General features: G+C 43.0%; 6 protein-coding genes and 2 pseudogenes across 9 annotated transcripts; 4 read left to right on the top strand and 4 right to left on the bottom strand.

Annotated features, from left to right (window-relative positions):
* Positions 1-2558: 2558 nt before the first annotated feature.
* On the bottom strand, positions 2559-12616 carry LOC115193477 (histidine protein methyltransferase 1 homolog; annotated as a pseudogene).
* Positions 12617-30524: 17908 nt separating this feature from the next.
* LOC115194034 (palmitoyltransferase ZDHHC16A) lies at positions 30525-55601 on the top strand. 3 transcript variants are annotated; one of them, XM_029753301.1, is made up of 10 exons: positions 30525-30607; positions 48387-48639; positions 48719-48913; positions 51921-52009; positions 52195-52223; positions 52438-52571; positions 53102-53181; positions 53397-53520; positions 53603-53673; positions 53832-55601. In XM_029753301.1, the coding sequence occupies exons 2-10, from the start codon at positions 48394-48396 to the stop codon at positions 53932-53934; spliced, it is 1071 nt and encodes a 356-aa protein (XP_029609161.1). In that variant the 5' UTR covers positions 30525-30607; positions 48387-48393; the 3' UTR covers positions 53935-55601. The 3 variants fall into 3 exon arrangements, with proteins under 3 accessions (XP_029609161.1, XP_029609162.1, XP_029609160.1); XM_029753300.1 differs by lacking the exon at positions 30525-30607 and adding an exon at positions 31189-31524; XM_029753302.1 differs by lacking the exons at positions 30525-30607; positions 48719-48913 and adding an exon at positions 31187-31524.
* Positions 55602-70480: 14879 nt separating this feature from the next.
* LOC115194033 (ubiquitin domain-containing protein 1-like) lies at positions 70481-90866 on the top strand. The gene is made up of 4 exons (XM_029753298.1): positions 70481-70915; positions 75856-76083; positions 88441-88626; positions 89686-90866. The coding sequence occupies exons 1-4, from the start codon at positions 70762-70764 to the stop codon at positions 89907-89909; spliced, it is 792 nt and encodes a 263-aa protein (XP_029609158.1). The 5' UTR covers positions 70481-70761; the 3' UTR covers positions 89910-90866.
* Positions 90867-109403: 18537 nt separating this feature from the next.
* rrp12 (ribosomal RNA processing 12 homolog) lies at positions 109404-135816 on the top strand. Its single transcript, XM_029753297.1, has 34 exons — positions 109404-109632; positions 111238-111467; positions 113227-113310; positions 113580-113656; positions 114555-114660; positions 115780-115896; positions 115978-116116; positions 116378-116505; positions 116598-116696; positions 116831-116922; positions 117182-117293; positions 117369-117469; positions 118942-119056; positions 119176-119318; positions 119457-119578; positions 119659-119723; positions 122321-122483; positions 122720-122874; positions 123109-123176; positions 123338-123431; positions 123600-123758; positions 123879-123959; positions 124045-124150; positions 124251-124358; positions 124686-124843; positions 124970-125061; positions 128418-128573; positions 128677-128849; positions 129287-129397; positions 129792-129841; positions 134563-134641; positions 134753-134820; positions 134936-135018; positions 135119-135816. Exons 1-34 carry the CDS (start codon positions 109494-109496, stop codon positions 135219-135221), a joined length of 3876 nt encoding a protein of 1291 aa, XP_029609157.1. The 5' UTR covers positions 109404-109493; the 3' UTR covers positions 135222-135816.
* A 2434-nt stretch (positions 135817-138250) lies between these two features.
* Positions 138251-207128, bottom strand: LOC115194031 (anthrax toxin receptor 1). 2 transcript variants are annotated; one of them, XM_029753295.1, is made up of 18 exons: positions 206429-207127; positions 203010-203081; positions 202779-202850; positions 202519-202600; positions 202387-202417; positions 202172-202245; positions 201093-201161; positions 200872-200952; positions 200583-200643; positions 188201-188299; positions 187154-187223; positions 177623-177701; positions 176535-176630; positions 176343-176381; positions 176031-176129; positions 175617-175784; positions 160857-160937; positions 138251-139104 (listed from the first exon to the last, which is right to left on the bottom strand). In XM_029753295.1, exons 1-18 carry the CDS (start codon positions 206623-206625, stop codon positions 138847-138849), a joined length of 1728 nt encoding a protein of 575 aa, XP_029609155.1. In that variant the 5' UTR covers positions 206626-207127; the 3' UTR covers positions 138251-138846. The 2 variants fall into 2 exon arrangements, with proteins under 2 accessions (XP_029609155.1, XP_029609156.1); XM_029753296.1 differs by lacking the exon at positions 138251-139104 and adding an exon at positions 139628-140182 and having other exon boundaries at positions 206429-207128.
* A 1680-nt stretch (positions 207129-208808) lies between these two features.
* Positions 208809-213440, top strand: znf488 (zinc finger protein 488). Its single transcript, XM_029753294.1, has 4 exons — positions 208809-209146; positions 210308-210530; positions 210939-211170; positions 211501-213440. Exons 2-4 carry the CDS (start codon positions 210315-210317, stop codon positions 212616-212618), a joined length of 1566 nt encoding a protein of 521 aa, XP_029609154.1. The 5' UTR covers positions 208809-209146; positions 210308-210314; the 3' UTR covers positions 212619-213440.
* An 8991-nt stretch (positions 213441-222431) lies between these two features.
* LOC115193476 (pyruvate dehydrogenase E1 component subunit alpha, somatic form, mitochondrial-like) lies at positions 222432-226762 on the bottom strand (annotated as a pseudogene).
* A 14227-nt stretch (positions 226763-240989) lies between these two features.
* LOC115194029 (growth/differentiation factor 10-like) lies at positions 240990-254169 on the bottom strand. Its single transcript, XM_029753293.1, has 3 exons — positions 253749-254169; positions 242857-243968; positions 240990-242021 (listed from the first exon to the last, which is right to left on the bottom strand). Exons 1-3 carry the CDS (start codon positions 254011-254013, stop codon positions 241830-241832), a joined length of 1569 nt encoding a protein of 522 aa, XP_029609153.1. The 5' UTR covers positions 254014-254169; the 3' UTR covers positions 240990-241829.
* Between the last annotated feature and the right edge of the window lie 34189 nt (positions 254170-288358).

The following is a 288358-nucleotide window of genomic DNA, read 5'->3' as shown; positions in this document are numbered from 1 at the left end:
CCCTACTCTACTCGCTAAGCTACCGGTCAGGTGAAACTTATTGTACGAAATCCTCACTATATTTGTAAGTACGGTGTCCAATACAGGTAGGTGTTTGAAGGCAGCTTGGAATCGAAGAAAGCACCGGAATCATGGCGAAATCAGTGGGATCTCGCTTTTTGCAACACACGGGTTGAAAAATCACGTGATCAAACAAATCTTCAGACGTCATTGATGACGTTCTTCTGATAAAGTGATACACGCATCGGCACACTGCTTCGAGATCTGGATACACTCATTGTAAAGAACGTGTATTTTGTATAATTTATAGCCACTGTTATTAATTGTACTGCACAAGTGTCCAAGAGGTCTAAGAAGCTGAACATCATTGTATCTTAAGCTGAAAAAGTTTTTGGGGCTTCAAGGACTACTGTCACCAGAAAACATCCCTCCCTCACAGGATACTTCTAAGCCTGTGTAGGGACCTGATTAGAATTTTAACAGAAATGCAGGTTGATTTTGTTTACTTTAACCTTCTTTTTGATCATCTGTATGAATATTTTTTACCCCACGTTATTTTATTTTGGGGATCTTTATTATCCACTCGCACAGTAGGTGGCGGAATGCACATCCAATTGTTGCAAACGTCATTATACCAGAGAAGAAGAAGAAAAATTAGAATCTGCGCCCAACACACCTGAACACACTTAACAAGATAGAGGATAGAGAGCGTTTTGATGTAGCTGAGAACATAATGTATATGTTTTTCAATAACATTCTTAGAAAGTTCTTTGAATGTTACTAATGTTTTCTTATGGTTTTTATGTAAAGTTGTAATGTTCTGAGAACATGACTTTAAACAGAACCATGAGTAAACCTGCAGAAAACATTATGCTGAGGCACTGAAATTCATAGAACATGACCAAATATATAATTAGTTGTAACGATTGTTTTAACTTTTAGGAAACGTTCTGTTAAAGTAATGAAATACCAAGAAAAAAATTGTTATTTTGTCAATTTTGTTAAATCTGCTGAGAATGTTCCAAGCCAAAAACTATCCTGCACCATTCGCAGAACGTTGTGGGAAGGTTGTATACAAAATAACCAGAGGACAGAACATTATGTGCTAGATGGAAGTGAAATGAATATTTTAGGATAAAAGCATGTCAATCTTGACACTAATACAGTGACTAGCGAAAGTCTACACACCCTTTGCCAAAGCCTTCACATTTTGCTGCCTTAAAATTTGAAAAGGTGAAATTTACTCAGCAGGACATTAGAAGGAGACACAGAGACCACATAGAGCCCCACTGTAGAATAGATGGCTACACTACAGTGACTCCAGACTCCACTTTCAGACCCCGTCCTTGGGCAGGTGGGATAAGTTGCAATTGACATTTTGCGGCGGACTTCAGAAACAAGCCTGGCTTTCATGGTGCCGTTTGAACACTGGGGGAATCTCCTGCAAAGGTCACTGAGCCCATTTCCCTTCCTTCCTCCACCCCCCTCCATCAATCCCCCCTGTAAAGACCTTTATTGCTTTACCTCCTCTCCGCTTTTCTCCTGCACTTCAGTTACTGGCACCAGTCCTATTCTAATGGTCTATATAGGAAGTGAAAGAGAGGTGACATGAAATGGCATCTTATTTTAAGTCATATATTGCACCTACTTCAACTACCACTTTTATGTCCACATGATCCAAAATGAACACAAACAGCTTTTCTTTTTAGTTTCACAACAGACACTTAACAAATGGAAACTGAGTTGAAGAACACTTTCACATGTCCACATTGAGTGCTGTACAGACACTTGTACAGTATGTACTGTACGTGTAAAGATGTCCTGTTAAATACAGGCTAATACCATTTGAGACAAATAATTTGAAATACTTGAGGTATGCTTGTTATAGGCCTAGTTTGCAAGTTAACAACGGTGCCATGATAATGGAATGTCACATATCTTTTTGCTAATCTCCGCAATCTTCTTAGCATCAGACTTCTGCTTCTTTTCCCCCCATCATGCAGCTATCTGGTCCCCTCTTCTTCTGGTAGCAACTGGTGAAGCTTCTCAAACTCCTCCTTAATCTGCTTACTTTTCTTAATCAAGTGCACCTCATGTATTTGACATACAGGTTTTACACAAAGGTAGTAAGCCAGACTGTTATACCTGCTTGCTAGGCTATGTAGCCTACAGTAAGTAAAACACGCAAAAACAAAATGTAATAATGGGAAGCATAGAAATAGCACACATAGAACATATCTACTGCTTCTTAGACTTTCTTCAATGAGAATGACAGATCTATAAAACACATTTATGTGCATTTTGTCAGGTCGCCCAAAAAGTTACATATTGCAGCTTTAAACTACTACAGTACCACTAGCTTCATGGTTGTAGCCATCAATTGTACAATTAACAATCATTCATATTAAAAAACGTATTTAATTTTAAACTACACAGTTTCTCTAGTATAGGCTACTTATGGTAATGAACGATATTCGCAAAATGCCTACGATAAGTGATGACTATGGTCTGTGTCAATTACCTTTGGTTTATCGTCCTAGCTCTAAATCAGTGTACTGCTAACAGCTTAACTTCCTCCACTGCCCTAACTGCCCCATACTGGGCTCGAACCAGTGATCCTCTGCTTTGAAGCGCATCGCTACGACATGTCTCTGTAGCTTCTGGCCCACATCCCACAGTTTCTCCATATCAAACACTCCCATATCCTCCACAAACTATTCAAACAGGTGCAGCACTCACCCCAAAGTAGTTGCACTTGGTGGCCGGGGTAGACCATATCATCCCGGGGCCAACAGTCTGGAGGGTGTTGTGAAGAGCTGAGTAGTATGCGTGTTGTAAATGGTCTACGAGGTGCAGATTACGTCATATTTAGGGATGGATCTCTTTGAGGACCAGCGCTAGGAACATTGTCCAGTCGCCTGAGAAGAACGGCAGCAGGACAGCTTTGGGTGCTAGGAGGGGTCCCGGGCTTGCCTCTTGGGTGATATGCTGCCATCCTCTCCCTCCTGTTTTTTCTGTTTATTCTTCTTCATCTCTTTTGACTTTTCCTCTTCCTTCCTTTCTTTCTTGTCCTTCTCCTCCTATTCTCGTCTATAATTGTCTCATTGTCTTGTCCTTCCACCTGACAGTTTAGCAGTGTGTTAGACAGCGTGAGCTGTTTTATAACGGGTACTATTATAGTCCTGGAAATGGACCTGACTTGTGCCTTTCTTTAGTGCCAGTGGCCCAGCAGTCCAGCACCATAGCCCATATCTAGACCCCTCTTCCCCTGAATGTCTCCCACTCTTTCTCTAGTAGCTCCAGGAGGTCATAGGTACACTCAGGGACGATAGACGAGTTTCCCACTAGTAATTACCAGTTGGAGCACTGTTCAAGTGGATTTTCCCAGTTGTATGTGGTAAATTCCCACTTGGTTATGAACACAGCATCATTTTAGCAACCTCATGCAGCCACGTGTTAATGACATATTAGGGCAACATCAAATCCATAATGCTTGTGGGTAAATGGTGACTGACTGATCTACAAATAATAATGAGTAGGTATTTATGATGCAGGTGATTTTTAGATCAGTCGTCAGACAGTCTTCTACACTGTCAGCTGCATTGCCGAACAAGCCCGTTAACTACACGCGCCAGAGTCACGCAGACTGGAAGAAAGTTTATATGAACATGCCTGCTGCCCAATGGATGACGTATGTCGCGCAGCTGAGAGTAGAGTGTGGGAGTAAGTGAGCTTGTTCGTGGAGGCCCAAGGCGGAGGAAGGAAAGATCATGGAAGCACTGTTTGAGTCAGATGGTGAATAGAAGAAAAAAAACTGTAGCATAAAAATAATTGCAAAATGGGCTAAAGTTGTTAAGAAAGATGTAGAGTAGTTTTTATGGATTTGTTTTTGGGAGATCTATTTGCGGTCAAGGAGATGGTGGAGGATGCCCTGGGAAAGGTGGAGTTAATCAAGTGTTTGTAGAATCATCGTATGTCAGAAGAACAAAGGAAAGTGCATTGTGTCTCAGGGAGTTATAGGAGTATGAAGTAGAAAGCTTTTTCTGATCAGGGTACCGATAAAAGGTGTCATCTCTGCCTTCACTGTGAAAATTGAGGCTGACAATCTAAAGCAACACCTTCCAGGAGAGGTGGATGCACGTCGATTGAACCGTATGATAAATGGAAGGAAAGAGGAAAGCCTATCGGTGATATTGCTATTTGATGAAAGGTTTCTATGACATATGCGGTAAAAGCTTAAATGTAAAAAGTTTGGCCAAGTGGCAAGTGTGTGCAGACGGAATAAATATGTTGTGCAAGAGTCGGTGGATACACGGTGCTGCAATTGTGGTGGGAACCACATTCCCGAGTTCCAGGAGTGCCCTGTAAGGATGAAGGAGGTTGAAGTAGCAAGAATCTGGGCTGTCCACCAGAGGCAGTGCAAATAGCCGAAGGAGCAAGTGCAAATGAGGAAGAAATGGCAATGGATGTCCTACAGCCTGCTAAAGTGTTGTTCATACAGTTGAGGGATGCTGAACTAACAAGAAATCAACAAAACTTGACATAATTGTGAATGCAGCAGAAAGTTTTTGTATCTCCAGGGGCCTCATTTATCAATATCCGTTGAAACTATTCTAAAATACTACTTACGAACGAAATTTAGAATGTGGGATTTATCAAACAATCCTAGGAGCGTCTTACACACACCGGTAGGAGATAACTATTGATAATCATTCTCAGACTCAGTGCTCTTGCATGACCTTGGCTATTTGCATTTCGAAACGCCCCTAATTAATCATATATGGTCAAAATCATCCCTTTAATGGCCGTGGGAATATACAAAGCAGTACCATGAAATACAATACTTTTTCCGAGACTGATGCTAGTGTCAGTGATTGAGTACATCCAAAATATTTATTTTGCTTACTCGGTTTGGTTTGACCAGTAAAACATAGCTACAAAGAGAGGACCATTACGATAATTCAAGGTGCTTCAGCAATGGCAAATATACTTCAAATGAGTAGGCAACACTCACCAATAAGCCATCCATCCTCACCAGTTTCCCTCCTGTAGGCATATAGGCCAACATTGCTGTAATGCAGTCGTGCGTTCCACCTGGCCACCTGTGCCCCCACATTCAGTAGAGTTTTTTACGCACCATATACCTATCACCTTTTCTGTTTACATATTCTAGTTTAACTTGTTTTGGGATGGTGCTTTTATGGCAATGTGGGTGCTATCTATTACTCTGTACATATTTGGGAACCCATTGATGGCAAAGAACCTTTCTTGACCTGTTGTTGTGCAATGGTGTATGGAAATTGTATGTTACAGTTTGTTTTGCTGATGATTTGTATCCAAATGATTGGCTCATCGAGGGATGTGAGATGCCGATCGGCAAGCTCCCTCTGAAAAGTGCCTGTTGTCAAAAACCCAAGGGTGGATACTCAGAAAAACCAGCATCTGTTTTGCGAGGATTTAGGTCTTAAATTCTCCCAAAAATCCTATAAGATTAGTGTTGGGAAATGCTATCTGATGAGCCAATCTGTACTTTCTGCAGAAAAAGCCTGTAATCAAACCCACAAATGCTGTGTCACGACATCCGCCGAAGTTGGTCCCTCTTCTTGTTCGGGCGGCATTCGGCGGTTGAAGTCGCCGACCTTCTAGCCATCGCTGATCCTCTTTTCATTTTCCTTGGTTTTGTTTTGTCTTGTATCACACCTGTTTCCAATCCCATTCATTACATGTTGTGTATTTAACCCTCTGTTCCCCCTCATTGTTCTTGTCGGTGATTGTTTTTTTGTAAGCTTTGTGCAAGATATGTTCTGGTGTGCGACGGGTTTTGTACCCATTTGTATTATTTTGTATATTTTTTGGTTTTCGGAGTTTTGAGCACTTATTAAACTGCTCCATTTTATACCAAGTTCGATCTCCTGCGCCTGACTTCCCCTGCCACCAGTACACACCCTTACAGAATCACCGACCCGCAGTCGTATGGAGTCAGCAGGAGCAGATGCCCCGGTTAGAGGGGTGGAGGAGCGCGTCCGGGAGCACGCAGCAATGCTTCACCATCTGGCATCGCCATGGACCGCGTTGTCCAGACTATGACCGCTGGGAGAGACAGGGAGTTCTTCCAGCGCCTCCACCAGCACAACCGGGGTCTTCTCTGAGCGCCCCTTTTCCACCTGGTTCCAGTGGGATTCGTCCTCCCTGCCCCAGGAGTACGACGGAGAGGCTGCGAACTGCCAGGGGTTCCTGCTTCAACTGGAGCTATACCTGGCCACCGTCCACCCGGCTCCATCGGGCTGTGAGAGGGTGTCCGCCCTCGTCTCGTGCCTCACCGAGAAAGCCCTGGAGTGGGCCAACGCCATGTGGAGAGAGGGAGATACAGCGTTGGACCAGTTTGAGGAGTTACACCCGTCTTCACCCGTCTTCGACCACCCGCCCGAGGGTGGAGCGGCGGGTGAGCGCCTCTTCCATCTGAGGCAGGAGACGAGGAGTGCTCAGGAGTTCACCCTGGAGTTTAGGACCCTGGCTGCTGGCGTGGGATGGAACGACAGGGCCCTGATCGACCATTACCGCTGCAGTCTCCGCGAGGACGTCCATTCGGGAGTTGGCCTGCAGAGACACCACCCTCACGTTCGACCAGCTGGTGGACTGATAAAGGAATTTATATGTTTCAAGTAATGACTAAGGATTCCACCCTGAAATCATATAATTGTATGAAATGTGTTAGAGTCATAATTCCATAATGTGTGTGACTAGACCATTGTGTAACTATTTCGCAATATGAGCTGGGTAGAGTTGAGGCATTCAAGGCTAACTGAACTGTCGACTTGTGATAACTCTGAAACCAAATAACAGGAAAGAGGCCTCCCCAACTTAGGTAAGGGGGAGTAACTGTTAGGAAGGGCTAGAAGATAATGAGAAAGTATGTGTTAATATCGTGGAAAAATACAGCCCACTAAAAGGATAACTGTACAGGGATTGGGTTGGCCAGATTGAAGTACTCGGCCAGACCCACCTCGGTTCACTTTAACTCCTGGTGAGTAACAGTGTTATAGATACAAGAATGGCACCAGAACTTAGGTGATTTTAATGGCTGTAAGGCAATAGTTATTGTGACTGACTTAGGTTTGGAAGCACAGGAGAAAATTCTTAACCTCACAGGCACCTATAACTGATGTATGGTGGGCTTGTACCAGCAAAGGACGCATACGACAGACACTACCAAAAGGGTGGTCAGGAACTTGCGCCCCGGTGTTATTGGTCCAACCAGTCTCTTGCGTATGTCATTTTCCAAATTTGCCCTAATGAAAAATGCCTCTTAGATATTAATTTAGAATCCTCCAATCCCCTAAATGTAATTATTGGCAGAGAGCTGTATAGATTGCAAAATAGTTCGGAAGAGATTTTCGATGGCACAACGGTTTATGAATTGACACGCATTTTTCCGTTCCTCCTGAATGCCCTACCAGTCAAATGCATTCTCTCCGTCGCCCACACGCACTTTAAACATTTGGATAATAAAACATTTAAAGGCTGACATTGGTTGTTTTATGTATTCATGAAATTAAATCGCTTTAGCTGACATGTTGCGGTTCATCTGATGAAGGTTTTGTTCTTAGCTGCCTTGCCTAGTTAAATAAAAAATTATATATATATATATATATATATATATTATATATTATTCACTACCGTTCAAAAGTTTGGGGTCACTTAGAAATGTACTTGTTTTTGAAAGAAAAGCGATTTTCTTTGTCCATTGAAATAACATCATATTGATCAGAAATACAGTTAGAGATTGTTAATGTTTGTAAATGACTATTTTTATGGAATATCTACATAGGCATACAAAGGCCCATTATCAGCAACTATCGCTCCTGTGTTCCAATGGCACGTCCGAAATAATTTTATTACAATTGACCCTGCTGGTCATCTATGAACATCTTGGCCCATGTACCGTTATAATCTCAACCCGGCACAGCCAGAAGAGGACTGGCCACCCCGCAGAGCCTGGTACTCTCTAGGGTTTCTTCCTAGGTTTGTGCCTTTCTAGGGAGTTTTTCCTAGCCATCGTGCTTCTACATCTGCATTGCTTGCTGTTTGGGGTTTTAGGCTGGGTTTCTGTATAGCACTTTGTGACATCGGCTGATGTAAAAAGGGCTTTATAAATACATTTGATTGATTGATTGATTGATTGATGGGGAAGTGCCAAAATGGAGGCAAGGTGGCTTCAACACAGCGCCCCCTATTAGTCCTTTAGTGTATTTATAAATCATTGGAAGCAACCGTTGCGCTGGTCATTCGGCATGTCATGGTGACATCCAGATGGTGACCAATACTACTAGTTATTTCTCCCTCTCCCATCGAAATAACATCACTTTCTTTTAAAAGTAGCAACCATGTTGCTGTTGTTGCGGGCTAGCCAGCTTAAACTAGCTACAGTAGTTAGCTGGTAACTAAGGAGCTCATCGGGACGACAGTGGCGGTTCTAGACCATTTCAACTTGGGGAGCCAAGCTGGGGCCAGTTGTACTGTTAGAGGGGCCAGTTACATTAGACGTTATTGTTGTCATATCGTTTTCTTCACTGCATTGCATGCATTAGCAGGCAAAAGACCATGTTCCGCGTTGCCACTGTCTAATAAAGGATGTAAAAAAAAGAACGATAGCAAAAATTTGTTATGTAAAATTAGTTCATACTCCACATTTAGGGGGGCCCAAGGGGGTCCAAAATTGTTGTCACAGGGGCACTGCCCCCCCCCTGCCCCAGAACCGCTAGTGCAGGACGACTGACTGAAAACCATCCATTCGTCTCCATGTGCGACTCTTCTTCTTCATCTTCTTCTTCTTCATCAAGGGTATTATGGAGGTACACAAACATATGTTAAGAGGTGCATGCCGCCACCTACTGTTTGGGGTGAAAACTGGGGAACTTTAACGCAGAAAACATGGGAAAATAGGGAAAGGGTGAAAGAAAAACACAAATTATTCCCACCCAAAATAATAAATAATAAATAGAAAATAATTATCTATGTACTCCTTTAGTCAGATGTCAAATGTCTACTCCGATCCCTACAGGCATTGAGGTCATGTCTAGATGGGATCCAGCTTTTGGTAAATTTACCTAAAAGTTGGAAGCACAGAATCGTCTAGAATGTCATTATTTGCTGTAGCGTTAAGATTTCCCTTCACTGGACTAGGGGCCAAGCCTGAACCATGAAACAGCCCCAGACCATTATTCCTCCTCTCCCAAACATTACAGTTGGCACTATACATTTGGGCAGGTAGCGTTCTCCTGGCATCCTCCAAACCCAGAATCGTCCGTCAGACTGCTAGATCGGGAAACGTGATTCATCCCTCCAGAGAACGCATTTCCACTGCTACAGAGTCCAATGGCGGCGAGCTTTTACACCACTCCAGTCGAAGCTTGGCATTGTGCATGGTGATCTTAGGCTTGAATGCTGCTGCTCGGCCATGGAAACCCATTTCATGAAGCTCCCGACGAACAGTTATTGTGCTGACATTGCTTCCAGAGGTAGTTTGGAACTCAGTAGTGAGTGTTGCAACCGAGGAGAGACGATTTTTATGCGCTACGCGCTTAAGACACTCACCGTCTTGTTCTGTGAGCTGTGTGGCCTGCCACTTCACACGGCTGAGACCGTTGTATCTAATAGACGTTTCCACTTACAGTTGACCGGGCAGCTCTAGCAGGGCAGAAATTTGATGAACTTTTTGGTATTTGGAATTTTATTAGGATCCCCATTAGCTGTTGCAAAAGCAGCAGCTACTCTTCCTGGGATCCACACAAAACATGAAACATAATATGGAATGACATAATACAGAACATGGATTGACAAGAATAGCTCAAGGACATAACTTTTTTACATTTTTTATTTCACCTTTATTTAATCAGATAGGCTAGTTGAGAACAAGTTCTCATTTGCAACTGCGACCTGGCCAAGATAAAGCAAAGCAGTTCGACACATACAACAACACAAAGTTACACATGGAATAAACAAACATACAATCAATAATACAGTAGAAAAATCTATATTCAGCATGTGCAAATGAGGTAGGATAAGAGTAGTAAGGTAAATAGGCCATGGTGGTGAAGTAATTACAATATAGCAATTAAACACTGGAATGGTAGAATGTGCAGAAGATGAATGTGCAAGTAGAGATACTGGGGTGCAAAGGAGTAAGATAAATAAATAAATACAGTATGGGGATGAGGTAGATTGGATGGGCTAATTACAGATGAGCTATGTACAGGTGCAGTGATCTGTGAGCTGCTCTGACAGCTGGTGCTTAAAGCTAGTGAGGGAGGTAAGAGTCTCCAGCTTTAGTGATTTTTGCAGTTCGTTCCAGTCATTGGCAGCAGAGAACTGGAAGGAGAGGCGGCCAAAGGAAGAATTGGCTTTGGGGTGACCAGTGAGATATACCTGCTAGAGCGCGTGCTACGGGTGGGTGCTGCTATGGTGACCAGTGAGCTGAGATAAGGCGGGGCTTTACCTAGCAGAGACTTGTAGATGACCTGGAGCCAGTGGGTTCGGCGACGAGTATGAAGCGAGGGCCAGCCAACGAGAGCGTACAGGTCGCAGTGGTGGGTAGTATATGGGGCTTTGGTGACAAAACGGATAGCACTGTGATAGACTGCATCCAATTTGTTGAGTAGAGTGTTGGAGGCTATTTTGTAAATGACATCGCCGAAGTCGAGGATCGGTAGGATGGTAAGTTTTACGAGGGTATGTTTGGCAGCATGAGTGAAAGAGGCTTTGTTGTGAAATAGGAAGCTGATTCTAGATTTAATTTTGGATTGGAGATGTTTAATGTGAGTCTGGAAGGAGAGTTTACAGTCTAACCAGACACCTAGGTATTTGTAGTCCACATATTCTTTTTTTTAAATATTTTATATTTGCATTTTCCAATTAGGCACATTCAAAACAAAAGTGAAAAGATATTAGACAACAATAGGACAAAGTGACAGTAACAGACGAGCGTAACAAAAAAATAAAAAAGTAATTATATATACAACCATACATAATCCATAAATGTCATAATAAAGAGTAAAATAAAAATAATAATGATGAGACATTGGACCATATGGTCACCTTGCCGTAAGCTACATATTATACATTGCGTGTGAAACATTATATAAGGATTATCTAGAGATTCAATCAATGTGATGTGGGAGGAGATTCTCCATATAGTCAATAAAAGGTTGCCAAATTCTGTAAAATGTCTTTAACTTATTCCTCAAGCAGTAAGTGATTTTCTCCAGTGGGATACAACTATTAACTTCCGATAGCCACATTGCAACTGGCAGGGAGGAATCCGATTTCCATTTCAAGGCAATACATTTCTTGGCAATCGCTAGCAATATTTCTGTTAGCTTTATAGTATGGCTTTACCTAAGATTGGTGTTAGTAAAGTTACCCAGTAGACAGACCTCCGGGTCTAAAGGGAATGCAACCCCGTGAATTGAGGATGTGGTATCGCATACCCCCTGCCAGAAACCGTGTAGCTTTGAACACTGCCAAGTGGAATGGAGGAGGAATGTTCCTCATCTGAGCCACATCTAAAACATAGGGAGGAGATATCAGGGTTGAACTTGTGCAGTCTAGATGGGGTGATATAGAGCTGATGGAGGAAATTAAACTGGATCAGTCTGTATCTGGATTTCAATGTGGATGTAACACCATCGATCAATACCCAGATCTTTTTCCCATCTAAGTCGGGGTTTATCTAGCTCAGGCAGCGTTAGTCCTGACATAAGAGCATCGTAAACACGGGAAATGGTCTTGAACAGTGATTGGTCTGCACGGCAGAGTTGTTCAATAGGTGACATCTTAGGTAGGTTCCATTGTCCCTTGAGAGTCACCCTAATAAAGTTTCGTAGTTGTAGGTAGCTAAAGAAGTCCCTGTTAGACAAGTGGTATTTCTGTTTCAGCTGATCAAAAGACATAAGAACTCCCTCCTCATAACAGTGTTCCAGAAGAGTGATCCCCTTATCAGACCATGGTCTAAAGTTACTATTCTGGAAAAACATAGGGATCAGTCTGTTGTTCCATAAAGGGGTTTTAGGGGATAGAAATCCCTCTCGTCTGAACAGCTCATGCAGTTTGCACCATTCCAGGACAGAATGTATGATTAAAGGGTTGTCTGTGATGGTTTTTATAGATTTTCTGTCCCATTTGTAAACAATTCTGCCCCCGTGTCATCATTTACCTCAAGCTTTTCAATGTTCAACCATCAGGGAGAGGGACCATTGTCAAACCTCTGAGCCAGAAACCTAGACTGTGCAGCCCAGTAGTACATTCTAAAATTGGGGAGGTTTAAGCCCCTTTGACCATAATCAAGGGTCAGTTTGTCCAGGCTAACCCTCTGGGTTTTGCCATGCCAGATAAACCGTCTGGTCAGCTTGTCGAGAGAGGAAAAGAATGCTGCGGGCACAGGGATAGGGAGAGATTGAAACAAATATAGAAATCTGGGCAGGACATTCATTTTAATCACATTGATTCTACCCAGTAGAGTGAGGGGCAAGTCCATCCACTTACACAGGTCACCCTCCACCTTTTGCAACAAGCTGGCCAGATTGAGTTTATAGAGGTTGTTCAGGTTACCATCCACCATTATGCCCAAATATGTGAAGCCCATAGGCGACCATCTAAAAGGAAACTTGTGCTTGATGCTATGATGGTCAAAGACAGACAACGGTAAGATTTCGCTTTTATCAAAATTAACCTTATATCCAGAGAAAGAACTATAACATTGTAGTAGGATCTGCAAGTGAGAGAAGGAGTGTTCTGGGTTTGTTAGAAATAAGATAAGGTTGTCCGCAAAGAGTGATAACTTATGGGTCTGGGGGCCCACCTCAAAGCCATGTATGTCAGGACACGTTCTAATAGCCTCAGCTAACGGTTCGATGGCGAGGGCAAAGAGGTGGGGGCTAATTGGGCAACTTTGTCTGTTCCCCCTATAGAGAGGGAAAGAGGAGGAAGTAATCCCATTGGTAGCAATCCTAGCTTTAGGAGATTTGTAGACTGATTTTATCAAATTTACAAACACGGTACCTAAACCAAACTTTTCCAATACGCGAAAAAGGTATGGCCATTCAACCCTATCAAAGGCCTTTTCAGCGTCGAGGGAGACTGCAACACTAGGTATTTTGTTTTTGTTAGCATGGTGAATTATATCAAAGAACCTTCTGAGATTATTGGAGGACAATCTATTAATTATGAAGCCAGTCTGATCTGGGTTGACCAACAGGGGAAGACATGACTCCAGTCTCCTAGATAGCATCTTGGTGACCAGTTTACAATCTGTGTTAAGTAGAGAGATTGGTCTATAGGAGGCGCACTTTAGCGGGGTTTTCCCTTTCTTGTGGATTACAGTAATTACTGCTTGAGAGAAAGACTCTGGAAAGCAGCTGTCTTCCCTGGCTTTTTTAAGTATCTCCATAAGGTAGGGGACCAACAGCTCCCTAAATTAGAACTCTGGAGGGAAGCCATCCTCCCTAGGAGATTTATTAGAAGGTAAGGGATTTAATGGCTTCCCAACAACTCAGGAGCTGAGAAGTGTTCACATCAGGCGCTCTCTGTCTTCCTCTGACAGGCATTGGAGTTGAGAAGAGGAGAGAAAGGAGTCGATCTCTGATAGATCATCGCTTGATTGGGAAGTGTAGAGGTCTTCATAGTATTTCTAAAAGTATTATTAATTTCAGTAGGGGTCGAAAGATATCTCATTAGTAAGGAGTTTCTATAGCAATTAATGTCTTCTTACTTTCCTCTGCTTTCAGTTGCCATGCCAATACTATTGTGAGCTTTCTCTCCAAGCTCGTAAGTAATGCTGTTTTGATTTCGTGATGGCCTCTCAGCTTGATATGTGTTCAGAATTTATATTTCAGTTTTTTATTTACCAAAAAGCCTGTATAGATCTTAGTCGGGCCTCTTTGGTAGGTTCTCTAGCTCAGAGATTTCAGATTCAAGGACATTCAGTTCAGCACTGTGTTTTCTCTTCAACCCTTTAGTATAGAAATGATCTGTCCCCTCAGATAGGCTTTCAATGTGTCCCAAAGAATGAAACTGTCAGGAGCGGAGGGTTTGTTTGTCAAAGTAAAAATATTGATCTGCTCTTTGATAAATGCACAAATCCGGTTGCTTTAGGAGTGTAGCATTTAGTCTCCATCTATATGCTCCTATTTACCTTGGTAGGAATTGAGATTGATAATACCAGAGGAGAATGGTCACTAAGCCAATCTGGGGAGATACTCGATATCTAAACACTCTATGAAACAGTTGGGGTCGATAGTAAAAGTTATCTATGCGTGTGTGTGTCCTTGGTGGGTGTGAATAAAAAGAGTAGGCCCTATCCTGTGGGTGCAACTGTCTCCAGATGTCTAGTAAGTTAAGATCTTTCATGAATGACATGGTGAGCTTGCCGCCTTTGGTAAGAAGTGAGGGTTTATTCAGAGGACCTATCAAGAACTGTATCTTAACAAAAAATTAAATCTCCTCCAACCAGTAGCCATCCTGGTGGTGCCTGAGCGACCTGAAGGAGACATTCGGTATAAACATATGGTCATCAAAGTTAGGAGCAATAAATATTCAATAGGGTCCAAGACTCTGAAAACATATGCCCCTGCACCAAAACAAACCTGCCCGAGGGATCAGAGATGGTGTTGTTGACGCAGAGGGGATGTGTCTACTTATCAAAATTGCAGTTCCTCTTGCTTTGTAGTTAAAAGAGGACGCAAAAACTTGTCCTATACCCATTCCCTCTTCAATTTCTTGTGTTTGCTGGCTGTAAGATTGTGTTTCTTGTAGAAAAACAATGTCAGCCTTTAATTTCTTAAGGTATGTATAGACTCTTTTCCTTTTAATCGGGCTGTTAGACCTTTTACGTTGAATGTGAACATATTTAGTGGATTAAGCATAGGTTGGGTTTCAAATATGTAACCAAATGGAAATCTCTCATATGTAAATAGTCAGGAAATGTTTCAACTTTGGTTTGAAGGCAGAAGTGACCTAATGTGTCTCTTTAGGAAGGAAACCACAATAAACATGGAAAAAAAGAAGGAAAAAAAAATCACACCCACCCCGATTGTCAGACTAAAACAACAATCCCAACAATCAAACATGAATACACCTTGTAGAGATACGTTGCTGCTCGCTGTCTATCTGCTCTTACTAGCTAAACCTTGGTGTAAACTAAAACCTGCGAGCTCTCTAATTGAAAACAAACGTTGTGATAAACATTTATGGCTGAATATTTACTGCCCACGGTAGGGCTGCTTGAAGTCTCTTTACTGGAGAGGAGAAACATAAAATGGGGGGAAAGCAGTGGGCCAAGCCCACTTATTGCCTCGCCCAGTGGATAGTGACTAAACCAAAATATACTCTCCTTAAATGTAATAGAACTCACCCTGGGGAAAAAACGGTTAGTTGAAAAATGTACAAATCAATATAGCTACCGGATAGCGGGGTAACGGAATGCAAATTCCAAGAAGATATCAGAAGTTCAGTCCAGATAAGAGAAACAAACAAACTGGATCTTATCCCCCATAGAGACCGTTTTTCAGACGCGGTTCAGTTCTTTGAGAAAAGTGAACACTTCTCCCGGTGTGTTGAAGATATGGCTTCAGCCTTTGTACTGAACTTTCATCCGCGCAGGGTGGATGAGGTAGCCGGTGATGTTCTTCTCCTTCAGTGCTTTGGCGGGCAGGTCTGAACTGCTTGCGACGTCTGGCGAGATCGGCGCTCATATCCGGGAAAGGCTGACCCTCTTGCCATTGATGGTGATGTCCCCTTTGGCTCTTGCGAGTTGCAGTATCTTCTCTCTGTCTTGGAAACAGAGGAACCTGACCAGGACGGCCTGTGGGGGTTCATCTGGCCGGGTTTCGGCGCTGATGTTCTGTGGCGCATTCGATTTCCAGCGGCTTGGTGAAGTTGATTATGCCTAGGACATCCGGGATCCATTGAGTGAAGAAACGGACCGGGTCACGGCCCTCGCTGTCCTCTTTCAATCCCACAACACCGGATATTACTACGTCTGCTTTGGTTCTCCATCTGGTCTACTTTGTTTTTGAGGTAGGCGTTGTCCTTCTGCAGTTGTATCAGAACCTGGTCATGTCAAGCGGTGGTATCTTCAACTGTGCTAATGCGCAACTCGGTCTCAGTCGTTCTCAAAAGGAGATCATTCAAGGAGGATTTCAGGTCGTCAATGGAAGAATGGAGTTCAGCCGATTTCTTATCAATTTTCATAGAAAGACCTTTGTTACCATCCTGAATTTCCCGGAGGAGAGTAGCCAGCATGTCGGCAGGCTCGCAAGAGGCTGCCGAGAGCAACAGTCTGGAACTGTCTGCTGAGTTATGAGGGCTAATGCTAATTTGCTAGCTGTGGCGTTATCGTTATCTTGGGAATCAACAACGTTTTGGTCGTCCTTCTTGCCTCTCGGTCAGAGGTCCATGGCTCTTAGGAAGGTAAGTACTTGACAAATTTAGCAGCCGTGTTAGAATATTGTTTCACGTTGTTATTTAGGTAATAATAGAATAACTTTGAAGAGCTCGTTTGTCAAACGTCTGCTCAGCTCCGCAGCATCACGTGCTCCTGTTGTCCACATATTCTAAGTCGAACTGTCCAGAGTAGTGATGCTGGACAGGCGGGCAGGTGCGCAGCGATCGGTTTGAAGAGCATGCATTTAGTTTTACTTGCATTTAAGAGCAGTTGGAGGCCACGGAAGGAGAGTTGTATGGCATTGAAGCTCGCCTGGAGGTTAGTTAACACAGTGTCCAAAGAAGGGGCCAGAGGTATACAAAATGGTGTCATCTGCGTAGAGGTGGATCAAAGAATCACCAGCAGCAAGAGCGACATCATTGATGTATACAGAGAAGAGAGTCTGCCCAAGAATTGAACCCTGTGGCACCCCCATAGAGACTGCCAGAGGTCTGGACATCAGGCCCTCCGGTTTGAAACACTAAACTCTATCAGAGAAGTAGTTGGTGAACCAGGCGAGGCAGTCATTTGAGAAGCCAAGGCTGTTGAGTCTGCCAATAAGAATGTTGTGATTGACGGCGTCGAAAGCCTTAGCTAGGTCGATGAATACGGCTGCACAGTAATGTCTCTTATCGATGGCGGTTATGATATCGTTTAGGACCTTGAGAGTGGCTGTGGTGCACCTATGACCAGCTCTGAAACCAGATTGCATAGCGGACTACATGTAACAGTATAGGTTCTGTCCCTCTCCTCGCCCCAACCTGGGCTTGAACCAGGGACCCTCTGCACACATCAACAACTGACACCCACGAAGCATCGTTACCCATCGCTCCACAAAAACTGCGGCCCTTGCAGAGCAAGGGGAACAACTACTTAAGGTTGCAGAGTGAGTGACGTCACCCAATTGAAACGCTATTAGCGTGCACCACCGCTAACTAACTAGCCATTTCACATCGGTTACATACAACTACATACATTTTTTTTTAAAGGCACACAGAGCCTACATATCAGTGCATACACAAACTATCTAGGTCAAATAGGGGAAAGGCGTTGTGCCGTGAGGTGTTGCGTTATCTGTTTTTTGAAACCAGGTTTGCTGTTTATTTAAGAAATATGAAATGGAAGGAAGTTCCATGCAATAAGGGCTCTATATAATACTGTACGCTTTCTTGAATTTGTTCTGGATTTGGGGACTGTGAAAAGACCCCTGGTGGCATGTCTGATGGGATAAGTGTGTGTGTGTGTGTCAGAGCTGTGTGTAAGTTGACTATGCAAACAATTTGGGATTTTCAACACATTAATGTTTCTTAAAAAAAACAAGAAGTGAGGCAGTCAGTCTCATCAACTCTTAGCCAATAGAGACTGGCATGCATTGTATTTATATCAGCCCTCTGATTACAATTAAGAGCAAAACGTGCCACTCTGTTATGGGCCAGCTGCAGCTTAACTAGGTCTTTCCTTGCAGCACTGGACCACATGACTGGACAATAATCAAGATTAGACAAAACTAGAGCCTGCAGAACTTGCTTTTTGGAGTGTGGTGTCAAAAAATCTGAGCTTCTCTTTATTACGGCCAGACCTCTCCACTCTTTACAACCATGGAATCTAAACTCAGCAAAAAAAGAAATGTCATCTCACTGTCAACTGCATTTATTTTCAGCAAACTTAACACGTGTAAATATTGTATGAACATACAAGATTCAACAACTGAGACATAACTGAACAAGTTCCACAGGACATGTGGCTAACAGAAATTGAATATGTGTCCCTGAACAAAGGGGGGGTCAAAAGTAAAAGTCAGTATCTGGTGTGGCCACCAGCTGCATTAAATACTGCAGTGCATCTCCTCCTCATGGGCTGCACCAGATTTGCCAGTTCTGTGAGATGTTACCCCACTCTTCCACCAAGGCACCTGCAAGTTCCCGGACATTTCTGGGGGGGATGGCCCTAGCCCTCACCCTCCGATCCAACATGAGGGAGGAGGATGTCTTCCCTGTAATGCATAGCGGTGAGATTGCCTTTAATGACAACAAGCTCAGTCCGATGATGCTGTGACACACTGCCCAGACCATGACGGACCCTCCACCTCCAAATCGATCCCCCTCCAGAGTACCGGGCCTCGGGGACGACCTGGAGGGCGAGGCGCAAGGTATTCGGACGAAGACGGGGGAACTCCTGCAGCATAGATGGGTCCAACACATCCTCGACCGGAACCCAGCACCTCTCCTCCTGGACCGTACCCCTCCCACTCCACGAGATACTGAAGGCCCCTCGCCCCGACGCCTCAATCCAGTATGGAGCGAACGGAGTACGCCGGAGCCCCACCGATGTCCCGATGGGGCGGAGAACCTCCCGTACCTCAGACTCCTGGAGCGGGCCAGCCCCACTGGCCTGAGGAGAGACACATGGAACGAGGGGTTAATACGGTAATTGGGTGGAAGCTTGCAAACTATAACAACCCCGTTCACTCTCCTCATGACTTTAAATGGCCCCACAAACAGCAGACCCAGCTTCCGGTAGGGCAGGCGAGGGGGCAGATTTCGGGTCGAGAGCCAGACCCGGTTCGCACCGGGGTCTCACTGTGGTGGAGATCTGCATTAACCTTCTGGCGCGTCACGGCCTACTGAAGGTGAACACGGACAGCTTCCCATTCTCCTCCCTCGTGAACCAGTCGTCCACCGCAGGAACCTCGGTCTGACCCTGATGCCAAGGCGCCAGAACCGGCTGGTACCCCAGTACGCACTGGAAGGGAGGAGATGTTAGTAGAGGAGTGTCGAGCGAGTTCTGTGCCATCTCGGCCCAGGGCACGAAACTCCGCCCACTCCCCCGGCCGGTCCCGGCAATAGGACCGCAGAAACCTGCCCACATCCTGGTTCACTCTCTCCACCTGCCCATTACTCTCAGGGTGAAACCCTGAAGTAAGGCTGATCGAGACCCCCAGACATTCCATGAACGCCTTCCAGACCCTAGACGTGAACTGGGGACCCCGATCAGACACTATATCCTCAGGCACCCGTAGTGCCGGAAGATGTGTGTGTAAACAAGGCCCTCCGCAGTCTGGTAGGGCCATAGTGAGACCGGGACAGATGAGGAGGAGACGACAGGGCTTAGAGAAACGATCCACAACAACCAGGATCGCAGTGTTACCCTGTGAGAGTGCACAGATCAGTAAGAAATCCACCGACAGGTGCGACCAAGGCCGCTGTGGAACGGTAAGGGTGTAGCTACCTCTGGGCAGGTGCCTAGGAGCCTTACACTGGGCGCACAACGAGCAGGAGGAACATAAACCCTCACGTCCTTAGCCAAGGTAGGCCACCATTACCTCCCGCTCAAACAGGGCACTGTCCGACTGATCCCAGATGACCAGAGGAGGGTGACGTGTGGGCCCAATAGATCAACCGGTCACGGACAGCAGACGGACATACAGACGCCCAGCGGGACACTGGACGGAGCGGGCTCTGCACGTAACGCGTGCTCAATGCCCGTGTCCAGCTTCCACACTACCAGCGCCACCAGGCAGGAGGCGGGGAGTATGGGAGTGGGATCCAGGGGCCGCTCCTCTGTGTCATACAGCCGGGACAATGCGTCTGCCTTTGCGTTCTGGGAGCCTGGTCTGTAAGAAAGGGTAAACACAAAATGGGTGAAAAACATGGCCCACCTTGCCTGGCGAGGGTTCAGTCTCCTCACTACCCGGATGTACTCCAGATTGAGGTGGTCAGTCCAGATGAGAAAAGGGTGTCTAGCCCCCTCAAACCAATGTCTCGACACCTTCTTGGCCTTGACGACAGCCAACAACTCCCGGTCCCCCACGTCATAGTTCCGCTCCGCCGGGTTGAGCTTCTTCGAGAAGAAGGCACAGAGACAGAGCTTCGGTGGCGTACCCGAGCGCTGAGAGAGCACAGCTCCTATCCCAGCCTCAGATGCGTCCACCTACACTATGAACGCCAAAGAGGGATCCGGATGGGCCAGCACGGGAGCCGAGGTAAACAGAGCCCTCAGGTGACTAAAAGCCCTGTCCGCCTCAGCTGTCCACTCCAAGCACACTGGACCCCCTTCAGCAGTGAGGTAATGGGAGCCGCTACTTGACCAAAACCCTGGATAGACCTCAGGTAGTAGTTGGCAAACCCCTAAGAACCGCTGCACCTCCTTTACCATGGTGAGGGTCGGCCAATTACGCACGGCTGCAATGCAGTCACTCTCCATCTCCACCCCTGAGGTGGAAATGTGATACCCTAGGAAGGAGACGGACTGTTGGAAGAACAGGCATTTCTCAGCCTTGACGTACAGGTCATGCTCCAACAGGCAACCAAGCACTCTGCGCACCAGGGACACATGCTCGGCGCGTGTAGCGGAGTATATCAAAATGTCATCAATATACACCACTACACCCTGCCAGTGCAGGTCCCTGAAAATCTTGTCTACAAAGGCTTGGAAGACTCATGGCGCATTCATCAACCCGTACGGCATGACGAGGTACTCATAGTGCCCAGAGGTGGTACTGAAAGCCGTCTTCCACTCGTCTCCCTCTCGGATACGCACCATGTTGCAAGCGCTCCTGAGATCTAATTTGGTGAAGAAGCGCCCCGTGCATTGACTCTATTGCTGTGGCTATGAGCGGTAGCAGGTAACTATACCTCACAGTGATCTGATTCAGACCCCGATAGTCAATACACGGGCGCAGACCTCCCTCCTTCTTCACAAAAAAGAAACTCGAGGAGGCGGGTGAAGTGGAGGACCGAATGTACCCCTGACAGGGATTCGGAGACATATGTTTCCATAGCCTCCGTCTCCGCCTGTGAGAGGATACACGTGACTCCTGGGAAGTGCAGCGTCTAGGAGATCTATCGCACAATCGCCCCGTCGATGAGGTGGTAATTGAGTCGAGAGCCAAATCAGTATATTCAGGGGGAATGCGCACGGTGGAGACCTGGTCTGGACTCTCCACCATAGTAGCACCAACGGAAACCCCTAAACACCTACCTGAGCACTCTCGCGACCACCCCATGAGAGCCCTCTGTGGCCAACAAACAGTGGGGTTATGACAAGCTAACCAGGGTAGGCACAGCACCACGGGAAACGCAGGAGAGTCAATAAGGAAGAGACACATTTTCTCCATATGACCCCCCTGCGTCACCATGCCCAAAGGAGCGGTGACCTCCCTAATCCACCCTGACCCTAATGGTCGACTATCTAAAGCGTGAATGGGGAAAGGCACATCCACGGGAACGATGGGGATCCCTAAACTATGGGCTAAAGCTCTGTCAATAAAATTCCCAGCTGCGCCTGAATCGACGAGCGCCTTATGCTGGGAATGCGGGGAAAACTCAGGGAAAGTGACAAACAAACATCTGTGCAACAGAGGGTTCTGGGTGAGAATGGTGCCGGCTCACCTGGGGTGATGCCAGAGTGCCCTGCCTGCTGCCTACAGCAATGAACCCCTATCATTCTACATACCCCGCCCTTTTCTGCCAATAACATATCGAGAGCCAGCCTATTTTGCCAGGTCATGAGGGAGGTGGCGGATAATTGGTCAGAGATCCCCTTTACTGCATCCCCGGTTTCATTCATGAATCTCTGTTGATTATAATAGATGTAATTAATCCAATCCACATTTTATTTATTATCAACCACCAAAAGAACGTAGTGGTAAAGCCTTCACCTATTTGATTCATAGCTTTGTATTAATCTGGAACTCCCCTGGGGATGCCAATAGCATCCATCTAGACAGGGCTACTCCCATCCTGGTCAAAACTCCTCCTGTGCCTACTTTGGCCTCCTATAACTGGCCTCAACATTTTCAGCCGTGTAGCCAGCGCTCCAAGCTGTCTAGTCTGGTAGTTTCAACCATTCGTAATGTCCGGCTCACCGCTCGTCTACTTGGTCTAATGTAAATTTTGTTACCAAGGCTTTTATCCTCGGCTAAAAAGGGGGCATTCGCTTACGACAAAAAAATGTCTGTGCTGACTTGGTTACTCACTTGGCGTGGTTACTGACTGGGCACAAGTTTATATGACAAATAAATCCCATTTAGAAGGCTAAAATCCCATTGCTATCTTCACAAAAGTATTCACATAATCATATTTTATACAACATTTAGATGTAAACTTGATACATAGAATGCGTACACTTTCAGAGTTACAGTTGCTTTGTTATACCATCCTTAATGAATACTTATGTAAATGTGATTTCTTTTTTTATTTACATTTGCAAACATTTCTAAAAACCTGTTTTTGCTTTGTCATTATGTGGTATTGTGTGTAGATTGATGTGGGAAAAAACAATTTAATACATTTTAGAAAAAGGCTGTAACATAAAATGTGGAAGGGGTCAGAATACTTTCTGAATGCATTCTATAATAAACAGAGTAGCAGCAGCATATGTGAAGTGTGTTAGTGTTTCTGTGTGAGTGTGGCATCCATATGCATGTGTTGTGTGTGAGCGTATGTAGTGTGTGTTGGAGTGTCAGTGTGCAGGTCTAGCTAGTCATTTGTTATGCTAAAAAGAGGTTGCATAGCAACAGAATCAACTTCAGGTAGACAGGTGAAGCACTAGTACACTCAACTGAAATTATACCGTTCGTTTGCAGTATACTAAAATGAACTAATAGTATATAGCATGTAGTATATACTCATTAAGTATATAATATACAGAATGTTAGTATGGGTATTCGAACACAGTGTATGACTTGGGTGGGTGTACGCACTGCCTTCTGTAGCGCCTTGTGGTCAGATGCCGAGCAGTTGCCATACCAAGCGTTGATGCAGCCAGTGAAGATGCTTTCAAAGATGCAGCTGTATAATGAGGATCTGAGGGCCTGCCATGCCAAATAATGTCCCCCAGCCAAACAGTGTGCCCACCTGCGTCACAATGGGATTCGATAAACTATTAGCTTCCGTTGCTATATCAACGGTGTGATTACCTATTGGTTCAATTTTTGGAGATTTTTACAGCTTAAATTACATTTCATCCCCGCTACACAAACAAGGCAGATTTCCAATACAATTTTGCTGTTTAAACAAGTATTGTTAAGCTAATAAGATGAAAACCTTACTTCAAACCACTTTTGGGTACCTTGTTAACGTTACAGCAACATCAAATCCATGTCTTAAACATTGATACTGTCACGTTCGTCATAATAATGATTGGACCAAGGCGCAGCGTGAGTAGCGTTCCACATAATTTATTACAGAGTGAAACTTTAGAAAAATACAAAACAAATAAAAGAATAAACAAACCATGACTAACAATGCAACTATACATAAACAATATCCCATAACACCCAAGTGAAAAACAAGCTACTTAAGTATGATCCCCAATTAGAGACAACGATTACCAGCTGCCTCTAATTGGGAAACATACAAATCACCAACATAGAAAATAAAACCTAGAACCCCACATAGAAATAAATAAACTAAATCAACCCCCAGTCACGCCCTGACCTACTCGATCATAGAAAATAATAGCTTTCTATGGTCAGGACGTGACAGATACTTTTCAGAAATAGCAAAGAAAATGTGTAATCTGCTTGACACATCAGCTAATTTCCTCTCCATTCATATGCAAATCCATTTGATTCATACACTGGCTTGTCTGGCTGTCATGTTTATATTTTAATCTGCCCTTCCCTCATCTACACTGAAATAATATAATTTCAGTAGTCCTCTATTATGATACTTTTTTCCCCTTCTATCTCACATAGCTCATTAGTACACCCTTGTGGTTGAATATATGTATCTATTGAAGGTCCTAGGATACAACAATGAGTAATGTGGAACTAATAAATACCATCAAGGGACTCCTTACAATTAACAATGAACACCTTGTGAAACAGCTGTGAAAACCAACCTGGCAACATTAAAGATTTTAATATATAAACTTTGATATTCTTTTGGTACAGTTGTGTCATTAATTTTATTTTCTACACTCATGGCAATCATAAACTAAAATACAGAATTATGGTGTGTGGAATATAAAGGAGGTGGTTGCTGTGTGGGTGGGAGGTTCTTCCTGTCACTTGTTCACAACAGGCAGCCAGTCTCAGAAGAGGGACTTGAAGAGGGAGACTGCAAAGGCCAGGCACTGCTGTTCTCTTTGTTCTGAATGTTTGCAGTGCTAGTGTTTTTAGTTAATCTGTGTATCGCACATATTATGTGCCCAGCATGATAGAGCAAGAAAACTTTCTTAGCAGATAATGACAACATGACAGTAACAGTAGCTGAAGATAATGTAATGAAAAGTTGGAGAGTGGTTGGTAATGGAGGACATCAGGCTGGTCCCCTTCCGACTCAGAGCACAGAGAACCAGACTGATCTGAACTCACTGGCTCTGGTGGATGGGATACCTCCTGGGGGCTCGGACAGTCGATGGTCCTAAAGTCATTTGAAAAGGTAAATTGAAGAGGTACATTCAGCATAACTATAATTTCTTGCTTTCACAAATGTCAACCAAAGCTTAACATACTTTTCTAATGGGCTTCACTGAAGTGTAGGGCGTCAGTGCTTTCAGTGGTCGACCGTCCAACTGCTCCAACTGGAGAAGATTGTTAGCTTCCACCGAGGTAACCCTAGGAAGACAAAGAGAAAAATATCAGTGATAGGGAAACTAAAATTAGCTTCAGGTTCTTTTGTGTGCAAATAAATAGTTATTATCTGATGTTTTATATTCACCTTAACGGATGGTGACTCCAGCTAGGAACGAAAAAGCAGCGAGGTTTCCCCAAGTCTCGCCTTCCTTTCGACCTTCTTCCAAACCGAGTAATTCGCCCGGATGTCGAAGTACTTTTTCCCCTTCTTGATTCTCCCCTGGTAGCTCTCCTTCTGTTTCTCCTGCGCCTTGTCGATGTTCAGTCTCACATTGATTGATAACAGGACTAAATGCAATTATATTTCATATTACAAATACATTTCTTACATACCTCTTGGAGAGGGCCAGAAAATAAATGAACAGCAGACAATTATTTTTACCACGTCAAAAACCTCCACATCCTTCTCAGTCCGTGCATGAAGGTGGTCCTCGAAGGCATTCTGATCTGGTTCGACAACTTCCACCACATAAGGTGGGGTTTCAGTGATCTGAAAGTATGTTACACAAAAACAGCAATAGACAAACACTAAGTCAATCACAAACTTGAAAGACTACAGTTTATGCAATAATTGTACAGTTAAAGTCAGAAGTTTACATACACCTTAGCCAAATACATTTAAACTCAGTTTGTCACAATCCTGACATTTAATCCTTGTAAAACTTCCCTGTCATAGGTCAGTTAGGATCACCACTTTATTTTAAGAATGTGAAATGTCAGAATAATAGTAGAGAGAATGATTTATTTCAGCTTTATTTCTTTCATCACATTCCCAGTGGGTCAGAAGTTTACATACACTCAATTAGTATTTGGGAGCATTGCCTTTAAATTGCTTAACTTGGGTCAAACGTGTCAGGTAGCCTTCCACAAGCTTCCCACAATAAGTTGGGTGAATTTTGGCCTATTCCTCCTGACAGAGCTGGTGTAACTGAGTCAGGTTTGTTGGCCTCCCTGCTCGCACACACTTTTTCAGTTCTGCCCACAAATGTTCTATATTATTGAGGTCAGGGCTTTGTGATGGCCACTCCAATACCTTGACTTTGTTGTCCTTAAGCCATTTTGCCGCAACTTTGGAAGTATGCTTGGGGTTATTGTCCATTTGGAAGACCCATTTGCGACCAAGCTTTAAACTTCCTGACTGATGTCTCAAGATGTTGCTTCAATATATCCACATAATTTTCCTCACTCATGATGCCATCTATTTTGTGAAGTGCACCAGTCCCTCCTGCAGCAAAGCACCCCCACAACATAATGCTGCCACCCCCGTGCTTCACGGTTGGGATGGTGTTCTTCAGCTTGCAAGCATCCCCCTTTTCCCTCCAAACAAAACAATGGTCATTATGGCCAAACAGTTCTATTTTTGTTTCATCAGACCAGAGGACATTTCTCCAAAAGTACGATCTTTGTCACCATGTGCAATTGCAAACCATAGTCTGGCTTTTTTATGGCGGTTTTGGAGCAGTGGCTTCTTCCTTGCCAAGCGGCCTTTCAGGTTTTGTCGATATAGGACTTGTTTTACTGTGGATATAGATACTTTTGTACCCGTTTCCTCCAGCATCTTCACAAGGTCCTTTGCTGTTGTTCTGGGATTGATTTGCACTTTTCGCACCAAAGCGTCTCTAGGAGACAGAACGCGTCTCCTTCCTGAGCGGTATGATGGCCGCGTGGTCCCATGGTGTTTATACTTGCGTACTATTGTTTGTACAGATCAATGTGGTACCTTCAGGCGTTTGGAAATTGCTCCCAAGGATGAACCAGACTTGTGGAGGTGTACAATTGTTTTTCTGAAGTCTTGGCTGATTTCTTTTGATTTTCCCATGATGTCAAGCAAAGAGGCACTGAGTTTGAAGGTAGGCTTTGAAATACATCCACAGGTACACATCCAATTGACTCAAATGATGTCACTTGGCCTATCAGAAGCTTCTAAAGCCATGACAGAATTTTCCAAGCTGTTTAAAGGCACAGTCAACTTAGTATATGTAAACTTCTGACCCACTGGAATTGTGATACAGTGAATTGTATGTGAAATATTCTGTCTGTTAACAATTGTTGGAAAAATTACTTGTGTCATGCACAAAGTAGATGTCCTAACCGACTTGCCAAGACTATAGTTTGTTAACAAGAAATTTGTGGAGTGGTTGAAAAACGAGTTTTAATCACTCCAACTTAAGTGCATGTAAACTTCCGACTTCAACTGTACATATCTTTTAAAAAATATATATATTTATTTTATTACCCTCCAACCCTACCACACCTCCCCCAATTGGAGCAAACTAGTGAACAACGCTTAGGCCTGTCTTTCCAGCTTATGCATACTATATACATTTTATGGACAGTCTATTTTACAACAGTTTTATTTGGTTTGTTTTTAGCTCGTAGCTGTGCCTTGCAAATGCTACACCAACTGATCCAGGGCCTAAAATTAACACCTGCCACCCCCAAATGCGGGTAGATTTTGGAATTGGCGGGTAAAATCTCAATTTCACTAGCCACGTTGGCAGGTGATCAGGGTTCCACTGTGCAAGTATTTCACTCGTATTTGTGAATAAACATTTTATTAAGTTAATGTTACATATTTTAAGTCATGTTTAAAAAACAAATCAGAGCATTAGATCTCAGCTTGCTTTTTGACTGCAAAATTGATCTTTACTCAGAAAAGGTTGGTGACCACTTGTCTACAGTTTATCATGAGGTATTCTAACTCAGGTAAGCAGAAACTCAATAATTCCTTAATATTAGAGATCTTACCGGACTCTGCCGTTTTGTCCTGCTGATGCATAGAAAAACCTCAATGTATACTGAACAAAAATATAAACGCAACAATTTCTACGATTTTGCCGAGTTACAGTTCATAAGAAAATCAGTCAATTGAAATAAATTCATTAGGCCCTAATCTACAGATTTCACATGACTGGGCAGAGACGCAGTCAGGGGTGGGCCTAGGAGAGAATAGGCCCACACACTTGGGAGCCAGGCCTGACCCACTGGGAAGCCAGGCCCATCCAATCAGTCCACTCAATGTAATTAATTTTAAGTGATATTTCATAGAAATCTGGAAACACTGGACAGTTACTTTAAAGGTTGACTTTGGGCAAAAACTCAAATAACATCTTTAAACTGTAATTAATCAATGCACCATCACACCAGGTAATTTAATGCAAAAAAAGAAATAAATATAAGATATTTGGCTACAGAAGTGCCATTTCTTACTGATCTCTACAGCTTCCGTCCAAAAACAAATCCTGAAAAATTATGTCAACACATACTTGAGGAGTTACTGGCTAGCTACATTGGCTAGCTTAGCTAACAAACTAGCTATGTCAGTCGCATGACCAAATGACAACAAGAAACCACCAAATGCACAGCCCATTTCTGCTTGAAAATTGAGAAAGAGGAGGAGTTGGACCTTTTTTTGTGCCCAAAGTCAACTGTTGAAGCAAATGTCCTACAATTCTACACATTTTGCCATTGCTTATGATGTGTTCATATGCTATATGGGGTGCCCCTGACCAAAAAAAAAACAAAAAAACTATTCTACATGGACATGTCCCACTCATCCCCTCTGGCAATTTTGCCTATGATATAAAGAAATGTGTGCTCTGTTCACAAGAATCTATTCCAAGGCTGAACATGAGTTTCAAGTTTGGGGAAGCTTACAATTTATCCTTCAATTTCTACCGATCTGCATGCCAGTTATGATTTTCATATGTGCATTTTTCATGGAAGAGTTTCATTTTAATAATGTTTTAGTTTCTCAAAATCATTGTCGCGTGGTTAATAATACTAATCGGAATTAAATGTTAAAATCTAAAAGTTAAAATTCCACTAATGCCAGAGCACCAGCCTCTGCCATATATGTACACATTGATTCACAGTTAGCCATTGGTGGCTAAATAAATGAGTGCATGGAATGAAGAGAGCCTATGCCAGGGGTCTGGCATGTTCTAGTATGAGAATATATATATATATTCCCAGTCTTGTGAAATCCATAGATTAGGGCCTAATGAATTAATTTCAATTCACTGAATTTCCTATGAACAGTCAGTAAAATCTTTGAAATTGTTGCGTTTATATTTTTGTTCAGTGTACATACAAATTATATACTTACTCATGATACACTTCTGCCAGGTAAGCCTACTTTGCAATTAACATTTAGTTGAGAAGGTTTTGGGGAAAGTATTTTTAAAAACTCACAAGATGGTGATCACATCAACTGGCTTCACATGGAGTGATTAACAAAAAAGTGCGCCCCACACAGACAGGGGCAATATTGCTGGAAATTGGCAGATATTGTGTTAGGTTTGGATTTTTAAGCCAATAGTGTCTAACCAGGGGTGGGATAATGCCAATGTTGATTAGATATTAGCTGGGAGCTTGCGGTGTCTGATAGGGCCTACATGTGAGATTTGTTTATGACAGTTTGCGGTGGAACACGTGAAAATTGCATGCACTTTCAGAATTGTTTGGCGAGCTACGCGATCGACCTGTTGGAGACCCCTGGCCAATGTAGCAGTAGGCGCATAACTTCCATTGTGAACTAAGTAAAAATACAGAAAGCTGACAAATATAAACGCATTCATCGCTCTACTCCATCTGTCTTGAGCTATGAAGTGCAACATTGTAGCCTATCAAATCAATCAACTGGCTCCGGCCCAATGACTGTTTATATATGAAGGTCCAGCCCGAAGCTGTTGCCAGCATACTTGCAACATTGTATCAACTAGCCTATTCCGGGCCCTCGGTTTCCTGCACCAATGAGCTCCGGACAAACAGCTGATTTTGCACAAAGGGAAATGTGTTCAGGTTTTTTATGACGTTACCACTGGATATATGGTATCCTCAGAGCATTACATTTTGCTCTTTCACACCAAGACCTGGTGATTTATCGAGAGTGTTGGAAATATTTTTTAAATACTGTGAGGAACTAATATCATTAAAAAAAAGGACTTCGTTGACTTACTGTGTGAGGCGAAGAAAAAAAACACTGAGAAACGCAGCTTATTAGTGGTGCTGAGAAGACAATCAGTAATCAAACGTCCCCAAATGGGCACTTTCCTAAGTTTGCACGCAGTAGGCCAGTTAGCCTACTTCTACAGGTGCAAGCGTTCCGTTAACATTAAGATGACAGAGAAAACAGACACATTATCATTGCTCACATGGAGCGCTCCAAACAAAATTAAATTAAAAATGTGATCAAATTCGTAAGTGGTATGAAATAAACCAAAACATGTTTATCACAAGTGTAACAGGTTGTGAACTCTGCAAAAGTTTCCACTCCGAGAATGAGAATGGTAAATGACTGTAGGACTAATTAATCTACGCATTAACATAAATTAATGACGCGATTAACGGTACATTTATTACTGGTGACAGGTAATGGGGAATTGATCAAAATGGCAAACAAAATGACTGCACAAGAATGCTCAGCACATTCCGGCGCGAGGCACCAAGGTCTTCGCCACACAACCGTATAGGTCTACACGCCTGTGATTTGAAACAATCCGCAGCTTTAAAAGAAGCAAATGATCCTGGCTAAGTCATGCTTTCTGGTGAAGTATTTAGAATTAATTTATTTCTGTATAGACAGGAGTAATTATAATTTTGGCAAATGTATTTCAATTTACTTTAGGCTGAAGTGACTGTTACTGAATCTGGTCCTACTCTTAGGCTAATCATTTATTGCAGTGAGTGTCACCCAAAATGTAGAACTACAGCATTAATGTCTAGCTACATGTTTGTAAAAAAATAAATAATAATTACTCCGATAAACATTCACAAGTCCCAACTTTGGCAGACAAATTTCAAATTCTCGCTGAAGTGTCTAGCCACAAGCATAAATTAGCTAGTTGGGAAGGGCTCATCAGGATGAATCATTTGTACACTGCAAATTAACCGCAAGAATCCCAAACATATATACACTAAAACTTGATTACGTTGGGATAAAAATCACATGCCTCTATTTATGCGTGTGATTACTTGGTTACAGATTTTCTAAATTAAAATAAATTTGAGCTGATTTTAGTCTTATCCAACAACGAAAATGATATTTAAAAAAAAAAAAAAAGGGGAACAGTGGGTTAACTGCCTTGTTCAGGGGCAGAACGACAGATTTTTACCTTGTCAGCTCCGGGTTTCGACGAAGCAACTTTTCAGGAAGGCTCATCAGGAGGACTGACAACCGAATTTATTCGTCTCGACTGTCGCTGTGCGACATAAGTAATCAATTAAGGCACCATGTCAATATCAATTATTTATATACACACCTTTGGTCCGTATAGCCTCTCCCGGAAGTAAAATTGCTATTTTTCAGCACTGAGTCTAACGTAGAAGAGAAGCGTTTGGGCTAAACTCGCGACAGAGAAGATTTTCTCCATTCAATTTTTAGCTTCCGGATGAATTAAACCTTCTTCACCTTGGTATCATGGCCAGAGATAACACATTTCTCACGTGTGACATGCGATCCTAAGTGAGTATATAAATGGAATGTATTACTTTGTGCATGGTAACTAGCAGCTACAGCGCTACTCTCTTCAAGCTTGCTGCTGGTAGCTCACGACACTGGTCAAGTGCCAGTGGTCCTTTCAACTGATGATCTTTGACGGCAGGGTTGAGGAAAAGCTTAAATGTATATGACTCCTATTCAATCATATTGTTTAGCTATCTTAAAACAGCATTTTGTCCGTCGTGTCATAAACATAGAACCATGACAGAGCTTGATAATTGCTACTACACTGGCAGATGGTTTATAACAAATGGGGGGAATGGACAGAGGTATGTTCATGGAAGGTTGCGGTGAAAATGCGCAACAATGTGCTAGACAGAACGCATGGATAGGAATCCAACAATGTAGCTAACTCCATTCTTTGAAAGCTGTCATTATGGGCTGTGCCGCTCTCACTATTGTGTTCCCGCCCTGCTCATATCCCTTGATTGGAATGCAGAAGAACAAGAGTAGAGTTGCCATAAAATGACGTGTCATAATTATATATATTTAAAGCAGTAGTCCTAGCAGTTTGTGGCCAAACCCAAATCTACATGCCGGAACATAGTTATTTATAATTTGTGCACAGCAAATTCACCACAGGAATCCCAAACAGATAGTATTTGACGAAAACAGATCAATTGTATAGATTTGTTTTTATATTTTTTTGCTAAACTTTGGGGCCAAATAAAACCACCCGTTTGGCCAGTGTGCTGCCTATTGGGCAATCCTGGCCCAGACCCTACGCCAGGGCTCTCCAACCCTGTTCCTGGAGAGCTACCATTCTGTAGGTATTTGCTCCATCCCCAGTTGTAACTAACCTTATTCAGCTCATCAACCAGTTAATTAGGGTTGGAGTGAACCTACAGGACGGTAACTCTCCAGGAACCGGGTTGGCGAGCCCTGCCCAAAGTCCTATGCACTTGTGGAGATCTGTAATGATTTCACAAGTCTGCTGAGCGCAAACTTGAACGTTGTGAAAATTCTGTGCAACTTCTGGCTTGGGTTTATTGTTTATACTGAGGCTGTACCCGCTTTAAGTTAGTTAAAACAGTGGCCGTTTGATAATAATGTAGGCCTATCCGAGTGGCTTACCATTAAAAACAATGGAGAAAATGCATCACAGAACGGCTATTTCCATGTTAAAATGTTATATAATTCACCCTACAGTAGCGGCTATTCTGCCATTGAATTGCGTTTCCATGCAAAACTAGACAGATAGCTAACAACTAAGTCTTCAATAAAACTCCCAAGGCGTGACTTTTCTTGAATGAATATTGAAATCGTTTGTGAAACTGCAAAATACAGAAAATAATATACTTTAGTATTCAATTCAAATCGACATACTGTAGCTGTCCATTATACATTTCAAGTTGAAGTTGCATGAAAATACAAAACACGTGCCGAGGGTACCATGCATCTGGCATGACGCCAAACCATGTAGCTAATTGTTACTCATATGGTAATTGGCTAACTCCTTTCATTACTCTAATGTACAACCATCTCTGTAGAATAACAAAGCATATTACACTAGAAACAGTAACAAAACTTCAGTATTGTATGTTTTACAATTCGTTTGCATGACGCACGAGCAAAGTAATACAGCTGACGGCATACATGACAAGCATTGCAATTTCTGTGAGTAAATACATCCGACCAACATTGATATGTAAGCAACTCTATCAATAACAAGATTATCATCACTAGCTAAATGCTTGAATCGAACTTACAAATATTTTCCGAGGCTGAAGCGTGACAAGAAATAGCTACACTGAAAGACCTGCACCGTAGCGTTGTTTTTAGCTGCTTCTATGCGTGCAGAACGAATTCTTTACTTCCTGTTTGCGTACAGTCTAAGTACCAGAAAGCTCCACTAGGGGGCGAATAACACCATGGAACACAATGAAAATCCATCTTAACTATTGTAATAAAATGATCTGTTACCTTCTGACAGGATGGCAGCACAGCGGCCAATGTGTGGTGTAGAATGTAGGTCTACATTCCGTGAGAATTTTTGAAAAAATGCAGGGCTTCATGTAACAGTGTAGGTTCCGTCCCTCTCTTCGCCCCAACCCGGGCTCGAACCAGGGACCCTTGCACACATCAACAACTGACACCCCACGAAGCATCGTTACCCATCGCGCCACAAAAGCCGTTGCAAGGGGAAACCCTACTTCAAGTCTCAGAGCGAGTGACGTCACCGATTGAAACGCTATTAGCGCGCACCACCGCTAACTAACTAGCCATTTCACATCGGTTACATTCACATTAACCTGTTTATTCCCTTGTCCTTCAGACAAGGTGGTGACTGGAAATGCATTTGATGCAGGAAACCACTTAAGAAAATAAAGTGAATTATTATTTCCATACCATCATTAGAGAATCAGACATTATCCTACCCTCTGCCTATTGGCTACTTAGTTTATTCAAGCCTGTCTCAAAATACAACAATGCCCCTTTTAAGACAGAAAAAAATGCTCTTTACCTGATTATCTTTTCAAAGGCTAGAAATGCACAGGTTTTGTGCTCTTGTAGGAAGCAACCACTCCCCCATTGCTGACTAGAAATTAGCAATAACTGGACTAATAACTCACTTACTAGCAAAGAATATGACAAATGTTCTCTCGCTTTGATCCCAAAACAAGCGCATCTACTCATGCTGTAAACACAGTCCAGGTCAAAGGAATGGCAAAAGTCTATTTGCATATAGGGATGCTGCAGCTCTGATTGGTTATGCTGCACCGGTCTGTCGAGTACAGGCTGAGTCGTGCCTGTCAATACAACAGAATCCTACTCCAGATCTCTTGCGTAGTTAGTTTTGCCTACGAAGTCTTTCATATTTAATTTTGTTTCAATTTGTTGCCTTGAAAGTGGCTAATATTAGAAATTCCCACAGTTGTGTGAAGTTCAATTTCGTGCTTCTCTGCGTGGGCTGATTTTCTTCCTGAGGGAGCTGTACGGCTGCGCACGCACGCAGTTTAGAGGGAACATTGCTCAAGAGATGATAAATGTCAACTAGGCCTGTAGTGCTTTGTTTCCACATGATCGCTTTACTGAGTTACCTTTCAATTGGACTGTTTTAATTAAGATTTTATTTTCAAATGGCCGTAATGGTACTTCCCACCATCCAATTTCAGAGATTAAATGTGATTTCATGGTAGCGGTGTCACTTGGGGGTGGTTGTTTGGGTGGGGCGGTTGGGTTAATCTAATCCTAAACTGGAATTACGGGTAGGATGAACGGCCGGCAGACTCAAAACTTCTCTGTCGCAAATCCACCATATCCCGTTAATCCCAGGGACCGAGGGGGAAATTGGAATAGATCCCAATGCCATAATCAGCCAGAGCCCAGAAAAGTAGGTCTTAAAACGGAACCATTGCTTACACCATGTGGTCTTTGTAGCTCTGTGTATTATTCAGGCCTGTGTGTGCAGGTTTTTTTTTTCTGGATCAAAAAGGGGCTTCGGTGGTGGGTGTGGCAGGGGGTGCGGTCAGACGTCAGCCGGGTTTCCACTAGATAACACAGCCACAAAGTCAAAATTGTCTATCTTAAAACATTAAAACAAAAATGTTCTTTTTGGTCTTGATTTATGGCTAGGGTAAGGCATAATGTTACCAGTGTGGTTTAAGCTTAGGTTTTGAAATCTGATTTTTAAGAAGAGAAATTCTAGAAATATGTGGAGTTTATGACTTTGTTGGTGTGTTAACTAGTGACGACCCCGTCGGCGTGACAGAATTTTAGAGGGCCCTCATCTTGGCAGGGAAGAGACAAATAAATAAAAAAAATCTTGCAATTCTGTGCATTTTGCCATGGCTAATGCTGTATTCTTTAAACATGATAACAAAATCAATACTGCTACATTGATTGTTTATGGAAATTTCAATTCTCCGACTATCTAGCTTTTATTTTGGTGATTGTGACTTTTCAAAGGTTATATAAAAAAAATATAGGTCCATTATCTTTTCTACATATAGTGCCTTCGGAAAGTATTCCTACACCTTGTCTTATTCCCCAAAAATATTTTTTGCAGCCTAAATTCAAAATTGATACATTTCTCACCCATTTACACACAATACCTTATAATGACAAAGTGAAAACGTGTTTTTAGAAATCAAATTTTATTTGTCACGTGCCGAATACAATAGGTGTAGACCTTACAATGAAATGCTTACCTACAAGCCCTTAACCAACAATGCAGTTTAAAGAAAATGGAGAAGTAAGAGAAGAATAACAAATAATTAAAGAGCAGTAGTAAATAACAATAGCGGGGCTCCTCAATGTCACGGTAATTGAGGTAATATGTACATGCCGGTAGAGTTATTAAAGTGACTATGCATAGATAACAGAGTAGCAGCAGCGTAGAGTCTTATGGCTTGGGGGTGGAAGCTGTTCAGAAGCCTCTTGGACCTAGACTTGCCGAGAATATATGGGAATTAACGGAAATATATGCAAATTAATACCATTTAAATGTGGATGTTTTTTTGCATTGGATATATTTATCATATGGAGACAAACATAAACCTTTTACCTTATCATAAGTAGACGTAATTGCAAATGATTAAATCCTTTCAATAGAAATAATTAAAACAATTTAGTTAAGAATTGAACTTTAATTAAATGACTTGACTCTTCCCGTGGGGATTTCACTGAACAACAAAAGAAAGGGATTATTGAATGATCCCCAATGATGCATCGCATCTCCCAAAAATGTTTTCAACATACATCTGTAAAAAGATAGTCTAGAAACTAAAGCTTTGGTTGTCTTCCTCTCAGGCTTCCATGTCTTCTCCCTGGACCTCCTCAATGTCCACCTCCTGAACATCAGACTCTGAGGTCTCATCTCTACTGTCACTTTCCAACCTTGTTAAGAATGGCTCGTTGTCAAGCTAAAAAGCCTCAAATTTGCCCGGATGGCCACCAATTTTTCAACCATTGTATTGGTCAGTCTGTTGCGTTCTTTGGGAGGTGTGTGTGTGTGTGTGTTCCTAAACAAGGACCAGTTGCGCTCTGAGGCGGCTGATATTGATGGGATTTGGAGGATGATGGAGGCAACAGGGGAAAGAGCCTCAGATCCACTAAGTCCCTTCCACCATGTGGCTGATGAGATATGTTGGCACGACTGCCATATTGCTTCTCCATCCCAAAGTCCTTGCTTGGAAGTGTACTTCGCCAGACTGCCAAGAACATTGCCCTCATCCAGGCCAAGGTGGCGAGACACGGTAGTGATGACACCATAGGCCTTGGGGTCCAACATGTACGCTGCGTATGGGCTTCAGGCAGAAGTCTTCACGCTTTTTGATGTATTTCAGAACTGCAGTTTCCTCAACAGTGAAGTGGGCAGGGCATCTGAGTCTGAACATCAGACAGGATGGCATTGTCTCCCTCAATCCGTGCAATGGCTAATGCTATAGGTTTCAGGCTGCTTACCACTCTCTTCCATCATCCAGGAGGATCCTCTCGAGGGGGCTGTCCAAATCGATGCAAATACTTTCTGTGGTCCACGGTCATTGACTGCCTTCAGCTCATCTGCAATGTAGAGACCGGTGTGTCTGTTGTCCCTTGTGTCTGTGCTCTTGTAGAATACTGGTTGAGGGGTGGAGACAAAGTTCTTTTGGTGTTTTTCCAGAGTCAGTAGAAAGGCCTCTTTAGTGTCCTAAGTTTTCATAACTGTGACTTTAATTGCCTACCGTCTGTAAGCTGTTAGTGTCTTAACGACTGTTCCACAGGTGCATGTTCATTAATTGCAAATGGTTCATTGAACAAGCATGGGAAACAGTGTTTAAACCCTTAACAATGAAGATCTGTGAAGTTATTTGGATTTTTACGAATTATCCTTTGCTGAGTTTATTTGTTCCTTTTGTCCAGGTGTGAAAGGGCAGTGTGGAGTGCAATAGGGATTGCATCATCTGTTGGGGCGGTATGCAAATTGGAGTGAGTCTAGGGTTTCTGGGATAATGGTGTTGATGTGAGCCATGACCAGCCTTTCAAATCATTTCATGGCTACAAACGTGAGTGCTACGGGTCGGTAGTCATTTAGGCAGGTTACCTTAGTGTTCTTGGGCACAGGGACTATGGTGGTCTGCTTGAAACATGTTGGTATTACAGACTCAGACAGTGAAGAGGTTGAAAATGTCAGTGAAGACACTTGCCAGTTGGTCAGCGCGTGCTCGGAGTACACGTCCTGGTAATCTGTCTGGTCCTGCGGCCTTGTGAATGTTGACCTGTTTAAAGGTCTTACTCATATCGTCTGTGGAGATCATGATGACACAGTTGTCCGGAACAGCTGATGCACTCATGCATGTTTCAGTGTTACTTGCCTCGAAGCGAGCATAGAAGTTATTTAGCTCGTCTGGTAGGCTTGTGTCACTGCGACGCTCTCGGCTGTGCTTCCCTTTGTATTCTGTAATAGTTTGCAAGCCCTGCCACATCCGATGAGCGTCAGAGCCGGTGTAGTACGATTCAATCTTAGTCCTGTATTGACGCTTTGCCTGTTTGATGGTTTGTCGGAGGGCATAGCGGGATTTCTTATAAGCTTCCGGGTTAGAGTCCTTCTCCTTGAAAGCGGCAGCTCTACCCTTTAGCTCAGTGCGAACGCTGCCTGTAATCCATGGCTTCTGGTTGGGGTATGTACATACAGTCACTGTGGGGATGAAGTCATCTGTGCACTTATTAATGAAGCCAGTGACTGTACTCCTCAATGTCATCGGAAGAATCCTGGAGCAAATTCCTGTCTGTGCTAGTAGAACAGTCCTGTAGTTTAGCTTCTGCTTCATCTGACCACTTTTTAAAATCATTTTTATAGACCGAGTCACTGATGCTTCCTACTTTAATTTTTGCTTGCAAGCAGGAATCAGGAGGATAAAATGATGGTCTGGTTTGCCAAATGGAGGGAAAGCTTTGTACGCGTCTCTGTGTGGAGTAAAGGTGGTCTAGAGTTTTTGTTATTTCCCCTCTGGTTGCACATTTAACATGCTGATAGAAATTAGGGAAACTTAAATCAGTTTTACCTGCAGTAAAGTCCACGGCCACTATAAGCGCCGCCTCTGGATGAGCGTTTTCCTGTTTGCTTATGGCGGTATACAGCTCATTGAGTACGGTTTTAGTGCCATCACCGGTCTGTGGTATGTAGACAGCTACGAAAAATACAGATGACAAATTTCTATGTAGATCGTGTGGTGTACAGCGTATCATGAGATGCAAAACCTCGAGACTTCCGTAGATATCGTGCACCAGCTGTTTACAAATATACATAGGCCCCGCTCCGTGTCTTACCAGAGGATGCTGTTCTATCCTGCCGATAGTGTATAATCTGCCAGCTGTATGTTAATGTCGTCGTTCAGCCATGACTCGATGAAACATAAGATATTACAGTTTTTAATGTCCCGTTGCTAGGATATACGTGCTAATTTATTGCTTTTATACATCTGTCAGCTTGACTCTATTCCGTTTCTTTTGATTAAAAAAAACTACTTGCAGATGACTAGCATACACATAACATGATGCAGCCACCACCATGCTTGAAAATATGGAGTGGTAGGTACTCGGGTTGTGTTGGATTTGCCTCAAACATAACACTTTGCATTCAGGACACAAAGTTAATTTATTAGCCATTTTACTTTAGTGCCTTCCAAACAAGATGCATGTTTTAGAATATATATTTTTTTTCAGGCTTCCTCTTCACTCTGTAATTTAGGTTAGTATTACTACAATGTTGATCCATCCTCAGTTTTCTCTTATCACAGCCATTAAACTCTGTAACTGTTTTAAAGTCACCATCGGCCTCATGGTGAAATCCCTGAGTGGTTTCCACCCTATATCTTTGTAGTGACTGGGTGTACTGATACACCTTCTGAAGTGTAATTAATAACTTCACCTTGCTCAAAGGGATTTTCAGTGTCTGCTTTTTATTACATTTTTACCCAATTACCAATAGGTGCGCTTTGAGGTATTGGGAAAACCTCCCTGGTCTTTGTGGTTAAATCTTTTGTTCTCTATTGTTCCTAAAGCAAGGGGGGAGGCCAACGACATCGTGGATTCTCATCTCACCAAGTCATTGAATGCCCTACTCCTTGAAGTTTGCAGTGGTGTCAAAAAAACACTATTTTGCTCAATGTATTTTTCTTTTTACCCTTTAGTGTTCCTTTTTCACAGACAATTAGTCAAAGCTCAAACCAAGTTTATTCACCTACTGGGTCAAACAGCTGCATAAGACATGTTTACACAAGCACTTATATTTATACCCTTTCTAGGTTGAGTCTCCCCCTTGCACATCTGGACAGCCAATACATCTGTTGCTAGACAGGACTTTAGTGGTGACTGTTCTTTCTCACTTCACCTCGACCTGAATTCCTCACTCCTCCTTAACTCGTCCACATATAGAGTCATAAACATGCAAACATGTCAATTTCCAACAATCCCTCATGTGGAACAATGATCTCTCATGTTCCACGCCACCTAGAAAATATATTGACTTGAACAGGGAAGAGAGAAAATACATGTTTAATAATTTCACACCAACCTTGATGAGAATGAGATTGGGGCAAGAACCATCCATTTGTTCTAAGCCAATGTGATGCTAGTCTCCATGCCAGTCTCCTCCTTCCTCGTGTGTCAAAGCAAGATGCAGACTGAGCCTTGTACGTAATTAATTGTACTGTATCACCCAGAAAGCCATATGATTCATGCACTTTAACATTAGGATTCTGATGACATGGTAAAACAAAACCCCTACTATCAATGTCCCCAGCATGGTTAGCCCAAGTTACCATCTAGTGGGTTCTCTAATAACCTCCCTCTTGGAGGACACTAAAAGATTAGGTTTCCTGGGATGAAATCCTCCCTCGACTCAATAGATTTGAGCAGTGTACCCTCCCCTCACTTAGTGCTCTCCTCTCCTTTCTGAATCATAATTAAAACAATCAATAAATTATCCAGCCCAAATTTAGAATGACAGACTCAACGTGAAGCATTGAGGACTATCACTCGGATTTAAATCAACTTCAAATCAACCTGATACCCCAAATAAACAGTTTAGGGCAACCCTAAATCAATTTATGGGCACAGTTGACCACCACCCTCCTCCTGGCGTCTCTTTTCTTCTTCCGATAGCGTTACAGTTCATCCTCATAATGGCACATATGTGACTCATGCCTGTCAAAGTGGATGGCCCTTGATAATGTCCCGATTCCAATATCTGGGACATAATCAGATTCACCACCATGCTGTCTTGTCTGGTTTCCCACCAGTGCACCAGCAGCATGAGAGGAGTTTGGACGTGATCTCTCTCCATGCTCACTGCACATGCACGGTCTCAAGACCCATGCCGCACTCCTGCTTGTACACAGGTTGCTGGCTCAGACTCCGGTCTCAGTAGAAGTGGTGAATGCCAAGGTCGTAGTGAACGCCTTTGTCGCCATTACTTCAGCTGGTTAGAGGGGGTGAAGCTCACACCGGTCTCGGTCGACTTATTTCTTCCATGCATCTAGATACCATCTGTAGTCACTATCGCCATAACTTTGAGAGAGAACAGACCAAAACAACAGTTTAAGGCATTTCTGATTACATTTCCACATTTCTTAATACAAAATTCCTAAGATAAATGTCAAAGAGCATACCAACACACTGTTAAAACCACTTTTTCCAAATTGGTTTATACTCCCCTATCATACTGGCAACCTCATCGGAGAGTTACAGGGTCAGGGAGTTAGTTCTCTAACCCTAAGGGAGAAATTACGACCATACAGCAGACCCAATCTGGTGGGATTTGTATTGAAACACAGACAAAAACAAAACTACAAAACAACAATAGCAATACACTTCTTCATATAACTCTCACCCAATGTTTCTATAATTTATAGTGAGGTTGATCAGGCCTCACCAGAAAGTCAGGACAAAGGTCATTCAACACCATTTAAGTATTTCCTTTCCCTGTACTTCAGAAACCATTTTAATATCATGTCTCCCATTTCCATCATTCTGCATACATGGTTTACAACCAAATTAATAAGACCCTACACAATGAATCAAACGTGGTATTAACACCACTAACACACAACCCCGTGTGTGTGTTAAAACGTAGGGCAAAAACGAACAAATGGCCAAGCCTTACTTATTTGGGAGATCTCTTTACGGACGGATCTGGATACTAGTGATGCACCGATATGACATTTTTGGTCGATATCGATATCCAATATTTTCCTTGCCAAAAAAACGATACCGATTTAAAAAATAAAATTAAAAAATACATTTTAGCAGCCTTTTAACTATTTAACTGTACTAGAATGCTTAACACACACATGGACACAGTGGTAGAAGGCACTGCATGTCAGTGCAAGAGGAGTCACTACAGTCTCTGGTTCGAATCCAGGCTGTATCACATCCAGCCGTGATTGGGAGTCCCATAGGGCGGAGCACATTTGGCCCATCTTCATCCGGGTTTGGCTGGGGTAGGCCGTCATTGTAAATAAGAATTTGTTCTTAACTGACTTGCTTAGTAAAATAAGTCAGTCTAGTCCGTGACACCCAGAGAACATTAGCGTCGTAGCCCTTATTGCGGGACTCTGAAACAACTGGGAATTGAGCCACATTTGTCAACCTGTGTATGTAACACTATTCCCGAGGGGGAAAAAAACAATACTGCATGGATGTTTTGGAGTCTAACTCTGAGGAGGATGTTGGGGGAGAAAAAGTATCTTGGGTATTGAGTAGACTGATACCCCATTTCATTGATCCCCAATCCTTACGTAAAGCTGTACAGTGCAATATGAATATAAATACACACAATAAGCTGACTGGGGAGGTGATTTCACAGTCCCGCAATAAGAGCTACAATGCTAATATTTGTGTAAACTCTAAACAGTTGTGTTTTGTGGGTGTCACCGAGTAGACTGATACCCCATTTCATTGCTTCACATTCCAACCTTGTTTAAATATGGCATGATTCCACCAATTGTAACCTTCTGCATCACTTTCAAATAGGTACTTTTATTTTGAAGGCAAACCCGCAAATTCCACTTTTGTGCCTAATCCTTATTGTGGCTAGCTTCACAAAACCAAACCCGGTCCAGTCGAGCTTCACTAGCCAGATTTTACATTTACGTCATTTCGCAGACGCTCTTATCCAGAGCGACTTACAGTAGTGAATGCATACATTTCATTTCATGCATTTTTTTTTTACTGGCCCCCCGTGGGAATCGCACACACCATGCTGGCGTTGCACACACCATGCTGGCGTTGCACACACCATGCTGCCGTTGCACACACCATGCTCTACTAACTGAGCCACAGGGAAGGCCTAGATGAAACTAGCTGTCTGCTTATATCATTAGCTTTGGGCAACAGGGTTAAGTAGCTGACTAGATATTTATTTTCCTGAACTGAAGTTAAATTTCAATAGGCAAACAACAAGTGGCTACCTAGCTCATACTTACTCACAAGGATTGCTAAGAATAATGAAACTTACTGCTGTTTCTACTGGTCATTGTTTTCAGGCTGGTTGTATTGCTGCTCGCTACCCCAGAATTTGCAGTGGAACAAATAATGCTTTATTACCAATGCGGTATTGTAAACATATCCTTCGTGGCCGGTGTTTGCTTGTTTGCAGACTTTTTTTAACAGCTTTGACAGTGCTACTGATAGTAGTGGCGCTTGACTTGCACGTGCAAATTCAGAACACGCAACATTCTTTAATAGAACTGTATTATTTGACGTGTCAAATTTAAAAGCTTATTTAACGCATCAAATAATTATTTGACGTATCTTTTTTCACATGCAAAGACCCAACTGCGTTCCATAGTAAGTAGTGAAGCTAATAGCAGTGGCACTATTACTGTGTAACTCCGGTAGGGCAACATCTGAAAAATAGCGCACTTGGTAGTGTGTACCGGTGCTCGACCAGTCGCGAAAGCCCACATCACCCACGACAGAGAATGGTTGATTGTCAAGGGCAATGAATGCCATTATCTTGGCGTTAATGGATTTCGCCTTTGCATTGTCTCGCTGACATTTTCTTACTCTTTCAAATGACTGCTCGATCCACACAGCAGACATTGTGGGCTAGGTTAGGAATGCTGTGTTGCACGTAGTGGCGTCATTACGTCATGTATCGGAGGGCCTGCTGTCCGGACCTCTGGCAGTCTCTATGGGGGTACCACAGGGTTCAAATCTTGGGCCAACTCTTTTCTCTGTATACATCAATGATGTCGCTCTTGCTGCTGGTGATTCTCTGATCCACCTCTACGCAGACGACACCATTCTGTATACTTCTGGCCCTTCTTTGGACACTGTTAACAACCCTCCAGACGAGCTTCAAAGCCATACAACTCTCCTTCCGCGGTCTCCAACTGCTCCTAAATATAAGTAAAATTAAATGCATGCTCTTCAACCGATCGCTGCCTGCACCTGCCCGCCTGTCCAGCATCACTTCTCTGGACGGTTCTGACTTAGAATTTGTGGACAACTACAAATACCTAGGTGTCTGGATAGACTGTAAACTCTCCTTCCAGACTCACATCAATCATCTCCAATCCAAAGTTAAATCTAGAATTGGTTTCCTATTTCGCAACAAAGCATCCTTCACTCATGCTGCCAAACATACCCTCGTAAAACTGACCATCCTACCAATCCTCGACTTCGGCGATGTCATTTACAAAATAGCCTCCAATACCCTACTCAACAAGCTGGATGCAGTCCATCACAGTGCCATCCGGTTTGTCACCAAAGCCCCATATACTACCCACCACTGCGACCTGTACGCTCTCGTTGGCTGGCCTTCGCTTCATAATCGTCGCCAAACACATTGGCTCCAGGTCATCTACAAGACCCTGCTAGGTAAAGTCCCCCCTTATCTCCGATCACTGGTCACCATAGCAGCACCCACCTGTAGCACGCGCTCCAGCAGGTATATCTCTCTGGTCACCCCTAAAGCCAACTCCTCCTTTGGTCGTCTCTCCTTCCAGTTCTCTGCTGCCAATGACTGGAACAAACTACAAAAATCTCTGAAACTGGAAACACTTATCTCCCTCACTCGCTTTAAGTACCAGCTATCAGAGCAGCTCCCAGATCACTGCACCTGTACATAGCCCATCTATAATTTAGCCCAAACTACTACCTCTAACCCCTACTGTATTTATTTATTTTATTTATTATTTTGCTCCTTTGCACCATATTATTTATATTTTAACTTTGAACTTTCTTCAAATTATAAATCTACCATTCCAGTGTTTTACTTGCTATACTTTATTTACTTTGCCACCATGGCCTTTTTTTGCCTTTACCTCCCTTATCTCACATCATTTGCTCACATTGTATATAGTCTTATTTTTGTCTACTGTATCATTGATTGTATGTTGTTTTACTCCATGTGTAACTCTGTGTTTTTGTATGTTGTCGAACTGCTTTGCTTTATCTTGGCCAGGTCGCAATTGTAAATGAGAACTTGTTCTCAACTTGCCTACCTGGTTAAATAAAGGTGAAGTGAAGTAAAATAAATAAATAAATAAATGTACCTACGTTATGCACGTCAGCTTTGACATCGGTTTTGCACATGGGCGTTAAACTAGACAGCGGGCCGATACCGATTATGTTTACCGACATATCGTGCATCCCTACTGGATTCCTTTTTTTTAATAAAACTGCAGAATTTCGCTAACTGCTCCCCGAGGAAACGGCCTCGGGGAAACATTTCAAAGAGAGATAAGGACACCCCATCTTTTCCTGGAAGAGAAAGTGTGCATTTTGTTAGTATTCACTATGCTAAATCTTAATTATCAACAAGTTTTAATTACAAACAAAACATGTCCTTTCTCCAATCATTAATCGTTTGTTTTAATCCATCCCAATATTTATGTAGCCTGTACTACCTTTAGACACGGTGGCATTTCTCGCCACCGAGTCTAACGATTTACTCCCGTATATGACTGGTCTCTTTCCGCCATGATTTTCCGTAACCACCACACTACAATGCCCTTCATGTTACCCTGCTGAATGTAATACTTTTCCCTGTCATAAATTTGACCTGTTTCATGTCCCGTTACACACACTCTTCCAATGACCAACAGCCCCACACCTAAAACAGTGCTCTGACGCTCTACACCTTGCGATAGATTCACTGCTCTTTCCTCCCTGTTTCTTTGTCTTACCTTGGCCGTGCAGTTGCCGTATCAAGCGGTGATACAGCCCAATAGGATGCTCTCAATTGTGCATCTGTAAAAGTTTGATGGTTTTCAGTGACAAGCCAAATTTCTTCAGCCTCCTGAGGTTGAAGAGGCACTGTTGCGACTTCACCACACTGTCTGTGTGGGTGGACCATTTGTTTGTCAGTGATATGTACACAGAGGAAATTAAAACTTTCCACCTTCTCCACTGCTGTCTTGTCGATGTGTATAGGGCAGTGCTCCCTGTGCTGTTTCCTGAAGTCCACGATCATCTCCTTTGTTTTGTTGACGTTGAGTGAGGTTGTTTTCCTGACACCACACTCCCAGAGCCCTCAACTCCTCCCTGTAGGCTGTCTTGTCGTTGTTGCTAATCAAGCCTACCACTGTTGTGTCGTCTGCAAACTTGATGATTGAGTTGGAGGCGTGCATGGCCACGCAGTCACGGGTAAACAGGGAGTACAGGAGGGGGCTGAGCACGCACCCTTGTGGGGCCCCAGTGTTGAGGATCAGCGACGTGGTGTTGTTTCTTACCTTCACCACCTGGGGGCGGCCCGTCAGGAAGTCCAGGACCCCATTGCCCAGGGTGGGGTTCAGACCCAGGGCCTCAAGCTTAATGATGAGCTTGGCGGGTACTATGGTGTTGAATGCTGAGCTGTAGTCAATGAACAGCGTTCTTACATAGGTATTCCTCTTGTCCAGATGGGATAATGCAGTGTGCGTGTGATGGAGATTGCATCTTCTGTGGACCTATTGGGGCGGTAAGCAAATTGAAGTGGGTCTAGGGTGACAGGTAAGGTGGAGGTGATATGATTTCCTGACTAGTCTCTCAAAGCACTTCATGATGACAGAAGTGAGTGCTACAGGGCGATAGTAATTTAGTTCAGTTAACTTTGCATTCTTGGGTACAGGAACAAAATGTCTCATTGATTTCATGTTGGCAGACCACAACAGCATCTCTGAGTTCTTTATTTGATTGGGATTTTCCGTCCGCGGGGAAATGCTGACCAATTTAAACCAGTTTGCTAAAATGTTTCCATATTTGAACTGAATTGTAGATTGCTTGTGCGCCTCTTTCAGCGCCTCTATGGCTTTATTAAACTTTTCTTTCTCTAGCCCCACTTTAAAGGGAGAATCGTGGCCGTCGGTCGCCATTTCACTAGTTATTATTCCAACGCCTCTCCCGACAGTGTCCATGGTATTTAGATTTCCTCACTCACGGCTCTAATATATGCCAATTTTAATAATTTTCCAAGTTAGTGATACTCTGGGGAAGTGAGTATTTGTGCCTTTTTTAAATTGGTCACGGCACCTGATACCTTGTATTAGAACCAATACGAGAGACCTAATGTCTTATACCGGTGTCACGCTTCAAATATTACCGCTGTAAATATTACACAAATGATTCACTGTCTTCCTATTTCCACAATCTGTCACGGTTCCCTGCCCCAATAAGGCATAAAACAACCTCTCTCCCAATTGCTACTACTAATACACATGAATCCTTTTCAAACAACATTCAAAGATCTTTTTGCCTATCTAACCATGAATGTAGCTTTCCTCCAGAACTTCTAGGCAACGTTCTATCGCCATCCACATTCCCACTCACTGACAACGTTTAATCTTTAAGCGCAGATATTGTCTGATATCTGCTATTCTCCACCGAACACACTTCCCGTTTTTGTGCCTCTACATGGACTACTTCTGTAGAACCTATCGTACTAGTACATGGATGTTCCAACATCTCCATATAGATTACAGTCTCCAACCCCTAATCTAACATATTAAGGGGGTCTAATTCCTCCTGAACACGCTGTGCCCGCAGTGCCTAGTCTAACCTTCTGGGGGCTAACCCCCCCCCAGGGGCCCCAACCCCTAGGTCTATTGTTAGTATTTACAGTGGGCCAAATGAATAAACTCAGGCTTTTCAGATCTGTATCCAGTAATTTTGTATTCAGCCTACGACTCTAGTTTCCCCAGGTGTAGGAACATTTTGCCTTCCTTGTTTTTATATGCCGGCTCCTGTTCCACTTATTCAGACTCTCAAGTTCGACTATAAATCGTGGGGAATCCTGCCGACAACACCAACTGTTAGTTTTTCACTGTGTCAGAACATAACGGACAACTAGTCAAAGCTCAAACCAAGTTTATTTAACCACTGGATCAAACAGCTGTATAAGACAAAGACACGTTTACACAAGCACATATTTATACCCTCTTTCTAGGCTGAGTCTCCTCGCACATTTGCACAGCCAATACATCTCTGTTGCTAGGCAGAACTTTAGTGGTGACTCTTCGTTCTCACTTCATCTGACCTGACCTTGACCCTAATTCCTCACTCCTCCCTAACTCACGGCTGTCTGTGACTGAACCCAGACCATTGCCCTTCTCTTCATTAGTATACATGAGATTTAATAATAACATGTTTTAACAGAATGTAAACTTTCTGCACTCCCCTTTCTCACTCAGTAGATTTCCATCCACTGTTCTAATAGTGTAAGATATTTCAAGTTAGAAGTTTGAATCCAACAAGTGTGTATTATTTACTGTATTTATACATGGGATATCACTCTGCAACAGTAAATGTCCCAAAATCACTGGAGGATGACTTAAGTTTACACAGGTGTTTTATTTATTTAAGCATTGTGAAAAATGGTAGAATAATCCCTGGTAAACATTCATCTGTGTGTGTTTCAGGAGAAGAATGCGGCTGTGCCCCACCTTCCTGCTGCAGCGCTGGCTGTGGTTGTGTGTGTGCGCCAGACAGTGGCACTGCAGCAATGGGAACAACTGCAGACTACCGCTGTGTGTGAGGCAGATATGGGCCTACCTCAGACTGATGGTCGACTCCCTCTATTACAACACCCTCACCAACTCTGATGTCGTCATGGACTCACTGATGGAACCCATCTTCTGGATGGTGGACCTACTCACCCGCAGGTTCGGGGCGGTAAGTGTGTGTCAGTTGCACAGATTTTCATGCTCATGAAACAATTTCTCACTCATTTACCCCCTCTCTATTTCTCCAGGTGTTTGTATGTCTGTTAGTGATACTGACCACTTCTATCCTGCTGGTAGTCTATGTGGTTATGCTGCCCCTGATCATCAACACGTACTCTGCATCCTGGATAGCCTGGCACATGAGTTATGGACACTGGAACCTCGTCATGATCGTCTTCCACTATTATAAAGCTACCAATACTGGCCCAGGATACCCCCCTACGGTACACACACACACACTTGCCTTGTGGTAGTCCATCGTATCCGATGATGACTTCCACTTCTGAATTAACAATGAATTCTTTGGTGGCTGTAGAGTCCAATCCGAGATCCACAAACTTAATTGCAGGTGGGGCATGTACAGTCTGTGTTGGGGGGGAGGGGGCAGTCATAGTTGTATGTCTCCTGAGCTGTTTTTACTGTCTCTTTGTGCTCCTCTACTCCTGCCTCTGTACACTGCTCTGTCAGAGCTACTGCCAGGTGGAACGGTCGGCAGCAGCGTCCTCCAGGTTTGATGTTGCACTTCTTCAGTGACGTTTTCAGTTGGTCCTCGTAGCGCTTCAGACCGGCAGCCAAGAAGTAGCTGGCCATTCAAGATCTTCCATGGCAAGCGCTCATGAGACATTCTAATGACATGCCAGCGCATGTCGTTGGTGTTGGGTGACTGTGGCGTCCCTACTCTTGCATTTGGTCTTAGCAAGTATTTCTGTGTGGGGCACACGGTTGCCCCAGTTGATTCCCAGTATGCACTGTAGGCATCCTATGTGGAATTGCTCGAGCTGCTTGTTATGGTGACTGTAGGTGACCCAGGCTTCACAGCTGTATAGAACTGTGGTAATGCAGATGGCTTGATAGACGGTGACTTTGGTGTGCAGGTGGAGATCCCAGTTTTGGAAGACACTGCGTCTGAGTTTCCCGAAGGCAGTGAAGGCTTGCTTGATCCTTTTTTAAATTTCTGGGTCGATGCTGTAGTCCTCCGAGAGGATGCTGCCCAGGTATTTGAATGACGGGTATATTACCAGTGATTTGTGTTCAATGGTGAAGAAGGGCATGGTGGATGGAGGGCTGGATCTCCATTGGCAGACCACCTCTGTCTTGTTGACAGTCCCATTCTGCTATTGACATTCACAGCTGTTTTACAAGGATGGACTTGAAGGTCTTCCGGTGTGTGGGCCACAAGCACAGTCATCAACATACTGCAGCTCAAGAACCCGCTCTGTCAACCTTGGTAGTACCTTCACCACCTGGGGGCGGCCCATCAGGAAGTCCAGGAGGCTCCAAGCAACCATGCTTGGAGCCTCCTGATGTTGAATAGGTTTTCACCAGCCTGAAGTTCCCCGCAACCCCGCTGCTGTCCTCAAGATCCTTGTGGAGAAGCTGGGTGACACATATGAGGAAGATGTACAAGTGCCAGCATGCACCCTTGCCTCACACCAATGCGTACTACCAAGGGCACTGACTCCTGCCCTCCTATGGAACTGGCAAAGGATGTTGACTAATTTTAGTATGCACCATAGTAGTTCCCGGCTCAGTGTCGAAGGCCTCAGAGGGTGACAAAGGCCATGAAAAGGTCCTGATGTTCATGGCTCTTCTGCTGGAGTTGCTGTGCTATGAATATCATGCCAACCGGGCTCCTTTTCTTTCAGAAGATGCATTGTGATTCTGGCAGTGTATCCTTGGCCAGGACCTTGCCGGCAACAGCCAGAAGGGATATCCCCCAGCTGTTTCCGCAGATATTGCCACTGTATTCTCACCTAGAGTTTAGCCAGTATCATACAGTGATCTGTCCAGTATTCTGCACCCCTCATGACACGTATCAGCAGGACGTCATTGGTATCAAAACGTCTTACTATGACGTAGTTGATCAGGTGCCAGTGTTTTGAACCGTGTGGCATCCAAGATTTCTATTGTTTTTCTGCTGGAACAAGGTGTTAGTGATGATGAGATCATGCTCGGCACATGGTCAGTAGTCTCATGCTGTTCTCATTGACCTGGCCAACACCATGCGTACCCAGCACTCCGCTCCATATCCTGTTCCATCCTACCCTAGCGTTGAAGTCACCCAGCAAAAAAAGCTTGTCCTGGGGATGTGGTAAAGGGCCTCATCTAGTGACTGGTAGAAGCAGTCATTTGCCTCATTTTTAGATGATAACGTTGTTGCGTATGCACTGAGAAGAGTGGCATAGCGCATCTTGGCTAGGAGGATACGGAGAGACATGAGTCTTTCACTTATGCCGACAACTGTTTTGGTGAGACGGAGTAAGAGGCTGGTCTTAATTGCCAGTCCCACACGTGCTGATGTTGTCCATCCAGAGGGTAACCTTTCCAGAAAGAAGCAAGTGGGTACTTTTTAGGCCACATTTTCTAGGCCTCTCCCCTGCTGGGGTAAGCAGTGTGGCTCCTAAATAGGGCAGCTCAGTCACATGTCCTGTCGAGAGCAGCTGCCACTGAAGTCCCCACTGCTGGTGTCCGTAATAGCCCTGTGCCACTGGCGTGCAGGGGTCTGATTAAGGTCTCCCAGTGCATTCACTCCTGTCCCCCATCACCAGACACCCCAACGCAGCCAGGCTTTAGTCCAGTTTCCGGTTGATGCCTTCAAGGTCAGAAGTGGATACCTGTGCAAAGGAGGTTATTTAAAGTGTCGCTGAGGGTACGCAATCTCCAACTGCACTACTTGACTGTGGGAAGGTGTATTCCAGTGGCAAGGGGGAAACTCAGGACAATCAGCATCTTCCACTGCAGGAGGCTGCCTGGTCCCCAGTCTGTCGGTGTCCGCCTACTGCGCGCCACCAGCAGGCTGCTTTTCTCTCAGGGTGTGCTCCTCTGGACTTTGTCGTACCAGACTAACCCACAAGGCAGTGGTTGATGGCTGCCAGGGCATGTCCACACAGTGGTGGGGCTGTACAGATTCCTTTCTGGGACCCACTGCTGCTCAGAGATCCCCTGCCGGTTAGCCTTGAGTTTCAAGACAACCAGTTAACGTGTGCTGCCACTAGGAGGTCCAACAGCAGTCTTGGTCATGGAGAGGCTTTGTACCAACAAGGGGGGACTTGTGTATGAAGTTGCTCCCCTTATTCACCACAAGGGCTAGCTGGCGGCAGCAAGCTGTAAGCGAGAGTATGTAGGCACTACTGCACTAGATGCGTCACATGCACCCTGCAGTTTACCCCCGAGACACACACACACACACACACAGGCGTAATAGAGATCTCTGTGTTGTGTTTATTCCAGATGAAAAATTCGATTCCATTTGTGTCCATGTGTAAGAAGTGTATCATCCCCAAACCAGCCAGAACTCACCACTGTGCCATCTGCAACACGTAAGGCAAACTTTGGTTACCCCTAACCATAGATCTAGGATCAGATGTCCCTATCATAACCATTAGGGGAATTAAATATCTGACGGGAATACTAATTCTATCTAGTCGATGAGAACTCATAACCCTGGTTCAGTATAGTAGCGTTGTAGATGTCTAACTTTAACATGACAGCTTCTACTTCACAGGTGCATTTTGAAAATGGACCATCATTGTCGTATCCTTTTAAATGGAGTTGGAGAGTAGAGATTGATTGGTAGTGTACTGGTAAAGTCATGTTATCAGGGATGGTTGACACCATTGAGATTGTCTACCATAGCTGCATCTTTTATAAGCAAGTCTGTTAGGCACAAAAATGAAGATTATTGCACATTATTTTGAGGGTGGGTGTTCGTGTTTTTTGTTTCCTCCTTAACTCTGGTTCCCCCCAGCGTGGCTGAATAACTGTGTCGGCCATTTTAACCAGCGCTACTTCTTCTGCTTCTGTGTCTCCATGACCCTGGGCTGTGTCTACTGCAGCATCAGTGGCCGGAACCTTTTCCTAGATGCTTATAGTGCTATAGAGGTACACACAAACTCTTTGAGGGAGACCTGGGTCTGCTGGTCTGCCATCTCCTCCATTGCAGGGTTTCTATTATTGAGAGGGTCATGGTCTACTTTAACCGTCACTGTGTTAAATTTTAACTCTTGAAGTGTTTCTTCTGTTTGTCTAACTCTTGGTGGTCTGGGGGTGTGTTTTTGCATTGTCCCGAGAGCGCTTCAAACACATGGATTTTGGATAAATCAGGTGACAGGGATGGGGCAACTCATAGGCATAGGCACCGCCTGTGCCGCCTCAACTCATAGGCACCGCCTGTGCAGGTAGTACACACACAAACTGCCCCTCCCACTTCATTGGCCTCTTCTGGTTACTTTCTTGTTCTTTAGTGGTGGTTGTTCAATAGATGACTTTTAAAAGGTGATGTTGTTCATACGGTATTTGATCTTGTACTATGCATACTCATAAAACAGGTGTCTTAAGCACAAGCCTGGGTCTCGACTAGGATATGTTTTCCTATTTAGGTGTTTGTATGACCTCTGTCTGTTGTCAATCAGAGCACCTACCAGACTCCTCCCTTAATGTTCAGAGACAAGATGTTCCACACGAGTATCATTTACATGTGGGTGTTAACCAGGTGAGATGTACTTCACAAGATTACTGTTATTATTACTGTATTTTAGTTAGTTTTTACACAGTGATCTTAAAAAAGACATAATAGTTCCAAGTTAAAAGCACATTATTTCCCAATGGTGGTAGAAGCTCAGCCCCACAGTACTGTGTGTGTGTTGTCATTGGCTGTTTGGCAATAAAACTGTGTTTTAAAAATAAACCTGTGACTGGTCATTTTAGCGTGGTGGCTGTAGCTCTTGGGGGCCTGACTATCTGGCACGCAGTGCTGATATCCCGAGGAGAGACCAGCATAGAGAGACACCTCAACAACAAGGAGACCAAACGGATGCGTAAATGTGGCAAGGTGCACGCACGCACACACACACACACGTTGTCTTACAGTTGGCGGACACAAGCTATTCAAACTGTTCTCCTATTCCTCCCAGGTGTACAAGAACTCCTTTAACTATGGCAGACTGAACAACTGGAAAGTCTTCTTAGGTGTGGAGAAGAAAAGGTTAGTTAGATGCTTCTCCTCTCCAGGCTGTGTGACAATCTAGTGATCTGCACAGATATTTAACACGCACATTATGTGACTGTTGTGGTCAGAAACAAAACACTATTATAAAGTATTGTATTTAGTTCTAGTAACGTCTGCCTCTCTTCTCTCTCCAGTCATTGGCTGACGCGAGTCCTCCTGCCCTCTGGACATGTCCCCATTGGGAACGGCCTGACCTGGGACATCTATCCATTCAGAAAAGATATGATGCCCGTCTGAGCCAAATACAAAATAACTGAATTGAGACTTCTACAAAATGAGGAAACACCTGATGGTTGTCTGACCACTGACCCCACAGACTCTGTCCACACAGAACTTCATCTCCCAGCGGACCCTGCTCCCTACATATACTAATGTCAAATGACCAGGTTTTGTAGACGAGCAGGAGAGTGAATACTGGGAGGACAACAGGGAAGAGATGGGGAATGTTTGCGGCTCCTAAGTGAAACAACCCTACAAAATGTTTCAACCCTGGTCCTGGCACAGTGGTCTGGGCTTACGTAATAAAGGCCTACCACACTCCAGCACTTGTAATGTGGGGATGAACTGTTTCATAATGTTTTCAGACTGTACAACAGAGTACCACAGTATGAGTCATCATATTACCCATAAGACCTAGAGGTCAAACAGGGAAAATATTCAATTTTGTTTTTCCACCATTCACTTTTCCCATAGGGTTTTTAGAAACACTTAAAATAAAGGCTGGGTTTTGTTTTGATAACCGTATAAATCTTTCTAGAACAAGGTGACTTAACAATGTATTTACCCCCTCCAAAATGAAACGCTACTGTGGCAATCATAAAGGACTACAAATGCCATGATGATCTGGATGAGACTTCTGAATCAAGGAAAAGGTAAGAATCTATGGATTATCTATCTAATGTCAGCTAAATGTCATGAATAAATTGGAACCATTTCTTTAGATGGACAATTCTGTCAACTGCAAGTTTTCAATTGACAGAATACCTGTTAGCTAGAGATGACATGCAGGGATTTGTAGTCTTTCATAATGTCTCTATTTGATGCTAATTTCTATTTTGATTTAAGTCACCTTGTCAGAGATTTACATGGTTATCAAAACATCACGACGCCAGGGTAACTCTACACAAAACACAGACGTTATTGTAAGTGTTTCTAAAATCTCCTATGGGGAAAAATGAATGGTGGAAAAACGATTGGAACCATTTCCCTGTTTGACCGCTAGGTTTTATGGGTATTATGACACGTCCACAATGGGACTCTATGGTGTACATTAGGCATGTCAAAGTCATTCCACGGAGGGCCAAGTGTCTGCAGGCTTTTGGGTTTTTCCTTTCAATTAAGCCCTAGACAACCAGGTGTGGGGAGTTCCTTTCAATTAAGCCCTAGACAACCAGGTGTGGGGAGTTCCTTACTAATTAGTGACCTTAACTCATCAAGTACAATGGAGGTACTTGATGAGCGATATCTGTTTGCGATATTACATTTCCTTAAAACAATAACAAATGTGGATCTCGGCTTTAATCTAATTTTAACATTGTCATAAGGAGCACGTTCAAAATCATAAAACATGTTTTCCCATCTTCACATTAAGAAAAATCACTGAAAAGTGGTTGATGGTAATGGTTAACAATGTCATAAATCAGCCATAACTCCCCTTCCTACCGGGAGAATGGAATCAAGGGAGGGGCAATTGAATGCAAGCTTAACAAAAAATGTGAACTTGTTTAAACCTCTATCAATGGGTAACGGGGTTAACGTGTTACGCTTGATGCACTCGGTCTTCTACCCCGAAACACTAGGGCTGTACAATAGGGCAGTTACATGCAATGTTACATTTGTTCTACCCCCCCCATGTTCTGTATTGTTCAGTTGACGTTATGAAATAAAAAAGTAGTTGGCTCTGACACCTGTGTTCGCGTCTATCCTTCGCACTTAACATGTGGCTACAAGGATGGCTGAATTTTCCCTACCACCACCCTCTCCTATTTGTGTTCTGCCAGGTGAGCCCCGGGTTGCGAAACATACATTTTAACAAGCTGGGCTTACAGGACGTGCGTGATGCTAGGATAAAAGCACTGCTGCTACACTGCTTAGGCTCAGAGGGACAGTGTGTGTTCGGGACACTCAGCTATGCTGAAACAAATACAGCGATGTGGCTCTCTTGGAGACACTTCTCTACACCCCAAAGTGCCCTCCTCTGTCGGTTTCTGTTCCGACGTTGCTGCCTGGTGAGTTTGCACACCAGTATGAGGCAAATCTACTGGGCAGAGCTAGAATGTGTAAATTTGGTGCACTGCAGGACGAAATGGTACGTGACCAACTCATTGAGCATTAAAACAACAAAGTACGTGAAAGACTGCCAGTGACAAATCATCAGGTTTGACTAACAAAGGCACTCCAGCTGGCTTTTCAAGTGGATTCTGTGACAGAATGTGCTGCAAAGCTAGCCTCCTCTCCAACCACTCACTGACACGGACCGCTTTGCTCAGACACGATACACAGAGACGCTCCAGCCCAGAGCTCCGGTGCCAGCTAGAGGAAGACATCATCGTGCCTATCGATGCATCTCCCTGGATCTCAAACCTGGTGGAAAAAAAAATATTGGGGGACCTGCGTGCCTGTGTGGACCTTAGAGCAGCAAACAAGGCCATCATCCAAGACAAATGCCCACTGCAGAATAGCTCTTCCCTGTTCTATGGCGCCACTGTGTTCACCAAGCTGGACCTCCGTGAGGGATACATATATTAGCCGCAACCTCACAGCGTTCTTCACCCACTTAGGGGTCTTCCGCTACAAGCACATGGCGGTTGGATTAAGCTCCGCCCACAGCTGCTTCCAAAAGATCATGTCGGTCTTTGCGGGGATCCCAGAGGAGGCCATGTACCTCTGACATCGTTGTTCATGGGCCCACTACCAGGGTCCATGATGAGTGCCTCAACAGCGTGTTCACTGCACTGGCAAAACACCATGTTTTTTTTCTTTCCGCCCCTGCCATAGACTTTGTGGGATTTCGCCTCTTGGCCGAGGGCAATTCCCCACTCCAACACTGACGCAATCCACCGGATCCCAGAGCCAACCTCTGCTGCCCAGGTTGTATCCTTACTGGGTATGATGGCATACTATCTCTGTTTTCATACCACAGTACTCATCCACAACCGCTCCACTGTGCCACCTGCTAAAGAAAGAGGAGTCCTAGGTCTGGACGCCTGCCTGCTCTGATGCTGTGCGTCTCCTTAAAGGGATACTTCAGGATTTTACCAATGAGGCCCCTTATCTACTTCCCCAGCGTCAGATGTCTCTGTGTGCAGTTTGAAGGAAGTTGCTAACTAGCATTAGTGCAATGACTGGAAGTCTATGGGTATCAGCTAGCATGCTAGTTAGCAGTAGTTAGAGGTCGTTTCGTGAGCCAATGCTAACTTCCTTTCTTCATACTGGACACAACATCAAAATAATATCCACGAAATGAATGCACCCCACAAACATATTAATGGGACTTGTGAAGCAGACGTCCCAGTTTAAACTTTGCATACCTCTTGTTTTTCTATTGCACGTTACTCCTCTTACAATGTTTAAGCTACACTGAGCAAAAATCTAAACGCCACATTCAATAATTAAATGCCACATTCAACAATTTCAAAGATTTTACTGAGTTACATTTCATATAAAGAAATCAGTCAATTGAAATAAATTCATTTAGGCCCTAATCTAAAGATTTTTCATGACTGGGAATACAGATATGCATCTGTTGGTTACAGATACCTTAAAAACAAAGGTAGGGGCGTGGATCAGAAAACCCAGTCAATATCTGATGTGACCACCATTTGCTTCATACAGTGTGACACATTTCCTTCGCATAGAGTTGATCAGGCTGTTGATTGTGGAATGTTGTCCAACTCCTCCTCAATGGCTGTGCGAAGTTGCTGGATATTGGCGGGAACTGGAACACGTTGATCCAGAGCATCCCAAACAGGCTCTGCCCGGTACAGTTGAAACCAGGATTCATCCATTAAGAGTTCACTTCTCCAGCGTGCCAGTGGCCATCGACGGTGAGCTTTTTCCCAGTGATGTTGGTTATGACATCACGAGGACGATGAGCACACAGATGAGATTCCCTGAGACGGTTTGTGCAGAAATGCTTTGGTTGTGCAAATCCACAGTTTCATCAGCTGTCCGAGTGACTGGTCTCAGACGATCCCGCAGGTGAAGAAGCCAGATGTGGAGGTCATGGGCTGACATGGTTACTTGTGGTCTGCGGTTGTGAGGCCGGTTGGACTTACTACCAAATTCTCTAAAACAATGTTGGAGGCGGTTTATGGTAGAGAAATGAAGATTTAATTCTCTGGCAACAGCTTTGCAACAGCTCCTGCGGTCAGTATGCCAATTGCAAGCCCACTCAAAACTTGAGACATCTGTGGCATTGTCTGGTGTGACAACTACACATTTTAGAGCTGCCTTTTATTGTCCCCAGCACATGGTGCACCTGTGTAATGATCATGCTGCTGTGGAATTATTCTAATCAAAAGGAGAGACTTTTAGATTCCCTCAAAACAATTGAACTTTATTATTTAATTACTGCAATAATGGAGTTTTGCCAACGACCCAGCCGTAGGTAATTCGTTGGAGCCCAACCAGCAGGGTTCGGTTACAACTCAGATTTCCTGAGTCCTTGTGACAAGGAACAGACGCGTTGAAATTATACAAAGGTACATTGTGCTCTCATGCAACAGACATCAAGATTTACATGCCACTAAATATCTGTATCTAGTTAACTTACTGCTTGTTTATACAAAAATACTCATGTAACATAGACACTAGGTCATTCCCTCAAATTATTAAATTCAGTGTTCATCTGCCATATGGGAAAGAAAAAGGAGATTGGGTCTCCCTAGCACCGACAGACAGGCACACAGACACTAATCATGGAATGGAATGTTTCTTATCACCAAGCCATCGTAAATCTACTGTCAGTGTTAAAATCTCAATGGCTCCTCTCCATTCACACAGATATAACAGACAGTGTGAATGTACTAATATAGGAATACATTCTAATATAAAAGTAATGTGATTAACATAATGTTGTAATTCTACAACACTGTTTAATCAGCTTCTTGATATGCCAAACCTGTCAGGTGGATGGATTATATTGTCAAAGGAGAAATGCTCACTTACATGAATGTAAACAAACTTTGAGAGATATAAGCTTTTTGTGTGTATGGAACATTTCTGTGATTTTTTTTTGATTTTTTTCAGCTCATGAAACATGGGACCAGCACTTTACTTGTTGCGTTTTTATATTTTTGTTCAGTATGGAAACGTCATACAAACTATAAAATGTGCAGACTGGTCTGGATTGAGTTGCTTGTATACAACTGTTTAATATATTTTATACTTTTTGTCCTCCATCCACTTTCATGGGATTTCATTCTAAATGCCCTATTGTGATATCGCTTCCAACATTCTATTTATTCTATTCATTGTAAACAATGTACATTTTGACACATCAGCTACTTTGACCATTTTCCCAATAACTTAGACAAACAATTAGAGCGCATTGAAATCTTACTGTACTTCTCTGCTATTCAAATCTGGAATCGGAACAAAAATACGTCCTAGCAATGTAACGTTACAGCTGTTTTAGTATCCACAATAACACCTTTATAAACAAAACTGACGGATTGCATGGATGCATCCACGTTTACTTTCAGTTTGAGAGGAAGATGTTTTCAACAGGGGCCTTCTTGATACGAACGATAAAATAATCTAGTTTTGGGTTTCAGGGGTCAGAGCAGGGCACTGGCTTGCACAAAGGGCTGTGAGAATAGGCATATTTAGTTCAGGGCCTTACCGGCCATTTACACTATACAAACATACGGCAATCGTTTAGCCACGCTAGCCTTGCCCCAGGAGAGAATGACACGCCCCTCTTATTGAAAAGTGGTGGTGGATTGCATATAGATGGTAGTCATGGATGATGATGGATGTTAGTCATCCTAGCGAATACTTTAAATTCAAATGTAGTCCACTCCAGATCAGCTAATCGTTCACATTTGCAAAATAAGGATATTTTTACACTCACTGTTCTTGTTACAAATGCATGACTATTGTCTCATGTTAATCAGAACAGCCCTGATCAACAGTCACAAAGTGCTTTACAAATTCCCAGCCTAAAACCCCAAAGAACAGCCAAATGCAGAGGCAGAAGCACAGTGACTACCTGGTTAAACCTGATAAGCAGGGGTCTGGGACAAGGTAAAATGCCCGGTGAAATCAGGCCAGGGGTTCACAGCTGCAGTCGGAACAGCAGCACGACCAGGGGCTCAGAGGGGAAACACTGAGAGGAGAGAGAGGGTAAACACTGGGTTAAATCTTGTATGGAAATGCACCACAAGAGTAGGAGTGCTGATCTAGGGTCAGGTCCCACCAGTCAATATAATTTGGGGGTTGGAATACACTGTGGCCCAGTCCAGGATGGGGCTTACCCAACCACTCTGAACCAGAGGTGTTCTTATATTAAAACATAATATGGAATGTAACACAGATATATATTTTATTTATTTATTTATTTTATTTCACCTTTATTTAACCAGGTAGGCAAGTTGAGAACAAGTTCTCATTTACAATTGCGACCTGGCCAAGATAAAGCAAAGCAGTTCGACAACATACAAAAACACAGAGTTACACATGGAGTAAAACAACATACAATCAATGAAGCAGTAGAAAAAAACAAGACTATATACAATGTGAGCAGATGATGTGAGATAAGGGAGGTAAAGGCAAAAAGGCCATGGTGGCAAAGTAAATAAAGTATAGCAAGTAAAACACTGGAATGGCAGATTTGTAGTTTGAAGAAAGTTCAAAGTTAAAATATAAATAATATGGTGCAAAGGAGCAAAATAAATAAAATAAATAAATACAGTAGGGGAAGAGGTAGTAGTTTGGGCTAAATTATAGATGGGCTATGTACAGGTGCAGTGATCTGGGAGCTGCTCTGATAGCTGGTGCTTAAAGCTAGTGAGGGAGATAAATGTTTCCAGTTTCAGAGATTTTTGTAGTTCGTTCCAGTCATTGGCAGCAAAGAACTGGAAGGAGAGACGACCAAAGGAGGAGTTGGCTTTAGGGGTGACCAGAGAGATATACCTGCTGGAGCGCGTGCTACAGGTGGGTGCTGCTATGGTGACTAGTGAGGGGAGATAAGGGGGGACTTTACCTAGCAGGGTCTTGTAGATGACTTGGAGCCAATGTGTTTGGCGACGATTATGAAGCGAAGGCCAGCCAACGAGAGCGTACAGGTCGCAGTGGTGGGTAGTATATGGGGCTTTGGTGACAAAACGGATGGCACTGTGATAGACTGCATCCAGCTTGTTGAGTAGGGTATTGGAGGCTATTTTGTAAATGACATCGCCGAAGTCGAGGATTGGTAGGATGGTCAGTTTTACGAGGGTATGTTTGGCAGCATGAGTGAAGGATGCTTTGTTTAAATAGGAAGCCAATTCTAGATTTAACTTTGGATTGGAGATGATTGATGTGAGTCTGGAAGGAGAGTTTACAGTCTAACCAGACACCTAGGTATTTGTAGTTGTCCACAAATTCTAAGTTAGAACCGTCCAGAGAAGTGATGCTGGACAGGCGAGCAGGTGCAGGCAGCTATCGGTTGAAGAGCATGCATTTAGTTTTACTTGTGTTTAGGAGCAGTTGGAGACCACGGAAGGAGAGTTGAATGGCATTGAAGCTCGTCTGGAGGGTTGTTAACACAGTGTCCGAAGAAGGGCCAGAAGTATACAGAATGGTGTCGTCTGCGTAGAGGTGGATCAGAGATTCACCAGCAGCAAGAGCGGCATCATTGATGTATACAGAGAAAAGAGTTGGCCCAAGAATTGAACCCTGTGGTACCCCCATAGAGACTGCCAGAGGTCCGGACATTAGGCCCTCCGATTTGACACACTGAACTCTGTCAGAGAAGTAGTTGGTGAACCAGGCGACGCAATCGTTTGAGAAACCAAGGCTACTGAGTCTGCCGATGAGGATGTGGTGATTAACAGAGTCAAAAGCTTTGGCCAGGTCAATGAATACGGCAGCAAAGTATTGTTTCTTATCGATGGCGGTTGCGATGTCGTGTAGGACCTTGAGCGTGGCTGAGGTGCACCCATGACCAGCTCTGAAACCAGATTGCATAGCGGAGAGGGTGCGGTGGGATTCGAAATGGTCGGTAATCTGTTTGTTGACTTGGCTTTCGAAGACCTTAGAAAGGCAGGGTAGGATGGATATAGGTCTGTAGCAATTTGGGTCAAGAGTGTCACCTCCTTTTAATGTGCATATGGTGGTTTCAAATAATAATGTTACTACAGATAGCTAGCTCTATCCATCCTTTTCCTATAAATGTCTATCTGATATTATAGCTAGCTAGTTGTTGTTCTAACTAGCTCATCCGAAGCAGGCTTTTCTCCTCATCGCTTGTCTGCAGATGCATGACTATATGATCATGATGTTGTGGCTGTAACATTTAACGGACTCTAGAAAAACAAAAACTAACTAGCTATATCAGATAGACATTTTCAGGAAAAGCAGCTCACATAGCAAGCCCATGAAATGAATATCATTGCTTTGGTTCAACATTGACATCTAGCTAGCTATTCAAGATATAATATGAGAGATCTCACCTCGTCTGAGCACTGCATCTAATCTTCATCCCCTCGTCTTGATTCTACAGGGAGCTAGCCTGTTCCCCTCAAAACATTATTAGCAAGCTAGCTAATGTTATCCATCAAGCTAACAAAGTTGGTACGAGATGAGTTTTGCAATGGACCCCTCATTGTCTGGAGAAATAACTTAACGGTCCCAGCGCTGTAGGAGCTGTATCTATTATCATTGTTTCGGGACAAACCGGATCACTCGGAGTTCCAATGCAGCAATTGTTTACTTGCCGAGGATTATAGGCTTGAGTTGGGTTCCTTGATCATGCAGATCGCCAGCCTACGTAAGAAACTGGGGAAACGCAGAGTGGAATATGTAAATCTTTTACGCTGGTGGCTGGATGGTGTTTGCGCTTGTTGGATGCATCTCCGCCTTATCCGACTGGCCGGTGTTGCCCGGAGCTCCCCCATCTGATAGCAGCAAAACGTGCTGAAGACAGCGACCTCCCACAAACAGTCTACACTCCCAATGAGAGGCCCGGAGAGGATACAAACAACGAATAGTTTCTAATAGTTTCCTGGAGCCTGATCTTCCTGCACCTTCATCGCTGGGGTGCCTGTGTCTGCGGCCTCAGTGCCTACTACTAATACTACGAATTCGAAGTCGACGTCGGCAACCTTCCGTCCCTGCTCTGGATCAAGCAGGGCTTGAGTTGATTGACTCTCTGCTAGACACTAAGAAAGGACCCATCATATCTGGCCCTCTGCCATCTCTGAATCGCAGCATTGAACGCTTCAGCGGGATTCTTTCTCTTCACAACTGGATACGTGATTATTGCAGCTCAATGGGTGTAACTTTTGTTAACAATTTCGATACCTTTTGGAAACAAAACACATTTTATAAGGAGGATGGGATCCACCCAAATCATTTGGGATCCTGTTTCCTTTCACAGCACTATAAGGCTGCGTTGAGTCAATGACTTATCAATGACCCCAGCTCAGTGATGCAGTTGTCATAATGCTTCAGCAAATGTACATTACACCAGGGGCGTTGGTAGACACAATATAAGTAACCTAATTTATGTCCCTTTAACTGCCCTGAATGCCTACTGATCCTACAGCTATTGTATGCAGTAATCATGTGCCTATGAACCAGATTTACACTGTTGGCACTAAGTTGGTGTGCCCTAGGAGGAAGTCCACTGTGTGCAGCTCACCCTGCACTAACATAAAGAACATGAGCACATCTACTGCTGCTAAGCTTCCCAGTAAAGCAATAAAAGCAAGTAAGCATCCCAGAAGAAAAGTGCTCAAAATAACCCACGTTAACATATGTAGCTTAAGAAACAAGGTCCATGAAATCAATAATTTGCCAGTAACAGATTACATTCATATCTGTTGGTCCGTGTTGTGTAATGAGGAGCAAACAGACATGGCACTTGACACATTTATGAAATTGCTTATTCCAGTTACTAATAAGCATGCACCCATTAGGAAATTACTGTAAAAATGGTTAAAATCCTGTGGATTGATGAGGAATTTAAAATATGTATGGATGAGAGTATGAGGCAAAAGGAATGGCAGATACGTCTTATTAAACTTATTACAAACGGAGAATTCATGTGACTAAACTGAATTTAAAAAAGAAGAAATTACACAATGCAACAAAGATAAATGAAATAATGAATGATAATAAAAAGCTTCGGAGCACCTTAAATGAAATTTTGGGGAAAAAGGCAAACTCAGCTCCATCATTCATTGAATCAGATGGCCCATTCATCACAAAACCAACTGATATTGCCAACTACTTTAATTATTTTTTCATTGGCAAGATTAGCACGCTTAGGCATGATATGCCAGCAACAAATGCTGACACTACACTTCCAAGTATATCTGACCAAATTACAAAAGACAAGCATTGTAATTGTGAATTCCGTAAAGCTAGTGTGGAAGAGGGGAAAAAATGATTGTTGTCTATCAATAATGACAAGCCACCGGGGTCTACAACTTGGATGGAAAATTACTGAGGATAATAGCGGACGATATTACCACTCCTATTTGCCATATTTTCAATTTAAGCCTACTAGAATGTGTGTGCCCCCAGGCTTGAAGGGAAGCAAAAATCATTCCACTACCTAAGTGTGTTGTGAAATATGTGAATGTATTGTAATGTTTTTAGAATTGTATAAACTGCCTTAATTTTGCTGGACCCCAAGAACAGCAGCTAATGGGGATCCATAATAAATACAAATACAAATCTCAGCTTGCTAACTAGCAAATCCAACCAACTACACACCAAATATACACAGAGCAAACAATAATGTTTTTAACTAATGTTAAAAACCAAATTAAGAACATAGCTATTGCTCTGTTACACAACATAAGAATCACTAGGTATAGGCTAGCCAGAAGGCTCTAATGCTAGCTAGCTTAAAACCTGTTGGGGCTAGGGGGCAGTATTTGCACGGCCGGATAAAAAACGTACCCGATTTAATCTGGTTACTACTCCTGCCCAGTAACTAGAATACTAGATTTGGATAGAAAACACTCTAAAGTTTCTAAAACTGTTTGAATGGTGTCTGTGAGTATAACAGAACTCATATGGCAGGCCAAAACCTGAGAAGATTCCATGCAGGAAGTGGAAATCTGATTTGTGGAATCACCTTCAACACTTTGTCTATGTAACACACCGTGAGTTAGGATTCATTTAGCACTTCCTAAGGCTTCCACTAGATGTCAACAGTCTTTACAAAGTGGTTTGAGTCTTCTATGTTAGAAACTGACTGAAAGAGAGGCTTGGAAAGTTGGTCACAGGGGGAGGGCCATTACTACTATGACGCGGGTGCCCATGGGTACCCTTTTGTTCCGAAACGTTTAGTAAGACAATGCAATCGTCCGCCTTGAATATTATTGAAGCTCTGATTGAAAAAGGCCCTAAAGATTTATGTTATACAACGTTTGACGTTTGAATGAACGTAAATATATATTTTTTGCACATTCGTGACGACAAGTCCGGCGCGCCTCGTACAGTATGAGTAGCCTTCGGAACGCGCTAACAAGAAGGAGCTATTGGGACATAAATTATTAACTTTTTCGAACAAAACTACATTTGTTGTGGACCTGGGATTCCTGGAAGTGCCTTCTGATGAAGATAATCAAAGGTAAGGGAATATTTTCAATAGTATATTTGATTTTAGATGGTTCCAAGATGGCGCTAACCTGTATAGCCTAGCCTATTTTTCTGAGCATAGTCCGCTCGTTTATTGCAAAGTGTGATTTCCCAGTAAAGTTATTTTTAAATCTGGCCATGCGGTTGCATTCACGATATGTTAATCTATAATTCTTTGAATGACAATATTACATTTTAAAAATGTTTTCGAATAGTAATTTTGTAAATTGTAGCGCTGATTTACCGGAAGCATTTGAGGGAAAATATTTTCTGAACGTCACGTGCCGATGTAAATTGCTGTTTTTATATATAAATATGAACTTTATCGAACAAAAAATGCATGTATTGTGTAACATGATGTCCTAGTAGTGTCATCTGATGAAGATTGTCAAAGGTTAGTGCTGCATTTAGCTGTGTTTTGGGTATTTGTGAAGCATGCTAGTTGCTTTGAAAATGGCAGTGTGATTATTTTTGGCTGGGTACTCTCCTAACATAATCTAATGTTTTGCTTTTGCTGTAAAGCCTTTTTGAAATTGAGAAATTGAAGTTATAGCATTTATGAAGTATTTGTATTTCGCGCGACGCGATTCCACTGGCTGTTGACTAGGGTGGGACGCAAGCGTATCAGGTTCCCAGACAGGTTAACCAGCCATGAACTTTTAATAGAAAGCATTAGCTTTGTAGTGGCTATGCTATGTGGAAACACTCATTTGAATTCTTCCCTTCATTTTCCTCATCAACACCTTGCTGTAGCTTTTAAATTCTGTGAATATCATTTAGCTAGTCATTTTAACAAATTGTATCCATATTTAGCACAGTGGAAAGCTGATCGGTCGGAAGGAAAAATCCTGCCCACCAGAGCTGTCTTGTTTTTCTCTGCTGCTTGCTTGCAGAGCAGTTCTTGCAATCACTGCATTTTTTTTCTAACCCTAACTACAAAACTGTTGGCAGAGGTTAGTTGCTGAATTAGTGACAAAACTCAGAGGGCACAGATTTGACATCAGCAAATGTAGTTTTGATTCGTAGAAGAAGATTCACCAGTCGCAAGTTTAGAAAAGGACTTGCATTCTTTCTCAAATTAAGTTGCAAGCTTGCAAAACCTATTGAATTTATTCACATATCAAGTTACATGTTTGCAAGTGTTGTTGTATTTATTCACACATCACGTTAAGTGCTAGCGAGTGTTGTTATATTTATTCTCAAAAAAAGTTACATGTTTGCAAATATTTTGTGCAACTACAAATCTGATTATACAGGTGCAACTCATACCTTACGTACTTGTACACTTATGTCTCTATTTTACATTCATACGATGCCAGCTAAACACATCCCATACTTGGATGATCAATGACATTGGCTCATTGTTTATGTAGCCTGCTGTAATGTCTTAGGATGAATTTAATTAAAACTTGCAATATTTGTCTATGATTTGTTTTGTTTCTATATTTGAAAAGCTACCGTTCCAATTGGTTGGTAACATTATAACTGGTGGATAACTATTGATCTTTTATCTCTTCGCATTGTGTGTGTGTTTTCCTGGTGTTATGTAGCTATGTTATGCAATTGTATGGCTCTGCAGGGACAGTCATGGACGTGTGTGTTAGGAGGGATCGGCTGGACGGACAAGGACCTGCCAGGAAGTATACTTGGGGCAAAAATCGAGGTAAGAAGTTTTGACTGCTTCATTCTCTGCTGAGATGCACCCCATTTCACTTGCATGCACTGTTCATGTACATTCTGTACTTTACAGACCATGCTCTATAACAGGAATATTCAAATCTTACCCTGGGGGTCCCAAGTTATGCTGTTTTTTTGTTCTACCTGATAATTAATTGCACCTACCTAGTGTTATATGTCACTCACTGACAGTGAGTATGGTTACATACACACAATAATACTAATACGTTTATTGTGAATAGTCAGATTAATATAATAGTTTGATTTAAATGTTTACATGCTGAAATCAGGCTACGTGATGGTATTTTGATCAATGCAGAAAATCGGCAATCAAAATAAGTTCTACAATGTTATTTTTGGGAAGACTATTTGATTCTGAGTTCAGATATATCATGCTTATATGTGAAAACTATTTCTAAGATGCATAAGAGGGAAGATTGCACTGCTGGTGCTGGCATATGTACAGATCAAATACAAGTGCTTTAATTGCCGTATGCCTACTTCGATTATGACCTCACGTCTTATTTAAGATAAGCGTAGTAAGGTGTTTAAGTGGCTAATGCCATACTCGGCCTACTACCATAATCATTTTATCATTGAGTCATTAGTGTGCATGTAAACATATTTAGTGAGCCCATGTCAGTTAAACACATTTCCATAGGTAAATTAGCCTATTTAGTCTAGCCAGCTATCTAAACTTTTAGTTATCATGGCCGAATTACCGACCAGACACGCAGGGCACGTACCCAGGGACCCTGATCTCCATGGTGCCCACATTCATTTTGTTAGTCACTTTCACTCAGATATCATATTAACAATGCCTAAAGCATGACAAAATGTGTAGAATTGCAGGAAATGTGCTTTAAAACTGCAAAAACATTATGCCCACCCCATGGCAAAATGTGTAGAATTGGAGGTAATGTGGTGTAGAAATGCAACAAAAAATACATGTTCTGTAAACATATACCTTTCGTTAAAAAAATACTTTTTCTGATAACAGATCCCTCTGTATGTATTAAATGTACCATTAAACCCAATGCAACTAAACACTGTACAATGTGTATTTGGGATTTTTACCATTGAAGACCATTAGAGACCATAACATTGAAACCATTAGAACTGCTGCCTCATGGTTTGATTGTTCACCAGGAATGGTCTAACAGTAACTAATCCAGACCTTTATTTAAGGGAATAAACCACACACAAAGGGGGCGTTTCCTGGACACATATTAACCATAAAAGAAGAACAAACTGATTTGCTTTCATGGAGGATGACCACACAATTTATTTTCATCATGAGCCAAATCTATTGGTTTCTACAAAGACCAGCAAAATGGGTAAAAGAGTGTGGCGGTATAGCAGGAACAGTGGCAAAACTAGTGGTCAAAACCGGGTACTTTCCCACAACTTTATGATAAATAATGCAATTAACTTCAATTACAAATTTCTCTGAACAGGGGACAAAAACATCACCAGATTCACAGGGAATACATTACATAGTATGGAGAAGCAATACTCCAAGCCTCAGCTTCATACTACTTTTCAAACATAGAGAACTGATACTGTAGGGATGTGCCGAGTAGTTGGACAAAATGAGTTTCGTAACGGATATGGGCAATTATCTGGATGCAATTATGATCTGAGTATTTTTGTAGTTATACTTGATTGGAAAAAACTGTATTTTCGGCTGCCAGCAAGCATCTTTCTCATGTCAGTCAGTCAGAGTTTCTAAACCATACTGTACTGTTTTCGAGTCCATCATATGTGTGGTTTAGATAGACAAACTAGCCAGTTGAGATGTCTGTAAAGAGAATGCTGCTCTGATTGGATAGAGTGAAGCTGTATTTCTTGTCCACTCGCTTCATAATTTCCCCGATCACTTTTCCTTGTATGTTTTCGGTTTGATCACTTAGATTGATGCTGCCTGCTACTATGATAAATCACACGACAAGGACGTTTCCTATCAAGCTATCAATCTGCATAATATCTAAGAAGTGGAGCAAGGGTAGGGAAAAAATATGAAATCCTAATGCTCATAATGACTGAGTGACAGCAAACTTGTCTGACCACTGCAAGTTAAGGACATACAGACACACCCACCCCTCCGCACGCTGCTCCTAATCTGCAGCTTTTTTTGCAGTGACAACGTGCAGGGATGTATTTTGCCAACACCTATTTATGCATATTAAAACACTTCAGTTTTTTTCAGCTATCAACTGTCAACTTACATATACGATTATGAATGTGAGTATGGCCATGTCGGCACAGCCCTAATATAATGGTTCTTGGGGTGGGATAGACTGTCACGACTTCCACCGAAGTCGGCCCCTCTCCTTGTTCGGGCGGCGTTCGGTGGTCGACGTCACCGGCTTACTAGTTGCCACCAATCTATGTTTCCCTGTTCGTTTGCTTTTTTCTTTATTATTCACACCTGTTTATGATTCCCTGATTATGTTCATTATTTAACCCTCTGGCTTCCCTGTTTGTCTTGTCTGTGATTGTTTCCTGTTTTGTGATTGTTGGAGGTGTTTTCTCCTAACCCTGTATTTGGATGTGGAAGAAGTTTGATTATGATTTTAGTAAACACGTTATTGTTTACACTCATCCATGTGTCCTGCGCTTGACTCCGACACTTCTTCTAACTAAAGCATTACATAGACATGGGTTGTGGGGGGTCCGTGGATGGCTTTTGACAATTCTTTTGGATTCCTCATGTTTGGTCCAAGTTGGATGTTGGGTACTATTTTTATTGAATATTATCTGAAACCTATAAATTAAATTGGTCAATTTGGGTGCAATCAATTAGCTTAACTTCTCTGAGATAAAATAACATTTCAACAACATTTCAACAGAATGCCAATCTTACCTGTTTCTAATGACAGAAACAATTTCATAACAATCTGAGATGGTGACTGTCATGACTTGTTGAAATGACAAGGAACGACTCGGGTAACGTATACAATAGATTCTACCAAGAATTGTCCACCCCCAAACAATATAATAATATATGCCATTGAGCAGACACTTTTTTCCCAAGGGCCTTAGTCATGTGTGCATGGGTGGAACCAGAAGGCCAAACAGACGTACAATGGTTTATACCTTGCTTGAACTTCTCCTTAACAGGCGAAATCACATTCCCAGCAGGTAAGTATGGTCTGACCAGGGTTTTAAGTCTATAATGGGGTTGCTGTGTTGACTCAAGTTATTCTTGATCTCATCCACCTCTTCCTCTAAGTAGCTGATTGGATTAGTGCTGTTGTGTAAAGCATTAGCTGCCTTACTAGCCAATGTGGATAGGACATGCCCTCATATACTGCTCCTGTTGCTGTTTATGACATATGCTGCCAGATGTTCCATCTGCCATTTATTGATCCTGTGTGGTTCATTAGTAAAGAACTGGGGAAGTGTCGTGACAGCTAGTGAACCTAGCTCTGACCTGTAGTCATCATCGATAGTCAAAGCATGGAAATCTAGTCCAGGTGGTGGGATTGTACCCTTGATCACTACGACCTTCTTAGACAAATCTAAGAACTTTGTTTTCGTTGGCTCCAGTCACTGGTAGAAGTCTCTGAAAGGCTGTTTTCTCTGATGCTGAGTCTCGTGTTTGATTTAAACAACAAGTCTCTAGAACCAAGAGATCAAGTCTCTGGGAGAGAGAAAGAGAAGAACATGGGAGTCGCTAACTCTAGGGATCACCATCTGTACCACCCCTCACAGTCTCCCATCAAGGTGGTGCTGAAAAGTGAGTATGGATGGAGATGGACTATGGATTGTTGGAGAGTTGGATAACTGTTAGTGAGTCTCAACTTTCTATAGCTGCAATTGCCAGAAACAGAACAGTGTTAAGTCTGTGTATTTTGTCTTTCCACCATGTCAAGTTGAAGAGGTTAAATGTAAGATGTGGTCATTAGATATTAGTAACAACTTGTCATCAGGTTGCATCAGGTTGTAAAATCTCTCATAAGCTTTCGTTTGACCTGTGTTAATATAACCTACCTCTTTTCACAAATTTATTTAACAGCGAATAGGTAAGGGGACAGGGTAAATTTATGAAAGGATATGAGAAGTAAGTGTGTAATGTAAATAAGGGGACTAAGACAAATTATTATGGGAATATCCTGTAGTATCATGTATCAAGTATTTATATAATAGTGAACTCTAACCTGCAGCATACAAAGAATTATGCTTTCCAGTGATGTTTGACTGTTGATGTGTTGTGCACCATTTAAAGCTGGAGACCAGCATTAATCGTCCATTATGGTCACTGCCTGTATGAGGCAAACATCAATTCTTTGGATTTACAGTACCAGTCAAACGTTTGGACACACCTACTCATTCAAGGGTTTTTCTTTATTTTTTACTATTTTCTACATTATAGAAAAGTAGTGAAGACATCAAAACTATGAAATAACACATGGAATCATGTAGTAAGCAAAAACGTGTTAAACAAATCTAAATGTATTTAATATTTTCGATTCTTCAAATTAGCCACCCTTTGCCTTGATGACAACTTTGCACACTCTTGGCATTTTCTCAACCAGCTTCATGAGGTAGTCAGCTGGAATGCATTTCAATTAACAGGTGTGCCTTGTTAAAAGTTAATTTGTGGAATTTCTTTCCTTTGAGAGAATGTCAAGTGTGTAAAGCTGTAATCAAGGCAAAGGGTGGCTACTTTGAAGAATCTCAAATCAATTTTGATTTGTATAACACTTTTTTGGTTATTACAAGATGCCACGTGTTATTTCATAGTTTTGATGTCTTCACTATTAAAAATACTAAAAATAAAGAAAAACCCTTGAATGAGTTGGTGTGTCCAAACTTATGACTGGTACTGTATATAGAGTGCATTCGAAAAGTATTCAGACCCCTTGATTTTTTCCACATTTTGTTACTTTACAATCTTATTCTAAAATGGTTTCAATTGGCTCTAACCAGAATAGAAAGGAGTGGGAGGCCCCGGTGCACAACTAAGCAAGAAGACCAGTACATTAGAGTGTCTAGTTTGAGAAATGGATGCCTCACAAGTCCTCAACTGGCAGCTTCATTAAATAGTATCCGCAAAACATAAGTCTCAATGTCAACAATGAAGAGGTGACTCTGGGATGCTGGCCTTATAGGCAGAGTTCCTCTGTCCAGTGTCTGTGCTCTTTGCCCATCTTAATCTTTTATTTGTATTGGCCAGTCTGAGATATGGCTTTTTCTTTGTAACTCTACCCAGAAGGCCAGTGTCCCGGAGTCGCCTCTTCAATGTTGACGTTGAGACTGGTGTTTTTTATTCAGACCATTTACTCAGTACTTTGTTGAAGCACCTTTGGCAGTGATTACAGCCTTGATTGTTCTTGTGTATGACGCTACAAGCTTGGCACACAAGCTTCTCTGCAGATCCTCTCATGCTCTGTCAGGTTGGATGGGAGCTATTTTCAGATCTCTCCAGAGATGTTCGATCGGGTTCAAGTTTGGGCTCTGGCTGGGCCACTCAAGGACATTCAGCGACTTGTCCCGAAACCACTCCTGCCTTGTCTTGGCTGTGTGCTTAGGGTCCTTGTTCTGTTGGAAGGTGAACCTTCTCCCCAGTCTGAGGTCCTGAGCGCTCTGGAGCAGGTTTTCATCAAGGATCTCTCTGTAATTTGCTTCATTCATCTTTCTCTCGATCCTGACTAGTCTCCCAGTCCCTGCCAATGAAAAACATGCCCACAGCATGACGCTGCCAGCACCATGCTTCACCGTAGGGATGGTGCCAGGTTTCCTCCAGACGTGAAGCTAAGCATTCAGGCCACAATCTTGGTTTCATCAAACCAGAGAATCTTGTTTCTCATGGTCGGAGAGTCTTTAGGTACCTTTTGGCAAACTCCAAGCGGGCTGTCATGTGGCTTTTTCCGAGGAGTGGCTTCCGTCTGGCCACTTTACCGTAAAGGCCTGATTGGTGGAGTGCCGCAGAGATGGTTTTCCTTCTGTAAGGTTCTCCCATCTCCACAGAGGAACTCTGGAGCTCTGTCAGAGTGACCATCGGGTTCTTGGTCACCTCCTTGACCAAGGCCCTTCTCCCCCAATTGCTCAATGTGGCCGGCTATAGGAAGAGTCTTTGTGTTTCCAAACTTCTTCCATTTAAGAATGATGGAGGCCACTGTGTTCTTGGGGACCTTCAATGCTGCAGAAAGTTTGGGGTACCCTTCCCCAGATCTGTACCTCGACATAATCCTGTCTTCGAACGTTATGGACAATTCCTTCGACCTTATGGCTTGGTTTTTGCTCTGACATGCACTGTCAACTGTGGGATGTTATATAGACAGGTGTGTGCCTTTCCAAATCATGTCCAATCAATTGAATTTAAGAGAGGTGGACTCCAATCAAGTTCGGTCAGGGGTTGGTACGGAGCGTAGGGGTTGGTAATGTTCTCTAGTTGTGCCGTGATTGGCTCAGTGTTCTGTCACTCATGGGGACACTGTCACAGCAAAATCTACAGGGAGAACTCGAAAATTCAAGTGGGTGCTGCCATAGAATTACATCAGAAGTGCTCAAGGCTAAAGATCATTGGCCACAGATAACATTTTGTTAAATCACATCATATCTACTGTAGCTTTGACTGGACTTATCATTTCAAAATCTTAGCTAGCAAGCTAGACAAGCAGTCATCATTATGAAACACGGTGACAATCTACTGACAAATCCTTTTCAATCCTTGTCATATGAAGAGAAATTATAGATAAAACATGTCGGTGCTCATCAGCCATTGGACATAAACATTACACAACAAGTTGAAAATCGCAAATTCAACAATGAGTAGTTTGGAAGGAATCAGGGACTTAACTGCAAGCATTGCAAAGCAATCACTATCCTGCGATTCACCGGATTTGGTGTGTGGTCCAAGTCTGGGTTTAAGGGTCTCTACTTTGACATTCTGGGGTATTTTGTGTAGATAGATCAGTGACAAAAAATCTCAATTTCTCATACCTTTTAAGACTTTTTATGGTATATGTTTTCTAAGACCCATTTTCCATTTGTTTGACAAGAAATCAAAGCCTTTGCTTATTCCAAATTTTTAGGATGGAAAATAGTTGAGAAATGTATATATGTCTCCAAAATATAGACTTTTAGATTTCATTTGACACCCAATTTGATACGCTCCAATGCACTTCACGTTGGTGCCAGATGGTCCTTTTACATGGAAATGACCTTAATAGGTTTCCCCTATAGTGTTATTCTTATGCCAAGACCAAGGATGAGAGAATGAGTTGGTCAGAATCAACTAGGGCTAAGAATTTATTTTCAAAGGATGATAAATATCAATCAATCAATCAATGAACCAAACAATAAATGAATTGGCCAAGACATGTCAATAGATGGATACACCATCATTGCACCTCTCTCTCTCTGTTCAGTAGCCTAAACCCACCACAGGAGCAGTGAGGATTAGTACTCATAACAGGCTCACACTTGGCAGCTAACACGCTAGCATTCAACCCCGTGTTCGACTGACAATGACATTGCGCAAACCCCTGCAGCTGCTATCATGGGTGCTCACACATGTCAAGCCTCTGTGCGTGTGTGTGTGTGTGTGCTTTGTTTGTGTAAGCTTAGCTAAATGCACAGTGATTTATTTAATAGAAAGCCACTTGAGTCAGTAAGTTGTAGTCGACAGCTGTGTACAGTGGGGGTAAACGAGTATCTATCTAATGGGGTGGTTCTATCTTTGTTGGTTCATGATCTAAGAAATAAGGATTTGTTTTATCAATTAAGGTGTTTTTTTCAGAATGCAGTTGTTATCTGAAATGTGAGGTCCTTTGAGGTTATTGCAGTCACCTGGCAGTCTCCACTCAACACTCATCTCTCAGAGCGATGCATTGTGGGATAGCAGACACTACATCCTGTTATGTGGCACCCGATTACTGCGGTAATCCACTGTTGTCCATTTGTGTGTGTATATGTGTGTGGCCGTGGGTAATACACTGCACTATAAATAATCACTTTGATTTCTATCGCTCTCTCTCTTATTCTCTCTCCCGCTCTCTCTCTCTCAAAGTGACCTTAACCATCATGCAGCAGAGTATTATACTGAGTCTCTTTGCAGAAAGATTCTTACAGAGGGGTACACACAAACACACCGCTCCTTGAGATGTGTTTCAGCAGTATCAAGTCATGCCCCAGATATCTCTAAACCTTAGATATGGGCTAACATGGTAGTACTAGTAGAGATTCACTCAGAATATCTGTTTTTCTCAGAGGCAGACATTGACAGAGTGCCTTGAGAACTATTCCTGCTTGCATGTGGAGGTCTATGACTATTCACTTATTTACCTTGTCAGATTATACGATTCTGCTTTGGTTGCTTTTGTTCTCCCTACAGGTTCTCACTCTGTTCATCAATTGATAGCATGAGTCTAAGACCGAAGGACCTGAGAAGAGACTGTGAACGTCCCCACTTCTGCATGTAGAAATGCCCCCTAATAAACCATTATACAATGGCTAGTTCTGGCATTTGGAAATGGAATCTTTGCACCTGTTTTGATATGCCATAGACAATGACATAGACGGAATGATAGCTAGCACGCTACACTTTGTAATGAGTGCCGTGACATTACATTCAGAGGAATGGCAGTGTACATGCACATCAAAACACTCAGTAAAATATCCTCACCTTTGGGAACCAAATGTATGTATTTCTTTCTCTTTATTTCCCTTCAGGACGCAACGAGCCACTGAAGAAGGAGCATCTTAAATGGAAGAATGAGTACCCTATGACGGAGGGCCAGCTGAGGAGTAAGAGGGATGAGTTTTGGGACACGGCCCCAGCTTTTGACGGCAGGAAGGAGATTTGGGACGCGCTCCGAGCAGCAGCGGTGGCCGTAGAGCTTAACGACCTGGAAATGGCTCAGGCCATAGTGGACGGAGCCTGCATCACACTACCACATGGTGAGATACACACACACACACACACACACACACACACACACACACACACACACACACACACACATGTTCCATCCAATTATTAATACACTAGATGACTGACAGGGGGTGCTGTTTACAAGCCACTGCTCCTCAATCTTGGCACTCCCCCTCCATTGTGAAGAATTGGTGGAAGCTATAAAAAAGAATGTATTAATGTCTACATTTGTTTTTGCCATGCCTATTCTATTGCAGATACCTTAATGCCTACTTTTACATGATATTATGTGAGTTAAACATAAAAATACAAAATGTAAAAATATATAGAAACTTTTTCTTTAAAGCATAATTCTTTACAAAGTTCTAATGTTACTGTCCCCACTACACAGTGGCGTGTATTCATGAATGAGCTGCAGGACAGGAAAGAAACTGCTCAGGGATATTACCATGAGGCCATTGGTGATTTTAAAACAGCTTCAGAGTTCAATGGCTGTGACAGAAGAACTGAGGATGGATCAACAACATTGAATCTCTCTTTAAGCATGGTTAAGTTAATGACCATGCTTAATGACTATCAACAATAATGACCTAAATGACAGAGTGACAAGAACAATATAAATATACATAATAAATATTCCAAAACATGCATCTTGTATGCGACAAGGCACTACAGTAATACTGCAAAAAAACTAAGGAATACACTTTTTGGCCTGAATGCAATACATTACAGTGCCTTCAGAAAGTATTCACATCCCTTTACTTTTTCCACATTTTGTTGTGTTACAGCCTGAATTAAAAATGTACTAAATTCAGATTGTTTCACTGATCTACCCACAATACCCCGTAATGTCAAAGTAGAAATTTGTTTGTAGAACATTTTAGAAATGTATAAAAAACATAAAGCTGAAATGTCTTCAGTCAATAAGTATTCAACCCCTTTGTTATTGTCACGTCCTAACCATAGAAAGATGTTATTTTCTATGGTAGAGTAGGTCAGGGTTTTTCTCTCTCTATGTTTTCTATTTCTATGTTCTAGTTTTGTATTTCTATGTTGGGGTTTTGTTTGGGATGATCTCCAATTAGAGGCAGTTGGTCCTCGTTGTCTCTAATTGGAGATCATACTTAAGTAGGGTTTTTTCCACCTGGGTTTTGTGGGAGATTAATTTTGAGTCAGTGTATGTTTCACCTCTGTGTCACGGTTTGTTGTTTCGTCATTCAGTTTATTTATGTATTGCATAGTTTCACAGTGTTAATAAAATGTGGAATGACACACACGCTGCACTTTGGTCCGCTCATTCCTACGACAACCGTGACAGTTATTGCAAGCCTAAATAAGTTCAGGTGTAAAAATGAGCTTAACAAATCGCATAATAAGTTGCAGGGACTCATTCCGTGTTCAGTAATAGTGGTTAACATGTTTTTTGAATGACAACCCCAAATCTGTATCCTACTCATACAATTTTCTGTAAGGTCCCTCAATTGATTAATGAATTTTAAGACCAGAGCGTTTTATCAATGCCTTGCAAAAAAGGGCACTGATGGGTGGATGTGTAAAACTAAAAAGAGCAGAAGCTGAATATCCCTTTGAGCATGACAAAGTTATTCATTACACTTTTGGATGTTGTACCACTACACCCAGTCAATACAAAGATACAGGCGTCCTTCCTAACTTAGTTGCTGGATAGGACGTAAACCGCTCAGGGATTTCACCATGAGGTCAATGGTGATTTTAAAACAGTTAATGTTTAATTGTTGTGATATGAGAAAATTGAGGATGGTTCAACAACATTGTAATTACTCCACAATACTAACCTAAGTGACAGAGTGAAAAGAAGGAAGTCTGTACGGAATGCAAATATTCCAAAACATTTATCCTGTTTGCAACAAGGCACTTAAGTAATACTGCAAAATAATTGGCAAAGAAATTGACTTTTTGTCCTGAATATAAATCATTATGTTTGGTGCAAATCCAACACAACACATCACTTATTACCACTCATTTGAAGCATGGTGGTGGCTACGTCATGTTATGGGTATGCTTGTCAAGGACTCTGGAGTTTTTTGGGATAAAAAGTAACGGAATTGAGCTAAGCACAGGCAAACTCCTAGAGCAAAACCTGATTCAGTCTGCTTTCCAAAATACACTTTCAGCAGGACAATAACCTAAAACACAAGGCCAAATCTACACTGGAGTTGCTTACCAAGACGACATTTAATGTTCCTGAGTGGCCTAGTTACAGTTTTCACTTAAATCAGCCTGAAAATCTATGGCAAGATTTGAAAATGGTTGTCTTGCAATAATCAACAATCAACTTGACAGAGCTTGAAGAAGTTTAAAAATAATAATGGGCAAATATTGTACAATCCAGGTGTGCAAAGATCTTATAGACTTACCAAAAAAAGACTCACAGATTTATAATCGGCACCAAAGGTGCTTCTACAAAGTGTTGACTCAGTGGTGTGAATACTTATATAAATGAGATATTTCTGTATTTAATTTTCAATAGATTTAAAAAAATGTCTAAAAACATGTTTTCACTTTGTCATTATGGGGTATTGTGTGTAAATGGGTGAGAAAGAAAAAATCTAATCCATTTTGAATTCAGGCTATAACAACAAAATCTTGAATAAGTCAAGGGGTATGAATACTTTATGAAGTCACTGCATGTTCGGGGCAAATACAACACATCACTGAGTAACTGCCTCCTTATTTTCAAGCATGGGGGTGGCTTCATCATGCTAGTTTTTCAAGGATAACAAGAAATGGGATGGAGCGAAGCACAGGCAGAATCTTAGAGGAAAACCTGTTTCAGTCTGCTTTACACGAGAGACTAGGAGAGGAATTCACCTGTCAGCAGGACAATAACCTACAACACATGGCAAAATCTACTGGAGTTGCTAACAAAGAAGACAGTGAGTGTTCCTGAGTGGCCAAGTTAACGTTTTGACTTAAATCGGTTTGAAAATCTATGGCAAAAACTTGAAAATGGCTGTCAAGCCATGATTCCCAACATCTTGACATAGCTTGAAGAATTTTGAAAACATTATGGGCAAATATTGCACAATCCAGGTGTGCAAAGCTCTTATAGGCATACCCAAGAGGACTCACAGCTGTAATCGTTGACAAAGGTGTTTCTATTATGTATCCTGTTGTGATTCAAAATATTTGAATGTGCAACCTAATCCAGTGATTGTCATGCATTTTGGGTAGACAATTATGTTATTGTTATACTTTACCATTAATATGACTCCAGAATTTTCCTTTTTTTTGTCAATAGAGATGAATTTGTCTGCATCTTTATGTGCTCTAATAGCATATGCTAATTTATTTGGGGCTAATTCAACCCTGAGTAAGTGGAAACTCAAAACATATTAGCTAGATCACTAACTATAAAGTGAATACCCACTAATAGTAGCCATATATTAATCTAACAGTACATGTCATGTCCAGAAAAACTAGCCTATGTCCAATGAGGCCAATGCGCATTTCGTACACTCCGTATCTCAAAGCCATATGGAATATCTTTGTAAAATAGTTGCTATTCAACTCATAATTGAGAGTTGCAAAATAAAAAGTAGACCTACAGAAAGCTGAGAACATCCTCTCTCCATCTTGGACAACCGGAAAGCTGTTGGATTTTAAAATGTTATACAATCAGAACTCTTTTCTTTCTCCCGGAGCATTTTTTTCCCCTGAGAAAGGAGAGATAGAGTGGTTCACTCTACACAGCAGCAGGCTCCAGCGAAACAGGTACTGATTCACAGGCCCTGCACGAACAAGTGACTTTCAGCACTACAGATAGCAACCCAAATGAGTAGCGCTACACACATAAAATGCCTAGTAGTACACGCTACTGATTGAGATACACTACATGACCGAAAGTATGTGGACACCTGCTTGTCGAACATCTCATTCCAAAATCATGGGCGTTAATGTGGAGTTTGTCCCACCTTTGCTGCTATAGCAGCCTCCGCTATTCTGGGAAGACTTTCCACTGTTGGAGCTAGAAACACAAGCATTTCGCTACAACCACAATAACATCTGTGACCAATAAAACTTGATTTGATTTACAGTACAGTCGTGGCCAAAAGTTTTGAGAATGACACAAATATTAATTTTCACAAAGTTTGCTGCTTCAGTGTCTTTAGATATTTTTGTCAGATGTTACTATGGAATACTGAAGTATAATTACAATCATTTCATAAGTGTCAAAGGCTTTGATTGACAATTACATAAAGTTGATGCAAAGAGTCAATATTTGCAGTGTTGACCCTTCTTTTTCAAGACCCCTGCAATCCGCCCTGGCATGCTGTCAATTAACTTTTGGGCCACATCCTGACTGATGGCAGCCCATTCTTCCATAATCAATGCTTGGAGTTTGTCAGAATTTGTGGGTTTTTGTTTGTCCACCCGCCTCTGAGGATTGACCACAAATTCTCAATGGGGTTAAGGTCTGGGGAGTTTCCTGGCCATGGACCCACAATATCGATGTTTTGTTCCCCGAGCCACATAGTTATCCCTTTTGCCTTATGGCAAGGTGCTCCATCATGCTGGAAAAGGCATTGTTCGTCACCAAACTGTTCCTGGATGGTTGGGAGAAGTTGCTCTCAGAGGATGTGTTGGTACCATTCTTTGCTATGTTCTTAGGCTTAATTGTGAGTGAGCCCACTCCCTTGGCTGAGAAGCAACCCCACACATGAATGGTCTCAGGATGCTTTACTGTTGGCATGACACAGGACTGATGGTAGCGCTCACCTTGTCTTCTCCGGACAAGCTTTTTCCGGATGCCCCTAACAATCGGGAAGGGGATTCATCAGAGAAAATGACTTTACCCCAGTCCTCAGCAGTCCAATCCCTGTACCTTTTGCAGAATATCAGTCTGTCCCTGATGTTTTTCCTGGAGAGAAGTGGCTTCTTTGCTGCCCTTCTTGACACCAGGCCATCCTCCAAAAGTCTTCGCCTCCCTCAGCGTGCAGATGCACTCCTACCTGCCTGCTGCCATTCCTGAGCAAGCTCTGTACTGGTGGTGCCCCGATCCCGCAGCTGAATCAACTTTAGGAGACGGTCCTGGCGCTTGCTGGACTTTCTTGGGCGCCCTGAAGTCTTCTTCACAACAATTGAACCGCTCTCCTTGAAGTTCTTGATGATCCAATAAATGGTTGATTTAGGTGCAATCTTACTGGCAGCAATATCCTTGCCTGTGAAGCCCTTTTTGTGCAAAGCAATGAAGACGGCAAGTGTTTCCTTGCAGGTAACCATGGTTGACAGAGGAAGAACAATGATTCCAAGCACCACCCTCCTTTTGAAGCTTCCAGTCTGTTATTCCAACTTAATCAGCATGACAGCCTTGTCCTCGTCAACACCTGTATTAATGAGAGAATCACTGACATGATGTCAGCTGGTCCTTTTGTGGCAGGGATGATATGCAGTGGAAATGTTTTTTGGGGGATTCAGTTCATTTGCATGGCAAAGACGGACTTTGCAATTAATTGCCATTCATCTGATCACTCTTCATAACATTCTGGAGTATATGCAAATTGCCATCATACAAACTGAGGCAGCAGACTTTGAAAATTAATATTTGTGCCATTCTCAAACCTTTTGGCCACGACTGTAGATGTTGAAACATTGCTGCAGGGACTTGCTTCCATTCAGCCACAAGAGCATTAGTGAGGTCGGGCACGGATGATGGGCGATTAGGCCTGGTTCGCAGTTGGCGTTCCAATTCATCCCAAAGGTGTTCAATGGAGTTGAGGACAGGGCTCTGTGCAGACCAGTCAAGTTCTTCCACTCCGACATCAACAAACCATTTCTGTATGAACCACGCTTTGCCATGGTGAAACAGGAAAGGGCCTTCCCAAAACTGTTGCCACAAATTTGGAAGCACAGAATCTTCTAGAATGTCATTGTATGCTGTAGCATTAAGATTTCCCTTCACTGGAACTAAGAGGCCTTGCCCGAACCATGAAAAACAGCCCCAGACTATTATTCCTCCTCCACCAAACTTTACAGTTGGCACTATGCATTGGGGCAGGTAGCGTGCTCTTGGCATCTGCCAAACCTAGATTCGTCTGTCGGACTGCCAGATGGTGAAGCATGATTCATCACTCCAGAGAACGCGTTTCCACTGCTCTAAAGTCCAATTTGTTCCACTGCTCCTTTGTCTCGTTCACTTTGAGGGAGAGGTTGTTGTCCTGGCACCACAATGCTAGTTTTCTGACCTCCTCCCTATAGGCCGTCTCATCGTGGTCGGTGATCAGGCCTACCACTGTCGTGTCGTCAGAAAACTTAATGATGGTGTTGGAGTCGTGTTTGGCAATGCAGTCGTGGGTGAACAGGGAATACAGGAGGGGACTAAGTACACACCCCTGAGGGGCCCCAATGTTAAGGATCAGCGTGGCAGACGTGTTGTTGCCTACTCTTATCACCTGGGGGTGGCCCTTCAGGAAGTCCAGGATCCAGTTGCAGAGGGAGGTGTTTACTCCCAGAGTCCTTAACTTAGTGATGAGCTTCATGGGCACTATGGTGTTGACCACTGAGCTATAGTCAATGAACAGCATTCTCACATAGGTGTTCCTTTTGTCCAGGTGAGAAAGGGCAGTGTGGAGTGCGATTGAGACTGCATCATCTGTGGATCTGTTGGGGCAGTATGCGAATTGGACTGGGTCTAGGGTGTCCGGGAGGATGCTGTTGATGTGAGCCATGATCAGCCTTTCAGAGCACTTCATGGCTACCAACGTGGGTGCTATGGGGCGGTAATCATTTAGGCAGGTTACCGTCGCTTCCTTGGGCACCGGGACTAGGGTGGTCTGCTTGAAACATGTAGGTATTACAGACTCAGTCAGGGAGAGGTTGAAAATGTCAGTGAAGACACTTGACAGTTGGTCCGCGCATGCTTTGAGTACACGTCCTGGTAATCCATTCTGGCCCAGCGGCTTTGTGAATGTTGACCTGTTTAAAGGTTTTGTTCACATCGGCTACCGAGAACGTTATCACACAGTCATCCAGAACTGCTGGTGCTATCATGCATGCTTCAGTGTTGCTTGCCTCAAAGTGAGCATAAAATGCATTTAGCTCGTCTGGGAGGCTTGTGTCACTTAGCAGCTCACGTCTGGGTTTCCCTTTGTAGTCCGTAATAGTTTTCAAGCCCTGCCACATCAAACAAATGTCAGAGCCGGTGTAGTAGGATTCAAGATTAATCCTGTATTGACGCTTTGCTGGTTTGATGGTTCGTCTGAGGGCATTGCGGGATTTCTTATAAGAGTCTAGATTAGTCTACCACTCCTCCTTGAAAACGGCAGCTCTAGCCTTTAGCTCGATGCAGATGTTGCCTGTAATCCATGGCTTCTGGTTGGGATATGTACGTACAGTCACTGTGGGGATGACGTTGTCAATAAACTTATTGATGAAGCCGATGACTGAGGTCGTGTACTCCTCAATGCCATTGGATGAATCCCAGAACATATTCCAGTCTGTGTTAGCAAAACGGTCCTGTATCGTAGCATCCGCATCATCTGACCACTTCCGTATTGAGCGAGTCACTGGTAAAAATGTGGTAAAACTAATTTAAGTTTGCCTGCATTAAAGTCCCCGGCCACTAGGAGAGCTGCTTCTGGGTGAGCAATTTCTTCTTTGCTTATGGCCTTATAGAGTTGGTTGAGAGCGGTCTTTGTGCTAGCTTTGTTCTGTGCTGGTAAATAGACGGCTACGAATAATATAGATGAGAACTCTCTTGGTAGATAGTGTGGTCTACAGCTTCTCATAAGTACTCTACCTCAGGCGAGTAATACCTCAAGACTTCTTTAATATTAGACATTGCGCACCAGCTGTAATTGACAAATAGACACTCCCACCCCTCATCTTACCAGAGGTAGCGTTTCTGTTCTGCCAGTGCATGGAAAATTCCGCTAGCTCTATATGGTCCGTATCGTCATTCAGCCACGTCTCGGTGAAACATAAGACATTACAGTTTTTAATGTCCCATTGGTAGGATAAACTTAATCATAGGTCATCAATTTTATTTTCCAATGATGGCAACTTAGCAAGAAAAACGGATGGCAGTGGAAGTTTACTCGCTCGCCTACGGATTCTCAGAAGGTGGTCTGCCACTGCGAGGACAATCAGCTGTCCGCCCTGTCTCCCTGTAGCGCTGTCTTAGGCGTCTCACAGTACGGACATTTATAAATCAATTTAACACAGAGAAGAGCAGTCTCGGTTGAGTTACCTGTTTTGAAGCCTGACTGGTTAGGGTCAAGAAGATCGTTCCGAGAGAGATCATGAGAAAGTTGATCAGAGTGTTTTGGTGTTTTGGAAAGAAAAGAAAGAAGGGATACAGGTCTATAGTTTTTGACGTCAGTAAAGTGTTGGTTTCTTGATAAGGGGAGCAACTCAGGCCCGAGGGGATGCAGCCAGTGGTCAGGGATGAGTTGATGAGGGAAGTGAGGAATGGGAGAAGGTCTCCAGAGATGGTCTGGAGATGGGAGGAGGGGATGGGGTCGAGCGTTTAGGTTGTCGGGCAGCCAGACCACTAGTCGCTCAGCTGCGGCTGCCCTGTTCTGTAAGCTCTCAATGAGTATCTCAGCCATAGAGCAAGAGGGGAGGGCCGAGCCGTCGGGAGGAAAGGGGACAGTGCAATTCATAGGATGCGGAAAGGAAGGAGAGTAGGGTCGAAGAGGCAGAATCAGGAGACAGAAAGGAGAAGGATTTAGCAGAAGGGAGAGATTATAGGATAGAAGAGGAGAGTAGTGGGAGAGAAAGAGCGAAGATTGTGACGGCGCATGACCCTCAGAGAACATCTCCACATAGGAGAAATGAGTAGACCTGTGCCACCACCGTGATGACCAGATGCTCTCGGACTATGAGAGAAAACATAGTAAGATGAAGAAAGAGCAGCTGGAGTAGTAGTGTTCTTTGGGGTGATCCATTTCTCCGTCAGGGCCAAAAAGTCAAGTGACTGAAGGGTAGCGTAGGCTGAGATGAATTCAGCGTTCTTGACCGTAGATCGGCAGTTCCAACAGGGATGCAAACTAGTCACCTTTCAGTGAAATTTGCCGTTTTGATTCAAAAATAGGTGACCTACGTGATTCGTGTAGATCAGATGAGAAAATCTGGGAGGGGAGGGGGGGCTTGGATCACTACTGACTGTAAGCGAACAAGTGATGCGCGCTTGGAGTAATACTGACCGTATCCAAGGCTCAGCCAATCTTTCACAAAACATCAGAATTCAGCGCAGCATGCGACTGAAGAAAGAGACAACCAATTTACTAGTTACAGCATCAGCGCGGGCTCCGGAAAGGCAGCTTGCCATTTACGGCAGCACGTCCCCTGAACGATAACGAAGATATAATGTTAGGTGAGAAGCCTGACCATGGAGACGGGGGGGGGGGGGGGGGGGGGGGGTGATGAAGCGTACTTCATGAGCTGTAAACGAAAAACAACTGGCATTTGGAAAGTTTGAGGTGAGGGAGAAAGTGTGGTGGAACAATTATTAGCATTGTTAAGTATCTTGCTAGCTGGATTGAATTCTCCGTTAGCTAGCCAGAGTAATGTTGAGCAACATTAGCCAACTTAACGGATCAAATAATTGGGTTTATGGTGTGAAAATTAGCTTGCTAATAAAGTCAGACAGCTAACATTAGCAACCTAACCAATTCTCTATAGTATTAACTGGTATACGACTCCTTGCTGTTCCTCAAGTTATTAACGCGTTAGTTGCTTACTGGACTCTGGCAATCTGTGTGAAACTAGTTAACTAGCTAACAAACTAATCACTATCTGTTAACTAGTGTTTTCCCTCTACAGTATGTGGTTAATTTTCAGAATGAGAGAATTAGGTGAAAATTAGGCATTGCTTGTTAAACAATTGGATTCAGGGATTAAGTGTAGCTGGAGCTGGGCCTGGCTTAAACTAGGTGCCACTATAGACGCCTGTTATGGCTAGGGGGCAGTATTGACACGGCCGGATAAAAAAACGTACCCGATTTAATCTGCTTACTACTCCTGCCCAGTAACTAGAATATGCATATAATTATTGGCTTTGGATAGAAAACACCCTAAAGTTTCTAAAACTGTTTGAATGGTGTCTGTGAGTATAACAGAACTCATATGGCAGGCAAAACCCTGAGACAAATCCTGACAGGAAACTGAAATCTGATGTGTGGATATCACTTCAAACATTTGCCATTGAAACACACAGGGGCTTGTGGATCATTTAGCACTTCCTATGGCTTCCACTAGATGTCCCCAGTCTTTACAATGTGGTTTGAGTCTCCTACTATCAAAAAAGACTGAAAGAGAGCCTGTTTATCTTGGTCACAGGGGATGGGCCATTACCATTGTGACGTCGGCGCCCATGGGTACTCTCACTTTTCGAAACGTTTTGAAAGACAATGCAACCGTCCCAATGGAATATTATTGAAGCCCTGGTTGAAAAAGCCCCTAAAGATTTATGTTATACAACGTTTGACATGTTTGAACGAACTTAAATATATATTTTTTGCTCATTCCTGACGACAAGTCAGACGCACACGGTACATTTTCACTAGCCTTCGGAGCTTGCTAACACTATTGGGACATAAATTATTATCTTTTTTGAACAAAACTACATTTGTTATGGACCTGGGATTCCTAGAAGTGCCTTCTGATAAAGATAATCAAAGGTAAGGGATTATTTACAATAGTATTTTTTATGGTTGATCGTTCCAAGATGGCTCCAACATTTATAGCCTAGACTTTTTTTCTGGGCATACCACGTCGTTTATTGCAAAGTGTGATTTCCCAGTAAAGTTCTTTTTAAATCTGGCAAAGAGATGGCATTCAAGACATGTTAATCTATAAGTCTTTGAATGACAATATTACATTTTAACAATGTTTTCGAATAGTAATTTTGTAAATTGTAGCGCTAATAAACCGGAAGCATTTGAGGCAAAAGATTTTCTGAACGTCATGCACGATGTAAAATGTTGTTTTTATATATAAATATGAACTTTATCGAACAAAAAATGCATGTGTTGTGTAACATGATGTCCTAGGAGTGTCATCTGATGAAGGTTGTCAAAGGTTAGTGCTGCATTTAGCTGTGTTTTGGGTATTTGTGATGCATGCTAGTTGCTTTGAAAATGGCTGTGTGATTATTTCTGGCTGGGTACTCTGCTGACATAATCTAATGTTTTGCTTTTGCTGTAAAGCCTTTTTGAAATCGGACAACGTGGTTCGATTCAGGAGAGGTGTATCTATAAAACGGTGTAAAATAGTCATATGTTTGAGAAATTGAAGTTATAGCATTTATGAGGTTTTGCATTTAGCGCGGCGCGATTCCACTGGCTGTTGATTAGGGTGGGACGCAAACAGATGTCCACAGGCAGAAAGTGTATAATGTGCAGTGTAGCCCAAAGATATTGTTTCTGTTGTGTTGAACTTGACAGTAACACGTGTGTGTGTGTGTGGGGATTATATATTTTTTTATACTCAGTGAACGTTTATACTCAGTGAACGTTATTACACATGTAGCCTTGTGCACTTGATCGATGGCCACTATAATATAGCAAAAAATTAATGCCTTTTTGTTTCATTCTATTTCTACTTTAAGATGTTTTTTTTCCCAAGTGCAATATTTATATATGTGTGTCGTCACAAGTGTTCTATTATAAAGGCTGTCATGGCTAACTGCAATTTTAATGTATTTTTTTCTCAAGACTTGAGTGTCATTTGCAATAACGTCTAGGCAACAAATAACATTGGATTGCTTTCTTCACATTTTTTAGCTGTGAGTTAGGTTCACAATAGCCACGTTTTATTTTAGACACGGAGACTGATCATGTAGATCATATTCTTTGTTGTTTAATTAGTTAAAACCTGCATTTCCCTCTAGCAGGGATTTTTTGCATGTTTCAGTGCAAAAAAGAAAAAGTGTCACATTTTTGGGCCCTCGCCAGTTTGCATCCCTGTTCCAAATGCTGCCAGACTCGGAATTCCACATGGGTTGTGTGCGCAGGGTACACTAAATTAAAAGGGTTGCAGCCAAGGGGTGGGGAGCGTCTGTAAAGCCTACAGGGAGAGGTGCGAACATGTAAAGAAAACACACATAGTTGACAAAGCCACAGAAGAGCAAAATTAGATCATCTGTAAATAACAAGGTAATATACTCAAGTGAGAGAGCGGTGTGGATCCTCCCAGATGTGATGTGTGGTTATATAATAGTCATGGACAGCATGAAAGGATCTCAAGTATTTAGCTACATAGACAGTAAGGAGACAGTGGGGGACGGTACCTCCGGGGGTAGGGTTGGCCACTCCTAGTCTAGGGGTCCCTAGGGGCTATTGGTTGACTTCAGTCGGGCCTGCTACTGAGGTTTGTTTTTTGTCTTTATCTGTCATCTTCAGGTACTCTGACAGAGAGTTATGATGAACTGGGGAACCGCTACCAGCTTCCTGCTTACACTCTAACCCCTCCCGCCAATCTCATCACTGAACGCACCAATGACAGCGAAGCTCCCGATCAAAAGGAGCAGAAAAAGCCTCCCACCTTTCCCAAAGAGGAGTTCCAGCTACGAGTTCGACTCTCATGCGGTAAGAGACACAATACTAGAGCGGGCGATATGGACAAAAATTCATATTGCGATAAATTGCATGAATTGAGGCAAAAACGATAAATAAAACGCTAAGTTAATAACATTAATATCCACCACTGTTTTTTCTTTTTTATTATCCTTTAAAATACTACTACTATTTTGGTGGTTGTAGCCATCAAGTGGGCCATTAACAATCACCCAGATTAGCACATTTATTTCATTTCAAACGAACAATATCAGCAAAATGCCTGTGATAAGTGGTTGATGTCGATAATTTTCCGTTTATCGTCCCAGCTCTACACCCTACCCTTTTTCCGTTGAGCTGCTCCATCTACTCAATTTCTCTCTGGGGATTTCTCACTGAGATCTGGAGGGTCATTTCAATACTAATAATTATGAGTGTGAATGTCATCCCTCAGGCCTAGTTATTGTCCTATTGTTTATCAGCATGTTAAAGGGAATCTGTTTAAGCAAGGCGAGGCACAGAATCACTCATCTTGATTACATTATAGTGATTTGTGCGTTAGTGATTCTGCGCAGTTCGACTCTCAAACTCTCTCTAATCCAGGGTTTCAAAAACTCTGTCCTGGGAACCCTGGGTGCACGTTTTCTTTTCTTCTTCCTAGCACTACACAGCTGATTCAAATAACCAACTTATCATCACGCTTTGATCATTTGAATCAGCTGTGTAGTTCTCGGGCAAAAACTAAAACGTGCACCCAAGGGGAGCCCCAAGACCGAGTTTGGGAAACCCTGCTCTAGTATAGAGTCGATTTACTTGCTCGGATTTACTTGCTCCCACTATTCCCAACTCCCCTCCGCTCCTCTCTATTCACTGCCCTACAAACAGTGAAATGATTGAGTGCAGTGAGCAACTGAATGTAATAGTTCATGGCTGATATATGGAAATAGATTAGACATCTGGGGTTTATACCGTGAGGGGAACGTTTCGAACGTTGCAGGCAGAAATATAATGAATAGAGTTGACACCATTCCCTATTCTTGAACAGACCCTTGATTGTAGAAGTAACTTGACCAATGTCTCTGTCCTCCACAGGTAAGGACCTCCGTATAAGCGCCTCCATGTCAGACTCCATCTCCCAGCTGAAGACAGTCCTGGAGGGGCAGGAGGACATCGAAGTGGCCCACCAACGCTGGTTCTTTGCAGGTAAACTGCTCACAGACAAGATCCGACTCCAGGACACCAAGATACAGAAAGACTTTGTGCTCCAGGTCCTCGTCAACAACTTCTCACCAGTTACCAAACTCATGCCAAACTGAGGAGAAATGGAGAAAGACGAGGATGGATGGGAGAGTAGGAGGAAAGGATTGAGACGAAAGGGGGAAGGAGAGAGGGGTGGCAATAGACTGGGATGGAGTGCAGGCAGAAAAGGATGGGAGAATGTTGGTCAAGGCCTTATTTCTCTCCTCTAGAAGTTCAAGCACACCAGGGTTATGTTCATTAGTGCACACTGTAGGAAAACGTAACAAAACATTTTGCAACGTTTCTCATTGTTCAGATGGTCCGAAATGTGGAAAGACTTTTCTTCCATTTCGTGCCTAGTGGACAGGACACTGGACTGCTGGTTGCTGCAATGGAATGTTGTAATTAGTTTGTTTGCGTTTGTATTTCTTATCCTCTTTTTGTATTTCCCAATATTTTCCTAATGAGCCCACATTGTTACTGAGTAAAAATACACTAATTCTGCATAGCCTGGCAAAGCACTGACAAATTGTAGACTGAACTGGAAGAGAATCATGGCATATGGAGAAGAGAACTTACTCCTATGCGTCTGTCTGTCTGTCTACAAATCATTCCTTGTGAGTTTGTCCTTGTGTTTGTGGTACTTTGAACTGTGGAAAGTGTCCTGCCTGATAATACAAATATTCTATTGGATCTCTATCTATACTGAAAGCCAATCTATTTGTACCCTATCTATTGTCTAAGAATATTGACAGAATTATGAAAGAAAATGTGTGTACTGTTTCAATACTTGTTGGATCATGTAAATATTTGTATATGTATATGTTTAACAAACCCCCCAAAAAATTTGCGTGACAATGTTCATGAAAAGTCAATGATTTGATGAAAAAGTGAATATACCGGTTTATAAGGTGAAAATAGCAGATTTGATTTCCATCTACTGTATTTTTCGAACCAAGTATGGAGAAAATGCTGAAAAGTGTATGAATATTTGTTAATGAATTTATTAATAAATATTCTAAATGTAAACTGAAGTAGTTTGTCCTAGTTTGTATTGCAAATTAAGCCTTAAGTACAGATGCTGAATATTATTAAAAAAATACATTTTATCTTCACTCGAAGAATATAACTAGAAACTATCATTTTTCATGACAAATTGTGTTTCTTCCTTTAGCTGTCCAAATGTTTTTTTTTGGTAGTTAAAGAGGTTTATACATTTAAATTGCTATCATTGAACATTTGAAGCTAGTAGTAGTAATTGTATTACAAATAGCAGTATAGTAATCTTTAGTGGGATAGTGACAATAGAAGTCGTGAATAGTAATAGTAGTAATAGTAGCAGCAGTGAGCGACTATGGTAGTAGTGAGCCTCGCATGCCAAATAGTGGGAGATTCTCAAATTGGGGAAAGTCAGTCCTCTCCTCAACTTCTCCGTCCTCCTCTCGTTCGTGACCTGGAAACCGTTGAGGGGCCGAGGAGAGTGTCAATTCATTAGTATCCTTTCAATGGCTAGCTCGTAAGCGTTTTAAAAGCCGCCACACCTCCTTTAAATCAGCTATTATTTTCTCGAAGGTGGAAAGCATGACCACATTTAAAAACAACTCTACTTATCTTTTTTTTATCTATAAAATGTCTTGCACAACTAGCTTTATTCCTTTTTATCACTTTGCACGTTTATTCTGAGATTCCACCCATTCAAACATAATTGGCCTGATGATGCGCAAGTGGATAAGGAGTCTCATTTCATACAAGCGCATTTGTTTCCACGTTCCCTCTCCTCACCGCCTCTCTTTGATTAGTTTTGACCTTTTTCAAAAGGAGGCAAGGAGAGAGGACGGAAGAGAGGAGGCAGGCGGCGAGTAAAACCAATTGAGATTCTCCCAGTGTAGGTAGCATAAGCGTAACCACATGTAACATACAGTATGGATTTGCATTAGAATACACAAAAGTCCTAATACAAAGTTACACCTCACTTTTCAATTTTTTGAGTTATTACATAAAACTGATCAGAATTCCGAAGTCATAACGGAAAAACATTTGAGGGGTGTGAAGTAAAATGGAGGACCCGGCAAGCCAGCCTATTCCCTATAATGTAAACTTCAACAGAAGTAACTTCAAAAGTATAACCAAATTAAAATAAAATATTTGCACTCATCATGAATACTGGTTTCAATTTCATTTTCAGCCAACTTACAAGCTTTATGAATACTTTATGAATATATTGTTACAAATCAGTTGCAAGGTTGTTAGCCAACTAGCATGCTAACGTTATCCCTACTAGCCATTTTTTTACATTTACCAGACGCTCTTATCCAGAGCGACTTACAGTAGTGAATGCATACATTTCATAATTTTTTTTGTTCGTACTGGTCCCCCGTGGGAATTGAACCCACAACCCTGGCATTGCAAACACCATTCTCTACTAACTGAGCCACATGGGAAATAACGTTAGTCCTACCAAATAACGTTAGTCCTACCAGTCTGCTAATTTTAAATTAGCACTTCATGAGTCAGCCAGTTTCTATCTTACTTCTACATTAAAGTACACTTAACGTTTTAAATATTATTAATCATTAGTTATAATAGAGACATGAGGGGTGCCATAGTCTAGGGTCTACACCAGAAGTTAATGGTTCTCTGTAGGAGGAATGTATATGGTGGGTGCAACTAGCTTGGAATGTGCTAAGTGCAGGGAAAACTATCACATGTTGGCAGGCACTGATAAGGGTGGGGAACCGTGGATTAGTGATGAAGGGGGCCAAGGTCAGATCAGGTCACGTTAAAGGAGAAGGAACAGTTTATTGCCCGTGTCACTTAATTTCCTGCCTCGCAACAGAGATGCAGTGTTTAGAGAGAAGGAGGAGATTCCACCCAAAATTGGGGTATATACACTGCTCAGAAAAATAAAGTGAACACTAAAATAACACATCCTAGATCTGAATGAATGAAATAATCTTATTAAATACTTTTTTCTTTACATAGTTGAATGTGCTGACAACAAAATCACACAAAAAAAATCTATGGAAATCCAATTTATCAACCAATGGAGGTCTGGATTTGGAGTCACACTCAAAATTAAAGTGGAAAACCACACTACAGGCTAATCCAACATTGATATAATGTCCTTAAAACAAGTCAAAATGAGGCTCAGTAGTGTGTGTGGCCTCCATGTGCCTGTATGACCTCCCTACAACGCCTGGGCATGCTCCTGATGAGGTGGCGGATGGTCTCCTGAGGGATCTCCTCCCAGACCTGGACAAAGCATCCGCCAACTCCTGGACAGTCTGTGGTGCAACGTGGCGTTGGTGGATGGAGCGAGACATGATGTCCCAGATGTGCTCAATTGGATTCAGGTCTGGGGAACGGGCGGGCCAGTCCATAGCATCAATGCCTTCCTCTTGCAGGAACTGCTGACACACTCCAGCCACATGAGGTCTAGCATTGTCTTGCATTAGGAGGAACCCAGAGCTACCGCACCAGCATATGGTCTCACAAGGGGTCTGAGGATCTCATCTCGGTACCTAATGGCAGTCAGGCTACCTCTGGCGAGCACATGGAGGGCTGTGCGGCCCCCCAAAGAAATGTCACCGCACACCATGACTGACCCACCGCCAAACCGGTCATGCTGGAGGATGTTACAGGCAGCAGAATGTTCTCCACGGCGTCTCCAGACTCTGTCACGTCTGTCACGTGCTCAGTGTGAACCTGCTTTCATCTGTGAAGAGTACAGGGTGCCAGTGGCGAATTTGCCAATCTTGGTGTTCTCTGGCAAATGCCAAACGTCCTGCACGGTGTTGGGCTGTAAGCACAACCCCCACCTGTGGACGTCGGGCCCTCATACCACCCTCATGGAGTCTGTTTCTGACCGTTTGAGCAGACACATGCACATTTGTGGCCTGCTGGAGGTCATTTTGCAGGGCTCTGGCAGTGCTCCTCCTGCTCCTCCTTGCACAAAGGCGGAGGTAGCGGTCCTGCTGCTGGGTTGTTGCCCTCCTACGGCCTCCTCCACGTCTCCTGATGTACTGGCCTGTCTCCTGGTAGCGCCTCCATGCTCTGGACACTACGCTGACTGACACAGCAAACCTTCTTGCCACAGCTCACATTGATCCTGGATGAGCTGCACTACCTGAGCCACTTGTGTGGGTTGTAGACTCCGTCTCATGCTACTACTAGAGTGAAAGCACCGCCAGCATTCAAAAGTGACCAAAACATCAGCCAGGAAGCATAGGAACTGAGAAGTGGTCTGTGGTCACCACCTGCAGAACCACTCCTTTATTGGGGGTGTCTTGCTAATTGCCTATAATTTCCACCTGTTGTCTATTCCATTTGCACAACAGCATGTGAAATTTATTGTCAATCAGTGTTGCTTCCTAATTGGACAGTTTGATTTCACAACAGTTTGATTGACTTGGAGTTACATTGTGTTGTTTGTGTTCCCTTAATTTTTTTGAGCAGTATATATATACCACCACTTTTGGAAATGTGTCTTTGTCTGTTCAGCTGCTCGACCCTTTGGGGTGAATAAACTTGGTTTAAGCTTTCATAGAGTCCGTCGAGTTCTTACTCTGACATTTAGAACCTAACACTCCTAAAAACCAATGAGGAGATGAGAGAGGCCGGTCTTGCAGCACATCAATCATCACAAATAGAACCAATAACTATTTTAGCGCCTTGCTACGCAGACACTCGTTGACACGTGCAAGCAGTGTGGATGCAGCGATTGAATAACATGTATGTGTAAATTTATTTTGCAACGTGACGCTGGTGGTGTGGTCAGCATGTAACTCTCAAGCTAACATTAGCTAGCTATCTAATTATGACAGGAAAACCTAAAAAAAATAAAAGAGAGCCCCACACTCTAGGAGCTCAGATGCAAAAATATTTATGCCAAACGTTTCGACAGACAAGCTGTCTTCATCAGGGTATAATGACAAACACTGCGGGATGACTCATTTATACAGTGTCAAAAGACACATAGGTGTCTAATCATGTGAAGCCATCTGTATAGCCTATTGCCTGTTTCTGCTTGAGTCATTTATTAAAGAATGTGAAAACAAATGTGTGTCTGTTTGCTGCTTTTCATTAAATCATTAAATCATGCTCTCGATGGTGCAGCTGTAAAACTATTTGAGGATCTGGGGACCCATGCCAAATCTTTTCAGTCTCCCGAGGGGGAAAGGTGATGTCGTGCCCTCTTCACGACTGTCTTTGTGTGTTTGGACCATGATAGTTCGTTGGCGACGTGGACACAAAGGAACTTGAAACTCTCAACCCGCTCCACTACAGCCCCGTTGATGTTAATGGGGACCTGTCCACGATCAGCTCCTTTGTCTTGTTCACATTGAGGGAGAGGATGTTGTCCTGGCACCAGCCTGCCAGGTCTCTGAACTCCTCCCTATAGGCTGTCTCATCATGGTCGGTGATCAGGCCTACCACGGTTGTGTCATCAGCAAACTTAATGATGGTGTTGGAGTTGTGTTTGGCCACGCAGTTGTGGGTGAATAGAGAGTACAGGAGGGGATTAAGTACACACCCCTGAGGGGCCCCAGTGTTGAGGGTCAGCATGGCAAATGTGTTGTTGCCTTCCCTTACCATCTGGGGGCAGCCCGTTAGGAAGTCCAGGATCCAGTTGCAGAGGGAGGTGTTTAGTCCCAGGGTCCTTAGCTTAGTGATGAGCTTCGTGGGCACTATGGTGTTGAACACTGAGCTGTAGCCAATGAACAGCATTCTCACATAGGTGTTTCTTTTGTCCCGGTGAGAAAGGATAGTGTGGAGTCCGATTGAGATTGCGTCATATGTGGATCTGTTGGGTCGGTATGCGAATTGGAGTGATCCTTTCAAAGCACTTCATGGCTACCGAAGTGAGTGCTACGGGGCGGTAATCATTTAGGCAGGTTACCTTCTCTTCCTTGGGCACAGAGACTATGGTGGTCTGCTTGAAACATGTCGGTATTACAGACTCGGTCAGGGAGAGGTTAAATGTCTGTGAAGACACTTGCCTGTTGGTCCGCACATGCTTTGAGTGCATGTCCTGGTAATCCTTGAATTTTGACCTGTTTAAAGGTCTTGTTCACATCGGCTACCGAGAGCATTATCACACAGTCGTCCAGAACAGCTGGTACTATCGTGTAGGCTTTAGTGTTGCTTTTCCTCGAAGCAGGCATAAAAGGAATTTAGCTCGTCTGGGAGGCTCGCGTCACTGAGCAACTCACATCTGGGTTTCCCTTTGTAGTCTGTAATAGTTTTCAAGCCCTGCCACATCCGAGCGTCAGAGCCGGTGTAGGTGGATTCAATCTTAACCCTGTATTGACGCTTTGCTTGTTTGATTTGTTCATCTGAGGGCATAGTGGGATTTCTTATAAGCATCCGGATTAGTGTCCCGCTCCTTGAAAGCGGCAGCTCTAGCCTTTAGCTCAGTGCAGATGTTGCCTGTAATCCATGGATTCTGGTTCGGATAAGTATGTACGGTCACTGTGGGGACGACGTCGTCGATGCATTTATTGATGAAGCCGATGACTGAGGTGGTATACTCCTCAATGCCATTGGATGAATCCTAGAACATATTCCAGTCTGTGTTAACAAAACAATCCTATATCGTAACATCTGCATCATCTGACCACTTCCATATTGAGCGAGTCTCTGGTACTTCCTGCTTTAGTTTTTGCTTGTAAGCAGGAATCAGGAAAATAGAATTATGGTCAGATTTGCCAAATGAAGGGCGGGGGAGAGTTTTGTATTCATCTCTGTCTGTGGATTAAAGGTGGTCTAGAGTTTTTTTTCTCCTCTGGTTGCACATGCTGGTAGAAATTAGGGAGAACGGATTTAAGTTTGCCTGCATTAAAGTCCCCGACCACTAGGAGCACTGCTTCTGGAACTGTACTTTCTTGTTTGCTTATGGCCTTGTAGAGTTGGTTGAGTGTGGTCTTAGTGCCAGCATCGGTCTGTGGTGGTAAATAGATGGCTACGAATAATATAGATAAGAACTCTCTTGGTAGACAGTATGGTCTGCAGCTTATCATAAGGTACTCTACCTCAGGCGAGCAATACCTCGAGACTTCTTTAATATTAGACATCGCGCACCAGCTGTAATTGACAAATAGACACACATCCCCACCCTTCGTCTTCCTAGAAGTAGCTTCTCTGTTCTGCCGGTGCATGGAAAATCTCGCCAGCTCTATATTATCCATGTCGTCGTTCAGCCACGACTCGGTGAAACATAAAATATTACAGTTTTTAATGTCCTGTTGGTAGGATAATCTTGATCGTAGGTCATCTATTTTATTTTCCAATGATTGCATCAATAGAACGGATGGCAGTGGGAGTTTACTCGCTCGCCTACAAATTCTCAGAAGGCAGCCTGACCTCCGCCCCCTTTTCTCCGTCTTTTCTTCACGCAAATGACGGATTTGGGCCTATTACCGGGAAAGCAGTATATCCTTCTCGTCGGACTCGTTAAAGGAAAAAGCTTCTTCCGGTTCGAAGTGAGCATCACTGTTCTGATTATTTTATTTTCGGTCATAAGAGACGGTAGCAGCAACATTATGTACAAAATAAGTAAAAAAGTAAGTTACAAACAACGCAGAAAAACTACTTTTAATAACAGGAAAAGTAGAGGAAAATATCACAATGATGTATATTGGGTTCATAGCAGTCATGTTGTGAGACATTCATTTTGTTTAGATGTTGCCATGCTCCCACGCCTCAGCCGGATCAACAGGTTCCCGCGCCTTAGCAGAGGTGACCGGTCTGCTCCTGATCCCCGGGATCGGGGAGGGGGTACTTTCACGTGTGCTCCTTCTCCAGCCTCTATATCACCAGGCTGCTCGTTAGGGTGCACACCTGTCACCAGCGTTACACGCATAATGACACTCACCTGGACTCCATCACCTCCTTGATTACCTGCCCTTTATATGTCACTCCCTTTGGTTTCTCCATAGTCGTCATTGTTTCTGTTTCATGTCGGTGCGCTGTTTGTGTTTCTTGTTTTGTTCATTTATTTATTAAATATATTCACTCCCTGAACTTGCTTCACGACTCTCAGCATACATCGTTACAAATAGCGTGTTTGGCGCTATTTACCTCCTGAGAACAAAGAAGACATCAGGCTAAATATTTCTCTCTTCTTCACCTTTCTTAGAATCAGCACATTTGGTGAAAGGATGTCTGGTTGACTAATCCTGTGTAACACATGCTCATCGTAAAAGTGTCTACATTTGACCCCCTTGGGGTACTTAAAGGGAAATTTCACCCTGGCTCTGCCAGGGCATATAGTCATTTCTGTAATGAAACATTACGTTTTTGTCATGAACATTGAAATGATCCAAACCACAAGGTAGATCAAATGCATTTTAATTTCACTGGTAATTTTTCAGGAAGTTTTGACTCATAGTGAACCACAAAGTCCAGCACTCATAGCGAATGCAGATACTCCAGTCATGTGCTAATGTTTGCTGGCTAACCTATCTTTAGGTGGCTGGTTGTCCCATTGTAGCTTGCTGTTTAGTACCCATATCTACAACTAAAAATATAAAAGGTTTTACAATCGAGATACAAAAACTATTTTTAGTTATAGATATGGCTACCTGTAGTTGTTTAGCAAACTTAGCAAGCTAGACGAGGTATGTAGCTAGCAAACATAAATATGATTTCATTTCCCCCCACAGTAGTATGCACAATATGGGTTTCAGTAGGTAAACTAAAGTTAGCTAGCTAGCTAGGTGGCTTGCAGGAAAAATTACTTTCTTAGCAAGCCACCATATTTGTCGGCTGTACCTGAGCTTCTAGCTAAATCCAACTCTTTGTTTCGAATCCTCTTTGTTATATTCTGGTTGAAACATGAGTGGTTGAATGTCATCATGTAGCTAATAGAACATCAAAAAATGCTCCATTGTTGAATTCGTCTTGATGAGAGGAATCACTTGAAGCCATTGCGGTCTGGTCAGTTCAAAAAGGACATTTGTAAAACATAACTGTGTTTTCCCTTGTGGGGTAAGAGAGAGCCTGTGCACATTCCATGTAATAAGTTGGATTTTGTTGGTCTTTACTTGTACAAAATCAAAGTTAACCTTGTCTGTTCTGTCTATCATTGAATAACCAGATTTGTATCTGCTTCTTCAATGATAGACGGAATAGATGTTATATGAAGGTGGTGGGCATTCCATGGAATTGGAGAGTCAAAATATGAATACATAGTTATTGTATACATTACATTTATAGAGCATGTGAGCTGAAAAGACATTTAACAGAGAATAAACAAAAAACATAAAGCAAAGTACTTCTTTGTGCTTTGAGGCAGTATGCCTTTTTAGGGCAGTATGCCATTCATGCAGTCAAATGACCAAATCGCTCTCTAGTGGCCTCATGGGTGGAATGTTGTCATTATTTTTCATAATTTCATAATTAACAAACATTATTATTTCTTAAACTCAGAAAATCTGGTGTTTCTATAATGTATATACAGAAATATGTGGACACCCCTTCAAATTAGTGGATTCAGCTATTTCAGCAACAGGCTGAAACAGCCGAATCCACTAATTTGAAGGGGTGTCCACATACTTCTTTATATACAGTGTAGAAACACCTGATTTTCTGAGTAAAAAAAAATATAATAATGTCCCAACCATATTTCTTTAAAATCGAGCACACAGCCATGCAATCTCTATAGACAATCATTGGCAACAAAATGGCCTTAATGAAGAGCTAAGTGACTTTCAATGTGAATCCGTCATAAGATGCCACCTTTCCAACAAGTCAGTTCGTCAAATCTCTGCCCTGCTTGAGCTGCCCTGGTCAACTGTAAGTGGTGTTAGTGTGAAGTGGAAATGTCTAGAAGCAACAACGGCACAGACGCAAAGTGGTAGGCCACACAAGCTCACAGAACGGGACTGCCGAGTTCTGAAGCAAGTTGCTCATTAAGATTGACAACACTCACTACCAACTTCCAAACTGCCTCTGGAAGCAACGTCAGCACAATAACTATTTATCGGGAGCTTCATGAAATGGGTTTCCATGGCCTTTCAACTGCACACAAGCCTAAGATCACCTTCCGCAATGCCAAGCGTCGGCTGGAGTGGTGTAAAGCTCGCCGCCATTGGACTCTGGAAATACGTTGTTTGGAGTGAGGCATCACGCTTCACCATCTGGCAGTCCGACAGATTAATCTGGGTTTGGCAGATGCCAGAAGAATGCTACCTGCCCGAATACATAGTGCGAACTGTAAAGTTTGGTGGAGGATGAATAATTGTCTGTTGCCCTTAGCTCCTAAGAAGGGAAATCTTAACGCTACAGCATACAATGACATTCTAGACAATTCTGTGCTTCCAACTTTGTGGCAACAGTTTGGGTAAGGCCCTTTCATGTTTAAGCATGACAATGCCTCCATGCACAAAGCAAGGTCCATACAGAAATAGTTTGTCAAGATCAGTGTGGAAGAACTTCACTGGCCTGCACAGAGCCCTGACCATCAAACACCTTTGGGATGAATTGGAAAGCTGACTGCAAACCAGGCATAATCGCCCAACATCAGTGCCCAACATCAGTGCCCAACCTCACTAATGCTCGTGGCTGAATCATCCCCACAGCAATCCCAACCACATATTTACATTTTTGTCATTTAGCAGACACTCTTATCCAGAGCAACTTACAAAAAAAGGAGTGCATTCCTTTTCCATACTGGTCCCCCATGGGAATCAAACCTACAACCCTGGCGTTGCAAACACCCTGCTCTACCAACTGAGCCACACGGGACCACTACACCCATCCATCCATCGACTTACTCATCCATTCATATTCACCATCCCTCACTCTTCCCACACTCCCATTCATATACATGTACACAAACACACACAAATACACACCTACACACACACACACACATAGAACAGTTATTAAGATACATACTATATTTCACCCTTTGAATTGTATTTTCAGTGTCCATGTAGCCCATTGGCATCCGCTACTTCTATCCTTACTTCATAGAGATGTCTCAATTTACGATAAGCTGGTCTTAGGCATCACTGTATGAAGCCTAGTGCGCTCATGTTTTTTTCTACTTCGTCCTCTTCTCAGAGCAGGGGGCTCTCCTTCAAGTGGGAATGTTTCTCATAGCTTGATTAGGGCTTAATCGGCACTTGTGAATCCCATCCTTTGCGTTCAGTTCCATACCCAAAGAACAGAGTACATACAATTTCAGCACATACCATTTCCATACACCATCGCACAACAGGTTGAAGTCAAGAGGGGGTTCTTTGTCATCAATGGGTTCCCAAATTCAAACGGAGCGAAAGATGGCACCCACATCACCTCCTGCCCAGTCATGTGAAGTCCACAGATTAGGGCCTAATTTTTTCTTCTTCAAATGACTGGTTTCCTTCTATGAACTATAACTCAGTAAAAATCGTTGAAGTTGTTGCATGTTGCATCTATATTTTTGATCAGTATAGTATTTTAGAATCGTTTTTATGCAATACTAATAAATGAAGCCCCTAATCTCCTGGTACCAGTGCTGTGGGAAAGGATGCTAGGCTTAGCAGAGACAGCTCAGAGGTGAGTGCAGTGAAGCTAGAAAGAAAACAGAGAGACACAGATGTACTGCAGTTAAAGTCGGAAGTTTACATACACCTTAGCCAAATATATTTAAACTCAGTTTTTCACAATTCCTGACATTTCATCAGAAGTTTACATACACTCAATTAGTATTTGGGAGCATTGCCTTTAAATTGTTTAACTTGGGTCAAATGTTTCGGGTAGCCTTCCACAAGCTTCCCACAATAAGTTGGGTGAATTTTGGCCCATTCCTGCTGACAGAGCTGGTGTAACTGAGTCAGGCTTGTAGGCCTCCTTGCTCGCACACACTTTTCAGTTCTGCCCACAAATTTTCTATAAGATTGAGGTCAGGGCTTTGTGATGGCCACTCCAATACCTTGACTTTGTTATCCTTAAGCCATTTGCCACAACTTTGGAAGTATGCTTGGGGTCATTGTCCATTTGGAAGACCCATTTGCGACCAAGCTTTAACTTCCTGACTGATGTTGCTTCAATATATCCACATAATTTTCTTTCCTCATGATGCCATGTATTTTGTGAAGTGCACTAGTCCCTCCTGTAGCAGAGCACCCCCACAACATGATGCTGCCACCCGGGTGCTTCCCGGTTGGGATGGTGTTCTTCGGCTTGCAAGCCTCCCCCTTTTTCCTCCAAACATGACGATGGTCATTATGGCCAAACAGTTTCATCAGACCAGAGGACATTTCTCCAAAAAGTATGATCTTTGTCCCTATGTGCAGTTGCAAACCGTAGTCTGGCTTTTTTATGGCGGTTTTGGAGCATTGGCTTCTTCCTTGCTGAACGGCCTTTCAGGTTATGTCGATATAGGACTCGTTTTACTGTGGATATAGATACTTTTGTACCTGTTTCCTCCAGCATCTTCACAAGGTCCTTTGCTGTTGTTCTGAGATTGATTTGCACTTTTCGCACTAAAGGACGTTCATCTCTAGGAGACAGAACGTGTCTCCTTCCTGAGCTGTATGACGGCTGCGTGGTCCCATGGTGTTTATACTTGCGTACTATTGTTTGTACAGATGAACGTGGTACCTTCAGGTGTTAGGAAATTGCTCCCAAGGATGAACCAGACTTGTGGAGGTCTACAATATTTTGTGTGAAGTCTTGGCTGATTTCTTTTGATTTTCCCATGATGTCAAACAAAGAGGCAGTGAGTTTGAAGGTCGGCCTTGAAATACATCCACAGGTACACCTCCAATTGACTCAAATGATCAGAAGCTTCTAAAGCCATGACTTCATTTTCTGGAATTTTCCAAGCTGTTTAAAGGCACAGTCAACTTAGTGTATGTAAACTTCTGACCCACTGGAATTGTGATACAGTGAATTATAAGTGAAATAATGTGTCTGTAAACAATTGTTGGGAAAATTACTTGTGTCATGCACAAAGTAGATGTCCGACAGACAGAGCGACAGACAGATTCAGAATGACAGCAGAGAAGATGTAGAGACAGACTGTACAGGGAGAGGGGCTGGTGTGGATGAAATGCCAGGGCTGAATTTTAGATAACAAAGTATTCAGGAGTGATTGAAGCTCGTCGGATGAATTATCTGGTGAATGAAGAAAAGTGAAGAGTCTATCTGTTGGGATATATAAACTGCAGTCAGAGCATTTGTTCCAAGACCAATGCAGTGTGATCATTGTAAAGCTTTTGGACATGTTTCAAATGTTTGTAGAAGGGAGAAGCCGAGATGTACATGTTGTGCAAAAGATCATATCATGTGTTTTAAAAGTTATGAAAATGTGACATGTTCCATTTGTGGTGGGAACCATGAAGCCACGTCGTTGGAATGCCCAACAAGGGTGAAAGTGAATGAGGTTGCCAAAGCTAGGGCTGTCCAGAGCATTTCATATGCAGCGGCTGTTAAAAGAGTTGAGGGTTTGAATGCTTCTCCTGAAGAGTCCATGGTGGTGGATAGGCCTTCACTGAAGGCTGCAGGGGTTGCCGTACAACAGCAGGACCCAGATATGTTAAAGGTTAAGAAGGTGGACTTTGTGGCCTTTATAACTCAAATCAAATTTTATTAGTCAAATACACATATTTAGCAGGTGTTATTGCGGGTGTAGCGAAATGCTTGTGTTCCTAGCACCAGCAGTGCAGTGATATCTAACAATTCACCACAATACACACAGATATAAAAGTAAAGGAATGGAATTAAGAAATATATAAATATTAAGACGAGCAATGTTGAAGTCCGAGGTATAAATATATATTCATGTGATGGGATGTATAGACATTATAAACATTATGGACAGTATGTGGATAGAATAGTATATATTAGGGCTGACCCAAATTAGTCGACTGGTTGATTGTTTGGTCGTTCGGTAACAAATATATACAGTACCAGTCAAAAGTTTGGACACACTTACTCATTCAAGGGTTTTTCTTTATTTTACTATTTTCTACATTGTACAATAATAGTGAAGATGTCAAAACTATGAAATAACACATATGGAATCATGTAGTAACCAAAAAAGTGTTAAACAAATCAAAATATGTTTTATATTTGAGATTCTTCAAAGTAGCCAACCTTTGCCTTGATGACATCTTTGCACACTCTTGGCCTTCTCAAGCCAGATGGGATGGCAGATCCCTGCAGAGTGCTGTGGTAGCCATGCTGGTTAAGTATACCTTGAATTCTAAATAAATTACTGACTGTGTCACCAGCAAAGCATCCCCACACCATCACACCTCCTCCTCAATGCTTCACGGTGGGAACCACACATGCAAAGATCATCCATTCACCTACTCTGCGTCTCACAAAGACATGTCGGTTGGAACCAAAAATCTCAAATTTGGACTCAGACCAAAGGACAGATTTCCAACAGTCTAATGTCCATTGCTCGTGTTTCTTGACCCAGGCAAGTCTCTTCTTCTTATTGGTGTCCTTTAGTAGTGGTTTCTTTGCAGCAATTCAATCATGAAGGCCTGATTCACGCTGTCTCCTCTAAACAGTTGCTGTTGAGATGTGTCTGTTATTTAAACTCTGTGAAGCATTTACTTGGGCTGCAATTTATGAGGCTGGTAACTCTAATGAACTTATCCTCTGCAGCAGAAGTAACTCTGTGTCTTCCTTTCCTGTGGCGATCCTTGTGAGAGCCAGTTTCATCATAGCACTTGATGGTTTTTGCATCTGCACTTGAAGAAACTGGACTTGGTCTTTTACCATATAGGGCTATCTTCTGAATACCACCCCTACCTTGTTACAACACAATTGTCTCAAAAACATTAAGAAGGAAAGAAATTCCACAAATTAACGTTTAACAAGGCACACCTGTTAATTGTAATGCATTCCAGGTGACTACCTCATGAAGCTGGTTGAGAGAATGCCAAGAGTGTGCAAAGCTGTCATCAAGGAAAAGGGTGGCTACTTTGAAGAATCTCAAATATTAAATATATTTGTATTTGTTTAACACTTTTTTGGTTACTACATGATTCCATATGTGTTATTTCATAGTTTTGATGTCTTCAGTATTATTCTACAATGTAGAACATAGTAAAAATAAAGAAAAACCCTTGAAGGAGTAGGTGTGTCCAAACGTTTGACTGATACTGTATATATTTGCGCTTATCTCAGTGAACTAATACATTGTGGATGCCTAGACTAAAAGCCAATTTAGGCTTGATCCGAAAATGTGGTCGGAGGCTCCATATGGAGGGTGTGACACAATTGAAGAGCCTCCAGAGTCATGCAGAGGGCTCTGTATAGCTCTGCATTGAGATGACTGGTTGACTGTAGGTGGGGGAGGTACATCCTGTAGAAACACAAACTCACTTCCTTGACAACAGCTCTGCACTGCTCCGCAAAGCGCAAGAAGTATGAATGCCCTGACTTCTGCTGTGGCAGTATCACCATAAATGCTGCATGGGCAATGCACTTTTCTCTCCAGAATGCCTCTCCTGTCAATTTGTGCACATTCATTGTTTCATAACTTGTGTGAATTGTTTGCGTTTCATTGTTAATGTATGTCAATTCCATATTGCATATATCACCAGTAGTACATTTAATGTTAATTCCTATAATGTCTAATCTACAATGTTTGTTACTTTGGTTACGGTAATTTCTGTTAATACATTAAATATTATTATTCCAGTCTTCCCGTTCTCATGGTCGGAGTGGACACATTGTTTGCAAAGTGCACAACCTATGCTACACTTGTGAGATGCAACTTTTGGTTTATTTCATTCTATTTACGAGTTTTGTCAATTTAGTCATTGTATTTTGTTTGGAACGCTCCTGTCAATGTTGAGTAAGAAGTAGGCCTATTGGCTACCTGGCCTGTGTGCAAATGTAGGCATATAAATGTGACCATTTGGGGATCTGATAGTATTTCTGATTGGCTTAACACACAACCACTAATGACCTGTGGAGCTTCTCAAAGTAATGTGTTCTTAACCTCAAACAGCAAGCAAACGAATTACAATAGTTCTTCAATGTATTTGAAAAATCTTTCCAGCTCTTTACCTTTCGATAACCGCCTAGCGTGAAAGGGAAAAATCGAATGCTCTGATCCATTGGAAACATCATAAAATAGGCCTACCTGATTACTTCTTATCAGTGCTTGACTTGAACTGAAATAGGTTGCGATACTCATTTTGAGTGCTGGTACTGTTTCTATTTTCAGTGCAGGAGCTCCAATATCTTTTAGCTAATATTCTATAAGAAGAACAGGAGCTCAAGCAGTAAAAAATTTGAGGAGCCGGTTCTCAGCTCCAGTGAGCTCCTGCCCAAATCAAGCACTGTTTCTTATCCCTTGGGCAAATAGTCTACAGCTGTGTCTGTCCCGAGCTCACTAGCACAGGAAACTCTGAGGGCCCAGAATATTTTATACAATGTTGCAAGTTTGCTAGCATATTCGGGCCGGACCTAGTTAATAGTTGATACATAGTTGGCAATGGCAATAGAAGTTACTTTTTAGGTTTTATCATTTAGGTTTTGGATAGAATTTTGATTAACTACATGTCAATGATTTTGAGATATGAAGATGTTATAAAAAAAATAAAAAAACTGTTTCACGTAAATTTGCATATGAAAACCATAACTGTCACTCAAAATCGGTAGAAATGGTAAGATAAATTGGCATTCCATATGAGAAAGGTTGTCGACTCCTCGTGTATCCTGTTGCCGGGAACTTCAGGAGAGTAATGGCAGAATCTGCGAAAGCAAGCAGGAGCAGGAGAATAATCGTTTTTTTTTTTGGAGGTGGGGGTACTTTTACCCATTTTTCTGCCCAATTTCGTGATATCCAATTGGTAGTTACAGTCTGGTCCCATCACTGCAACTCCCGTACGGACTCAAGAGAGGCGAAGGTTGAGAGCCCTGCGTCCCCCGAAACACGACCCTGCCAAGCCGCACTGCTTCTTGACACACTGCTCCCGTAACCCGAAAGCCAGCCGCACCAATGTGTTGGAGGATACACTGTACAACTAGCGACTGAGGTCAGCTTGCAGGTGCCAAGCCCGCCACAAGGATTCACTAGAGCACGATGGGACAAGGATATCCTGGACGGCCAAACCCTCCCCTAAACCAGACGACGCTGGGCCAATTGTGCGCCACCTCATGGGTCTCCCAGTCATGGCCGGCTGTGACACATCCTGGGTTCAAACCCGGGTCTGTAGTGACTCCTCAAGCACTGCGATACAGTGCCAAATACCGCTGAGCTACTCGGGAGGCATAGTTGGGTCAGGTTAAGATTTTTTTTTCTGGGTATCTAGATCTATGGTGCCTTATTGAGGCATTTGTCTTATTAAAACACATTTGGTGTGTCTTTATATGGAAAATTGACGTTTAAAAATTTGGACCAATCGATTGATCGAAAGAACATATGACATTTGGTCGACCAAGATTTTTTGGGGTCAGGGCAGGCCTAGTATACAGCAATAGTTGAATTGGATGGCATTGACTAGAATACAGTATATACATAATAAATTAGTAAAACAGTATGTAAACATTATTAAAGTGACAAGCATTACATTATTAAAGTGACAAGCATTACATTATTAAAGTGACCAGTGATTCCATGTCTATTAACATAGGGCAGCAGCCTCTAAGGTGCAGGGTTGAGTAACTGGGTGGTAGCCGGCTAATGACAGTGACTAAGTTCAAGGAAGGGTACTGGGTGGAGGCCGGCTAGTGATGGCTATTTAACAGTATGATGGTCTTGAGATAGAAGCTGTTTTTCAATCGCTCTGTCCCAGCTTTGATGCACCTATACTGACCTCGCCTTCTGGATGATAGTGGGGTGAACAGGCAGTGGCTCGGGTGGTTGGTGTCCTTGATGATCTGTTTGGCCTTCCTGTGACATCAGGTGCTGTAGGTGTCCTGGAGAGCAGGCAGTGTGCCCCCGGTGATGCGTTGGGCAGACCGCACCACCCTCTGGAGAGCCCTGTGGTTGTGGGCAGAGCAGTTGCCGTACCAGGCCGTGACAAGGCCCGACAGGATGTTCTCAATGGTGCATCTGTAAACGTTTGAGGGTCTAATGGCCAAGATACATTTCTTCAGCCTCCTGAGGTTGAAGAGGCGCTGTTGCACCTTCTTCACCACACTGTCTGTGTTTGTGGCCCATTTTAGATTGTCAGTGATGTGTACGCTGAGGAACTTTAAGCTTTTCATCTTCTCCACTGCGGCCTGTTGATGTGGATGGGGCATGCTGTCTCCTGAAGTCCACGATCAGCTCCTTAGTTTTGTTGACGTTGAGGGAGAGGTTATTTTCCTGGCACCACTCCGCCAGGGCCCTCACCTCTTCCCTGTAGGCTGTCTTGTCTGCAAACTTGATGATGAGTTGGAGGCATGCGTGGCCACACAGTCATGGGTGAATAAGGAGTACAGGAGATGGCTGAGCATGCCACCTTGTTGGGCCCCTGTGTTGAGGATCAGTTTAGTGGGGGTGTTGTTTCCTACCTTCACCATCTTGGGGCGGCCCGTCAGGAAGTCCAGGACCCAGTTGCACATGTCGGGGTTCAGACCCAGGGGCCAAGCTTAATGATAAGCTTGGAGGGTACTATGGTTTTGAAGGCTGAGCTGTAGTCAATGAATAGCATTCTTACATAGGTATTCCTCTTGTCCAGGTGGGATAGGGCAGAGTGTAGTGCGATGGCGATTGCATCTTCTATTAGGGCGGTATGCAAATTGAAGTGGGTCTAGGGTGTCAGGTAAGTTGGAGGTGATATGATCCTTATCTAGCCTGTGGCGATTAATTGCACTGTCAAGGTGGAAAGGAAGTCCAGGAAAATAGATATTATTGTGGATGCGGCGGAACGGTTCCTTGGACTGAAAGACTTCTCGGCTGAGGAGTTGCATGGAGTAATGTCAAAAGCCATACCATCCTCTCAGGTCCAGGAAAATAGATATTGTGGATGCGGCGGAACGGTTCCTTGGACTGAAAGACTTCTCGGCTGAGGAGTTGCTTGGAGTAACCTCATCCTCATACTGTTTTTATTTGATTTACTTTTCTGCGCTTTTGCACACCAGTATTTCTACTTGCACATCATCATATGCTCATTTATCACTCCAGTGTTAATCTGCTAAATTGTAATTATTCGCTCCTATGGCCTATTTATTGCCTACCTCCTCATGCCTTTTGCACGCACTGTATATAGACTTTCTTTTTTTTCTACTGTGTCATTGACTTGTTTATTGTGTTATTGGCTTGTTTATTGTTTACTCCATGTGTAACTCTGTGTTGTTGTCTGCGTCACACTGCTTTGTCTTGGCCAGGTCGCAGTTGTAAATGAGAACTTGTTCTCAACTAGCCTACCTGGTTAAATAAAGGTGAAATAAAAATAAATAAAAAAATGTCAAAAGCCATACCATCCTTTCAGGTCATAGAGCCTGAGAAGGGAGATTTGAAGATGTTTTTTATTGTTTTATTTTGGGTGGATTAAGTTAGTTTTCCCTGTCACATATAGTTTTTTTTATATGTAGTTTTTTCAACTCCGTCCAGTTGGTGGCAGTAATAAACCTTTTTGGGTTGTAGTCTGACATAAAACCCATAGAAGAAGAAGACTTGGGCGATCGCATCCCCGCTACGTCATCAGGAGAGCGACAGAGCCACTTGCGACAAATGCTTTGCTGAGCCAGAGTGGTTAGTATTATTTGAAAATATGGTGAAATCTGGAAAATTAAAATCTGGGGCCTCATCGAAACTGAAGCGATGGAAAAAGGGACACAGCAGCGACTCAAACCCCCAGACGAGCCGATTCAGACAGGCTGCCAAAAGCCGTTTCTTCAGCCGCCCCTCTGGTAAGCATTTGCAGCGTGTTCGGCCTGAGACGAGATAACACGTGGAAAGTCAGCCAGCCAGCCACCCAGCGAAGTTAGCTAGCATTGAGTCTATTACACATTTTCTAAACAAAGAAAGGCTAGCTGGTTTCAACTTTTGTTACATTGCTAACTTTCTGGAAAGTTGTCAATGTCGTTTGAGTCCATTCTCATTGCTGTGTTAATAATACAGCTATGCTGACATATGAGCCATATCATATGCTAGCTCCAACTAGCCTAGTGCCGACCATTGTTGTTCTAACTAAGACTGTTTTATGGTTGGGGAATCGTGACCTGGAAAGTTTTGTTTGTGCAATACACTATTTCATAGAATATTTCTAAACTTTCGACCCCAAAACAACCTATTGTACATCCCTCAGTCTCTATATTTAAGCAATAAACCACGTGATCCGTCATGCCTAAGAACTGCGTTTATACAGCGAGTGGGTCTAATCCTGATTGGTTAAAAGCGCATTCCAGCCGGTGTCTATTCCACAAGTTACCACTATTTACTCTGTTCCTTCTGACTGCGCAATCCACTGTCTCATCAGCACAGGCATGGAAGTTAAAAACTTGATCTCCACTATAAAAAGCATCTAGACATTATCGCACATTTATTTTAGACTAGCTTTTAGTTTAACAGCGGAGATTTGTGTAAACCTTACTGTCTGTCTCCGACATTTGCAACATTGTTAAAATATTCAAATTCGATCTCCAACTGTCCATAGTAATGAACGTGTAACGTTAGGGGTCGAGAGAGAAAGGGAGGCAGTGTTTCTCATCCAGTTGAAATCATGAATCAGCTGGCATAGTTTTTATGGATATAAACAAAGAAATGTAAATTGAAAAAAGGTTAAATGTAAAGAAGTGCAGCTAGTTTGCCGTCTTTCCAGCTTCAGTTTGAAGTTGTTAGCTGTGTCGTTGGCTAGCTCCTCTGAACAACAGTGTCCTAACGAGAGAGCACATTGTCTATGCCAGGTAAAATCGTGCCTCATTAGCTCATTGTTATGGATGTATCCAAATAAATGTCACTAGAAAACAGCTTAAACAAATGCAGCTACTGTTATTCTGTCTGCAATGTTTGACGTGACTGTAAGTTAGCCGTAGTTGGCTATCCAGCAAGCAAGGGATAAGAACGTTGCAATCCAGTATGGCAATGGAACATTTGGAATGAACGACAGGGTCGCGTCCATAGACACGACTGGGTCCCATCTCTGGCAACCGAAACAATAGAACGACCAGCCGGCTTGGGTAGCAACCATAGATTTGTTTCGCGACTATATCTTGTGGAAGAATGAAATAGTATGAATAAATTCATCTAAATAAGGTTTTCAATTAAAATATGTCAATCATTATTTGAATATGTTGGTAACTCGTTTGTCTCGGGCCTAACACCGGTTCCATAATATCCTCCAAACACAGACTTCTTGGGCATTGTCACTTGATTAGAAAATTATAGAATTTATAATTGCATTACCAATTTAAAAACCATCATCCACTAAATTACTAAAATGTAAATGTAAGATGACCTAATGTCAGTCAGTAGTACATGACCCTTAGATACTGATATCTTCTCTCGTTCTCCAGAGAAGAGTGACCTGACAGTGGATGCACTCAAACTGCACAACGAGCTGCAGGCAGGAAGCCTGGAGAGGGGTGCGGGTGACCGGGGAGATGCCTGTATGGAGGAGACGGCAGAGCAGGCCCTTTCAGAGAGGAGTGCAGGGACCTTCCTCAGCGGGTTGTCAGACTGCTCTAACCTTACCTTTAGAAAGGTGCAGCGCTTCTGGGAGTCCAACTCAGCTGCCCATAAAGAGGTGTGTAACTCTGGGGGACTGTACTTCTCTAAATGACCTGGTAACAGTGTACGTACAGTGCATTCAGAAAGTATTCAGACCCTTTGACTTTTTCCACATTTTGTTACATTACAGCATTATTCTTAAAATTATTCAATTGTTTTTGTTCCATCAATCTACACACAGTACCCCATAATGACAATGCAAAAATCGTTTTTTAGAAATGTTTGCAATTTATTAAAAATGAAAACCTGAAATCACATTTACATAAGTATTCAGACCCTTTACTCAGTACTTTTTTGAAGCACCTTTGGCATAGATTACAGCCTCAAGTATTGTTGGGTAAGATGCTACAAGCTTAACACACCTGTATTTGGAGAGTTTCTCCTAATATTCTCTGCAGATCCTCTCAAGCTCTGTCAGGTTGGATGGGGAGTGTCACTGCACAGCTATTTTCAGGTCTTTCCAGAGATGTTCAATCGAGTTCAAGTCTGGGCTCGAGCACTCAAGGACATTCAGAGACTTGTCCCGTAGCCACTCCTGCGCTGTCTTGGCTGTGTGCTTAGGGTCGTTGTCCTGTTGGAAGAGGAACCTTCACCCCAGTCTGAGGGCTCTGGAGCAGGTTTTCATCAAGGATCTCTGTACTTTGCTCCATTCGTCTTTCCCTCGATCCTGACTAGTCTCCCAGTCCCTGCCGCTGAAAAACATCCCCACAGCATGATGCTGCCAGCACCATGCTTCACCGTAGGGATGGTGCCAGGTTTCCTCCAGACGTGACGCTTGGCATTCAGGCCAAAGAGTTCAATCTTGGTTTTCTTGTTTCTCATGGTCTGAGAGTCTTTGGTTGCCTTTTCCAAGCCAGCTGTCATGTGCCTTTTACTGAGGAGTGGCTTCCATCTGGTCACTCTACCATAAACTCCTGATTGGTGGAGTGCTGCAGAGATGGTTGTCCTTCTGGAAGGTTCTCCCAACTCCACAGAGGAACTCTGGTCAGGCGGCCAGCTCCAGGAAGAGTCCTGGTGTTTCCGAACTTCTTCCATTTAAGAATGGAGGCCACTGTGTTCTTGGGGACCTTAAATGCTTCGGAAATATTTTGGTACCCATCGCCAGATCTGTGCCTTGACACAATCCTGTCTCGGAGCTCTACGGACAATTCCTTCGATCTCATGGCTTGGTTTTTGCTCTGACATGTACTGTCAACTGTGGGATCTTAAATAGACAGTTAACCCTTTCCAAATCATGTCCAGTCAATTGAATTTACCACGGGTGGACTCCAATCAAGTTGTAGAAACATCTCAAGGATGATCAATGGAAACAGGATGCACCTGAGCTCAATTTCGTGTCTCATATCAAAGGGTGTGAAAACTTATGTAAATATGGTATTTCTGTTAATACATTTTCAAACATTTCTAACCATGTTTTCACTTAGTCATTATGGGTATTGTGTGTAGATTGATGCGGAAAAGTTTTTATTTAACCAATTTAGAATACGGCTGTAACGTAACAATGTGGAAAAAGTCAAGGGGTCTGAATACTTTCCGAATGCATTACATGTTAAGGTTTGGCCAGGGTATGCCGTCATTGTAAATACGAATTTGTTCTTAACTGACTTGCCTAGTTAAATAAAAGGGAAATGAAAATGTTATAACTGAAGCTGACATCAACCGTGTATCACTGTTGTACTATAGTATTGATGTTATGTTAACCTGTCAGCTGCATAGGGTCTAAACCAATAAACTTGCCAAAGATATTCACTATTCGTATCTGTCTCGTCCCATAGATATGTGCAGTGCTGGCTGCGGTAACTGAGGTGATTCGATCTCAGGGAGGGAAGGAGACGGAAACAGAGTACTTTGCAGCTCTGGTGAGTAGGGCCTAATTACTGCTTATGCCTGTCTATCATAGTTTCAATATTACTAGATGAATGACCCCCCTACAAAGGTGTAATTGCATTGGATGCTTGCAAGTGCGTAAGAACTGGAGGCATATTAAGATTAATGTTATTCTCTGTGGCTTTCTGCTCCTGCATTGAAGTCAGTCAGAATTCATACGTACAGTGGACAATACTCTGGGCTAACCAGGAGAAAAATAGTTTGTTTTCAGACTAAACTTGGTGTCTTTCTCTGGTTTCAGATGACCACCCTGGAGGCAGTGGATTCAGGGGAGTCTCTGGCTGCTGTAGCCTACCTCCTCAACCTGGTTATGAAACGGTTAGTCCCACAGTTTCACTGCTCTCACCTATGCTAACTGTGGTCACTAGCTATGTTTCCATAAACTTGTCCAGCGATTTATTTTTTATTTTTTTTATCGACATTTAGAAAAATAGATCCGACATTTACCTGCTAGAGTGTGTTTTCATTTATACTGAACAAAAATGTAAAGTGTTGGTCCCATGTTTCATGAGCTGAAATAAAAGATCCCAGAAATGTTCCATATGCACAAAATTATTATTTCTCTAAAATTGTGTGCACACATTTGTTTACATCCCTGTTAGTGATCATTTCTCCTTTGCCAAGATTATCCATCCAACTGACAGTTGTGGCATATCAAGAAGCTGATTAAACAGCATGATCATTACACAGGTGCTCCTTGTGCTGGGGCCTTCCCTGTGGCTCAGTTGGTAGAGCATGGTGTTTGCAATGCCAGCATGGTGTGTGCAGCGCCAGGGTTGTGGGTTCGATTCCCACGGGGGGCCAGTACCAAAAAAAAATGCATGAAATGTATGCATTCACTACTGTAAGTCGCTCTAGATAAGAGCGTCTGCTAAATGACAAAAATGTAAAAGGCCAGGGGACACTGCAATTGGCATGCCGACTGAAGGAATGTCCACCATAGTTGTTGCCAGAGAATTCAATGTTAATTTCTCTACCATAAGCCACCTCCAACGTTGTTTTGGAGAATTTGGTAGTACGTCTACCGGCCTCTTTAAAATAATGTCTCCTATATCTGCCATTTCCATTACACATGTCACAATTATATTTTTTGCGACAATGCTTTTGTCAAATAAACCTGGGTCAATGGAAACCTGCCTACTGTCTTAGGTCTGACTGTGGTCTATGTGTTTAAGTATTTGTTAAGTGATTTGAATATGTATGTTGTGTCCCTCAGGGTTCCAGCACCAGTGTTGATTTCTAAGTTCTCTGACACGGCCAAAGCTCTGATGGACGTCATGTCCACCCTGGCCAGCTCAGAGTCCGCCTCCGCACTCAGATGGGTGAGTGTGTGTGTGTCTGTCCAGCGGGTACCTTTTAACTTCTTATGGCTGAAATCCCGTTAACGGGATCCGGTTTAATGGCAGAGCGTCAAATCCAATAATTATTAAAAATATTTAACTTTCATACATTCACAAGTGCAATACACCAAATTGAAGCTGAACTTCTTGTATTTCTAGCCACCGTGTCAGATTTCAACAAGGCTTTACGGCGAAAGCAAATTACGCTATAATCTGAGGATAGTCCCCAAACAAACAAACACTGACAATCATATTTCATCCCGCCAGGCGCGACACAAAACTCAGAAATAACATATAATTCATGCCTTACCTTTGACGAGCTTCTTCTGTTGGCACTCCAGTATGTCCCATAAGCATCACAAATGGTCCTTTTGTTCGATTAATTCTGTCGTTATACATCCAAAATGTCAATTTATTTGGCGCGTTTGATCCAGAAAAACACCAGTTCCAACTTGCGCAACATGACTACAAATTCTCTCATAAGGTGCCTGTAATCTTTGACAATTTTCAGCAAACAACTTTCCTAATACAACTTTAGGTATTTTTTTAACGTAAATAATCGTTCAAATTTAAGACGGGATAAACTGCGTTCAATACCGGAGGAAAACAAAGTGGAGCATGCTTTCAGTTCGAGCGCCTCTATCAAAAAGTACACTTCCCTCGAGCCTCGTTTTGAACGACCTTACTTCTTCATTACACAAAGGAAAAACATCAACCAATTTCTAAAGAATGTTGACATCCAGTGGAAGCGATAGGAACTGCAAGCAACTCGCTTAGAATTCTAGATTCTCAATGAAAACTCATGGAAGAGAGAGTGACCTCAAAAAAAATAAAAAATAATATTCCTGGATGGTTTGTCCTCGGGGTTTGGCCTGCCAAATAAGTTCTGTTATACTCACAGACATCATTCAAACAGTTTTAGAAACTTCAGAGTATTTTCTATCCAAATCTACCAATTATATGCATATCCTACCTTCTGAGCCTGAATAGCAGGGAGTATACTTTGGGCACACTTTTCATCCGGACGTGAAAATAGCGCCCTCAAGCCATAAGAAGTTAACATCATTTAAATAAAGTTTTCAACCTGTTTTCTTTCTCTAGATCCTGTCGTGCCTCTCCACTCTTTTGCGGAAGCAGGATGTTACAGTGTGGAGTTACCCGTCTACTCTGCAGACATACCACGGTCTACTCAGCTTCACTGTCCACAGCAAGCCCAAGGTACGCACGCCCACACGCGCACACACAGTACCTTATATTCACAATAATTTGGTAATCAATTGTTTACACTCTCCACCTCAGATCCGTAAAGCAGCGCAGCACGGTGTGTGTTCCATCCTGAGAGGCAGTGACTTACTGTTTACAGACAATGCCCCAACCCACCACCCTGCTGCCGCGATGGCCGCCAAGTTCTGCATCAAAGAGATTGAACAGGCAGGAGGTACAACCCCCAACCTTTAGGGATTTGTTTTTTGTCCATGGTTTTATTTGAACGCAGAGGCAATGATTTACGTCTATACTTTTTATTTGTTATGAGGTCCGTTTTAACTCTACTCTCAAAGCTTTGATTGACAAGGCTTGCGGCTTGTGATTATGCTACTGCAACACTGTCTTTAAGGTCTGAAGCAAAGCTAGAGAACTCAAATCCCCCTTACATGACCTTTTAATTAAGCTTCTCTGTATTTTTTTATTTTTTATTCAGGCAGTAAGGAGGACACCACCACCCTGCACGTCCTGGGTCTCCTGAAGGACCTCATGGTCACCTTCCCTCTCAATGCCGTCAAGTCCTGCTGTGAGACTCTGCTCAGGGTGATGACCCTCAGCCACGTGGTGAGAACACACACACACACACACACACACACACACACACACACACACCTCACCTTCCCAAACTGACCTCTAGCCCTGCTTTCTCTTTCTAGTTGGTGACAGCATGTGCCATGCAGGCCTTCCATAAGCTGTTCAGTGGGAAACCCAACCCTGTTACCTTGTCTGCTGAACTCAATGCTCAGATCATCACGGTAAGGTCACAAAGCTAAAGTCACAGCCTGGGATCCAAAAACACCACATACTCATACCCCCTTCACACTGTAAACCTGGGCTGAAAATGATTAATTGGGTTAACGGTGCTGTGTTATGTTCTTTCTCTCTTCAGGCCCTGTATGACTACCTGCCCAGTGAGAATGACTTGCAGCCTCTACTAGCCTGGCTGGCTGTCATGGAGAAAGCCCATGTTCACCTGGCCAGGTAGAGTACACTACACCACCAGAGTACACTACACCACCAGAGTACACTACACCACCAGAGTACACTACACCACCAGAGTACACTACACCACCAGAGTACACTACACCACCAGAGTACACTACACCACCAGAGTACACTACACCACCAGAGTACACTACACCACCAGAGTACACTACACCACCAGAGTACACTACCCCTGCAGCAGTAAAAATGTATTCTTATTTTTAATTAACTGAATGTTCACTCTCTCTCTCCTCAGTGTTCAGTCGTCTCTAAGTCTGGGTCATCTCCCTCGTCTCTTCTCCACAGCCATGTCCTGCCTCCTGTCACCTCACACACAGGTCGTCTCTGCTGCCACCAGTACACTCAAGGTAACATACTTCAAGCTCACCACTTTGTTTACACCTACCCTGTTAAGTGGCCCTAACTGTGCTTGTGTGCTGTAGACTCTGCTGTCGGAGTGTGTGGCTCCTCACATGGAGGAGATCGGCCCTGTCAGCCCCACCGCATCCTCTGGAAACGCTTCCTACATCTGCAAGATGTTCCGGTGAGAACACACACACACACACTCACCTAGGGATAGTGCGCTCGCTCACTAGGGCTGGGTGATATGGCCTAAAAAATATGATATGGCCTAAAACTTATAGCAGATTCATGTTCTCTTTTATTCGCTAAATAAGCTTTGTTGCATAATTAAAGGTATTTCAAACGGTCAGGAATAATCTTAATGAATTCAGGGCTTGTAAAGTTATACCTAGGCTAAACATAAGACTTCAACCATAAGACCCACTAATAGTTTGTTATATCAAAATAGTTGAACCTGTTTTTGTTTTGCAATAGTCACTGATCTGGCTTTCAAGTCTATGAAAATTACATTTTTGTTACAAGTGTAACTAGAACCATGCACATCTGCTATTAATGACCAACTTCTGGTAGAAGGCATTATAGGCAATTAATACAGGTCTCATAAACAATCTCTAAAGGACAAGCCCACTGAGTAGCCAGCTAATTTGTATATTTAAAGTCTAGCCAACTTTGATCTATTTGCTTGCCTACAAGGTATAACAGTTGAGCAGTTATGAATACACCCTTGTCTGTCTCCGACTGTTGGAACAACATACCCTGTTCACTTTCTTTAATGTTGAAATCAAATGGCCTACCTGGATAAGAAGAAGCTTATTTCTTAGAATGAGAACGAGTTGCCGATTCCTTATAGGGGCGGCAGGGTAGCCTAGTGGTTAGAGCATTGGACTAGTAACCGAAAGGTTGCAAGTTCAAATCCCTGAGCTGACAAGGTACAAATCTCTCTGACCCTGAACAGGCAGTTAACCCACTGTTCCTAGGCCATCATTGAAAATAAGAATTTGTTCTTAACTGACTTGCCAAGTTAAATAAAGGTAAAATAAATAAAATACAAATATATTTTTATGCTCAGTGCACATTTTATAAAACGCAGACTACGGCGCGCGTGGCATGAAATTGAGTATTACTTTTCCACAATCATGTTCATTAATACTCCCGTCTTAGTAGGCTCTGCTCAGCCCAACATTTTGGGAGTTGATACTTAAAAAGGGTATTGTTACGTAGGTAAAGTTTTCCTCTATTACGTTAAAATAATGTCTCAATGTGTTTCGGTGTCCATATGACCGATTTTTCTTTTAAATGTATTTTTTATTATATATTTTTTTATGTCGGACCAAATCTCAAATGCAAATAGTGAGTGGAAACTGCTTGTCAAAGAGGAAGAAGAGATCTTTCGTCTCTTTGTTGTGAGTGGCAGGGGGAGGGGCTTGGTGTCTACTAGTGGGAAGGTGCACCGAAGGAGACGAGACTTAATAAAAATAAAAAAATGAAACAAAGAACATCCTTGATTTTTTGCGATACAGGCATTTGGAACATCAAGCTAAAGCAATTTCTGTCTCACTCACTGACTCACGCAGGGGTCAAGGCATAATTAGGCGTTTATATATAGATATTTATGTTTGATATCCAGTTTTAAGCTGCCTCTGTGTATTGTAGTATCGTGGAGGAGGGTCTGTCGTATCGTTTCCACGCCTCCTGGCCGTTCGTTCTGCAGTTGCTGGGCTGCTTCTACAGAGCAGCAGGGAAACACACACACCCGGTCATGACCAAGGTAACGCTCCCCGACAGCACCAAGTTAACACACACACACACACACAGTGGCTTTGTCATGCCCAAATACTTACCACTTGTTGTAGAACTGGACAATCATTTTAATTTTGTTTCTCTCAGTCTCTCCAGTCTCTAGCGGACCTGCGCTCCACCCCTCGGTTCCCGTTCTGTGGTGAGCTTGACCTGGCTGTAGGCGGCGCTGTAGAGAGCATGGGACCTGAAGTACTGCTGACCGCTGTACCACTCAACATCACTGGACTGGAGTATGTCTGCTATTAGCTACTGTGATTAGTTTGTTACTAAGTTATAGCTGTTTATTACGTTAGTAGATTGTATTGTTAGTTTGTATTGTGTCTTAGTTGATCAGTTTAATAATTGTGTGTGTGTGTGTGTGTTGGCAGAGACAATCTGGAGTTCCCTCGTAGTTGGTTGATCCCTGTCATACGTGATCACGTTAAGAACACGCAACTGGCTTACTACACATCATATCTCCTGCCACTCGCTGCCACGCTCCGACAGAGAGGTAAATAATGGTTTGTGTGTTGAATGGGTGTAAGCGTAAACAACGTATTGCTCATTTCTGTGCCTGTCTGTGTGTTGTAGCTGAGGAGCTGGAGAAGGCTGGACAGAAACTGGAGGCTAAAGTCTACAAGACACTCCAGCTGCAGGTAAGAATCTTGTTAGATTAGGTCTCCATACTGTGAGGCTGTTCCGTCTTATATCTGTCATTTATACCACGGCATTGCTGAATACTCCATTCTGATTGGCTAGAAAGGGATTCGAGAGTGGGCGTTAATATACATCGCTGAAGTAGTTCCAACAATGGCCGCCTTTTTACTGTTCTAAATCACTGCACCATGCAGTAGGGATGCACCGATATGACATTTATGGCCGATATGCGATATGTTCCTAGCCAAAAGACCCAATACTGATATTTAAAATTGTAGCGGCCTTTTTAAGCATTCTAGTACAGTTAAATAGCTGAAACACACACTGACCAAAATGTTATTTTGTTGGCATTTAGGTATGTCCCCATTACAAGTGAAACATAATCAAAACCTATTTCTTTCACTTACTTGCTGTGTTTCGTTTTTCATTTGTTCAGTCGTTTCATTCTCAACAGGGATTTCATCATACATGTCAAGCAGTGACGTTTCAGCTCTGTCTGTCCGTGGCCTCTTCTGTCGTGGGTCCTCTTCGTCGGTGTGCACTGTCTGTTTCCATCTTGTCCAGCTGTGTCTAACATTTCACGTAAACCCTGTTTCTTGTCTGCATCGAAGTAGCGGCCCTTGTACATAGCATCGAGCATGGTGGTGACACAGTATAGAGGCTCAGAGAGAATGCCACCGAATAGCTTGTTCACAGACTCTAGTAGAGTAGTTTTGCAAGTTTTAACCCCACAGTCTGTCGGCAGTTTTGTTGAGAAGGCGTTTAATGCCATGACAGAGGGAATCACGTCTGCTGCAGACGCCAGTTGATGAGCTTATTTTTTTTTGTCAGTTGTTCGAATGGAGCTAGGAGTGTGTTCATGTTCTCAAATGCCATTGAACTGGCAGCAGCGTTAAGAGAACCAGCGTGTTCGTCTTTCCTCAGTACAAAATCCTCGTCGACCCACTGTGCTGTCAGGCTCGGCATGCTCATGGGGCTGACATCCCTGGTCCAAATGTCAGTCGTGAAGCTAATAGCAGTGACGCCCATAGCAAGTCGCTCATGGATGTGCGTTTCATTGGGAACGGAGGTCCAACAACGAAAAGCATTGATTTGGGCTCCCGAGTGGCACAGCGGTCTAAGGCACTGCATCTCAGTGCTAGAGGCTTCACTACAGACCCTTGTTCGATTCCAGGCTGTATTACAACCGACAGTGATTGGGAGTCCCATAGGGCAGCGCACAATTGGCCAGCGTCGTTAGGGTTTGGCCGGGCTAGGCCGTCATTGTAAATAAGAATTTGTTCTTAACTGACTAGTTAAATAAAGGTTAAAAATATTTGTTTCTAGAGACTTCTTTTTTACAGCATCTGATGACTTAAGGTAGTGAGCATTGAGCATGATTTTCTCTGGTCCCTCTTTTACTATGTTGCAGTCATGACGCAAGTGGCGCTCGTGCTCTCTCATACTCCAACATGCTTTTACGTTTGACCAGCTGCTTTCAGTAATTGTTGAATTTGATTGTCATATTGGCAGATTTTCTAGCAACAAACAATTTAGCTAGCTTCGAGCCTAGCGTTTGATTTGCAATGCCAATGAACAGTAAGGAACAGTGTCCTGACTCCTGGCGAGACAGGAACTTTTTCTGTACCAGCCGAAATCGCTCATCTGCATAGGCTACTTGTTGTGGATGTATCCATATAAATGTCACTAGGAAACAGCTTAAGCAAATGCTGTTAATCTAGCGGCACTGTTTGACGTGACTTTGTTAGCTGTGATTGGCTAGCTAGAAGGCAATGAATAAGAATGCTTCCAGCCTGCGTAGCAATCGAACATCATAATTAACTACTGGTGCACGTCTCTAGCAACCTTTACCAAAATAACAAATGGCCAGTCCGCTTCTCTAGCAACCTAACCAATAGAACGAACCACCAGGTTTAGTGGAAGGATGAAATGGTATGCATTTACTTATCGACTGAAAGTATTGATAAGTCATTTCGACCAGTAAATTTGTGCTTTAGTATTGTTTTGTTTGGCAACCGTGGTATGGGTGGATAAACGGCTCCGCTCTATACATTATCTGGAACTCCGCGGAGGGACTCCGCTCCGCATCGTCCATTATTTCCCCCCCAAAAAGGACAGTGTCAGTGTTTATCCCTTACATATATCTGCCAGACTTGAGTGTTGTCTCTCTCTTTGCATCCCTGTCAAAGCTATTGTGTACTTCCTGTCAGAGCTGTACTATTCCTACTTAGGCCATATACATTTAATGACATGTTTAATGGATGCCCCTCATTTTCTCAATAGCTTCCAGTAGAGAGACAGAACTTTCTCCAATTATGGTTGAACTATGCCTCTTAAACTCATATCTCTTGATTAGGTTGCCAGGTTTTGACTATAATTATTTTCTTTGCTCGCCTCACTTAAAAAAACCCAAAAACAATTCATACAATTTGTATGGCCTCTGGTGTTCCAACACAGGTGTTGTGTGTCTCTTTCTGTATCCCTGTCACATCTGCACCATGATAAGGTGTTTCGTTTCTCCCGGTGATATTGTGTGTTCTGTGATGGTGTGTCCATTCCTGTACCGTACTCACTGGTGTGTTTCTGTTCCCGTCAGATCTGGACCATGCTGCCAGGGTTCTGTGTGGGGCCCTTGGACCTGCTGGTGTCGTTTAAAGGTGTAGCAAGGGCACTGGGCATGGCCATCAACGAACGGCCTGACCTACGACTGACCATCTGCCAGGCCATACGCACACTCATCACCAAGAGCTGTAACACCGGTACGCACAAGCATGCACACAAACACAAGCACTGACAGGCACATACACTTGCACATGCATGAACTACCCAGGTATTGAACCAAGGTTATCTGCATGCCGTTAGCCCACTGACCTAAAGCCTAGGCATTAGCTCAAGTTTCTCATCACGTGATGATAGTTCCCAGAACCACCTCTATTACACACACATGCTATGTAGGTCAGTCGCTAAACGCTCCTCTGCTATGTTCCCCCTGTAGAAGAGGAGAAGGCGGAGGTGGGGCGTTTTGCTAAGAACTTCCTGCCCATCCTGTTCAATGTGTTCAGTCAGCAGCCTGCTCCTGGAGACATTGCCCCCTACAGGATGGCTGTCCTAGACACCATTAAAGTCTACCTGACTGTCACAGACCCACAGGTACACACTCTGGCTCCTTAACAATCTTTTTTGGGGGGGGGTTCCAAAATTCCTCTCCTGACTTCTCCTCCCCTGAGTTTTGAGAAGGCGAGTAGAGAACATGCAAGGAATCTAGGAAACACTGAGAGCCTCTTTCATGCTCATTCATTTACACACACACCTCCGTGCCTCAACAAAAATGCCTAACAAAAATGTACGTTTTGTCTCCTGGTGGTGTAATGTTTTATCTCTCAGATGGTGTGTACCTTCCTATCAAAAGCTACAGAGAGACTCAGCAGCCCAGACAGCACTGAGTTCATACGGTAGGAATGTGCTTAGTTAGTTGTGTTTGGTGTGAATTACATGATTACATTTCTGTATTACAATTGAATTGCCAATTACATTACTGTACAATGCCAAGACGCATTCCTATTTAACATTTAACCCCCAAAAATTTGAATCTTACATCTGTCTCCCCCCCCAGGATGTCTGTCATGGACCTGGTGGTTGCCATGGCACCCTGTGTAGATGAGGTCACAATGAGTCAGACCTTTGAACTGATTAGGCCATACCTGGAGGTTAGGACACGTGACATTTTGACTGTGCAAAGATGTGGAGATGTTTTCCAAACCAGCCATATTATTTGAAATACTAAACGCATCACTTTTAAAAGCGCATAATATATTGTTTATATAATTTTTTTCACAGCTCATACATGTTTCCCTTTCTAATTTTTGTGTGTGTAGAATAAGGAGCCACACATGCAGAAGAAGGCGTACCGCGTATTGGAGGAGATGTGCGGTGGAGAGAGGGAGGAGTGTAGATCATTCGTTCTCTCTCACCTAGAGACGCTCAAACACGTTCTGCTGGGGACACTGAAGAATGCTTCATCTCCCGCCAAGAGGGTAAGACGTGTGTGTGTGTGTGTGTGTGTGTGTGTGCGCGCTCCTCGCCCTTACTGAGTGCAAGGACAGCTCAACCGGCTTAATTTTGTCTAACTCTCCCTCTTTCCCTTTTCCTCTCAGCCCAGACTAAAGTGTCTTATCCACATTGTGAAGCAGCTGAGTGATGAACACAGAGACTTCATCACTGCCCTGCTACCCGAGGTATATACACACACACACACACACACACACGCACACATACTCACGCTAGCACTCGCACACTTACACTATTCTTTAACTCTCCTAGGTGATCATATGTACTAAGGAGGTGTCAGTAGGAGCTCGTAAGAATGCCTACACTCTACTGGTGGAGATAGGAAACGCTTTTATCAGGTTCTGTGGAGATGCCAAAGGTAAGGATTACTCGACCAGAGGCTTTGGTTTACATGCTCCTCTAGATTCTTACTATCACAGAGAGTTACTCCCTGTCTTTCTGTCCCTGTCTCTCCGTAGAAGCTTTGGAGCAGTACCTACTGTTGGTGTACGTGGGGCTGACCGGCTCTGTCACTATGATCACATGTACGGTCCTGGCTCTCACCAGACTGGTCTTTGAGTACAAAGGTAAACCAACTCTATTCCCCTTACACTGACAAACTGTTTATGGTGTGTTTATGTCCCTCTAGTTCAGGGCTTTCAAACTTGTTTCATGGAGGGCCGAGTGTCTGCTGGTTTTCGTTCTTTCCTTTCAATTTGTATCCAATTAAGACGTAGACAACCAGGTGAGGGGACTTCCTAACTAATCAGTGACCTTAGTTGATCAATCTAGTACATGGGAGGAGTGAAAACCACAGACACTCGGCCCTCCGTGGCATGAGTTTGACAGCCCTGCTCTAGCTGATTTCATCGCTGGAGCAGCTGTTACAAAGTGTGTGTGTGTGTGTGTGTCAGACTCTATAGACATGGGATCGATGGAGCACCTCCTACACAACGTGTGCCTGCTGCTGGCGTCTCGGACCAGGGAGATTGTCAAAGCAGCGCTCAGCTTCATCAAGGTCATCCTCTTTGTCATGGACCCCAAGACACTGGCTGGACACGTCACTGTGATGGTAGGGTTGTGCGCGTGCGGTTTGTGTTGGGTTTCTGCGTCTGTTTGTGTAGCATAAAACCACTTATGTTGGTGTTGAAGTTGGTTTGCAAAACTTTGCACGAACATGGTTGTATGTCTCTCTCAGATGGAGGGTGTTGGGAACATCAAGGATGACGTTAGAAGACACTTCAGGACTAAACTGAAAAACATTTTCACCAAGTTCATCAGGAAGTTTGGGTAAGTTTAGGCAACATATTTGATTTCAGACACTTTTCACTCAGGAGTTTGCTTGCTAGATGATTAGCCTTATGTGGATCTGAGTTGAAGAGTGGCGTGCTGTAGCTGTTTTTATCAATACCCACATGGCAGTAATGGGCAGGGACATACGTGGATATTGCACATACATTGGCATAGATGTTCCATATTCTTTACGATACTCGTTTTGTCCGAGGTATTTTGCACACCCCTAATAATGACGTCATTCACAAGGCGGCGGGGCGGCACGTCTGAGACCTCTCTCACACACACACACACACACACAGTGAGTTCGCTGAGGCAGTAGATAATCTTTGGGAGGGATGTGCGAGAGGGACTGATTTTAAGTGAATTAATAGAGTTTGTTGCAATAAGCTTTGAAATCTGCATATTTTGCATGCGTTTCACAAAGAACTAGGGGAGTTTATTGATGTTAGCTTCAACTGTAAGCTAGCAAGGAAAGTTAGATTTCAGCTTTGTAGTCTATCGGTATCACCTTGCATTGTTTTGCTAACAGTAACGGTTTCAACATTTCTACATGCCGTGTCGCATTATTCAAGTGTTAGCTCCCCACTCATGCTGCACAGGAGCTAACATGCATCCCAGACTCCCAGTGCAGGTTAGCAATGAGTAAGTACAGCAGGCAACGGTGCACGCCTCTTGCTGTAAGGGGGACATCGGCTGCGCTGATAGACTGACTTGATCCGTGAGACACATTTGACATTACCGGAAGTAACAAACTCTAGTACAGAAACTTATTTCATGTTCAGTATTGGAAAAAGTACAGAAGTTTCAGAGCGCCGTGCAACACTACATGGCATATGGTTTACATCGTTTTCATGCTCATCAAACCATTGTGACCACGCTTAACCTATGGATGGGGGCATTGCCATGGTAGCCAAAATACTGGCCTGCCCCACATTTTTATAGGTGACTCTAAGCATTATGGGATGATAATTGTTAGTCGATTGACACGCCAGCAGGTCACGTCATTTTGAATAGCTCCCTTTTAAGCTACAAATTTATTGTCTTTCTGCCGATATAAACGACTATTCCATGGAGCTTGTGAAAGCTGTGTTTTCTACACGAGAGGATCCAGACAAGGAAATTGTCACGAAATCATCTGTAAGACCTGAGCTAACAACTCATACGAACTCAGCAACAGAGAAGACTCAAACACGACAGTGTCATTTGTTTTGCTCTACGACATCCACAAGCTTTACGGCAGTCGTTTGAAATTAGGATGTGGGAGTCTGAAAGTACAGAGGTCTTAAAAAAAATTTTTTTTAAAAGACTGTCCAGACGGAACAGTTTTGCGCTACAAACGAATAAGTCACCAACATTGACAGGTAAGACTCTCGCGAACATTTAGCACTCACTCGTTTTGCTCTACAACACACGCTTCAGGGGAGTCGTTGTAAGGTAACCCAGTACTGCGCTGTAAAAATGGCACAAAAGTGAATAGGGTGTCAGTGCCATATCCAAAGTGACTAAATATGGGTCCCAAAAATACAATAAAATAACAATTTCCAGAGTTTTCTTCTTTCCTAGGTATAGGACAGACACTTAAATCGTATTCCTTTTATAATTTATTTGCCGTTTCTATGGGCTGTAGCAGTAAAGGCCAACATTTTTTTTATATATACCTACAGGGGTTCTAAAATTCCAAATAAACTGTCTTACAACAATTCCATATGTTAGCGCGAACCAAGGGCGTAGCCTTATAGGGCTTAACTCCGAAACCACAGCTGTGTGGAAGTATCTGCTTTCAATATACACTACCGGTCAAAAGTTTTAGAACACCTACTCATTCAAGGTTTTTATTTTTACTATTTTCTACATTGTAGAATAATAGTGATGACATCAAAACTATGAAATAACACATCAGCACTCCATCAGTCTCCTTTTGGTCAAATTGCCCATACTAAGCATGGAGGTGTGTTGGGTCATTGTCCTGTTGAAAAACAAATGATAGTCCCACTAAGCCCAAACCAGATGGGATGGCGTATCACTGCAGAATGCTGTGGTAGCCATGCTGATTAAGTGTGCCTTAAATTCTAAATAAATCACAGACAGTGTCACCAGCAAAGCACCCCCACACAATCACACCTCCTCCTCCATGCTTTACGGTGGGAAATACACATGCGGAGATCTGTTCACCCACACCGCATCTCACAAAGACACGGCGGTTGGAACCAAAAATCTCCAATTTGGACTCCAGACCAAAGGACAAATTTCCACCGGTCTAATGTCCATTGCTCGTGTTTCTTGGCCCAAGCAAGTCTCTTCTTCTTATTGGTGTCCTTTAGTAGTGGTTTCTTTGCAGCAATTCGACCATGAAGGCCTGATAGCGCTTGATGGTTTTTGTGACTGCACCTGAAAGTATCTTCAAAGTTCTTGAAATGTTCCGTATTGACTGACCTTCATGTCTTAAAGTAATGGTAGACTGTCGTTTTCTCTTTGCTTATTTGAGCTGTTCTTGCCATAATATGGACTTGGCCTTTTACCAAATAGGGGTATTTTCTGTATACCTCCCCACCTTGTCACAACACAACTGATTGGCTCAAACGCATTAAGAAGGAAAGAAATTCCACAAATTAACTTTTAACAAGGCACACCTGTTAATTCAAATGCATTCCAGGTGACTACCTCATGAAGCTGGTTGAGAGAATGCCAAGCGTGTGCAAAGCTCTCGGCAACGGGTGGCTACTTTGAAGAATCTCATATCAAATATATTTGGATTTGTTTTCCACTTTTTTGGTTACTACATGATTCTATGTTTTATTTCATAGTTTTGATGTCTTCACTATTATTATATAATGTATAAAATAGTAAAAATAAAGAAAAACCCTTAAATGAGTAGGTGTTCTAAAACCTTTGACTGATAGTGTGCACTGAAAAAATATATAAACACAACATGTAAAGTGTTGGTTTCATGAGTTGAAATAAAAGATCCCAGAAATGTTCCATACGCACAAAAAGCTTTTCTCTAAAATGTTGGTCACAAATTTGTTTATATCCCTGTTAGTGAGCATTTCTCCTTTGCCAGTATAATCCATCCACTTGACAGGTGTGGCATAGCAAGAAGCTGATTAAATCATGTGAAATACATTGATTAGGGCCTAATTAATTGATTTATATTGACTGATTTCCTTATATGAACTGTAACTCAGTATAGTTGTTGCATTTATATTTTTGTTCAGTGTACTTTGTGTTCCCTCATTTACACAAGTGTTTCCATTATTTTGGCAGTTACCTGTACATTATAAAACATTCAAGTTAAAAAACAAGTGAAATCCATGACGATATGTACATTTAGGTCAATGTACATTGTGTAGGTTTGAGTTGGTGAAAAGCAAGCTGCCTGTGGAGCATCATAAGGTGTTGGTGAATATCCGTAAGGCTGAGGCCAGAACCAAGAGATCAAGAATGGCTGACGAAGACCACGACGACTCAGACAGCGGGGACGACAAGCCAAAAGCCAGGGGAGAGAGGTATACACACGCTACCCTACTCTTGACTCCGTAATACACATCTCAACATTCGATTTGTGACTTTCTCTCTTCATCACTTCTTTTGTCCTCTTCCCTCCCTCAGTATTGAGGAGATCTTGGCCGAGTCAGACTCTGACATGTCAGATGACGAAATGCCTAAGGGCGCTAAGACCCAGAAGAAGCCCACAAAGCAGAAGGGGCGGGCCTGGCTGAAGGAGGGACAGGGAGACGAACCACTCAACTTCCTGGACCCCACTGTCTCCCAGAGGGTCTTGGGTAATGGAGTCTTTACTCTCAACTTTGTGGTGTTGAAACTACAGCTGTGTTTCATTCCAGGGAGCGTATTTCCTTCCCTTTGGTCATTCAGATCAGTATGAAACGTCCAGAACTAACTACAGCTTACATCCATCCAGTTGTCTCCGATCAACAAAGGGAAGTGATCGAGGGAAGGAAGGATTGTCTGGAATGAAATATAACTAATGTTGATTTAGATTTGTTCATTAGGTCATGCAAAGGAAAATGTTTTAAACATTTTGCGATATGAAAATGAGCAGTTCTTATTCGACAAGTCAATGTAGTACCTTGCTGTTAATGTCAGTTTTCTTGTTTTTGGTGCTTAATGAACACGACCCATGTTTTTTTGGTGGGCAAGGAGATTCATTGTTTTGTATGGAGAGTGTATGTATTGACCTGGGAGTGTGTGTGTGTTTCAGCCACCAACCCAGACATGAAGAAAAGGGCAAAAGTTCAGCACAGCTTCAAGGTCACGTCAGACGGAAGACTCATCATCAGAGAGGACAATGACGAGGGAGGCAAGACTAAAGGTAGTCGGACACGCGCTCTCACACACACACACAGACACACAAACTCACTCTTCGTTATGGGAGGAGAGAGAGAAGTGATCTGAACTTCCCTTCAACCACATTTTTACATCTACAACTTATTAAAATAAAATCAATACTTTATCATCCAGTTTGTTGAAATGGAAATTAGAAGTTTGCCTTTACCCACGTTACTCCATCTCTACATCTAGTAATGTCTATCATAACCACTGATTGGAAGTGAGTTTCCTGCTTCTGCTTGCTCTTTGGGGTCCAGGTTGGGTTACTGTGAAGCACAAATTATGTGAAAGGGGCTTTATAAATACATTCATCAATAATTTTTTGTTTACATTTCATTGATGTTAAAGCAGTATGATATGTCTCTCTTCCCTTACAGATGATGAGGGAGAGATGAAAGACATTCTGGAGGAGGCTGGAGTCAAGAGTGTGAGTATCCATCAGCATTGCCTACTGATTTCCCACGTTACCATGGGATCTGTGCTCACTGTGGCGACTTCCTTTCCTAGACGTAGTACACTACCTTCCCATGTCCCGAATAGTCCGCAGAAAGCTCCTTTCATGTTGTAGCATCGGGACAATATGCACAAACACTCGTGAAACATTTTCACTTAGGCTGCATTTACACAGGCAGCCTAATTCTGATCTTTTGCCGCTTAATTGGTCTTTTGACAAATCATTCGATAATTGGGCAACATATCAGAATTGGGCTGCCCATGTAAACGTAGCCCAAGTCTCCCATTGACATTAATTAGGTTGGATAAAGTTAGGATTTGCCACAAAATGAATATCATTGCGTAAAAAGTTTCCTGCTGAGGTTACTGACACAAGGGTGGGAAGAGTACTGAAATATTCTACTTAAGTAGAAGTACAGTTTAACCTCATTCAATGTAATGGCAAAATGTAGATTTCCGCCGAAATAGACATACCCAAAAGTACCTGCTATTCATGTGTAATTACATGATTCTGACATGCAAAAACTTGGTATATATTTGGAAAGAAGACACCTGGGAGATTGAGGAAAGGATCTAAAGACCGATAGGAGTTACAGTTGAAGTCGAAAGTTTACATACACTTAGGTTGTTGGAGTCATTAAAACTCGTTTTTCAACCACTCTACAAATGTCTTGTTAACAAACTATTGTTTTGGCAAGTCGGTTATGATATCTACTTTGTGCATGACACAAGTAATTTTTTCAACAATTGTTAACAGACAAATTATTTCACATACAATTCACTGTATCACAATTCCAGTGGGTCAGAAGTTTACATACACTAAGTTGACTGTGCCTTTAAACTTTGGAAAATGTTTGGAAAGTTTAAAGTTTGGAAAATTCCAGAAAATGATGTCATGGCTTTAGAAGCTTCTGATAGGCTAATTGACATAATTTTAGTCAATTGGAGGTGTACCTGTGGATGTATTTCAAGGCCAACCTTCAAACTCACTGCCTCTTTGCTTGACATCATGGGAAAATCAAAAGTAATCAGCCAAGACTACACACAAAATATTGTAGACCGCCACAAGTCTGGTTCACCCTTGGGAGCAATTTCCAAACGCCTGAAGGTACCACGTTCATCTGTACAAACAATAGTACGCAAGTATAAACACCATGGGACCACGCAGCCGTCATAACGCTCAGGAAAGAGAGGCTTTCTGTCTCCTAGAGATGAACGTACTTTGGTGCAAAAAGTGCAAATCAATCCCAGAACAACAGCAAAGGAACTTGTGAAGATGCTGGAGGAAACGGGTACAAAAGTATCTATATCCACAGTAAAACGAGTCCTATATCGACATAACCTGAAAGGCCGCTCATCAAAGAAGCCACTGCTCCAAAACAGCCATAAAAAGCCAGACTACGGTTTGCAACTGCACATGGGGACAAAGATTGTGTTTTTTGGAGACATTTCCTCTGGTCTGATGAAACAAAAATAGTAACTGTTTGGCCATAAAGACCATCATGTTTTGGAGGAGAAAGGGGGAGGCTTGCAAGCCGAAGAACACCATCCCACCCATGAAGCATGGGGGTGGCAGCATCATGTTGTGGGGGTGCTTTGCTGCAGGAGGGACTGGTGCACTTCATAAAATAGATGGCATCATGAGGAAAGAAAATTATGTGGATATATTGAAGCAATCTCTAAAGACATCAGTCAGGAAGTTAAAGCTTGGTCGCAAATGGGTCTTCGAAATGGACAATGACCCTAAGCATACTTTAAAAGTTGTGGCAAAATGGCTTAAGGACAACAAAGTCAAGGTATTGGAGTGGCCATCACAAAGCCTTGACCTCAATCCTATAGAAAATTTGTGGGCAGAACTGAAAAAGCGTGTCCGAGCAAGGAGGCTTACAAACCTGACTCAGTTACACCAGCTCTGTCAGCCGGAATGGGCCAAAATTCCCCTAACTTATTGTGGGAAGCTTGTGGAAGGCTACCCGAAACGTTTGACCCCAGTTAAACAATTTAACGGCAATGCTACCAAATACTAATTGAGTGTGTGTAACCTTCTGACCCACTGGGAATGTGATGAAAGAAAAAGAATCTGAAATAAATCATTCTCTACTATTATTCTGACATTTCACATTCTTAAAATAAAGTGGTGATCCTAACTGACCTAAGACAGGGAATTTTTACAAGGATTAAATGTCAGGAATTGTGCAACACCTTAGTCAAATACATTTAAGCTAAGTTTCTGTGAACTTTTGTCTGTCCACAGTTTCTGGTTAGGGTAGGTTTTAATAGTCAGTGGGTCAACATCTCCTATACACTTCCTGATAAACTCAGTCACCGTATCAGTGTAGTCGTCTATGTTATTCTCAGATGCTACCCGGAACATATCCCAGTCCGCGTGATCAAAACAATCTTGAAGCGTGGATTCCCATTTGGTCAGACTAGCGTTGAATATTCCTTTTTCAAACTCCCGAAAGTGCCTAAACGTTTAGCCTAGACATATCCAATGTATTGGCCCCACATACAAATGAACTGTTTACAAAAACAACATAAAAGCAACAGATATACACAAAACAATATATAAAAATGTCTTATCAAATACGAACTTGGTTACACACGTGTCCTGAACTATTTACAAATGGCATTTGTTTTACATCAAAGATATAGATAGATCAGATTCCACTTTCACCATAGCTTGTGCATGTCGTGACTTGTCTTTTGCCTGTGAGTTGGATAGTGGCGCTCACCTTGAGTGAGGGGTCTTGTGATAGTTGTGAGGTTGATTTGGGCCCCCAATTCAGCCATTCCCAACACCAACTGCTTTCGGAAGGCCAACTGAGAGAGAGGGTTTGACCTTTTGCTTTGGTCATCTGCTTGTGGAGAATTTAAAGCTATTTTATTGTAGCAATGTCCACAAAGTGTTGAAAAAGTCTACCATTTCCTGGTCTTGTGGAGGACCTGGTAGTAGCGCAAATAGAACCACAAACAATGGTCATGAGAGTTTAGTGGCCTCTCCAAAGTTACAAGGATGAAACAGCATACTGTGAACTAATATGAAACATGGACAATAACTACTTTGGAATTATATAACATTGAAATTACTTGTTACATAGGCCTATGTAAACTAAATCCAAAGCACAAAATGCAGACAACTTATAAAAACTCTAAAAGTGGATCCAATTCTTCTGGAAAGCAGTTGTCCAAATATTTTGTACGTTTTTTTCCTCCCCTTGAGAAGCCATCTTTTATACTAAAGCGATGTCACTTTAATTTCAATCTGTTTACACTGTAACGTTGCATGCTCTGTGCGTCTCGTCTCTGAGCCAGGTAGCAATATTTTGCATTACGCATAAAAGGTTCTAGGCCTTGCTTTGTCCCACCCAGGTCAACTGCATATCCCTGGAAAGCTTATCTCATTGGCTACAAAACTGTCAATGGTCCATAGTAGCCAATCCCCTGTGTAATGCGTGTAAGCAAGCAACATATACTTTTGATGTGCAAAGATATAGTCACTCGGTGGACATTCAATGTTGCTATTAAGCCATACATCTTCAGATAACATTGTCAAAATGTTAGATTTGTTCCTACCAACCTAAGTATTAATTTGATACCCCCATGTAGCTATAGGTCAAACACGGACCAAATCGAAGCTTACCCTGTAAGATGTTTGACTTAAATGTAAAATGTTTGGTGAAAACTTTGAGTAAAATAAACATTTTGACTCCTGGGGCTGGTGATCAATAACGGTTGGTCACAGGCAGACAAATAATATATTCCCATGATTTGGGGAGTCCCGGCTTTCGGTGTGTATCAACGTATTCAGTGTTTGTTTTGTTTATGCTTCACAATGCTAACCGGAATGTAGGTAGTAGCCATCTTGAAATTAGGTCATCGGCTCGGCCTCCCCTTGTATATTTGTATACCCATATATGGTAGTAAGTCACACCCAAGATTTAAGGCACCGATCAATAGCCAAGAATTTCAGCTTTCTGCAGACACCCTGCTTTTGCAGATAGCCCCTATCATTCTCATACCAGACTTTACATTTAAGAGGTTAATGAAGTTTTACTCAAGTCAAATTACTGGTGTAAAAAAAAAACCCCGTAAAAAGTAGCTTATTTAAAAAGTACTCGAGTAAAAGTAATTTAGTAATTAAAGATTGACCTTGAGAATTAGCTAATTTCGTTAGTATTACAATTTTCAGGTCATTTGATATTTTCCATGCATTAAAGGAAGAGAGGAAATTAATGTACAGTAGGAACTAAGTTAATTTATTTTATCAGTTGCAACAAGGCACATCTGTATGTTAAAAATAAGCAATTAAAATGTAATCCTAAATAAAAAACTTTACAAAATAAAGTACATAAACAAAGTTGCCAGACTTCAATATACTCCAGAAATAAACAATTGTAAATCTTTCAACCACCAATCACTCATTCACCCCTCTGTTACTATTTACTTTCATGGAACTGGCTGACATTCACCCATTTACTCTTTCTCTCACTCACAAGCTCCCTCACTCACCAGCGTGGAAAGAGTACTGAAATATCCCACTCAAGTAGAATAACTGTTACTGACTTAAAATAAGAACAAGTGCTCGTAAAAGCTTCTCTAACAGTAACAAGAGTATTTGAAATGTTACTTCCTACCTCAGCTGACACAACTTCTGAAACCTCTGAACTCTCTCTCCCCCCATTTCTTTCTCAGATAAAGACTAAGAAGAGGACATTCCAGGATGGTCACTACGATGATGACATGGAGATTGAACCCCAGCTGAAATACAAAGGTACAGCTGACTATTAATCTGTCTCTGTCAGTTGGCGTCCGTGTGTTCTGGTTGCTGGTCTCAAGTCATCTCGTGTGTGTGTGTGTATTCATGCGAGTTTCTTTCTTTCAGCTGGAGGCTCGGGGATCCACAGACCTCTGGGTGGGAGCAGAGACCTGGGGGGAGACTACAAGGCCAAGGTGACACATGCACACAGGCTGAAGTGTGTTTAGGCTGATTTCAAACTGGGACTATTGGTCAGCTCTTTGTTGAATCTGCACAAGGCTAAAGTGTGTGTTTTTGTTTTTTCTCCAGAAGGGTAAAGGAGATGTGAAGAGGAAAGGAAAGGTTGATCCATATGCCTACATCCCTCTGAGGAAAGCACAGCTCAACCGCAGGTAAAAACATAGCAAGGAACTAGTAATAAACATGGTAATAATTGTAGTAGAGTTGTAATGGCGAAAGCTTAATAACCCTTTGTTGTGTTTGTGTGTGTAGGAAGAAAGCAAAGATGCAGGGCCAGTTTAAGGGCATGGTGAGAGGGGCACAGAAGGGAGCGCAGTCTGGGAAGAGGATGCAAAGGAACAAGAGGAGGGCCTGAAATGTTTACATCCAACTGTTGAATCTGTGTCCTTCTGCCAGTTGTTCAAGAGGGTCTGTGCATAGAAATATAATTAAAGCTAATTCTGAGTGTGGGTCTGAGTCTATGCAGTTAAAACTATGGGTCTGAGTCTATGCAGTTTATTGCTCAGGCATACCCCCCTGAACAAGCATCCCAAGTATGTCTGCGAGAAACAGAATGTGGGAGAAGGAATGAGAAAAGGATTTGAAAAGGTCTTCAAATAGATCTGTAGATTTGTTTTGGGGGGGCGGGTCTTGCCTAATTCCCATTGTTATCAATGGATACAATCAGGCATACACATGAAACTTTAGCTTTATAGGCGTGTTCAATCCAAATGTGTAAAGATGGATAAACATCTGTTTTAAAGGTATTTATGTACCCTATTTTAAAGGATGGAAGAAAAATGTTGATGGTGTGAAAATTAAGAATGGCATGTTATTGCTCTGTTTGACCGCTAGATGGTGATCTAGATTGCGGTTGAATATAAACAAGAGTTGGTTAAAATTCATATTCCAGCACATGAAATTAGGATTACTGTTTGAATGTATTAAACTATTGATTCATCAGACTTAAACAGTTTTCTTTGTTTAAGATTGGCAATAGTTAACAGAAGTGGGTTTTTGCCAAATCCAAAATCAACCCCTAGCCCCAGACTCTTCTCAATTTAGATTTGATTAACATCAGCAATATGGCCTCTTCTATACGACGTACACTCATCCCTTTCTTCCAGATCTACAAGGCGGCATACCAAATTGGCTGTAGGGTTGGGGAGGCTGGGAGTTTATCCTTGGAGGCTTTGACTGTAGTGTTTGAATGAAGCAGTCAGTCATTGCTGTGGGGAGCCCTGTTCACGCCATACTAAAGCAACAGTGAACAGGAGAGCAACAGAATGGCTCCATTCATGAGATGACTAGAGTACTACAACACTCCTACTGTTCATTGTTCTGACCAACCCCTCTGACACAGCAGAGCAAAGGAAGTCTGGCTGCTCACTCTCTCCTTCCTTCTCTCACACTCTTTCTAATCTCGTCACCCAGACCCAAATATCTGTGCTATGTAAGTCTCACGAGAGAATTCCCTCTGTAACCTGAGCAGATTTCAAGATAATGAAGACCATGAGACTGCACAAGGGTTGATGTGTGAGATCTGTCATCTTCACTTAAAGCCTGAATTATTGTCTTTGGGCTTGTGGTCAGCAAATTATTCACTTAAATTCAAATATTTTAGGGGTAGGGTCTAGGGAGAAAAAGAGCAGGGGGTAAGAGAAGGGGGGGCTAAGGAAAAAAGTGGGTTTTGTACAGACCAGGAAGGAGTCACCAGACACGTGAGTCATGTGAAGCCGTCACTTGTTACATAATTAGTCGTAGGGCTGCACACAGAACCGATGTCCATAGAGAAATTGAACTGCATTTGAATATGTCCATTTTAGTAATTATATTTCTAAACCACAGAGGTTCTCTGAGGAGACTGTCCCATGCCTCTGAGGGGGTAGGCAGATGTTCTGGCCCATTCTGGGAATAAATAGACAAACTGTTTATTGCCTTTTTGATATTTGGGAGCACTGAGTAATTATGAACTCAATCTGATAATCCATCAAGAGTTTCCTTACAGTACGATAAATTAACTACATTTGCCAATGAGGGCCTTAACAGAACCAAACGTGTAATCTGTTTAATTAAAAGCACATTTACTGAAGATAAAAACATGACATATTTTATTAACCTAAAATAATAAATATGTTTAGGTTTCAGCAGAACAACTTGTTATTTATTATACTCGTCATATCAGCTCAACTGGTTAACATGACTTTGGGAAAGTCACTCGCATACTCAAATGAGTGGATTCAGGTATTTCAGCCACACACAGGTGTATAAAATCGATCACACAGCCATGAAATCTCCATAGACAAACATTGGCCCTAGAGTGACCTTACTGAAGACCTAAGTGACTTTCAACGTGGCATAGGATGCCACCTTCCCAAAAATCAGTTTGTCAAATGTCTGCCCTGCCAGAGCTGCCCCGGTCAACTAAGTGCTCTTATTGTGAAGTGGAAACGTCTAGGAGCAACAACGGCTCAGCCGCGACGTGGTAGGCCACACAAGCTCACAGAACGGGACCGCTGAAGCGCAAAGCGTGTAAAAATGGTCTGTCCTCGGTTAGAACACTCACTACTGACTTCCAAACTGCCCCTGGAAGCAACGTCAGCACAAGAACTGTTAGTCGGGAGCTTCATGAAATGGGTTTCCATGGCCGAGCAGCCCGGCACAAGCCGAAGATCACCATGCGCAATGCCAAATGTTGGCTGTAGTGGTGTAAAGCTCACCGCCATTGGAATCTGGAGCAGTGGAAGCACGTTCTCTGGAGTGATGAATCACATTTCGCCATCTGGCAGTGGGTTTGGAGGATGCCAGGAGAACGCTAACTGACCCAATGCATTGTGCTAACTGTAAAGTTTGGTGGAGGAGGAATAATGGTCTGGGGCTGTTTTTTGTAGTTCGGGCTAGTGAAATGCTACAGAATAAAATTACATTCTAGACGATTCTGTGCTTCCAACATTGTGGGAAGGCCCTTTCCTGTTTCGGCATGATAATGCCCCAGTGCACAAAGTGAGGTCTATACAGAAATGGTTTGTCGAGATCAGTGTGGAAGAACTTGACTGGCCTGCACAGAGCCCTGACCTCAACCGCATCAAACACCGACTGCGAGCCAGGCCTTATCGCCCAACATCAGTGCCTGACCTCTCTAATGCTCGTGGCTGAGTGGAAGCAAGTCCCCGCAGCAATGTTCCAACATCTAAAGGAAAGCCTTCCCAGAATAGTGGCGGCTGTTATAGCAGCAAAGGGGGAACCAACTCTATATTAATGCCCATGATTTTGAAATTAGATGTTAGATGAGCAGGTGTCCACATACCTTGTCATGTAGTGTATTTTACATTTTTTTAAAGGCAAATATGAAAAATTATTTTAATTTTAACTTGTAACACAGAATAAAAATGCTGGACGCAAATATTGGAAAGAAAATGCTTTAATGATGGACAAAATGTTTTTGCACTGTTAACAGATGAACACAAAGCACATTATCATTTTAGTCTCTAGTGAGGGACCTTTAGCCTGGCCTCCAAACTAACATTATAAAAAGCTTAAGTTTGAGGTTACATTTAATTCCTCATCAGCCTATTAAAGATATAAAACTTTTTCTTCACAAACCAATGGCATTTCTTTAAATATGTCAACTCGGCCAGCAGAGGGATATTGTAAACCTCCAATGTCAAGGTTCACAATATCCCTCTGGCCGAGTTGACCTATTTACGATTCAATCCATGTACGATTCAATACAATTACAATTGGATTTCTGTTCATAAGACAAAACAATTTGAGGGAACAGAATTTGTCTGCACCTCCTAAAGACCAGAGACGTTTACTGTGAACTCAGTAGTTGATTTGGTATTCACCAAAATATGATATTTGCTGTCCAGCAACAAACCTTTGAGATCAAAGCCTAAACCCCTGGATTAAATAAATACCTTTTGCTCTTGGTGGTGTGAGGAGAGTGTTTTTTGGGGGGTGTTACTACTGTGAGGGCGTAATAGGGGTTTGTCTTGTCCTCAGGGCCTGGGTGGCGGGCGAGAGGGAGGGGGGCCTGGGGGTGCACGGGCTGGAGGGGGGCCTGGGGGAAGTCGGCTGGACGGGGGGGCACGGGAGGGAGGGATGGAGACGGAGGGAGGAGTGGAGTGTGGGGGAGGAGAGGACGGTTGGACTAGAGGCCTCTGAACTGGAGGAGGGGGAAGGGTTTGAGAGCGACGGGCAGGAGGGGGTTGAATGGACTCCTTGTTTTTTACGCGTGTGAAGTTGATACAACGACCCTGCAACACAGACAGACGGAACCAAGTTAGACCAGGGGCTCAGAACACAGACACCGTTTCCACAGTTAGTTTCATCACTGTTTGGTTGCAGAGTCCTCTCTAATTTCAAGGTGGCAAAGTAAACCAGCACATACATACACACATCCCAGGAATATGTCCTGTTTTGCATCAAGATAGGTGAAGATTGGGGGGAACAATGCGAACTAAGAAAAAAATGGTATTAGGGTGCTAATAAAAAAAAAAGTGTTAAAGAATCCACTCCTCTAAGTGGTCTGAGTGTTGCAGAGAATTTAGAACTGGGCCATTTAATTGGAAACAACTTTCCAGAGTCTGTAACACATCGTCTCTGAGCTCACACACACACACACACACACACACACACACACACACACACACACACGAGGCCCTCTCAACAAAGCCCCTTACAAGTCCTTTACACGTCATTAACTGGGCAGAATACATCTTCAAATCTCGAAGTGAAATGAGGGGAGAAATCAAAAGACAATGACTTCTCTAACTTTTCTTTTTCTGTATTGTTATTTAGGGAGCCAATTTCAGATGCAAAGACACATTTCTGTGAAAAGACAAAGCATTATCTCATCTCTGTATGTTTTTGAGTCATCTTCCAGGGTTTTATTCATACATAGGTATTGGATGTATTTTAAAAATTGTCATACAACGTAAATGCAAATCAAAACAACATAAGGCACAACGACAAAAAGTGCAACAAAAACGACAAAGTGACACTTAAAAAGCACATCAACGACGAAAAGCACAACAAGAAAAGGCACAGCGATAACGAGCACAACAATATAACAAAAAGCACTAAGACATCCAGATCAATTATGAAAATCTTCCATCTCTGACAAACACACACATCTCACTCTCCCATCTCTCCACATTACTCTCACTCTAATGGGCTCATGAATGGCCATCAGCGGGTTACCAGTTTCTGCCACAATGTGTGTGTGTGTATGTCATCCTCTGTGAAAGCGCGTCACCCAACCAGATGGGAAGTCGAAAGGCCACAAGCCAAATTGTGACAGAAGAGATTCCCTTTCATTGTCCCCTGATGGCCCTGTCACACAGCGGAGAGGAGAAGAAATAGGGAGAAGTAGGAAAGAGGGAGGAGAGGGCCTTGTTTATTAAATAGTCAACGCAAATCAGGACCTCCCATCGTCTCTCTCCACCAAACTCACAGGAACCTCTGGCCAAATAGAGATATCACATCTGCAGAATAAGGGTCTTGTTCTGCTATATGCATAGCGTGTGTAAGTGGATCCTTGGTTGTTTGAAGGAGGGATCTTATACATTTGCCTGTGAAGTGTGTGTGAGTGGATCCTTTTTAAGGTCATGTGAGGTGACATGCAGAGTTGTCAGTTCAGAGCTTGCTCTCTCTCTTATTTATATATATATATATATATATATATACATACAGTGGGGGAAAAAAGTATTTGATCTCCTGCTGATTTTGTATGTTTGCCCACTTACAAAGAAATGATAAATCTATAATTTTAATAGTAGGTTTATTTGAACAGCGAGAGACAGAAGAACAACAAAAAAAATCCAGAAAAACGCATGTCAAAAATGTTATAAACTGATTTGCATTTTAATGAGGGAAATAAGTATTTGACCCCTCTGCAAAACATGACTTAGTACTTGGTGGCAAAACCCTTGTTTGCAATCAGAGGTCAGACGTTTCTTGTAGTTGGCCACCAGGTTTGCACACACCTCAGGAGGGATTTTGTCCCACTCCTCTTTGCAGATCTTCTCCAAGTCATTAAGGTTTCGAGGCTGACGTTTGGCAACTCGAACCTTCAACTCCCTCCACAGATTGTCTATGGGATTAAGGTCTGGAGACTGGCTAGGCCACTCAAGGACCTTAATGTGCTTCTTCTTGAGCCACTCCTTTGTTGCCTTGGCTGTGTGTTTTGGGTCATTGTCATACTGGAATACCCATCCACGTCCCATTTTCAATGCCCTGGCTGAGGGAAGGAGGTTTCCACCCAAGATTTGACGGTACATGGCCCCGTCCATCGTCCCTTTGATGCGGTGAAGTTGTCCTGTCCCCTTAGCAGAAAAACACCCCCAAAGCATGTTTCCACCTCCATGTTTGACGGTGGAGATGGTGTTCTTGGGGTCATAGGCAGCATTCCTCCTCAACCAAACACGGCGAGTTGAGTTGATGTCAAAGAGCTCCATTTTGGTCTCATCTGACCACAACACTTTCACCAGTTGTCCTCTGAGTCATTCAGATGTTCATTGGCAGACTTCAGATGGGCCTGTATATGTATTCTTGAGCAGGGGGACCTTGCGGGCGCTGCAGGATTTCAGTCCTTCACGGCGTAGTGTGTTACCAATTGTTTTCTTGGTGACTATGGTCCCAGCTGCCTTGAGATCATTGACAAGATCCTCCCGTGTAGTTCTGGGCTGATTTCTCACTGTTCTCATAATCATTGCAACTCCACGAGGTGAGATCTTGCATGGAGCCCCAGGCCGAGGGATATTGACAGTTCTTTTGTGTGTCTTCCATTTGCGAATAATCGCACCAAATGTTGTCACCTTCTCACCAAGCTGCTTGGCGATGGTCTTGTAGCCCATTCCAGCCTTGTGTAGGTCTACAATCTTGTCCCTGACATCCTTGGAGAGCTCTTTGGTCTTGGCCATGGTGGAGAGTTTGGAATCTGATTGATTGATTGCTTCTGTGGACAGGTGTCTTTTTTACAGGTAACAAGCTACGGTTAGGAGCACTCCCTTTAAGAGTGTGCTCCTAGTCTCAGCTCGTTACCTGTAAAAAAGACACCTGGGAGCCAGAAATCTTTCTGATTGAGAGGGGGTCAAATACTTATTTCCCTCATTAAAATGCAAATCAGTTTATAACATTTTTGACATGCGTTTTTCTGGATTTTTTTGTTGTTATTCTGTCTGTCACTGTTCAAATAAACCTACTATTAAAATTATAGACTTATCATTTCTTTGTAAGTGGGCAAACGTACAAAATCAGCAGGGGATCAAATACTTTTTTCCCCCACTGTATATGAAACCACAGTGATGCGTGTGGTTTTGTTCTATCTTTGCATGGACCTAAACGTCCCCACAAGGATAGTAAAACAAGGAAAATTCTCCCTTGTGGGGACATTTCCCATGAGGACAAAGGCTATTTTGACTTTAGGGGGCTAGGATTACGGTTAGAATTAGGAGTTAACCCTAAAGCTAGGGTTAGGTTTAAGGAAAATTCTCCTTCGTGGGGACATGTCCTACATCCACATGGGAACAAAGGCTATTTTGAGCTTAGGGGCTAGGCTTAGGGTTACAATTAGTGTTAGGGGAAATAGGATTTTGAATGGAAATACATTTTAGGGCCCCACAAGGATAGAAAAACAAGTGTGTGCGTGTGTGTGAGAGAGGGACTGAGAGGCTGGGTATGCTGAGGGTTGTATGGAGCTGTGTTTGTTTCCCACCAGAGGCAGGTTATGACTTGCCTGAGTAGTGAGTACCAGTGTCTTTTGCTAACATTCCACTCCTTGCCACTCCTTTTGGCAATCTTAACTATGATCTCAACGTTGAATATGCAGTTGCTGATTGGTAGTTGGAAACAACATTAATATTTCCTATGGCGTTATGGAACACGGTGCGAGCAAATTTGGCGCAATGTAGAGTTTTTTAAGAAGAAACAATACCTTGATGACCTGCTGCGGTAATTCCCTTGTAAGAAGGCAGTGTCAATGCAAGATCACGTTGTTCAAAGTAAAGTGGCTAGAGAGGACTCCGTAATGAGAGAAAAAAATGTTTTGAAAATATTAGCCTACAAGATTTAATTGAGCTTCAGTTGCATCCCATTAATGAGAGGAAAGAAACTCAAAACCGGCACCTGTCGTCATTCCTCGAACATATGCTGATCAGTGCTTGATATGAAAGAAGTGATATGAAAGAAGTATGTGAGAAGTACAGGTTGGTACATTAGACTAGAAATTCACAAATGACATTATGCTATACAGGACCTCTTATTGTTCACTGTTAAGGGTTCATACATCTTTTCCATGACTATTACTATTATAGCCGACATGAAAAAGTAACCATTAATGACACTGGAATGCTGCTGTATCTGATCCCATGCAGGCCTACCATCTAATGCCGTTGTACACTTGATCGAGGCACTTAAACCCCCGCAAAGTAGAACTGCACTGTTAGTCACATGTGGTCAACCACCATCTGCAGAGCTCCTGGGTGTGCAGGCTTGGCTTTTGATCCAGCCCTGAAACACCCAAGTCTGCTTATCAAGGTCCTGTTGGGCAATTGATGTTTAGGCTACAATGAGGTTAGTCCAAGGCTTGAAGAAATGCCTGCACACGCAGTAGCTATCCTGGAGGATGGTTGCCACCCTTGATATAAAATATTGTATAATTACAACCAAATACTTTGTCTTTATAAAATCATTCCCCCATTCAATTAATCAGGGATCAAATGGATAAGGCTACTTTGAGGTAGCCTAACTAGACATGTTTATATACAGTACCAGTCAAAAGTTTGGACACACCTACTCATTCAAGGGTTTTTCTTTATTTTTACTATTTTCTACATTGTAGAATAAGAGTGAAGACATCAAAACTATGAAATAACACATATGGAATTATGTAGTAACCAAAAAAAGTGTTAAACAAATCAAAATATATTTGACATTTTAGATTCTTCAAAGTAGCCACCCTTTGCACAATCTTGGTATTCTCTCAACCAGCTTCACCTGGAATGCTTTTCCAACAGTCTTGAAGGAGTTCCCACACATGCTGAGCACTTGTTGGCTGCTTTTCCTTCACTCTGCGGCCCAACACATCCCAAACCATCTCAATTGAGTTTAGGTCGGGTGATTGTGGAGGCCAGGTCATCTGATGCATCACTCCATCACTCTCCTTCTTGGTCAAATAGCCCTTACACAGCCTGGAGGTGTGTTGGGTCATTGCCCTGTTGAAAAACAAATGATAGTCCCACTAAGCGCAAACCAGATGGGATGGCATATCGCTGCAGAATGCTGTGGTAGCCATGCTAGTTAAGTGTGCCTTGAATTCTAAATAAATCACAGACAGTGTCACCAGCAAAGCACCATCACACCACCTCCTCCATGCTTCACGGTGGGAAGCACATGCGGAGATCATCCATTCACCTATTCTGCATCTCACAAAGACACGGCAGTTGGAACCAAATATCTCAAATTTGGACTCATCAGACCAAAGTACAGATTTCCACCCGGCTAAAATCCATTGCTCGTGTTTCTTGGCCCAAGCAAGTCTCTTTTCTTATTGATGTCCTTTGGGCTCCCGAGTGGCGCAGCAGTCTAAGGCACTGCATCTCAGTGCTAGAGGCATCACTACAGACTCTGGTTCGATTCCCGGGCTGTATCACAACCGACCGTGATTGGGAGTCCCATAGGGCGGTGCACAATTGGCCCAGCGTCGTCCAGGTTAGGGTTTGGCCGGGGTAGACCGTCATTGTAAATAAGAACATTCTTAACTAAATTGCCAAGATACAGTAGCAAGAAAAAGTATGTGAATCCTTTGGAATTACCTGGACTTCTGCATAAATTGGTCATAAAATGTGATCTGATCTTCATCTAAGTCACAACAATAGACAAACACCTCTCCTCTGAACAGTTGATGTTGAAATGTGTCTGTTACTTGAACTCTGTGAAACATTTATTTGGGCTGCAATTTTTGAGGCTGGTAACTCTATTGAACTTATCCTCTGCAGCAGAGGTAACTCTGGTTCTTTCTTTCCTGATTGGCTCAAAAGCATTAAGAAGGAAATACATTCTACAAATTAATAAGGCACACCTGTTAGTTGAAATGCATTCAAGGTGACTACCTCATGAAGCTGGTTGAGAGAATGCCAAGAGTGTGCAAAGCTGTCATCAAGGCAAAGGGTGGCTACTTTGAAGAATCTAAAATATATTGATTTGTTTAACACATTACTACATGATTCCATATGTGTTATTTCACAGTTTTGATGTATTTCCTATTATTCTACATTGTAGAAAATAGTAAAAATAAAGAAAAACCCTGGAATGAGTAGGTGTGTTGAAACTTTTGACTGGTACTGTACAGTGCCTTCAGAAAGTATTCAGACCACTTGACTTTTCCCACATTTGTTACATTTTCCCACATTTTGTTACATTACATCTACACACAATACCCTTTAAAAAAAATGGTAATAAAAATATTTACTTAAGTATTCAGACCTTTTGCTATGAGACTCGAAATTGAGCTCAGGTGCATCCTGTTTCAATTGATCATCCTTGAGATGTTTCTACAACTTTGAGTCCACCTGTGGTAAATTCAATTGATTGGTCATGATTTGGAAAGACACACATGTCTATATAAGGTCCCACAGTTGACAATGCATGTCAGAACAAAAACCAAACCATGAGGTCGAAGGAATTGTCCGTAGAGCTCCGAGACAGGATTGTGTCGAGGCACAGATCTGGGGAAGGGTATCAAAACATTTGCAGCATTGAAGGTCCCCAAGAACACAGTGGACTCCATTATTCTTAATAAGAGGAAATTGGGGACCGGCCTTATTTTCAGAATGGTACTGTTGTGCCATATCGGTTTGATATACTTAGTTGGTCTATTTGCAGATTGACCGAGAGAGAAAAGCTAGAGAGACAGGAGCAAGGAGACATCAATGAACCACAGGCTCTTCCCAGAACAGACAGTGACTGATGGTGCAGTTGCAGGAGATGCCTACCTCTACCAATAGACAGTGAATGTTTCTTCTGTTGAGAACAGGACCAGCTCATTCCTTAATTGAGGAGGTAGAACATCAGACTGATGATGGAGCAGAAGATGGCATGTGTGTAACTAAACACCCTGATTTCTTGTCTCTCATCAATCCTGTTGTGTTGGAGACTTTCTTCAGAATTCCCAGGATCAACTGGAAAGGATGTGCCACACCTGACGTTCCAAATGGGAAGCCCTCTGAAGTGTTTTGGGTAATATTACTCACAGGACATTAATACTATTACTTTATAAGATGTGCATAAATAGCATACCTAATAACACCCTTACAGCTGTATTTTCAAGTAACCTGCCTACATGCCATAATGTATCTGGGTAGTCTCCACTTCAAGTTTGTCTGATGACATGATGACATGCTGGCTAGTTAAACACTGTCTAGAACGAGTGGTTGCGCACCATAGAAGTCTTGGGGTTGGAAGCTGTTAAGGAGCCTTTTGGTCCTACACTTGGCCTACCACTGTTGTGTCGTCAGCAAACTTAATGATAGTGTTGGAGACGTGTTTGGCCACACAATCGTGGGTGAACAGGGAGTACAGGAGGGGACTAAGTTCACACCCTTGAGGGGCCCTAGTGTTTAGGATCAGCGTGGCAGATGTGTTGTTGCCTACCCTTACCACCTGGGGGGCGGCCCGTCAAGAAGTCCAGGATCCAGTTGCAGAGGGAGGTGTGTAGTCCCAGGATCCTTAGCTTAGTGAAAACTTCGTGGGCACTATGGTGTTGAACGCTGAGCTGTAGTCAATGAACAGCATTCTCACATAGGTGTTCCTTTTGTCCAGGTGGGAAAGGGCAGCGTGGAGTGCGATTGAGATTGCTTCATCTGTGGATCTGTTGGGGCGGTATACGAATTAGAGTGGGTCTAGGGTGTCTGGGAGGATGCTGTTGATGTGAGCCATGACCAGCCTTTCAAAGCACTTCATGGCTACAACATGAGTGCTATGGGGCTATAATCATTTAGGCAGGTTACCTTCGCTTCCTTGGGCACAGGGACTATGGTCGTTTGCTTGAAACATGTAGGTATTACAGACTCGGTCAGGGAGAGGTTGAAAATGTCAGTGAAGACACTTGCCAGTTGGTCCGCGCATGCTTTGAGTGCACGTCCTGGTAATCTGTCTGGCCCCGCGGCTTTGTGAATGTTGACCTGTTTAAAGGTCTTGTTCACATCGGCTACCGAGAGCGTTATCACACAGTCGTCCCAAACAGCTGGTGCTCTCATGCATGCTTCAGTATTGCTTGCCTCGAAGCGAGCATAAAAGGCATTTAGCTCGTCTGGTAGGCTCGCGTCACTGGGCAGCTCACATCTGGGTTTCCCTTTGTAGTCCGTAATAGTTTTCAAGCCCTGCCACATCCGACGAACATCAGAGTAGGATTCAATCTTAATCCTGTATTGACGCTTTGCTTGTTTGATGGTTCGTCTGAGGGCATAGCGTGATTTTTTATAAGCGTCCGGATTAGTGTCTTGCTCCTTGAAAGCGGCAGCTCTAGCCTTTAGCTCAATGCGGATGTTGCCTGTAATCAATGGCTTCAGGTTGGGATATGTACTTATGGTCACTGTAAATGCACTTATTGATGAAGCCGATGACTGAGGTGGTATACTCCTCAATGCCATTGGATGAATCCTGGAACATATTCCAGTCTGTGCTAGCAAAACAGTCCTGTAGCGTAGCATCCGTGTCATCTGACCACTTCCGTAATGAGCGCATCACTGGTACTTCCTGCTTACTTTTTGCTTGTAAGCAGGAATCAGGAGGATAGAATTATGGTCAGATTTGCCAAATGGAGGGTGGGTGTGAACTTTGTATGCATCTCTGTGTGTGGATTAAAGGTGGTCTAGAGTTTTTTTTCCCTCTGGTTGCACATGTGACATGCTGGTAGAAATGAGGTAAAACGGATTTAAGTTTGTCTACATTAAAGTCCCCCGCTTCTGGATGAGCATTTTCTTGTTGGCTTATGGCCTTATAGAGTTGGTTGAGTGCGGTCTTAGTGCCAGCATCGGTCTTTTGTGGTAAATAGACGGCTACGGATAACATAGATGAGAACTCTCTTGGTAGATAGTGTGGTCTACAGCTTATCATAAGGTACTCTACCTCAGGCGAGCAATACCTCGAGACTTCTTTAATATAAGACATCGCGCACCAGCTGTTATTGACAAATAGACACACACCCCCACCCCTCGTCTTACCAGACGTAGCTTCTCTGTTCTGCCGGTGCATGGAAAATCCCGCCAGCTCTATATTGTCCATGTCGTCATTCAGCCATGAATCAGTGAAACATAAGATATTTCAGTTTTTAACGTCCCATTGGGATGATAATCTTGATTGCAGGTCATCGATTTTATTTTCCAATGATTGCACGTTGGCCAATAGAACGGACTGCAGTGGGAGTTTACTCGCTCGCCTACGAATTCTCAGAAGGCAGCCTGACCTCCGCCCCCTTTTCTCCGTCTTTTCTTCACGCAAATGACGGATTTGGGCCTATTCCCGGGAAAGCAGAATATCCTTCTTGTTGTACTCGTTAAAGGAAAAAGCTTCTTCCAAATCGAGGTGAGTAATCGCTGTTCTGATGTTCAGAAGTTATTTTCGGTCATAAGAGACGGTAGCAGCAACATTATGTACAAAATAAGTAAAAAAAAGAAGTTATAAACAACACAAAAAATTATGTCTTGATATGCTTTTCCATGAGAGAAATCACTTTGTTCAATATAGCCTGACCACTGTTAGTTAGTGGGTGTGGCTGAATTATGATGACTGACAGCTTGGTGTTGAGTCATACACCAAGCGTTGGGGGTTATCGCGTCTTCTACCTTGGCAGTACTCTGCGCCTTGTGTCTGGCTGACTGTTCGTCTCTGTGATGGCTGTCAATCATTTCCTGTAAATCTCCAACTGTCCAATTTTCAAAGGCTTGCACCTTTTATTTTTTACATTTTATTTCACCTTTATTTAACCAGGTAGGCCAGTTGAGAACAAGTTCTCATTTACAACGGCGACCTGGCCAAGATGAAGCAAAGCAGTGCAACAAAAACAACAACACAGAGTTACACATGGGATGAACAAACGTAGTCAATAACACAATAGAATAATATGTATACAGTGTGTGCAAATGAAGTAAGGAGGTAAGGTAATAAATGGGGGGGTGGAAAGCATGGCCAGCCGTAGAGAAATGCTTATTGAAATTTCTGTTTGAAAAAGCTAGGCTTTGCTTTCCTAACTGACTGTGTGTATTGGTTCCTGACTTCCCTGAAAAGTTGCATATCGCAGGGACTATTCGATACAAGTGCAGTACGCCACAGAGTGTTTTTGTGCTGGTCAAGGGCAGTCAAGTCTGGAGTGAACCAAGGGCTATATCTGTTCTTAGTTCTACATTTTTAGAAAGGGTCATGCTTATTTAAGATGGTAAGGAAAGCACTTTTAAAGAACAACCAGGCATCCTCTACTGACTGGATGAGGTCAATATCCTTTCAGGATACCCGGGCCAGGTTGAGTAGAAAGGCCTGCTCACAGAAGTGTTTTAGGGAGCGTTTGACAGTGATGAGGGGTGGTCGTTTGACCGCGGACCCATAACGGATGCAGGCAATGAGGCAGTGATCGCTGAGATTCTGGTTGAAAACAGCAGAGGTGTATTTAGAGGCCATCATCCACTCTTTTTCCCTGTCTTTGCAAGCACTCACTTGCAAGGTCAACTGCTTTGTTCAGTCTGACCAAATAATCTAAGCAGCTCTATGACTGTCTTGGTAAGGTTTCATAGAAGTATCCTAATGTAATTGAGGATTAGATTGCCTCTCCAAAGTGCTGCCTCAGGATATTGTATTTAGCTTCAGGGTTTCTGATTAAGTTAACGAAAGGGTTTCCACGGAGCCCAATCCTGAATATGTCTTTAGCCCGCCCCATTAGTCAGTCCTGTATCTCTTGCCCCTGTTCTTATATACTGCATCCCTTCTTTTTCAAGTAAGCTTGCATAAGTTCTTGCCATTCAGTCACTGTGCATCGGTATGTGCTATAACCCCTGAAGTGGGGTGGTTCTCTGATGTCTGACTTCAGAATTAGATTGACCATTGACCAATCGGGTATTAGTACTATGGGCTGGGGAGTGCTAGGAGCAGCCCCTGCTAGACAAGCGGCAATTTGATTTCCTATTTCACTGCCCAGTTGTTTGACTAACTCTGCTAGGGCTATGTTGATCCGGGTCGCGGCCCAAATCTGTAGCGGTCTTTATATGTACCACGGAAGAACTAAGAAATGAAGAGCGACACAACGGCTGACGTTTTTGGGCTTTAATGTAGATCTGCAATGGTATTATGAAAAGTCAGGACCGGAATGAATCACTCTTCAATGCACTATCTGACAAGTTGTTCTTTCTCTCTGTGTCACTGTTTCGTGAGCAAATTAGAGCAGATGGTGTTAATATTGTATAGCCTTCCAGTATTTTGTTTCAATCCAAGCACATTCTGCCTAGTAGCACAGTTTTGGCCGCATGAGAAGAAAAATGTGACTATTCAGCTAACCATCCTAAAATCTCATAAGAAAGGTGATGTTTTTGGTTTAACAGTAAAGCCATACTAATGCAAATATATTTGGTTCTGTTATGTAAAATACAAATCAATCATTATGTGATCTTCCAAGACATTGATTCAGCTTTGATATAACTTTATTAAACAAGAACCATTGTGAGAAGTGGTAGCTTGACACTACACCCCTGCTTCCACAGCAGCAAACGAAGCGCACCATGTAGGCTATAGTCTACCTCCCGCAACATTTGGTGATGGCGAAACAAGAGACCACGTGTAGCTTTTATGACAATCTGGGAATATTTGGCCAAGGAAACATTTCTGGTTGGTCTCAGAGAATGTAAAACAGTTAGGAATGGAGACTTTTAAACACTTTTGGGTGAAGCATCAGCAAATATGTTGAATGAGCAACTAATGAGCATGGAGAGCATCACACGTTTGAGGAAATTACAAAGGGCCAAAATGCGGGACTGTCCCGCACAATCCGGGACGTGGTCATCCTACTACCTGGGTGCCCAGGCCAGATGCATCGAATCCCCTTATTGAATATAACGGTTGTTCCCATTCAGGACAATGGTGGCATAATGGGTGGACTGGCGAGTGTACCCATAAGAGCAAAGCAGTAAGTAAAAGCATAAAATAAAAGCAGGACGTGTACCCATCAATCTGTGCTGTGATTTGTTGAAACCACTCAACAGACATTCCATTCCATTGTATGAGCCATAACTGATGTAGTTAGCATCATTTGAATGTTACCATGGAAATCATTGCATCACAATATCAGGCAGCCATTGTGAGTTTATACAATGGGTGGGTCTAATCCTGAATGCTGATTGGTTAAAACTGCATTCCAGATGTGTCTATTCCACAAGTTAACACTGGCTAAATCTATGACTTTAAAATGCTTATTTACTCTGTTCCATCTGACTGCGCAATCCACTGTCTCATCAGCCCAGCCAAGCAATTTATAAACTTGATCTCCACTATAAAAAGCATCTAGACATTATCTCACATTTCTTTTAGACTAATATTTAGTTTTCAACAGCGGAGATTTGTCTCTCCGACATTTGCCACATTGTTTCAATAATCAAATTCGATCTCCAGCTGTCCTATAGTAATGAATGTGTAGGGACGAGACGGTAGTCGAAATCATGAATCAACTGGTATCATTTTTATGGATATATACAAAGAAATGTCCATTGAAAACAGGTAAAACGAAACAAGTGCAGCTAGTTTGCCGTCTTTCCAGCTTCAGTTTGAAGTTGTTAGCTGTGTTGTTGTCTAGCTCCTCTGAACAACAGTGTCCTCATGAATGAGCATATTTTCTATGCCAGGTGAAATCGCGTCTCATTAGCTGATTGTTATGGATGTATCCAAATAAATGTCACTAGAAAACAGTCAAATTGCCATGGTTAGAGGTTCCAAGTCTACAGTGGGGGAAAACAGTATTTGATTCCCTGCCAATTTTGTACGTTTGCCCAATGATAAAGAAAGTATCAGCCTATAATTTTAATGGTAGGTTTATTTGAACAGTGAGACAGAATAACAACAAAAATATCCAGAAAAACGCATGTTAAAAATGTTATTAATTGATTTGCATTTTAATGAGGGAAATAAGTATTTGACCCCCTCTCAATCAGAAAGATTTCTGGCTCCCAGGTGTCTTTTATACAGGTAACGAGCTGAGATTAGGAGCACACTCTTAAAGGGAGTGCTCCTAACCACAGCTTGTTACCTGTAAAAAAGACACCTGTCCACAGAAGCAATCAATCAATCAGATTCCAAACTCTCCACCATGGCCAAGACCAAAGAGCTCTCCAAGGATGTCAGGGACAAGATTGTAGACCTACACAAGGCTGGAATGGGCTACAAGACCATCGCCAAGCAGCTTGGTGAGAAGGTGCCAACGTTTCACCATGCAACCTCACCTCGTGGGGTTGCAATGATCATGAGAACGGTGAGGAATCAGCCCAGAACTACACGGGAGGATCTTGTCAATGATCTCAAGGCATCTGGGACCATAGTCATCAAGAAAACAATTGGTAACACACTACGCCGTGAAGGACTGAAATCCTGCAGTGCCCGCAAGGTCCCCCTGCTCAAGAATACATATACATGCCCGTCTGAAGTTTGCCAATGAACATCTGAATGATTCAGAGGACAACTGATGAAAGTGTTGTGGTCAGATGAGACCAAAATGGAGCTATTTGACATCAACTCAACTCAGTGGCTTGCGAAAGTATTCACCCCCCTCTGCATTTTTCCTATTTTGTTGCCTTACAACCTGGAATTAAAATATATTTTTGGGGGGTTTGTAGCATTTGATTTACACAACATGCCTATCACTTTGAAGATGCAAAATATTTTCTCTTGTGAAACAAACAAGAAATAAGACAAAAAAACAGAACTTGAGCGTGTATAACTATTCACCCCCCCAAAGTCAATTCTTTGTAGAGCCACCTTTTGCAGCAATTACAGCTGCAAGTCTCTTCGGGTATGTCTCTATAAGCTTGGCACATCTAGCCACTGGGATTTTTGCCCATTCTTCAAGGCAAAACTGCTCCAGCTCCTTCAAGTTGGATGGGTTCTGCTGGTGTACAGCAATTTTTAAGTCATACCACAGATTCTCAATTGGATTAAGGTCTGGGCTTTGACAAGGCCATTCCAAGACATTTAAATGTTTCCCCTTAAACCACTCTGTCACGATCGTCGTAAGAACTGGACCAAGGCGCAGCGTACGTAGCGTTCCACATCTTTATTATAACGTGAAACTTCAGCAAATACAAAACAATAAATGAACAAACGGAACGTGACGACCTGGAGTGCTCACAGGCAACTACACAAAACCAAAACAAGATCCCACAAAACACAATGGGGAAATGGCTGCCTAAATATGATCCCCAATCAGAGACAACGATAAACAGCTGCCTCTGATTGGGAACCATAACAGGCCAACATAGAAATAGAACAACCTAGATTTCCCACCCTAGTCACACCCCGACCTAACCAACATAGAGAATAAAAGGCTCTCTATGGTCAGGGCGTGACACACTCGAGCGTTGCTTCAGCAGTATGTTTAGGGTCATTGTCCTGCTGGAAGGTGAACCTTCATCCCAGTCTCAAATCTCTGGAAGACTGAAACAGGATTCCCTCAAGAATTTCCCTGTATATGCGCCATCCATCATTCCTTCAATTCTGACCAGTTTCCCAGTCCCTGCCGATGAAAAACATCGCCACAGCATGATGCTGCCACCACCATGCTTCACTGTGGGGTTGATGTTCTCGTGGTGATGGGAGGTGTTGGGTTTGTGCCAGACATAGCATTTTCCTTGAGGGCCAAAAAGCTCAATTTTAGTCTCATCTGACCAGAGTACCTTCTTCCATATGTTTGGGGAGTCTCCCACATGCCTTTTGGCAAACACCAAACGTGTTTGTTTATTTTTTTCTTTAATTGGCTTTTTTCTGGCCACTCTTCCATAAAGCCCAGCTCTGTGGAGTGTGCGGCTTAAAGTGGTCCTGTGGACAGATACTCCAATCTCCGCTGTGAAGCTTTGCAGCGCCTTCAGGGTTATCTTTGGTCCCTTTGTTGCCTCTCTGATTAATGCCCTCCTTGCCTGGTCAATGAGTTTTGGTGGGCGGTCCTCTCTTGTCAGGTTTGTTGTGGTGGCATATTCTTTCGATTTTTTAATCATGGATTTAATGGTGCTCAGTGGGATGTTCAAAGTTTCTGATATTTCTTTTAGAACCCAACCCTGATCTGTACTTCTCCACAACTTTGTCCCTGACCTGTTTGGAGAGTTCCTTGGTCTTCATGGTGCCACTTGCTTGGTGGTGCCTCTTGCTTAGTGGTGTTGCAGACTCTGGGGCATTTCGGAACAGGTGTATATATATGCTGAGATCATGTGACACTTAGATTGCACATAGGTGGACTTTATTTAACTAATTATGTGACTTCTGAAGGTGATTTGTTGCACCAGATCTTATTTAGGGGCTTCATAGCAAAGGGGGTGAATACATATGCACACACCACTTTTCCGTTGTTTATTTTTTTGAAACAAGTTATTTTTTTCATTTCACTTTACCAATTTGGACTATTTTGTGTATGTCCATCACATGAAATCCAAATAAAAATCAATTTAAATTACAGGTTGTAATGCAACAAAATAGGAAAAAACGCCAAGGGGGATGAATACTTTTGCAAGGCACTGTAGATGGGAGGAGAGGTGAGAAAGGGAGAGGATCAATCTGTTCATAAGAGGCATTAAACCAGACAATGTGTGGTGAAATGTGATGTGTCCTATACCTGAAGCTGTAGTGGCTTGTGCACGTCCTGAATTTTCGTTGTGATCCAGGATGACAAGCGAGGTCCTTGCCTCAATAAATGGATACTTAAAGTGAGCAAGACATGGGCTGTCTCTCTGTCTCAAGGGTCATTGATTCAACCTCCCACTCACAGAGAAAAAATGGAAGTCAGAAGTCAGAATAAAATGAAATGGTAATTACAGTCTATCAGGCCCTGATGTTGAGGGACCTCCTCGGCAGACCATAAAGGGGTGAGGCTGTACAGGGCTTCTCAATTGCAAGCGCAGGACAAGTGGCATCTGGCTTGGTTTCAATGGTGATGTTGGCTGGTGTAACAGAGAGTCAGTCATTACATGTCAGTTCAGGGCATGAGCTGATTTTGTAAATGTTTTAATTGAAATACTGTAAAGGTTGGGTTAGTTTGCTGTCATTACAACTCATACACCTAGCTAGGGCCAGAGCCATACATTTATCTATATAGCTCTGGCTAGGGCTAAGTGTCCTACTCATGGACCTTAGCTAGGGCCAGTAATTTTATGCAATCAATAGCACTACAGGAAACTGTGAAACCTAGTAGCAAAGAATATTGAATGTCTTATCAGTGTAATGGAAAAGGGAATTTTGTCAATAAATGTAAAACAAATTTAAAAAACAGTCCGCAGGACAGTAAGTTAGTAGCTAAGCTAAAACTATCACAAACTAGTTCAGGGAATGGCAAACAAATAACGTTATAAATTACTTTATGGTGACTAGCTACAGGTGTTAGCAATTTAGCTAGCTAGCAACATACCTTGAATGGTTGGATCTTTCCTGTCCATGGTGGAAAGATGGTGGAAATAGAACCCGGTTTCAACAGGTCACCATTGTAGTCAGTGGCCACAAAGTGATCACTACACATGATCAACTGCAGCTGGTGAATGACTTCAGGTGTCATATCGACACCATAAGCAGGAAATTCTTACAACACACCGTTGTAAGCATTTCACTGTAAGGTCTACACCTGTTGTATTCGGAGCATGTGACAAATACAATTTGATGTTGGATGGCCTGCAGCCATGCCTGACAAACAGCTCCATCGTGGACAGGAAAAGAGTGGAAATGTGCAGTGTACAGTCGTGGCCAAAAGATTTGAGAATGACACAAATATACATTTTCACAAAGTCTGCTGCCTCAGTTTGTATGATGGAAATATTCATATACTCCAGAATGTTATGAAGAGTGATCAGACGAATTGCAATTAATTGCAAAGTCCCTCTTTGCCATGCAAATGAACTGAATCCCCCAAAAACATTTCCACTTCATTTCAGCCCTGCCACAAACGGACCAGCTGACATCATGTCAGTGATTCTCTCGTTAACACAGGTGTGAGTGTTGACGAGGACAAGGCTGGAGATCACTCTGTCATGCTGATAGAGTTCGAATAATAGACTGGAAGCTTCAAAAGGAGGGTAGTGCTTGGAATCATTGTTCTTCCTCTGTCAACCTTGGTTACCTGCAAGGAAACACATGCCGTCATCATTGCTTTGCACAAAAAGGGCTTCACAGGCAAGGATATTGCTGCCAGTAAGACTGCACCTAAATCAACCATTTATCGGATCACCAAGAACTTCAAGGAGAGAGGTTCAATTGTTGTGAAGAAGGCTTCAGGGTGCCCAAGAAAGTCCAGCAAGCATCAGGACCATCTCCTAAAGTTGATTCAGCTGCAGGATCGGGGCACCACCAGTACAGAGCTTGCTCAGGAATGGCAGCAGGCAGGTGTGAGTGCATCTGCACACACAGTGAGGTGAAGACTTTTGGAGGATGGCCTGGTGTCAAGAAGGGCAGCAAAGAAGCCACTTCTCTCCAGGAAAAACATCAGGGACAGACTGATATTCTGCAAAAGGTACAGGGATTGGACTGCTGAGGACTTGGGTAAAGTCATTTTCTCTGATGAATCCCCTTTCCGATTGTTTGGGGCATCCAGAAAAAAATCTTGCCCGGAGACAAGGTGAGCACTACCATCAGTCCTGTGTCATGCCAACAGTAAAGCATCCTGAGACCATTCATGTATGGGGTTGCTTCTCAGCCAAGGGAGTGGGCTCACTCACAATTTTGCCTAAGAACACAGATATGAATAAAGAATGGTACCAACACATCCTCTGAGAGCAACTTCTCCCAACCATCCAGGAACAGTTTGGTGACGAACAATGCCTTTTCCAGCATGATGGAGCACCTTGCCATAAGGCAAACGTGATAACTAAGTGGCTCGGGGAACAAAACATAGATATTTTGGGTCCATGGCAAGGAAACTCCCCAGACCTTAATCCCATTGAGAACTTGTGGTCAATCCTCAAGAGGTGGGTGGACAAACAAATTCTTACAAACTCCAAGCATTGATTATGCAAGAATTGACTGCCATCAGTCATGATGTGGCCCAGAAGTTAATTGACAGCATGCCAGGGCGGATTGCAGAGGTCTTGAAAAAGAAGGGTCAACACTGCAAATATTGACTCTTTGCATCAACTTTATGTAATTGTCAATAAAAGCCTTTGACACTTATAAAATGATTGTAATTATCCTTCAGTATTCCATAATAACATCTGACAAAAATATCTAAAGACACTGAAGCAGCAAACTTTGTAGAAATTAATATTTGTGTCATTCTCAAAACTTTTGGCCACGACTGCATTTGTATCTGACCGGAGCATTATTGCACCCGGGTACAATGCACTTAATTTTGGCCAACTTTGCTACTCAACTACTAACATTGTTCACCTTACTTTACTTCAGAGGTGACTAACCGCTAGCCTAGCCACTAGCCACTAGCTAACGTTACCATTGCTTCTTCTTCTTCTTCTTCTTCTATGGAAACAGGATTCCCCCAAAAACTGAACTACCAAAAAACTACCTAAAAAGATATAATAAACTAAATCAAACAACTTTTCTGTAAAAAAAATAAAACAGATATGATCCCTACACAGGCTCAAGGGGAACCTGGGAGGGCTGGTCTTCCGTCGCCAGTACCCCTTTGCAAGTCTTCAGATGTAAAATCCTTGAGTCTCAAAACAATTCTGCTGCAGCCACAATAATGTCCAGTTTCTTCGACTTCTTTGAGACTTGTGCTGTACAGTTTATAACTGTGGCAAAGAATGCAACAAAATCCACCTTTTTAACACACAGGATGTATTTTCTCTAGCAGCAAACATTTACTACAGGCTGTGGTGTATCCACAACCATATCTTCACTAGCATCACTTGTTTTCTCAATTCTTTTAATCACCTCCGCATAGGAGATTCGATTGACCGCTCTAACTTTTGCCACCTCAATTTCCTTCACCCTTAAAGGGCCCTCCAGGAACTCGGGATCATGATTCCCACCACAATTGCAACACCTTTGTCCTTCTACACACCATTCTTCAGTATACTCTGTTTGTCTGCACACACTTGAATCATGGCCAAATCCTTTACAATTCTTACACTGCAGCGGTTTGGGGACAAAAGCTCTTATGGTGTATCTTACATAACCAAGCTTCACATGCGTAGGTATTTGCTCTTTATCAAAAAACAACAGGACCGACAGACTTTCTTCTTTTTCTCCATTCACCCAGCGGGTCAGACCCCGGGCACCAACCACACCAGGAATTATCTTCCGATATTCAACTTGAACATCTGTCATCACCCCTGAGATGACTCCTTTGACGGGTGCTCCACTCTGAATTTCAAAACACAAAACTTCTATTGTCTGGATTCTATTGAGGCCCACTGCAATCTTCCTCTGCTCTTCAGAAATACAATTAATCAAAATAAAACCAATCCTGGTCACGCTGACAGACTTTTTCAAGCGCATACATCCCAATTTTTGACAACTCAAACAGGTTTCCAACATATGCATCATTATTCAACAAGCGCATCCCAATAAGAAGCGATTCATTATCATTTACACACGTATCCTCCACTCCAATTTTAGACAATTTCCTTTTTGTTCCAGTTTTCAATGCTAGTGTTGTCCAGTCAGAACATTCGTCTTCACCAAATTTACTTGACGTGCTGCTTCATTCGAACTCAGCATCCCCTTCTGTCATCTTTCCGCTAGACCGTAACTCCAAGACCACAGAGTGGAGTCTAACATTTGCAACGGCAAATATACTTTTGACACGTTGCCATCTGATTGTTTACTTTAACTTTCGTTCTGACTTCCTTTCTTGAAGACCAATAGTAAGACGCTCCTTCGTCCTGCTTCCTTTATCAATCTAGGAACCACGAAGAAGAGTATCTACCAGATTACAGATGAAATGGAAGGCCTTTGCACTAGCATGAAGTAGCACTATGTTTTTTACACTTTTTACATAAAAACAACATTTATTTGGCAAGTCAGTGCCGAGACATCAATCGCTGTTCATGTAACAATAAATACACAGTTTTAAATGCATTTTAAGTACTTTTGGAAATTCAGCATTTTTATATTAAACAATGGACCTAAAAACTGTCTGGGGTACTGCCAGGCAAATGTTATAAAGTGGCCTGAAGTGTTTTTGGGTGAACTTCCCCTTTAACTTAGAAATTTGACGTTTGGAGCAACTTCGAAGTTTGGAGAAACGGAACAATGCTGAGCAGGAGTCAACCCAGGATGTCAAAAACACTTTGAAATTTGATGTTTGGAGAAAAGTGCAAAAACCTATAATTCTACAGTGAGAGCTTATTGGCAATAAGCACCTGAGACACAACTCTCCCCTACCCCAAACCACATTGGTTACAATACACCCGGCTCGCCATGCTGGTTTACAGCAGCATATGGAGGGGATCCCCCCCTGATATTCATGAGCTTGTGTTCTCATTGTGTCCATATGCTGTCTCTGGTGTAGGTCTGCTGCTCTGCTGCTTCCCTTTTCATGACCAGACCACCGCAGTCAGAACCAACCAGGCTGCCCACATCAATCCCTCTACTGTCGCTACACCCCCTTTTCCCCTCTCAACTCAACAATGGCACTCCTTCTCAATGGGCTGTGTAATGTCCCCTGTGTGACTTTAGGGCCTCTCGCTCTGTGTTTTTGTGTGTGTGACTTTAGGACCTATCGATGTGTGTTTGTGCATGTGTGCACATGTATGGATGTGTGAGTGTGCGAATTTAGGGCCTCACTGTTTAATAAGATGTTAAATCAGACCACCAAGGGTCTGTTAAAGGCACCTCTCCCCTCTCTCCCCTCTAACCCTAACCTATTCACCCAGTCAAGAAGGTGTGAAAGACAGGATAGGGGTACAGAGAGATAAAAAGAAAGAGCACTGAGAGGGAGATTGAGAGAAAGATGGAAATAGAGATGAGGAGAGAGACAAAGAGAGAGACAGAGGGAGAAGAAGATAAAGAGGATGAAAGAGAGGAGTAAAAGCGGGAATGTGAAGAAGATTCTCCTTGAAAGGGAGAGAGATAGAGAGGACGGGTGGTCTCTCCCCTCCCCTTCTTTGCACAACAATAACACTAACATAACACAAACAATAGCAGTCATAAAGTAAACCTGCCCCTGTCACATCCCAAAACATATTTTCTTCCCAGTGAATGAAACAGAGACTACTGGAACGGTGGCTCCTATCTGTACTTACTGTTGTGTTAAATGACAACATCTCTGCCTGATCCTTCTTTATCTCTTTTTATGCAGACTACTGAATCTGAGCTCGCAGTTTATCTCAGGAGAGTAGCAGAGGACTCCTACACAAAGCTGGAAACTCCATCAACTCACAGTCAGTATCAGTATATAACTCTCCCTGTGTTTGAACAATAGTAGCTTTGTGTGTGTAGGACAGAAAGAGTGTTATTAGTGGTTCATTCAGAAAGTACGTGTGCGCATGTGTGTCAGAAAGAGACAGATTTCAGCAGGTTATTCACAGAGTTTATATAGAAACATCCATCTGTGTGTGTGTGTGTGTGTGAGAGGCCAATAGCTGTACTATGGGAGCTACCAGTGACTAATAGTATAGTACTGTGATTGTTTCACTAGCACCTGCCATTTCTATGGTACAGAGAGTGCAGATGCTTCATTGAAAAGGATCACTGGAACACACACAAACAACCCAGAAGAGCGCTTTAGAGGAACCAGACTCTATAGGGGGATTCCTGTGTGTGTGTGTGTGTGTGTGTGTGTGTGTGTGTGTGTGTGTGTGTGCCTGTGTGTGAATAGTAACAGTCTCACCTTGTCTCCAGGCTGAGGTCTCATCAGGGACACCTGATCATATCCTCGACGACACAGAGCCCGCAGAGCATCCAACTTCCCCTGTGGATAGAGAAAGGGGAGTGGAAGAAAAATGTTCCATCAGGGGATCATATTAAAAGCTGGGGTAAAACAAATGGCTTTTCTATGGTGCTCTATTTGTTAATTATTTATTTATCTTGGTGAGAACCATAGTCCTTATTCACAGCAGAACATTCTACCATAGAAGGCTATTGCATCGAGCTAATAAACTGTTGTTTTTTAATGTCAGGACTGTTAATGATAAATATAGTTTCAAGCAGCCATGCCGGGGGTTCAAGCCAGAGTTATGGACTCGAGTCACATGAATTGGACTCGAGTCACCAATTTGATATCAAATAAAATAACTTGAGACTTGACGTGGAGCCTCGACTCAGGACTCGACTTGAAATGATCTGGCCAGGTTTTGTACCGTTTTGTCACTCATTTTGTGGCACAGAGTCTCTGTGGATTATATTCTTGTAAAGCTCAAAGAGGATCTCATGACAAATGAAATTGAAGGTCTGTGGTTGCAGTTTCACCTGCCTCATCAAAAGCCTTTTAGGGTGCTTTCTATAGGTCACCAAGTGCAAACTGTCTGTATCTGGAGAATGTGTGTAATGTTAGATAAGGTCTCTGATGCTAACAAAGACATGTATTTTCTTGGTGACCTGAACATTGGATTATTATCATCTAGTTGTCCTCTCGAGAGGAAGCTGTTACTGTTACTAATAATGTACCATGACCCAGGTTATGACTCAACCAACTAGAGCAGGGGTAGGAAACACTGTTCCTGGAGTGCCACAGGTACTGCAGAATTCTGTTCACACTTGGCGCCACACCTGACCAATTGAGCTAATTGATCAGTTCAGTGATTGCCTAAATTCAACACACCTGGTCTTCCAGGTCAGTTAAATCAAAAACATGAAGTGGCTGCGGCCCTGCAGGACCAGGGTTGCCTACCCCCGAACTAGAATGTATGCCAATAGTGTTGGATCTGTGACATCCACTTGTATTTACATTTACATTTACGTAATTTAGCAGACGCTCTTATCCAGAGCGACTTACAAATTGGATCATATCTTCACTAATGCCGCAGAACTTTGCGACAAAGCAATATCAGTTCCCATTGGCTGTAGTGACCATAACATTGTGGCAATAACAATGAAAGCCAAAGTAGCAAAGGCAGGGCCTAAAATTATTTATCAGAGATCATACATAATGTTTTCTCAGGACTCTTTTGTTGAAGATGTAAAGCATGTATGTTGGTCTGATGTGTTTAAGGAGGAGAATTCAGATCCAGCACTTGGACTATTTGTAAAATTATTCTTGCCAATTGTTGAGAAGCATGCACTTGCTAAGAAACTAACTGTGAGAACTGTTAGAGTCCCCCTGGATTGATGATGAATTATGAATTATGCAAAAAAGGTGTCAAACAAGTCAGGCTGCTCAGCTGTTTGGTTGACATACTGTACATTTTGAAATTTGGTGACTTAAGAAATTATATTACCAAAACAAGAGAAATTACATATTACCATGTAAAAAAACTTTGGTGCTTAAATGATATTATGGGCAGAAAATCCAATTAATCTCCATCGTTCATTGAAGACGATATGATTGATATAGCCAATCATTTCAACGACTACTTTACTTGTAAAGTGGACAAACTGAGATGTGAAATGAAAACACTGAACAGTGAACCATCATATTTGTGTATTGTAGATCTAATAATGAAAGAGAAGGATTGCTGTTTTGAAGTTGGTCAAGTTTGTGCGGAAGAGCTGGAAAAACTATTGTTATCCATCAATAATGATAAGCCACCAGGTATAGACAACCTAGATGGGAAACTATTGTTATCCATCAATAATGATAAGCCACCAGGTATAGACAACCTAGATGGGAAACTATTGTTATCCATCAATAATGATAAGCCACCAGGTATGGACAACCTAGATGAGAAACTATTAAGTACGGTAGCAGACTGTATTGCCACCCCTATTTGCCATGTCTTTAACCGAAGCCTAAAGCAGTGTGTGTCCACAGAAGTGGAAGAAAGCTAAAGCAATTCCCCTACATAAAAATAGTAAAGCACCATTTGCTGTCTGAAACAGCTGACCAATCAGTTTGCTGTCTGTTCTTAGTAAACTGATGGGAAACATGGTTTATGAACAAATACAATGCTATTTTTCAAAGAACAAGCTGACTACTGACTTTCAGCATGCATATAGGGAAGAGACCTCAACTTGTACTGCACTGACTCAGTTGACTGATGATTGGTAAAATACATTGATAATAAGATGATAGTTGGAGCTGTATTGTTATATTTCAGTGCAGCCTTTGGTGTTATTGATCATCATTTGTTATTTAAAAAACGTATGGCTTTACATCACCTGCCATCACATGGTTGGAGTTACTTATCCAATACAACTCAGAGAGTATTCTTCAATGGAAGCTTCTCTATCATCAGATATGTACAGTGCAATATCCCTCAGGGCAGTTGCCTTGGGTTGTTACTCTTCTGTATTTTTACAAATGGTTTAACAATTGTATTACAAGAAGATAAAATGACTATGTATGCTGATGATTGTAGGTGCTGATGTGTAGAGTGTGCAGAGACAGTGAGCTCACTGAGACTCTTAGCAAGGAGTTACAGTCAGTGTCAGAATGGGTAATTAACAATAAACTGGTCTTAAATACATCTAAAACCTTACGCATTGTATTTGGTTCAACGCATTCTCTTAGAACTAAACCTCAACTGGAGTTGTGCATAAAGGGTGTGACCATTGAATAAGTTGAAGAAGTTGAACTCCTAGAAGTAAAATTGGAAAGTCAGTTATCATGGTCAACTCATATTGACAAAGTTGTTGTGAAGATGGGGAGAGGTAGCGAGGGTCGCCTCGCTTCTAGTCCTTAGGAAACTGCAGTGTTTTGTTTTATTATGTATTATTTCCTACATTGTTAGCCCAGAAAATCTTAAGTGTTAGCCGGGAAGAACTATTGGATATCAGAGTGACGTCAACTTATCAGCACTACGACCAGGAATACAATTTTCCTGAAGCAGATCCTTTGTTCGAACCACCCAAGGCATTCGAACTGATTCCAGACGCTGACCCAAAACAACATTGACCAAGAATAGATAGACTGAGCGGCCTTCTGTTCAGACTTCGGAGGCGTGCCAACCACCCACCGCTTCCGAGTATATTACTCGCTAATGTCCAGTCTCTAGATAACAATTTAGACGAAATTAGGGCAAGGGTTGCTTTCCAAAGAGACATCAGGGATTGTAACATACTCTGTTTCACGAAAACATGGCTCTCTAGGGATATGCTGTCGGAGTCGGTACAGCCACCGGGATTCTTTGTGTGTCGCGCTGACAGAAATAAACATCTTTCCGGGAAGAAAAAGGGCGGGGGTGTATGTTTTATGACTCAAGTCCTTTTGTTCACCTGACCTAGAATTCCTCACAATCAAATACGGTCGGTATTATCTCCCAAGAGAATTCTCGTCAGTTATTGTCACAGCCGTGTATATCCCCCCTCAAGCCGATACCACAACGGTCCTCAAGGAACTTCACTGGACTCTATGCAAACTGGAAACCATAAGTCCTGAGGCTGCATTTATTGTATCTGGGGATTTTAACAAAGAACATTTGAGAACAAGGCTACCTAAATTCTATCAGCATATTGATTGTAGTACCCGGGCTGGCAAAACACTGGATCACTGCTACTCTAACTTCTGTGATGCATACAAGGCCCTCCCCCACCCTCCTTTCAGCAAACCATGACTCCATTTTGCTTCTCCCCTCCTATAGGCAGAAACTCAAACAGGATGTACCCATGACAAGGACTATTCAACGCTAGTCTGACCAATCGGAATCCACGCTTCAAGATTGTTTTGATCACACTGACTGGGATATGTTCCGGGTAGCATCTGAGAATAACATAGACGAAAACACTGATACGGTGACTGAGTTTATCAAGAAGTGTATAGGAGATGTTGTACCCACTGTGGCTATTAAAATCTACCCTAACCAGAAACTGTGGATAGATGGCAGATTTCATGCAAAACTGAAAGCGCGAATCATCGCATTTAACCATGCAAAGGAGACCGGGAATATGGCCGAATACAAACAGTGTAGTTATTCCCTCCGCAAGACAAGCAAACAAGCGAAATGTCAGTATAGGTACAAAGTGGAGTCGCAATTCAACAGCTCAGACACGAGACGTATGTGGCAGGGTCTACAGACAATCACAGACTACAAAAAGAAAACCAGCCACGGACACCGACATCTTGCTTCCAGACAAACATATCTCCTTTGCCCGCTTTGAGGATAATACAATAAGACATTTAAACGTGTTAACCCTCGCAAGGCTGCCGGCCCAGACGGCATCCCTAGCCGCATCCTCAGAGCATGCGCAGACCAGCTGGCTGGTGTGTTTACGGACATATTCAATCTCTCCCTATCCCAGTCTGCTGTCCACACATGCTTCAAGATGGCCACTATTGTTCCTGTACCCAAGAAGGCAGTAACTGAACTAAATGTCTATCTCCACGTAGCACTCATTTCTGTCATCATGAAGTGCTTTGAGAGACTACATTTACATTTTAGTCATTTAGCAGATGCTCTTATCCAGAGCGACTTACAGTAGTGAATGCATACATTTAATTTCATGCATTTTTTTTGTACTGGCCCCCCGTGGGAATTGAACCCACAACCCTGGCGTTGCAAACACCATGCTCTAACAACTGAGCCACAGGGAAGACTAGTCAAGGATCATATCACCTCCACCTTACCTGTCTCCCTAGACCCACTGCAATTTGCATACCGTCCCAATAGGTCCACAGACGATGCAATCGTCATCACACTGCCCTATCCCATCTGGACAAGAGGAATACCTATGTAAGAATGCTGTTCATTGACTACAGCTCAGCATTCAACACCAACTCCAAGCTCATCATTAAGCTTGACCCTGGGTCTCAAACGCGTGCTGTGCAATTGGGTCCTGGATTTCCTGACGGGTCGCCCCAGGTGGTGAAGGTAAATCCTCAACAGTGGGGCCCCACAAGCCCCCTCCTGTACTCCCTGTTCACCCATGACTGCGTGGCCATGCATGCTTCCAACTTGATCATCAATTTGGCAGACGACACAACAGTAGTAGGCTTGATCACCAACAATGACGAGACAGCCTACAGAGAGGAGGTGAGGGCCCTGGGAGTGTGGTGCCAGGAAAATAACCTCTTACTCAATGTCAACAAAACAAAGGAGCTGATTGTGGACAGTAGAGAGAGCACGCCCCTATCCACATCGACGGGACCACAGTGGAGAAGGTGGAACGTTTTAAGTTCCTTGGCATACACATCACAGACAAACTGAAATGGTCCACCCACACAGACAGTGTGGTGAAGAAGGCGCAACAGCGCCTCTTCAACCTCAGGAGGCTGAAGAAATTTGGCTTGTCACCTAAAACCCTGACAAACTTTTACAGATCCACAATTGAGAGCATCCTGTTGGGCTGTATCACAGTCTGGTACAGCAACTGCACACCCTCAACCGCAAGGCTCTCCAGAGGGTGGTGTGGTCTGCACAATGTGTCACTGGGGGCAAAGTACCTGCCCTCCAGGACACCTACAGCACCCTATGTCACAGGAAGGCCAAAAATATCATCAAGGACAATAACCACCAGAGCCACTGCCTGTTCACCCCGCTACCATCCAGAAGGCGAGGTCAGTACAGGTGCATCAAAGCTGGGACCGAGAGACTGAAGAATAGCTTCTATCGCAAGGCCATCAGACTGTTAAACAGCCCGCAGCTACTTGCCCGAGCCTCCCCAGCTTTTCCTTCACCCAAATCCAGATAGCAGATGTTCTGAAAGAGCTGCAAAACCTGGACCCGTACAAATCAGCAGGGCTAGACAATCTGGAACCTCTCTTTCTAAAATTATCCGCCGCCACTGTCGCAACTCCTATTATCAGTCTATTCAACCACTCTTTTGTATTGTCCGAGATCCCTAAAGATTGGAAAGCTGCCGCGGTCATCCCCTTAGACCCAAACTGTTATAGACCTATATCCATCCTGCCCTGCCTTTGTAAACTGACCATTTCGAATCCCACCGTACCTTCTCCGCTGTGCAATCCGGTTTCCGAGCTGGTCACGGGTGCACCTCAGCCACGCTCAAGGTACTGAACGATATCATAACCGCCATCGACAAAAGACAGTACTGTGCAGCCATCTTCATCGACCTGGCCAAGGCTTTCGACTCTGTCAATCACCGTATTCTTATCGGCAGACTCAATAGCCTTCGTTTCTCAAATGACTGCCTCACCTGGTTCACCAACTACTTCGCAGACAGAGTTCAGTGTGTCAAATCTGAGGGCCTGTTGTCTGGACCTCTGGCAGTCTCTATGGGGGTACCACAGGATTCAATTCTCGGGCCGACTCGTTTCTCTGTATATATCAACGATGTCGCTCTTGCTGCGGGTGATTCCCTTATCCACCTCTACGCAGACAACACCATTCTGTATACATCTGGCCCTTCTTTGGACCATGTGTTAAACCTGTTGAGGACAGACGTTCCGCTTGCGGAACCCCTAGCCAACAGCCAATGGCATCGCACGGCGCGAAATACAAAACCAACTAAAATACCACAATTCAATTTTCTCAAACAATCAACTATTTTACACCATTTTAAAGATAAGACTCTCGTTAATCTAACCACATTGTCCGATTTCAAAAAAGGCTTTACAGCGAAAGCAAAACATTAGATTATGTTAGGAGAGTACATAGACACAAATAATCACACAGCCATTTTCCAAGCAAGCATATATGTCACATAAACCCAAACCACAGCTAAATGCAGCACTAACCTTTGATGATCTTCATCAGATGACACTCCTAGGACATTATGTTATACAATACATGCATGTTTTGTTCAATCAAGTTCATATTTATATCAAAAAACAGCTTTTTACATTAGCATGTGATGTTCAGAACTAGCATACCCACCGAAAACGTCCGGTGAATTTACTAAATTACTCATGATAAACATTCACAAAATACATAACAATTATTTTAAGAATTATAGATACAGAACTCCTTTATGCAATCACGGTGTCAGATTTTAAAATAGCTTTTCGGCGAAAGCACATTTTGCAATATTTTGAGTACATAGATCGGCCATCACAGCTAGCTATTTTGACACCCACCAAGTTTGGGACAACCTAAACTCAGAATTACTATTAGAAAAATTGGATTACCTTTGCCGTTCTTCGTCAGAATGCACTCCCAGGACTTCTACTTCAACAACAAATGTTGTTTTGGTTCCAAATAATCCATAGTTATATTCAAATAGCTCCGTTTTGTTTGTGCGTTCAGGTCACTATCCGAAGGGTGACGCGCGAGCGCATTTCGTGACAAAAAATGTCTAAATATTCCATTACTGTACTTAGAAGCATGTCAAACGCTGTTTAAAATCAATTTTTATGCTATTTTTCTCGTAAAATAACGATAATATTCCAACCGGGCAACGTTGTATTCATTCAAAGGCTGAAAGAAAAAAATGGAGTTGTCTCGTGAACGCGCATCTCCAGTGTCACTGTCCCCAGGCTGACCACTTACAAATTCTCCTGCTGTTCTTCGCCCAGAGACAGCAGACACCCCATTCCACTTTCTGGTGGCTTTAGAGAGCCAATGGGAGCCTTAGAAAATGTCACGTTACAGCACAGATGCAGTATTTTTGATAGAGATGCAACAGAAGGACAACAAATTGTCACAGGGCACTTCCTGTATGGAATCTTCTCAGGTTTTGGCCTGCCATATGAGTTCTGTTATACTCACAGACACCATTCAAACAGTTTTAGAAACTTTAGAGTGTTTCCTATCCAAATCTACTAATTATATGCATATTCTAGTTTCTGGGCAGGAGTAGTAACCAGATTAAATCGGGTACGTTTTCTATTCGGCCGTGAAAATACTGCCACCTTTCCCAAAGAAGTTAAAAAACCTCCAAACGAGCTTCAATGCCATACAACACTCCTTCCGTGCCCTCCAACTGCTCTTAAACGCTAGTAAAACTAAATGCATGCTTTTCAACCATTCGCTGCCCACACCCGCCCGCTCGACTAGCATCACTACTCTGGATGGTTCTGACCTAGAACTACAAATACCTAGGTGTCTGGCTAGACTGTAAACTCTCCTTCCAGACTCATATTAAACATCTCCAATCCAAAATCAAATCTAGTATCAGCTTTCTATTTCGCAACAAAGCCTCCTTCACTCATGCCGCCAAACTTACCCTAGTAAAACTGACTATCCTACCGATCCTCGACTTCGGCGATGTCATCTACAAAATAGCTTCCAATACTCTACTCAGCAAACTGGATGCAGTCGATCACAGTGCCATCCGTTTTGTTACCAAAGCCCCTTATACCACCCACCACTGCGACCTGTATGCGCTAGTCGGCTGGCCCTCGCTACATATTCGTCGCCAGAGCCACTGGCTCCAGGTCATCTATAAGTCTTTGCTAGGTAAAGCTCCACCTTATCTCAGCTCACTGGTCACAATAACAACACCCACACCTAGTACGCGCTCCAGCAGGTATATCTCACTGGTCATCCCCAAAGCCAACACCTCCTTTGGCCACCTTTCCTTCCAGTTCTCTGCTGCTAGTGACTGGAACGAATTGCAAAAATCGCTGAAGCTGGAGACTTATATTTCCCTCACTAACTTTAAAAATCAGCAATCTGAGCAGCTAACCGATCGCTGCAGCTGTACATAGTCCATCTGTAAATAGCCCATCCAATCTACCTACCTCATCCCCATATTGTTTTTATTTACTTCTCTGCTCTTTTGCACACCAGTATCTCTACTTGCACATCATCATCTGCTCATCTATCACTCCAGTGTTAATCTGCTAAATTGTAAGTACTTCGCTACTATGGCCTATTTATTGCCTTACCTCCTCACGCCATTTGCACACACTGTATATAGACTTTCTTTTTTTCTAGTGTGTTATTGACTGTACTCTTGTTTATTCCATGTGTAACTCTGTGTTGTTGTTTGTGTCGCACTGCTTTATCTTGGCCAGGTCGCAGTTGTAAATGAGAACTTGTTCTCAACTAGCTTGCCTGGTTAAATAAAGGTGAAATAAAAAACTATGAAATAACACATATGGAATCATGTAGTAACCAAAAAACTGTTAAACAAATATATTTATATTTGAGATTATATTTGAAAATAGTAAAAATAAAGAAAAACTTTTGACTGGTACTGTACATACCCCACCAGAAATGCCACTATGGGTTTTTCACGGTACCCAAGCCAAAAACAGATTTAATGTGTCGCTCAGTTATGTATAGAGCAATGTCATTGTTTAATGCTTCGCCACCTGAGGTTAATCAGGCAAAAAGCAAGTTTAGCTTTAAAAAAACAAATAAAAGAACATATTGTATCACAGTGCCTCTCTTCTTTCGAAAGATCGAATTTAACTCTATATAAGAATTTGAATGTATGAATAATGTGTAAATAGTATTTTTGTTGGTGTCTTTCCAATATACATACAGTACATATATGTATTTATTTGGGGGAATTTAATGTCCTTGTATATAACTGTTCTGTACTTTGTCATGCATTTGTACGTTTTATGTGGACCCCAGGAAGAGTAGCTGCTGCATGTGCAGTAGCTAATGGGGATCCTTCTAAACTAAACTCTCCACACAGCCAAAGAGAGTAGCTGCATTATCGCCCTCGCAAAAAACGTGCAACATCGACTAGTGAAACGAACACTCGGCCCTCTGATTGGACCAGCAAACTTTCAATCAACACAGGTCTTTAAATGTATTTTTCTCCGGAACAGCTTGACCGATCAACACCAAATACGATGTTGAGGTAATTTAAGTTGTGTCACAAAATGAAAAAGCCATAGTTTCTTGCAATGTTAATGCTTGAACCTCTAACTACAAAATGTATAACGTTCCTTGTGTGTTTGACTCATGCAGCTATCTAAAAGTTTGTTTTTTATGCTAGTGGAAGAAGTTTAAATTGTCAGAGGCTAGAATTGGAAGAGAAAGGAAGCTGTAGTAGGAAGGAAAGATGGATGGATAAGTAAGTCCGGCTTGATAAAAAGCCTGGAGAAAAAGAGATGAGTTGATATGGATCAAGAGGCCACCAACATTGCAACATAAAGGAGTAAGATAAGTGAGGGGGATAAGATATAAAGCCAGTGGCTTGAAAGTGTCACAAGGTCAGAAGCAGAAACAGAGTGTGTGGAACCAGCAGACAGATACCCTCTAACAAAATGTTAAATACGGAACATTCTACTGGCTATTCTAACCAGCGCCAACCATGCAGACCAAGATAGCATATGACATAAGGTACAGTATATGAAGAAGGTAAAGCATATGACTTTTCCAGTAGGTATGACGACTTCTGTTTGATATTCAGATCTGAAGCTGAAGAAAGCCGGCTGCTGTGCAACACGTCCAACCCTTCACATGAGAATTCCACATTGCATAAAGACTTAAAACCTCTTAAAGGGAAAGTCTCCTGTTTAGGGGACATGCATGGTTCTGGTACCAAATAGCTTGCATTAAGCGATAGCCCTGTTTCCCCCGGACACATTAGTCTTTTTTCTGAGCCTGTTTGATGTAGGATGTGAAATCTGAAACCACTTGCAGCTGGGATGTCTCCTACCATTTCATTCACTCTTTCGACTGTCCATCAACTCCTGGCTGAACCATATATCACAACCACTGACAAAGCACATGCCTGCAATCCTTACATTATAGCACAGCAGGAGGGAGTGGTGTTGTCATGGTAGCACATTCAGAGATCGATTTATAGCCATTCATCTCAAATAAATGATAGATTTTAAACAAAAAAAACGTTCTGTTTAATATGAGATGAAAGGCGAGTTCCTAACAAGTTCAGGAAGCAAAGGTAGAGCTCTGTGAAACGTTCACAGCAATGTGGGCAGACGTTTTGATCAAGAGAGACCATTAAAAAATATTACTTTTTTTTACCCCTTTTTCTCCCCAATTTCATGGTATCCAATTGGTTGTTACAGTCTTGTCCCATCGCTGCAACTCCTGTATGGATTCGGGAGAGGCAAAGTTCGAGAACCGTGCGTCCTCTGAAAACACGACCCCACCAAGCCGCTCTGCTTCTTGACACCTCGCTTAACCCAGAAGCCAGCTCACCATTGTGTCGGAGGAAACAAGGTCGAGAGTCGTGCGTCCTCCGACACATGACCCCGCCAAGCCGCACTGTTTCTTGACACAATGCCCGCTTAACCTGGAAGCCAGCCACACCAATGTGTCGGAGGAAACACCATACACCATATTTAGAAAGCATATAAGTCATTTTAAGCCTCATTCATACAGTTTAATTGAATAGGAAATACATCATAAAATATTTCATTTTTTCATATTTTTTATCATATTTGTACTGTGTACTTGAGCTTGTGTCCTCAAAAGTGACTACACCTCATCAATTTATAACTATTTTTACCAGACAGGCTAGATTTGAACCTTTCTTGGAGTATGCAGCATTTCTAGTTATTGTTTATGGCTCTCTCATGATAAATAATTACTTTTGGGGGTTACGTAGATTACATTTCTGATTACAGTACATTTAGTTACATTTAATTGGTTTTAAGGGATAAATAAAGTGTCTTTGTATAATGATGCCAATTGTTTTTCCAGAAATGTTCAGAAACGTACTTTTTCAATAAGTATTCAACCCCTTTGTTATGGCAAGCGTAAATTAGTACAAGAGTAAAAATGTGCTTAACAAGTTACATAATAAGTTGCATGGATTCACTCTGTGTGCAATAATAGTGTTTAACATGATTTCTGAATGACTACCTCATCTCTTTACCCCACACACACAATTATCTGTAAGGTCCCTCAGTTGAGCAGTGAATTTCAAAACCCGATTCAACCACAGAGGCCACGGTTTTCCAATGCCCCGCAAAGAAGGGCACCTATTGGTAGATGAAAAAAAAAATAGCAGACAAGAATATTCCTTTGAGAATGGTGAAGTTATTAATTAAACTTTGGATGGTGTATCAATACACCCAGTCACTACAAAGATACAGGCGTCCTTCCTAACTCAGTTCCCGGAGAGGAAGGAAACCACTCAGGGATTTCATCATGACTTGGTGACTTTAAAACAGTTACCGAGTTTAACGGCTGTGATAGGAGAAAACTGAGGATGGATCAACAACATTGTAGTTACTCCACAATACTACCCTAAACGACAGAGTGAAAAGAAGGAAGCCTGTACAGAATACAAATATTACAAAACATGCATCCTGTTTGCAATAAGGCACTAAAGTAAAACTGCAAAAAATGTAGCAAAAAAATATACTTTATGCCCTGAATACAAAGTGTTATGTTCAGGGCAACTCCAACACAACACACCACTGAGTAAAACTCTTTATATTTTGAAGCATGGTGGTGGCTGCATCTGGTTATGGGTATGCTTGTCATCATCAAGGACTAGGGAGTTTTTTAAGATACAAATTAATGGAATAGAGCTAAGCAGAAGCAAAACCCTATAATCCTGGTTCCGTCTGCTTTCCAACAGACACCGGGAGACAAATTCACCTTTCAGCCGGACAATGACCTAAAACACAAGGCCAACTACACACTGGAGTTGAAGATATTGAATGTTCCTGAGTGGACCTAGTTACAGTTTTGACTTAAATCGTCTTGAAAATCTATGGCAAGATTTGAAAATGGATGTCTAGCAATTTTCAACAACCAATTTGACAGAGCTTGAATAATTTTGAAAAGAATAATGTGCAAATATTGTACAATCCAGGTGTGCAAAGCTCTTAGAGACTTACCCAGAAAGACTCACAGCTGTAATCGCTGCCAAAGGTGATTCTAACATGTATTGACTCAGGGTGTTGAAAACTTATGTAATCAAGATATACTGTATTTGTAGGAATGTTTTGCAAATGTTAGAATTTATCTTCCACTTTCAGGATTTTGTGTAGATTGTGGACAAAAAAATTGAATTAAATCAATTTTAATCCCATCTTGTATCAAAGCAAAATGTGGAAAAAGTCAAGGGGTGTGAATACTTTCTTAAGGCACTAAATATTCTGAGAACATTGTAACCACGTAGATATATAGATGTTCTGCTTGACCTTAAGGGAATGTTCTCCTATCTTTAACACCAAATAATGCAAAAGAAATTCTCTGAAGGTTTTTGTTAACATAGATGGAATGTTCCCCTAACTAATGGAAAACTGGAAACTCAAACATTTGGGTAACATATTATTTCAAAAACATTATTAGCTGGGGAGGACGAGGAGGAATAAGAGAGTGAATAAAAAAGAGAAGAGTGAAGAAGTGAAGATATCACATTTGCATATGTATTCAGACCATTTACTCAGTACTTTTTTAAAGCACCTTTGGTAGTGATTACAACCTCGAGTCTTCGTGGGCATGACACTACAAGCTTGTCACACCTGTATTTGGGGAGTTTCTCCCATTCTTCTCTGAAGATCCTCTCAATGTCTGTAAAGTTGGATAGGAAGCGTCGCTGGACAGATATTTTCACGGCTCTCCAGAGATGTTCAATCGGGTTCAAGTCCGGGCTGGGCCACTCAAGGACATTCAGAGACTGTCCCGAAGCCACTCTTGCATTGTCTTGGCTGTGTGCTTAGGGTCGTTGTCCTGTTGGAAGGTGAACTTTCGCCCCAGTCTGAGGTCCTGAGCGCTCTGGAACAGGTTTTCATTAAGGATCTCTCTGTACTTTGCTCTGTTCATCTTTCCCTCAATCCTGACTAGTCTCGCAGTCTTTGCCACAGAAAAACATCCCCACAGCATGATGCTGCCACCACCATGCTTCACCATAGGGATGGTGCCAGGTTTCCTCCAGACTTGATGCTTGGCATTCAGGCCAAAGAGTTCACTCTTAGTTTCATCAGACCAGATCAGATCTTGTTTCTCATGATCTGAGAATCCTTTAGGTGCCTTTTAGCAAATTCCAAGCAGGCTGTCCTGTGCCTTTTACTGAGGAGTGGCATCCATCTGGCTACTCTACCATAAAGGCCTGATTGTTGGAGTGCTACAGAGATGGTTTTCCTTCTGGAAGATTCTCCCATCTCCACAGAGGAACGCTGGAGCTCTGTTAGAGTCACCATCGGGTTCTTGGTCACCTCCCTGACCAAGGCCCTTCTCCCCCGATTGCTCAGTTTGGCCAGGTGGCCAGCTCTAGGAAGTCTTGGTGGTTCCAAACTTCTTCCATTTAAGAATGATGGAGGCCACTGTGTTCTTGGGGACCTTAAATACTGCAGAAATGTTTTGGTACCCTTCCCCAGATCTGTGCCTTGACCACAATCCTGTCTCTAAGCTCTACGGACAATTCCTTCGACCTCATGGCTTGGTTTTAGCTCTGACATGCACTGTCAACTGTGGGACCTTATTTAGACGGGTGTGTGCCTTTCAAAATCATGTCCAATCAATTGAATTTACCACAGGTGGACTCCAATCAAGTTGTAGAAACATCTTGAGGATGATGAAGGGACACAGGATGCACCTGAGCTCAATTTCGACTCTCATATCAAAGGGTCTGAATACTTATGTAAATAAGGTATTTCTGTATTTTATTTGTAATAAATTTGCAACACATTCTAAAATTTTCGCTTTGCCATTATGGTGTATTGTGTTTTGAAACCCTAATGAGCTAGCGATGTTCTATGTTTGTGTGTTACCTGTATAGGTGTGTACCACCTCCTGTCCTGAGGAGGTTTCCAGGGCTTGGGTGTGCGTGGTTTGGGTTGGTACGCTTCATACTCCTGTTCAGGCATCTTCACCACTGCATTCTTAGGCTTGTCTAGCTTAGCCCCTTCCTCTGTAGAGCCTTTATCCCCCCACCGCACCTACACACACACACACACACACACACACACACACACACACACACACACACACACACACACACACACACACACACACACACACACACACACACACACACACAAAAGACAGGAATTCCTTTCAGACAGTACTATATTATCTGATATCTATTTCCGCACAGGGTCGGCACTGCTATAATTTGTGTGTGTGTGCGTGTGCGCGCGTGTGTGTGTGTGTGTGTGTGTGTGCGTATGCGCTCGAAGGTGTACCTCCATGCGTTTGATGCCCCCCACCCCTCTCCCTCCGTAGTAGGATGCGTCCACTGTGGGCCATCGCATTTTGGGCATACCATCTTCATCATCAGACTCCTGACATGGGAAGAGTTAGTTAGAAATTTAAATTAAAGGTTTTATTTGTATAAATATGAGTATGGGAGTGGAGGTGCACGCTGTGTAACAATTCAGACATGTAGAGGGGTTTCCTTGGGTGACCACATAATTAAATATAACACTAGAATGGACATTTGTATCCTAGCAACATCAGGAAAACGGAATTTTAGAATATCTATGTGTGTGACTTACTGGCTCTGGTGGAGGAGGTGGTGGGGGCTCTTGTATGACCTGGAGAGAGAACCATTCACATTGAACAAGTAAATCAGGAAGAAGATACATTAAACACAACAAAACATCCTCCCTCTCTATACGCAAAATAACTACAATTCCCATAGTAATACCCCTGAATCTACTGAATGAAGACACAAGAGCTAGTCTTACCAAGGTGCAGCAGAGGGGCCAGAACCACCACATGAACAGCAGGCCCAACAAAAGTGTCAGAACTAGCAATGAGATCAGCAGGATGGTCCCATCAAACTACACAGAGAGACACAGCAAAGGTGTAATTGCAAACCAATATGGTATCTTGTTTGGAGTTAGACTGAGATGAGATTGAAGGGGGGCTATTTACTGGATTAAGGTACAGTTCTGGTGTGACTACAGACAGATCAAAAGATGAAAGAGAGAACATACTCACAGCCTCCTCTGATGACAGAGAGAGCAGAGGAGACCGCAGAGAATAGGTGGAGGAAAAAAAGAGGAGGAAACTATAGGAAGTACAGAAATACAAAAAGGGCAAAATTATACCAACAAACATTATTTTTAATTGCTTCAGGATATGTGTTGCTGAATGTTGCTTACTATTTCAGAATATCACTTAGTTAAGAACAAATTCTTACTTATAATGACAGCCTAGGAACACTGGGTTAACTGCCTTGTTCAGGGGCAGAACGACAGATTTTCACCTTGTCAGCTCGGGGATTCGATCAAGTAAACTTTTGGATACTGGCCCAACGCTCTAACCACTAGGCTACCTGCCGCCCCAAAGAAGTTTTCTTTTTTTTACAACAAAATCTCAATTTTTGATGTAAATGGTGTGTTATAGAAGGGTCCAGTCACCTTTTTTTGTGATTTCACATGTTTTTGAGAAACCCCAAACAGCAAATCACTTCTTCATCCTCGTTGTGTAGTATGGGAGCCCGTAAAACACATGAACAAAGGTCCCGAAAACACTCAAATACTTCCCTTTAGAACTGGAAAAGCTCTTATTATAGTGATGCAGGTCTTTAAATGTTATACACATGAAACTGTGTCATTCGCAACGTTATATGTCATTTTGTTGCGACTCGAGCGATACCTCTCCCTTCATTCTACAGGTAACTGACAAAATAAAGGAAACACTTGAGTAAATAAGGGATACAAAGTATATTGAAGCGTGGGGTGCTTCCACACAGGACGTTCCAGACGATCATTATTATTCTGTCACTTTTGGAGCCTTTGTTTATGTTGTCGAACATCGCTGTACTCACACATTCGATGGTGGTGATGTGAACAGAACTGGTGATGTAGGAGAGTCCTTCATTCATACTGACCTGTAGATAGATCACCCTGCAACACACACACACAACACTACATTACCCATCAACCCTCGCAACACACATTTCAGAACCCATCATTTTTTCCCCCAAATCCCCTGAAAAAACACATCCATGCTCTTTTCAGACTTAAGCTTAATATATGCCTTATGTACTGTAAGTAAACAGTGCAAGTACACAATTAGTTACTTACAATGGCTGTTCTGCGTACTTGAGGACCAAAAATATGTGCAGCCCACAATTTGAGTCTCTATGCAATCACGCAGGATCGCCATTTTGCATGGTTAATTGAGTTGCATACTTGCATAATGTCGTTGTCTTATGAAAAACTATAAATTAGGCTTTAGCATGAACGCAAGACATTACATGCATCATGTCAACGGACACGTGGATGCGCACCTGCACACAGATCTATGTTTGATACTCATGGCTTTCTTTAGAAATCTGAAGCATGAATAATATATAGGCCATTAACACATTCCTGTCTCTGTATCTGTCTGTTCTTGCTCTCTTTCACTAACATCTGCTTTCTGACAGCCATCACATTTGGCACATTTGGCCCTGTGGACTTTGGTTAGGTATGGGACCTGTAAGGCTTACCGTATTGGGGAATGCATCTTTACGGGGTTAGGGTAGCAAAGTAACATTTGTCAGGATTGCATTGTCGACTGCCAGCAAGTGTTAAAAAGGATGGGACCTGTGGACTTTGGGTTGATTCCAGAGTCCCAATGTGGAAAGTTGTCATTAGGCCACTGAATGACTTCCTCTCCCTAATGTTAGTGCTTCTATCTACAACACAGATCGTGGAGACACATACAGAGGGGAGCACTGTGCGTGTGTGTTTGTGTGTGTGTGTGTGTGTGTGTGTGTGTGTGTGTGTGTGTGTGTGTGTGTGTGTGTGTGTGTGTGTGTGTGTTTGTGTGATTTGAGGTTGGTGGGTTGATATATGAGAGGAGAGTGTGTAAGTGAGTTGTAATGATTTAGGAGGCAATCGAAGAGAGGGGTCATTGAGAGTGTGGTTTAGGACTGAGGGAGGGGAGGGAAGGGAAGGGGGAGGCTAGGGGAAGGGGGGTTGAGGTCATTTGAGGGTGGATGAGAAAGGAGGGAGCAGACAAAGACAGGAAATGGAAAAGGGAGAAGGGGGAGGTGAGGAGGGGAGGGGATGGGAGGAGAGACGGAGTACATCCCCCCAGACTCCCTTCTAGGACCTCCCCTCCCTCCTCATCTCTTTCTGACAGAATGGAGAACAGTATGAAATTGTTTAACTCTGCAACAGAGAAAACCAGAGATTACTACTGAGACTCACAGAAAAACATGTATTCCCTCTCCCTTTTCCCCCTTTTCTTTCACCTCTATATCTCTCTCTCTCTCTCTCTCTCCCTCTCTCCCTCTCTGGGCAGGCAGGGGGCACAGTGCGATTAGCACCCTGGTGACAGAGCCATCGACCCACCCATCAATCAGCCCTCCGCCATGAGTGTGTGTGTGTATATGTGTTTGTGTAGCTTCTTCCAGAAGGTTTCCAGTCACCATGTGCTTGCGTGACAGCAGCAATGATGACTTCATCATATGAGACAGGGCTGAGGGGTGTGTGTGTGTGTGTGTGTGTGTGTGTGTGTGGGGGGGGGCTTACATCTTATGGGCCCTCAAATGCTCTTGAACATTTAAAATATACACTGAGTATACAAAACATTAAAACACCTGCTCTTTCCATTACATAGACTGACCAGGTGAATCCAGGTGAAAGCTATGATCCCTTAGTGATGTCAGTAGTTAAATCCACTTCAATCAGTGTAGATGAAGGGGAGGAGACAGGTTAAAGAAGGATTTTTAAGCATTGAGATAATTGAGACATGGATTGTGTATGTGTGTCATTCAGAGGGTGAATGGGCAAGACAAAGAATTTAAGTGCCTTTAAACGGGGTATGGTAGTAGGTGCCAGGTGCACCCGGTTTGTGTCAAGAACTGCAAAGCTGCTGGGTTTTTCATACTCAAGAATGGTATCAAGAATGGTCCACTACCCAAAGGACATCCAGCCAACTTGACACAACTGTGGGAAGCATTGAAGTCAACATGGGCCAGCATCACTGTGGAACACTTTCGACACCTTGTAGAGTCCATGCCCTGACAAATTAAGGCTGTTCTGAGGGCAAAAGGGGGAGGGGTTTGGTATACTCAGTGCAGTTAGACATAAAGTATTGTTAATGATACATAACCAAACCATCAACCATCATGTTTTAAAAAATAACCTTATGATTATGCATTTTCAGACAAGTGTGAAAGATAGAAATATGATGACCTTTTTAGGGTATAAAAACAGGCCTCATCGTCTCGCTCTTGGGTTGTTTACAGTTGATTTCCTCTTACTCACATGCCCCAAGTGTTGTTGGTAGAGCATGTACTAATGGGGTGACTCAGTAACAGTAATAGAACAACACAGAGACTCATGGGCACCATTATGGGCACAGAAATGGAGAAGCAACAATTATGCCTATAGGGAGTGGGGGGTGAGGGTGTGGTTGTGGGCACGAGCCAACCTGACAGCCAGGTATTGACTGCTCCGTTCTACCGTTCTAGTTTTTGCTGAACAGTATACAAGGAGTTGGCTTAAGGGAGTGAACATTATTTATAATAAGGGTTACATTGAGAAAATCAGACCCCTGAAACGCAAATAGATGGCCCCCCCTTCAGCAAAACATATTTTATCTAAACTCTCCCTGAGAGCTTGAAAAAAAACAAGTGACCCTCCCCTATACCCAAAATAATAATGAAAACAAAGTGGATAGAAGAGAACAGGTCTACTGTTTACCCTCACTTCTTGGACAGACCAGAGTTTTAGATATGCAGTTTTAGAATACGTTCTTTGTTCAGTAAGCATTACGTGTCAACGTGGGCTGCGGGCCAGAAGATGTGGGTTTGCAGACCATGTGGACAAGAGTAGGGGTGGAAAGATCTCTTTTACAGTAAAAGCATCGTACAAATCTATCATTCTATTTGCAGTATAAGAAAAAAGTGCATTTAAAAAAAAAATCATGCAATTCTACCTAATTTTTACATATCACCAGAAACGTTTTTTAATACCACACAAATTACTGAAATTACAGGCTAAGAATGGACAGATAGATAGGCCTATGTGTTTATCTTATCATATTTCTCCAATGCCAAATCAGTGTGTCTTGTTTGCAACGAAACTGTCCCTGTTTGCAAATAATTAAATATGAGCCATCATTAGGTAACTGAGCATGGTATTTTAAAAAGTTAGGCCTACCTTTCCACACCAGACAGACACAGAAAAATGTAAGCTTTTAAACCACTTAAGGATCCGCCCTTTTTTACAATTTTCGCCTAAAATGACATACCCAAATCTAACTGCCTGTAGCTTCCCTGTTGCTTCAGGGAAGCAAGGATATGCATATTCTTGGTACCATTTGAAAGGAAACACTTTGAAGTTTGTGGAAATGTGAAATGAAAGTAGGAGAACGGTTAGTTTTTTCTTTGTATTATCTTTTACCAGATCTATTGTGTTATATTCTCCTACATTCCTTTCACATTTCCACAAACTTCAACGTGTTTCCTTTGAAATGGTACCAAGAATATGCATATCCTGCTTCAGGGCCTGAGTTACAGGCAGTTAGATTTGGGTATGTCATTTTAGGCGAAAATAAAAAAAAACAGATTCTCAATTGGATTGAGGTCTGGGCTTTGACTAGGACATTCCAAGACATTTAAATGTTTCCCATTAAACCACTTGAGTGTTGCTTCAGCAGTATGCTTAGGGTCATTGTCCTGCTGGAACATGAACCTCCGTCCCAGTCTCAAATTTCTGGAAGACTGAAACAGGTTTCCCTCAAGAATTTCCCTGTATTTAGTGCCATCCATCATTTCTTCAATTGTGACCAGTTTCCCAGTCCCTGCCGATGAAAAACATCCCAGCGTGATGCTGCCACCACCATGCTTCACTGTGCGGATTGTGTTCTCGGGGTGATGAGAGGTGTTGGGTTTGCGCCAGACATAGCGTTTTCCTTGATGGCCAAAAAGCTCAATTTTAGTCGAACCTGACCAGAGTAACTTCTTCCATATGTTTGGGGAGTCTCCCAGAATTCCTTTTGGCTTATTTTTTTCTTTAAGCAATGGCTTTTTTTCTGGCCACTCTTCCGTAAAGCCCAGCTCTGTGGAGTGTACGGCTTAAAGTGGTCCTATGGACAGATACTCCAATCTCCGCTGGAGTATCTGTCCATATTTTTTACAACCCAACCCTGATCTGTACTTCTCCACAACTTTGTCCCTGACCTGTTTGGAGAGATCCTTGGTCTTCATGGTGGTGCTTGGTGGTGCCCCTTGCTTAGTGGTGTTGCAGACTCTGGAGCGTTTCAGAACAGGTGTATATTTACTGAGATCATGTGACAGATCATGTGACACTTAGATTGCACACAGATGGACTTTATTTAACTAATTATGTGACTTCTGAAGGTAAGTGGTTGCACCAGATCTTATTTAGATGCTTCATAGCAAAGGGGATGAATACATATGCATTCACAAATTTTCATTTTTTTTCCCTCCAATTGTTGAAACAAGTTATTTTTTTCATTTCACTTCACCAATTTGGACTATTTTGTGTATGTCCATTAGACGAAATCCAAATAAAAATCAATTTAAATTACAGGTTGTAATGCAACAAAATACGAAAAATGCCAAGGGGGATGAATACTTTTGCAAGGCACTGTAGGTAGGGGTAAAGAGACCATGAATAGATAATAAACAGCGAGTAGCAGCAGTGTATAAACAAAGGGGGGGGGGGGGGGTCAATGTAAATAGTCCGGGTGGCCATTTGAGTGATTGTTCAGCAGCCTTACGGCTTGGGGGTAGAAGCTGTTAAGGAAGCTTTTGGACATAGACTTTGCGCTCAAGTCTATGACTTGGGTGACTGGAGTCTTTAACCATTTCTTAGGCCTGCCTCTGACACCGCCTAGTAAATAGGTCCTGGATGACAGGAAGCTTGGCCCCAATGATGTACTGGGCCATACACACTAACCTCTGTAGCGCCTTACGGTCAGATGCCGAGCAGTTGCCAAACCAGGCAGGGGTGCAACCGGTCAGGATGCTCTTGATGGTGCAGCTGTAGAACTTTAGGTGTTAAAATGCACTCTTCGCAACTGTCTTGGTGTGTTTGGACCACGATAGTTTGTTGGTGATGTGGACACCAAGAAACTTGAACTCTCAACCCGATACACTACAGCCCCATCGATGTTAATGGGGGCCTGTTCAGACCTCCTTTTTCTGTAGTCCACGATCAACTCCTTTGTCTTGTTCATATTGAGGGAGAGGTTGTTTTCCTGGCATCACACTGCCAGGTCTCTGACCTCCTCCCTATAGACTGTCTCATCGTTGTCGGTGATCAGGCCTACCTTTGTTGTGTTGTCAGCAAACTTAATGATGGTGTTGGAGTCGTGGTTGGCCATGTAGTCGTCGGTGAACAGGGAGTACAGGAGGGGACTAAGCACACACCCCTGAGGGGCCCCCGTGTTGAGTATCAGCGTGGCAGATGTGTTGTTTCCTACCCTTACTACCTGGGGGTGGCCAGTCAGGAAGTCCAGGATCCAGTTACGGAGAGAGATGTTCAGTCCCAGGCTCCTCAGCTTAGTGATGAGCTTTGTGGGCACTTTGGTGTTGAACACTGAGCTGTAGTCAAAGAACAGCATTCTCACGTAGGTGTTCCTTTAGTCCAGGTGGGAAAGGGCAGTGTGGATTGCGATTGAGATTGCGTCATTTGTGGATTTGTTGCGAATTGGAGTGGCTCTAGGGTTTCTGGTATGATGTTGTTGATGTGAGCCATGACCAGCCTTTAAAAGCACTTCATGGCTTTGGGGCGGTAATCATTTAGGCACGTTACCTTCGCTTTCTAGGGCACAGGGACTATGGTGGTCTGTATGAAACATGTAGGTATTATAGACTCGGTCAGGGAGAGGTTCAAAATGTCAGTGAAGACACTTGCCAGTTGGTCTGCGCATGCTTTGAGTACACTTCCTGGTAATCCGTCTGGCCCCGCAGCTTTGTGAATGTTGACATGTTTAAAGGGCTTGCTCACATCCGCTAAAGAGAGCGTGATCAAACAGCTGGTGCTCTCGTGCATGCTTCAGTGTTGCTTGCCTCGAAGTGAGCATAAAAAGGCATTTAGCACGTCTGGTAGACTCGCGTCACTGGGCAGCTTGCGGCTGGGTTTCCCTTTGTAATCTGTAATAGTTTGCAAGCCCTGCCACATCCGACGAGCATCAGAGCCGGTGTAGTAGAATTCAATCTTAGTCCTGTATTGAAGCTTTGCCTGTTTGATGGTTCGTCTGAGGGCATAGCAAGATTTCTTATAAGCGTCCGGATTAGTGTCCCGCTCCTAGAAAGCGGCAGCTCTAGCCTTTAGCTTGGTGCGGATGTTGCCTGTAATCCAAGGCTTCTGGTTGGGATACGTACATACGGTCACTGCAGGGACGACGCCGTCGATGCAGTTATTGACGAAGCCGGTGACTGAGGTGGTATTCCCCCCAATGCCATTGGATAAATCCTGGAGCATATTCCAGTCTGTGCTAGCAAAATAGTCCTGTAGCGTAGCATCCGCGTAATCTGACCACTTCCGTATTGAGTCTTCTTGGGTATGACGCTACAAGCTTAGCACACCTGTATTTGGGGAGTTTCTCTCATTTATCTCTGCAGATCCTCTCAAGCTCTGTCAAGTTGGAGGGGTAGCGTCGCTGCAAAGTTATTTTCAGGTCTCTCCAGAGATGTTCGATCGTGTTCAAGTCCGGGCTCTGGCTGGGCCAGTCAAGGACACTCAGAGACTTGACCCGAAGCCACTCCTACGTTATCTTGGCTGTGTGCTTAGGGTCATTGTCCTGTTAGAAGGTGAAGCTTCACCCCAGTCTGAGGTCCTGAGCACACTGGAGCAGGTTTTCATCAAGTTTCTCTGTACTTTGCTCCGTTCATCTTTCCATCAATCCTGACTAGTCTCCCTGCCACTGAAAGATATACCCACAGCATGATGCTGCCACCACCATGCTTCACCTTAGGGATGGTATTGGCCAGGTGATGAGCGGTGCCAGGTTTCCTCCAGACATGACGCTTGGCATACAGGCCAAAGAGTTCAATCTTGGTTTCATCAGACCAGAGAATCTTGTTTCTCATGGACTGAGTGCTTTAGGTGCCTTTTAGCTAACTCCAAGTGGGCTGTCATGTGCCTTTTTCTGAGGAGTGGCATCTGTCTGGCCACTTTACCATAAAGGCCTGATTGGTGGAGTGCTGTAGAGATGGTTGTCCTTCTGGAAGGTTCTCCCATCTCCACAGAGGAACTTTGGAGCTCTGTCAGAGTGACCATCCGGTTCTTAGTCACCTTCCTGAACAAGGCCCTTCTCCCCCAATTGCTTAGTTTGGCCGGGCGGCCAGCTCTAGGAAAAGTATTGGTGGTTCCAAACTTCTTCCATTTAAGAATGATGGAGGCCAATGTGTTCTTGGGACTTTCAATGCTGCAGACATTTTTGGGTACTTTTCCCCAGATCTGTGCCTCCACACAATCCTGTCTTGGAGCTCTACGGACAATTCCTTTGACCTCATGGCTTGGTTTATGCTCTGACAAGCACTCTCAACTGTGGGACCTTATATAGACAGGTGTGTGCTTTTCCAAATCATGTACAATCAATTGAATTTACAACAGGTGGACTCAAGAATGATCAATGGAAACAGGATGCACCTGAGCTCAATTTCAAGTCTCATAGCAAAGGGTCTGAATACTTATGTAAATACGTTTTTTCCGGTTTTTATTTTGAATAAATGTGTAAACATATAAAAAATATATTTTTGTGTTGTTATTATGGGGTATTGTGTCTGCTGCATCTGCTACTGCTTCATGTTTCAGCACCACATTGTACGTTACTTGATTCTGACTTATTGAGAGTTTAATAACTCTGATAAATACATAATGGCAAGAAACATATTGTTTTTAATAAAATCAAATATAGTAATAGCAAGCTATCAAAGTTGACCTCCGGTCCTCCTAATCTTCACGCTCTCAATTTCAAACTGAACAGAATTTAGGCTATAGGCTAGTCCACGTGCAAGATTTTTGGACTAGGCTTAATCAACAACAAAAAATGTCAGAAGAAACCTTTGACTCTCTTCCTCCTACGCAGCACAGCCATTGGTTAAACAGCACACAAAAACGTTTTGGATCAGCAAGAGCAGAGCAGGCCAGGACTCGGGGCTGGAATATCCGCTGCAGTGTGTAATGCAGTTTAGTTTTATTTACACCATCCCAGCAGCTATCTTAAAAATCTAACCTTTGTCCTGTGCTTCTCTGAGCATGCACTTTGTAGCCTATAGCCAATAGGTTATGGATAATAATTGAGACTACATTAAATAGCCTATAAGCGCACTTCATATTGCGCGCCAAGTGGAGAATCAGAAATGGGGGACAGCATCGGGCACACATCGATATCTAGCCTAATAAGGTATTAATTCTTAAACACTGAGAAATATTGAAATATTGACCCTCCGCTGGACTAGATTTAACAAATACTAAACCCTCCCTTTGACTGAAATTTTAAAAGCATGACCCTCCCTCCTCCAAGTAACCATTCTGTAAATTTCGATCCATCCCTAAGCAGACTTATACTGACTAATAACAGACAGAGAAATTGAGAAATAAAATATACTCACCAAACCAACTTCTAAATCCAATGCCACAGTAAACAAAGACACCTAATATACTCTCTCTCCTTGCTACAGCTTGCAAACAAATAGTGTCTTTAAGAGTGGTGTTGCAGTGGTGAATCGATCTAACCGCGAGTCAAAAAAATCTTAAGCCCTCCCCAGACTTCTGAGTGAAAGCAACAAGACAGTTGATCACCTGGAGGTGTCTGTGGGTCGGGGACAGCGGTATAATTATGCGCTGGGCTGGGGGGCAGTTTGTCCCAGCTTCCAGCCCAGAGTAGATCTTTCTCTGCCCCCTGAGGTCCTTTCAAATTTGGGGTGGCTATGGAGGATGCTGGGGTGAAGGCTTTAGACATGGCATACTTCCGTAGTGACTGTGTTCATACACACACTCACGTGCACACAAGCAAACTCGACGCACACACACTCTGTCTTTCTCCTGCGTTTTTTCAAAGTCTCATTAAACCATGTTCCTAGGCTCTACATCTCTCCTCCTCTATTCTTTTCTTTCCTCTCTCTAACTCTTTCTCTCTCTGATTACTGTCTAAGGTTGTTAGCGGTGACTGATTGATCACAGCAACAAACGACTTTGGCCCTAATTCGTTCAAGGACACTGATCTGCTAAACCAATCTACCAATCCAGCAGCAGTGGCAGAGCGCTACAGAGTGTGCAGGTTAGTAGGCTGGAACTAATGACTTAACTTCCTGTAGCACTCTAGGACCATGCAGGATTGAAGAATACACTGGAATACTACAGTAGGTAAAGGAGTAACTTACCTTCCTACTTCCTCTATAACAGGAGCAGGACAGAGCAGGAAAGTTTCCTCTACACCAGCAGGCCTCTCATCTAAAGAAACATAATATTATGTTAATTGAAGAGGTTTAACATCATATTAAAGCTAGAATCCTTAGTCGCTACATTCATTTTTGGACTTATAAATGAATGATACACACCCATTGGTTCACTATTTTTGATTGTTTTTACCCCAATTTCGTGATATCCAATTAGTAGTTACAGTCTTGTCCCATCGCTGCAACTCCCATACGGACTCGGGAGAGGCGAAGGTCAAGAGCCATGCGTCCTCCGAAACACGACCCTGCCAAGCCGCACTGCTTCTTGACACACTGCTCGCTTAACCCGGAAGCCAGCTGCACCAATGTATCGGAGGAAACACCGTACAACTGGCGACCGAAGTCAGCGTGTATGTGCCCGGCCCACCACAAGGAGTAGCTGAAGTGCAATGGGACAAGGACATCCCGGATGGCCAAACCCTCCCCTAATCCGGACGACGCTGGGCCAATTGCGTGCCGTCTCATGGGTCTCCCGGTCGCGGCCGGCTGCGACACAGCCCGGGATCAGACCCGGGTCTGTAGTGACGCCTTAAACCACTGCGCCTGTCGGTAGGCCCATCCCCATTGATTCTTAAAGAATATAAATTATAATGAGCTTAGTTCAACTTTTGTAACCCATCAGAACCCCAAATATAAGCTTGTTTTACTCCAATGTTTGCATAAACAAACACTGTATAGCCTCAAAACATGGTTTAAACTATAATTGGATGGTCAGTCCATGGCTTTGTCTATGAATTTGAGAGTGGTTACATTTCTCCAGGGCCATCCCTCAGCTTTTTACCAAAACAGAGGTGCAGTGACCACTTGTTTCAACTGTGTACTGTAGTTTTAATGTTGCAAATAAATACAGAAAATATGTGTGTGTGAGTATTTGTGTGTGTGAGAGATTCATTAGACATGTTCTTAGTTTATAATTATAGACAAAATGATGTCCCCATTTCTTACATAAACATGTATGTTTGTGTGTCTCACCCAGAGTGTGTGTGTCGTTGATTTTGAAGCTACAGAGGACCTGGTCGGTGTTTCTGGCGTGGAGAAAACCGTTCCCTCGAACTACCACCTGAAACGACTCTGAGAGAAAGAAACAGAAACAGTAAGAACCATTCATCTCCAGCCATTCAACGTTATTTGAATGTATTCTAATTTTATAGCAAAGTAGTCTAGTGAAAATTTGTTTGAAAAATATGACCACGAGGATCGCAGCAGCACTTCTCTGCCTTTGTCTCATGTGGCCCTGTTTTACATTAGAAAGTGTTCACAGCCTGAGGCCTTGTGTGTGTGTGTGTGTGTGTGTGTGTGGCTCTTTGCCTGCTCTCTTATGTGCTCCATGCTTAACCTTTCAGGAAGACTCAACTCAAGCAGGAGAAAAACAACCAGCATATGCTTCACTGGTGCTAACGTTGTGTGTGTGCTGATGTGCGTGGTGCGTGTGTGTACAGGCATATGCTCCAATGGTGCTAATGCTAAAAGTGCTGCTGTTCACAAATCTCTGCCTGCACAGCCGGGAGGGTTTTGAGTGACTGTATGTGTGTGTGTGGACAGGAATATGTGTGTGTGTGACTCTGACCTTTTGGTCCCCCCAGGCACCACTAAAGCGCATTGATGGAAGCTAACCAGCATATGCTGGAATGTAAGTGTGTGTGTCAGTGTGTGTATGTGTGTACAGCATTTGTTGTAGAGAGGGGGGGGGGAAACGCTCGCTTAGAAAGCGGTCTGCAGGGTTACCAGCAGAAACAGAGTAGATCTGACCTTACCTATGACATCAACGGTGTGTGTGTGTGTGTATTCCTTCATGCACGTTTGTGTGGGATCTTTGCTGTGCGCTGAGGCGTATTCTAGCCTCATCCCTTCTAATAGAAATGAACATTCGCCACACCTTTAACATTTAAAGCTACATAAAGTGTACAATTCACTGGATAAAAACATCACGGTGTGTGTTCCCCACAAGGGAAAAACAGTGTTTCAAAAACGTCAAGGCAACTAAGGTAAAACATTGTCACTCTCGCTGAAATGCCACCAATACATCATAATTAGTTAAGTTGCTGTATTGAAGTGAATATCATGTTTAGCACTAATGAAAAATCTAAGCCCTTTATGTTCTTCATGTTGTGATATTTAGTACCACATTTGAAGATGTTCTGCTCTTTCTCTCACTGTTGATCACATTTGCATTTGGCTGTGATGCTGAGAGCTGTATTCATTGGCTGTATCTAGTGCATGTGTGACTAAAATCGATAGCTCAATATATCCCCAAGCAAACGTGAGAGCGGTCAGCGAACCAATCTGTCGGTAAAGCGATGCTGCGACTCGAACCCACCAAGCCATAGCTTCCCTTAGAGGAAAAGACGAAGAACAACTTGGAGATACAAATTAGAGCAATGAACAGATAAAGTATATCCAGGAAATGTCAAGGCTCAGGAGAAGAACCAGATGCAGAAAGCTTCGAAGTAACAAAAGTTTATTACAAAAACAGGGGGGCAGGCAAAAGACAGGTCAAGGGCAGGCGGAGGTCAGTAGTCCAGAGCAGAGTCCGAAAGATACAGAACAGCAGGCAGGCTCAGGGTCAGGGCAGGCAGAGGTCAGTAATCCAGGGTGGTGTGACAAGGTACAGAATGACAGGCAGGCTCAGGGTCAGGGCAGGCAAAATGGTCAAAAACCGTGAAAGCTAGAAAACATGAACTAGAGAGCACGGGAAAAAACGCTGGTATGCTTGACAAAACAAAACAAACTGACAACAGACAAACAGAGAACACAGGTATGAATACACTGGGGATAATGAGGAAAATGGGCGACACCTGGAGGGTGGTGGATACAAGCGCAAAGACAGGTGAAACAGATAAGGGTGAGACAGGAAATAATTGCTAAAATGCTCATCAAAACAAATGAACTGTTACAATCTGTTGTTAAAAAAGTAGATTTGCTCAAAATGAAAGAAGAGTCTATCGTGTCAGATATGCAAATAAGGGGGAGGGGGGTGTGGATGAACAGGACCAAAAAATTGGCCTTCTGGAAGCAAATGTGCAAACTTTAGAAGATGAACTGCACCAGCAAGAAAACAGAATGAGTCCAAACAACATGAGAATATTGTCCCTACCGGAAGACAAGGAAAAAGGAGACCTTTCCAGCTACGTGATCAAGTTGATTTCAGAGGAGCTTGGCGTAGATGTATCACCAGAGGATCTGCAGCGATAAATACCCTTGCATGTCAATCTTTAAGCTGTGGAACTATTAGACCAAAGTCAACATTCTGAAGGCACAAGGGGAAAAAGAGCCCTGTCTGTTAAGCTGAGGAAAAAACACACGCAATTTATTCCGATCAGGCAGTCATTGGAGGAAAAAGGAACCAAGTCTCAACTCTGATTCCTGGCAGTGCAGTGGGTATGGAAGGCAACACAGAGGATGGAGTGCTGATGAATCCCTGAACAGGCTACAGGAAACCTTTCCAGGTGAAAGAGAGCCCAAAGCCCTAAAGAGAGGAAGAAGCGGAAAAAAGTGATAAGCACACTACGCTACATACAGTGATGCCCAAGACCAGCTTATCTTATGTTGAGACTATATTATTTCCCCCTCCCCCAACACAACCTTGAATCTATTGTTCCCAAGTACCTGTTCTTCTCTAGGAAGTAACAATAGAATTAGCCAATGGCAATAAGATACATAGACATATGAATATATATATGATGTATGTCAGAAAATGTCAATAACTGTTCTATGAATGTGTTTGTAATGTGTGGGCGAGAGGGTGTGAGTAGATGTGTGTATGAATCTGTGCTTATGAATGGTAGAGTGAAGGAGGGGGAATATGAACAAGTGTAGGGGGTTGGAGAGAATGGGTGTGAGGAAGCATAGGGTAAATGTTGTATGTGAATGAAGGAGAATGGATAAGTAAGTAGTTGTATGGAGGGGTATAATGGGTCTGAGAAGAAGGGAGGGGGAAAAGACGGGAGGTTGGGATAAACTTGGCCTGGATGGGTAAGGGTGGTAAAGAATGAGAGGGTGGGACAAGGTTGGCTTGGGTGGGCAAGGGTGAGTAAAGATTGGAGGTTGGGATAAGGTTGGCTTGGGTGGTGTAGAAGGGGGAGAACTGGGAGGGGTGGTGGAGAGGGATGGATTTGGTTTGGGAGAGAGAAAAGGAAGGACTTCATTATATTACAATGTCATTTTATAAAAAAAATTTATGACTTGCAAACCCGCTGTAAAATTACGTTTCTCCCATTCTTCTCTGCAGATCCTCTCAAGCTCTGGAAGGTTGGATGGGGAGCATCACTGCCTTCGCCCCAGTCTGACGTCCTGAGAGCTATGGAGCAGGTTTTCATCAAGGATCTCTCTGTACTTTTCTCTGTTCATCTTTCCCTCAATCCTGACTAGTCTCCCAGTCCCTGCCGCTGAAAAACATCCTCACAACATGATGCTGCCACCACCATGCTTCACCGTAGGGATGGTGCCAGGTTTCCTCCAGACATGACGCTTGGCATTCAGGGCAAAGAATTCAATCTTGGTTTCATCAGACCAGAGAATCTTGTTTCTCATGGTCTGAGAGTCTTTAGGTGCCTTTTGGCAAACTTTAAGCGGGCTGTCATGTGTCTTTTACTGAGGAGAGGCTTCCGTCTGGCCAATCTACCATAAAGGCATGATTGGTGGAGTGCTCCAGCGATGTTGATTGGTGGAGTGCTCCTTCTGTAAGGTTCTCCCATCTCCACAGAGGAACTCTGGAGCTCTGTCAGAGTGACCATCGGGTTCTTGGTCACCTCCCCCGATTGCTCAGTTTGGCCGGGCGGCCAGCTCTAGGAAGAGTCTTAGTGGTTCCAAACTTATTCCATTTATGAATGATGGAGGCCACTGTGTTCTTGGGGACCTTCAATGCTGCGGAAATGTTTTGGTACCCTTCCCCAGATCTGTGCCTCGACACAATCTTATCTCGGAGCTCTACGAACAATTCCTTCGACCTCATGGCTGGGTTTTTTCTCAGACATGCACTGTCAACTGTGTGACCTTACATTGACAGTTGTGTGCCTTTCCAAATCATGTTCAATCAATTGAATTTACCACAGGTGGACTCCAATCAAGTTGTAAGAACATCTCAAGGATGATCAATGGTAACAGGATGCACCTGAGCTTTATTTCGAGTCTCATAGCAAAGGATCTGAATACTTATGCAAATAAAGTAATTTTATATGTTATGTGAATACATTTGCAAAAAATTCTAAACATGTCACGTCCTGACCAGTAGAGGGTGTAGTTGGGTCAGGACGTGGCAGAAGAGTCTGTGTGTTTGTGTTGTTTCATTAATTTTGGCCGTGTGACTTCCAATCAGGCACAGCTGTAGAGGGTTGTGGCTGATTGGGAGTCACACATAAGTGGCCTACTTTGCCTTTTGGGGTTGTGGGGAATTGTTGTGTGCACTGCTGCGTTTTGTTTGAGCCTGCCACGCTGTTGCTATTGTTTGTTGTTTTGTTTGTTTCAAGTGGATGCTCTACTCCTTTTTTTTTAACATTAAAAAATATGAGTATCCATACTTCCGCTGCGCCTTGGTCCTATTTCACTGAAGACAGCTGTGACAGAATTTCCCACCAACACACGACCAAGCAGTGGAAGAAGGCTGGCGAGGTAAGGGAGACCGAGAGGCACCCCCAAGAATTTTTTTAGGGGGGGGCACAAGGGGTGTGTTGCGGGGCAAGAATGGAGCCCCAGGCCAGCTCCCCGCACGAGCATGGAGGTGCGTGGTCACAATTGGGTACGCCCAGTACCAGCACCACGCACCAGGCTTCAAGTGCGTGAACCCAGCCTCGCCAGTCAACAGTCGTCAGTGCGGCCCGCCAGTCAACAGTCGTCAGAGCTGCCCGCCAGTCAACCATCACCAGAGCTGCCCGCCAGTCAACAGTCGTCAGAGCTGCCCGCCAGTCAACAGTCGTCAGAGCTGCCCGCCAGTCAACAGTCGTCAGAGCTGCCCGCCAGTCAACAGTCGTCAGAGCTGCCCGCCAGTCAACAGTCGTCAGAGCTGCCCGCCAGTCAACCATTACCAGAGCTGCCCGCCAGTCAACTGTCGTCAGAGCTGCCCGCCAGTCAACAGTCGTCAGAGCTGCCCGCCAGTCAACAGTCGTCAGAGCTGCCCGCCAGTCAACAGTCGTCAGAGCTGCCCGCCAGTCAACAGTCGTCAGAGCTGCCCGCCAGTCAACAGTCGTCAGAGCTGCCAGTAAGTCAACAGTCGCCAGAGAGGTCAGACTGCGCTGAACTGCCGGAGTGGCCAGACTGCGCTGAACTGCCGGAGTGGCCAGACTGCCCCGAACTGCCGGAGTGGCCAGACTGCCCCGAACTGCCGGAGTGGCCAGACTGCCCCGAACTGCCGGAGTGGCCAGACTGCCCCGAACTGCCGGAGTGGCCAGACTGCCCCGAACTGCCGGAGTGGCCAGACTGCCCCGAACTGCCGGAGTGGCCAGACTGCCCCGAGCTGCCGGAGTGGCCAGACTGCCCCGAGCTGCCGGAGTGGCCAGACTGCCCCGAGCTGCCGGAGTGGCCAGACTGCCCCGAGCTGCCGGAGTGGCCAGACTGCCCCGAGCTGCCAGACTGCCCAGACTGCCCCGAGCTGCCAGACTGCCCAGACTGTCCCGAGCTGCCAGACTGCCCAGACTGCCCCGAGCTGCCAGACTGCCCAGACTGCCCCGAGTTGCCAGACTGCCCAGACTGCCCCGAGTTGCCAGACTGCCCCGAACTGCCAGAGTGGCCCGACTGCCGGGAAAGGCCAGAACCGGAGCCACCTCCTGATATAGGTGGGTTGGGGAGGGGGGGTGTAGCACAGTGCCGTCGTTGACGGCAGCCACCCTCCCTTCCCTCCCTTTAGTAGAGGGGAATTTTTGTTTTGTTGTTTGGGGTTGTTTTTCTTTTTGGGTTTTGTTTTAAAGGTGCTTCCGGGGTTAGCACCTTTAAGGGGGGGGGGGGGGGTACTGTCACGTCCTGACCAGTACAGGGTGTAGTTGGGTCAGGACGTGGCAGAAGAGTCTGTGTGTTTGTGTTTCATTAATTTTGACCGTGTGACTTCCAATCAGGCACTGCTGTAGAGGGTTGTGGCTGATTGGGAGTCACACATAAGTGGCCTACTTTGCCTTTTGGGGTTGTGGGGAATTGTTGTGTGCACTGCTGCGTTTTGTTTGAGCCTGCCACGCTGTTGCTATTGTGAGTATTGTTTGTTGTTTTGTTTGTTTCAAGTGGATGCTCTACTCCTTTTTTTTTAACATTAAAAAATATGAGTATCCATACTTCCGCTGTGCCTTGGTCCTATTTCACTGAAGACAGCTGTGACAAAACACCTGTTTTCACTTTGTCCTTATGGGGTTTTGGGTTTAGATTTATGAGGAAAAAAATTGATTTAATGAATTTTAGAATAAGGCTGGAATGTATCAAAATGTGAAAAAAGTCAAGGGGTCTGAATACTTTCCAAATGCCCTGTAAATGTCCTAAAGCAAAAAAATATATGCACAAATAATACATTATCGGATGAAATTTCTTTAGAAAAGGGCACAAGAGAGCAATGTTTTCTCTCCCCCTTCTGTCTACACTAGCAATTGAACTGCTTGCAGAAATAATTAGACATGACCCAAACGTAACAGGTATCAGGATTAATAAACATTAATATAAAATAAACTTATTTGGAGATGATCTCCTGATATACCTGACCAATATTGAAAACGCAATGCCCTCCTTGCTAAAAATATTTTCAGAATACTTAAAGATTTCAGGATATAAAACGTATGCGGAAAAGAAACAAAATAATGGCAATAGGAAAAAGATGATTTACAGCAATCCTTTAAATGGACCAGAAAAGAGATTTAGGATGCTTAATAAGTGACAACAAACAACACATATGTAAAGATAACTTTATCCCATTATTCAATCATATGAAAGCAGATCTAGCCCTGTGTGCGGTAGCCCTGTCCTTTGGTTTAGCGCCAACCTTGGTGTTAATCCAGGGCTTTTGATTGGGGAAACAGCAAACTTTCACTGTGGGGACAACGTCTCCGATTCATTTCTAATGAAGCCGGTGGCGCAGGTGGCTCGCTCGTCGATGCTATCGGTGGAGTCTCTGAACTTATTCCGATCAGCGCTAGCAAAGCAGTTCTGCAGCATAATCTCTGGTTCTGATTGCCATTTCTCAACGGAGCGAGTCACAGGTTCCCGTTTGATGTTCTGCTAGTAAACAGGAAGCAGGAGTACGGAGTCATGATCTGATTTGCTGACTGGGGTGACGAGGGAGAGCCTTGTATTCTTGCTTGTTGGTAGAGTTATAGAGGTCTAGGAATTTTCTGGCCCTAGTGGCAAAGGAGACATGTTGATGGAAGTTGGGGATCACGTGACTTAATGATGCGGAATTAAAATAGCCGGCAACAAGGAAAGCAGCCTCCGGGTGCAAGTTTTCCTGATTGTTTATAGCCTCATACAGTTTGTTAAGTGCTATCTTGTTATTTTTCTTTTCCTGAGGTGGAATGTCACAGTAACAGCTGAAAAGGCATTTGACAATCAGGTATCTTGTCCGAAAGCCATGTTTCAGAAAAGCAGAGAATATTGCAGTTACGAGAGTCCCGTTGGTAGCAAATCCGCGATCGGAGGTCATCCATCTTATTATCAGGTGACTGTACATTGGCCAATAGAATGGAGGGAAGCGGTGGCTAGTTTTCCCTTCGTCTTAATCTAGCAAGTACTCCCCATCTCTTGCCTCTATAACGCCGGCGTTTCCTTTTGGATAACCCAAAAATTGGGTCGGAATTACAGAAAGAGCCCAGAGCAGATGAGTCGAAGCCGGAATTTAGGTAAATAACTGCCGATCTGATGTTCAAAAGTTCTTGTCAGTTATAAGAAACGATAGCGGATACATTTCGTGAAAATAAAGTAAAACTAAACGCCAAAAGACTCACAAAATAGCAAAGTTGGGTTCAGAGCTCGCAAAGCGGTGGCCATTCAGTATGACGCCATCTTACAAGAGCGTCAGGGGCTTGCGACTTGTCACTAGTGCTCTTGTCGCCTTGCGTGGCCAAAACTGTGTGTGTTGATAGGCCAGGGCTGTGTGTGTGTGTATGCATGTGCGTGTCTGTGTTTGTAGGGGGATTTGGCATGTCCGATTGTGGCCACTTCAATCACGTTAGTGCGACGGGACAGTAATGGGGACGAGGGGTTGGGGGTACAGGGAAATTCGGAGAGAAGGGGGAGGGAAGGGGGGAGGCGGGGTGAGAGGTCAGATGTTAATGAAAGCAGCAATCTCTGCTGTCAGGTTAGATAGCAGGACCACCTCTCACTGGCCTGTGTGTGTGTGTGTGTGTGTGTGTGTGTGTGTGTGTGTGTGTGTGTGTGTGTGTGTGATCAGTGCTGTCAGGTTAGATAGCAGGACCACCTCTCACTGGCCTGTGTGTGTGTGTGTGTGTGTGTGTGTGTGTGTGTGTGTGTGTGTGTGTGTGTGTGTGTGTGTGTGTGTGTGTGTGTGTGTGTGTGTGTGTGTGATCAGTGCTGTCAGGTTAGATAGCGTGGCTGGCGTTCACTGTCCAATCTGATGGCCTGTTTGCAGGCAGTGCGGCCTGGTCACTTTATATCAGTGTGAGGGACGTGTGTGTGTATGCTGGTTAAAAGAGCGTCTGGTTGTGCTTGTGTGTGGACTGGAAGAACGTCTATGTGTGTTTGTGTGTTAGTATGTATGTGTGTTTGTTGCCATCATTGTGCGATGGGCTCATGGCAGGAGGAGAGATCCATATGGACAGTAAAACCTTATCTAAATGCTGAAGCGACTGTAGCACTAACTCACATTTCCTGTGCAATTTTGTTATCTCATCTCATAACCTTTTTTGGTTAGGCTTCATGGTGAAAAACAGCCCCAGTCCTTCTCTACCCTCATCTTATCATTCATAACAGCATCCGGACTAGAGCATTTTCTGTCCTGGAAAAATACTTTCATATTGCCTCAGTATGTTCCCACGTTTATCACCACCTTCGTTAAGAATGACTCTGTCACACCGTAATATGAAAACGTATTTTCAGAATATATCTTCATTGAAAATGCATTAAAACAGTTACACTTTTATATTGTATTTTTTTTATAAATGTTTTATTTATTTAACCTTTATTTAACTAGGCAAGTCAGTTAAGAACAAATTCTTATTTACAATGACGGCTTACCCTGGCCAAACCCTAACCTGGACGACGCTGGGCCAATTGTGCGCCGCCCTATGGGACTCCCAATCACAGCCGGTTGTGATACAGCCTGGAATCGAACCAGGGTCTGTAGTGACGCCTCTATCATTGAGATGCAGTGCCTTGGATAGCTGTGTCATCTCAGATTAATGGACAGTGCTTGAAACAGTCCTGGATTATTGCAAAGTGTAAAAAGATTTAGTCCAGAGTTTCATCTAACGTAATCTATGTATTAAAGACATCACATTTACATTTGCTGCTCTTGATTGACAACTTAACCTCTAAATCGACTTATACTGTCTCTTAGTTCACTGACCATTACTGTTCTCATTATTAAAATAGTAAATTAGGCTGTTTGGGACATTTGGGGACATGTCTAGTGACAGGCTGACCAGGCAAGGACGTGCCGTTCCTGATCCTGATTAGCATATTATTATACAGACCAGTCTTTATGAAGAGTCTCTCTCGCTTTCTCTCTTTCTCTCACTCTCTCCCACTCCCAGTCTCTGTATCTTCCATCTCTCTCTTCCTCTCACACTCCCTCTCTCTCTCTCTCTCCCTCCCTGCCTCGCTCTTTCCCTGTTTTCCTCTTGCACTTGGCCATCTCTCTCTTCTCTTTTTGTATCTGTACTTTTCTCTCTCCCCCCTGCCCCCATTCTCTCATATTCCATAATGAACATTGATCATGTCTGGTGAACACTAATCCCTTCCGCTGGTTGCTGTAGAGACAGAACAGTAGAAGCACTCTGGTAAGTGAGTCCTAATAAGGTCATGTCAGCCCTCATCCATCCTGCTGTCTACACACACCAGACCACTCACTCACTCACTCACTCACTCACTCACTCACTCACTCACTCACTCACTCACTCACTCACTCACTCACTCACTCACTCACTCACTCACTCACTCACTCACACACTCACACACTCACTCACTCACTCACTCACACACACACACACACACACACACACACACACACACACACACACACACACACACACACACACACACACACACACACACACACACATACATTTTCTTTCAGAGTGGCTACTTAAGGTATCAGACGTGGCAAACTAGGCCAGAGAGGCAGCCAGGCTTAATGAAGCACAGCTAATTTCCTCACGCGCACACAGATACACTTATTTCCTCTGACTGTCCTAGACACACACACACTAATTTCCCAGGACAATACGCTCTCTGTCACTTCCTTGGTCATCATGGTTGGTCGGCCATGCGCTCACTAGCGGTTCTGGGGGGGGGGGGCAGGGGGGCCAGTGCCCCTGTGACAACAATTTTGGACCCCCTTGTGGCCCCCCTAAATGTGGAGTATGAAATAATTTTTACATAACACATTTTTGCTATCGTTCATTTTTTACATCCGTTATTAGACAGTGGCAATGCGGAAAATGGTCTTTTGCCTGCTAATGCCTGCAATGCAGTGAAGAAAACGATATGACAACAATAACGTCTAATGTAACTGGCCCCTCTAACAGTACAACTGGCCCCAGCTTGGCCCCCCCAGTTGAAATGGTCTAGAACCGCCACTGCATGCGCTCACCTCACACACCGCATTATGATAATGTACTCTGATGACCACTCAGCTGGACCAGAACACATTCACTGTCAGGTGTCTGTCTTTGACAAATACTATAATCGGAAATGGAGGATTACATATGTTTGATCAAAATAACTACAGTTCCATCAGAAAGTATTCCCACCCCTTGACTTTTTCCACATGTTGTTGTGTTACAGCTTGAATTTAAAATTGATTAGATTGAGATTTTGTGTCACAATACCCCATACAGTCAGGGTGGAATAATGATTTTAGAACTTTGTACAAATGAATAAAAAATGAAAAGCTGAAATGTCTTGTGTCAAAAAGTATTCAACCCCTTTTTAATGGTACGACTAAAAATGTGCTTATAAAGTCACATAATAAGTTGCATGGACTCACTCTGTGTGCAATAATAGTGCTTAACATGATTTTTGAATGACTACCACATCTCTGTACCCCACACATACAATTATCTGCAAGGTCCCTCAGTTGAGCAGTGAATTTCAAACATAGATTCAACCACAAAGGGAGGTTTTCCAATGCCTTGCAAATAAGGGCACCTATTGGTAGATGGGTTAAAAAAAAGCAGACAATGAATATCCCTTTGAGCATGGTGAAGTTATTCATTACACTTTGGGTGGTGTATCACCCGGTCACAACAAAGATACAGGCGTCCTTCCTAACTCAGTTCCCGGAGAGGAAGTTAACCGCTCAGGGATTTCCCCATGAGGCCAATGGTGACTTTAAAACAGTTACAGAGTTTAATGGCTGTTATAGGAGAAAACTGAGGATGGATCAACAACATTGTAGTTACTCCACCATACTAACCTAAATGACAGAGTGAAATGAAGGTAGCCTGTACAGAATCCTATTTGCAATAAGGCACTCAATTAAAACTGCATAAAATGTGCCAAAGAAATTAACTTTATGTCCTGAATACAAAGCGTTATGTTTGGGGAAAATCCAACACAACACATCACTGAGTACCACTCTTCATATTTTCAAGCATGGTGGTGGCTGCATCATGTTATGGGTATTCTTGTCATCGGCAAGGACTGGGAGGTTTTTTTTGGATAAAAAGAAACGTAATAGAGCTCAGCACAGGCAAAATCCTAGAGGAAAACCTGGTTTAGTCTGCTTTACAACAAACATTGGGAGACAAATTCACCTTTCTGCAGGACAATAACTTAAAACACAAAGCCAAATATATCCGGGAGTTCCTTACCAAGCTGACAGTGATTATTCCTTAGTGGCCTAGTCACAGGTGTGAAATCTAACTAACATATTTCTGAATTCAATTTTTAATAAATGTGTTATCAAAAAAATTATCAATTGAATAAATTCTGAATTAAGGCTGCAACACAACAAAACGTGGAATAAGTCAAGGGGTATGAATACTTTCTGAGGTCACTGTATTTATTTGAATCCACGAGTTGGCTTAATCTGGTTCTTTACAGTTTTTCCTAAGAGACTCAGAGTGGTAGCAGAACTAATATTTTCAGCCCAGTTTGACAGTAAAAGATCCATTGTGCATAGCTCATGAGGCATTTTAAATGCATCTACAATGCATTATGAAGAGGGTATTCATAAGAAGTGTAACCCAACTTTGGTACTACCAGCTCCTACCTCCTGCACACACACTGGACGGTTCAGCAGCTAGAATCTCAATGCAGGACTTCTTAATGATCTGAGAGATGAAAACACAGAAGACAGTGGGCCGTTATGGGCTAGACGTACTGTATATGTAGGACTCTATCTACGGAGAAAATACATGGTAAAATGGTTCTTAGATAACTATAGCCTGATAGATACACTTTTTTCCTATGGACCACTGAACCATTAATGTCAGTATGGTGTTGAATTCCTTGAAGTACCAAAAACTATCCTTTGATTCTGGCATAAACACTATACGTACCGAGTTGATGATCCCCCTGAGGGCTTGGAAACCCCCCCAGACAGGGAATACATGCTCCAGGGTGTCTGCTATGGTAGCCAGCTACAGGACACGCACGCACGCACGCACGCACACACACACACACATCCACACACATACAACCACACAGAGGAGATAAACTTGTTGCATTGCAGATAATCACAGAATGGACTATTGAGTGTGTATTTATGTGTGTCAGTTACCTGCGTCTCATTAAACTCTTTGACTCCCACACAGTAAACTATGGCTCCAAGCGACCGTGCTCTCTGCGCCTGCATGGAGAAAACACACACAGTTTTGACAATCTGTTAACGCCAACTTCGATTTTATAGTAGGACGCTACTGGCCTGTCTACTCCCCTCTCGCTACTAAGTGTCAAACTGTGTGTGTATGTTGCTCCAAACGTCATATTTCGACGTGTTTGGGATGAAATATCACATTTTTAAGTTAAAAAAAGAAACGCAACCCTCAGAGCTGGAGCTCATGGATTATGCACAGCCAGCCACACCCGTCCACAACGCCTTAGCAAAACCCAAGCCTATTTGACGGTAATTGTTCTTACCGTTATATTTATGTATATTTTAATGATTTAGCAGACGCTCTTATCCAGATCGACTTACAGTAGTGAATACATACATTTCTTTTTATTCCGTGGGAATCAAACCCACAACCCTAGCATTGCAAACACCATGCTCTACCAACTGAGCCACACGGGACCACTGTATTTAATGGATATAGCTCCTGCATGAGCTCCAGGGGTTTTAGGCATATTAGGCACAAAGAAACAAGTTAAGGCATTAATTCTGACTAGGTTAAGTTAAGGGTTACGGTTTGGGATACAGAAATAACTCAAGGGTTAACCTCAGGCATTCATTTCGATTGGTTAGCAATTCAGGCATTCATTCGGATTAATTAAGTTAAGGATTAAGGTTTGGGATAGGGTTAATTAACTTCAGGCATTAATTCAAATTGGTTAAGGTTAAGGATTAAGGTTTGAGATAAGGTTAAAACAGAAAAACAACTATACGGTTAATTTTAGCTATTAACTAAGACTCGCCTTGCTAACTCATTGTGGACGGATGGTGCAGTGGTCTAAGCAGTTGGCTCCCACTCCATATACTGTGTGTTCAAACCCAGTTATGGGTATTTATTTAGATTTTTTTTTTTATTTGCCCCTAGTGGACGATTTTTAAGATGTCTCCCGACATCCTGGGGACCTGCAAAAAAAACCCATCAAATTTCAACTTGAATTGCGAGTGCTATCTCTGGTGTGTGTACTCACCTCTCGTTGTGCAGTAGCAAACTGCCACTCGTTCAGTTCTCCATCAGTCAGTGCAATGATCACACTGGCTGTCCCTTTAAAAGCAAACAACATCATATTTCCTCAATACCAGCCTGTGCATACAAATACATACTAACAGACCCATGTATAGCGATATCTGTATAATGCATACCCATACAAAACACATGTACTCAGCACAGCACACAGACACTTACCATGGTTCTCATAGTATATCTGTTCATTTGCCTACAAACGGAAAGACAGAGTGTCGATGTCAAGCATTAAAACAGTATGGATACTATGAGTTAGTTAGTGAGAGGTGATATATCGGAGAGCGATAGTATTACCTTCTCCAGGCCAAGGTTCATGAAGGTGTCTCCTCCTGGTGCCTCCCTCCTCAGAGCTGTTAGACCTCTGTTAATGGACTCCCTGTGAAGGGGAGGAGAGGAGAGGAATGACAGCTGATCAAATACAGTGGGGGAAGACTAAGAATACTAAGGGACACACAGCGGTAAGATACAGTGAGAGAGAGATCCCCGGAAGGGATTTGAAAGGTAAAATATTGACAGATGAAACTGTGAAGATACGACAGTGTGTAACTCAGTACCTGTTCTCTGTCAGTTTCATGATGGTGGTTCCTCGAGTGGAGAAGACGATGAAGGACATCCGTAACATGGGGCTGTAGAAAGACGGGATCAAACAGTACTGTCAGAGGCTTCTTTACGTCAGTGCAAAAGAGGACACAAGGAAAGGGAGCCATTGGAGACTACAGAGATGCAGCTAAATAGGCTAGATGAAACTAAAGAGGCAAGCTATACCACAGCATGAAAGATCTTACCTGATGAACTTCTCAGCCAGCTGCTCAACGAAGGAGTAGATCTCTATCCAGTGGTGTTTCACACTGCCAGATCTGAAGGAACAAAACAAAACTAACACTATAACAATGTCCATTTGCCACATTTCTGTGCGCAACGTTTAAACCACTGCACCTCCATGTACGGGTGTAAAGCATATGGTATAATTGAAACAAAAGTTAGCTTGTAAGTGTAGCGTATGTAAGCTACACAACTTTGGAATGCAGAGCGCTAACAAACAGGATTCAACAGCAGCCAGTCGGATGAGCTCATTTCCCAGGGGGCTAACGCTAATAATGCTAATGAGGGCTAATTGCTGGTAATAATGCTGATGCTAAATGCTAATAATGCCAGGAGGCTGGGGGCTAGATGTTCCAGCAGGGAAAGTGGGGTGTCCTCCCTCTCTCCTCCCCCTGTCTCCCCGTCTCCTCCCCCACAATGGCTGTCTGTGTGAGGGGGAACAGATGGTCCTAGTGAGCAGGGCAAACCTAATAACAGGTTGTGGGTCCGGGGAGTGAAAAGGCTGCTGTACGAACAATGGAGGGACACTGGGCTCACCTCTGCAGAGGGAAGGGGTATGTGTGTGGGGGGAAAGGATAAATGGGGGAAAAGGTTATAAATAGAGAGACTTTGAGTGTGTGTGTGTGTGTGTGTGTGTGTGTGTGTGTGTGTGTGTGTGTGTGTGTGTGCGTTAACACACATTGCTGCCTCTTGGCATATTGGTATAAACTTCATGTTGAAACTCCATCTCGTTATGTCTCTAGCTGTGTTCAGTGTGTCTGTATGTATTTAACCAACCACACTAATCATAACCTCTAAGAGCAGTACTAGCGTTTTCATAAGTATGTCTACATCAGACATTACATAAAGATATACAGTCTCAGTCAATGATGGGAGTCATTTCATGTAAATTATTTGTGTGTGAGTCTCCTTTATGGGTTCTGTGTGTGTGTGTGTGTGTGTGTGTGTGTGTGTGTGTGTGTGTGTGTGTGTGTGTGTGTGTCAAATATGTCAAATATGCCAACTGTCTGGGACTCCTTTTAAGTCTGTTCCTCTGCTATGCTGTGTATATAACTGGAAAGTGACATTGTAACACACACATCACAGTATATTTAGGCGCTGGGCCAGAAACATAAAGGATCCTAAACAGGACCAAATCAAGGCCTTTCTACACATCACAGACAGTTAAAACACTTTAATACTTGAGGATTATTCTGAGGTCACTGCTTGGCATTTAAAAACCCCAGACAGCCAAACAGACAGACAACAATGTGGAGACACTGTACCAGAGGCTTGGTGGTGTGTGTGTGTGTGTGTGTGTGTGTGTGTGTGTGTGTGTGTGTGTGTGTGTGTGTGTGTGTGTGTGTGTGTGTGTGTGCATGCTTGCGTGTGTGCATGAGTTCGTGCTGGCAGACGTGCATGTGTGTGAGTGAGGCATGGCCATGCGTGGCAGCCCAGCCACCTCAGGCGGGTTTTAAACTTTCAGGATTAAAGGGTAACGTGTGAAGGCTGGCTAACAGATGTTCACAGTGGCACAACAATAGAAAAGGTAAAAAGGCACAACAAGGGAAAGATATAAAAATGTTGATCAAACACTGAAACCAGTGTGAGGAACTGCAGCTAGCCTGATGTGATGCTGAGGACGTGACTTACTGGGGTTTGAACTTGGGTCAATTGCATGTCACAAGACTGTCGGGGAGCTAACACAAGTCTTACACAAACAACTGTCTGTTTTCACACGTATTCTTTGTGATGAATACCAGTGTTGTACACCCTGGGGTAGCAGGTAACCTAGCAGTTAAGAGCGTTGGGCCAGTAAACGAAAGGTCACTGGTTTGAATCCCCGAGCAGACTAGGTGAAAAATCAGTCGATTTGCTATTGAGCAAGGTACATAACCTTAATTGATCATGTAAGTCTGACGTAAATGTAAAATGTACACCTGTTAAATGTTCCGGATGTCTATACACTACCGATAACAAGACTTCTCTCTGTTTCAGTCAGAGGAAATTGCTAATGTACAACACATTGCCAGTTTAGCCTAGCGCCTTATGGTGACTGCTGTTTTCAGAGTTCTCAGCATGTTTAGACACGCCTGTCTATTCTGCGTCCTCCTCTATAACCTCTCCTCACCTCTCTGATCTGTATCAGATGTACCAGAAATGTTATGATGTTAGACGGCCCGAGCCTCTGCTCTGGGACTGGAGCGATCACACAGACAGAGTAGCCTACTGTTGTTATGATGACTATCGTCCATGGCATTCCAGTAGCGGGGATTGGCCTACTCTGAAAGAGTAGCGGCCTTTGTAGATAGGGCCAGGCAGTTTCTCCAGAAAATGACCTGACCAGGAGAAACTCTGGGCCCTATAGTCACAGGACATAACGTTAGTCTGTAACACTTCGTAATCATTTTCATTTATAAGCCATTAGTAGATCATTTATAAACGCATGTCTTATTGATATGCTGGCACATTTGTAAACCATTATTAATGCTTTATTAGACATCAGTAAGCTATGTAAAACACCACCTAATTCTACCTTGTTACAGCAGTGTTTGCGTCCAAAAGCCCAACAGCAGCCAATAAACAATAGCAGGATGAGAGACAGGATACTGTACTGAAGACTTTTAACATAGCCTCTAACAGTAGGTCTTTGTGCAGTCGGAATACAGCTGCTGTACACCTCAAGGGGTGATATATTCTTTAAAAATACCATAACTCTTCAAGGTTTTCACTGTCTGTCTGTCAGTTAATCATTCACTCTGCTGTTCTGTGCCTATGAGAAGGTTCTACCCGCCCCAATCCTATCCTTAACCATTGGGGGGAAAAAACACCACACTGACCTCAGATCAGTGTCTAGGGGGATAGCTTCCTATGGTCTGCCTGGCAGCTGCAGCAGTGTCTACTGGCGTCATCAGTCTGTAACTCAATCCCATCATCCTGCCTGCCCTGCCTATCCCCTGGGGGAGAATAACTGTTTGCCCCACAAGCTTTCAGTGGGCTGGAGGGGAGGACTATGCATTTATCATAATGAACGAGGTGTTTACATCAAAATAGGCTACACAAACGAATGACCACATTAAGTTAATGACAGACACTCCTACGCAATAAATTGAATCTGAAACAATACAAAAGTAAAGACATAAAATACAGCATACACTACTGTTTTCTGTTTATTGTTGAGGAAATATTTTCCATAAAAATAATTTGAATAAAATTATAATGACAGAAAAGTTACTGGTGGCATAGCTTGCTTGTCAGGGCGGTTTTGAAGATATGAGAGAAAGAATTGGGAGACCGGCGCGCTGCTTCTCGCAGCAGTCAGCTTGACAAATAACTGGGCGGGTTCCATCTCGATGTGCAGTGAGGAGAAAGTAACAAGTCATAAATAAAAACGGACACTTACTTGTCGAGGACAAAGTATAGATCGAAGGCACCTTGACAGGACCTCTCCTCCTGCTGTTCTTCTTCCATCTCTCCTTTTACTGAGGGAAGTTTGACAGTAAAAATCGCTAATCCCAAAAACACCACGGCTATAGAAACGCTAATGGCAGCTCTCGCCATCTTTCCCGGACAGTTGTGTAGACTAACACCCCAAAACATCACCGAGTCCGAAATGTCTCTCACATTATAGTCTTGATGATAATGATTCACTCCAGGCCAATGTAACAGTACGCAAGTATCGATATGGTGGTCATAGATCGGTTGTCCACGGTGATGCGATAAACAGCAGTCAGTCCAAGTCCCTCTTCACTCCGGCTTTCTCGCCTCAAGCAGCTCCTGGTGGTGTTGTGGAGGACAGGACTCAGCCCAAGATTTCTTAGACAGGCACCGATCAGCCAGAATACTTCCCCTTTCCGGAATAAAAAATCATCATAATGAATATCCCGATAGCCCTATAACAGGTTAGGAAGTTAAATAGGCAACAAAGATATATGAAACTATTCACATTTCACTATGCACAAGAAAGTGCCTCTTTCTCACAACCCTACAAAAACAAGACGGATGATGAGACATGTGGACTTGAACATAAATTGCCGTGCATAAAAAGTTCAACTTGAGATCCAGACGTTTTAGTTGCTGTATAGGCTGTGCTTTGAGATCATGGCGCCTCGGTAATGGATGGCGAAAAAAATGTTTAAGATTGAAACAGCAAAATATGTATTGTTATGCTTGTTAAAAGTTGCAATTACATAAAAGTTATTTAAAAATTCAATTACATGTAAAAAAATTAATTTAAAAAAAACACACAAAAAAAAATGTTTTGTAATTCTTACTCCACCCCACTTCTGGATTTCGAGTGCATCAGATGAGGGTTTACCAGTTAGCGGCGGTGGCGAGGCACACACCCCCGGGCACAGATTTAATTTATGCCAACTACCAATTAGTGTAAGGGTGAATCGAGTATCGGAGGAGAGGTGTCCTGACATCTTATTGTTTAGTTAGAGAGAACATCTTTCCAGTGAAACGCTGTTCTTCACAAGTCTACTCAATACGATTCAGCCAAAATGTCTGATTAAACAATGATGCTGAATTGACTGGATTATAGAGCTGTGGATGCAAAAAGTAAAGAAATACATATTTCAAACCCTTTATAAATGTCCCCACGCATCATATTTCAACGAATGTATGACATGAACTAAATAATGATTGGTAGTAAATGTATTTGAGTTTCAGGAAATGCATTAGCTCTGTTGAAGTTACAGTGCATAAGAGAGAATGACAAATTGGCCTCTCACTGAGGTGATAATAACGATAACGATGGTTCATTTTCAGGGGCTAAATGTAAAATTGAGCATTAGCTTACTAAATGCCATCTGATCCAGAGGGTCCGGCCTAGCCACTGGGCAAATGCATTATTCATCAAATTAAACTGGAAACGTTTTTTTTTTTTTATCTAATGAGAAGTTAGTGGATTATTCTGCATCAAGGGTTTATTTGGGGTAAATATATGAGTAATATATGAGTAATCTCTTCCAGGCTGAAAAATTTGTCAAATACAGTATAACTACCATGGGACTATTGGAAATGTTTCAGCTTCGGCTGGTGGCCTACTATTTATGGATAATGTCAACATGTATTTGATATTTGAAGATTTAAAATGAAATGCTTATACTTTTTCACTAAATGTCACTGACACATAGGAAATACTTCTGCATACAGCTAGGTGTAAAGGAATTTTAAATAGGACCACTTCGAAATATTGTGTCAGTGTTGTGTGGATTTGAAAAGCATTCTTATGCAATTGAACATACATTTCGACGTAGGCTTAATTTATGGTGAGTTAATATAGCTACATAGGATTAGGCCTTCTCATTTCCATGCTCCTAACCAAAAACATTAGATATGTATAGTAATCGTTTCAGTGAATTATAGCTTTTTCTTTTAGTTCCATGTTCGATTTGTCAACACAGGCATGACTTGTATGGGTTTCCCCAGAGAAGATGGATAACAAAACTTAATAACAATTCGTTTGGGTAAAAATGAAGCATAACGTTATCTCTTTGCAACTAACAATTCGACTCTACTAAACAATACTGACGATGAATTGTGCAACCTTGAGCAAAAATGGGTACCTCTCTCTCTCTCTCTCTCTCACACACACACACTCTTTACCAGTTCAGAGTTCCTCTGTTGCTAAATTATCCGGACTGTAAAACCAGAAAAGAACCAATCAGAGTTCCCCTGGAGGGACTGATGTAAGGCAGAGCTTGTGTGTGTGTGTGTGTGTGTGTGTGTGTGTGTATGTCAGCACGCCTCACTACTCCTGTCACTGATGGAGATAATGGTCTTGTTCCGACATTGCAGCCGACAGTGCAGGCGACTGCCGATCAACAAAGACCTTGCATCATAAATAACCACTCATTAATATTTGTAGATCAGTCAGTCAGTCACAATTTACCCATGATACATTACGGTTTTGATCCTCTCGAACACGGCCATTAAGTGTGTGTGTGAGCGGAGCAGAAAGGCAGTAACGAGGCAGACAGTGTCGTGATCACTCTCGTTCTCAGACGGTAACAGCAACCGAAGGAAGGAGAATCGTTATAGCGGCCAGTGTACCTGCTGATAACCAGCCTCCTCGCGGACATACCGAATCACACGCTACCTCCAAGACCAGCCGGTGAGTGGGCTATGCGCATGCAACAGACAGTTTTGGGTTCTCTTGGATTAGTTGTTTTTTTGGAAAAGGGAAAGTGGTATCTCTAGCAAAGCTTTACGCTACAACTGGTGTTTGTGAATGAAAACCTTCTCATCAGACATTGTTAGGCTATTACATTTATTGGAAATATACCTAAATCGTTATAAAAATGTTTTATTTAATATGCATTGTATTTGATCTATCCAGAGGAAATAGTCCTTATTAATCAAAAGCCTATAGCCTACACTAAAATAGACACAATGTCCAGCCCAAGTGAATAGACCAAAACCTTTGAATGGACATTGTTTACAACAAATCTCAGTGTGGCTATAATGAATATATTAATATGACCAAACTGACTCGAAGCAGAGACGCATGTAGACCAACGAGGCATTTGCAGCGCAGATGGGAAGACAATTGGACAAACCGGTTGAAAAACTGAGACAAAGGATGCTAGAAGACAAACCCATTACATGCCTGCTACACATTGTCGGAGGAAATTTAGCTGAATGATATAATAAATCAGAATTTGCCACTCAAAAATATGGTTGAAAAATATAAAATACAAAAAGTCAAATAATGTTGAAAAAACAACTTATAAATGACAGCAGTGCCATGGGGATAAGAACTCTTAAATCTGTGGTTTTAAACATTTAAAAGTATGTATATGTAATAAAATTGAACGTGATTCATATCGTGGCATAATAAAGATACTATATGATTAACCAAAACAAATTATTTTCCTATAGGTCTAATTGTGTCTGGAGTCGGCACTATTTGCTGTTAAAAAATGGATTTCTGATGGAAAACAACGAATTTTTCGATAAAATTAATAGGCCTATTTATTCAGAAATAGAAAAACGAATCAAAACCTCTATTCATAGATCTAGTCTACTATTTTCGAATCGCATAAATGATAGTTATATAGGGCTACTTATTTGGGATTGTGGATGTTTAAGCCAAATTGATCAGGCCCACGTTTTAATATAAGAATGCAATACATTTTCACAATTTTTCACAAAAGCATCATATTCAAACTCTCTATTCCTCACCTTTAAAATGTCCTACTTTGGATCAGACGGCAATAAAATAACATTCATTTTAACAATGCATTGTTATTAACGTATTTTGTCTTTCCTACAGGCTAACCATGGACCATAGTTTTTTATCTCGTTCCCTCTGGACCAGTGAGGGTAAATTCCTCCAGCACCACGCGACAGACCTCTATACCAGCGTGCACGTCACTCGCAACATCCCCGCTGGGGCACAGTTCGGCCCGTGCATCCTTCAGAATACTTTCTATGACACCATCGCCTTCATAGCGCTCAAATCCTGCGACAAGAGAAGCAAATCATACGTGTTCAGGGTAAGTTCATTTTTGAAATATTTAACAACCCAATTTAACTTGCAAGATAGGATACCACAGAGACAATGAACACAATAGACGTTGTTCTATATATAGAAGGGAGTGCATAAATTCATAAAAACATAGGCTAATTATAGGCTAAATCTAAATCTTATTAAAAAACATCAACAACAAATTGCCATGTTCTACAATGAAATATGTGTGTTGGTGTAGCCTAATACATTTTCATTACCATCCATATTAGGCTACCCGTGGGAAATGATTGACCATGCCATTTGGTCACATTTACACCTTTACAAATTCTAATCAATTCAGTGTTTTCACTATGACTGGGGAGAGATGAACCTCATTAGAATTTTGACAATGTTTTCTCTATGAATTAATATTAATAATGATTTCTCTCAACAGGTGGACCCCGAGGCTATGCGGAGCTCTGCTCTAGTGCTGTCTTGGCTGCGGCTGGTGCAGGCGGCGTGTGGCAGGGAGGAACAGAACACCGAAGCGTTCCTGAAGGGAGGCCAGCTGTATTTCCGGACCACCAGGGACATACGTCAGGAAGAGGAACTGTTGGTGTGGTATGACCAGGAATTGTCACATCTACTGGGCTTCACTGACATCTCAACCAGAGGACAAAATGAAGGTGAGAGAGAAATAGACACTTGGGAAAGCGCTATAGAAATACAGCTCTTCGTCACCATCCTAATCTTCATCATCCTCATTTCAACATATAGGCTTACTAATGTTACCGATGTTGTTTGGTTGTTTTAGCATTTAGCCCGGAGTTTTGTTGTAGCCTGCGTAAATGCGTAATGCATATTGGAAAAGACAGAAGGAAGAGGAAACGACTGAAACTTTTCAGAGAGAATATATGTGGACTATTGTTATTTGATTAGTTTATATCTGAGTAAATTTTCCCCCAATGTGTTTTGTAATGTACATATTAAGGAACAAATTGTATGTCTCTTCACAGAGCTTAAATGCGCAACATGTAACCAGGTCTTCAAGAATGAGCATCCTTATTTGGCCCACTGCCGCTTCCTGTGCGCGCAGGTGAAGTATGACGCGCTGAGCAGAGAGGCCTACGAACACAAACACATGGAGATAAAGCGGCAACGACGCGTCACAGACTTCCACAACATCGCCAGGGATCTGGAACATAAAAGATACGGCGCCAGTGAAGACGCTGAGATTTCCCCGCGGAAATGGAAACACGAGGAGACGGGTTATCCCCGATGGAGGAAACCTGTGCTACTTGAGAAAACCAACATATCGAACAACAACAACATCACACAGGTAACCAGAGACTACCACCTCACTGCGCCGGAGGCAACTGGCTCTGCCTTGAAACTGAAGGCGGAGAAGTACCAGCTCAAAAAGGACCACGTGGAATGTAAAAATAGTGCGTTTACAGAGGTTGGAGCAGCGAAAATGAGTTTGACGCACGAGAAAGAAAAGCCAATGGTGGCTGATTCTGAGACAGTGCGGGAGATGAGTGCTGATTTAAACGCAAACAGCAACAGCAGTGCCTTTTCATTCGTTCTGCGCAGTGGAGCGGAGGAGCAGAAAAGCGCTTTCTGTAAACCCTGTAAAAGGACTTCTAACGGCTCTACAGCGCACCCATCCAACACATTACCTGCTCCATTGAACCGCCAAGAGGAAGTGAGAGACGTTTTTACCTCAAAGACGGTTCTGGGATACAACAATCTATTGGCTACTAATATGTTGAATGGTGATTTACCTCGCGCACAGACCCTACCCACACCGGTTAATGGAAACGCTTTCCCGTACGCGCCAGAGCACTGGTCCAGGAGCATTGGAGACCAACTACAAACCACGTCGTCTTTAACAATTCTTCCACCAACGTTTACCTCCATTGGGGTGTCAGTGCAAAACTGGTGCGCCAAGTGTAACCTCTCCTTCCGCATGACGTCTGACCTAGTGTTACACATGCGCTCGCACCACAAGAAGGAGTTCGCGGCGGAGTCCCAGGTGAGGAGGAGGCGAGAGGAGAAACTCACCTGCCCTATCTGCCACGAGTTCTTCCGGGAACGGCACCACCTTTCACGTCACATGACATCGCACAATTAAAACCCATTGGCCATAAGAAAAGCCATTAGAAAACGTATATTTAAAGAAAACGACATCGGACATACTGTATGTAATTACAAGAGTAGAACAGAGTAATTTAGAGTAATTAAGCATTTAATGACAATTTGAAGTCACTAACATCTTAATGTAGGATCATCCGCTTGTGATTATCGATCATTACGCATTAGGGCGTATTCAGGATTACACACAGTGTCCACTAGATGTCCACAGAATACGAAATTGAATGCACAAGCTATTCATTTTTATTTTCTGCACAGTGGGTGATAGGAATATTGTGTGTAATTGGGACTACAAGGTTCTATCTGCATTTTTGTCCAAATTTAGTTATTGACATTCTTGTTCTACTCAGTGGTCTATATAGTACTCTAAATACCCCAATGAATGTTGTTAAGTTAAAAACAGTACACAATCAAAATTACTGACACCATTCAAACCAATGAGGGTTCAGAACTTTAAAGACAATTATCTCAAAATCATATTTTTGCAGATAGAACCTTAATACAGTTCCAAGCTCTCGGTATGTCTGATCCGTGCCTTATGAAACTCAGGGTGGGACTGAAGAGAGAGACTGAAGGTCGCTTGCAGCTCTTGCTATAGACCTCTGATTGTTATAAACATGTTTTCAATGTCTATTACTCATTGTTTGACTAGACATACAGTATTACCAGAGCTTGTACGGAGAGAGATGTGTAGATTCATTTAGCTGTTTTTGATGTAAAAAAAAAAATAATAACATCAAATCCAAATTCTACGTGACCTGTGTTCTCTTTAAACTTCCATAAAGACATTTTGTGTGAAAAACATGGACATTGTATTACTTCACCCACTATATTCCCTGGCTTCACCCATACGTGACACAAGACATACAACCTGAACTATTTGGTCCATTTAATTTTGGCCCATTTAATGTATTGCTGAATAAAACATATACAGATGAAAATGACTGCAAATAACACAGTGGATGATAATATGGAAACACATCATTTATCTGTTTGAAGAACCATTTTAGCAAGTTGTCTGTCATATGTTTGAGACGTCATTGCCGTAAATCGCTTCTATTCCAACGGGTGGCATTAGCCACCAATTTTCCCCCAAAGCAGCGGCCAGTGAGTCCAGTAGCCCCAATCTCATTGCAAGATACCTGCTGTTCCTTTTACCTTGTTTAAAGGTGGGTAACGAATCATCTATGAGGCCAGGTGGGGCTAGTACCCAAACCAACAATACTGGTCAAGGTGTTATTAGGCAATTCATTATAGTGCTGCAAAACATCAACTAATTGCGTTATAAAAAAAACAACTATTTTTTGTTAATCTCATTCACAATAGTCTGACTCATGTCTTCATGTATCAACCATCAAGCTAATGAGACATGATTTACAAGGTGACAGCGAGAACAGTTTTAATCCCTAAATCGCCCGATTTAATCAGATCCACTTTACCCGAAATCCGCATAGCTGATGTTTCGACGAAGTGGAACTGCGCTGTCAAATCTACAGGCGCTGCTTCCCGAAAACACTGTTGTGGTGAGATAACTCGAGCTGTTGCACTATGATGATAGGAGCAGTACTTATCTCAAAGAGCGCTCATATATAACGCCGGGACCGGCTCCATGAGCGGACAAAAGGGTGATTTACCCCCCCCCCCCCCAGTTGAAACTTGTACCCCAAACTTGTGCCCCCTCAGTTTTGCTTTGACGTCCCTGTATGAAAATAGCAAAAAGTTCAAATGTTTGAGTTATAGGTTGGCGCAAAATCTGTGTCTCTGCTGCGCTGTCAGCACAGTGGACAGAGAGTGTGTGTGTGGGGGTTCCTTTGAGTTTCCATAAAAAGCGGGAAAAAATGCTTCTCATCTGTTGACGTGAATAACGTGATATACCTCATCCTGTAATATTTGAATCCTACCCTAGCCGCAGGTTTTCTGGCCCCCAAAAATAATTGAATAGAAACTGATGCATAGGGAGAAAACTGATGTATCCCGTTTCGAAAGTTCTGTGTTGCGTCCAATGCTAACGCAGACAAGGCATTCACCCAAGCTGGGTATTTTAACTGGAAGCATGCTGTTGATAGTACCAAAGGATTAGCTAGGCACGAATCAAGCAAATAACATGTGAAATGCACTGCACTGTGAAAGAAAAACAAGTTTGAAGTGCAATGGGAACATCGGTGTCAACACTTGTCAACGATGGGAAGTTGGCAAGAAATCCTATATATTTGTCGGCAATTGTGGACATTATTGAATTCCTTGTTGCAAACCAGCAACCACGGAGGCGGACATTAGACGCGATAGAGTTAAGAGGGGAGGGGGCAGTATACTTTTCCTGTCTATGATGGAATATACTCTCCGAAAAGACAATTAACTTGCCAAGGTGTTTAGCACCATACCTCACTATGCCACGTACATGTCACACGATATTAAAAATTAAATCATGGGGCTCATGAGTGGGGCTTCCACAGCGGCAAGCGAAAACTCATTTTCCACTTTGACAAATGTGTTCAGTCAGCACAGAAGAAACATGCTACACCTGAGAAAAGGTCAACTAATCCAACTGGCATTTGAAGGGGATCCTACAATAATATTTCGAGGAGAATGGAATGATCGATTACTCAGAAAAACATTCTAGCTTGTTGGTTTTGATCAACATCTTGGTGGTATAGCCAGTGGCGTCATTTCAGCAAAAATCGAGAGCATGAATGGCAAAATGACTTCCTTAGCAAGCTAGGTATTCAACAGCCTTGCTTTAGTGTGTAGGGCGCTGTCCATGGTGCTGATAGAGCGCAGTGGAGATTTCGCCTCAACCAGTCACTTCTTTTTCAAAAGCACTCAATGGTGTAGGCATTTGAACTTTTATGTTTATTGTGGTATAGATGATATAAGCAGAATTCAATATAATTCCAATGTCAGAACCCAAATTACGCCCCTGGGTCTAGCTACATATCGGTATGTTTCATCATAGAAATAGATACATTCTATTATGTTTTTCTTTGTAGCCTATTTGTATTTCGTGGTTGTAAATGGAACTGTACGTATTGGAAACGTGTTCATCGTAAGCTGCCATATCGTAACGTGTTGCTGTACTCATGAGCGGCATGGTTTTCCATGTTTGAAGCGGTCTTATAAGCCTATTTGTTTGGCAAGACAACTGTGCATGGCTGCACCTCACTAATGTAGGCTATGTTTTGATTATTTGGATATCTATTCGCCATTTGTTTATTGCGTTTGTTTATTGTTAATGCAACTAGCCTAAATATAGATTGTGTCATGCCTTTATCGATCTGATATTTTGTTTACTATGCTTACTCGGTACCGCTGTTTTGTTCTGTTTGCATTCATTCATTCACATTCGCAGTTGTGTCGGTATTCTAAGCCAAACTGCTTTTCAGTATTTTTGTTTGGATGCATGTTTAACTAGGATACTACTTTCAGCATTTAGTTTGCTGAGCTGTCTGTTATAGTGAGCTCCAAAAGTATTGGGACAATAACCACGTTTCCATCTACTGTTTTTATGAGACTAGTCATACCGTGTATATAAAAAAAATCAAGACAGCTGTGATGGAAGGCGGAAGTTTATAAATGCCGACAGATAAGTCCTTCCTTCGACATGGTGGGATCTTTTTGTGTCGGTGAATGAAAAGGAAACCACACACTGCTCTTGATAGTATCACTGATCTTTAATAAGCTTTACGTGTCGGGCTCACGGCCTTCGTCAGATCTTTTGTGAATTAAAAAAAAAATAGCACCCTTATGGTAGACCTAGCCCCACCCATCTTTTTGTGTCGGTACATTTAATTATGCGAGAAATGGTGGTGGGAACGCATTTATGCGGAAATATTGATAGAATGACCATCATATCGAAGGTAACTTGGAGTCACACGATGATATGTTGCGTGGTCCTCCCAATATGACTATGGAAACCATGCAGTTTATTAGGCTACAGATGAAATACTTTATGATCAACTTCACAGGGCGGTGAAAGTGCACGGTGATCTCCTTTCCAATAAATATCGAAGGTCTGATTCTGGTGTCATGATAATGATCGATGCTTAACTGCCGTTTGACAAATACAAATATTCTTGCTCTTATCATTAATAATTTCATCATGTAGACTACCTGTTGGCTATATGCCAGCTGTTGGCTAGAGTGCACGTGCCAAGGCCAGAGTTTTTGTTACAAAACTATCTGTAGAGTTGAAAATGTTATTCACACTAAAGATTACCATAAAGACAATCACTTCATCCTTATGTTGTTTTATTTTTATATATATTTTTTGGCGGCTAGACCCTCAAGACAATTACCTAACCTTGTGTTATGTGTGTGGCAGCCTTTCAATGAGGACTTTCCTGCCATGGTACATGTGTGGTGCATGGGTGAGAATGGCTGTCCAGCTGTAGACAATAAGGCAAGACCCTCAAGACATTTACCTAATCAACATACATGTAGTTTACTAAGTGACTGCAATTTAAACAACGTAAAACACAGGGTGCCAATAAGAGCACTTTGCCATGTCAAACAAAAGATGCATTAAGAAGACTGTACTCTCAAAAGTGTGATGAAGGGGGAAATAAGAGAAAAAACACAAAGTAAACACCAGTAAATTACCCACCGCCTTAACATGTGAATGAGAAAATAACACAGCACTGATCGATGGTCCTGTGAAAGTACATCGTCATGTCCCTGACAAATGGGAGACATCGATCAGGAGGAATAGACACCATCCATGGTACCATGAGGTTGTAGATGGCCTTTGCTGGACACTGCTGCTGTTTCTCTAGCTCCTGCTGCCATTTCTTTAAAAGAGAAGTTGCTTTTTTACAACCAAATCTCTATTTTTGATATAAATGGCATTCTGTAGAAGGGTCCAGACACAATGGAATATGAAGTTGCGGATAAAATTCAGAATGAAACAATTTCATGTGTACAACATGTAAAGACCTGCATTACTATACTCAGAGCTTTGCCGTTTCCAAAATGACATACAATATTTGGGCGTTTTTGGAGCCGTTCATCTTTTTTCCGGACCCTTTTATAACATTCCATTGACATAAAAAATAGAGATTTGGTTGTTAAAAAGAGAACTTCTCCTTAACTTATATCCACTGCATAATATCATTGTACAAAGGATCCTCATGTGTCTTCCTCTTCTGGCAACTGGACCTGAGTCGGGGAGATGGGGTGGAGGTTGATGGAGTTACAGGGCAGAGATTAAGGGTGCACCTGAACAGTGCATTGGGAGTTGGTGAGAAGGGGCTGGGCGTTGGGGAGAGAGGCCGGGGAGGTGGTGAACAAGTCCAGGAGATGATGAGCCAAGGGGTGATAAACCACCTGTAGATGGGCCCTCGGGGCTCAGCTCTGTCTCTGGGCTGTCCAAAACAACACTTACAAGCAGATGGCAAATACATTCCAATACATTGCAAGACAATCTGGACCCTCTCTTTCTAAAATTATTAGCCGCCATTGTTGCAACCCCTATTACCAGTCTGTTCAACCTCTCTTTCGTATCGTCTGAGATCCCTAAAGATTGGAAAGCTTCCATGATCATCCCCCTCTTCAAAGGGGTGACACTCTAGACCTAAACTGTTACAGACCTATATCCAACCTGGCCTGCCTTTGTAAAGTCTTCGAAAGCCAAGTTAAAAAAGATCACCAACCATTTAGAATCCCACCGTATCTTCTCCTCTGTGCAATCCGGTTTCCGAGCTGGTCACGGGTGCACCTCAGCCATGCTCAAGGTACTAAACGATATCATAACCGCCATCGATAAAAGACAGTACTGTGCAGCAGTCTTCATCGACCTGGCCAAGGCTTTCGACTCCGTCAATCACCGTCTTCTTATCGACAGACTGAACAGCCTTGGTTTCTCAAATGACTGCCTCGCCTGGTTCACCAACTATTTCTCAGATAAAGTTCAGTGTGTCAAATCGGAGGGCCTGTTGTCCGGACCTCTGGCAGTCTCTATGGGGGTACCACAGGGTTCAATTCTCGGGCCGACTCTTTTCTCTGTATATATCAACGATGTCGCTCTGCTGCTGGTGATTCTCTGATCCACCTCTACGCAGATGACACCATTGTGTATACACCTGGCCCTTCTTTGGACACTGTGTTAACAAACCTCCAAACGAGCTTCAATGCCATACAACACTCATTCCGTGGCCTCCAACTGCTCTTAAACGCTAGTAAATCTAAATGCATGCTTTTCAACCGATTGCTGCCCGCACCCGCCCGCCTGACTAACATCACTACTCTGGACGGTTCTGACTTAGAATATGTGAACAACTACAAATACCTAGGTGTCTGGCTAGACTATAAAGTCTCCTTCCAAACTCATATTAAACATCTCCAATCCAAAATTAAATCTGGAATCGGCTTCCTATTTCGCAACAAAGCCTCCTTCACTCACGCTGCCAAACATACGCTCGTAAAACTGACTATCCTACCGATCCTCAACTTCGGCGATGTCATCTACAAAATAGCCTCCAACACTCTACTCAGCAAACTAGATGCAGTCTATCATAGTGCCATCCGTTTTGTCACCAAAGCCCCATATACCACCCACCGCTGCGACCTGTATGCTCTCGTCGGCTGGCCCTCGCTACATATTTGTTGCCAGACCCACTGGCTCCAGGTCATCTATAAGTCTTCGCTAGGTAAAGCTCCGCCTTATCTCAGCTCAATGGTCACGATAACAACACCCACCCGTAGCACGCGCTCCAGCAGGTATATCTCACTGGTCATCCCCAAAGCCAACACTTACTTTGGTCGCCTTTCCTTCCAGTTCTCTGCTGCCAATGACTGGAACGAATTGCAAATATCACTGAAGTTGGAGACTTATATCTCCCTCACTAACTTTAAACATCAGCTATCTGAGCAGCTAACCGATCGCTGCAGCTGTACACAGCCCATCTGTAAATAGCCCATCCAATCTACCTACCTTATCCCCATATTGTTTTTATTTACTTTTTTGCTCTTTTGCACACCAGTATTTCTACTTGCACATCATCATCTGCACATCTAGCGCTCCAGTGTTAATTTGCTAAATTGTAATTACTTTGCTACTATGGCCTATTTATTGCCTTACCTCCTCATGCCATTTGCACACACTGTATATAGACTTTCTTCTATTGTGTTATTGACTGTACATTTGTATATTCCATGTGTAACGCTGTGTTGTTGTTTGTGTCGCACTGCTTTGCTTTATCTTAGCCAGGTCGCAGTTGTAAATGAGAACTTGTTCTCAACTGTCCTACCTGGTTAAATAAAGGTAAAAATAAAATTATTTAAATAATCTCCATGGGCTCCTTTGAGATACAATACTTACTCAAAATAAATGATTTCATAAACATATCGATTTAATTATCACACATACACCACAGTGTCTGTTTTCAGATGTTTGAACTAGCACTGCTAATCATTATGATAACACAGGCAACAAATATTTCCCACTCACAATGTCTCCCATCCAGAAAAGAGCTGATTTAAACACAAGATCACAAATACATACACTGTACCAAAGGATTTGGCTGCATGACAAGAGTACATACCATATCTGGCATATTGGTGTCTGTCTGAAGATGTTTCACATAAACACGAAGCCAATCCAGTTTTCGGACAATTGGCGGGACACACAAAACCGGCGGGGGCCCCATTCTCGTCTCCTTCACCGGTCCCAAATCTTTCTCCATGTTTCTTTGAAACATGGACACATTGTGCATTGCAAAACTCGAAATAAAAGCACAAAACGGACCCTTGCAAGTAGAATAGCAAGTAGTAGCAGCGAAGTAGAAGTATGTCCATCTCTTCGGTGTTTATACCAAAAGGGACATCGGAAAATATGTGATGTAGACACAGTGGCGGGACTTAAGTTACAAAACTCACTCAATATTGCCCCTCAAATCTTTGCAAGGAATTATACAGCGATAATTACAATTCAGGTAAAGAGCACCACAGTCAGGCAGAAAAATCAGAATGTTCTATCATAAAGTGAGAGCAATTAGTTTCCCTGGCTGCTATTTGGCTGCTACTTAGAAATACTATAACAGTAAATGAATAGATGACATTCACCGTTATAAACCTGTCTCCAATATAATCGCATAGCTTACTGCAAACCTTCGACAAATACATCTCCTTGTGAAAAGGCGTCCCATGGTCTGTTTTATCAATGAGCTCAATGTATTCCAAACACTGGTGGTAACGAGATTATCCCAATAATTTAGGTAGTAAACGATGCCCCCCTCTGGTTTGTTCCATTGCAAACTGTCTGAGACTCATTGTGAATTAACTACTAGCAGGTAGTTAAGTAGTTAGGTAGTAGCTACCACAGCCAGTTCAGCTAGCTAGCCTCTAACTAGCTATCTGTCAGGTAGCAGTATCTAACAGCTGTTGTATGTATGGATATGTTTTGTAGCCTTTGTTTTGTCCCGTTTCAACAGAAGTAAATATGATCATGTACATAATGTACATTGTACATTGGCTAGAACCAGACAAAAGTTGGCTAACGTTAACTAGCTAGCTAGCTCACTAACTTTAGCTATTCTTTTTTTCTCAATCATACTAGGCCTGAATCAAGTGATGAAACCAGCGGCCAAACGATTGAGTACTTATATTTGGAACTTATTTTTATTAGTCAGTATAGGAATTTAATGTTATTGATCTGTCAGTTTCCCCAGCTAATTCACTACTTTTCACACTGACACGGTATAAACAGCTCTACAAAACACTATGCTCATCAAGTCTTAGCTGGATCAGATGGTGACAGGTGTTCCTGCAGGTTCAGACAGCCAGGGAAGACCAGTCTACAGAGCTCAGGTGAATTTTGCAGTAAATTATAACAATCAGTGAATGGATACAAAGTTCCATCTTGAGTTGATGGCTAGGCTACAGTCTGGGATCTGGGAATAATGGTCATTTCAACTGTTGAACCATTGATTCTATTCTTGTATAATATAATGTATAAATGTACACCAAGATAATTCTTTGTCATGCCTCGTCTAAGCAGGATCAGATTATGACGGGGAGTCTGTGACGGTGCAGAGGTGAACTTTTGCAGATTTTTTATTTTATTCTCTCTGTGCAGCAAACACTGGACAAGTAAGACTCTTCAAAGATTGAACCTATTTCAAGGCAGTCTGACAAACCTCTAAAGTTGATTTCCAAACTGTATCTAGGGTAGATAGAGGCTTTGCCACAAAGCATGTAAAACAAAAATGTGTTACTGATGATGAATTGATACAGATATGTTAGAATGCCTAGTCATGTTCATATAATCTCAGACATAAATTACTGCAGTCTAAGACCATCCATAGAATGTACTACATGCCACTGAAACTGAATTACATGCACTCAGAAATGTCATTACTCTGCTGGAGGTGTAAAACACTAAAGGGGACATACTGTATTTGCATATGTCATGGTCTTGTGAAGGCTGACTGAATTCTGGCAAAGAGTATGTTCTTTTCTCTCAGCATGTCTACAGATTCTCCCTTCTCCCTGTTTTTGTTTGCTTGGAAATGTTGAGACTGTAGAGTGTTATCTGAAGAAACTGTGTAACCTAGCATTTATAGCGACTAAGAAATGCATTGCCATTAATTGGAAGGTTGGTTATCCTCCCACAATGGATGGAAGAAAGGTCAAGTTATGTATCACTAGATTTGACTTATTACAAGATTAAGGGTATACTGTGCAACTTTCATAAGGTCTGGATGCCTTATATGGAATACTATACAAACAAAATGTGCCTGTATTGAAAATATGCCCACGTAGGGGAGATACCTATTTAGACAGTTCCTAACTGCTGGTGTGCTCAGTCCTGGCCCTGGGAGTCTGCCGTACTGTTGTCACTCTGGACTTGGCCTAACACACCTGAAACCAATAAGGAATGTTTCACTAAAATCCTAATTCTGTGTGTTAATGTTTGTGTGTTTTTATTGAACTTTTGTTTTCCAAACCTTTCCCTTGAGACAAAAAAAGACTAGAAAGAAGATGTTTTGGGGAGAGAGTTGAGTTATTGACTATGGTGGGGGTTGGGCGTGCAGGCGACTCGGGCTGGCTGGGCAGTCTGGCTCAAATTTGATATGGAGGATGACTTAATAAGGCCAATAAAAAGTTGGCTTTATTAAGTAAAAGTCTTTTTACTTTATTTGTAAGAGTTGTTATTTTTTTGGCTATTGGTTAAAGGTGCAACACAATAACACAATATTGATGATCACTGATCGGCTCAAACACATTCATTCTTAGGGCTAGGCCCCTTTTTTCAAAATTTCCGCCTGAATGACATGCCCAAAGTAAACTGCCTGTTGCTCAGGCCCTGAAGCCAGGGTATGCATATAATTGGTACCATTGGAAAGAAAACACTTTGAAGTTTGTAGAAATGTTAAAATAATGTAGGAGAATATAACAATAGATATGGTAGGGGAAAAATCCAAAGAAAAACCAACCAGAATACTTTTGTTTGTTGAGAGACCATCCTCTTAGAATGACAAGTATAAGGTCATACTGAGAATTAGCTCCCTGGATGCAATTCCTATGGCTTCCATGGGGTGGCAGTTGTCTATGTTCAAGGTTTTAGGCTTGTAACTTCAAAAACAGGGACACAGTACAGGGACACAGTCTTGGAAATTTGTGTTTGCGCACGCCATGAAGACAGGACGCACCTGCTAAAATCGGTTTCCTATTGAACATACTTCTTTCCTTAAGAAATATTATAGTTTGATTACTTTTTAGGGTATCATAGGAGTACATAGAAATGTATTTTGACTTGTTGAAACAAAGTTTAGGGGTAGATTTTTGGATTCCTTTCTCGGCATGTTGAACGAGTGGATTACTCAAATCGATGGTGCCAACTAAATTTACTTTTTGGGATATAAAGAAGGATTTTATCTAACAAAACGACACTATAGCTGGGACCCTTTGGATGACAAATAAGAGGAAGATTTTCAAAAAGTAAGTGAATTTTTAATTGCTATTTGTGAATTCATGAAACCTGTGCCGGTGGAAAAATATTTTGATGTGGGGCGCCGTCCTCAAACAATCGCATGGCATGTTTTCTCTGTAATAGCTACTGTAAATCGGACAGTGCAGTTAGATTAACAAGAATTTAAGCTTCCAACCGATATAAGACCCTTATATGTAACTAAATGTTTAATATCCATCATTTGTATGATTATTTATTGAATTGCGCGCCCTCCAGTTTCACTGGAAGCGGGACGCCTAGGCTAGCGGGACGTCTAGGCCTAAAAGGTTTTTAAGAAGGAAAGAAATTCCACAAATTAACTTTTAACAAGGCCCACCTGTTAATTGAAATGCATTCTAGGTGACTACCTCATGAAGCTGGTTGAGAGAATGCCAAGAGTGTGCAAAGCTGTCATCAAGGCAAAGGGTTGCTACTTTGAAGAATCTAAAATCTAAAATATATTTTCATTTAATAACACTTTTTTGGTTACTACATGATTCCATATGTGTTATTTCATAGTTTTGATGTCTTCACTATTATTCTACAATGTAGAAAATAGTACAAATAAAGAAAAATCCTTGAATGAGTAGGTGTGTCCAAACCTTTGACTGGTACTGTACAAACACTCAAATCTTAAAAACAGAGACAGACCCTCCACACACTCCCCAAGCCAGGGGTGGACAACCCTGCTCCTGGAGAGCTATAGGGTGTGCAAGCTTACATATCAGCATTAACCCAAATGATACAGCTTATCAAAGTCTTGATGAGAGGTTGATATACTGAATCAGGTTTGTTAGTGCTGGGCTGTCCAATGCAATTCACCTCCCATTCAAAGACCAATCCCTCAGTATCAGGAGAATACTACCAATTCAGACCTAGATATAAAACTACATATTATACGCTACACAGTACATATTGTGAATAAATACCAGTGACATCACAGGGTCAGAAGTGATGAACTGGTTTGGAATGGTGCTACAGACTCAACTCTAACCACGATCTCATCTCCGAATGTGAGACAAGGGAATGAGAGAAGGAGGATAAGAAGAGAGGAGGAGTAGACTTTCACCCAGGGGTTGATGTGGCAGAGGGTTGAAGAGGATGTGTACCTGATAGACTGTAGTTTGGTCCAGATGTGTGTGTGTGTGTGTGTCCAACTGACAGACTTTAGTTTGACACAGGGGTTGGTCCGGCTGGTCCGGTTTGTTGGCGAAGATGTGGTTACAGAGCTTGTCCAATGGCAGCTCTGGGTCAAACTGGGCCCCATTCTTGTTCACCTTCCTGATCTTTACATCTATTAAAGGACTGAAGGAGGGAATAAAAAATTATATTTGAGCACTTGGACCACCTGTGTGTGTGTTTGTGTGTGTGTGTGTGTCTGTGTGTGTGTGCGTGCGTGCGTGTTGGTGAAAGTGTGTTTACCTTGAGCTTCTTCACAGAAGCCATGTTGTTGGACAGCATGCATTCCTTCAGCATAGTGATGGGGTCACTCTTACTGCGCACTTCCTGGATCTCCTCACGGGTATGGTTGCTACAGGAAGTTAAATCTCACACAGGCAGAGGGGTTAGACCTGATTAGCAGGGTTCAGCTCCAGCCCTTAGTCGATGAGAGAGAGAGAGAACCCTGGAAAGGAAGCGGTGCTAGAGTATTAGGATGCATCCCAAACAAATACCGCACTAAACGGGTGTCTAGACAGGTTCAAATAGGGAGTGAGGGATTTCTAATAGAATAGAATTAGAATAGAATAATATAATTCAAATGAAGAGTTTGACAGGTGTTGGAGAAAATATCCAGAAATTAGCAGCCCTGGCAACACAAGAAGGTGGGTCAGGCTAAAACAGAACAGAGTAAGGGATGAGAGAGAGAGTAGAGGAGGAGTGAGGGGGCGGAGAGAGACCCGGGGTCAGATAACAGTCACAGGGTCAGAGGTCAGAGATCACATCTCACCTAACCCCAGGGTCGCTCATGCTGTGTCTATGGTAACAGTAGGTCTCCAGCTCCATGACAATAGGACCCTGCCAGAGAGGTTTCCAAACCAAGATACTCAACAAGGTAGCCAACACCGCCATGACACTGCTGATCAGGGATTTCTATTGGAGCAGCAGTTTTTCAGCATCTTCCTATATCTATGCTTTTTGTCCCTGCAGTACACAAGGAGTGTCAGTAGTGGTTAAACAGGGACCAGTTGCAGCTCTGTACTGGAGTCTCTTCCACAGATTGTCTCAGAGTTGGTCACATAGCTTCCCTCTGTCAGGGAGGAGCCACTGGTGCGATACTAGAAGCTGATCATCGCTCTGAGATTAGATTGTCTGAGACAAGGTGATTCTTAACACTCTTCAAGCTCTTAAACCACTTATAAAATTCTCATCTCTGCACCAATCAGAACTCATCTTCTCAAGCTCTACAAACAATCATACCTCACCTTCCTGGCTCTGCAGTGGTCTGCAACGAACTTGTTGGCCTCCCCACACACACAGAACGTCCATGCCGTCCACCTATACCCAGAGTTAGGAAGGTCAATATAGCAGAGATACTGTACACTCACTGATTGTGTGTGTGTCCTACCTTGAGGCCAAGAATATTGTTTCTTGATGTACTCAGTGCTAGCAGAGGACCTCTCCACATGCACTCCCATGCCAAACCTGTTTTTCTCACAGATGAAGATACACTGCTTCCACAGAGCCATCATGTTGAAAGACTCAAATATCTGGCCCTGATTGGACAAGAGGAGGAGAGTCGATGATGATGATGAAGAAGACTACTACAACCGTTAGATAGATAGAACAAGTCTCACCTGGTTGGCTGCTCCGTCTCTGTACAGCATCACACAGACCTGGTTGTTACCCTGGTGCTGACAGGCTAGTGCACACCTGCCCCCAATGGAACCTGTAGACACACACACAAACGCACGCATGTGCGCGCACACACACACACACACACACAGATTGTGAGATCAAGCTTATATTTTGGGTTATGATGCGGTAAAAAAATTGATAAGCTAATGAAGCATTTAGAAATGACATTCTACATGAATCAATGGCTATATTTCAAGTATTTTACAGTCCACAAATTGATAGCACCAATCCCAGATTGTCCCTTTAAATGAACACAGTAAAATAGTTTTACACATCATCATCATAATCACCTACACAAATGATGGAAAGTGATCACATACCTCCATGTCTCACCACTGTTTAATTGTGACTCTGGAAATGAGTCACAATAGTTGGATAGTCTGCTTACGACTTCTTTACACGAAAGGGACAGCTGTACAGTCCTGTGTTTCCGGAATGCACAGCTTCAGGATCTGTGCCCGACTTTAGTACCATAACACGTTGCCGAGTGATGGATGTAAACATTATCACTATACACACGCATATCAAAGCACTGTCAGAAGTATGCATACATCAAATGCCTTGGTATTCCAAGTTTAACTCAAAATACAAAATACAAAAAGCTGAGAGTGTACAACTTCATCTAGGGAACAGATTGAAATTTACTGGGGTGGGGTGGTCAAAATAGGGGGTGTCAAACTTGTTTTTTTTACTTTGGGGAGGGTTGTGTGGTTTTTTATTAGGTACAGGACAGGGTAGTGCGTTTTTTCCATGCTTTAAATTCGCTCTTTTGCAGGTTTTACTATATAATTTCTTCCATTCTAGCCAAATGTTCTAATCTGCTTGCATGCACCCTATATAAAGGTGTTTTGGTACTTCCCTTATACACTACGCTTTTCCATGTGCTAACTTTTACCATACCACAGGTAAGTTTAGTCTACCAGTCTAACTATCTATCCTGTCCTCCATCCACGATTCATAGTGACAATAGTGGTAGGTGGATCGTTTGCCCAGATCTGCAATAGGCTAAATAGCAATCTTAACACAAATAAAAGCATTCAAAGCTGCATCAATTTTCAATATGATCCCCCAAGAACAAACAGGAATAGCTGATAGGCAGCGGAGAGGCCAGGTGCATCATTGCACATGAAATAACAGTGAAGACACAGCTCAAAATGCTGTGTTGTCCCTATTGATGTAGGGACAATACAATTATCCTACCTAGACTAGCCTACCATACCACAATGCAATGAATAATTGCATTATTGTTTTCAAGTGAGTACAACATATTACTCTAGGCTGTAGTGAAAATGTTATTTGAATAATGGCGCAAAAGCCTTGTGATTTGAATGCTTCATTCCATTTGGATCAGTTGTGGGTCTATTCTTGACAGTTTATAAGGTCTAGAAAGGCACAGTAGCAGGCCAGTCTGGCTGTATTTTTACTTCTGATATTGAAATTGCTGTCTGTTACAGATCATCATTCTCCTAGTTATTCAGGAAAGCTTAATGCACGCTCTTATATTTTATATGTAGCATAAACACAATCAGTTACAATGTTTTAACCTGATTAGGCTACTTCAAAATCTCAGGCATGCGCACGTTCATCCAAAATATAATTCCAGCATCCTCAAAATGCCTTGACATTAACCAGGATTACATCCAACCTTTTTATGTGAGTAAAGTAGCCTACATGTCATATAAAAAAGGTCAGGACATCATGGGAAAGCATACAGTTTATTAGGCTACAGACGAAAAAGGTTATGATGAACTTCACAGGATAGTGAAAGTGCCCGTTGATGAGCTTGATGCTCCTTTTAATAAATATCGAGGGTCTAATTCTGGTGACATTATGGCTGCCATTTGACAAATTTGTCCAAGATATTCTCATCATGTAGTAGACTATACCCGGTCTGTATCTGCAATCTGTTGGGTAGAGCGAACGTGCCAATACCAGAGTGGACACATTCGCTATATCTACAGTGGCTTGCGAAAGTATTCACCCCCCTTGGCATTTTTCCTATTTTGTTGCCTTTCAACCTGGCATTAAATTTGATTTTTGGGGGGTTTGTAGCATTATATTTACACAACATGTCTACCACTTTGAAGATGCAAAATATTTTTTATTGTGAAACAAACAAGAAATAAGACAAAAAAAAACCAGAAAACTTGAGCATGCATAACTATTCACCCCCCAAAGTCAATACTTTGTAGAGCCACCTTTTGCTGCAATTACAGCTGCAAGTCTCTTGGGGTATGCCTCTATAACATTGGCACATCGAGCCACTGGGATTTTTGCCCATTCTTCAAGGCAAAACTGCTCCAGCTCCTTCAAGTTGGATGGGTTCCGCTGGTGTACAGCAATCTTTAAATCATACCACAGATTCTCAATTGGATTGAGGTCTGGGCTTTGACAAGGCCATTCCAAGACATTTAAATGTTTACCCTTAAACCACTTGAGTGTTGCTTTAGCAGTATGCTTACGGTCATTGTCCTGCTGGAAGGTGAACCTCTGTCCTAGTCTCAAATCTCCTGAAGACTGAAACAGGTTTCCCTCAAGAATTTCCCTGTATTTAGAGCCATCCATCATTCCTTCAATTCTGACCAGTTTCCCAGTCCCTGCCGATGAAAAACATCCTCACAGCATGATGCTGCCACCACCATGCTTCACTGTGGAGATGGTTTTCTCAGGGTGATGAGAGGTGTTGGATTTGCGCCAGACATTACGTTTTCCTTAATGGCCAAAAAGCTCAATTTTAGTCTCATCTGACCAGAATACCTTCTTCCATATGTTTGGGGAGTCTCCCACATGCCTTTTGGCGAACACCAAATGTGTTTGCTTATTTTTTTCTTTAAGCATGGCTTTTTTCTGGCCACTCTTCCATTAAGACCAGCTCTGTTGAGTGCACGGTTTAACGTGGTCCTGTGGACAGATACTCCAATCTCTGCTGTGGTGCTTTGCAGCTCCTTCAGGGTTATCTTTAGTCTCTTTGTTGCCTCTCCTATTAATGCCCTCCTTGCCTGGCCCGGGGGTGTTGGTGGGCGGTCCTCTCTTGGCAGATTTGTTGTGGTGCCATATTCTTGCCATTTTTTAATAATGGATTTAATGGTGCTCTGTGGGATGTTCAAAGTTTCTGATATTTTTATAACTCAACCCTGATCTGTACTTCTCCAAAACCTTGTCCCTGACCTGTTTGGAGATCTCATTGGTCTTCATGGTGCCCCTTGCTTAGTGGTGTTGCAGACTCTGGGGCCTTTCAGAACAGGTGTATATATACTGAGATCATGTGACACTTAAATAAAGTCCACCTGTGTGCAATATAACTAATTATGTGACTTCTGAAGGTAATTGGTTGCACCAGATCTTTTTTAGGGGCTTCATAGCAAGGGGAATGAATACATATGCACACCCCATTTTTTGTTTTTCTATTTTACGTTTTTTTTAAACAAGATATTTTTTTCATTTCACTTCACCAATTTGGACAATTTTGTGTATGTCCATTACATGAAATCCAAATAAAAATCAATTTAAATTACAGGTTGTAATGCAACAAAATGGGAAAAACACCAAGGGGGATGAATACTTTTGCAAGGCACTGTACCTAACATTTTTGTGACAAAACTATCAGTAGGCCTAAAGCTGAAAATGCAATGTAAACCCATTTAACTTGTATTTTTTATTCGATACCTGGAAATTCAATGGCTAAAGTTATTTTATGTGCACTACATATTTACACACATACTTTTATCCTCAACAAGTCAATTTGATTGAAACACAATTCTGATAGGAAAATGCAGCGGCCATATTGTTTATGTGCAGATTTTAGAATATTCACATGAAAATATGTCGCCAATTGGATGGAAACCTAGCTATAGACACCCTAAAGACTATGCCAAGTGCGCTAGTCCAGTGTCCCTTTGATTATGCCTGCACATCATGGTTCACCAGCAGAACCAAACATCTAAGGAATAAGCTACAGACCAGCCAAACAAGCTTGTAAAAATTGTACTGAAAATCCCCCTTTTATACTCATCAGGAGGTTGAGCATTTTTTCGTTTGTATCTCTGTAATGTGTCTGTATCTACGTAATTGTATATGCACTTATGTAAAAAATACGGACCACAATGGAAATAAGTCCCCAACTTTATTGTGCATTCCCAGTCACTTTTAAAAATCTTTGTACCCACTGGGCACACACTGGTTGAATCAACATTGTTTCCACATCATTTAAATGAAATTACGTTGCATCATTATGGAATAGACAATGAATTGACGTCTGTGCCCAGTGCGTACTGTGTGTATATATATATGTATATATGTATTTTTTTTACTGATAAATAAAATCAATCAGTCATTCTGTACTGTGCAGTGGCCACTTGTTGAATGGAAAGAGACATCTGTTACAAAACACCATTTAAAAAAAATGACAATCAGAGGTTGTCAAGCCGAGCCTTCGATACTTGGTAAGCCTACAAGGTAGGAAGGGATGTATTTTCTGTTTTTGACGAGATTGACATAGTTTATTTATTGTAGTGTTGAAAATGCAAACCATGATATTGAAGTGCCTGAAGTCAGTATGCTTTGTTTGTTAATTAATTAATACTTTTTAAAATATATTTTTTATTAAACAAAATACAAACAATACGATCATGACAATAACAAGACAAGACAACCATAAGAAGTTAGGACGATGTATATACATGACAATACTCAAACAGACAAACACACACGATACAACACATTTGGACAAAACAGTTATCAGCAATGCCATGGTGTAGCCTAATACCGAAATAAATAAATAAGGAAAACCATTGTTAGCTTACATTCCATGGCATATGGAGCATTTTGCCTTTCTAGTAACATATATTTACTTTAACTAATATTGTTCAAAAACACTAGTCGACTTTGTCAAAGAAATATGCCTAAAGAGCTTCCCAACACTCCGCCTTGCTTAGCTTCTCCCACTTTCTTTGATGCTGTTGAATTTTCTGATTTCTAGTAGCAATTGTACTTTCCAAAAATTAATTGGCGCATAGATAATTGTTCAAAAAGGTTTGGTGTTAGAGATGTCAAATTTTGTGTTTTGTATATCAATATTTTACCTAGAAGAAGTACTGCGTTGTTAATTGTAGGACTATGAACATTGAGCTCACCAAAGATGACAAGCTGAGGGTTATCCCTCTAGATTCTAAGCCCTGTCTAAGCCGGGGGAGAGGGGGGGTGGGTTCCAAGCTAAAAACATATGGAATTGTTTTAAGATGGTCATACCAAGGATCAGCCCATGCAAAAATTAGATATCTCTAGCTTAAACAGACAGAATCTTTAATTATGTTAATTAGTCACGGAAATTGTAGGCTAAGGGTTAATATGTAGTTTGATGGAGTGATGAGAAATCCAGCCTTGAACTTGTAGCCAAAATGAGCTTATTGTGGGACATGACCAATTCAGATGGATTATGTCATCCTTGTCACGCCCTGACCATAGTGAGCCCTGGTGTAATAGGTCAGAGCGTGACTAGGGGGGTTTTCTAGTTATTATAGTTCTATGTTGGTGTGTGAGTATGGTTCCCAATTGGAGGCAGCTGAATATCGTTGCCTCTAATTGGGGATCATACTTAGTCTGTCCCTTTTCCAACCTGCGTTGTGGGATATTGTTTTGTGTTAGTGCCATTGTGCGCTACGGACTTCACATCGTTATTTCTTTGTTGTTTTTTTGGAAGTTTCACGATCAATAAAATGTGGAACTCTACTCACGCTGCGCCTTGGTCCGATTATTTATATAACGATTGTGACAGAATATCCCACCATAACAGGACCAAGCAGTGTGCCCAGGAGGTAAGGGGAGTTGGACATGGGAGGAAATACTGGGTGGATGCGAGACCCTTCCTTGGCGTTTCCAACCAAGGAGTAATGGAGGACAGTGACGACGCCGGGGTCCGCAGCCACAAAGAGCCCAAAGGCAACCCCAAGATTTTTTTGTGGGAGGCACAAGGGGCAGTCGGCTGAGCCGAGGAGAGAGCCAGAGACCGTCTGGGAGTCGATGGAGATGTTGGAGGAGGGAGATCGCCGAGAGATGTTGGTTAGGTGTATTCTGTATCACACTCGCCCTGAAGAGCGTGTCATCAGTCCGGTGCCATCTGTGCTGGCTCCACGCTCCAGGCCTCCAGTGCGCCTCCCCAGTCCGGTACGTCCTGTGCCGGCTCCCCGCACTCGCCTTGAAGAGCGTGTCATCAGTCCGGTGAAACCTGTGCCGGCTCCACGTACCAGGCCTCCAGTGTGCCTGCCCAGTCCGGTACGTCCTGTGCCGGCTCCCCGCACTCGCCCTGAAGAGTGTCACCAGCCCTGAGTCTCCAGCGATGGTCTATAGCCCGGAACCTCCAGTGACGGTCCATGGCCCGGAGCTTCCAGCGACGGTTCACAGTCCAGAGCCTCCAGTGACGGTCCACGGCCCGGAGCTTCCTGTGCCGGTGCCATGGCTGGAGCCTTTCTCTGCCCCGGTGCTCAGTCCAGGCACGGCATCCAGTCCCGCTCCATGGCTGGAGTCAGTCTTCCTCTGCGCCAGTGCCCAGTCCAGGCACGGCGTCCAGTCCCGCTCCATGGCCGGAGCCATCCTCTGCGCCGGTGTCCAGTCCAGGCACGGCATCCAGTCCCACTCCATGACCGGAGCCTTCCTCTGCGCCGGTGCTCAGTCCAGGCACGGCATCCAGTCCCGCTCCATGGCCTGAGCCTTCCTCTGCGCCGGTGCCCAGTCCAGGCATGGCGCCCAGTCCTGCTCCATGGCCGGAGCCTTCCTCTGCGCCGGTGCCCAGTCCAGACACGACGTTCAGCTCGGCTTCATGGCCCGGATCTGCGGTCTGAGCGGGTGCTATGTCCCGCACCGGAACCGCCACTGACGCTAGTTGCCCACCCTAACCCTCCCCATCTAGGTTCAGGTTTTGCGGTCGGAGTCCACACCTTTGGGGGGGGGGAGGGGGTATATCGTTGAATACAGCTGAATATTGTTGCCTCTGATTGGGGCTCATACTAAGTGTGTCCCTTTTCCCGCCTGCATTGTGGGATATTGTTTTGTGTTAGTGCCATTGTGCGCTACCGACTTCACATCATTATTTCTTTGTTGTTTTTTGGAAGTTTCACGATCAATAAAATGTGGAACTCTACTCACGCTGCGCCTTGGTCAGATTATCTATATAACGATCGTGACACCCCTCCTCTTCATGACAGAATCTGCATTTAGAGTCTTGCTCAATACCCCAAATGCAAAGCATTATCTTTGTTGACAGAATTTTTACAAATATCTTTAACTGAAAGGCCCTTGAGTATGTATCTATTGCAGTTTTGTATGTGAGTTTGAAGACCTGCTTCCATGAAATTGGGTTGTCAAAGATATCTTCCCAGTATGTTTGAAACTTTTATGGAATTGCAGATAGGTTATGGAAATTCAAAGTAAATGGATATATTTCAGAATATATTTTATGTTTTTGTTTCCATACAAAAATATATAGTTCCCCATTCAAATGATTGACATCCGGCACGTAACGGAGTGCTTATTTATGGTTCATGTGAATGAAGCATATCGCAGTTCCACCTCCAACAAAACATCAGCTATACGGATATTGGCTAAAGCGGATCTGTTTGAATCTGGCCCTAAATCTGCTAAGTAGATCAATATCTGGTTAACTATGTTGAACATTGAAGATAAAAATCCTTAATTTAATCAACAACAAAGCGGTCATCTCACCTCTGCTTTTGAAAAAGCTGATGGATGGGCCTGGAGAAATGTAACCACTCTCAAATTCATAGACAGAGCTATGGATCCAAGGACTGACCATCCATGATGTCAAAAGTGTAGTTTTAACCATGTTTTTCGGCTATGCAGTTTTTGTTCACATTTGCAGTGTTTACAAACATTGGAATAAAACAAGCCTATATTTTGGCTTCTGATTGGTACGACAGTTGAACTAAGCTCATGAGTTATATTCTTCAAGAATCAATGGTTATATTGTATTAATTAATAAGTCCAAAATTATATGTAGTAACTAAAGATTCTACCTTTAATCACTTTTTATAATGGCTTGTTTACGGTGGCCTATATGGGGCAAAGTCATTGTTAGTCTGTAATCTGAAGACAAAAAGAACTAGTATCAAATGGCACACAAGGTCAACTATTTGGCAATTTCTCACATTGATAAAGCTGGAAAGATTACATTTCTTCTCAGTTTTACTTGTTAAGATTGAACTCACCTCTAGAGTGAGCTCTTTCCACATGATTGACCAGGTCCAATTCCATTTCAGAAGTCAGGTGCTCAGCCCAAGTTCCATTTTAACCTGCCCAAGTCCCTTTCCCCTGCCCTAAGTGTTTTCATAGATCTGAAAGAAGGGTGATGTCTTTTGAGCAGAGCTTCAGCCATATTGCTGACCGTCCTTTCAGATAGTCATAGTGAACTGAACACCATATGGTCAGCATAGAAGTTAGGGGTTGAAATGGAAGCATCTGAATATATTTACAATATATACTTTGTAGTGATTCATTTTAAGAAAGACAGCCTTTGTTTAACCAAAGTAACCAATATCTTCTTGCAGATACTGTATATAACTTGGTTTGAGCCTTTGTAACAGCTCTAGCCTAAGTCCGTACAGAGTTTTCAGTTTCACTCTTGTATAGAAACCATTTAAAGATAATGACTTTTTTGGTGAAAACACCCTAAACCTAAATTGAGGCCGCAGGGTAAATCTGGCCTACAGACATTACCTCTCTGTTGCAGGTAAATGAGGCGGGAAGTAGGTACCAGGCCCTGAAGGTTCATGGGTAAGTCAGGCCTTGACCTCTCTGAGTTCAATCACAAAGTAACCAAACCCAATAGCATTTACCATGGAAAGCACAGACTCTGACTATGACTATTCAGTTAAACAATCATAGTTCTGTTTAAGACATTATAGAATAAATGTGAATGTGATTATATAAATCCACACAATATTAGTCCTCCTAATTAGCAGAATGACGGTTCGCCTCGGGTTCTAATCACTTGCGGAAAGAGCCGTTTCAGACGAGCACAGAAAATCCTCTGTAGTCTCATAATAGCTGCCTTCATATCCTCCATTAATTGTTCAGTCTCCATTTGGAAACCCAAATATTGCCCTTAGCCCTCCCAGCTAAACTGCACTTTATTTATAAAAATGGAATACTGTGGTTCTTCCCTGAACTGAGGCTTTGAACTACATTTGCATATTAAGCTGACAGCTCGACAGGATTTTCACACATGATGCTGATTGCAGCTGATGTCGGGGTTTAATTTCTGCCCTGTGTTGCTGGTCTGAAGTGAGTCGGACCGCCGGAAACAGAGCACAGCTGCTGGACCGCGAGGCTGTTCAGACACACAGGACATTTTTATAATGAACTGACCTGAAATCTGTCTTCAACTCAGTAGGCCACAACTCTAATATTTTGCATAATGGTATGCTATTACCATTATTGTATTTGCAGAAATGGTCTAGTGTGAAAAGATGATTGCCCAAATAATTATCATGATTTAAATGTAGGGTACAGGGTATTTAGAGGACTCCTTCTAGTTAAACGATCTCACTACTACCCTCATTGAACTCATCAGTGTGCCAACATAGGGAATGTCAAGGCTACAGTTTCTAATCTCGAGGTAATGAACCTCTCACACTTTCATACACTGAAGTTGAATACAGAAAAATTTTCAACTCTTATATTAGGCCTACATGACCAGTAGGTTGCATGTAGCTAGCTCTGTACCAATTTAACAACTATGACTAGAAAGTACAGTAAGTAGGCTAGCCTATCTTAGGCTAAATAAATCCAAATGGTTCATAGCCAGATAGTGACAACCTGTTTACTCTGTGAGGGTCTTAGGGACTGAATGACAGACTGACAAGAGTCTCAGTTCAAGAGGGGTGAAATCATCCATAAGGGAAAAAGGCCATTGAGGGGAGCATCCTGCGCTCAAACGTATTCTCCTCTTGAAGGGGGCACAGATGGGTAGCGAGGGGAAGTGCAGTGCTCCTTCTTTTGAAATTCAAGTGGATGACATCTTAATTACTGCCTGGTTGTTTCTTGTGTCCGCCAATGATCCATAGTGGCATCAGTCACATCACACACACACACACACACACACACACACACACACACACACACACACACACACACACACACACACACACACACACACACACACACACTCACACACACACACACACACACACACACACACACAAACGGCAGCTGGGTTAAAGTGGGTTCACCTTGGAACGAGAAGTTTACCCTCTCATAGCTTTGGGTAAATGTAATATGCCGGACGTTCATTATTTGTTATCCACATGACAGGATTTATAAGTGGAACCTTTTACTGTTGTCAATGAAGGATTAAACCATCTCTCCACCTCCATTTAATCTTGGTATAAAATAGTACTTTGCTAAGACACAGTTTGAGCCCTTTGGGCAGCTGGAGGCATCTGGTTCAAAATGGTCTCCTCCTTGGAGCACGTTATAGCAACCAGCCAGGTCTGTGGCCTTGAAGTTTTTGCATGTTTGACATAGAGTTTGATACTTTAATGTTTTTTGTCTTGTGTTTATAACTGGCTTCAAAACATTCAACACTATCTTCACCACATAGTGATTTAAAAACAATGACATATTCCATTGACAAAGTTGGATTAAATTACTTTTTATTCTAGTTCTTATAATGGCAACTTTTTCATAATTTAAAACACATGTACAAAAACAAATATTTCCTTCTAAAATATAATACTTTTTTTATTGCTTTGGCACTATTTTTACAAGTATGTGGTGAATTTTCAAAACTCTTCGTACAAAACTCCAAACTGGTAACACTTGTAACGCAGCCAGTCTTACATTCAAAACCTTTAATTTTTCATTCATTTTGTTTGCAGACATCTTTCACCACATAACCATTGATCCCAAATTCATTTGTTTAATCACCAAAACACAACATAATGATGTCTTCTCAATTTTGTTAGTTTAACAACCAGTTAATCCAATAGCAAAAAATGTGTTGATACATGTTTCAAAATTGCCATTTGATTGAAGTATGCTACACTATTGTACATTACACTGTTTTCACACTTGCACTATCCATAAAATGTTCTAAACATCCAATTTCCATCATTTATATCCCATGTGGATCAAAGGTGTGATCGCTGAAGACATCTTTCACAACATAAACAAATGAAAGAAATTAAAGCAGCATAATGTTCAGAAGGCACTAGTTTGCATTAAGCCTGTCTTAAGCATCTGGCCATAGGTTCTCATCGAAATCTCCGTAAATATCCTCATTGCTCATGCACCTGGGGAAATACCTTTGGGAAGTCGAATCCAAGCCTGACATAGTTCTGGATTGAAATCATTTTGGATATACAGTACCAGTCAAAAGTTTGGACACATCTACTCATTCAAGGGTTTTTCTTAATTTTTACTATTTTCTACATTGTAGAATAATAGTAAAGACATCAACACTATGAAATAACACATATGGAATCATGTAGTAAGCAAAAAATTGTTAAACTAATTAAAATATAGTTTATATTTCAGATTCTTCAAAGTAGCCACCCTTTGCCTTGATGACAGCTTTGCACACTCTTGGCATTCTCTCAACCAGCATCATGAGGAATGATTTTCCAACAGTCTTGAAGGAGTTCCCACATATGCTGAGCAATTGTTGGCTGCTTTTCCTTCACTCTGAATGAGTTGGACCGCAGAGTGAAGGAAAAGCAGTGCATTTTACTGAGTAGTGGCTTCTGTCTAGGTACTCTACCATAAAGGTCTGATTGGTGGAGTGCTGCAGAGAGGGTTGTCCTTCTGGAAGGTTCCCCCATCTCTACAGAGGAACTCTGGAGCTCTGTCAGCGTGACCGTCTGGTTTTTGGTCACCTCCCTGACCAAGGCCCTTCTTCCCTGATTGCTCAGTTTGGCTGGGCAGCCAGCTCTAAAACCTCATGGATTGTTTTTTGCTCTGACATGCACTGTCAACTGTGTGACCTTATTTAGACGGGTGTGTGCCTTTCCAAATCAACAATTATTTTCTCAAAAAATTCGATAAAACCTGTTTTCGCGTTGTAATTATCGGGTATTGTGTGTACATTGATAAGGATTTTTTAGAGTAAGGCTGTAACATAACAAAATGTGGAAAAAGTCAAGTGGTCTGAATATTTTCTGAATACCCTGTATATCATACCTTTTACATTTTTTACTTTACGGACACATGTGGCTCTCAAAATCTGTACAAACCAGTTTGCATGTAAAATCTATAGGTTTACCAACGTGATCATCAATTAAGGGCAGTTGGATTTAGTAATACTAAAATCTGTTTTAACAAAAGAGAAGAGAATCATATCAAAAGTAATGTGAGCATTACATTTCTTAAAAGCAATTACTTTGACTATGTATTCCAATGTGAAACACGCAAAAATATAAACGCAACATGTAAAGTGTTGGTCCCATGTTTCATAAGCTGAAATAAAAGATCCCAGAAATGTTCCATATGCACAAAAAGCTTATTCCTTTAGAATTTTGTGCACAAATTTGTTTACATCCCTGTTAATGAGCATTTCTCATTTGCCAAGATAATCCATCCACCTGACAGGTGTAGCATATTAAGAAGCTGATTAACTTCTTCAGGGATCAGTGTCCCTTTCACGGGACGGTTGAGCTAATGTAGGCTAATGTAGCATGAGGTTGTAAGTAACATGAACATTTCCCAGGACATAGTCATATCTGATATTGGCAGACAGCTTAAATTATTTTTAATCTAACTGCACTGTCCAATTTACAGTAGCTATTACAGTGAAATAATACCATGTTATTGTTTGAGGAGAGTGCACAATTTTGAACATGAAAAGTTATTAATAACAAATTAGGCACATTTGGCCAGTCTTGATACAAAATTTTGAACAGAAATACAATGGTTAATTGGATCAGTCTAAAACTTTGCACATACACTACTGACATCTAGTGGCCAAAATCTAAATTGCACCTGGGCAGGAATAATACATGATGGCCTTTCTCTTGCATTTCAAAGATGATGGTACAAAAAAATTACAGAAGAACGGTTGTTTTTTTTCTATGTATTATCTTTTACCAGATCTATTGTGTTATATTCTCCTACAATTCTTTTACATTTCCACAAACTTCAAAGTTTCCTTTCAAATGGTACCAAGAATATGCATATCCTTGCTTCAGGGCATGAGCTATAGGCAGTTAGATTTGGGTATGTCATTTTAGGCGAAAATTGAAAAAAAGGGGAAGATTCTTTAAAGAGCATGACCATGGGCCTCCCGAGTGGCGCAGCGGTCTAAGGCACTCCATTGCAGCGCTAGCTGCATCACTACAGATCCTGGTTTGATCCCAGGCTGTGTCGCAACCGGCTGCGACTGGGATACCCATGAGGCGGTGCATAATTGGTCTAGCATCGTCCGGGTTTGGGGATGGTTTGGTCGGCCGGGATGTCCTTGTCCCTTCGTGGCCGGGCGCAGTGCACGCTGACTTCAGTTGCCAGGTGTACGATGTTTCCTCTGACACATGCGGCTGGCTTCCAGGTTAAGCGAGCATTGTGTCAAGAAGCAGTGCTTCTTGGCGGGGTCGTGTTTCAGAGGATGCATGGCTCTCGACCTTCACCTCTCCCGAGTCCATACGGGAGTTGCAGCGATGGGACAAGACTACCACGAAAAAGGGGTAAAAAAATTGCCAGTTGTCTCATGTTTTGAGTGAGCGTGTAATTGGCATGCTGACTGCAGGAATGTCCACCAGAGCAGTTACCAGAGAACTGACTGTTCATTTCTCTACCACAAGCCGCCTCCAACGTCATATTAGAGAATTTGGCAGTACGTCCAACCGGCGTCACAACTGCAGACCAGTGGTAACCACGCCAGCCCAGGTCCTCCACATCTAGCTTCTTTACCTGCGGGATCATCTGAGACCAGCCACCCGGAGAGCTGATGAAACTGAGTATTTCTGTCTGTAATAAAGACCTTTTGTAGGGAAAAACTCATTCTGATTGGCTGGGCCTGACTCCCAAGTGGGTGGGCCTGGCTCCCAAGTGGGTGAACCTATGCCCTCCCAGGCCCACCCATGGCTGCGCCCCTGCCCAGTCGTGAAATACATAGATTAGGGCCTAATGAATTCATTTCAATTGACTGCTTTCCTTATACGCACTGTAACTCAGTAAAATCATTGAAATTGTTGCATGTTGCACTTATATTTTTGCTCAGTATATTTCTAGATGAAACACTGATTAAATTTGGTGAAAAAGTGACTATGAATTTGTGTTGTACTTGGTCAATAAAAATGTGCTTAGAGTTTTGAAACATCTGCCTTTGGCTGATCAGTTTTGAGGCTTTTACTAAGAGTTGTGAAAATCTACCACATGCTTCTGAAAATTGCACCAAAGCGATGAAAAAAAATGTTATAATATGGTAACCCAGACAAATTAATTTCAAAATACTCTCACATACAATATAGGAAAATATTTCTGGCTTTCTTCTTCCACTTATACATAGCAGGCTTGAAAATATTATTAAGGAGGGAATAAAAAGACAAATTAATTCCAGAAGCTATCTTTATGATTCACTTGAGGGTAGTTTTAGTAGTAGAAAGAAACTTTATAATAACATTTTTACAACATAACACAAACGTCCCTCAAACAAATACTTATGATACGTACAGTATGCTTAACCTTATAGTGCCACAAGAATGCATCTGTTTTAAGGCGTTCTGTGTTTTTAATACATGTACTTTGTAAGCTGCCTATATAGAACACTGAGGTCTTTTACCGTAATTCTAGCTTGAGCGACCAATGAATCTAGGTGAAAAAAAAAACATGAACACAAAACATGAGCTCCATCCCTTTGTGCATTGTTCAGATAGGGGTAAGTATAGGGATGTACAGTACAGTATGTTCAGTATTAGTGAATGAGGATCCAGGTTCCTGCTCAGTAGGCATGGAACATAAAATATTGTCAGAAAAAGAGCGAAGTGGGGTGGAACTATCTGAACTTGTCCAATAAGAAACCCTTGTTTTCATTTTCTGTTGTTTGGAGGGAGAGAGCTCTCTCAGTACCTGTAGTCCTTGAAGTGGTGATGCTGCTTTGTCGAGCGTATGGTAGATGGGGAGAATATTGTGGTGGTGTGTGTCTACTGCTACTGGACGACATGACTGGTGCTGCAACAACAGATAATGTGCTTCTTCAACGCTTCTTTACGTTCAACTATCTCAGTGTCAAACGCCTGAGGGATACAAGGGACGAAGAGATGGACAGACACTTCAACTCATCTGTCCTTTTATGAATATATCTCTGTCTTTATTACTTCCCTTTTTTGTCCTTTTAAATTCCTGCCATTCCATCCTGTTTTGGCCAACATTGTTCCCCTCTGTCCTCTGGGTCTATCTGCAGGCACAGCTCTCCACAGACATGCTGGGGTAGACCTTGAGCACCAGGTTACCTCCCTGGTCCTGGTAGAGAACCACCAGAGGGCTCATCTTCTCTGGGACACAGCAGGGCTCTGGGACCCCTGGAACTATCCCAACCGCACGGACTATACTCTGGATGGTTGCATGGTTAGAGGGATGCAGCACCTGGGAGAGAGAGAAGCAATGGAGAGAGAATGGGAAGGGCCGGTGAGGTAGAGAAAGAGAGAGAGAGAGAGGTTACAGCATTGTAACTTCAAATCAAATCAAATTTTATTTGTCACATGCGCTGAATACAAAAGCTTTAGACCTTACGGTGAAATGCTTACTTACAAGCCCTTAACCAACAATGCAGTTTTAAGAAAAATAAGTCTTAAGAAAGTATTTACTAAAATAAACAGAAGTAAAAAATAAATTAGAACATTTTAAAATAACAAATATTTAAAGAGCAGCAATAAAATGATAGTATCGAGGCTATATACTGTACAGTCAATGTGCAGGGGCACAGGTTAGTTGAGGCAATTGAGTTATTATGAACATGTAGGTAGAGGCAATGCCTGTAATAAAACTGGCAATGCCTGTAATAATTCAACAGGAAAAATTACATTAAGTTTAATCTGTTTTTTTTTTAAAGAAGGAAGACTAGCCTTGATAAAAGCTATCTATGATTTAGAAGCACAATGGTTATTAATTTAATAAAGTGCAAGTAGAAAAACATAACATACATGTAAGTGTGTCTGCACTGGCCAGTAATGTATCTACTGATTTATACTATTTCATAAATGTTGTAGACATATCATCAGACTGGGAGCAATGGAGAAGTTCTAAATTGAGAACCATTAAAACATTCTCCCCTGTCATGTGAGGGTATCCTCTCTGCCTTACATAAGCTCTGCTCTGTGCTCTAACATTGGCCATGTGTATTGAGACTAGTCTTTAGCTCAGAAGGCTACCAAAGACTGGATTTCACATGGGTTCAAATCCAGCTAGTCTTAGTCTTTACCTTGGGCATGGGGAATCCACAGGTTCCAGCGCAGTAGTAGGCATCGAAGGCTTTAGGCGCCAGGACCCACTCACTCCAGCCGATGTCGGCAAAGTCCACCCTGAGTGTCCTCCTAGAGCAGCTCCTAATCTGGGGCTCCGATCCCCACTGTCTCTTCTTCGCCTTACGCATTGTCCACTCATCAAAACTCAGCATTGGAGACTTACTTCCTCCTGCCTTCCCTCTATCGTTTCTTCCATCACTCCTTCCCTCACTGTTGTCTTGCAACCTACTTCCTCCATCGCTGCTCTTCTTTGGGGTCCTCTCGTCCAAGCTCAGAACTGGCGATTGACTCCCTCTATCCCTCTCTCCATGTTTCACTTCTTCCTCTCCGTCCTGGCCGTTCCTCGTCCTCTCCTTCCTCCCAGGCTTGGGATTGATAGGTTTCAGGGTGTGGTAGGCGGTTTCAAACAGGTCCTCTTTCCTGGATCCGCTAGGCCTGTACTCCACCTCTGGTAGCTCGTTGTTCTGGATGGAGTCTGGGCGGGATGGTACCCCCCTTCTCACACGACCCTTTGACCCCTGTTTAGGGGGAAGAAGAGAAGGGTGAGAAGTCTTTTCCTTCACCTCAGCCTCAGGGCCATACCTCTGTAAAGTCTGTGCCACACTGTTGGGCTCATCTAGCGCATGGTCGTCTGCATACATCAACAAATAAGGTAGACTGGCCCCCGACAGCGTGTCCTCTGGCTGTCTGTGGTACTGCAGCCCAAAGTCCAGTTCCACCGACACAAAAGGGCTGCCTTTTTCCCTGGCCTCCTTTATTGCCACAGTCATGTCCTGCATCTGCCACAACCCTCTCTGGTTAGGATGAAATGTCACGTTGCCTAGCAATGACACCTGCGACCCTGGATTGAACCCTGACCCAGAGGGGTTGGAGTGAATGAAGAGGTGGATGGAGGGAGCAGGGTGGAAGTGTAGAGAGCGACAAGCCGGGATTTTTAAGCGTTTGCTGAACCAGGCCCTTGGCCGTGGGCACCGGTCGAACAAGAAATGAAACGTGGCAGAGAGGATGAGCTCTGAGTCCTGGAGAGACGTCAGGTTCAGATGGTAAAACGTCCTCTGGTCAGACGAGTCTACAGGGGGAGAAATGTGTTACTTCAGAGAGTCTTTCACAGTGACCCAGGCCTTAACACCTAAAGAGCAGGCAGAGGCACAGTGATTCCCGAGGTGGGAAGTGGAACCAGACTCTGGAGCGGGAACCCATTGTTCTCTGGCTGTTATAGGAGAGGAGAGGAGAGGGGAAGAGTTAGGGAGATGGGGAAGGAAAGGGAGATGGTGAGGGGGATGGGGAGAGAGAAGAGGAGAGTAGAGGAGAGGGGGAGTGAGTGAGGGAGGGAGAAGGGTGCAGAGGAGTGGGGGGAGGGAGGCATGAGTAACATATTCATGATGTACACTAGGCAAACAGCAGACGTATTGTCCATTGTTTATGCGTCTGCGGATGTATGGAGTGACTTAAGAGATATACATTACTCTGTATCCAGCCTCAGGCATATGGAAATGCTTATTTCAGTTTTCCCCCAAAGCTTCCCCTAAGACACTAATACAGTCAACACTGTCTGCCCCGCACCAAGACACTAACCTAATGTTTTTACATATCTCTTGTTGTTGTCAAAACTCCCTTACATCTCTCCTTAGATTACATGGCTTCTGCAGTAAAAAAAAAAACATGTGTTATGATATGCTATCTGATAACCACTTAAGAAGAGCTCCTCCTTAAATTGACATTTCTATATTATATGTGAACAGTTTTGTTATTTTAGTGCATTGCTGTGTTCTGCTCATATAGAGGAATGTTCTTTTGTGCAAATGGTTTGGAGAGATTTTGAGAGACTGATCGACTTGGTTCTTGCATGACTGCCTTTGATACTGTGAACCATCAGATCCTCCTCTCCACCCTCTCCGAGTTGGGCATCTCCGGCGCGGCCCACGCTTGGATTGCGTCCTACCTGACAGGTAGCGTGGCGAGAATCTGTCTCCGCACCACGTGCTCTCACCACTGGTGTCCCCCAGGGCTCTGTTCTAGGCCCTCTCCTATTCTCGCTATACACCAAGTCACTTGGCTCTGTCATATCCTCACATGGTCTCTCCTATCATTGCTATGCAGACGACACACAATTAATCTTCTCTTTTCCCCCTTCTGATAACCGGGTGGCGAATCGCATCTCTGCATGTCTGGCAGACATATTAGTGTGGATGACGGATCACCACCTCAAGCTGAACCTCGGCAAGACAGAGCTGCTCTTCCTCCCGGGGAAGGACTGCCCGTTCCATGATCTCGCCATCACGGTTGACAACTCCATTGTGTCCTCCTCCCAGAGTGCTAAGAACCTTGGCGTGACCCTGGACAACACCCTGTCGTTCTCCACTAACATCAAGGCGGAGACCCGATCCTGTAGGTTCATACTCTACAACATTCGCAGAGTACGACCCTGCCTCACACAGGAAGCGGCGCAGGTCCTAATCCAGGCACTTGTCATCTCCCGTCTGGATTACTGCAACTCGCTGTTGGCTGGGCTCCCTGCCTGTGCCATTAAACCCCTACAACTCATCCAGAACGCCGCAGCCCGTCTGGTGTTCAACCTTCCCAAGTTCTCTCACGTCACCCCGCTCCTCCGCTCTCTCCACTGGCTTCCAGTTGAAGCTCACAAGACCATGGTGCTTGCCTACGGAGCTGTGAGGGGAACGTCACCTCCGTACTTTCAGGCTCTGATCAGGCCCTACACCCAAACAAGGGCACTGCGTTCATCCACCTCTGGCCTGCTCGCCTCCCTACCTCTGAGGAAGCACAGTTCCCGCTCAGCCCAGTCAAAACTGTTCGCTGCTCTGGCACCCCAATGGTGGAACAAGCTCCCTCACGACGCCAGGACAGCGGAGTCAATCACCACCTTCCGGAGACACCTGAAACCCCACCTCTTTAAGGAATACCTAGGATAGGATAAAGTAATCCTTCTAACCCCCCCCCTTAAAAGATTTAGATGCACTATTGTAAAGTGGTTGTTCCACTGGATATCATAAGGTGAATGCACCAATTTGTAAGTCGCTCTGGATAAGAGCGTCTGCTAAATGACTTAAATGTAATATAAATGTAACTGCTGAATCATCAGGCAACCCAAGGAAGGAATGGGATAGGAGGACTATAAACCCCCCAAAAAGGACAACAACAAGAATTAGGACATAAATAAACAAACACAAAACCAGCAGATGGAGAAAGTGGAAGGATTTCTAATGGATTTCTGGAGGATAGTTCAGGCTTGATAGGGAAACAAGCATTCAGATGAAAAAAAAACAAGCAAAAGAGCACTTGGAAAGGAGGTTGAAGCGGTGAAACATTCTGAACATTGAGAAAGTATCTTAATTTATGTGTAATGTGTTGTTTCATTGTTCATAAAAGTGCAAAGTGAATTTATCTATAGGTGCATTATTTAAATAATTGTGTTCATCAAGGGGAACACGCACATAATTCTAGAGAAGTGTGCATTGTTTAAAGAGGTCAACACGGAGATGAAGATAGATGCATTCTCTAAGCATTATTTCAGAGACCTTGCCATCACGTATCCTGAGAAAAAAATCTAAAAGAAATTGCTAAGGGAATCTCCAGAGACTCTGAGGGCGGACTTCATCCTAAAAGCGAACAAGGGAGTAAAAGGAGACCTTCTCACGATCCTAATACTTGGCACACAGCTCTCCACAAGACCAACAATGATCTTAAAATGTCAGAAAACAGAACAATGAGGCAACTGTATATTGATTCCACCCCCAAATGTAACATTGATATACACTGCTCAAAAAAATAAAGGGAACACTTAAACAACACAATGTAACTCCAAGTCAATCACACTTCTGTGAAATCAAACTGTCCACTTAGGAAGCAACACTGATTGACAATAAATTTCACATGCTGTTGTGCAAATGGAATAGACAACAGGTGGAAATTATAGGCAATTAGCAAGACACCCCCAATAAATGAGTGGTTCTGCAGGTGGGGACAACAGACCACTTCTCAGTTCCTATGCTTCCTGGCTGATGTTTTGGTCACTTTTGAATGCTGGCGGTGCTTTCACTCTAGTGGTAGCATGAGACGGAGTCTACAACCCACACAAGTGGCTCAGGTAGTGCAGCTCATCCAGGATGGCACATCAATGCGAGCTGTGGCAAGAAGGTTTGCTGTGTCTGTCAGCGTAGTGTCCAGAGCATGGAGGCGCTACCAGGAGACAGGCCAGTACATCAGGAGACGTGGAGGAGGCCGTAGGAGGGCAACAACCCAGCAGCAGGACCGCTACCTCCGCCTTTGTGCAAGGAGGAGCAGGAGAAGCACTGCCAGAGCCCTACAAAATGACCTCCAGCAGGCCACAAATGTGCATGTGTCTGCTCAAACAGTCAGAAACAGACTCCATGAGGGTGGTATGAGGGCCCGACGTCCACAGGTGGGGGTTGTGCTTACAGCCCAACACCGTGCAGGACGTTTGGCATTTGCCAGAGAACACCAAGATTGGCAAATTTGCCACTGGCGCCCTGTGCTCTTCACAGATGAAAGCAGGTTCACACTGAGCACGTGACAGACGTGACAGAGTCTGGAGACGCCGTGGAGAACGTTCTGCTGCCTGCAACATCCTCCAGCATGACCGGTTTGGCGGTGGGTCAGTCATGGTGTGGGGTGGCATTTCTTTGGGGGGCCGCACAGCCCTCCATGTGCTCGCCAGAGGTAGCCTGACTGCCATTAGGTACCGAGATGAGATCCTCAGACCCCTTGTGAGACCATATGCTGGTGCGGTTGGCCCTGGGTTCCTCCTAATGCAAGACAATGCTAGACCTCATGTGGCTGGAGTGTGTCAGCAGTTCCTGCAAGAGGAAGGCATTGATGCTATGGACTGGCCCGCCCGTTCCCCAGACCTGAATCCAATTGAGCACATCTGGGACATCATGTCTCGCTCCATCCACCAACGCCACGTTGCACCACAGACTGTCCAGGAGTTGGCGGATGCTTTAGTCCAGGTCTGGGAGGAGATCCCTCAGGAGACCATCTGCCATCTCATCAGGAGCATGCCCAGGCGTTGTAGGGAGGTCATACAGGCACGTGGAGGCCACACACACTACTGAGCCTCATTTTGACTTGTTTTAAGGACATTACATCAAAGTTGGATCAGCCTGTAGTGTGGTTTTCCACTTTAATTTTGAGTGTGACTCCAAATCCAGACCTCCATTGGTTGATAAATTGGATTTCCATAGATTATTTTTGTGTGATTTTGTTGTCAGCACATTCAACTATGTAAAGAAAAAAGTATTTAATAAGATTATTTCTTTCATTCAGATCTAGGATGTGTTGTTTAAGTGTTCCCTTTATTTTTTTGAGCAGTATATATATAATAACAGCACTGTGATAGTTCAAGTTTCGGAGGCCAGTCTGGATCAATTTGTCCACTAGTTCGACTAAATAAAACCTTTTGTTGCTGAACTTAAAACCTCTCCACTGTCACTACCTACAACATCCTCCACTCCCTCTGTGCTCCAGTATGTAGTCCCCAGTGTCCCTCTCCCTCCCTCGCCTGCAGGAGACAGCCCTGAGCATGCCTCTCTCACACACGACACCTGCAGTACCACAGCATCTTATAAAGGAGGATATCAGCCTGGTGCATCAGCATAGGGATGGGATCCGGGAGCTGCAGTGTGCAATGAAAATGTTGAGGAAGACAGTTAGGCTGTCAGGATGTTTAGGCTCTCAGGATGGAAGTGTGCAGCCTTAGAGAGGAACTATCCGGTACAGTCAACTGGCTGATGCCACATGCACAACCTGCAGAAAGAGCTATATGAACTAAGGCAGGCATTTCTCAGCCACCACCATCCACTCTACAAAGAGTCCCACAAAAACCCAGGACCAGGCCAACAGCTGAATCAGAACCCACCAACGAACCCAACCAACCGACCAACCCAACCAATGCACCAACCCAGCTGACCACCTCCATCCCCATCTCACGGCTCCAAAGGAGAGATTTATGACTGTCTTTATGACAATGTACACCTGTACAGAGGTAGTCCCCACCTTCGCCAGGCCATTAAAGGATGTTGCTCTGGGTGGCCAGTCCACCTCACCCCACAGGAGCAGCAGACCAGCCACCAACTCCCTGAGACAAATCAGACGCTCCTTTAGACCTGCACCCGGTGGTGCCTAACAGAGACCGGAGAACAGCCAGCAACACTGCCCCCCTACACCACCCTCCACCACTTCTCTCCCGGGAACTGCATGCAGATACACTGAGCTATGCCCAAGCCATACACAGTCAAAGAGGCCACATGTAGAGTTTGGAGCATTGCTGGCCACACTGCCCTCCACACCACCCTCTTCCATTCTCCCTACAACCTCCCTCCCATGCTACCAGACCAGGCCCGCCTCAGCACTGCTCTACCTGACCAGGTCCGACTCAGCACAGCTCAACCAGACCAGGTCCGTCGCAGCACAGCTCAACGACCCGGCCCACCTCAACTCAGCCCAGCTCAACCCAGCACCGACCACTACCCTAGGGTCTGGCAAAACACTGTTGAGGGTAGTGCACCACATGATGCAGTCCACACCAAGTATCATTCACATCATCAGCCCTCATATGCTGAGAGTTTGGAGCTTTGCCAGCCACACTGTCCTCCACACCACCTTCCTCAATTACCCCCACAACCTCCCTCTCAGACTAGTTTTGGTTACCCTCCCTACTCCCATGCCCAGGACAGGCCTGGGACACTCCTGCCCCACATGGCAGCCCCAACCCTGCAACAGGAGGCACACCAAGGCCTCCTGTGCACACCCAGAACTGAGCACCAGCAGCCACTCCGATCCCCTGCTGCAGCTCCACTCCTTTGGCGGGATCTTCATCCAGGTAGACTGAGCTCTGCCAACACTGCTCTCCCAGTTCCCGCCCCAGCCACTGCATCCAGCGAATTAAGGGAGGTTTGTCAAATACTCAGACTACTCTGCTCTCACGTGGTTGGCCCGGGACCTTGGCAAAGTCTCAGCTCATTCAACGAATAGCTGCAGGAGACCCTATGCCTGTTAGCTCTTATGGGAATGAGCTGAATACCCCCTCTGACTTTAAATCTCGTAAGGGGCTTGGGCTAATGCACCTAAATGTGCGAAGTATTATTTAAAAAATAGACATTTGGGTACAGGACTCGTGTCCTGACATTCTGGTTCTCTCTGAAACATGTTTAAATGGTTCTGTATCTGATAAAGACATTGAAGTACATTATTCTAATGTATTTAGATGTGACAGATTCTAGAAAGGGAGAGGAGTGGCCATATACACTACAGGTCAAAAGTTTTAGAACAGCTACTCATTCAAGGGTTTTTCTATTTTCTACATTGTAGAATAATAGTGAAGACATCACAACTATGAAATAACACATATGGAATCATGTAGTAACCAAAAAAGTGTTAAACAAATCTAAATATATTTTATATTTGAGATTCTTCAAAAAGCCACCATTTGCCTTGATGACAGCTTTGCAGCCTCTTGGCATTCTCTCAACCAGCTTCATGAGGTAGTCACCTGGAATGCATTTCAATTAACAGGTGTGCCTTCTTAAAAGTTGATTTGTGGAATTTCTATCCTTATTGCATTTGAGACAATCAGTTGTGTTGTGACAAGGTAGGGGGGTAATCAGAAGATAGCCCTATTTGGTAAAAGACTAAGTCCATATTATGGCAAGAACAGCTCAAATAAGCAAAGCGAAACGACAGTCCATCATTACTTTAAGACATTAAGGTCAGTCAATACGGAAAATTTGCAGTCGCAAAAACCATCAAGCGCTATGATGAAACTGGCTCTCATGAGGACCGCCACAGGAAAGGAAGACCCAGAGTTACCTCTGCTGCAGAAGATAAGTTCCTTAGAAAATGCAGCCTCAGAAAATGCAGCCCAAATAAATGCTTCACAGAGTTCAAGTAACAGATACATCTCAACATCAACTATTCAGAGGAGACTGTGTGAATCAAGCCTTCATGGTCGAATTGCTGCAAAGAAACCACTACTAATAAGAAGAGACTTGCTTGGGCCAAGAAACACGAGCAATGGACATCAGACTGGTGGAAATTTGTCCTTTGGTCTGGAGTCCAAATTGGAGATTTTTGGCTCCAACCGCCGTGTCTTTGTGAGACGCGGTGCGGGTGAACGGATGATCTACGCATGTGTTTTCCCACCGTAAAGTATGGAGCCTCCTCCATACTTTACGGTGGGAAATACAAATGCTTAGATAATCCAAGGTTTTATGGTGTGGGGCTGCTTTGCTGCTGACACTGTCTGTGATTTATTTAGAATTCAAGGCACACTTAACCAGCATGTCTACCACAGCATTCGCAGCGATACGCCATCCCATCTGGTTTGTGCTTAGTGGGACAATTATTTGTATTTCAACAGGACAATGACCCAACACACCTCCAGGCTGTGTAAGGGCTATTTTACTAAGAAGGAGAGTGCATCAGATGACCTGGCCTCCACAATCCCCCGACCTCAACCAAATTGAGATGGTTTGGGATGAGTCGGACCGCAGAGTGAAGGAAAAGCAGCCAACAAGTTCTCATCATATGCGGGAACTCCTTCAAGACTTTTGGAAAAGCATTCCAGGTGAAGCTGGTTCAGAGAATGCCAAGAGTGTGCAAAGCTGTCATCAAGGCAAAGGGTTGCTATTTGAAGAATCTCAAATATAAAATATAAACACAGTTTTGGTTACTACATGATTCCATATGTGTTATTTCATAGTTTTAATGTCTTCACTATTATTCTATATTCCTCAATTGGCCTAGACCAGGCTGCATGTAGCTGGTTTAAAAATGACTTGACAGATAGAACTCAATGTGTATCTACTGATGGTGTTAAATCAGGTTTCCTGGATATTGCGAAAGGCGTCGCACAAGGGTTGATTCTGGGTCCTGTACTTTTTACTGTTTACATTAAAATGTTGTCTGTAAAAAAATTGTACGTGCACTTGTATGCTGATGATACTGTTGTGTATGCTATTACCCCCACGGTTGACCAGTTTTGTCTTCATTTTACTATAGAAAAACTTTATTGACCTGAAATTAGTATTGAATGTAGGTAAAACTAAGTATATGTTGTTCTCTAGAGAACATAAAAATGACTGATTTAAGCATACGTCCATAATGATCTTGTCCCTGCTTACAAATATCTGGCATCTGGATAGATGAAAAGCTGTTTTTTAAAAAGCATATTGATGAGTTAGTTATGAAGCTGAGAATAAAAATGGGTTTCTTCTATAGATGCAGTTTATCATAGCACACTGCGCTTTATTAAGTGTGACAATTGTTGTACTCATGTCACGTCCTGACCAGTAAAGGGGTCATTTTGTTATTGTAGTTGGTCAGGGCGTGGCAAGGGTGTGTTTGTTTTGTGTGTTTCAGGTTTTTTGGGGTTATGTTAATATATTTCTATGTTCGTTCTAGTTCTTATATTTCTATGTTTAGTTAATTGGGCTGACCTTCAATTGGAGGCAGCTGTTCCTCATTGCCTCTAATTGAAGGTCCTATTTAGTAGGGGTGTTTTTCCATGGGTTTTGTGGGTAGTTGTTCTTTGTATAGTCTATAGTACCTTACAGGACTGTTTTTCGGCGGTGTTTTGTTCAAGCGTTTGTTTCTTTTCTTCAATAAAAGAAGACGTTTCACATCCCCGCTGCAGTTTGGTCTGATCACTACGACGCTTGTGACAACTCATCACTGCATTCTCTACCAGAAATGTGGTTGGCCCTCCTTGATGTCACATAGGTTGATACATTGCTATGTTTTCATTTATAAACCCCTTTTACAAAAAGTCTCACTGTACCTAACATCTTTACTAAACTTTAGACATACGAGTTACCACACCAGGTCTCAGGGATTTAGGTAAATCAGCTTTTTGTTTTCTTGCACCGAATGTGTGGAACAATCTTCAAAATGTTCTTAAATTTGATGTTTTGGTGCCTCTAGGGCAATTCAGAAGGCTGATTGAGGACCTTATTAGTGATGAATGTGCTTGATTTTTATGACCATGTAATTTCTGCATGCATTTTGTATTTACATTGATGTGTGTATTTTCTGTCATTTATTTAATTCAGGGATCCTCTGTAAAAGAGACCTTGGTCTCAGGATGACTCCCTGATAAAATAAAGGTTAAATAAATTAAACAAAAGTCAATGTGGCAACACTGCGTGCTAAGCCTTCATACTCCAGCCCAGGATACAGTGGCCTCTTTAGGAAAATAGATATGGTGCATTATTGGTGTCCCCCTGTCTCCTAGTTACCGCATTGTTGTCGCGGCCAGCGCGGCAGCTGGGCTCCACTTGGGGGCGAATTCTACACACATTGTTGCGCGTCTGCGGCTGGAGCCGTGGCAGGACCACACTACAGCTGAAGCGACACATACAGATCTGCCCAAGTGCGTCATAAAAAGCACTGTGGCATTCTCAGACGGTTCCAAAACAATCCTACCTATTTGGGGTGTCTGACCACATGCGTCTGCTGTTTTCAGCCCGCGGTTGGCTATTTCAATTAATTAGGTTGCCTACTAGAAGGGGGGGGGGGGGGGGGGGGGGGGCAGTACATAATTGATATTATTGAAAAACATAAGGACCTTTCGGTTGTTATATAATATAACCATAAATTCATCATAACTTGGTGAGTGAAGGCACCGCCTATGCACGTTGCGTTTCTCTCCATGCCTATCTCATCAGCGCCTTTCCCTCTGAAGAACAGACATAGTCCGCAACGTATGTGCATCTCAAGAAATTAAGAAGCATATCAGAGTTGAGGATATTACTAATTTATCGACATTAATTTCCCTGTCCAGCATCATAGACAGCTATACCACAGCTACACTCACCTTGGCTGGCTCTGAAACTTCTGACAGTGTTTCCCTCTCTGAGTCGTTTCAGATCTCTGTCGTATTTCTCATACAGCCTGTACATGTGCTGTGAGACCACATCCTGATTAGCTTTGTCTCGGTCAAATGGAGAATCGGTTGCATCGCTGCCCTGTCCCTGCAAGCCCCATGGGGTTCGGCTCGAGGTCCGACCCTCCAAAGCTCCAAGACAACAACCTAGCATTAGAAAAAGCATGTGCGCGGTAAACTCGAACCAGATTGCCATTTCAGAACCAAACACAAAATCCTTTACGCAAGGGAGAAAACGCGCATCCGAGGAATTACTTGTAATAAAGTGTCTGTAATAAAGGCGTCCGCTTTTACTCCTCTTTTATGCGCGGCAGACCGTGCGGTTGCTGGAGGTTAGTTTGCTCTCCTCAGAGCTACTTTAACACTTGTTTCCCCTTTACAGTCAGAGGTGAGAGGGGTAACACTGGAGTAGTGAAAGGTGCTGACGTCCACTTCTGCAGCCAATGAGAGAACTCACACACTACAGTACCAGTTTGTTATTCCCGTCTCTCACTCTCTCTCTTACACACACACACACGCACACGCACACGCACGCACACACACACACACACACACACACACACACACACACACACACACACACACACACACACACACACACACAACACACAGTTCCATCTTAAAGCAAATATTTCAAACTCACAAAAATGTAACAATCCAAATATGTTATTAATAAAACTGGACGATGACGACGATTGATATGCTGTTGGTGTTTTATTGATATTTGTTAAATGTGTCATAACAAATATTGTTGAGTTATGTTGTCAACATTTCTGTTTCAAATAGCATCACAATAATTGCTTTTGATTGCAACTCAGTCACAAATGATTAGTGAACTACACCTACAATAACAGTCTGGGTATTAACCAACCATGGCTTAATATGAATGGTGTCTTTTTGTTTGTGTGTGTGTGTGTGTGTGTTTGTGTGTGTCTGAGAGAAAGAGAGGCACAATGAGTGTGTTATTGAGAAGTGGAGTGTTACAGAGAGGCTGTGAGAAGAGAGGAGGGAACTCGCATTTTATAAATGGGATTCAGAACATGACTCTACCAATGGTCTTGCCACCTCGGGTGTTATTGTGTGTGTATGTGTGTGTATGTGTGTGTGTGTCTGTCTCTGTGTGTGTCTGTCTGCAGCTCCATGCCAACAATGCTAGTTCTGTGAGACCGGCGGTCTCCAGCAGAGAGGCTGTAACTAGCCCGGCCTCTCAGGTCACCCTCTGTCACCACACACACCCAAACTCACACCCACACACACATTTTTTTACTATCCTTGTGTGGACCAAACAATTGATTCCCATTCAAAGTCCCATTTTCCCTAACTTCTAATTCTAAACCTAACCCTTAATCTTAACCAGTAACCCCAAAACCCTAAACCTAACCTTAATTCCTAACCCATAACCCTAATTGTAACCCTAACACACAACATACATTCCCCCCACTCCAGGACTTCAGACCTATATCAGCATACTGCAGAACCCCCAACCTGAGGGACCTCATAGTCTAGCCCAAATTCTCACACAGCCTCGCCTCGCCCCCCCCCCCCCACACACACACATTTGCCTAGTGGCATACAGTTCAGCAGAAACTTTGTTATGATTTACACACATGCAATTCTACATCATTTAGGCCTACATAATCAGAATATTTAGGAGACATAATCAGAATATTTTTTAATACTACACAAACGACCAAAATGTGTGGCTACTCTGACACTGTCAACCAGATAAATAAAAATGACTTGGGCCCGGTTTCATAAAAGCATCATAGGCTAAGATCATTGATTACAGTTTTTTACGATTGCTTACACACTAAAATGTAACTTTTCCCACAATTAGCAAAACCTTACACTCAAGGAGCAAAACACAAGGCTAGATTTGCACAACTGTAACCACATTGTCAGCTTCACACTATTTGCAAAACATTACACACAGTGATTTGCAAAACACTAAACACACTTGTATACATCAGACACAGAAGTATATCATGATGTCACTTCCTTGCAATTCCAAAGCACTGACTGTCAAATTACCACACCTATGAGCCAATCTGTTAAACACAGCCATCAGGTGCACAAACACATGATTGCTAAATTGTAGACACACCAATCAGGTTTAAGCACTATAAAAATGCAGCATGTAGGTTCACCTGCCTTCAACCACAATGGAAGGAGTCAGAAGAAGACTGAGGGTGAGAGGAGGAGTACACAGAGGAGGAGAAGGAGGTAGAGGAAGAGGCCGAGCCAGAGGTCGAGGAAGACCTGAAGCAGGAGGAGAACGTGCACAAAGAAGAAGAGGACCAAACTTATCAAATGACATTCGTGCAACACTAGTGGACCATGTTGTGAACCACGGATTGACGCTGAGGGAGGCTGGACTGAGAGTTCAGCCAAATCTTAGCAGATATACAGTGGCATCTGTCATAAGGACTTTTCGACAGGAAAACAGGTAAAAGAAGATCTGTCTACAGTTACAGTAATCAGCCGCTTATTGTATGCACCATATCAGCACTTGTGATACCCCTTCCTGTGACATTGTACAGTAAGTTACATGTATTATTCTCTACATAGGATTGAGGGTCGGGAACGACAAGGAGGAAGGAGGCCCATATTCACGCAAGAACAAGAGAGAGAGATAATAAACATGGTTTTGGCCAATAATGCTATCAGACTCAGAGAACTACAAGCCAACATTATCGGTGACCATGCCATTTTCAATAATGTCCATCAGGTCTCTCAGTCAACACTGGCACGCATCCTGAAAAGACATCAGGTTCAAATGAAACAACTTTATCGAGTGCCTTTTGAGCGGAATTCAGAGAGGGTCAAACGGCTGCGGCATGAGTATGTGGAGGTTTGTATTGCCTAAAGGTACAGGTGGAACATTTGGCCTTCACATTATACCTGGACATACACTGGTCATTCATTGTGGTCTTCTGCTGCAACTCCATCATAGTCCGTCCCATGCAACTCCAATACATTTGTAGTTCAGTTTAAATTCTGTAATGCTAGTATATCAGTCTATCAACCCTCGATGAGTGAAAGAGTTATCACTAATCAATGATCTGGAGGAAACTAAACCACGGTCGTTCTCCCAGCATGCCACATTTTTCCCCCTTTGGTACAGTTCAGGCTATACTAAATAAGAATTGGACTATTTAACCCTTGTCTAGTCTTAACATTCTGTATACTCCCCTTTGTCCTAAGGGTAAAAAATGACCCGCCTTCAATAAACCCCGAAAATAAAGCAGCTTAATTGAATTTTAAACCCCAAATGTATTTTTCATGAAGAAACAACCTGTCATTCATCCTAAACGTTGTGCATATCTGGGTTTTCCCTCCTCACAATGCAGAAAGACTGCACTTAATCAGTGGACACCACTCGTTTTTATTACAACACACCTGTCATAATTGTTTTCTTTACTAAAGTGCTCATCCACTGTTACCTCTACTACCCTGGGCCTGAAGTATGTTAGACGCTCCACCCACTTCTCCCAGACTTCTCTTATGGCCGCCAGTTTGTCTCTCACACGTCTTGCAGGTCTTGACCCACGGTTATCAAATCGTAGCGTTCTTGAGAAAGTGTGAAAGACTTTCAGTGGCATCGTGGCACGGAAAATCGCCTCTGCATCCCAGAGACTACATGTAGCCTCGCCTCGGGACCTATACACACCCACTAAGATTAGCAGCCCTACCTGTATGTAGGCACGCAGGTCAATCTCATCCATCCTTTTCCGGTTGTCTCCATATTTATGGAAACCCTACAAATTTGTCATCTACAGGATGATTTTTTCGATGGCTGGTGTGATGAACATGTAGAATGTTGAGGCGATGTCCTGGGCATGGGCAACTGCATGTCTTGTGGGACCTGGGGTCAGCCTTATGACATTTTGTGCTGCCATCCTGCCCTGGTTGTCATATGGTGATAAGGACCGTGTTATTATATGTTCTTTGACAAAAATGTCTTTCTTTCAGCATGGGGGATTTCTTCTTCATCTGAAGATGATGCATCGTGCTCTGGGTTGTATTCTTCTAAAATCTTCTTCAGATACCTCCTCCTCTTCTAAATCATCGTTCTCTTGTTCCTCCTGGACATCTGAAAAAATCGGATCCACGACCTGTTGGGCACTGAAACGTGCACTCATGGCTTCAGCAAAAAGAACTGGGAGGACTCATCTGCATCACATTTATAGCCTCTGACTGCATTCCCCATTAGTAAACATTTTTAAAAAAAATTCTTTTGTCTGACATTTTGTTTATTTTGTCTGATGCACAAGAAAGTTTTAGTTTTGTCTGAGTTCAATCAGAAGCACACATAATCTCAATTTCTCAGTGTGTGTGTGTGTGTGTGTGTGTGTGTGTGTGTGTGTGTGTGTGTGTGTGGTTTTTGTGGTGTGCACATGATTTTAGAACTGCCGGGTCAAAAATGACCCTAAGACAATGGAAATATGAAAACATGAACAAAGGCGATGCATAAAGGCGCATAGCTTTCTGTAAGCATGAGCCAGGCCACTGTCCAATATGATATACAATACGAGGGACTCATTAGGCTACATTTAGATTTACACTTCATTCATTTAAAAAGCCATAGTATTTGCTTTACCTGCATGCTCCTTTGCACTTGTTATCCATTGCCACTTTTATCCATTTTCATAATTTGACCACACATCTTGCTATAGGTTATCATATTAGAGGTTCTTCGGAATGCAAACTTTTGGTATTCTTAAGACCTGCCTAAACACAACCAATGCACCTAGTCCTACAAAGCGGTTTTACTGTTTTTAAAACAGAAGGATCTATGAAATAATATTTATTTGTACGGCTGTGGACAGGTCGAGGATATCGGGACAGTAGCCTATTACGTCCAGTCTTAAATCGTTGGATAACAAATATAGGCTGTAACGATGAGTGTAAAACTATTGACAATAAAAGCGTGCTGTTTCTGTCAATGTATACAGCTTGTGTCATAAGGGAGATCCAAGGCAGGTTTGATTCATTTACATACAGGGAGGAACCCGGGAATTTGGTCACAGTACGAACGCGGTGGGCAGATAAGACACATTTTATTGCCATGTGTAGACGCAACAAATCTCGATCAGATAGTGATCGGATCATCTTGATCGGATGACGACAACCACGGCTTAAGTTTCCAAGTCTTTCACCTTCACCTTCCTGTGATTACGACTGCATGCACCTAAAACCATTAACAAATCAAATAGACCACGTTATGAAAACAATATACAACCTTGTGTACTGTTCTTCCCTTAAATTTCTGAATGCTAAATCCTATTACATTTCATTGTCAACTCACAGATTAGGATTTGGCATATTTTCCTATTTTCAAATGATCGTTTCCTCTTCTACCCCTTGAAGCTGTACAGTGCCCACAGGTCATCGTCACCCACTTTACTCATGGTGCTTTCAAGACAACTGGTAACTCACAGGGGGAAAAAACAGGTCAAATCGTGAGTTTCCGATTTGGAATTCCGAGTTCAATGACCGTGTCACGATTTCCGCCGAAGTCGGTTCCTCTCCTTGTTCGGGCGGTGTTCGGCGGTCGACGTCACCGGTCTTCTAGCCATCGCCGATCCACCTTTCATTTTCCATTTGTTATGTCTTGTTTTCCCACACACCTGGTTTACATTCCCTCATTACCTGTCGTGTATATAACCCTCTGTTCCCCCCATGTCTGTGTGTGGAATTGTTTCTTGTAAAGTGTTTGTGCACTCTGACTGGTTCGCGACGGGTTATTTTATACCCATATTTTGTTGTTCTGGGTGCAGTTGGTTTTTTCATATTAAACTGCTCCGGTTATTACCCAGTTCTGCTCTCCTGCGCCTGACTTCCCTGCTTCCAGTCACGCACCTCTTACAGACCGTTTAAAAAAAAAATCCAAGTTCCCAGTTGCCTTGAACCGGTCAGACACTTTCCCCAGGATACGCTATTTCAAGGAATACAAGTTATTTAAAGGAAGCTTTATAAATATATATCTAACTAAAATCACATTTCATAAGACTTTCAACACGTGATGAAGAAATAAAATCATAAAATATAGTGTTAAAAGTACACAGCATATGAAGAGGATAGGAACATTATAATAACTCAGAAACTGTGTTATGTGTCCTGATTGATCATTTAACCTTATCTACATTGCATTTGGGAAGTATTCAGACCCCTTGATTTTTTCCACATTTTGTTATGTTACAGACTTATTCTAAAATTGATGAAATTAAAAGTTTTCCTCATCAATCTACACACAATACATCATAATGACGAACAAAAACAGATGTTTAGACATTCTTGCAAATCTATTACCTTATTTACATAAGTATTCAGACCCTTTGCTAAAAGACTTGAGATTTAACTCAGGTGCATCCTGTTTCCATTTATCATCCTTGAGATGTTTTTACAAAATGATTGGAGTCCACCTGTGATAAATTCAATTCATTGGACATGATTTGGAAAGCACACACCTGTATATATATAAGGTCCCAAGATTGACAGTGCATGTCAGAGCAAAAACCAAGCCATGAGGTCAAAGGAATTGTCCGTCGAGCTCCAAGACAGGATTGTGTTGAGGCACAGATGTGGGGAAGGGTACAAACAAATTTCTAAAACATTGAAGATCCCCAAGAACACAGTGGCCTCTATCATTCTTAAATGGAAGAAGTTTGGAACGACCAAGATTCTTCCTAGAGCTGGCTGCCCGGCCAAACTGAGCAATCGGGGGAGAATGGCCGTGGTCAGGGAGGTGACCAAGAACCCAATGGTCTCTCTGACAGAGCTCCAGAGTTCCTCTGCTAAGATGGAAGAACCTTCCAGAAGGACAACCATCTCTGCAGCACTCCACCAATCAGGCCTTTATGGTAGTGGCCAGACAGAAGCCACTCCTCAGTAAAAGTAAAATGACAGCCCGCTTGGTTTGCCAAAAGGAACCTAAATGACTCAGACCATGAGAAACAAGATTCTCTGGTCTGATGAAACCAAGATTAAGCTCTATGGCCTGAATGCCAAGCGTATGGAGGAAACCTGGCACCATCCCTGCGGTGAAACATGGTGGTGGCAGCATCATGCTGTGGGGATGTTTTTCAGCGGCAGGACCTAGGAGACTAGTTAGGATCAAGGGAAAGATGAACGGAGCAAAGTACAGAGAGATCCTTGATGAAAACCTGCTGGGCAGCGCTCAGGACCTCAGACTGGGGAGAAGGTTCACCTACCAACAGGACAACAACCCTAAGCACACAGACGAGACAAAGCAGGAGTGGCTTCGGGACAAGTCTCTGAATGTCCTTGAACCCGATCGAACATCTCTGGAGAAACCTGAAAATAGCTGTCCAGCGACGCTCCCCATCCAACCTGACAGAGATTGAGAGGATCTGCAGAGAAGAATGGGAGAAACTCTCCAAATGCAAGTGTGCCAAGCTTGTAGCATCATACCCTAGAAGACACAAGGCTTTAATCGTTGCCAAAGTTGTTTCAACAAAGAACTGAGTAAAGAGTATGAATACTTATGTGAATTTAATATTAAAGTTTTTAATGTTAAATATATTCGCAAAAATGTCTAAAAACCTGCTTTTGCTTTGTAATTATGGGCAATTGTGTGTAGATTGATGAGGAAAAAAAGCATATATACAGTTAGAAGTTTACATACACCTTAACCAAATATATTTAAACTCAGTTTTTCACAATTCCTGACATTTAATTCTAGTAGAAATTCCCTGTCTAACGTCAGTTAGGATCACCACTTTATTTTAAGAATGTGAAATGTCAGAACAATAGTAGAGAGAATGATTTATTTCAGCTTTTATTTCTTTCATCACATTCCCAGTGGGTCAGAAGTTTACACACACTCAATTAGTATTTGGTACCATTGCCTTTAAGTTGTTTAACTTGGGTCCAACATTTCAGGTAGCCTTCCACAAGCTTCCCACAATAAGTTGGGCGAATTTTGGCCCATTCCTCCTGACAGAGCTGGTGTAACTGAGTCAGGTTTGTAGGCCTCCTTGCGCGCACACACTTTTTCAGTTCTGCCGACACATTTTCTATGGGATTGAGGTCTGGGCTTTGTGATGGCCAGTCCAATACCTTGACTTTGTTGTCCTTAAGCCATTTTGCCACAACTTTGGAAATATGCTTGGGGTAATTGCTCATTTGGAAGACAACATTTGCGACCAAGGTTTAACTTCCTGACTGATGTCTTGAGATACTGCTTCAATATATCCACATAATTTTCCTGCCTCATGATGCCATCTATTTTGTGAAGTGTACCAGTCCCTCCTGCAGCATGATGCTGCCACCCCTGTACTTCACGGTTGGGATGGTGTTCTTCGGCTTGCAAGCGTCCCCATTTTTCCTCCAAACATAATGATGGTCATTATGGCCAAACAGTTCTATTTTTGTTTCATCAGACCAGAGGACATTTCTCCAGGATGTACGATCTTTGTCCCCATGTGCAGTTGTCTGGCTTTTTTATGGCGGTTTTGGGGCAGTGGCTTCTTCATTGCTGAGCGGCCTTTCAAGTAATGTCGATATAGGACTCATTTTACTGTGTATATAGATACTTTTGTATCTGTTTCCTCCAGCATTTTCACAAGGTCCTTTGCTGTTGTTCTGGGATTGATTTGAACCTTTCACACAAATGTACGTTCATCTCTAGGAGACAGAACGCGTCTCCTTCCTGAGCGGTATGACGGCTGCGGGGTCCCATGGTGTTTATACTTGCATACTATTGTTTGTGCAGATGAACATGGTACCTTCAGGCGTTTGGAAATTGCTTCCAAGGATGAACCAGACTTGTGGAGGTCTACAATTTTTTTTCTGAGGTCTTGGCTGATTTCTTTTGATTTTCCCATGATGTCAAGCAAAGAGGCACTGAGTTTGAAGTTAGGCCTTGAAATACATGCACAGGTACACCTCCAATTGACTCCAATTATGTCAGTTAGCCTATCAGAAGTTTCTAAAGACATATTTTTCTTGATTTTTCCAAGCTGTTTAAATAACGGCACAGTCAACTTAGTGTTTGTACACTGCTGACCCACTGGAATTGTGATACAGTGAATTATAAGTGAAATAATCTGTCTGTAAACAATTGTTGGAAAAATGACTTGTGTCATGCACAAAGTAGATGTCCTAACTGACTTGCCAAAACTATAGTTTGTTAACAAGAAATTTGTGGAGGGGTTGAAAAACGAGTTTCAATGACTCCAACCTAAGTGTATGTAAACTTCCGAATTCAACTATATATTTTTTTTCTCCCCAATTTCAATTTTGGCTCTTCGCTGCAACTCCACAACGGGCTTGAGTAATGCGTCCTCCGAAACATGACCTGCCAAACTGTGCTTCTGAACACCCGCCTGCTTATCCCGGATACTAGCCGCACCAATGTGTCGGAGGAAACATAGTTCAACTGACGACCAGAGGTCAGCCTGCAGGTGCCCGGCCTGCCACAAGGAGTTGCTATAGTGAGATGAGCCCAGTAACGCCCGCCTGGCCAAACCCTCCCCCAACCCGGACGATGCTGGGCCAATTGTGCACTGCCCTATGGGTCTCCTGATCACGGCTTGTTGTGATACAGCCCGGGATCGAACCCGGGTCTGTAGTGACGCCTCTAGCACTGTGATGCAGTGCCTTAGACTGCTGCGTCACTCGGGAAGCCCGGAAAAAACTATTTAAGGAACTAGAAATATTCATGCTGACAATGTTGTGGTAATATTAGGTAAAACTTAAATATAACATTTTCTAAATTACCTTTGAAATGTTCCGAGGACCTCCAAGACAAGCTGAAATGTATATTATGTGAACATCAATGGAATATAGTGCACAATTTTGACAAAATTCGATCTGATCTTCATCCATCACAACAATAGACAAACTCAGTGTGCTTCAACTAATAACACACAAATTATTGTATTTTTCTTGTCTATGTTGAATACATAGTTTAAACATTCACAGTGTAGGTTGGAAAAAGTATGTGAACCCCTAGGCTAATGACTTCTCCAAAAGTCAACTAAGTCAACTAACCTGGAGTACAATCAATGAGACGAGATTGGAGATTATGATAAGAGCTGTCCTGCCCCATAAAAAACACTCACAAAAATTGAGTTTGCTATTCACAAGAAGCATTGCACTATTGTAAAGTGGTTGTTCCACTGGATATCATAAGGTGAATGCACCAATTTGTAAGTCGCTCTGGATAAGAGCGTCTGCTAAATGACTTAAATGTAAATGTAAATGTAAATGAACCATGCCTCAAACAAAAGAGATGTCAGAAGACCAAAGATTAAGAATAGTTACCTTGCATAAAGCTGCAAAGGGTTACAAAAGTATCTCTAAAAGAAATTCCACGGTAAGACAAATTGTCTATAAACGGAGAAATTCCAGCACTGTTGCTACTCTCAAAGATGACTGCAAGAGCACAGCGCTAAACGCTCAATGAGGTTAAAAGGAATCCTAGAGTGTCAGCTAAAGACTTACAGAAATCTCTGGAAGATGCTAATATCTCTGTTGACGAGTCTACAATACGTAAAACACTAAAACAAGAATGATGTTCATGGGAGGACACCATGGAAGAAGCCACTGCTGTCCAAAAAAACATTGCTGCACGTCTGAAGTTGGCAAAAGAGCACCTGGATGTTCCACAGCGCTAATGGCATAAAAAAAGGCACAGCACACCAACATCAAAACCTCCTCCCAACTGTAAACTATTGTGGAGAGAGCATCATGGTTTGGGGCTGCTTTGCTACCTCAGGGCCTGGACAGCTTGCTGTCATCGACGGAAAAATGAATTCCCAAGTTTATCAAGACAATTTGCAGGAAAATGTAAGGTTATCTGTCCTATAATTGAAGCTCAACAGAAGTTAGGTGATGCAACCCAAAGCCCAAAAGACAGAAGTAAATCAACAACAGAATGGCTTGAACAGAAGAAAATATGCCTTCTGGAGTGACGGCCACTGTCCTGACCTCAACCCGATTGAGATGCTGTGGCATGACCTCAAGAGAGTGGTTTACACCAGACATCCCAAGAATATTGTGGAACTGAAACAGTTTTGTAAAGAGAAATGGTCCAAAATTCCTCCTGACCATTGTGGGGGGCTGATCGACAACTACAGAAAACGTTTGGTTGAGGTTATTGCTGCCAAATGACAGTCAACCTCTTATTAAATCCTAGGGTTCACATACTTTTTCCAACCTGCACTGTGAATGTTTACACGGTGTGTTCAATATAGACATTAAAAATTATAATTGTTTGTGTGTTATTAGTTTTAGCAGACTGTGTCTGTCTATTGTTGTGACTTAGATGAAGATCAGATCAAATTTTATGACCAATTATGCAGAAATCCAGGTAATTCTAAAGGGTTCACATACTTTTTCTTCCCACTGTATTGTGTTAAACCTAAAACAAATATAACTATTAAATGCTCTGGGAACCTTTAAAGAACTCAGAAAGGCTGTTCTGTCAACATTCTTGCAACATAAAAAGGGTGCTTTGTGCACCCTGATACAAACATTATCTGAATGTCAGCACCACTGGACAGTTTTAGTGTTTTGGGAACCTATCTCTTGTCATATCCCCACAATGTTCCCACAATCTAAAGAAATGTTTTAGCAACTTTAAAATAACTGTCACGCCCTGACCTGAGAGAGACGTTTTTCTCTGTTTAGTTAGGTCGGGGTGTGATATGGGGTGGGCATTCTATGTATTTATATTTCTATGTTTTGGCCAGGTATGGTTTCCAATCAGAGGCAGCTGTCTATCGTTGTCTCTGATTGGGAATCATACTTAGGCAGCCTTTTCCCACCTGTGTTTTGTTGGTAGTTGTTTTCTGTTTTGTATTTTGTTACCTGACGGAACTGTTTGGTTTTTCGTTTTGTTTCTTTGTTCTAGTGTTTCATTGTTTAATTAATAATAATGAATAATGAACACTTATCGCGCTGCGCTTTGGTCCCCTTTCTACGACAGCCGTAACAGAACTACCCACCACCAAAGGACCAAGTAGCGTGCCCAGGAGGAGCAGGGATCCTGGGCTCTGGAGAAGAGAGAATGGAGGACGTCCTGGACCTGGGAGGAGGTAATGGCAGGGGACAAGACCCTGCCATGGAAGCAGGTGGAGACGGCGCAAGTGGAACGGCGATGCTATGAGGAGCTAGCCCAACAACGGAAGCCTGAGAGGCAGCGGCAACATTTTTTTTTGGGGGGGGGGGGCACACGGGGAGATTGGCGAAGTTGGGGTTGAGACCTGAGCCAACTCCCCGTGCTTGCCGTGGGGAGCGAGTGACCGAGCAAGCACCGTGTTATGCGGGGATGCACACTGTGTCGCCAGTGAGCAGCTACAGCCCGGTGCGCTCGGTGCAAGCTCCTCACAGTTGCCGTGCTAGAGTTGGCAGTCAGCCAGGAAGAAGTGTGCCGGCACAGCGTTCCTGGTCTCCAGTGTGTCTCTTCGGCCCAGGTTATCCTGCGCCAGCTCTACGCACGGTACCCCCGTTCACCAGCACAAACCAGTTCGTCCTGTGCCAGCTCTCCGCCCTTGTTGGGCTAAAATAAACATCCAGCCAGGACGGGGTGTGCCAGCCCTAAGCTCCAGACCTCCAGTGCGCCTCCACGGCCCAGTATACCCTGTGCCTGCTCTGCGCACCCAGTCTCCTGTGCCTCTCCCCAGTCCGGTGAGACCGGTTCCAGCTCCACGTAGGAAGCCTCCAGTGATGATCTATGGTCCAAAGCCTCCAGTGATGATCCATGGCACAAAGCCTCCAGTGATGATCCATGGCCCGGAGCCTGTAGTGAGGATCCATGGCACGAAGCCTCCAGTGATAATCCATGGTCCGGAGCCTCCAGTGATAATCCATGGCACGAAGCCTCCAGTGATGATCCATGGCCCTGAGCCTCCAGTGATGATCCCTGAGCCTGTAGGGATGATCCATGGCACGAAGCCTCCAGTGATAATCCATGGTCCGGAGCCTCCAGTGATAATCCATGGCACGAAGCCTCAAGTGATGATCCATGGCCCGGAGCCTGTAGTGATGATCCATGGCACAAAGCCTCCAGCGATGATCCATGGCGTGGAACCTGTAGTGACGATCCATGGCACGGAGCCTGCAGCGACGGTCCCCGGTCCGGAGCCTCCAGCAACGCTCCCCAGTCCGGAGCCTCCAGCGACGCTCCCCAGTACGGAGCCTCCAGCGACGCTCCCCAGTCCAGAGCCTCCAGCGACGCTCCCCAGTCCGGAGCCTCTGCGACGCTCCCCAGTCCGGAGCCTCCAGCGGCGGCCTGCAGCCCGGAGTCTTCAGTGGCGGTCGGCAGTTCAGAGCCTCCGGAGGTGATCCACGGTCGGGTTCCTCCGGCTACACAGAAGCGGGGGAATCAGCGGGCGGTGTGGTGGCTACGCCCCGAACCAGAGTCGCCACCAAGTATAGATGCCCACCCGGACCCTCCCCTATAGGTTCAGGTTTGCTGCCGGGAGTCCGCACCTTTGGGGGGGGGGGGGGTACTGTCACGCCCTGACCTGAGAGAGCCGTTTTTCTCTGTTTAGTTAGGTCGGGATGTGATATGGGGGTGGGCATTCTATGTATTTATATTTCTATGTTTTGGCTAGGTATGGTTTCCAATCAGAGGCAGCTGTCTATCGTTGTCTCTGATTGGGAACCATACTTAGGCAGCCTTTTCCCACCTGTGTTTTGTGGGTAGTTGTTTTGTATTTCGTTACCTGACGGAACTGTTTGGCTTTTCGTTTTGTTTCTTTGTTCTAGTGTTTCATTGTTTAATAAATTAATAATGAACACTTACCACGCTGCGCTTTGGTCCCCTCTCTACAGCCGTAACAATAACATACAAAATGAGTTTTGGCAATGTTCTTGTAACATCCGGGGAATGTTTTTGAACCCTAAAATAAACTATAATCATCCTCACAACTGGACAGTTCATCTTTTGTGTTGTCCCCACAAAGTTCACACAAGGCTGTTCGCACAACCCAATGAAACATTCTGGGAACCTTTCAAGAACAGACTAATTGTGTTCTGGGAATGTTAGCTAGCTACATGTCTTAACAAAAGACTTCACTATGCAAGTAAAGATTTCGGGTGCATTTGTAAATTCAGTCTGGCCATCTACTCCGATTTCAGAGCACTCTCGTCTGAGTGTGCCAGAGAGCGCAGAATAACTGATGAATTTACGAATGCTCAATACCCGTTGAATATGGCCGGTGTCAGTAAACGTCAGTAAAGTCTTCTGCCAAAACGTTCTGAATTTACGAACAGACAATCTGACAGCACAGTTGCAGTCACCAACGCTCTGGATAACATAACAGCCTAACCAGATCTGCTAGGGTGAGTTCTCTCTCACTTAGATGTCCGGAAGTAGCTAGCAAGTTAGCTTGGGTACTTGACTGCAGTTGTTAGTACATTCGGATCAAACCTTAAAGAGATGTGTGGGGCTAAAGCTTAAGAGGGTGTGAACGATGCTGAATGGGTGTTGACAAAGAAGGGCTCTCCAATAGCAGCACCATAACATTCAAAGGTCATTTTCTCAAAAGTGAGTTTACAAGTTTATCAACTTTCAAAGCAAGATTACTTTCTAAGTGCTCCTCAAATGTAGTGTATGACATGCCATTTTGTAGTTCTTAGTCTCTACTTTTATCCAATGTAAAAAACACAATTTCAAATTTTGCTACATTTAAGTCGGTCGATCACATTTTATCAAAGCATTGGTGACTGCAACTGTGCTTCTGGCAACAATATAATTAAGCTTTTTTGCCAATGTTTACTAACACCGGCCATATTCAACAGGTGTTGAGTGTTCGTAAATGTGTCAGTTATTCTGCGCTCCGGCACACTCAGACGAGAGTGCTCTGAAATCAGACTAGATAGCCAGAGCGAATGTACCTCTACGTCTATCGACAGTTGTCACAGTGACATCATAAACATTCTATTGAAGTAGTTACTTGCATAGTGAAGTCTTTTGTTTAGACATGTAGCTAGCTAGCTAAACAATGAACCATAATCCCAACTCATGACGTTACTACCCTGCAGGTAGCTAACCAACCAGGTTCAATGTTAGCTTGCTAACATTAGGCTATAACTAGCAATGCAAATGGCTCTGAGATACAAATAATACTATTACACAGATCATACACGTAATGGTAGCTAGTGAGCCAATCAGCTAATGTTAGCTAGCTAGCTAACAGTACACTTTAAATTGAAATGAAAACTACAAAATTGGAAACATGTAACATCTGAAAAGGTAGCTAGCTAGACTATTTTATCAGTTCTCACTCTCTGACACAGATGCCATGGTTTCCCTTAGTTTGAAGATGTAATCTGGAGACAGGTGTTTTATACAATAGCCTTCTGTGTGTTCTCTTTTCGACTCCGTCTGCATATTTGCAATCAAATGCCAGTATTTTCTCCATCTCCTTAGCTATCATACTCGGATTCCACTGATTTCAAAACTCAGTCCTCCAGAAAGTGAGGAGCAACACTTTGACAGTTCTACTACATGATATCTTTCAAAAAAGCAGTGTTAGAAAGGATTACCTACACATACTGACCAGCTCATGTTGTAGACAGAAGTGGGCTACATGGCAGACCAATCCAAACTCATCTCTCAGCATGTACAGCCCACTCATTATCTCAGCCAATCATGGCTAGTGGGAAGGTTGTTGTATTTTTCTGTTGCTAAACCAACTAGGCTCGTAATTTAACAAATATATTCGTATTTTCCGATGGCATACAAGTTTGTTATTAAGGCACATGAAAGTTCACATGTTCCAGAAGGCATTTCTGCCCCAAAATGCATTTTGATTAAAAAAAAGTTTTAGTTCAAATGGCGCTCCTGTGAAATAGTGACACGCGACATATGCCTAATTTCCTGAAATGAGTCACATATGATTAGTGTATGTGTGAGTGAGTGTGCCCCTGCTGTAGAGTAGTGGAGTGTGTAGCTCTATGACCTGTTCACATGGCTAATAAACCATTCATAGCAGGCAAGGAATGCCCGGATCTAGTTTTCCTCTGTGTGTGTGCGTGTGAGAGTGAGCCTGAGCGCTTCTATGTGTGGTTTTCTGTTCCTCTGTGTATGTCTCAGAGACTGAAGCACGAGAGAGAGTGTCTGTGTTCCTCTGTCTGTGATGTTTGGCCTCCTGCAGTGACCACACGGAGCGTCCCATTCTGTCGACTAACAAAGGGATGGCTGTTTCCCTTCACATCAACCGTGGTTCGCCCCAACACCGCTGACCGTTCGCCGCTGAGTTAACCAAATATTTCTCTTCCTGCTCTGAATTTGTCTCAATAAATAGTGCAGGGTTTGAGTTGTTCTTTCTTCTCTGGTTTACCGTGTGTTTGACAGAGCACCCATGAACCCCCTTGAGCTATCACACACAGACACATACGTTTGTTTTACTATCCTTGTGCGGACCAAACAATTGATTCCCATTCAAAATTCTATTTCCCCAAACCCCTAAACCTAACCTTAACCCTAACCCTAACCCCTAACCCAAGCCCTAACCACTAACCCTAATTCTAGCCCTAAACCTAATGGTAAGCCTAAAATATACCTTTTCCTTGTGGGGACTAGCGAAATGTCCCCACTTGTCCAAATTTTCCTTGTTTTACTATCCTTCTGGTCCCCACAAGGATAGTAAAACCAAACACACACATTCAATCTTTGAACAAAAGCACTTCAATCTATCGCCCTGTATCACTCACTTCTGTCATCATGAAGTGTTTTCAGAGCCTAGTTAAGGATCATATCACCTCCACTTTACCCAATACCCTAGACTCACCACAATTTGTATACCACCTCAACAGATCCAAGGATGACGCAATCACTATTGCACTGCACACTGCCCTATCCCACCTAGACAAGATTAATACTTACAGTATGTAAGGATATTGGTCATCGCTTTCAACAACATAGTGCCCTCCAAGCTCATCACTAAGCTCGAGGCCCTGGGTCTGAACTCCTCCCTTTGCAACTGGGTCCCCAGGTGGTGAAGGTGGGCAACAAATCCAGCCCCTCCTGTACTCCCTGTTCACCCATGACTGTGTGGCCAAGCATGTCCCCAACTCAATCATTAAGTTTGCACAACACAACAGTGGTAGGCCTGATTACCAATGACAACGAGACAGCCTACAGGGAGGTGAGAGCCTTGCCGGAGTGTTGCCAAGAAAATAACCTCTCCCTTAACATCAACAAAACGAAGGAGCTGATTATGGACTACACTCTTAGAAAAAAGGGTTCCAAATGGGTTCCGCGGCTCTCCCCATATAGAACCCTTTTTGGTTCAAGGTAGAAGTCTTTTGGGTTCTATGTAGAACCTTCTGTGGAAAGGGTTCTACCTGGAACCAAAAGGGTTCTACTTTGAACCAAAAGGGGTTCTTCAAAAGGTTATCCTATGGGGACAGCCGAAGAACCCTTTTTGGCGCTAGACAGCACCTTTTTTTCTAAGAGTATACAGAGAGAAAGTCTTCAAGTTTCAAGTTTTATTGTCACTTGCACAAGTACCGTAAGATGCCTTTCTTCCAAGCTCTTTACCAACAATGCAGTAATCAATATCAATGTAGTACTACAAAATAAAGTAAAGTAGAACAAAAACACATAAGAAATAGAAATAAGATGAACCTGAGTAAGTAAGTAAGCTGTGTGCAGGGTCAGTGCCAATACCATATTTACAATGTGCATTAATACTGGAGTGGTGGTAAGGTGACTAGGTATCAGGATATATAATAAACAGAGTAGCAGCAGCGTATATGCTGATTGTATGTGAATGTGTGTGCATGTGTGTAGAGTCAGTATGAATTTGGGTAACTGAATAATACAAAAATAAAAATAAACTGCATAATAAATGTAACTGGTCAATTGTGTTTGTCAGGGACTGGGCCCAAGACTGTAGAGGCTCTAAGAGGCAAACAAATATATATCTCAATGTTAAAAAGTCACATCATTTTACATCTAGCTAAGGTGTTATTATTTGTCAAGTAAAAAATGTGAATGAAAAGATTTCAGTGAACTGCATACTATTGACTACCAACCCGTAGACTCACATCTGTAGCCATGAAGTGCTTTGAAAGGCTGGTCATGGCTCAAATTAACACCATTATCCTAGAAACCTTAGACCCACTCCAATTTGCATACCGCCCCAACAGATACACAGATGATGCAATCTCTATTGCACTTCACACTGCCCTTTCCCACCTGGACAAAAATATCACCTATGTGAGAATGCTATTCATTGACTACAGCTTAGTGTTCAACACCATTGTGCCCTCAAAGCTCATCAATAAGCTAAGGACCCTGGGACTAAACACCTCCCTCTGCATCTGGATCCTGGACTTCCTGACGGACCACCCCCAGATGGTAAGGGTAGGTAACAACACATCTGCCATGCTGATCCTCAACACCGGGGCCCCTCAGGGGCGCGTGCTCAGTCCCCTCCTGTACTCCCTGTACACTCATGACTGCACGGCCATGCATGACTCCAACACCATCATTACATTTGCAGATGACACCACAGTGGTAGGCCTGATCACCAACAGTGACGAGACTTCTTATAGGGAGGAGGTCAGAGACCTGGCCATGTGGTGCCAGGACAACAACCTCTCCCTCAACGTGACCAAGACAAAGGAGATGATTGTGGACTACAAGAAAAAGAGGACTGAGCACACCCCCATTCTCATCGATGGGGCTGCAGTGGAGCAGGCTGAGAGCTTCAAGTTCCATGGTGTCCACATCACCAACAAACTAACATGGTCCAAGCACACCAAGTTAGTTGTGAAGAGGGCACGACAAAACCTTTTCCCCCTCAGGAGAAAAGATTTGGCATGGGTCCTCAGATCCTCAAAAGGTTCTACAGCTGCACCATCGAGAGCATCCTGACTGGTTGCATCACTGCCTGGTATGGCAACTGCTCGGCCTCCGACCACAAGGCACTACAGATGGTAGTGCATACGGCCCAGTACATCACTGAGGCCAAGCTTCCTGCCATCTAAGACCTCTATACCAGGCGGTGTCAGAGGAAGGCCCTAAAAATTGTCAAAGACTCCAGGCAACCTAGTCATAGACTGTTCTCTCTGCTACCGCACGGCAAGCGGTACCAGAGCGCCAAGTCTCAGTCCAAGAGTCTTCTAAACAGCTTCTACCCCAAAGCCATAAGACTCCTGAACATCTAATCAAATGGCTACCCAGACTATTCGCATTGCCCCCCCCCACTCTTTACACCACTGCTACTCTCTGTTGTTGTCATCTATGCTTAGTCACTTCAATAACTCTACCTACATGAACATACTACCTCAACTAACCGGTGCCACCACACATTGACTCTGTACCGGTACTCCCCTGTATATAGTCTCGCTATTGTTGTTTTACTGCTGCTATTTAATTACTTGTTACTTTTATCTCTTATTCTTGTCCGTATTTTTTAAAACTGCATTCATTGCTGGTTGGGGGCTCGTAAGTAAGCATTTCACTGTAAGGTCTACACCTGTTGTATTCGGTGCATGTGACTAATACAATTTTATTTTATTTGATTGGAGTCTATCGAGTCGGGGAAAAGTCTGGCAATGCGCTCAGGACTGATTTCTGAGAACAACAACATGTCTACAACTTATTTTGCAAGATGTCAAACTATCTTAAAGAAAGCACATGCTGCACTCTTTATCAGTGCCAAAAATCACTTGCTTCCTAGCTAAGTTTCAACTCTGTGTTTGTCAATAAAGCTAGCAAGTAGTAGCTGGCAGGCACTTTGAACAGCAAGGCCACAATCAGCTGGAGAGTGGCGAGGTGTGTGCTTCGGTGTCGTTTAATTTTTTATAACTTTCTCACTGTCTATTACCAGAGTATTCTTCTGTCTGGCAGTGTTACATAGGGAATCATGTTACAAATCAGGTCTTGGGCGGACACAAGATGCTCGTGAATGGGTTTTGGAATATTGACAAGTTGCAGTTGGGATACAAGTGCGCTCTGATCTGCTCAATTTTCATTTTGCCCAAAAATGTGGCAGACACTATCAAACACATCATCAAGTGGCCACTCCAAAAAGGCCTTAGGGCCAAGGGTTATTTCAACATAACATTGGCGACGTGTTCTCACACAAGTCTGAGGCACTGCGTAATGGGCAGGTTTTTCCCCACTGTCTGGAGATTCTGGCTGCTATGATTGGTTAGAGTGTGCAAAGCTGATAGAGCGCAATCAGCACAGCTGCTTTTCTCGTGGTAGTGGGCACTGTGCAAGTGGACATGATTGTAATCCATACCCAACCCTTCAGTAAGTCGTGGCGAACTCACGAAACTCTGTTTCAGGACGAGACTGACTTTAAAAATATATATATTTACACTTTGTAATCAATTTTGATACCACAATGAATGTTTCTAACTCATATTGATTCCACATAGGTTGACCTTTAACATTATCTTGCTTAATTGGTGTGTCTGTAATGTTTCTGTTTAATCATGGTTCAATTCTGTCTATATTGGCCAGAGACAGGGCCTGACTACTGCATTTGGGGCCCTGGGGCTCCGACACCCTACCCCTGGAGCTGGAAATCAGCTTATTGCATTTCAACACATTTTCCCATGGTGCAGAGAGAAGAATTTGTCGTTTTATAATGGTACTCTACACATTTTGTCAAGAGGCAGATCATTTTAGTTTCAGTTTTAAAGCCAATTTCCTGCAATCCTACATTTTGTGCCCTGGATGCCCATTCGGTATTCTGGCCCTGGCCAGAAACCGGTTAAAGAATAAAGACTCTTAGTGTGCTTTATGCTACATGCGCACACACAGATGCACGCATGAATGCACGTACGCACGCACACACACACTTGTGCTCCATGTCTCCGACTGTCCGACTCTCATAAATACCTTTAGTCGTAGAGGTGTTTTGAGTGAGCTGGACTTTAAGGGGTAACTTAAAACCTCTGGTGTACAAACCAATACACATAGCCTAGTATCTCAAATTATTTGGCTATGCAGCACAAATATGTTTTCAACTTTTTTTAAACATATTTTTTCTCATGTTAAATGACACCACAGACTCCCAAACAAAAACATTTCCGTGACTGGTGGTATTGCGTTGACACTGACGACCGTGATACTCATTACAGGCTGAGACACTTCCTGAACTCGTCCCATAGGCTCGTGACCTTCACCCTCAAATCCCATTGGGCTACAGCCAAGAAGGAAGAATTTACACAGGAGATTGACTGGCTAAATCCTTTAATTATTTGGATTTCACAACAGGACCAGAGTGACTGCCTCAGCCAAACTAAGAATACAGAAATGTTTGAGAAACCCCCCAAAACATCTCCACTGACTTCACTATAGGACCTCATGTTTTCTAGATTAAACAAAAAATGACAATTTCATAATATTGACAGAAAACAGAAATTGAACACGTGGTATTGAGTTTTAATGTTTTACTGTAAAAGGCATCAAAGACCAGAGATTTGTCACTTCCTCTACTCTCTCCACTTCTCTCATGTTTTTACAACTTTGGTTTCTGAGGAGTGAGGAGGACGCAGAGAGAAGAGTGTATTTTACTAGAATATCATATGTGAATTTTGTGTTTATGTGTGTTTGTGTGTACGTCTGCATATGTGTGTGTGTTTGTCTGTGTACCAACATGTGATATGCCCACACACATTCAACACAATATCCTGTAGAGATTTACCCAGGTATTGTTTCTGTCGGGCTGTTCTAACTCCAACCTGACTGCCTCCAGGTTCCCTAAATGCCAAAATCCCACGGCTTTGGCTCCCTAAGAACAGCAAATATAGAATATGTGTTAGGGATAATCTGTCAAGTTCTTCTCATAACTGGATAGATCTGTCTGTCTGAATGACCTTCGCTCTACATTGCTCGAGTCTCCAATTTCTTTGCTGGCCAGTGTGTGTGTGTTTGCGTGTGTGTGTGTGTAATTTAACCAGTGGCGTAACGCAGTTTACGCCACTAGGTACCTAATAATAACATTAGACTATTCAAATATGTAAATACAAATCTCCAAACATATTGTTTTGCTTTATAGCACTTTTAGATGCTGCAGGGCAAATTACGTTAGCATTTTGTCATGTTTTTCCAGATTTAGAACATAAAAAAACATTTATAAAGCAAACATTAACCCTTTGGTCTTGCACAGCAAATGCTTACATTTCACATGCTGCAGAACAGTGATTACAATACTTTTTTTCAGATACTCAAAACAGACATGTTTTTGCCTCTAAAAATAAAAGTTCAATACAAACATTTGTAAAACATGAAAAATTATTCATTTGAAAAATCCCCCCCAAAAAACAACCATTCCATCAGATCTTTCAGCATGTCACGTCCTGACCAGTAGAGAGGATATTTTGTTATTGTAGTTTGATCAGGACGTGGCAGAGGGTAGTTTATTTATGTATTACGGGGTTTTTTGGTCACTGGTCTATGTTTGTATTTCTATGTGTATGTTCTAGGGTAGTTTTTCTATGTGTAGGTTGGGTGCTGGACTCTCAATTGGATGCAGGTGTTTCTAGTTGCCTCTGATTGGGAGTCCTATAAATAGGTGTGTGTTTTGTTTGTCACTTGTGGGTAGTTGTTTGAGAGCACTGCTTTTGTTGAGCCTGCGGCTCTGTTCCTGTCGTTAGTTTGTTTATTGTTTTTCCGTGGTGTTCGCATTTTATTTAATAAATATGTTGAGCACGCAACACGCTGCGCCTTGGTCCCATTCTCTCTTCCATGACAGCTGTGACAGCTGCTTCCATCAATGTCATTGTCTACATCACTTCCAGTCCCCCATATATTTTTTGTAAATATGTACAGTACCAGTCAAACGTTTGGACACACCTACTCATTCAAGGGTTTTTCTTTATTTTTACTATTTTCTACATTGTAGAATAACAGTGAAGACATGAAACTATAAAATACCACATATGGAATCATGTAGTAACCAAGCAAGTGTTAAACAGATTCTTCAAAGTAGCCACCCTTTGCCTTGATGATAGCTTTGCACACTCTTGGCATTCTCTGAACCAGCTTCACCTGGAATGCTTTTCCAACAGTCTTGAAGGAGTTCCCACATATGCTGAGCACTTGTTGGCTGATTTGTCTTCACTCTGCGGTCCGACTCATCCCAAACCATCTCAATTTGGTTGAGGTCGGGTGATTGTGGAGGCCAGGTCATCTGATGCAGCACTCCATCACTCTCATTTGGTCAAATAGCCCTTACACAGCCTGGAGGTGTGTTGGGTCATTGTCCTGTTGAAAACAAATTTTAATGTTTTATTTTATTTCACCTTTATTTAACCAGGTAGGCTAGTTGAGAACAAGTTCTCATTTACAACTGCGACCTGGCCAAGATAAAGTAAAGCAGTGTAGTACAAACAACAACACCGAGTTACACATGGAATAAACAAACATACAGTCAATCAAATGAGGTAGGATTCCAGAGGTAAAGAAATAAATTGGCCAGTGGCAAAATAATTACAATATAGCAATTAAACACTGGAGTGATAGATGTGCAGAAGATGAGTGTACAAGTAGAGATACTGGGGTGCAAAGGAGCAAAAATAAATAAAATAGATAGTACAGTATGGGGATGAGGTAGTTGGATGGGCTATTTACAGATAGGCTATGTACAGGTGCAGTGATCTGTGAGCGGCTCTGACAGCTGGTGCTTAAAGCTAGTGAGGGAGATATGAGTCTCCAACTTCAGATTTTTGCAGATCATTCCAGTCATTGGCAGCAGAGAACTGGAAGGAAAAGCGGCTGTAGGAGGAATTGGCTTTGGGGTTGACCAGTGAAATATACCTGCTGGAGTGCGTGCTACAGGTGGGTGCTGCTATGGTGACCAGTGAGCTGAGATAAGGCAGGGCATTACCTAGCAAAGACTTATAGATGACCTGGAGTCAGTGGGTTTGGCGACGAATATGAAGAGAGGTCCAGCCGACGAGAGTATACAGGTCGCAGTGGTGGGTAGTATATGGGGCTTTGGTGACAAAACGGATGGCACTGTGATAGACTGCATCCAATTTGCTGAGTAGAGTGTTGGAGGTTATTTTGTAAATGACATCGCCAAAGCCAAGGATCGGCAGGATAGTCAGTTTTACGAGGGTATATTTGGCAGCATGAGTGAAGGAGGCTTAGTTGCGAAATAGGAAGCCAATTATAGATTTAATTTTGGATTGGAGATGCTTAATGTGAGTCTGGAAGGAGAGTTTACAGTCTAACCAGACACCTAGGTATTTGTAGTTGCTGCGGGAGGTGCAGAACTGTTGGCTGGGGTAGGGGTAGCCAGGTGGAAGGCATGGCCAGCCATAGAAAAATGGTTATTGAAATGATCGATTATTGTAGATTTATTGGTGGTGACAGTGTTTCCTAGCCTCAGTGCAGTGGGCAGCTGGGAGGAGGTGCTCTTATTCTCCATGGACTTTACAGTGTCCCAAAACTTTTGGGAATTAGTGCTACAGGATGCAAATTTCTGTTTTAAAAAGCTAGCCTTAGCTGTCCTAACTGACTGTGTATATTGGTTCCTGACTTTCCTGAAAAGTTGCATATCGCGGGGGCTATTCGATGCTAATGCAGAACGCCACAGGATGTTTTTGTGCTGGTCAAGGGCAGTCAAGTCTGAGGTGAACCAAGGGCTATATCTGTTCTTAGTTCTACATTTTTTCAACGGGGCATGCTTATTTAAGATGGCGAGGAAAGCACTTTTAAAGAGCAACCAGGCATCCTCTACTGATGGCATGAGGTCAATATCCTTCCAGGATACCCGGGTCGGGTCAATTAGAAAGGCCTGCTCGCTGAAGTGTTTTAGGGAGCGTTTGACAGTGATGACAGTGATGAGGGATGGTCGTTTTACCGCGGACCCATCACGCACCAGTGATCGCTGAGATCCTGGTTGAAAACAGCTGAGGTGTATTTAGAGGGCAAGTTGGTCAGGATGATATGTAAGAGGGTGCCCATGGTTACATATTTAGGGTTGTACCTGGTAGGTTCCTTAATAATTTGTATGAGATTGAGGGCATCTAGCTTAGATTGTAGGACGGCCGGGGTGATAAGCATATCCCAATTTAGGTAACCTAACAGTACGAACTCTGAAGATAGATGGGGGGGCAATCAATTCACATATGGTGTCCAGGGCACAGCTGGGGAATAAAGGGGATCTATAACAAGTGGCAACAGTGAGAGACTTGCTTCTGGAAAGGTGGATTTTTAAAAGTAGAAGCTTGAATTGTTTGGGCACAGACCTGGATAGTATGACAGAACTCCATCATGTCTGGCATAGTGTGCTAACAGTGAATAAAACAAACTTAGGGAAGAGGCTTCTAATGTTAACATGCATGAAACCAAGGCTTTTACGGTTACAGAAGTCAACAAATGAAAGTGCCTGGGGAATGGGTGTGGTGCTGGGGGCTGCACAGCCTGGGTTAACCTCTACATCACCAGAGGAACAGAGGAGGAGTAGGATAAGGGTACGGCTAAAGGCTATAAGAACTGGTCATCTAGTGCGTTCGGAACAGAGTAAAAGGAGCAGATTTCTGGGCACGGCAGAATAGATTCAAGGCATAATGTACAGACAAGAGTATGATAGGATGTGAGTACTGTGGAGGTAAACCTAGGCATTGAGTGACGATGAGAGAGGTTTTGTCTCTCGAGGAACCAGTTAAGCCAGGTGAGGACACCGCATGTGTGGGGGGTGGAACAAAAGGGCTATCTAAGCCATATTGGGCAGGGATAGGGGCTCTACAGTGAAATAAGACAAACACTAACCAAAACAGCAATAGACAAGGCATATTGACATTAGGGAGAGGCATGTGTAGCCGAGTGATCATAGGGTCCAATGAGTAGACTAGATGAGTCAGGGAGACAATTCTGTAGTTGCTGCTATGCTAGGCGAGCTGGAGACACAGCGATTCAGACAGCTAGCGGGCCGGGGACGGCAGATGGGCATCCGGCGACGTCGCAACAAAAGAGCCTGTTGAGACCACCTCGGACGGTTATGTCGGCAGACCAGTCGTGATGGATCGGCGGGGCTCCGTGTCGGCAATAAAGGGTCCAGGCCAATTGGCAAAAGATATTGTAGCCCAAGAATTGGCTGGTTGACCTCTTTGGCTAGCCGGGAGACGGGCCTAGCTCGAGGCTAGCTCCAGGCTAACTGGTGCTTGCTTCGGGACAGAGACGTTAGCCAGGAGTAGCCACTCGGATAGCAGCTAGCTAGCTGTGATGATCCGGTGTAAAGGTTTAGAGCTTGCGGTAGGAATCCGGAGATGTGGTATAGAAAAAACTGTCCGATATGCTCTGGGTTGATATCGCATAGTGCAGACTAGCAGGAATTGACCGGGTTGAGGCTGGCTGATGTCCGAGTTAACGGTGAGGACAGCTAGCAGTGGCTAACTGACTACTAGCTAGTTGCTAGTGAGCTGGCAAACTTCTGAAGGGGGTTCGCTTCTAAAGTATAAAAATAGCAGATCCGTACCACATTGGGTGAGGCGGGTTGCAGGAGAGTATATTCAGTGCGTAGATGTAAAGTGAGATTAAAATATATACGAAATATATACGAAGAAAACGATATATACATGGACAGGACGGGACAAGACAAAAGACACACATCCGACTGCTACGCCATCTTGGAGAAGAAACAGTTTAACATTCGCAAGGCCGCGGGGCCAGACGGAAATTTAGGATGTGTACTCAGAGCAAGCGCTGATCAGCTGGCAAGTGCCTTCACTGACATTTTCAACCTATTCCTGACCCAGTCTGTAACACCAATTTGTTTCAAGCAGACCAAAATAGTCCCCATGCCCAAGAACGCCAAGGTAACCTGCCTTGACCCCTAGCACCAACATCTACAGTATGGCCATGAAATGTTTTGAAAGGCTGGTCATGGCTTACATCAACACCATCATCCAACTTTAGTTCGCATACAGCACCAACAGATCCACAGATGATCTCTATTGCACTCCACCCTCCTGGACAAAAGGAATACCTATGCATGAATGCTGTTCATTGACTACAGCCCAGCATTCAATCCATACTCCTCTCCAAGCTCATCACTAAGTTCAGTGTTGGGACTGAACACCTTCTTCTGCAACTGAATCCTGGACATTCTGATGGGCCGCCCCCAGGCGGTGACGGTAGGCAACAACACATCTGCCCTGCTGACCATCAACACGGGGGTCCCTCAGGGGTGTGTGCTTAGTCCCCTCCTGTACTCCCTGATCACGCAGGACTGCATCGCCACGCACGACTCCAACACCATCATCAAGTTTGCTGATGACAAGGCGTTTATAGGACTGATCACCACTGATGATGAGGCAGCCTATAGGGAGGTGGTCAGAGACCTGGCAGTGTTGTGCCAGGACAACAACTTTTATCCTCAATGTCAGCAAGACAAAGGAGCTGATCGTGGACTACAGGAAACAGAGGGGTGAGCATGCCCCCATCCACATCGATGGGGCTGTAGTGGAGCGGGCCGAGAGCTTTAAGTTTCTTGTGTCCACATCAGTAAGGAATTAACATTGTCCACACACACCCACACAGGTGTGAAGAGGTTATGACAGCCCCTGTTCCCCCTCAGAAGCCTGAATGGATTTAGCATGGGCCCTCAGATCCTCAAAAAGTTCTACAGCTGCATCATTGAGAGAATGGCTGCATCACCACTTGGTACGGAAACTGCAGGGCGCTACAGAGGGTGGTGAGTACGGCCCAGTACATCACTGGGGTCGAGCTCCCTGCCATCCAGGACCTCTATAACAAACGTTGTCAGGGAAAGGCCCCACAATGTTTCAAAGACTCCAGCCACCCAAGACATACTGTTCTCTCTGCTACCGTACAGCAAGCAGTACCATTGCACCAAGTCCGGAACCAACAGGACCCTGAATAGCTTTTACCCCCAAGCCATAAGACTGCCAAACAAGACTGCTAAATTGCTCATCAAATGGCTACCCCGACTACCTGCATTGACCCTTCTTTTCACTAACTCTTGTGCTGACACACACACTGGACTCTACCGATACACTCACACATATTCACAGTGACACCCCAACACACTCTACATATGCTCACACACACAAAACAAACGCACACATGCATACTGATTTCACACACACATCTATCTATTATCTATCCTGTTGCCTAGTCACTTTACCCCTACCAGTGCCTTCAGAAACTATTCACTGTTCATCTTGTTAAAGCCTGACTTCAAAATATATAACATATTAAAAAATAATAATAATCTACACAAAATACCCAATAAATACAATGGGATCTCAGGTGCATCAAATTTCCTTTGATCATCCTTAAGATGTCACTACAACTTGAATGGAGTCCACCTGTGACCAATTCAATATATTGGACATGATTTAGAAAGAAACACACCTGTTTTTATAAGGTCCCACAGTTGACAGTGCATGTCAGAACCGAAATAATACCGTGAAGTCCAAGGAACTGTCCATAGATCTCCGAGACAGAATTGTGATGAGGCACATACACAACATGACCAAAAGTATGTGGACACCTGCTTGTCGAACATCTCATTCCATAATTATGGGCAGTAATATGGAGTTGGTCCCACCTTTGCTACTATAACAGCCTCCACTCTTCTGTGAAGGCTGTCCACCAGATGTTGGAATATTGCGGGGACTTCCATTCCATTCAGCCACAAGAGCATTAGTGAGGTCGGGCACTGTTGTTGGGCAATTAGGCCTGGCTTGCTGTCAGCGTTTTAATTCATCCCAAAGGTGTTCGATGGGGTTGAGGTCTGAACTCTGTGCATACCGGCCAAGTTATTCCAATCTCGACAAACCAATTCTGGACCTCACTTTTTGCACAGAGGCATTGTCATGCTGAAACAGGAAAGGGCCTTCCCCAAACTGTTGCCACAAAATTGGAAGCACAGAATAGTCTAAAATGTCACTGTATGCTGTAGCGTAAACATTTCCCTTCATTGGAACTAAAGGGCCTAGCCCGAACCATGAAAAACAGCCCCAGACCATCATTCCTCCTCCACCAAACTTTACACATGGCACTATGCATTGGGGCAGGTAGTGTTCTCCTGGCATCCGCCAAACCCAGATTCGTCTGTCGGACTGGCAGATGGTGAAGCGTGATTCATCACTCCAGAGAACGAGTTTCCACTGCTCCAGAGTCCAATGGTGGCAAGCTTTACACCACTCCAGCCGAGGCTTGGCATTGCACATTGGTGATCTTAGGTTTGTGTGCGGCTCATTGGCCATGGAAACCCATTTTATGGAGCTCCTGACGAACAGTTCTTGTGCTGACTTTGCCTCCAGAGGCAGTTTGGGACTCAGTAGTGAGTGTTGCAAGCGAGGACAGATGATTTATACGCTTCAGAACTCGACGGTCACGTTCTGTGAGCTTGTGCGGCCTACCACTTCGCGGCTGAGCCGTTGTTGCTCCTAGACGTTTACACTTAGCAATAACAGCACTTACAGTTGACCGGGGCAGCTCTAGAAGGGCAGAAATTTGATGAAATGCCTTGTTGGAAATGTGGTATCCTATGACGTTGCCAGATCGAAATTCACTGAGCTCTTCAGTAATGCCGTTCTACTGCAAATGTTTGTCTATGGAGATTGCATGGGTGTTTGCTCGATTTTATACACCTGTCAGCAACGGGCATGGCTGAAATAACCAAATCCACTAATTTGAAGGGGTGTCTACATACTTTTGTGTATATATAGTGTATCTAGGGAAGGGTATAAAACAGTTTCTAGAGTGTTGAATGTTTTCAAGAGCACAGTGTTCTTCATCATTGAGTAATGGAAAAAATATGTCTAAAGCTGTCCGTCCGACCAAACTTAGCAACCGGGCAAGAAGGACCATGGTCAGGAAGGTGACCAAGAACCCATTGACCACTCTGACAGAAATACAAAGTTCCTTGGCTGAGACCTGCCAGAAGGACAACAGTCTCTACAGCACTTCACTAATCTGGGCTTTATGGGAGTGGCCAGATGGAAGTTTGCAAAAAGGCATATGGAAGACTTTGAGAGCATAAGGAAAATGCTTATGTGGTCTGAATGCAAGCACTATGTCTGGAGAAAACCAGGCACAGCTCATCTAACACTCTCCCTATCATGAAGCATGGTGGTGGCAGCATCATGCTATGGGGATGCTTTTCAATGGCAGGGCCTGGTAAGGATAGAGGGGAAAATGAATGGAGTTAAATACAGGCAAATCTTTTATGGGAGCCTGCTTCAGAGTGCAAGTGATCTTAGACTAGGGCGAAGCCTTAGGTTCGAAAAACATACAGCCAAAGCAATGCTGGAATGGCTTCAGAACAAGAATGTTAAAGTCCTGAGTGGCCCAGCCAATGCCCAGACTTGAATCTCATTGAAAATCTGTGGAAAGACTTGAACATTGCTGTTCACCACCGCTCCCCATCTAACTTAACAGAGCTTCAGAAAATCTGCAAGGAAGAATGGAAGAAAATCCCCAAATCCAGATGTGCTAAACTGTGTTGTGCCTTTGGCTATGCCGGATTAAGTGATATGTCATGCTATTCTATAAAAATAATTTCTTTGTAATTAATATTACCTGATTAAGCTAATCGAAAGAATGTTTATAGAGCTGTTATCTTCCGAATAAACTCTTAAAGACCTAGAATTATTTTACATCAATAGAAGTAGATATTTAATCGTCACCTTATTTAGTCTCATCTGAAAGTTGTAAATTCTTGGTTATCTTCACGAACCCGGGCTAACAAGTTGAATCACCAATACAAAATTTGGTTTAATTTATTTACTAAATACCTAAATAATCACACAGAATTACATCTACACAGAATGTATCATACATTGATTACAAACTATGTCATAAAGGAAAACGTCCCTAGCGGACGGAACAGATATGACAGCTGGTTACACAAAGAAAGGGGGTTGAGTTTAAGTAAAAGAGCGGGAAGACTGAGGAGCAACAAGGTTTTGTGTGTCTCTATCGAGCTGTAGGCAGCTATGCTATCGTAAATACAGTATCTTATGCATTCTAAATTACCGCCCATTTGGAAAAGGAAAATGCAATAAATATTTACTCTGAGCTGCGCTTCAATCGATTGGTCGTAGATGGGAGGCCAGGTTGTCCTTTGAAGAATGTCTGGTGGTAGAACGGATACTTGGTAGTACCGTCGTCGTGTGGTAGGACACATACTCTGTCCGTCCTCTCCTAGCCCACATCTACAGTTGCTGCGCTAACGCGACGGCTAGGAGGTATCACTTCTTTAGTGAATAAGGGTTCAAAGTTCATACCAAGTTGCCATGCTATATGCTCATGCTATATTCTGGCTGGTATAGTCAAAATTCATCCTTCCGGCGTGTAGGTCGTCACCTTCACATTGAAATTCGATGCTAATTTCGTTAGGTTCTTGCTGAGGTTGGCTTAGTTCTGTAGGTGGTCTTTGTCCTTTCAATGTTGGGACCTCAAATCCACACGTCCTTACATATACATTTTAGTAATTTAGCAGACACTTTTATCCAGAGCGACTTACAGTAGTGAATGCATACATTTCATAATTTTTTCCCCCGTACTGGTCCCCCGTGGGAATCGAACCCACAACCCTGGCGTTGCAAACACCATGCGTTGCAAACACCATGCCCTACCAACTGAGCCACACAGGTCAGTTAGTAGAATTTTGGAACAGGAAGTAGAATTTTCGTCAACGGGTTTATATAGTGGTGAAAGAAGGGCGTGTTTCATAGTTTACAACCAATGTCTTTTCACTTGGGCGGGTCCTCTGAGTGAGCAGAGTTTCTCTATGACAAACCAATTATCTCCTTTAGAAGCTAAAATTACATTTAACCTTTTCACAAATAGTTTCATATTTAAACATTTAAATTCCACAACAATTCCATGTGAATTTGATAACTAAAATGTGTAGACTTTCCAAGATACAGTTTGTCGTCTTATCATCAGTAATAATGTCTCAGACGCCAACTGATCTGACATCATATTCATTAATTACCAACGCATATTTTCAACTGGTTGGATTACCAAAATAGGGTTCCGTTTCCCACCTTTTGATGTTCCCAGACTGTCTATGTTAACAAAGGGATTTTCAATAGTCACATCGGTAGAGTAGAGAGAGGAAAAAGGGGAAAGGTATTTATGGCGGTCATAAACCTCCCCCAACAGGCCAGCGTCATGACAGCTGATACAGACATAGCCTAGATGACTCAAAGGAGTAATCGCCACCAGAGTTGTTTCTATAAAGTATTGACTCAGGGGTGTGAATACTTTCTGTATTTCATTTTAATTAATTTGCAAACATTTCTAAAAACACTGTTATTGAGGGGTATTTTGTGTAGATGTGTGAAAATAATATAAATGTAATCAATTTTAATTTCAGGCAGTAACACAAAAAAATGTAAAGCTGCATGAATACTTTCTGAAGGCACTGTACATGTATATGTACATAGCTACCTCAATTACCTCGTAACCCCACACATCGACTCGGTACTGCTACTCCCTATATTTATCCATGTTATTTTTACTTGTTATTGTTATTTGTTAATCACTGTGTATTTATTCCTTGTCACTATTCAAAAAAAATGTTTAAAGGGGTAATCTGCAGTTGCTACATCAAATTTCTGACTTGAAATTAATAATATGTACCCATTGGTTCTTGAAGAATATAACTTATAAATGCCTCATGAGCTTAGTTCATCTGTCGTACCCCACCAGAACCCAAAATATAAGCTTGTTTACACAAATGTTTGTAAACACAGTAAATGTAATCAAACACAATATAGCCTCAAAACATGGTTAATACTATCATTTTGATATCAAGGATTGTCAGTCCTTGCATCCATAGCTCTGTCTATGAATTTGCGAGTGGTTACGTTTCTCCTGCCACATCCCTCTCACTTTTTTACCGAAACAGGGGTGGGGAAAACACTTTGTTATTGTTTCAACTTCTGACTGACGCTTTAACTCTGCATTGTTGGAAAAGGACCCATAAGTAAGCATATCACTGTTAGTCTACACCTGTTGTTTACGAAGCATGTGACAAATAAAATGTGATATGATTTGAATCAGCAGCTGTCTTCGGTGATAGCTTGTCTCTAGAGAGAGTTTAAAGTTGGGGTAATGGTGAATTTTCATCATATATTTTTATGACTCCAGCCATAATACCTATTTGATAGATGGACCTTAGCTCTCTGAGTCTGTATATGAAATATAAACATTACTTACGTCAGGTAATACATTGTATGTAGCAGACAGGCTGTTAACCCTTCCTGTTGGCTTATAAACTGAACACCAATCGAAATGCAGTGTCCAGGAGTGTTTCTGAAATGAATGGATGTTCCCCTGACACATTGGGAAGAGAGGGCTAGCCGTATCAGATGACAGCGTGTGTGTGTGTGTGTGTGTGCGTGCGTGCGTGTATGTGTGCGTTTGTCTGTCTCTCTCCTCTTTAACAGCACCTAAAAAAAGGTATGAGCCTTTAACACACACCAACTTAACACAGACTCCCCACCACACTGCTCACACATTAGCGAGAGGTCTATCAGACCTAAGATAGACAGAGTTTTGAATTTGAGACTGGTGATATCATGTTTGGCAGTGAGGAAAGGCCTGGAGCAAGAACAATATTCTCTCCAAACAGTCATTAGAAGGAAATGGGAAATTAGCTAATTTTGTTGGAACAGTAAAGTCTACACGCTATATACTGTAATACTATAGTATAGCAAACACGTCTGAGACATTTAAAAAGACAATCAAGTTTATTCAAGGCTAAAATCCCCACTTTAGTTTAAAAGGGCCAATGGTAAAAAGCTTTATCTGTGCATATGCCATGTGTCTCCTCTTAGATTTAGACATAGGGTAGACAGATAGAGCTGTGAAGTGAAGGCTGATTGGCTTGTTGACAGTGACAGCATCACAGTGAGACATACGGGACCCGAGAGATTAGCAGGCCAAGAGAGAGAGAGTTTAGACACAGACACCAAGATTTCTAGTATCTCACATAGAGGCCTGCTTGTTCCAGGGTTGGACCCCTCAAGACTTGCTCCTGTGCCCAAGGATGGCTACCTCTCCTGGGGGTGACTAATGCTGAGTGACTGCCAGTCCCAGATCAAAGCTGGTCCTGGCCGTTCCTGAACCCAGCATGGAGGGGAGGGAGCCAGGGGGAGAGGGGTGAGGTAGACAGAGTGCAGTGCTGGGTCTTGACTCTTGGTCTGGCTCTGGTTCTTGATCTGATACTTTTTTTACACTATCATGGTGAACCAAACCGCACTGTGCTGGCTCTGACATTTTATTTTTGAACATAGTATTTTCCAGCACAGCTCCAGTGTATATACAGTGGGGGAAAAAAGTATTTGATCCCCTGCTGATTTTGTACGTTTGCCCACTTACAAAGAAATGATCAGTCTATCATTTTAATAGTAGGTTTATTTGAACAGTGAGAGACAGAATAACAACAAAAGAATCCAGAAAAACGCATGTCAAAAATGTTATAAATTGATTTGCATTTTAATGAGGGAAATACTATATAATTTACTGTATGTCATATCCTGAGGGTGTTAATCTGTTTTTTGTATGTCTATGTTCAGTTTCTAGTTTTGTATTTCTATGT

The sequence above is a fragment of the Salmo trutta genome, chromosome 5 (assembly GCF_901001165.1).
Source record: "Salmo trutta chromosome 5, fSalTru1.1, whole genome shotgun sequence".
NCBI lineage: Eukaryota > Metazoa > Chordata > Actinopteri > Salmoniformes > Salmonidae > Salmo > Salmo trutta.
The sequence above is the reverse complement of the archived record's forward strand: the minus strand, read 5'-3'. Positions and strand labels throughout refer to the sequence as shown.

What these genes read in the sequence shown, in the direction of transcription:
- LOC115194029 (XM_029753293.1), bottom strand. Translation starts at nt 254,013, where the DNA reads ATGGCAATCTGGTTCGAGTTTACCGCGCACATGCTTTTTCTAATGCTA. An exon ending in AAGTTTCAGAGCCAGCCAAG is followed by an intron (nt 243,969 to 253,748) that starts GTGAGTGTAGCT and finishes CTCCCCCTGTAG; the next exon opens with ACTCGTCTGACCAGAGGACG. An exon ending in GTGGATTCCCCATGCCCAAG is followed by an intron (nt 242,022 to 242,856) that starts GTAAAGACTAAG and finishes TCTCTCTCCCAG; the next exon opens with GTGCTGCATCCCTCTAACCA.
- rrp12 (XM_029753297.1), top strand. Translation starts at nt 109,494, where the DNA reads ATGGTGAAATCTGGAAAATTAAAATCTGGGGCCTCATCGAAACTGAAG. An exon ending in TGATTAGGCCATACCTGGAG is followed by an intron (nt 123,432 to 123,599) that starts GTTAGGACACGT and finishes TTGTGTGTGTAG; the next exon opens with AATAAGGAGCCACACATGCA. An exon ending in ACCCCAGCTGAAATACAAAG is followed by an intron (nt 134,642 to 134,752) that starts GTACAGCTGACT and finishes TCTTTCTTTCAG; the next exon opens with CTGGAGGCTCGGGGATCCAC.
- znf488 (XM_029753294.1), top strand. Translation starts at nt 210,315, where the DNA reads ATGGACCATAGTTTTTTATCTCGTTCCCTCTGGACCAGTGAGGGTAAA. An exon ending in GCAAATCATACGTGTTCAGG is followed by an intron (nt 210,531 to 210,938) that starts GTAAGTTCATTT and finishes TTCTCTCAACAG; the next exon opens with GTGGACCCCGAGGCTATGCG. An exon ending in AACCAGAGGACAAAATGAAG is followed by an intron (nt 211,171 to 211,500) that starts GTGAGAGAGAAA and finishes GTCTCTTCACAG; the next exon opens with AGCTTAAATGCGCAACATGT.
- LOC115194033 (XM_029753298.1), top strand. Translation starts at nt 70,762, where the DNA reads ATGCTGAGTCTCGTGTTTGATTTAAACAACAAGTCTCTAGAACCAAGA. An exon ending in CATCAAGGTGGTGCTGAAAA is followed by an intron (nt 70,916 to 75,855) that starts GTGAGTATGGAT and finishes ATTTCCCTTCAG; the next exon opens with GACGCAACGAGCCACTGAAG. An exon ending in ACGAGTTCGACTCTCATGCG is followed by an intron (nt 88,627 to 89,685) that starts GTAAGAGACACA and finishes TGTCCTCCACAG; the next exon opens with GTAAGGACCTCCGTATAAGC.
- LOC115194034 (XM_029753301.1), top strand. Translation starts at nt 48,394, where the DNA reads ATGCGGCTGTGCCCCACCTTCCTGCTGCAGCGCTGGCTGTGGTTGTGT. An exon ending in CACTGTGCCATCTGCAACAC is followed by an intron (nt 52,010 to 52,194) that starts GTAAGGCAAACT and finishes TCTACTTCACAG; the next exon opens with GTGCATTTTGAAAATGGACC. An exon ending in TACATGTGGGTGTTAACCAG is followed by an intron (nt 53,182 to 53,396) that starts GTGAGATGTACT and finishes TGGTCATTTTAG; the next exon opens with CGTGGTGGCTGTAGCTCTTG.
- LOC115194031 (XM_029753295.1), bottom strand. Translation starts at nt 206,625, where the DNA reads ATGTTTTGGGGTGTTAGTCTACACAACTGTCCGGGAAAGATGGCGAGA. An exon ending in GTCCAGTGTGTGTGCAGGAG is followed by an intron (nt 188,300 to 200,582) that starts GTAGGAGCTGGT and finishes TCTTTCTCTCAG; the next exon opens with AGTCGTTTCAGGTGGTAGTT. An exon ending in GGCCCCTCTGCTGCACCTTG is followed by an intron (nt 176,382 to 176,534) that starts GTAAGACTAGCT and finishes TTCTCTCTCCAG; the next exon opens with GTCATACAAGAGCCCCCACC.